The sequence below is a fragment of the Symphalangus syndactylus genome, chromosome 13, assembly GCF_028878055.3.
Source record: "Symphalangus syndactylus isolate Jambi chromosome 13, NHGRI_mSymSyn1-v2.1_pri, whole genome shotgun sequence".
Lineage (NCBI taxonomy): Eukaryota > Metazoa > Chordata > Mammalia > Primates > Hylobatidae > Symphalangus > Symphalangus syndactylus.
This window is the reverse complement of record NC_072435.2, coordinates 77,555,178-77,843,535: the sequence shown is the minus strand read 5'-3', so window position 1 is coordinate 77,843,535 and position 288,358 is coordinate 77,555,178. Positions and strand designations below refer to the sequence as shown.

General features: G+C 35.9%; 2 protein-coding genes across 10 annotated transcripts; one reads left to right on the top strand and one right to left on the bottom strand.

Moving 5' to 3' along the window:
- Positions 1 to 55,331: 55,331 nt before the first annotated feature.
- METTL25 (methyltransferase like 25) lies at positions 55,332 to 178,111 on the bottom strand. Of its 9 annotated transcripts, XM_055236253.2 has the most exons (12): positions 177,790 to 178,111; positions 147,065 to 147,229; positions 144,120 to 144,226; positions 135,125 to 135,724; positions 130,983 to 131,130; positions 102,459 to 102,553; positions 98,480 to 98,509; positions 94,412 to 94,485; positions 76,154 to 76,247; positions 57,731 to 57,805; positions 57,094 to 57,165; positions 55,332 to 55,566 (listed from the first exon to the last, which is right to left on the bottom strand). In XM_055236253.2, the coding sequence occupies exons 1-12, from the start codon at positions 178,046 to 178,048 to the stop codon at positions 55,474 to 55,476; spliced, it is 1,812 nt and encodes a 603-aa protein (XP_055092228.1). In that variant the 5' UTR covers positions 178,049 to 178,111; the 3' UTR covers positions 55,332 to 55,473. The 9 variants fall into 9 exon arrangements, with proteins under 9 accessions (XP_055092228.1, XP_055092231.1, XP_055092230.1 ...); XM_055236256.2 differs by lacking the exon at positions 147,065 to 147,229 and having other exon boundaries at positions 177,790 to 178,108; XM_055236255.2 differs by lacking the exon at positions 57,731 to 57,805 and having other exon boundaries at positions 177,790 to 178,079.
- Positions 178,098 to 183,750, top strand: CCDC59 (coiled-coil domain containing 59). Its single transcript, XM_055236259.2, has 4 exons — positions 178,098 to 178,391; positions 179,361 to 179,670; positions 182,011 to 182,110; positions 183,278 to 183,750. Exons 1-4 carry the CDS (start codon positions 178,238 to 178,240, stop codon positions 183,437 to 183,439), a joined length of 726 nt encoding a protein of 241 aa, XP_055092234.1. The 5' UTR covers positions 178,098 to 178,237; the 3' UTR covers positions 183,440 to 183,750.
- The last annotated feature ends 104,608 nt before the right edge of the window (positions 183,751 to 288,358 follow it).

Here is a 288,358-nt window from a genome sequence, read left to right as displayed (position 1 = left end):
GAATTTTTAATTACATTCCTCAGATAAGAACTTAGAGTGACAGTTAACATTCTGCAAATTTTTGCAAGTGAGGAAAAATAAATATGTAGTAAAATGTAAGGGATATATATTTTATTGTTCTCCAATTTTAAGAGATCGAAAACATTTCCGATTGCTGGGTGAGGTGTCAGAGCCCCAGCATCAGGAAGTGGTCGACTTGCCGGTTCGTCAGAATTTACCGACAACAGTATAGATTTGAAAAAGAAATGTTTAATAGGAAGAAAGAATGCTGCAAAGGGTGAAGTGGCACACCTCAGTTACAGCCTCACCAACCTACCCCATAAGGTGGTCCTGCAGAATGAGGATGAGGACAAGGGCAAAGGCAAGGACAAGCACCTCTACCTTTATTCCTGGAAAGAAGGGGGGGCAATTTCCTACAGAAAAATCAAAGTGCTGCTATTATAAGAAGGATGAATGTATAACTGATAGAAGAGAAAAGGTGAGAGAGGGAGAGAGAGAGAGAGAGAGAAAGAAAGAGAGAGAGAGTGAGAAAGAGAGAGAGAGAGAGAGAGAGGGAGAGAGAGAGACAGAAAGGAGAGAGACAGAGAGAGAGAAATTCCATACCAGCCCATTCACCAAATGGGACAATAACTCCAGCTGAAGCATTGGAGTAAGTGAGGTTTTCCTGTACCTCCTCTCCCCTCTTGCATTCCCTTCACACGAAGCTTCCCTTTTTAAATACTAGATTTCTGCCCCCAAATTTGAAATGATTTCTTTAAGGCAGGAAGCTAGACCATTTCCCCACTGCCAGCTTGGGAAGTAAATTCACTTGCCTTCTGCCGCATCTCTTCCTTGTTACTCAGTTTTACAAGCAGAGAGCAGTTGAAACTGCATTCGGTTACACAAGGAGAATTAGTGATATGGGTGTGCACATATACAAGTAAGTCAAATGGGGACATTAATTATAATCTCCATGGAAAACTTGTTTAAAAGTCCTCACTTTTATGTACACAGAACAAATCGAAGGGAGGATTTCACCTTCGATTTACCACTACCATTAGGCTAGTGGTAAGTGGAGACACCTACTGAGGTAAATGAAGTTCTAAACCATTAAAATATACCAAAAACTTGAACTGGTTTATCTGATATTTCCACTGTGCTTTATGATACCAAATAGTGTCAACCGTGATAGCACTAAAAAGGTAGCATCACACCTCCATTCACATTATGTACAATCTAAATAAAAACAGAGTGCTTGCTGTGCAAAAAAGCTTTAAGTTAAGACATAGTCCCCCACAAAGATTGTTTGCCTAAGTTCTATATGGTGGACTGATTGCAAAAATATCCTAACTTCCAACCCTCTCTATATCTACTCACTTTGAGATGTGACATTCCAGTTCCTTCCATTAAGATCTGGAGTGTGTTTCCCAGCCTTTAACTCTCTCTGGGCTACCCTATGGCTTGTTTTGAACAAAAGAACATGTCACAAATAAAAGAAATTCAGTTCTGGTCCTAGACCTCAAATGGCCTTGTACACTTATAACTTGCTCTCTTGGATTCTCGCCACGACCATGAAAACAAGTCTGGTTAGCCTGTAAAAGGGAAATGAGGAAAACTTGGTGGTGGGCAGAGTTTTCCCTGATGGGGCCATCCTAGATCACTTTACTTGGTTGGATGTAATATGCTATGCAGAAGCATAGCTGACCTTCCATTTGGCTATACAAGAATAAGTGACCCAGTTGAGATCATCTGAGCCCAGCTCAGATCTTCAGAACCAACCAGTCAATCTGTGTACTCGTAAGTACGTGTTTATTATTGTATGTCCCACTGAAGTGCTGCGTTTTTTATGCAGCATTATTGTGACAATGGATAACTGATTTGCTCTTCTTCTGTATAACAGCCACTGAGAGGAAGGAATCAGAGACCTCTTCCTGATACATCTTCCATATATTTATCTTGCAAATATCCATGGGTAAATAAGGAATGAGAATAAATGTATAATATTTGACCATTCTGTTTTCATGAAGCATTATGAGGTCTTACACCACAACCAGAATTTGCATTCTGGTTGTGTATTTGCACAGGAAAGTGGTTACAAAACCACAACCAGAACCTAAATTCACTTGACAACCATCAACCTATCACTTCACTTTGTGTTTTCCTAGATCTAGACACTATATTCAGTAGAAATACAAATACTCACTGGTAGTTCTCTTTACAACATACAGCTATGAACAAATATTTAAAAAGAAACCTTTGCTAAAAATAATTTGTTTATATGCTAAGTATAAAAATGGCTCCTTTCCAATAGAGACGACAAGCCAAAAGTATCAGCTCAAGCTAGGAAATTACTTTTCCTGAAATCAAGCAACCATATGAAGTACATAATTTGAAATCAGAGTTGAGAATGAACACTTTAAACTTTACAGACGATATTTATTAACACTTATTACATGCTAATGGAATATTCAGAACTTCACAAAAAACCCATGCCCTTATGCCTCATTTTTATAGATCTTGGAGGACTCACCTCCTTTTTTAGATATCTGCTAGAGAAAAAGTTGCTCAACACCTGGGTCTATGGCAGAATCAAATTCCATCCATACTTATAATTCTTTTCTGGTTATATTTGCACAATTAAATCTCAGCAGAGTTTTTTTTATTATACTTTAAGTTCTAGGGTACATGTGCACAACGTGCAGGTCTGTTACATATGTATACATGTGCCATGTTGGTGTGCTGCACCCATTAACTCGTCATTTACATTAGGTATATCTCCTAATGCTATCCCTCCCCCCTCCCCCCACCCCCCACCACATGACAGGCCCTGGTGTGTGATGTTCCCCTTCCTGTGTCCAGGTGTTCTCATTGTTCAATTCCCACTTACAAGTGAGAACATGCGGTGTTTGGTTTTCTGTCCTTGCGATAGTTTGCTGAGAATGATGGTTTCCAGCTTCATCTATGTCCCTACGAAGGACATGAACTCATCATTTTTTATGGCTGCATAATATTCCATGGTGTATATGTGCCACATTTGCTTAATCCAGTCTATCATTGTTGGACATTTGGGTTGGTTCCAAGTCTTGGCTATTGTGAATAGTGCCACAGTAAACATATGTGTGCATGTGTCTTTATAGCAGCACGATTTATAATCCTTTGGGTATATACCCAGTAATGGGATGGCTGGGTCAAATGGTATTTCTAGTTCTAGATCCTTGAGGAATCACCACACTGTCTTCCACAATGGTTGAACTAGTTTACAGTCCCACCAACAGTGTAAAAGTGTCCCTATTTCCCCACATCCTCTCCAGCACCTGTTGTTTCCTGACTTTTTAATGATCGCCATTTTAACTGGTGTGAAATGGTATCTCATTGTGGTTTTGATTTGCATTTCAACCTACCAATGACTTTCTTCACAGAATTGGAAAAAACTACTTTAAAGTTCATATGGAACCAAAAAAGAGCCTGCATTGCCAAGACAATCCTAAGCCAAAAGTCCAAAGCTGGAGGCATCACGCTACCTGACTTCAAACTATGCTACAAGGCTACAGTAACCAAAACAGCATGGTACTGGTACCAAAACAGAGATATAGACCAATGGAACAGAACAGAGCCCTCAGAAATAATACCACACATCTACAACGATCTGATCTTTGACAAACCTGACAAAAACAAGAAATGGGGAAAGAATTCTCTATTTAATAAATGGTGCTGGGAAAATTGGCTAGCCATATGTAGAAAGCTGAAACTGGATCCCTTCCTTACAGCTTATACAAAAATTAATTCAAGATGGATTAAAGACTTAAATGTTAGACCTAAAACAGAGATTTTTAGTCTCTTCCATTCCCAAATCTCCTCTACCTCTATCTTATTCTTAAATAAGTTAATTCCCAAAACTAATAACCATTCCTCAAGTAAGTGAAAAGAATACACAGTTTCCAAATGCCTTCTACCTGTGTACTTTATAGGATGCTATTTTTTTTTCCTCTTTATTCAAAAGAATAGCAATTCTTTACCATAGGTTAATACATAATCATTTGAAATCAGATTATATTCTTGATGTGCTGAAATGAAAGAAGTCAGTTTCCTGAATACAAATAAATGGTATTTGTCTCTTTGAATACTGTGATAGGAAGCTTTTTAATTATAGGCTTTTTATTGAAGTTTGGCTTCCTTATCAAATAATTTTTTTCTACCAGTTTCATAAAGCAACATGCCCAGAGGACTGAATTTATTAATCTATATTTTGATGGGGAGCTATTTAGTTTTGTCCACTTACGTGTTTTAAAGATGGGAAAGTGGTAACAAAATACACCCTGTGTCCCGAAACGATGTTGAAACTTGGGGGCTACTCCGGGTAAGAAGTGAGAATAAAAGACTGGCGTGCTGAAACATAACATTTAGGCAATTCTATAATAGAGCAATGGATACTTCCAAGAAAAAACTGATAATTGCTCTTTTAAAGGTATAAATATGCTGGACACGGTGGCTCATGCCTGTAATCCTAGCACTTTGGGATGCCAAGGGTGGCTGATCACTTGAGATCAGGAGTTTGAGACCAGCCTGGCCAACATGGTGAAACCCGTTTCTATTAAAAATACAAAAATTAGCCAGGCGTGGTGGCACGTGCCTGTATTCCCAGCTACATCAGGAGGCTGAGGCAGGAGAATCACTGGAACACAGGAGGTGGAGGCTGCAGTGAGCTGAGATTGTGTCATTGCACTCCAGCCTGGGTGACAGATCGAGATTCTGTCTTAAAATAAAATAAAATAAAGATATAAATATGACTCATGAGTATATAAATAAACATTTGGGAAGGAGGTAATAATGAAAAGTAGATATACCCATTCTGTGTTGAAAAGGACCTCTTAGGTTGAGTAGGTTTTGCCTTCAGACAATTGATATCTAAAGGACTAGAATTATTGAATGGTAAAAGATGTTTTTAATGAAGGCCTAAAAGAAGAAAAGGACAAAAAGAATATCTAGGCTAGGTCGAAGAAATCAGAGCCTTGAGAACAGTTGAGAACTGGACCTTAAAGTGTCAGCCAGAAAGACGAGACAAGGAGAAAAGACTGCACCAGGGCCTGGCAGGGGGATAGTAGTAAAGATAGTCAGGTTTGTGGATAACTTGAAGAGGCAGAGACGATAAGTCAGGTAAGGATATGTGTGTGGCATTACCTGGGTAGGATGAGGCTTCTGCAGAAACCCGAAAGCAGGCTACTAAGTCAATACTTGGACCTAGAACAGTAATTAGAAGTTGCACAGTCTATCCAAAGTCCCTTAATTTTATTTGCAGAGTAAAGGGGAACAGATAAATAAAATATAAAATAATTCAATTGTGTGTCAAAAGACATAGTATTAGCCAGTTTTGTAGCTTTGAATAACTGGGTGTAGTTTTCTTCCTTATAAAGTGAAAATAAAAATATAAAATTTAATAAAATGAAAAGTTTGCACAAACTGATTCCTTATGTTCAGCTCTCATCTTCTAAGAATCTGACACTCATGCAAAATCCTAGTTGCATTTAATTTGCCCCATGTTTCTTAATGGAAGAGGGGACGAATATCACTCTAGGGGGTGATAATTGGTAATGTCCAGAGACATTTTTGTTTGCCACAACTGGGGCAATGTTACTGGAATCTAGTGGGTACAAGTCAGGGTTGCTACTGAATATAAACAGGCAAGACTCCCACAACAGAGAATTATCTAGCCCAAACATCAATAGTGCTGAGGTTGTGAAACTCTGCTACAGGTAAGAATTTCTTCACATCCAACTGGTTTACTGACCAGTTCACATCCAACTGGTTTACTGACCAGTTCTACAGATCCTTTAGTAGAAAATATTGGGGAAAGCATTTCATTAGAGAGAATAGGCATAAGCAGGTATCAGAGATTTCTGAAGGAGTAAATCTTACCCTTGAAAATATCCAGTAATGAGGTAAGAGTGTTATGACCATGTTTATCATACAATAGTTATGGAAAAACTGTTGTCTCCTTACTTCTCTAATGAAGGCCCATTCAGCAATGGGAGTACATTCTGGAAGGCAGGAGAGTGTGTTTGATTTTGTTCTGTCATTAGCCAGTTGTAAGTGGGGTAGTAACTTAGTCACTGAGATTTGGTAGTTAGGAATAGAGGAATCTACTTTGCCTTCTCTCAAGGTTGCTGTGAAAATCAAGTGAAAGGACATCTGAAAGTGGTTTGAAAAGTTAAAAGTGCTATAAAGATATAAAAATTAATTCATGCTTATGTTTCACAATATTTACAACATTTTATCTAGCTTAACCTTGCTACGTATTAAAATGAACTCAACAAAGTTTGCATTCCAGTGTGAGAAAGTATATCATTATATTTTATGTAGAAAATGAAACCAAGTAAATTTCTGCTCACTAAGAGTTGAGAGTCTAGTTTGGTAAATGTATCAGTTATCTATGACCACAATAAGCCTGCATAATAAACAATTATAAAACCCTAAGTGTCATACAACATTAAGCATTTATTGCTCACATGTCTAGAATCAGCTGGGGTTTAGCCAGGCAGCTCTGTCTTGGCTTAGATCACTCATCTATCTGGAGGTTGGCTGGCTGTCAACTAACCGAGGATGCCTTGGCTGAGGCAACTGGCTCTGCTTTGTATGTCTTTCATCCTTCTGTAGACTAGACATGAGCATGTTCATATGTTGAAAGTAGAGGGCAAGCTTCTGCTTACATCTTATCTGCTAATATTCCTTTGATCAAGTCACCTGGCTGAGACCAGAGTAAAAGGCTGGGGGAACACTGCTATATACATAGGGAGTGGACACTGAGTTACATGGCAAAGAATGTGGATACAAGGAGTGATTAAGGTTTTGGCAACTGGTGCAATATATTTTAGGAAATAGTCATTAGATTATGAGGTGTCACACCCAGACCTGATGGAGAGGATATGTATCACCCAGATTTTCTGGACTTTTAGTTGGATCAAGTTACTAAATATAACTCTGAGTTGACTTCTTTGTAGAGATAATACATGTGTAAGAAGAAGGATGTGCACAAATGTTCAGTTGTCAGAGGGAAGACAGTGGTTAAGAAAGCAACTGAGTATTAATATTTGTGCTTTCCTTTCTCAATCCATGTGGGGTCTTCTAACCAGCTTTCTGCAATGGAATATAAGCAGAAGTAAATGTGTTATTTCCAGTTTAAGAATTAGATGTTCATTCTCTTTTGTTTCTTTCCCTTTCTGCTGGGTGGAGGCAAAGTACTTCAATGGCCTAGGAGATGGCAGAGCCACAGAACAGATAGAGACCGGGGTCCCTGAATCTCCGTATAAAGGAGAGTCATCCACCAACCATTAATAACGGCAAGGAATAGTGCATGAGTTTGAAATAAACAGTTGTGTTAATCCACTATAATGTTTAGATGTATTTGTTACATAATGTAGCATTATCCTAATGCAACATAATTTTATCAATAACACTGTTATCAATTTAAAACAAAAAAAACCCTAAAAATTACACATGGTCTTTCTTAGAAATTTAGTAAAGCTTCCCCCTCAAACCTGAGTATTCAAATTCCTAACACATTCTTACCAAGATTCTCACCACATCTCACTAATTATCCATCCATGCAAACATTTCTAGTGATGGTAAGCTCACCACCTAAACTTCTGAAATAACCATTTCTATTTTTAAAAACATTCTGTTTATTGGAAAAGGCTTCCCTTGTTTGAATTGCCTATCACTACCCATTTGCACATTCTCAATTATCAAGCATACATTTATTCCCTCTTCTAAAGGGAAGATATTTTCTTATGTCAAGATATCCATAGATTCTCCCTCCAAACTATAAAAAAGAAGTCTTTTCTTCTCAGTTTAATTACGACTTAAAGAAAATAAGTTAAACTTCAAACTTCTGTTGGGAAACCAAGTAGCAGCAATTATATACTAAAGCTTCAATATGCTCTTCTCAATTGTGATAACCACAGGCCACTTTAACACTATGACAGGTTAATTTTCACCATGTAATAGATACAACTAATAAATTAAGAAAAATTAAAACACAGAATGAAAGTCACAGAATATGTGAGGTCAAAACCAAAAATTTGAGTTGCTTAGGGGTTCCAAACATATACTAGTAGAAAGAGATCACAATGCCATTTTACAAATGTATGCATTTTATTATGTTCATATTTGATAACATTTTGAGGTTTTCTTTCCAATGTTTTGACATGAAGAATAATTTGTATTAACTAAGTCAACTAGAAGAATTTTTATGTAATTTCTAAGAAATTGTGTTTTTTGAAGTTCTGTAACACCAACATCTTGGATCCATTATTTTTATTTATTCTTTTTTTCTCTCACTTGAATATTGGTTCAATTATGCAAAGCTTTCAAGAGGAAAGCTTCATATTGAAAACCTCTGACCTCTGTGCATTTTTACTAACCAAACATTCATAATTTTTTTTCCTCTCCCTGACCTGCTAGAATGTAGTAGGTGGCGACCTCTACTGGTTGTCAGATAATGCAGCCAAAGCCACATTGACAATTTCAGCAAATAACTTCTTCTCTAAGATGCGTAGGAGAAAATAACCAGAATGCATCGAAAATTAAAGGTTTAAGAAAAATAACAAACTCTTGCTGGTTTTAATGCAGTTTGAAGGTCTACATTTAATAATTTCTTTAGTTCAAGAAATGTGTTTTGGTTTTTACCTTCATCTGTATTTATTTTTTGATAATAGAAGCATGGTTACTATAGAGTCATCGGAACACATATTTCAGATTTCAAAAGCAATGCCTGAAGTTGCAGTTATGCAAAATAAATGAATTCTAGAGCTCTTCGGTATATCATAGTGCCTATAGTTAACAATATGGTATTGCGTACTTAAAAATCTAAGAGGGTATATCTCATAGTAAGTATTCATTTCTCAGTAAAATAAAAATAAACAAGGTTTGGTAGGATTTTACTTATTGCAAAAGAAACACAAGCCTGTTGCAAAAACATTCAAATACTCCAGAAGTGATATAAGTTAAAAAAAAAAAAGATTTTCTCTATCAGCACTTCCCCTAATCTAACTTTGCAGAATTCAGATTAATTTAACATGGGCAAATTTATTTTGATGTGTGTTTTACCTGTTTTAGGTCTTAGACTAAGTTCAGGTGGATGGAATTTAAGTATGCATTGAGTTTCAGAGTAACAGGGTAAGGAGTAAAAAAAATTAAAGACACCTCCTTCCATGCCCTTAAGGAATTGCATGCTGGAGAAGATTGCATGATAGTTTTGCCAGAGGGAAGACTTAACTAATTCTTTCTCCTAAAAATGTCAGAGTACTAATATTAATTTTCAAAAGGATAGGAAAAAGAATAAAGTATGCTTGAATGTAAGTATCCTAAATCTAGGTTTTCCAAGTTCAGTACAGGGAAAAAACTCAATTTTTAGCCTTTCATTTTCAGTGGAAAGCTGCTCAACCAGCATAAATAAAATTAAGTTCTTTTTTCATAATAGACCAATCTCTTTTTAAAATATCAAAATCGCTGAATAAAAGGATTCTTAAGTGTCTGCTCAATGACCATTTATTATTAGATATTTAACTCAAGACAATGCCAACAAAACAAGGAATCTTAGTAGTTTCATGGAGTTAATGGTTTGGTTTAACCTGTAAAAAAAAAAATCTGATACTTAAGAGGTTTTCTTATTCAGAATGAAAAAAAGGAAAGCTGGAATTATGAGTGTCCTCCACGTGTAAATTAGAAGTCTTTCTAACATTTCAAAACATGTTAATAGTTACGATACGAAACTTCTCAAAGCTTGGTAAAATCCTAGCTATGCCAGGTCCTTGAAAGTAGTAAGAAAAAAAATGAAATTTTATTCCAAGGAATTTATTAAGTGGGTACAAAACAAAACACCATTTTCCAACAAATGTAAATATTCACTGAAAGATTTAATCACTTTGTCCTAAATTACAGGTATTTGCTGTTTAGTTAGACATTGGAAGCTTTTGAGTTAGATTTTAATGGCTGCTTAGGGTAGAGAACTAGCTCATATTAACAAAGTGAATCAGGCTGGAGGTTTTCAGTTGTGGTTCTGCAGACCAGTGCTGGTTTGCCACAATATTTGCACTGGTCCACAGTGAAATTAGAACACTATGATAAATGAAGATAATTTTTCACGAAGCTAAGTACATTAAATTTAAAGACCTGCGCTTTAAACTTCAAACTTTCGTACTGTCAATCATCTTTATGAAAAGAAAAAGAGTAATATTAAAATTGATTTAAAAAATTAAAATTAAAACTGATCTTATTCAGCAAAAGGAAAACTTGACAATGCTTTCAGTCCCACCTCTCATACTTTTGAAATTTTACTTATTTTTAAAATCCTACAGCCCATAGCCACTGCATTTCAGTCTTCCACTCTTCTTTCAAAACAGATCTTACTCTAATATGTAAGGGATGAATCTTCTGATCTGAGCTTACTCAGCTGGTAAGTACAGTTGGCACAGTACTTAGAAAATTCCTCATTTAACCTGAGGAAAACTGCAAAAAGAACATGTGACTTACCATAAATCCAAAATAGTTATTGAACTGCATTTTGTGGAAAGGATTTTTTTTCCTTATCGTTTTTGAGAAACCCTGTGAAATCCACATGTATATCAGTGGGATTTATCTTTCAGAATTGGGAAGATATGTTTTGTCAGTCATAAATGAACTGTAATCCCCATAGATTCAAGTTTAATTCAAAAACATTCTCTCTAGAGCTGCTAAATTTGGCAACTCACATTCTCCCCTCCATATGCTATCCTTAGAGAATTCCTACATACATTGTCCATAATGGTTTCTACTTAGGATGTCTGGAAAAGTAGATATTATGGTCACAGAAGGGCCATTAAAGGGAATTTGAAAACAGATCCATTAAGTTGAAGTATTCAGTTGTAAGAGTCTTCAACTTGGATGGACTATGCTAATTGATATTCAAGGAAAAACTCCATCTGCCCGCTGCTTATATCATAGCTTCTAACTACTCTTGCTTGTATCACTTACTAACCTGGTTTGGTATTCTCCCTGGAGAGAGAATTAGCAGAACACGGTGTGCATAAAAAGTACAGCAGATAAATAACGAATTGTCCCTAAATGTGGACTTCATTTCCATTCCATTCTGTTATTCAGAGCCTTCACTATTTCAAATAGCCATCTTTTTTTCATTAATTACATCAGCTCTGCTTTTGTTATGTCTTGTTGGAAAAGAGAAGAAAGTTTCCATTATTTCTCTTCTAGACAGTGGAATGAAGCAGATGGGGCATTTTGCAAACATTCAATCATATCTTGAAATCTCTGGTCAGTTTTTGAGTGGATTTAAAAAATACTTTTCTGTATTCTTACGCTAGCTTTCCCCCAAATTCGTGTTTTTTTCTCTCTCTGCTTGTCTTTTGTGGCCTTACCCTTTTTCCCTCACCTGGCTCTCATTTTCAAACCTAACAGTTCTCAAGAGAAACAAAAGTTTCCCAAAGGTACCCCAACTTGGCTCTGTCTCAGCAATACAGCACTATTTTTGAGTTTCTCTTTTTTAATTCTAAAGTTGCTTTTCTTCTGTTTAAATGATTTTTAGGAAACAGTCTCTCCTCTGGAGTGTATACTGGCTGCTCTCGGTTGGACAGCATTTCTGAGGTCCTTGTCATGTGGCACGCAGCTAAAGATTAACTTGTAGTTTTAGCTACTGAGCTACCTTTCGTGGGATGGTAGTCTCAGGAATAACACAGTGATAATATTTGCTTGAATATGGGCAGTACGTACCCACTTGTTGTCTCCTTTGACTCTCACAAGGATCCTGCAAAGCAAAGGAGACGGTTATTATTTTTCCCATTTTACAGATGAGGAAGACATGGCCCCAAGGAGTTATGTGACTGGTCTAGCAAACTCTGTGTACCAGTAAATGGTGGAACAGAAAGAGGAATGCTGCTCTTCTGTCTCTGGTGTTTTCTCCCAGTGTTTTTCCTGGGACCTCCTCCTTTATCTTTAAGATGAGGAAACAACAACAACAACACAAACTGTCTCACTGTTGTTAAGAGGAAACAGTGAAACAGTTTGGATAAAACACTTAGATTAATGCATGGCAAGAATAATGCATGGCACTTAGTGAACGCTCAACAAATGTTAATTATTATACTTTATGTATCATATAAATATAACAGATAAATTGGCAGAATGACATACAAATGTAGCTGCTTTCCTTCTGCTCACAAAAGGATATAACAATCTACAAGGGAGAGCTTTTAAGTAGCCATTGACTAAAACCCAAGGATTATAATATTATGTTTGGTTCCAGTTGAACAGCAGCAACACCCTCCCCACACTGGCTTTACCCTCCCTTTTCTCAAGGAAAAGTAATAGATAAATTGATTCTTCTATACAATGAAACCAGCTAATCCAAACAACATGATGCACAGTCTGGAGAAAAGATTCTGGATTCGTATCACGTCTCAAATTTACAAGCTCTATGGCCATGCTTTGGGCAAATATTTAATCTCTCTGTGCCTCAGTTTTCCTATCTGTAAAAGGTGGCTATTAAGGCCTATCAAATAGGTGGTTAAGAGGACTATAATAGGAATCAATATGAGTATAAATGATGTTTAATTGGAATTCTTGACCATGGCACCAAGATATGATGGATATTGGATATTACAAAGAAAATATTTGGGTCCGTTGCTCTCATGAGCCCCATTCCCTGCTGTCTTTTACCCAGAGCAGGGATATGAAAGGACCAGAAGAGTGGGATTTGGGGAGGATTTATCAAAAGACTTTCTTAGTCGACAGCTGGAAGGGTGTAGTGGTGCTGTCTGCCAGTGCTAGGTCAGGTGAGAGGGGCTTGGCAAGATCACTGAGAGTATAACAGGTGTTCCTGGGCCTGTGGACTGAGCCCTACCTCAGGATTGAACAAGTAAAACAGCTGATAACAACAGAGCTGAGAGCTGCTCCTGAGAAGTGACTGCACCTGTCTTGTCCAATAGCAGGTTAAAGGTAATTGGATCTCAGGGGCTAGAACTGGTTGTGATGTCAACCTGGAGTTGTTCTTAAAGGGATCCCCTCAAGTACATGGTCTGCCAGAGAAAGGAGACAGCAGATACAGCGACTATATCAGCCAGGGCAGGAATGCTGGGGAGGACGATGGAGACCCACCGATGCTAAAGGCCTGCCCATGAAAAGGGAGTTGCCATTGGAAAGTCTTGAGGGAGTTCCCAGAAATTAAAAGGGTCCCATGAGAGCACATGTCAGCATCAAATAACTGCTCCACTCCTTCAGTAGCCGCCTGGAGTAGATATCACCGTCTTACAAAAGTACCCATCGGGGAGAAATGTCCTTTGTACCTTATCTCTTTCCACGACCCTTCTTTCTTTTCCGGCTCTCTCCCGCTGCAAACAGCTTACCAAAGACAGGCTCTGGCCAATGGAAGTGAGGAGGCAGGAGTGTTTCCACTTTATATCAGGCTCAAACTTTTTATTGTAACACAATCATGGATGTTTTACATTATAAATTAGATTGTTTGTGATTTAAAGTGACTGCAGGACTACCATCTAAGTGTAACCAGTGACGTTATAGGCTGGCTCAAGATTTCATCCAAATAGGGAAAAGAATAGCTCCACGGCGCTTTACTAAAGAGAAAAAGAGACAAAAATAAGGCTATTTTGTAATAGTTTTCTATAATGCATGTTATATTAGATTTGTGGGCAACTCGGACCCCTCAAGTTATTTTCATAGGAAGTATCCTCACAAGTCAGGTCTTCCTCATCCTGCACTTACTTGTACAGGATGGGATAATTTTTTTTTTTTTTTTTTTGAGACAGAGTCTCACTCTGTTGCCCAGGCTGGAGTGCAGTGGCATGATCTTGGCTCACTGCAAGCTCCACCTCCTGAGTTCACGCCATTCTCCTGCCTCAGCCTCCTGAGTAGCTGGGACTACAGGCGCCCACAACCACGCCTGGCTAATTTTTTTGTATTTTTAGTAGAGACGGAGTTTCACCATGTTAGTCAGGATGGTCTCCATCTCCTGACCTCGTGATCTGCCCACCTTGGCCTCCCAAAGTGCTGGGATTACAGGCGTGAGCCACCATGCCTGGCCAGGATGGGTACAATTTTAAAATAACCATATTTTTCTCTCTCTTCACCTTTAGTACTTCTCAGTGGGGATATTCCTTTTGCTTTGTCCCATAGTTTCTGATTAAGATTAGATGAAGAACCTTGAATACAGTATTTTCTCAAAGCTATTAGTATTCTTTCTTCTGCAGGCCTATGTTCTTACCTAAAAAATAAAAATTTTGAATGAAAAAAATTAAGAAAATTTAAAATATTTAAAATCTCTCACCGAATATAGAATAGACAGCCATCAAGTTTCTTCTTGATGACTTCAAGTAGTAACTTACTACTTCTCTAAACTATTGGAAACCTATAGATGCCAGAAAGTCATTTCTTAAACTAAAACAAAATCCATATTCATATAATTTTTATCAATTTGTTCATCTTTTACTCCCCAGAATAATACATCTCATGCTTAACTGATATTCTCTGGTTTTCAGTGTTTTCTGTCTTCTAAATAGTATTGGAAGACCGTTACGTCTTCCTTAGTTGGACACAAGGCCCACATGTAACCTAAGAGCTGAGCCCATTCAGCTGTATATTAGGTTTGTGGTCAACTCAAATCTATCAAGTTATTTTTATAAGAAAAATCCCACAAGTCAAGTCTTGCTCATCCTGTACTTATACAGTTGGTTATTGAAAAATAAAAGATGTATCATTTTTTACTCTATTTTGTTGGTTTTACTCTACTGTTCCAGGCTTTTACAAATATTTGGAATCCCCTTTCTGATTCAGAAAAACTGATATTTATTTATGTACTTATGTATTATTTACTTTTTATTTTAGAGACATGAGCTCGCTCTGTCACCTAGGCTACAGTGCAGTGGTATGACCTCAGCTCATTGAAGCCCCAACATTCTGGGCTCAAGCAATCCTCCCACCTCAGCCTCCTGAATAACTGGGACTACAGGTACATGCTACCACATCTGGCTAGTTTAAAAGAAAAAATTGTAGAGACAGGGTCTCACTTGTTGCCCAGGATGGTCTCAAACTCTTGGGCTCAAACAGTCCTTCACCTTGGCCTCCCAAAGGGCTGAGATTACAGGCATGGACCACTGCACTCAGCCTAATTTTTATAAAGTTATTTTTTTCTCTATCCCATCTTTTACCTTTGATAGTTTGTAGGAATTCTTTTAATTCCTCTTTTAAGCCACTGATAAAAGATTTGAACAAGAAAATTATTCTTCAATGAACATCCTTGGATATGTTGATTCTTGTGTATTCTGAGTGGATTTCACCAAGGCATATACCCCCAAAAGGAATACTGTATAAGTTGTGAACATTTTAATTTTTATTGGATATTGATAAACTGCACATTCTTTAAATAAGTTAAATATAAGCAGTATGGTTGCAATTGACTTTTCTTATATGAAGGAGTTGCTGTTCTGGAAATCACTGTCTTTACTGAATGTGCATAATGTGGGCCATGGAATGCATGTGACAATGGCCCATAGTGCCCACCATGGGAGGAGCAGACTTCAAGGCCCAGATTCCCATGGTGAACCAGTGGTGTCATCATCAGATTGGCTTGTGGCATGATTTTGGCTCTGGTCTGACCTTGTTTCTTTTCACATTCTAAGCCTGGTGTTTCTATCATAAGGTCCTTCTATGAGCTAGCCTTTATTCTTTTAATAAACTCAATTTCTGTTTAAATATGAGGACAGAATTATTTTCTGTTGCTTCCAGCTAAGAGAATATTGTAACTATTTTCCCATCACCACTTAACTTCTCATTTCCATTTTTTCTCCTGACAGTTTCAGTGCAAGACTAACACCTCTGTAAATACCCATATTCATAGATGTTTAGGCACTCCATGAGCTGAAGACCACTGTCCCAAATAAAACACACTCAGTTCCCTTTTCTTTGAAGGCCCCTGCAGTTTCTTCAGCTAGGAATTTAGCAGTGATGAAAAATGGGGTTTCACAGCTCTTCTGAGGTCTACATTCTTTCTTTTTCTTGTTTCTTACTTCTTGTTTCAGTTAGATTTTTTTCCCATGTTTACTGCTTACACAAGCAAAAAACCAGAAATATAGAAATAAGATATCAATGGCAGTACTAAAATTAGCGAATTTGGCAGTGATCAATACTTAGAGGAGAGAAGGCTGCACTGTAGCTCTTTTCCTGTTGGGAGTGCACATTATTGGCACCAAAGCTGACCATGAATTCATGAAAATTCACAAAATATAGTGATAAGAATGCATTGTGTGCTTGTTGTCCTGCTGGCCTTAAACTCCTTTCTGGCTCCTTTAGATTGCTTTGCATATTTATACTGTAATCCATTGATTATAGATCTTATAATTTGCTTCTCAAAGAATAATTTTCTTCTACTCCTTAATTTTTATGGAAAGGAATACTATCATTTTTGCTACATGGGTGCATTTGAGGAGCGTTTTAAACAAATATTAAAAAGTGGTTGAATTGGGACTCTTTCATTAGTTTCTAATAACCTATACCTGAAAAGGCTGAACCTCAGCATTAAGCTACTAAAAAAAAAGTATCTTAGGGTCTTTTGTTTCTGTAGAAAGAGTTCTGAGGAAAAGCATCTAACCAGAATATCTGAAGGTAAGGCTTTGGCATAGTTTTTTTATTATTATTACTTTTTAACAAACTCCTGGATCATTTCAGCACACAGCTGTGATTGGGAATTAATGGCCTAGTAGGTTTGTAACATTGGTGGACTTGAATGATGTTGCCTTCTTGGCATCCCTTTCTCTCTCTCTCTCTCTCTCTCTCTCTCTCTCCTGGTACAGGCATTCTGATTTCCTTTTGGGAAGCCTCCCCTCCCTATCTTCAGCCTGTTGTTCAGAAGAGGCTGACCAGAGGCTAGGGGTTGCAGGGGTAGATAAGTAGCCCAGGCTTAGCCAATCACTGCATACATTGCCTTTGCCATAGTAATTGGCTGAAAGATAAATTTCTGACCTAAGCTAGGCCAGTAAGGCTCAACTGCAACCCTTTTGTTAGAACTATGGGGAAAGAAGCCTTCCTCCCCCTGAGATTTCACTACAATTATGCACTAGGATCCCATGTTAACAGGGAGTGTTTAATCCCAGGACTTTTCAGAGCCATGATATTTATATGGACAGGAGCCAGGGAAATACTGCATAGAAGAGGGCAGTCCCTGGCGAGGGCCACACCTTCAAGCCTGGGACCATGGACCAAAGTGAGAACATGTGTTCCTGTTTTTCCACTCAAATATTGCTTTATGGCCTTCCCCATGCCCCATCCTGTACTCATAAAAACCCCAGGCTTCACTGGCAGAGCTGCAGTGTGGCAGAGCGGCAGAGAGGGAGAGATGAGGCAGGCGGACATCAGAGAGAAGCAGCTTGACTTCAAAGGCACAGCTTGATGGCAGGACTTTGGAGAAGAATTTGGCCGGGAACAGAGGAACTCCAGGGGAAGACTACCTTCCTACTTGACCCCCTTTCCAGCTCCCCATCCTGCTGAGAGCCACTTCCACCACTCAGTAAAATCCTCCACATTCTCCACACTTCAATTTGTTTGTGCAACCTGATTCTTCCTGGATACCAGACAAGAACTCAGGTACCAAGAGGGTACGTGCAAAAGGGTATCACCCTGACCTTCCACTGAGCTATTAAACACTTAAGCCATCCGTGGATGACAAAGCTAAAAGAGCACACTGTAACACACCTGCTCTGGGGCTCCGCAAGTTACAGGTATCCCACAGGATGCTGCCATGGGGCAGCACAGAGTTCCACTCCTATTGGCACCCAGGAGCACTCGTCCTGGCCTCTGCACCCACTCACCTGCATGCTTCCCATTCTGTGAAGGGTTGAGAGCTGCAGGCTGAGTAAATGAGCCAACCCCTTCATGAGTCCTGTGAAGAGATCAAGGGAACTATCTCATTTCAATGAGTCTTTGTCTATTTGGGCTGCCGTAGCAAAATACCTTAGACTGGATGGCTTAAACAACATAAATTTATTTCTCAACATAATGGAGGCTGGAAATTTCCTATCATGATGCTGGGAAGGTAGGTTTAATTCTGAGGCCTCTTCTCTTGCCTTGTGGGAAGCTGCCATCTTACTGTGTGCTCACATGCCCTCTTCTTTGTGCATCAGACAGAGAGAAAGAGACAGAGAGAAAGAGAGTGAACCAAAGTGCAAGCACTTAAGTGAGCCTTCTGGTGTCAGTTCTTATAAGAACACTAATCCTGTCATATTGGGTCTCTACCCTTATTACCTCATTTAACCTTAATTACCTGTTTATAAGCCTTATCTACAAATACTGTCTCATTAGGGGTTAGGGCTTCAGCATATAAATTTGGAGGGGACACCATTCAGTCCATAGCATAATTCCTTCCCCTCTTTTCTTCCTTAAGGCATTGCACTGAATTTTCATCACTAAACGTGACAGAGGTCCAAATGCTATAGCCACAGCGGTTGACCTCAGCACTCAATTCATTCTATTCTGTCCTCATGTGTCTGTTTGCCTTCCTAAGCAAACCAGTGCAATGAGACCAACAAGCCATTAGGATGGAAAAGGCCATCTAGTGGTGGAGTCTGGAGTCTGAGTCTGGCTGCCTGGGTTTGAATTCCAGCTCTACCATTTACTTAGCCTCCCTCTGTGGGAATGAACTCACCTGCAAAATGGTATGTACACAAGTCTCCACCTTGGGAATCATTATGAAGATCTGATGCATTAATATTTATAAAATACCTAGAATAATTGCTGGCACTGTGCTGTAATAATTTTGCTCCACAGATCTGAGTTAAATCTCTACTTGTGCACTTATTGGTATATGACTACGTAAGCTAACTTTTCCAAGCTTCTTTTTTCTACTGATTATAAAGAGGATGAATAATCATTTTGGGCAATAGTATATACAAATTTACTAGCACACATCCTGCCATAGTAAACACTCAGTAAATGATGTGTGAACAAATGAACAAATGGCAATTAGAGAATGAAGTTCTCCTTTTTGTCTAAAAATTTTTACTTTAAGCATATTTAATTTTGGGTGCCTAATAGATTTATTAGATTGATCTATTTTCTTTACTTTAGAAAGCATAAGTCACCTAATGCTTATATGTAATTACATAGAAATGACAATTGTGCCCAAATGAGACAAGATAATTTAGTTGAGCATTTGATAATCGTGCTCTCCACAACTCTTATGAAATCTGTTGCCAAAAAATATGAGGGCAAAGTGAAAGCCTAACATGAGCTGTGTAATTAGCAATTATTTGGATGGATTAGTTTTCTGAGAAACTTTCTGTAAGGGAACAAATCATAGCCTACGAAAATTATACTCTGTGTATTGAAAATAAAGACCAAAATAGCAGAATGGATTGCCTCTTTCTGACTTATTTAGTCAAAGCAAGGCTTATTCTAAGTCAGGACTCTACTTGACTTTAGATGAGCTTTATATAAATGTAACTCCCCTTTAGCAAAAAAAATATGATGATGATGTTATTTTGCAGGTGAATTCACATTATAAGTAAGTTAAATCCTTCCACTTTGCCTGAGTCTGTGAGTGTTAGAAACTTGAGTTCTCTTTCTTATCAGGGAAATGGATTTGTGTACCAAATAGACTATAAAGGTTGAGGTTTTGTTCCCAATTGCACTTAAAATTTTTCTATTTAAAAATAATTATTACAAAAGTTAATAAAGATGTGTTTAAAGAAAAACTTAAATGCCTTTTTTTTTCCCCCGCCACTTCCTCATCTGGTCTTAACTGCCTGAGGTAACCAATATTATCCATGTATTTCCTTTTTTCATGAAAATGAAATTGTATTGTAAACTTTATTCTGCATTTTGCTTTTTTTGTTGTTGTTGTTGTTATCAGTATGTGATGGACATCCCTCCCCAAGGGCAGTACATGTAGCTAAACACATTCTTTTATATACAGACATCATAATATACATAAGTATTCACCACAATTTATTCACCAGGACAAAGTTCTTTTCAGAGTTTATTTTACTTTTTGCCACCACAAAGAATGTCAATAAACATACACATATTCCTACATTGATGAACACATGAAATAGGATTTCTCTAATGTACAGTGATTTTAGGGTAAGTTCAAGGTGCTATCACATTCCTTACACATAGTAGAAGAAAATAATGACCTTTGTCTACAAGAAATTTTGATAATAAAAATAAGAGAATGTGAAGAGCAAATTTAAGTAATTTAAGTCAAAAGTGATCATATTCATATTTGCAGTGTGGTACTTGTTATAACCAACCTTAATAAATCATTTTTAGATCTGTGAGGAGGGCCATAAAGTCTCCACACTCGTTTGAAGGCCTTGGGTAGTTTCTTAAAGTGTGGTCCCTAGAGCCACACTGGTAGGGATCACACGCATGTTCACAGCACAGATTCCATTGCCCCACCACCCAGAGATTTTTATTCAATGCATTTGGAATGGGGCCCAGGTAGCTTCACTGTTCAACAAAAATTCCCAGGTGGAATTCCTGGGTGAAACCTTCCACCTGTTTTTTATAGCCCAGAGCTAAGAATGGTTTTCACATTTTTAAAAGGTTGAAAAAAAATCAAAAGAAGAATAATATTTAATGACATGTGAAAATTATATGCAATTCAAATTTCAGTGTCTATAAATAAAGTGTTATTGGAACACAGCCACACCTATTCATTCCATATAGCCTGCGGCTGCTTTTGCATTGCACCAGCAGAGTTGAGTAGTTGCCACAGAGACAATATGGCCACAAAGCCAAAATATTTATAGTCTGGCCCTTTACAGAAAAAGCTTGCCAACTCCTGGACTGGATGATCTCTAAGGTCGCAGTCCTGAATTTCTGAATGTTATCTTATTCACTGTAGTTATTTACCTCCTTCAATATGCGCAAATACATCTCCAGGCCCTAAAACTGATGCAGACTGATGGAAGTGCAAAGTGTGGGTGAAGGTCAGAGACCCTCGGGACAAGTTTGTTTCTACCAGTCATTTACAAATTAGGAGGTGACATGAGCAACACAGAATAAGTGAAATGTTAGTATAATCAGAAAATAAATGAGGACTGCAACAGTGAACACTTACATGGTACATTGTATTTACCAGACACTATCTTCAGTGCTTTCCACACATTAACTCATGTAGTCCTTTTGACAACTCTATGATGTAGGTACTATTTTTATCCCCTATTTATGGTTGAGGAATGTGAGGCATAGAGAGGTCAAGAAACTTGCCCCAGGTCATATACTTAGAAGTAGCATAATTATAATTGTAGGTAATCATAATAAGGGTAAAAATTGTATCTGAATTCCATTTGAAAGTCAGGGGAGGAGGACACCACCGTTCGAGGAAAATGTATCACCTTATTACACATGGTCACAAGGTCAAATATCTTCAGGGCCCATTAGGAGCATCAATGGGTTAAGAACACAGCCTCTCAAACTATAGTTCCTTTTCTTACTTTTGATAGCACCATGGAAACAGAACTTCTTCACTGTAAGAAAACAGCTGCCTAAGGAGTGGTGATAACTGGTAGTTGCCAGGTAGGGAAACTCTCTGGTGTGGTGGGTGCTGTGTATGTAGCTGAGAAGTGCATGCTCCAGGGAAAAAGGGCCTGCTACTCATCTCTACTTTTTTAATGACATGCAGAAATGAGAGTAATTTAGATTCCTGTAGCATAATCTGCCGATATTCAAGAATTCAGAAATTAATTCAAATATGAAAAACAAAGAAAATCCGTTGTCTATGTCTAACAAAATAGGACTACAGGCCACCAGCGTGTAACCCATGGTTTGGCAATTTTCTCTAGGCTAAATCACCTCTATTCCAAACCTTTCCATACAGCTCTCTAGGCCCAGACTTTAATCAGAAACATGGCTGCCTCCATGAACTAGTGCCAAGCTTTACAGTCATCTTCAGTTGATGAGCATTACAAAATTACTTTCAGAAGCTGGAGTCCTACCTGGAAGAGAGTTATGCTATGATCAAGGCTAATATCCTCTTCATATTTATTACAAGAAATACCTGCTTTATATTATATTAGAGTTGACAATCTTTACCAGGACTGGCAGCATTGATAAGTGCTTCCCCTTAACTGAAAAACATATTTCCATAGCTTTTCCAGAATATCTTGGTGTTTTTGCTTTGTTTTGTTTTGTTTTGTTTTGTTTTTTGAGATGGAGTCTTGCTCTTGTCACCCAGGATGGAGTACAGTGGCATGATCTCAGCTCACTGGAACCTCCTCCTCCCGGGTTCAGGCAATTCTCCTGCCTCAGCCTCCCAAGTAGCTGGGACTACAGATGCCTGCCACCACGCTTGGCTAATTTTTGTATTTTTAGTAGAGACAGAGTTTCGCCATGTTAGCCAGGCTGGTCTCGAACTCCTACCTCAAGTAATCTGCCCACCTCGGCCTCTCAAAGTGCCGGGATTACAGGCATAAACCACTGCGTCCCGCCTATCTTGGTGTTTTTAATTACACCATAATCCATTTTCTTAATCTTCAACCATATAATGCTTATTTCATTGACTATAATAGCTCATGCACAGTCACTAATGGCCCTAGAATACAATACTGTTTTTTTTTTAATTTGAAAGTGCTTCAGAGCAGAGTATAAAACGAGGAAAAGAACATAACACAAAAATGCCAGTTATTTAGGTGAAGCGAAAAAAATATTTCAAGTACTGTAAACTCGAGCGATAAATCATTATGAAAATAATTAAAAAACATTCATCATTCTGACAGTCTGAAATAGCATTTAAACTGTTCAAACATTTTACTAAAAGTCTACCTAAAGAACTTTTCAGATTCTATAGGAAACAATTTTTTAATAAAACAATATTTTAAAATATTTTCCTTGGGCATCTATTCAGAAAAGTAGTGCCTCAAATGGAATTTTAAAATCAATCAAAATGTATTGCTTAAATTTGACATTTATGTGTTTTGGTTAGAGTTCATGGACTCTGCACAAAGTAAGCATTATTTTGAATACTTTCAGTTACTTTAACATATAGTATCATAAATAAGGGACAAGTTGTCTTCGGAAGCCTTCGTAAGAGTCTGGAGTGTGAGAAACATGGTACTTTGGCACTCAAAAGCAATACTCAGATGAACACTGTTGCATTAAATGCTTATATAGAAGCACAAACAAGACACTGAATTAAAAAATGTGGAACCTTATAAAACATCCATTTTTAAAAAAAATCGCAAAACACTATATACAATGTGGTATTCTGAATTAGGTCATGAAAGAGAAAGAAGACATTAATGGAAAACTGTTGAAATCCAAATAAAGTCTGGAGTTAAGTTAATATGGTAATAATCCAATGTTTCTTTTTTACTTTTGACACATACGCTGTGGGAATGTAAGGTGTAGTAACATTAGAGAAAACTGGGGCAAGAGGTATATGAGAACTCTTTTTCCTACTTTTCTGTAAGTCTAAAATTATCTTGAAGTAAAAAGTATATTTAAAAATTACAAAACAATTTGTAAGAATATTAATCTGTGCCTTAAAGCATTCAACAGAATAGAGTAGGCTGATAAAATTCACATGCCATTAAGTACCATTTATGTATATACATGCAGGCTGTGTGTGTATTGTTGGAGGATAAATGAGGGTGTATGAGCAGACTTAACACACTTAGATGTTTTCCTCAGTTGTTGGTCCTGATGCTCAAAAGTTAAAAGCACAGAAATGCGGGTGGGAAGTGGGTTCCTAAACATTTTTATTAATAAAATGCATTTGAATAGTTCTGTCTAAAATAAGAATGTAAATATATACACAATAAATACATATATATATATATACTTCCCAGGAATTCACTTGTTTAGCACTATTTTTTAAAAAGATAGGTTACAAGTGAACAACTTTCAACTTTTGTTTCTTTGTGTGTGCTTGATTTTTTTAAAAACAGTTTTGTGCCTCTGTGGTATCTTCAAACATATACCAATAAAAATGATTACAGTTTGTTTCCAAACTCTAAAAAATACAACTATGTACTAAGTTCTATCTCTTCATTGAATCAAATGCATTGTGGTAGGTTTTCCTTTTGCTCTGCAGAACAGAGGCATTGATGAGGTTCAGTAGACATACGTCAGCATGTTGAAATGAAATTAGTAGGTCTGTTGTCAGGCAGGTCACCACAGGCCAACACACTGCAACAACCAGAAAAAGGCAAATAAACCACAAATAAACATATTTTTAAAGATATCAGAGTAAGAAAATAGAATGAACAAAAATTCCAAGGAAAGGAAAATCACTCTGAAACAAGCTGGCAATTTTTGGTTGTCATTTTCCCTAGTGGCTGAGGGTTGATCTTAACCCAGCAGGGAGCTTCTGCTGGGGGAAAGGAGATGCTGGCAAAATTTTGAGCTTTCCTGTGGGCCTGATAGACTCAGTAAGAAAATTGAGGGGCCTCAATGACATAAGATAATGGTGGAAATGCAAGTAGAAACTGTGCCAAACAACATTTGGATATGGTGAGACCTCAAGAATCAGCATTAGGACATACTGATCTAACTGATGAAGATTCCATGTAGAAACAAAGGGTCGTGTAGGTCCTAGACAGCCTAATGCATCTATATTATCACCTCTTATGGCCTCAGCAGCAGACTGTGTCCCTCTTCCACCTCTGCACCAACACCAATTCCTATGTCAAGTTTCCAACAAACGGAAATCATCAGAAGAGTACCACCAAGTTCAGTGGTGATGGTATTGTGTGAGCGAGTTGGAGCCCAGCCCCTTCCTGAAGATGAAGCAGGCAGATGGAGGACACACAGGATAAAAGAATCCACGAATTTATCATCGGGTGCTTAGACGTTCCATGTTCCACAAGGAAAATGTACACCAGTGGTCAAAATCCCTTATGACCTCTCCCCAGATGACAGCAAGACCTTATTACTGTGGAAGGGCTTCAATTCTGTAAATTAAATGGCTATCACTGTCTTTTTTTTTTTTTCTCAATAAAGATAAACTGAGGACATTTACCTTGAGGGCACCAGAAGCTAATTTATATGTAAAAAGCTGTGTTAAAGAACAACAGTAGCAGATCTATGTTATGAATTGTGCAAAAGTGATCAAAAAGCAGTGCTGCAGCTAGCAATTCAGAGGGAGAATCTTTTTTTCTTGAGGGACTCAGTCATCACTTTTTTATTTGGTTTTAAATTCCAATATTCTTGGCATCATTCCAACATGCATTGTTCTAAGAAAATATGAAGGGAGTGTCAAATTATAATTTCTTGGAACACTTAATTTGTCACCAGGAAAGAACAATGTAACTCTGAGACAGTAGAAGGATTTACTTCTGGGCCTGTTAATTTTAGTGAAACTGAAGAATAAAAATTCAATGTTATGACCTTGGGAAATATTTCATTCTCTTTATTTCATCCTCTTCTGGATATATAAACAGCCATAATTAACAGTTTGGGGTTTATTTATTGCAACAAAGCAGATATGTGGCACATGATTTAATCTCTAAAAGCAATTTCAATTTGGCCTATTTGTCTGTCATTTAGGGCATGTGCCCAATTTAAAATGGTTTCTGCTTGCTCAAGTCTCTCTTACACACATATACTCAGTGATCAAATATTTAGATTTATATGAAGTTCTTGACACTAACAATAAAAAGGCAGCATTTAAGTAAACTGCAAAATGCCAGAAAGGCCTAAAAAAATCAAATATAATATTGAGGAACATTGCTAGTATAGGGATTGTGGAGAATATATTTTTATTTTGCTTTGCTGACTGTATATACTGAGTTTTCATAACTAAAAAGAAGTCATGTGTCCTAAAAAAAGTCTGTCAAAGTTGGCTGGTTTTATGTGCGTCACAATATTTTGTTTAATGAGGAACTCAATTTGAATTTTGATTAAAGCAATTAATAGAAATTACAGGCCCTTTTAGGAGTAATCTGTGGCAAGTTTTTCTGATTACAAGGAAACATTCAATTCATACATTTTGATTCTTACAAAAGATTCTAGATAAAGAAAAGTAAAAGAAAATTATAAATATCAACAAATATTATTTTTTCAAACATAATTTTTATCATTAGAGGTACCATTATTTCAGATTTATAGAACAGATGGTTTATGACAACATTATACATCTGAACATAAATCCATTAAAAATATTAGCTAGATTCATTAATGTATACAGCATCTTTTTCACATAGATCAGTTGGAAAGTTTAAAATAAACAGCACTTGCCACATATTAAAACATAATATTAGTTGCAGATGATTTTTAGAGTTAAGTTAATTTTTAGGTTGGTTTAGTTTTCCCTGCACATCTTCTACATTTCCTTCATTGTACTGGTCATATTATAACAATTGAATAATTGTCTAATTTTTGATATGTCTTTTCTGTTATGTTTTGAACCCCAGGAGAGATGGAACTATGTTTCCCTGTTCACTACTCTAAGCTTAATATTTAGGCCACTGCTTAAAACAGAGGCCCTCAATAAAGATGTGCTTAATGAATATAGGATTGAATGACCTATACCATGAGTAGGCAAATTATGGCTTGAATCCAGCATATTGCCTGTTTTTTACAGCCTTCATGTGAAGAATGGTTTTTCCATATTTAAATGGGTTGATTTTTTCACATGGTTAAATAAGTACCTAAATGATAGATTCAATTTTGCCTCTTGTCCCATAAATCCTAAAATATTTACTATCTAATACTTTAAGAAAAGGTTTTCTGACCCTGGACTAGACAAGCAGTATGTAATACAACTGTTGTGATGATAAAAATATTCTATATCTGTGCTGAGCAGTAGGATAGCCACAAACCACATGTGGCTATGAAATTTATCTAGGATGACCACAGTTTTAATTTTATTTTAATTAATTTCAATAATTCTATGTGGCCAGTAGCTAGTGTGTCAGACATCAGCAGATCTAGATATGTAAAAGAATAGCTTCATGTAAAGACAGTAAACAATTACCTGAAGCTCAACTCTGTACAAGGAAAAATGTAAAAATATGTGCTAACTTGGCAGTTAGTTGGTCTTTCTCGCAATAAAAAAAATTGGAAATAACTAAATTATCTATCACCAGTTCATTAAAACAACTAATGCTATGACAAAATGTTGAAAAGGCCTAAAGGTAAGAATTAGTTCATTTAATTTGATAGTTACACAGGAACTCATTTAAAATAAGCAGTGGCTCTTCATTCCATAAACTGTAGATGAGAAACAATTATTTTGGATAAGGCAGATAATGTTAATGTTCTATTAACAAATAGATGAAACAAATTGCCTTTATGAAGATTTTAACATTTTTCTTTGCATTATTGATTTAAATATCAATTATTTGCAAGGAAATTCTTAAAACACATAGAGTCCTCTTAAAACAAAATGTGCTATATTATGCAGTAGGCAAATATTAGGGCACATAAACATGCTGAAACAGTGCTATAATCTAGTAGTCTCCCAAAATCGTTAGAATTAATGCAGGTATTAAAATGAACTGAGAAGTAAAGATTCAAATTGAAGAGTGAAGTTTACAACACCCACATCCACATATGATTTCAAGTCTTTAAGATGACAAGCACTTAAAGGGAATTCTGAAGTATGTGCTATTTAGGATTGAAATTGTTTGGTGCTATTATTTACAACACTTTAAGTAAAAAAGGGAACATTAGAATATATTTCCTTTTCATGCTTACACTGTTTCTGACATGTCTATGCATGAAATAATATCTTCCCAAGTAAAACTACTTTGGCTGCACTCTTTTATTTCAAATGATTTTATCATTATGGAAAAATTTGAAATCATGGCGGACAAATAATCCCTTAATGCTCTTCTTGGCTAGCAAGTAATTTATCAAAGCAATCCAATTTCCAAATAGCATACAAACTCAGTAAGATGCTGAGCCAATGCATCTGTTCCTCTCAGTATTTACAGCATGAACAAATGCCTTTCCTTTGGGCGGGGGGAAAACCTGAGCTTGAATTCTCTAAAAGGGCAATTTAGCTTTAGTAACATTAATAACTAGTAACTCACAATTTCTCTCTGATAAAACTTTAAGATTAAAAAAAACTCGGGCTTTATTGAAAAATAATTTACATGCAGTAATACTGACCCCTTTTCATTATACAGTTTAGTGAGTTTTAACAAACATACAAGTTGTATATCTACAACCAAAATTAAGTTTTGGGATATTTGCAATCACTGCAGGAAGTTCCCACATGTTTCTTTGTAGACAACGCCTCTCTTCCCTCACAGTCCACAGGCAACCAGTGATATGTTCTCTGTTTCCACAGTTTTTCTAGAATGTCATATAAATGAACCATATAACATGTAGTCTATTGTGCCTGGCTTATTTTACTTAGCCACTTATATACTGAGATTTTGAAATTCACCCGTGTTGTTGTATATATTGGTAGTTTGTCCCTTTTTGCTGCTTAGCTATATTCCATGGTATGAATATACCACAATATTTTTAGCCATTCTCCTGTTAATGGAACTTTGGCTACTGTGAATAAAGCAACTATTAACATTTGCTGCGTGAACATATGTTTTCATTCCTCTTGAGTAAATATCTATGAGTGGAATTGTTGGGTCATAGGGTAAGTATATGTTTAACTTTATAAAAGTCTGCCACATTGTTCTCCAAAATAACTCTATTGTTCGTAAACCCATCCACAACATATTAGTGCTCTGGTTGTTCTGTATTGTCTCCAATGATTAATGTTATCAATTCTTTTAATTTTAGCCATTCTATTGGCAGTATAGTGATATCTCTTTGTACTTTTGATTTGTGTTTCCCCTGATGACTAATGATATTGTGTATTTTTCCATGTGTTTACTGGCCATCTGTACATCTTCATTGGTGAACATTTGTTCCAATTCTTTGCCTTTCTTTTTACTGAGTTGAATGTTTTGTTATTTATGTATTCTGCATGCAAGTTATCAGGTGTGTGCTTTGCAGTTTTTCTTTTATCAATGTGTGGTCTGTATTTCATTTTCTTAACAGTTCTTTTGAAGAGCAGAGATTTAAAATTTTGACTAAGCCCAATTTGTCGATTTTTTTGCCTATGATTTGTGCTTTTTGTGTCCTGAGAAAGCTTTTCTTAACCAAAGATCACAAAGATTTTCTACATTTTCATCAAGAAATACTTCAGTTTGTCATATTATGTATTTTACTATGTATTTGAAACATTGTCAGAGAAGAAGTATAAAGGCATTTCCAGACTGTCAAAAGGTCCACCATCCAGAAATAGTTTAGCTATGCCATTTTTATTCCCATTTCCCAGGCCTGCTACTCCTTAGGTTGTCCTTTACCCTGGGAAGCACATTACAATATCTTTAATGCTTCCATTTTGAATGTTGCATTATAACCAGCTTTGCCTTATCTTATATAGTTTAGTTCAATAAACCTTAATTGAAGGAGAATCTCCACGTCAGAACCTGGAGATTCAAAGATGAATCAGATGATTCCTATCGATGAAGAATTCATATCCAATATTGTAGGTAGATACATAAATAGGCCATGGTACTACAATGTTTATGTGATCCAATAATCACATATGAAAGTGACCTAGATGATGTTCTTACCCCTATCTTTTGTGGTGGTAGAGGTGTGGGCAGGATATCAGAAAACGCTTCCCACAGGAATTGATGTTCATGAGGAATCCTGGAGAATAAGAAGGCATTAAGTAGAGACGAAAGAGAATGTTTCACACGAAGGAAACATGTGCAAGCATCAAACTCAACTCTATGCCTACAGTTCTGGGGCAGAAGAACTGCCAAGGGAGAAATTATGCATTGCCTGCCCCCAGTTCCCTCAGGATACATTAAATTAAGGAAGAAATCATTCTCAAAATGTGGAAGCCAAAGCGCATTCCCATTCTTGACTAGAATATTCAGCTTGCCATTTACCATTCCATTCTGGGAGGCAAAAGTTCTTTCTCTCAGTCCCTTTTCCCCAGAAACTGTGAGAAGGTGCAGAGCTGTTGGATGAAGAAGCCCGATCATCAAGGGCTCCTCCCTGTTTCCTGTGCCCTTTCTCAACCCACACTCAGTGTGCCTCCTTGGCCTTAGCAGTTTCCTTCACTCCTGGACTGAAGGGTGGCACATGATTGTGCACTTAAATACCACAGTACAAATGGGAGGAACACCTGGCTACTAACTCACAGCCCCAATTTCTCATTCAGTACCTTAGCCCATGTAACCCAGACTAGCTAGAGCAGTGAAGGTCCTCTCTCATCCTTGAATACATGCATCATTTATTACATCCTAAACAGAGATGATTACATTCCAATTTCAACTGTCCTTAAAACATTTCTTTAGGCTCACAGAAACAGCAGCAGCAGCTTTTCCTCAGCTAATTAGAGACTAATTGACTCTTTAGCACTGTTATCAGCTGTGACAGAGCCCTTCCTGCCTCCTGTCTGCCAGCGTACTTGGGACCATGGTTCTGTGCAGGACTCCAATTTCTCATTACAAGTATTAACGTGGAGCAAACTCCAGTTGCCTATTGCCTAGTATTCTTGCTAAGATACGTATGTAAATAAAATGTCTTTATATACCTGAGAATTTATCTATGTAGTTCAAGAATTGTCTTCTTTGCTTAGTTATCCTACCTTTGAAGGTTTCTGCTTCCAATTGTTGAGGTGATGTTACATCTTTCTGAGGAAGAAGACGATACCCTTTTTTGTCCTCCATAAAAAAGCTTTGTGTAGTGTGGGGTGTGTGTGTGTCTGTGTGAGCATTTTGAATTATGACCACTGCATTTCATGACTTCACTTACCTTGAATTATTCTTTTCTCTCAGAGGATGGACTAATTTATTTTCTCCATAGAGGATCAGTGTGTTAATTTCCTTCCTTTCCTCCAAAGCATATTCTGAATGCTTTCACTGCTAGGCATAGGACAAACAGTTAAAATGATATATTTTCTGCCCCTCCAGGTCAAATAGAGGGATGCAAAAGTTTTAAAATTAAGTATAATAAAGTGCTATTGATGTTGTCATAGGCATCTGTACAGAGTATAGTTGGGACATAATAAAAAGATAGTGATTTCCTGTGGAGGCAGGATCATAAATATTAAAGGACAACATAGGAAAGTGTTGACAGGAAGAGAAAGGGAAGTTAGCTTTCCTGGAAGGGAGACTAGGGAGAGCAAAGTCCAGATGGAGGGAACAACTTGAGATGTTGTGAGACTCACAGAAAGTCTGGATAACTTGAAACCTGGGGTTAGATGGAGTGCAGCAAAATATTATGTTGATGAAGTAGCCAGGGGAAGACTCATGGAGGATTTTAATGCCATGCGAAAATGTTGAGGGTTTCCTGTAAGAACATGGGATGGCCACAGAAGAGTTATGAGCAGGGTTAGGAGACTGATGCCAGGAAACTAAAAGGGCAGCTCAGAGGCCCTGAGCTCAGACAGTAGCAGTGGGACTAGAAGAAGAGGGAGTCAAAAGAAAATGAAAAAGGTAGAATGAATATAGCAATGTTTAAGTGAATTAAAAGGACAGCACTTTCTAGGATGATTTTTGGTTTTCAGCTGAGGGTTTCCTTCACCAAAAAGAAGTACTAAAAAAAGGGAAGGTTTGACAGGAAAGTTCCATTTTAGATAATTTCATTTTGAGGGCTAGTAAAATGTATTTGGGGAGTGGCAATGTTCACCAGGCATCTGGATAAGCAGGACTCGAACTCAGGAGAGAGATCCTAGAAATTAATATCTGGGCATCATCAGTATATAGGCAGTATGGGAAGCCATGGCCATGCCTCTTGGAAAGAGAATAGGTTGAAGAAAGCCCAAGGTCAGAGCTCTCAATGAAGAAGACTAATATTTAATGGAAAAATAGAGAAGAGCCTGCAAAGAAGGCTGGGAGACAATAGATAGTGAACGGAAAGGAAAAACCATAGGAATAGTGGTTCTTTGGCTTCCAGAAAGCAACTCAGGTATCAGGTGTTCCCTCTATCTCCTTGGATCTTATGACCTTTCTGTCTTTCTGTCTGTATTGCCTTAATCTCTCCTCTCTCGTGGTCTCTTCATATATAGTTGTTAATTCCCCATAACATTGGCTTCACGTGGTCAAACATTGGCTCTGGAGTTTCTTTATATACTGTGACCTTTCAGCTTCTGTCCCCATGTTGTTTCTTCCCTCTCCCTTCTCCCATTTCCCCTCTCCCCTCTCCTCTCCTCTCTTCTCTTCTTTCGATGGAATCTCGCTCATAGTACTCCACACCTGTAATCTGAGCACTTTGGGGGGCCTAGGTGGGCAGATCACCTGAGTTCAGGAGTTGAAGACCAGACTGGCCAGCGTGGTGAAGCCCCGTCTCTACTAAAAATACAAAAATTAGCCAGGTGTGTTGGTGTGTGCCTGTAATCCCAACTACTTAGGAGGCTGAGGCAGGAGAATCGCAGGAACCCAGGAGGCATGGGTTGCAGTGAGACAAGATTGCACCACTACACTGCAGCCTGGGTGACAGAGCGAGACTCCAGCTCAAACAACAACAACGACAACAAAAACAAAACAAAACAAACCTTAAAAATAGAATAACAATATGATCCAGCAATCCTATTTATGGATATATATCCAAAGGTAATGAAATCTGTATGTAGAAGAGATACCTGAATTCCCATGTTCATTGCATCATCACTCACAAATAACCAAGATACAGAAACCACCTAAGTGTTCATCAGTGGATGAATAGATAAAATGTGGTGCGTATACACAATGGAATACCATGTAGGCTTAAAAAAGGAGGAAATTCTGTCATTTTCTGTAACATGGATGAACCTGGAAAACATTATGTTCAGTGAAGTGACAGGCACAGAGGTGCAAATACAGCATTATCTCACTTATATGTGAAATCTAAAAAGGTTGAGCTCATAGAAGTAGAGTAGAATGGTTGCTACCAGAGGCTTGGGCAGTGGGAGGGTGAGGAAGGGGGAAATGCTCGTCAAAAGGTACAAAATTTCATTTATAAAAAGTTTTAGTGGTCTATTGCACAGCATGGTAACCACAGGTAATAATGTATATTTCAAAATTAATAAAAGAGTACATTTTAAATGTTCTCACCCCAAAATACAGTTGAGGTGATAAATGTTAATTAGTTTGATTTAATCATTCCACAGTATATACATACATAAAAACATCACATTGTACTCCATAAATATATACACTTATTATTTGTAAAGTAAAAATTTAAACAAAACAAAAGACGTAGGGACTAAACAAAGATGTTGTGATCTTTTGAAAACGGCAAGTCATTTTATCCACAGAATGGATTGTCTGACACAGAAATATCTTTCCAATCATGGAATTTGTAAGCATTTCACATATGCCAAATGCACACCTGATAGTTTTGTTACCTGAGCAGTGGTCCACTCATGAGTCCCTTTCCATGAGGAACATGTTCTCTGCATTCTTCCTACATGTCAGAAGCAAGGCAACATACCCCCTGTGTTGGAGCAAAAGCAAAGACTAGCCATCCTGGCAAACATGGAGCTATTTTCTGTGAATCTAGAAGGTTATTAGAGTTTGGTACCTTTCTGTTTTTAAAAGACTAAGCCACCAGTGAGTGGCCTCATAAATGTCTACATGTAACAAAACAAAACAAAACAAAGAACACTGGTCTTGGAGTCAGAAAATCTGGATCACCTTGGGCAAATCATGTACATCTTTTTGACTTCCACTGTAGAGTGGGAATATTTTACTTACAATGACATATGTACACCAAAAGCCATGGAAGCTTAAAGGAAGGAAAAATTATGCCTGCTAAGGTTAGTAGGGGAAGATTTCTAGAGAGAATGACATTCAAGGTGGGTCTGGAAATGTGAGCATAGCATGCCAGGAAGAAGGTAAGGAAAAGGGTTTCACTTGAGATAAGTATGCAACAGCTACTACTTGGGCTGAGGAATTATCATACCCTTTACCACAGGGACAGAAAGTGACCATCTGAGGTCTCTCAGGGGCTTTGTTTGAAAAACCAAAAACTCACAAGTACATGTCTTCACCTTGTTGTCCTTCCCCAATGGACAAAACATGCCCCTCCAATCATCTAGCCTTCTTTATGCTCTGACTGTACTGCTCTGTTCTTCCTTCTTCTCACTCACTCCCTTACTGCTGCCATCCTTTCCACTGAGGTCCTCTGGAAGTTCCCATTTAGAGAAAACCAACTACCCTACACCATCTACCTTTTTACCACACATGTGCTTTCCTGAAGTGTGGCTAGCTCTCCAGGCACTTCTTCCCCTGCCACTCTCTCCAATGCACGATGCTTATTTTTCTCACATAACCTGGGCCACAAGGAGAAGCTGGGAGGCTGAGGGGAAGAGAAAGGGGCTAGGCTTCTTCTTGGTCCCTATTGTTATTCCTCATCCTTAATCTCCACTGTTGAATAAAAGAACCTCATTTGAGGATGTTAGACAGCTATAGAAGTTGCCATTATTTGTCTTGGACTAAATTCTCAATAAGATTCAGCATTTGTCTATTGTCAACTGCCATCATTTACCTAAATTAACTCTTCTGAATAACATTTTTTTCCAAGCATGTTTTCCTCTCTAGTCTTCCTCAGTAACCATTTGAACATTCATGACTGAAACAATAATTATAAATCTTGAGCTCAAATTTTCCTATGGGTTCTAGGTTGTGTATCTTCATTTGGTGTCCCAGGCCCCACAGATACCACATATCCAAAACTGAGCATTCATCCTCCCAGTTCCCAAGCAACCCCTTAGCCCTTTGTCCCTCCTGGATTTTCTGCCCCAGTAAATGGCTGCATTACCCAGCTAGCAGCCACTCAGCTTGGTGTGTATCTTAGACTTCCTTTTGTCCCTCTCTTGCAATATCAATCAGTTACCAAGTCATAATAATTGTACCTCCTTGACTTTTCTCACAATTTTTTTTCTTATTCATTTCTGCTTCCTCTGTCTTAATCCAGGCATTACCACTTTTCCTTTAGGTTTCTGGAATAGGCTACTAATTGCTGTCATAGCCCCCACATCAGTTCTGCTCCAATCCATCATCTAGCCAACAGTCAGTGTGATTTTTCTAAAATAGAAATATAATCATATCACTCCTTTATTAAACTCCTTGAATGGATCCTATGGCTTGAGAGGAGATCTACCTCATTAATATGGCAATCAAGGTCCTCTATGTCCACAACCCTGTCAATCTCTCAGGTCTTAGCCCTACACCCACCATTCATATTGATCTATTTTCAAGCCCCTGTGGGTGTCATGCTGTTTCATGTTTTTGTAATAATTGTTGCTAATATTCATTGAGAAATTTCTACATTCAAGACTACTAATGGTTCTATTCCTTCTCACAACCCCATGTGGTCAGTTACTGTTTTACCCCCAGCTGATAAATGGGAAAATGAGGCACAAATAAGTTAAATAATTGACCAAGGTCACACAGCTAGTAAGAGACAAATTTGGAATTTGAACTCTATCAGTCTCAATCTAGAGTCTATACATTTAACCACTACTTATAGTACTATCATTCTGTCCCTTTTTCTGGATGATCCTTCCTTCCTTCTTCGCTTAGCTTGCCTCATACTTACTCCTATTCCATTTAATCTGGCTTCTGTTTCCATCACAACTCTAAAAAAAATCTCTCACAAAAATACCAATGATGAACTCTGTATTAAATCAGGGTTCTTTAGAAGGACAGAATTAATAGGATAGATGTATATATAAAGGGAGTTTATTAAGGAGTGTTGACTCACACAATCAGAAGGCGAAGTCCCATGATAGGCCTTCTGCAAGCTAAGGAGCAAGGGAAACCAGTCTGAGTCCCAAAACTTCAAAAGTAGGGAAGCAGACTGTCTGTAGCAAAAAACCCCTGAGAACCCCTGGCAAACCGCTGGTGTTAAGTCCAAGAGTCCAAAAGCTGAATAACTTGGAGTCTGATGTTCCAGAGCAGGACACATCCAGCACAGGAGAAAGTTGAAGGCCAGAAGACTCAGCAAGTCAGCTTCTCCCACCTTCTTCTGCTACCACTGGCAGCTTATTAGATGGTGCCCACCCACATTGAGAGTGGGTCTGCCTCTCCCAGTCCACTGACTCAAATGTTACTCTCCTTTGGCAACACCTTCACAGACACACCCAGAAACAGTACTTTGCATACTTCAATCCAATCAAGTTGACACTTAATATCGCAAACTACAAAGGGCATTTTTCATTTGTCTTCTTACTTGCTCTCTAAAATGTTTTCAAACATTGGTCACTCCATAGGCCCTGACATACTCTCTTCTTTGGTTTATGTGATGATATGCTCTTGGTTTTTATACTTGAATTTTCGGTGAACTTTCTCAACCTTTCTTGTCAGTCCTTCTCTACAGAACCTTCATACTGGAGTTATTCCAGATTCAGTGATAGTTTCCCATTCTTCCCTTCCTATGCTTTTTATTCTGAGTGATATCATCTATACCCTGACTTCCATTCCCATTTATATGTTGGTAACTTCTAAAGGTGTATCCAAGCTTCCCCTTTGTGATAGCACCTCTTTAACATCGTTTGAATGTCTCAAAAACATCCTAAACTCAACATATACAGAATAGGAAATTTGAAGTTTTTTCTCAAATATTACTTTTTAATATACCTTAGCACCACCTTGTATGCAGCCAAACAATCTAGAAACTATTATAGGCCATCAACCAAAGAGCTCTAAGAACATACCTGTAAGTCCATGTTCGATTTATTTAGCTTACTGCTGCCAGTAAGAATGCACTCCAGAGAAACCATGGGTTGCCCTAGTGAAAGAGAGTTTGCAGGAACTTCTTACATATGATTTGGCCTTGAATTGCATAGTTGAAGGTTGGATTTTAAAACACGGAGTCCAGTTCTGTACTGGATGTTCTTAAGAAGCTGGGATAAGTCAATAAGTGGTCTTATTTATTTATTTTTTTTTAGTCTAGGAGGCAGGAGAATTAAAGTGGGCCCAGAGTAGTTAGTAGTAAAAAAGTAGCAATCACGCATGTTAATCAGAAGAGAGGATGTTGAGAATAACCTTGTCTGTCTTGTTTCAGACATGCCATTAAGTGGCCTTGTCTGAACATTGTCCATAATTCTTATTTATTTTGAGTTTTAGCATCTTCAAGTTTTAGCTAGGTAATTTTGGGGAAAAAATGACTTTAACTTTTAGCTTTAACTTTCCAATATAAAAATTAAAGCAAATATCTATTATTATTTCAAACAGAAAATTCAAAATCAACTTATATATGATTTTAGTTGTACAAATTTTCCCAGGAAGACTTTTTTTAGGTTTCTATCTAAGAAAAAGTCAAATATTATTTTACCCATTTGTAAAATCCATTCTATTCCTTGGCAGATTATGAGACCTACCTATTTGGAGGCAGGGTAACCAAGTTATCATCAAGTGCTTGAGGTCTGTAGGGCTATATGTCCAGTAATATCTTGCTTTTCTCAAGAGGAAATGGAAAAAATAGAAGACCAACGCAGAAGATCCTTAATTAAGTGGTAAGGGAGTATCTGTAGTGGTTAAGCGGTTAAACTCTCAAGACAGAATGCCTGAATTTAAATCTTGATTTTACCATTCAATTGTTCTCCCTAGCTACTCCTACTTGGAACAAGGTACCTGACCTTCTCTGTATCTCAATTTCCTGCAGCAGAAATAAAATCGTCCCTTCCGACAAAAAACCAAACACCGCATGTTCTCACTCATAGGTGGGAATTGAACAATGAGAACTCATGGACACAGGAAGGGGAACATCACGCTCCGGGGACTGTTGTGGGGTGGGGGGAGAGGGGAGGGACAGCATTAGGAGATACACCTAATGCTAAATGACGAATTAATGGGTGCAGGAAATCAACATGGCACATGGATACATATGTAACAAACCTGCACATTGTGCACATGTACCCTAAAACCCTAAAGTATAATAAAAAAAAAAAAAAATCGTCCCTTCCTCTTAAGATTGTTGTGAGGATTAAATAAATTAATAAATATAAAGTGCTTAGAACAGCACCTAGCACAGAATAGGTACTCAATAAATATTTAGTTGACATTATTATTATAATCCATCATGCCATTTGGAGTTTAAAACCTTTTAAAAATTGAGTAGTTGCCAAGGACACTGTGTATGAATGGTATGTATGTGTATAAGAGAAATATAAAGTTGGAGTCACCTCTAAAACTTTTAAAACAGATCTGGCCACTCAAGAAGACTCCTTCAGAGAAGGCTGCTCAGTTGCCAGCACACTTGAGAATAGTGAATCCGGAATTATGTTAACATATTGGAACTTTCCACGGAGTCTGAAATGGTGAAACGGCAATTTAAATTGTAGACTTTCAAAACTGTCAAAAAAAATTGATGATGTACTCCTGCTTGCCAGGAAGGGGCTTATGCAACACTTTTGGGCTGAATATAAGAGGCCAATAAAAATGGAAATTCTGAGGGGAATTCCATGAAATCTGTAATTGAAGTGGTCCCATTGTTCTATTGCTGTCAAGCTGGCCATTTTGACATCTATTAACTAATATAGGTAAGTGGGGTACTTTTTTTTTATTATGACATTGGTTTAAATTGAGCTGTGTCTGTTCATGATTTCACTTAATCTGTATGTTTTTTGCATTTACTAGATTAGAAGTGGATCCTTTGGGGCAGAGAAAACACTTTGCAACACAGATTAAGTTACAGAGTGTTTAAAAAGTTATAGTATATGGGGTACATAGAAAATGCTATGTATGTGTTTGGTTACTGGTCATTTGTGCATTTTGGGTAATATTTTTGAATTAAGTTTATTGGCACATTTATGTAAAAGACTTCATTTATTTGAATCAATTTCTGTCAAATCATTAGTAGATTACTCGTCTATGTTTTCTGGTATTTTCTGTACAAATATCTAAGCAGTAGAATATTCAAAGCTTGCATTTCATTGTCACGAATCTGTCTATGGATCCTGTGCCTAACCATTAATAATTTCCCAAGCTGACAGCTGTTATGAAGAACAATATAATTAAATATTTTAAATATATATATTTAAAAATGGAAAATTTCTGGGAATATATGCTCTGGTACAGTAAATAATTGAAGAAAGGGAATAATGCTTTAAGCTCAAGGCATTCACAGCAGACTTACATTCAACAGCAAGAAATCAGAAACAACCTAGAGATCTAACAATAAAATTATGGTAAATAGTGTATGTCTCATTAGGATGGACTCTTAAAAATAATTATCATGAGGGTGATGTAGAATCATAAGAAAATGCTTTTTATATAATATTAAAAGGTGCAGAATATTAAATGATATGTTCATTATTATTAAGGCAAATATAAATGAATGTATTTGAATCAAATGAAAAATATCTTTTCTTGGTGGTGGGACTATAAGTAATTTAAATATATTTTCTTCATTCTCTTAACAAAAAGAGAAAAAACAAAGAGTTTAAAATGGCATGACCATATTATTCAAGAACCAATTTCCTTACTCATTTTTCATGGATTTGTAAAAATGACAGCTTGTATGTTAAGGCAATTTGAGCTTCAGACCAGTAACCTGACTTCTTTGCCTCAGTAAGTTCACTGCATCCTCATTTTCTTAATAGGTGGGAACTGAACAATGAGAACAAATGGACACAGGAAGGGGAACATCACACACTGGGGACTGTTGTGGGGTAGGGGGAGTGGGGAGGGATAGCATTAGGAGATACACCTAATGCTAAATGACGAGTTAATGGGTGCAGCACACCAACATGGCACATGTACACATACGTAACAAACCTGCATGTTGTGCACATTTACCCTAAAACTTAAAGTATAATAATAATAAAATTTAAAAAAAAGAAAAAAATTCTGTGTAAATTCCAATGCCAATTGCTTTGCTACCTTTATTAATATAAAAAGAACCCATGGGTGAAAAGACAGCCATAATCAGAGAGAAACAGAAAAAGCACAGAATTTGGTGTGCAGAGTCTACCAGAAACTTACAAAGACCTTTTAAAGAGCTGTGTTTTCCAAACTGCAATATATATTTATAGAAGCTAGAGTTCTGATATATAGATAATACAAAATTTTTTAAAAATTTATTTTTTTAATGAGAGATGAAATTGTATGTATTTACTGCATGCAACATGATGATTTAAAGTATATAAATGTTGCAAAGTGATGAAATATAGCAAATTAAAATATGCATTATGTCACATAGGTATCCATTTTTGTGGAACAAACACCTTACTTACATCCACTGTCAGCACTTTTCAAGAATACAGTATCATGTGATTATATATCTGTTAAACATATTACATTTGACTTGTGCAATAGATATCTTAAGCTTATAACTCCTACCTTCCCGAATTTTTCTGTCCTTTGACCAACATCTCCCCAACCAGCCTGCAGTCCCCACCAACCACCCCAGCCCCAGTAGCCACCACTGTACTTTCTACTCCTATGAGATCAACCTTTTTAAGATTCCACCTATGAATGAAATCATGTGGTGTTTGTTTTTTTGTATCTGTCTTATGTCACTTAACATAATGTCCTCCAGACTCATCCATGTTGTTGCAAATGATTACCTTTTTTCATGGCCGAATAGTATTCCATTATGTGTATTTACCATATGTTCTTTATTCATTCATCCACTGATGGACACTTAGGTTGATTCTATATCTTGATTATTGTGGAAAATGCTGCAATAAACATGGAAGTGCAGATATCTCTTCAACACACTTATTTCTATTCCTTAGGATATATACTCAGTAGTGGGATAGTTGGAACATATGGTAGTTCTACTTTTAATTTTTTTGAGAAAACTCCTTATTGCTTTTCATAATGGCTGTACTAATTTACATTCCTGCTCACTGTGAGAGTTCCTTTTTTCCACATCCTACTCAATACTTGTTATTATTTTTAATAACCTTTCTAATAGGTGTAAGGTAATATCTCATTGTGGTTTTGATTTGTATTTATCTGATAATTTGTGAAGTTGAGCATTTTTTCATATACCTCTTGGCTATTTGTATGTCTTCTTTTAATAAAACGTCTATTCAGGTCCTTTGCCCACTTTTAGATTGGGTTATTTGCTTTCTTGCTATTAAATTGAGCTCTTTATATATTTCTGGTGTTAATCCTTTATCGAATGTATAGTCTGCAAATTTCTGTAGGTGGTCTCTTCACTCTGTTGATTGTTTCCTTTACTGTGCAGAAGCTTTTTAGTGCGATGTTTCCATGTGTCTATTTTTGTTTTATTACCACTTGAGATCATATCCAAATTATTATTGGGCAGACCAATGTCATGGAGCTTTCACCTCACATTTTCTTCTATTAGTTTCATAGATTTGGGTCTTAAATTTAAGTCTCTAATCCATTTTCAGTTGATTTTTATATATAATGTGAGATATTTCATTCTTCTGCATGTAAATATCCAATTTCCCCAGCATCATTTATTGAAGAAACTGTCCTTTCCTTATTCTGTGTTCTTTGCACCTTTGTTCAATATGAGTTGTCTGTAAATGTGCAGATTTATTTCCGGGCTCTGTATTCTGTTCCATTGGTCTATGTGCCTGTTTTTATGCAGCACTGTGATGTTTTGGTTACTGTAGCTTTGTAGTATATTTTGAAGTTGGGTTGTGTGATGTCTCGTTTCATCTTTTAATTCAAGATGACTTTGGCTATACAGGGTCTCTTGTGGTTCCATAGACATTGTAGGATTGCTATTTTCTATTTCTGTGGAAATGTCATTGGCATTGTAATAGAGATTGCCTTAAATTTGTAGGATGCTTTGGGTAGTATGGGTACTTTAACAATATTAATTCTACTCATCCATGAACACAGAGTATCTTTCCATTAATGTGTGTCTCCTTCAGTTTGTTTAATCAATGGCTTATGCTTTTTAGTGTAAGGGTCTTCTAACTCCTTGGTTACATTTATTCCTAAGTATTTGATTTTATTTTGCATCTATTGTAAATGGGATTGTTTTCTGGATTTCTTCTTCATATAGTACTCTGTTGGTATATAGAAATAATACTGATTTTTCTATGTTAATTTTGTATACTACAACTTTATTGAATTTGAATTTATTTTATTTATTCTAACAGTTTTTTTGCAGAGTCTTTAGAGTTTTCTATATATAAGATCATGCTGTCTGGGAAGTGTGATAATTTAACTTCTTCCTTTCCAATTTGCATGCCTTTTATTTATTTTTCTCTTGGGTAATTGCTTTGGGTGGGACCTCCAGTATTATAATAAATAGGCGTGTTGAGACCGAACATCCTTGTCTTGTTTTGGATCTTAGAAAAAAGCTTTCAATTTTTTCCGCTGAGTATATTAGCTGTGAATTTGTCATACACAACCTTTATTGTATTGATGCACATTCCCTTTATACCTAATTTTGAGAGTTTTTATGATTAAACGATGTTGAATTTTGTCATGTTTTATCCACATCTATTAAAATGATCATATGGATTTTACCCTTTATTCTGTTAATGTGATGTATCACATTTATTAATTTACATATATTGAATGATCCTTGCACCCCTGGGATGCATACTACTTGATCATGATGAATGAGCTTTTTAATGGGATGTTGAATTTGGTTTGGTAGTATTTTGTTGAGGATTTTTTGCATCTATGTTCATTAGAGATATTGATTTCTAGTTTTCTTTTTTATAGTGTCCTTGTCTGGCTTTGGTATCAGTGATACTGGCCTTGTAAAATGAGTTTGAAAGCTTTTCCTCCTCCTCGATTTTTTCCAAGAAATTGAGGATTGTATTAATTCTTCTCATATGTTTGGTAGAATTCAGCCACGAAACAATCACATTCTGGAATTTCTTTGATGGGATACTTCTTACTGATTCAATCTCCTTACTCATGATTGCTCTATTCATATTTTCTATTTCTTCCTAATTCAGTCTTGGCAGTTTGTATGTGAAAATGAACTTATGCATTTGTCTTAGGCTTATATGACCTCATGTATTTTATTTCACTTGTAACGCCTTTTTCATTTCTGAGCTTATTTATTTGAGTCTTCTCTCTTTTTACTAAGTCTAGCCAAAGGATTTTTCATTTTATTTATCTTCTGAACTCTTAGTTTCATTGATATTTTCTACTGTTTTTCTAGTTTCTATTGCATTTATTTCTGCTCAGATCTTTATTATTTTCTTCCTTTTACTAATTTTGGACCTAGTTTGTTCTTGTTTTTCTAGAATATTGAGGTATTAAATTAGGTTATTTATTTGAGACATTTCTATTAATGTAGGACTTTGTCACTATAAACTACCCTTGTAGACATTTTGCTCCATCCCATAAGTTTTGGTATGTTGTGTTTCAATTTTCATTTGTCTCAAGGCATTTTTAAAAAATTTCCCCTTTTATTTCTTTTTTAACCCACTGATTATTTAGGATTATTTACTAAATATTAATTAAATTAAATTTTGATTATTTAATTTCCACATATTTGTGGATTTTCTGAGGTTCCTCCTTTACTAATTCTAGTTTTATACCCTTGTGGTCAGAAAAGATGTTTGATATGATTTCAATTCCTTTGTAACCTAACATATGCACTATCCTGGAGAATGTTCCATGTATGATTGGGTGGAATGTATATTCTGCACCTGTTGGAAGGAATGTTCTGTATATGTCTGTTAGATTCATTTGATCTAAAGTGCAGTTTAAGTCCAATATCCCCTTATTCATTTTATGTCTGGATGACCCGTTCATTACTGAAAGTGAGGTAATGAAGTGCCCTGCTATTTTTTGTGCTGTGGTCTCTCTTTTCAGATGTATTAATATTTGCTTTATATACTTCAGTATTCTGATGTTAGGTTTATATATATTTACAAATTGTATTTTCTTGCTGAATTGACTCACTTCACTGTCAAATGCAACTTTCTTTGTTGCTTTTTAGTTTTGGACATAAAGTCTATGTTTTTGATATAAGTATAGCTACTTCTGTTATATTACGGTTTCATTTGCATGGGATATCTTTTTCACTTTCGGGCTATGTGTGTTCTTTTAGATAAAGTACGTCTCTTATAGGCAGTGTATACTTGAGTCTTTTTTTTTTTTTTAATCTATTCAGCCACTCTATGTCTTCTGATTGGAGAATGTAGTCCATTTATATTCAAAGTAATTACTGATAGGTAAGGACTTACTACTAGCATTTTGCTAATTGTTTTCTATTTGTTTTGCAGATGCTTTGTTCCTTACTTCCTTTCGTGCTACCTTCCTTTGTAGTTCAGTAATTTTCTCTAGTGGTATATTCTGTTTTACTTTTTGTGTATCTACTACAGGTTTTTTTGTTTTATGGGGTAATATGAGACTTATCAGAAAATCTTATGACTATGAAAGGTTATTTTAAGCTAACAACTTTGATCACAAAATACCTCTACATTTTTACCCCTCTCTCTGCCACCCATTTTGAATTTTTAATGTCAAAATTTATATCTTTTTATACTGTAAGTTCAGCATCCTTTTCATTCAGCTTGAAGAACTCACTTTAGCATTTCTTATAAGACAGGCCTGTGGTAATACATTCCCTCAGCTTTTGTTTTTCTAGGAAAGTCTTTATCTCACCTTCATTCCTGAAGGACAGCTTTGCTAGGTACAGTACTCTTGGTTCAGTTTTTTGTTTTCTCCCTTCAGCACTTTGAATATGTCATCACACTTTGTCCTGGCCTATAATGTTTCTGCTGAGAAGTCTGTTGATAGACATATTGGAACTCCCTTATATGTTACTCATTTCTTTTCTCTTGATACTCTTTTTGTCTTTGATTTTTGATAGCGTTGTTATGTCTTGTGGTAGTCTTATTTGGATTGGATTTGATTGGAGACTTCTGGCCTCCCAGTACCTGGATGTTTACAGCTTTCTCTAGGTTTGGAAACTGTTCCAATACTATGTCTGTAAATAAGCTTTCTACCCCGTTTATCTTTTCTTCTGCTTTTATACTTCTGACTTGAAGATTTGCTCTTTTGAGGTTGTTTACAAGTTCTGTAAGTTTTCTTCATTCCTTTTTCTTTAAATATGTAAAACTGTCTTTATTTGGAAACAACATGATCATGTGTATAGAACAGCCCATGAAATGTATCATTATGCTTCAGAAAAAACAATTAAAACCCTAGAGAAAATGGGGAATGAATGAAATAGTTTAACGTATTACTGCTCTTTCCCTAGGTGTAAATGAATGTTTTGATATTAATGATCTATAGCACTAATTTAATAATTAGTTTATTGTTCTGAGGGTGGAGATAAGTGTAAAAGCACCTAGTACAGTGTCCAGCTCATAGATGTTCAATGAAGTTTTGTTGGGATTGAATATGTGTTACTTGATCCGAAACACACACACCAATTTTTGAAAAGCTGTAGAGATTTAGTCTCCTGTTTCCTGTCTTTCAGAGATGGCATTTTTGTTTTGGTCCCAACAAATAGCTATCCTATACACCTTATTAATTTGCATTTTGTACAGAAGTTAGAATCTAAAAATCAGGACATACATTAAATGTGTATATGATGGGACTTCACTAGTCTACTATAATCTTCAGAAGTTCTACAACAACAGTATATTTACCTAACTTTAAACAAAGCTTATGAGACTTAATTTTATTTTAATAATAAAAGAAAGTTCAAGAAATGTATGTTGATTTACCCCTACTTTGTTAAAGTTAGAAGCTATGCTATTAATGGCAACAATATTAATTCTTCTCCAAGCATTTACTACCAATGTATTAGAATGAAAACACATTACCAATAACCACATTAAAAAAGTAGATATTAAAACTGTGCTAGATATCTAAAAGTATGAATCATATTTTTAAGAACTTCAAACCTGGCCAGACGCGGTGGCTCATGCCTGTAATCCCAGCACTTTGGGAGCCGAGGCGGGTGGATAACCTGAGGTCAGGAGTTCTAGACCAGCCTGGCCAACATGGTGAAACCCCGTTTCTACTAAAAATACAAAAATTAGCCAGGAGTGGTGGCAGGTGCCTGTAATCCCAGCTACTCGGGTCGGGGGGCTGAGGCAGGAGAATTGCTTGAACCCGGGAGGCGGAGGTTGCAGTGAGCCGAGATCGCGCCATTGCACTCCAGCCTGGGGGACAAGAGCGCGACTTCGTCTAAAAAAAAAAAAAAGAAGTTCAAACCTGTTTATCTGCAAGCTAAACAACTGTGCTTGCTATTAATGAGAGAGAAGTTACCTATGAAATAATTTATCTTGCAAAAGCCTTCAGTTCTTACACCCTAAATATTGATCCTCAAAATCTTTAAAAATCATTCTTTAGTTCAGTATAACATGCTGTTAAGGATGGCTTCCTAAACTTTCTAAATTAAGTATAAGCTAGTAATGTGAATGCAAATGTGGACTCTTTAAGGCATTACTTGTATACACAGAACAATGGCTAACATCCTACAACATTAAAACTGAACCCTCCTTTGATTTCTATTTTATTTTTTAGTTCAATCCTTTTTAGTTTAAGTGGAAGTAGAATGCTAATACTTATTTATGATTTAAATTCTGTCACTTTTTCCTTTATTCAGTGGTCTACATACACAGAATTATATTATCTACTAAAATTAGAAATATTCTGAAGCAACCAAAACAGTAAATATTTCTGTTGTTATAATCCAATGGTATCTGGAATTGTTTTATCTTGCTCTTGAGACACACTACTTGAATATACTTTGCTTGATGGAAAAACCACCATTCAGATGAAGTATTTTTTTTAGAAAAGTTGAAGCAATCTTAGAAGATTTTGCCTTTCCTGAGAGGGCAGCTAAAATCACAATACATGTGCAGTTACTTCAACATGATCATCTGATGCACACAAAATCCCACGTTGACCAAATGGAAAGCAATGTGGTACATTTTAGGCTGGAACTTCATAATTTCTCTATTTTTCTAAAATTGACTATGTTCGATCATAACTTAATGCAAGTTAAGGGCTTTTCCTCCCATGAGATTTAAATACATGCTACTTTGTTCTATGCTGACATGTGTTAACTCTTTTTTGCTGGATTGTGCATTTGAAAATTCTAATGAAAACAGTATATTTTTTTAAAAAGGCCTTCCAATGACAAAATATTCGCAAACTGAATAAGACAAACTACTGAGATGAATACATCAACTAATAAATTATGATAAACATATAGCCAGTAGCCTAGTACAAACCATCCAGGAAAGTGTGGGAGCTTGGTGTTCCTTTGGTCACAGGTTAACCACAGCACATATTTCATATAGAAGATTATTTCTTAAATAGTCCTTCTCCATGAAAAGAAGCCATTGTACTGAACACACTGAAAAACAACATGAAGGAAACTATGAGTAATGCACCATACTCACAGTTGGCAATGGAAGTGAACAGTACTAGGACATAGTTCATTGTAAAAAATCGTGGGTTCATGTAGCAACTTATTTTTTTCTTCTCAAAGTCATTATCTAAATCTTAACTCTTCCATATGGCTATCACATATGTTTCAATGACTAGATTATAAACTCTTGAAATTAGGAACTGTCAAAGTTCTAAAATCTTTCTTCCCACCTTTAGTGTCTAGCATGGTCTTTGTCACAGGGCAGCTAACTAAGAGATGGTGATAGATTAAATTATATGCAATATCAACAAAGTACTTCATTGAAAGGTAGAGATTTAATAAAGAATTAATTGCAAATACAATTAAACAGTCACGTTACTTGTGATTTACTTTCCTTCTTGAGGCAGTTTTGCTATATTTCATTTCTTTTAGAAATTTTTTCCATTTCATACAAATGTATACATCTACCATAATAGAGTTGCTCTAATTTCTGTAGGATCTATAGTGATGTTCCCTTTTCAATTCCTGTATTGGTTAAATGTTCTATTTAAAAAAATTGTAAGTTTTGACAGAGTTGTTTCAATTTTGTTAGTTATCTAAGAAGTGATTTTTGAATGCATTCATCACCCCGAATGTGTTTTTCTTTCATTAAAATCATTTGTCAGTACTTTTCTTGTATTTGTGACAAAAGTAGTACTGCAATTATAGCATGATTTTAGCTCAGAATGTAGGTTTTCATGCATAATTTTCCATTATGATTCCATTCAATTATTTTCATTATTATTCACTTCAAAATATTTTGTGATGTCTACTGTGATTTCCTTGACTCCCAAATTTCACTGTACAATTTTAAAACTGAAAGCAAATGAAGATTTTCTACTCATTTTAAAGCATTGTTTTTTCAGCTTCAATACATTGTGATCAAAGACTATACTGTACATGATGTCAATCTTTTGAAATTTATTGAAATTTGCTTTAAAGCCCAGCACATAGTCAAATTCCTAAAAGTTCCATAAGTGTCTAAAAAAATTATGTAGTCTGTAGTAATTGGGTACAGTGTACTGTATTGGTCCATTAGGCTACTTTTCCTTATTTCATTGTTCAAATCTTATATCCTTATAATTTTGTTTGCTTTTTCCATATGATAGCTAGGAACATAAAGATACTTGTGAGATGACTGCAGATTTATTTCTCCTTGTAGTTGTGTTAATGTTTGCTTCACATATTTTGAGATTATGTTAACTGAATATGTTAACTAAATTTAGAATTATTATATCTTCCTGAAAAATTGAAACTGTTTTCATTATGAAGGCTGTCTCTTTAAGAGTTGCTTAAAGAGGAGAAGGCCTGCAACAGTTTGTAATCTGGACTAGGGCTGTGAGGGCTGCCCTGCCCAGATGGCACTGTCAAGCCAGATGGTCCCATGCACCAGAGAGGACTCCAATGTTCAAGGACCTTTGATGTGTGGGGCTTAGAACAGGAGGCCCTGCTTGCCCACATCTAACTGTGATAAAGATTCTCTGTCTCTCAAGAACAAAAAGAGCCATAAAAGACGAAAAGAAACATAGAACAGGCAGAACATATAGAAAACGAATAAAAGAATGGCAGACTTAAATTCATATATATCAGCAATTCCACTGAGTGTAAATTAAATTCTTCAGTTAAAAAACAAAGACTGACCTGAAAAACTAAGGTCCAACAATATGCTGTTTAGACGAGACATATATAATACACGTAAGTACAAAAAATTCAAAATTAATAGAAAGGAAAAAGGCATATTTGCAAATATTCATTAAAAGGAAGCTACATCAAAATCAGACAAAGTAGGTTTTAATATCTTAATTAATATTGGACAGAAGTATCCTTTTTTGTATTTTTTAAAAATAATTTCAACTTTTATTTTAGATTCAGTGGGTACATGTGCAGATTTGTTACATGGGTTTAATGCCTAACACTGAGGTTTGGAGTGTGAGTGAGCCTGTCACCCAGGTAATGAGCATAGTACCCAATAGGTAGTTTTTCAGCCCCTGCCCCCACCCTTTCTCACCCCTCTTGTAGTCCCCAGTGTCTGTGGTCCCCATCTTTATGTCCATGCATATCCAATGTTTAGGGCCCACTTACAAGTACATGCGGTATTTGGTTTTCTGTTCCTGCATTCGTTTTGGATAATGGCCTCCAGTTGTATCCATATTGCTGCAAAGGACATGATTTTATTCCTTTTTATGGCTGTGTAGTATTTCATGGTGTTTAGGTACCACATTTTCCTTATGCAATCCACCATTGATGGGCACCTAAGTTGATTCCATGTCTCTACTATTATGAATAATGCTATGATGAACATATGAATACGGCTGTCCTTTTGGTAGAACAATTTACTTTCCTTTGGGTATATACCCGGTAATGGGATTGTTGGGTCAAATGGTAGTTCCAAGTTCTTTGAGAAATTTCCAAACTACGTTCCACAGTGGTTGAACTAACTTAAAGTCCCACCAGCAATGTATAAGTGTTCTCTTTTTTCTGTAGCCTCACAAGCATCTGTTGCTTTTTGACTTTTTAGTAATAGCCATTCTGACTGGTGTGAGATGGTATTTAATTGTGGTTTTGATGTACATTTCTCTGATGATCAGTGATGTTGAGCATTTTTAAATATGTTTTCTGGTGACTTGTAAATCTTTGGAGAAGTGTCTGTTCGTGTGCTTTGCCCACTTTTTATATGGTTGGTTGTTTTTTGCTTGTTGCATTAAGTTCCTTATAGATTCTGGATATTAGACCTTTGTCAGATGCATAGTTTGCAAATATTTTCTACCATTCTGTAGGCTGCCTCTTTATTGATAGTTTCTTCTGTTGTGCAGAAGCACTTTAGTGCAGTTAGGTTCCACCTGTCAAATTTTTTGTTGAAATTGCTTTTGAGGGCATAGTCATTAATTCTTTCCCCAAACCAAAGTCTAGAATGGTATTCCCTGGGTTTTCTTATAGTATTCTTATAATTTGACATCTTATATTTAAATATTTAATCCCTTTTGAGTTCATTTTTATGGTGAAAGTTAGGGGTCTAGTCTCATTCTTCTGCATATGGCTAGCCAGTTATCCCAGCACCATTCACTGAATATGAAGTCTTTTCCCATTGCTTGTTTTTGACAACTTTCTCAAAGATCAGATAGTTACTGGTGTGTGGCTTTATTTCTGATTCTCTATTCTGTTCTGTTGGTCTATGTGTCTGTTTTTGAACTAGTATCATGCTCTTTTGGCTACTGTACCTTATAATATAGTTTGAAGTCAGGTAGTGTGATGCCTCTGGCTTTGTTCCTTTTGCTTTGCATTTGTCTATTCAGGCCCTTTTTTTGGTTCCATATGAATTTTAGAATACATTTTTCTAATACTGTGAAAAATGACATTGGTAATTTCATAAGGATAACATTGAATCTGTAGATTTCTTTGGGCAGTATAACTGTTTTAATGATATTGATTCTTCCCATCCATGAGCATGGCATGTTTTTCCACTTGTTTGTGTCATCTACGATTTCTTTCAGCATTGTTTGTAGTTCTCCTTGTAGTGATCTTTTATCTCCTTGGTTAGATGTATTCCTAGATGTTTTTAATTTATTTATTTAGGTGCCTATTGTAAATGGGATTGCACTCTTGATTTGGCTGTCAGTCAGCTTGAACATTATTGGTGTATAGAAATGCTACTGATTTTTGTACATTGATTTTGTATACTGACACTTTCCTGAAGCCGTTTATCAGTTCTAGGTACCTTTTTGTAGCGTCTTTAGGGTGTTCTAGGTATAGAATCATATCATCAGTGAACATAGCTAACTTGACTTGTTCTTTTCCTATTTGGGTACCTTTTCTTTCTTTCTCTTGACTGATTGCTCTTGCCAAGACTTTCAGTACTATTTTCAACAGGAGTGGTGAAAGTGGCCATCCTTGTCTTGTTCCTGTTCTTAGGGGAATGTTTCCAGCATTTGCCCATTCGGTATGATGTTGGCTGTGCAATTTCACTTTTAAATGTAAAGAATTCTTCAGCTTTTAAATGGGGATACTAAAAATCCACTTGTAAGTTGTTTAATCAGAATTTATAACTTTTTCCTATGAAATCAATGTTATAAATATGGTTAAGTTCACATTTTAGTCTCTCTAGAAAATTTAGCAAACACAACTATTACTTTTACACTATGCATTATGTAGAATTAAGTGCTTTATATTGAGAACTGTAAACATCTGCATCAGCATGACAGAGATACTAGGTTTAAGAACTGAAACCACCTGTGTTTACATGATTTATTTTTTTTAACAGGAAAACTTTGCATAGGAATAAGACTGTACCTCAATAAATAATTTCATTGCTTTGGGAAATTCCTACACATTAATTTATCTCAATCCTCTCCACTTCTCAAAGAATTCACTTACCAAGCAACAATTTACTTATCAACACTTGCTTCAAGACCCGTGCATTGTTATATATGTTAATCCTAATCTCTTATGTCATAAACTTTTTCAAATCTCAGTTTGTTCTCTACCTTTGAACCCAGACCTCCAAATCCTATAAATATCTTCCCCTAATTTCCCCCTTCAGATGCACTGAGAAGACTGTCAAGGCAATACTCTCTGTTACTGCGGTGAGTTACAAAAAACTTAGTTTTTCTTCATTAGCAGCTTTTTTGGAGGCATTTTCAGGTAGTTCAATAACATACTCATACACTTAATCTTCCTAACAGTCTTAAGAGTGAGTTCTATTCTTACGTTCTTTATACAGATAAGAAAACTGGGGCACACTTAGCAGTTAAGTGACTTACTCAATGATACAAAACAATTTAGCTCACGAGTCAAAACTATACTACGACTATTACTGAGTCCCTGTTCCCTTTGGCTGCTGCTTTGAAGACGCCCCTAAGAATCCTATATCCTGAACCCTTCAGTTCTGATCTTGACTATTTTAACTATTGTAATTAATACTTTTATTGTTTATCTTTCTCACTGGACTGTAGGCTCTGTGAAGACAGTGGCATATTGTTTGTCTCCACACTGTCAATACCTAGCGTAATCTCTGACAAATGGTAGGCATTCAATAAATGTTTATAAAATGAAAGTATATAAAACCCCATTTTACAAATGAGGCTCCGCGATGTTAAGAACTATCATGATTTAGTTCACTCAGAATTTAATTGTCAGAATTTGTGCTCATGCCCACGCACCACATTCTTTGGCTAAACTGTAAACTAGTTCTCAAAGTGCAGTTTTTAGGAGATGGGAGTCTACAACCATTGCAAAGGGATTCATGTGTACAAAGCTGCAGTCTGAAATACTCTGTTTCTTTGCTTTCTGTAGAAATGTTATCTCAGTGTGATGAATGCAGGTTATATCATGTTGATTTGATGCTTGCATCACACATTTAACTGATTAATAAAAATGGAAACCATTAATGGATACACGTAATTTCTGACAACTGTTTAAAACATAGGGAAATTACTATCAAGTTGCCTTGCTAATGAAACTGTTGCAATTAACTTTTTTTTTTTTTTTTTTTTTTTTTTTTTGAGACAGAATTTCGCTCTTGTTGCCCAGGCTGGAGTGCAATGACGCGATCTCGGCTCACTGCAACCTTCGCCTCCTCAGTTCAAGTGATTCTCCTGCCTCAGACTCCCGAGTACCTGGGATTACAGGCACATGCCAGCACGCCTGTATTTTTGTATTTTTAATAGAGATGGGGTTTCACCATGTTGGCTAGGCTGGTCTGGAACTCCTGACCTCAGGTGATCTGCCTGCCTCGGCCTCCCAAAGTGCTGGGATTACAGGCGTGAGCCACCACGCCCGGCCTGCTGTAATTTACTTCTCTATACTAAAAGGTGTTTTACACATATAAAGTATTTTTCTTTATTATAATGAGAAATAAATGTTATAAAAATATTTGGGTACCAGGAAATTATTTTAAATTTTTACATAAAAAGTAAAATTATAAAAGAAAAAAGTTGGCTGAAAAGGTTTTCTGTTCCTGAAATAGTTACCCTTATAGTCAACAATATGAGGAAATCACAGCATGCTGAAACAAGAAGGCTACATTTAGAAGAATGCAATCGACAAATTGAAACTGAGGGGGATTCTTAGGCAGTCAGTATGAATATGACAAATGAACTCATAGTCTGGTTCTTTTCTTTCTTCCTGTTTTCTATCATTGCCATTGGCTGCTAAAACCATTTAGAGGAAGGTTAATGGGAAAACTTTATATTGAATAAATAAAACAACTGAAGCTGCTGATCAATCTTAGTATCACTAAATATGGAACAGCTAAACAAGACGTGTCTCCTGATGTGATGCAATAGAAAGTACATAACACTAACGATGAAGTATTTTTGCCAAAAGACAAAAATAAACACATAATAATAACTTAACTCTCATAAATTTCTAGATCCAACAGCTTTTAGGAAATACTTGGGGTGCCGGGCGCGGTGGCTCACACCTGTAATCCCAGCACTTTGTGAGGCAGAGGTGGGTGGATCACGAGGTCAGGAGATCGAGACCACGGTGAAACCCTGTCTCTACTAAAAAAAAAAAAAAAATACAAAAAAATTAGCCGGGCGTGGTGGAGGGCGCCTGTAGTCCCAGCTACTCGGAGAGGCTGAGGCAGGAGAATGGCGTGAACCCGGGAGGCGGAGCTTGCAGTGAGCCGAGATTGCGCCACTGCACTCTAGCCTGGGCGACAGAGCAAGACTTCGTCTCAAAAAAAAAAAAAGGAAATACTTGGGATGGGTGTATTAAATGGCTCTCTGAGGGTATAATCAGGTAAATCTAGAAATTTATCCTAGAGAATCTATCTGTATTTTATAGGATAAATTACCTGGTTTCTTAAATAAATAAAAATGATATGAAATTTTAAAGCTGGAGGGGAAACCATTATATATTTAAAACAACCTAAGAGACGCATCAAGCAAATGCAAATGTGTTAAATTTGTTTATATAAAGACTTTTTCAGCCAATTGCAGATACGTGAATGGGGACAATCATAGATGTTATTATGAAAAAAACAAAACAAAACAAACCCCGATAACTGTTAGAAATAACAAACTCCTGGAATTTGCTTTAAAATTCTCCAGCTAGGGTATGTGTGTGTGGGGTGTGCATGTTCACGTTTCTGTGTGTATAGATGAAACAAAATTGGTAAAATGTTGATAATTATTGCACTTTGTGATGAGTACATGGGGATTGCTTATACGCTACTCTCTTCTAGATATGTTTGAAATTTTGCAGGAAAAAAAAGCTTAAAAATGGCTTATTTTCTAAGCATTGTACTATCTGCACAAAGAACCTGATTATCCATATATATATATATATAGGCTGTAAACTATATTACAATACAAATAAATATAATTATTATTCTTAATCGCGGATAGATACCAACATTTAAAAAAGCAGTTACTTTTTTTGCTTTGGAAAATTTTATAAAATCTCTCTAGTTGAGGATCAAGGAAGCTTTATCCCAGTTGTTCATCTCTTTGGTATGCATTAGAATCCTCAAGTTTTCTGCTAATGAAAGGAACTTGTTTCACAATGGGCAGAGTGTTGGCCTCATTCCATTGACTCTTGGTTTACTCAGATTGGCTTTTTACAGAGCATAAGGTAATTACATTAAGTGCCAACCCATCACTTTATTTTAGTAAGATAAATTGCCTCAAGAATCCCTAAAGAGAATATCTTACTTATAAGACACAAGTTTCTTTAAGGGAATATCCCACGTACTTAGATTAAAACCCAGTGTAAAATGTGCTTTAAATGAGGCACTTTTAAATTTCTGACCTGGTTCCTGGGTATTTCTTCCCTTTAAGTGCAGATTTTTTCCCTCCTGGTAAAACAGAAAAACCCTTCTAAAATGTGGAAGACATTGCAAATGATCTTCTGCACCAGCTACCTTTACCTCTTATCTATGTTTAATTCAATACATCAAAATGTTATTTGTAGCAAATCTAAGGGGTCTTAAATATTGAACAGGAATTAAGACGTAGATTACAATGTTCTACTGATGTACTAACTCAGGAATGTAGGTCAACTGTTTTATATTATTATGACAGGTTCTTATTTTATTAATGTATGCTTTGACAATGGAAAAATGGATTATAACCTGTTGTTAGCCATTATTTTATTATTTAAAATATATAGCAGTCATTTAAAAATTTTTGTATAACAGGACATACATGTTTAGAAAAGCAATCTCAGCAACAGGTCTCATAGAGAAATACATCTAATAATTTGCTTCAATGGAAATCATTGCTGCTTCTTCAGAGCAATAACAGCATAACATCTGGGAGATTTCACGGGATCAAACAACTTCACAAGAGCAGACCACGCAATATCTTCCTGCAAATTGATAAGTGATTTAGATATACAACCATTTGTTGAAGGAAAAAATGAGAGATGAGCTGGATTATATATTGTAATATAAAAAATACATAAAAACAAAGCTGTTTCACAGAAAATTCTTATTCTTTGTTAAACAAAATTAACATTCACAATTACACCTTCAAGAAAATTTATGCTGAGGAAATAAGGATGTACATAGAGAGCGAATTACAAGTTTATTCTTTGCTACGGTTGTGAAAAACTGGAAGTGGCCAATCACAAATGAATATTAGTTAAATAAATTATTTTATGACAAAATGTTCACTTTCTATAGTACATTTAATATTGCCGGAAATTCTGAATAAAATAAAACAAATTAGATGTAAAACTGCATTCATAATTTTATTCTAATTTTAGTTAAAGTATAAATAATGTGCACATATACATATAACCATATATATTTAAGAGATTCCTTAAATATACTAAAAATCTAATAGTTGAAGCTATTAAAGGTAGGATTATGACTACTCTTAATTTTCTTTATTATATATCCTGTATTTTAAATTTTCTAACATAAATGTGCATTATAAGATATTAATTGAAATATTAAAAATAACATTTCTATAATTTCTATCATTTCATTACAACCTATTAATCTTTGTGCACACTGTTTTGCTTACCTCTTGTACATAGGTCAATGGAGATTGTTTTGAAAAGGGATGTGAGAATCTAGTAAAATAGGTATGAATTTTATGACCAACTTAGGAACCAAAGCTTTCCAGTGATTTGAAGTTAGCTGGCAGCTTAGGAAAGTACATCATTATTTACATATTTAAAAATTGCCTTTCTCCATAGAAATCCAAATTAGAATATCCATTTGTATCAATTAGCATTTGTTCCAATTAGCAAAATAAGAAAATAAAGCTCCCTATATGACAAAATAAAATTGTTAAAGAGTTTATAGCAGAAACATTCGGTGAGTCCATGAATGCGTTTAATTGAAACAGTTCACCAAACTTTATTTTGACCATAGCTCATAATAGAATCTGCAAAAAAATATTTTCCTTAAAGACAACCCAAAAGACAGTATTTTTGTCATTTAACATAGATAAGTAAGATTGTGAAAAAACAGAAGGAATCTTCCTTGATCAGAAAGAAGTTTCTATTCTGCAGAATCCATATGGCCAACACTCCAAAAGTGAATTAAAAGACAAATTCTTACAAAATGAAATGTATATACAATATCTTTTATGTCTGGCCTTTATATATTTCATATATAGTGGTTTATGTTCGCTGCCTATGTATAGTAATTACCATACAATTAAAAGAATGTAAACTTTATTATAGCAGCTTTGCTGAAAACATATGTTGTACATATGTTTATATGTTTAAAAAGGGATGGAATGAACATTTAAACTATGAAAATATAATGAGAAAAATTTTCTTACTAGTTTTATGTGAAAGACTCTTATCCTAGATATAAGTGGCTCTATATTACGTATTTAATAAAGTATTTGTTGTGTATTTTAAAATAACATAATTTACCTGCTCTTTCAGGTAACAAAGTCGATCCAGAAGAATCAAAGTCTCTATACAGGGAGCCAGAACAACTTTCAACTAAAATAAAAAAATTAGATAGGTAGGTTGGTGGTACTCAAAAAAAAAAAAAAAAGACTAGCTTATTTCCTTAAACTTATGTTTAAGTAAATGTATCTACAGAAGTTTATATAGGCTGAATCTCCAATATCCATGTACATCTTCAGAAAATGAATATTTCAGAGATCAAAAGGTTTTCTTTAATAGGAAAAGAATGTCCTTTAAGTGACTGTGAGGTAGACTCCAACAAGCAATCATATGTGATAGAAAGCTTTTAAAGGGGTACTAAGAATGAAATTCATTAAAAGGAATGCTTCTGAAATAACTGCATTGGGACCAATATGTGTTCAAAGGACTCTGAAACTCTTTGTGCATTTATAATACTTTTTAAAGAGAAATCTACCATGTGTTCTCTTTATTACATTACTGACACCTAATATAGTCCTGAAATAGGAAATGATCCAAAACAGTTTTTCTACAGTAAGAGAAAAATAACATAGATTGCTTAGCCCATAATAAAATTTAATAGGACCCTATTCAAGTCTAGCAACATATTCAATTTAATATGCTTAACTCTGAGATTTACCATATTAAAAGCTTCCAGCTCATTCATTCGAGGCTTATACTTCTCATAGTAGTTCATTATACTTTTTTCTGGCAGCTTCAAGATAAAAAACAACAATAAATTTAACAATAGTTTAAAAATATTTTTCCTTGTCAAACATATCCTGAAGTAAAATAAACATGACATCAATTTAATACAACCTTAGGTGTCTGAAGAACTCGCTCTAAGGATATTCATGAAGCAAGTCAAGATAAGTCTAAATTACTTAAAATTTTTACACTGATATAGGTTATGCAGCACATCATAAATAAAACCACCAGTAACATCTCATTAATATTGTTTAATTTCAACAACTAATAAGGAAATATTTACTTTCATGTGTTATTATGCTTTGGGCACACATGAGGAGCTCAAACATTTTTTGACTAAAATTTTACAACACTGTATCTAGAACAAGACATCTTTGAGCAAAATTCAAAGGCAAGAGGAACACAATGGCATATGTTCATACTTAAGGTAGTTTCTTCTAACATGCTCTTCACAAATCCATCAGAAAGAATTACTTTTATTTCTTTTTCTTTTTTTTCTAAAACAAATACCTACAGTATGTTGAACTCTTGTATTTAGCAGCCACTCTCTAGTTCAATTGTGCTTTTGCTCCTGCTAGATGAGCTTTGTTACTGAGTCAATTGTATTTATTTCTTAACTTGCTATGCCAGTTACATTATTGTCATAATATACAGGTTGAGTATCCCTAATCCAAAATCTGAAATGCTCCAAAATCTGAAACTTTTTGAGTGCCAACATGACATTCAAAGGAAATTCTCATTAGAGCATTTCAGATTTTGGATTTTTCAGATTAGGGATGCTCAAATGGTAAGTATATAAGGTAAATATTTCAAAAAAAATCTGAAATCTGAAACACTTCTGGTCCTAAGCATTTTAAATAAGGAATACTCAACCTATCATATAAATATTACATAACAAATGAAATATGAAAGCAACAGGAAAAAATGATTCTATAATTTTTTTAAAAAAGCAGCCCTCCCCTGGACAGAAAGGCCTGATAAAGCAGAGTCACCAAAAGAAATTGCTGTCAATTAAATGTGGTCAGAACAAATGAAAGGCTGGATAAAATGAGTAAAAATTTGAAAAGACTTGTACTCAGATTTATCTGCAAATGTTTAAATTTATTATTTTTTCAAAGTCTATTTTATTTTATTTTTACTATTGCATTAAATTTCTTTTGAATTTAAAAAACTATAAAGGGTAGTGGAAAGTAAGGCTCTGTCTCATTCAATTTCTTGTGAAGCCTTCCAGAAAAACTCTCCCACTTCGTACAGAACCCATGCAGATTACACACTCCCCATCCTTTTTAAAAGTTTGCCATTTTTTGAATCAAACGAGTCCCTGCTGGAGAAAACTTTTGTAGAAGAATATATCAGACTAAATCCAGGCCTGAACTTCAAGGCAGCAAAAACTCTCATCTCACAAAATTGTGTGTGTTGAATTACAGCCTTTAGTTCTCTCCTTTACCATCTGAAGATCAGCAGTTGTAAGATAACTCAGAACTCATAATCTTTCCTATCTTGCTCCCTGAAAACGTATTTCTTCAATATGATTTCTTGGGTGGTCCATTTTCTTTTTTTCTTTTGTGCCAAATTGGGAAGCACCATGCTGGTCACCAGTTGTGTTTGTTTCAAACTAGAGATTGTTGATTTTGTTCCTCAGGATACGACACTTTAGAGAACTATGTTCTGTTGATTTTGTCTGAGATCTGTAACTGTGGGCATTTCCTCTTGGCATCTTTCTGCATCCCTCTTTTACCTTCATTATACTTTGTAATATACATAGTTTAAGATTTCAAATTCCTTCTGATATTGTCAAAGAGAGTTTTGTTTCTCTTTCTCATTCTGTTTGTTGCTTTTGAGTGTATTCTGGAAAGAAAAGGTGAGAACACCTTTTTACTGTAAAATTTTTAAAAAAGCTTGTTGTTTTAAGAGATCCAAAACTGGATATTATATACTATGCATTGTAACTATGTTTGATGCAAAAAAGCCAAGGGAGAACTCCAAACAGTGAAACCATATGCAGACCTGTGTGTAAAAAAAACCAAACCAAATCAAACTAAAAATGGCCTTGTTCTCACAAGTGCATAAGAAGTATACAGCTGGCCTTCTCTAACTGCAGGTTCTGTACCCACAGACTTAATTATCTGCAGATCAGAAATACCTGGAAAAAAAATAACAACGCAAAGTGACATTAGCAAGATGACTGACTACAGACGCCTGATGCCAGTCCCCCCATACAAGAAAGAGACAAGGCAATGAATATACAGATGAGATTTGATTGGAGTGTTGAACGGAGAGCACTGGAGTGCAGCAGGGAAGTGCAGATGCACCTGTGGTGATTAGAAGTCCAGGTGGGCAGCTTGGAGACACCTAGCCTCTGTAACTCCATCTTCTCTGATTGGATGAGATCTGCCCCAAAGCAGCAGAAACTTCCTGTTACAGGGAAAAAGTAAGCAGAAGAACGCTACCAGCCCCCATCACTACCACAAACACTTACCATCCTTTCTACAAGAGAATCTCATAGTCCTCATAAGTGGTGAGCCCAGTTTGGAGAGCTTCCAGGAACCCTCACAGCTGCATTGTCCCAGATTAGGAGAACAATGCGTGCACTCCCCACTCCCACCTAGCCTTGTATGCCAAGCTTCTATAGCACAGAGCCATCTTAAGACCAGAGTAACATCAGGAGTGCACCCTGCTCTGAAAGTCAGTAATACTACCTCTACACCACTGGGGCTCTATCTTCATTCCACCAAGCCCATATGGGTGGCTGACTGCCACAACCTAAGCTGCATGGGGCCTGGGTCCAGGATTGGCTGTCACTCTGGTCCTACACAGCAGAGAAACCAACTCACTTCCAGACACAAAAACAGTCTGGCAGTCCTGTCTAGTGTAAACCTACCCTTGAACTGGCAAAATTGCTGCATGCCCTCTCCTGAGGGTGAGAGGCCATGAAGCCTCCAAACAACTGACATGCTCTGAGGCCAGGTGAAGTACACACCCACAACCAACGATGTACAAACAGCCCTGTGGTGCCGCACCCCCTGGGCTACCCAAAGGCCTAATGCACTCAATCAGGGTTTGAGAAAAACAGCCCTACAGGCTGCCCGTGGAGGGCAATCACCCAGGCTGACTGAGCAGCTGTGGGCCTATGACACAGGCCTGAGAAATAGCTCTGGGGACCAGCCCCAGTATACAAGCCTCCAAGCCAGCCAAGTAGCTGTGTGCCTACATCCCAGGCTTGAGAAGTAGCCCTCCCCTGGAGAGGCCTGGCCGACATGCCCTAGGTCAGCTGAAGAGCCTTGCGCTCCTGTCCCAGGCCTTGAGAAACATCCCTGTGGGCAGCTCTTGGCAGCCACACCCCAGGCTGGCTGAGCAACTGTGTATATGTGCTCCCAGCCAGAGTAACTCCTCATAACCCCAATGCCAGCTCCAAGCTGGCTGAGCCATCATATGCAGGCATGCACCCCCAACCTGAGAAACAGTGCAGTGAGGCCACCCCTAGCAAAGCTGCCCCACCACTGTCCACAAACTCTCTCAGCCTAGGCCACCGAGACACTCAGGAATGCCACTAGCATGGACTGCATCTGAAGAATCTATGTGGGTACTATACTACTGCATCCACCTAGGACCACAGCCAATGTACCCCACCCAACTAATATCCCAAAACCCATTCATATGAGTAAGCCTTTACTTATGAAACCTACTCCATAAAACTGGATGATGTGACTTTTCCACTGAGTGCATAGAAACCAATGTAGGGACACATCAAACATGAAAAAGCAAGGAAACATGACACCTCCGAAGGAACACAGTAATCCTCTAGTAGTGGAACCAAACTATAAGGAAAGACACAAAATGCCAGAGAAAATAATTCAAAAATAATAATCTTAAGAAAACTCAGTACAGATAAGTCAATGAAATCCAGAATGAGAAATTAAAGAGATAGACATAAAAAAGAACCTAATTGAAATCCTACAGCTGAAGAATTCAAGGAATGAAATAAAGAATACAATTGAGAGCTTCAATAACAGAATAGACCAAGCAGAAGAATTTTTTTCGAGATGGAGTCTCACTCTATCGCCCAGGCTGGAGTGCAGTGGTGTGATCTCGGCTCACTGCAAGCTCCGCCTCCCAGGTTCACGCCATTCTCCTGCCTCAGCCTCCCGAGTAGCTGGGACTACACGCGCCCGCCACCACGCCCGGCTAATTTTTTGTATTTTTAGTAGACATAGGGTTTCACCATGTTAGCCAGGATGGGCTCGATCTCCTGACCTCGTGATCTGCCCGCCTCGGCCTCAGAAAGTGCTGGGATTACAGGTGTGAGCCACCGTGCCCGGCCCAAGAATTTTTTTTCAAAATGAAAAAAACAAAAAAATGTTATTGATGAGTGCACACACAAATGAACCTAGACAACCACTAACAGTTTCTCACACTTTCATGTACTCACAAAATTATTTCATCTTTGTAGACATAAGTGAACAATTGGCTCTGCTACTTCTTAAACATGTGAAAAACTTCTTAAGTTTAAATATACAGTCTTAATTACGCCAATGTCCCAATGTCCTAAGACAGAGTGTAGGTAATGGAATCTCAACTGTGTTTCAAGGAATCAAAAACAAAAAGCAAAACTCAATGCAATCTATAAGATTAATATACTTATAGGAAAAATTCATATTAAGTAAATTCTATCCCTTTCTCCCTCTTATCTATTCTCTCTCTCAGTTATTGACAATTTTTTACAGTGTAAGAGGGCAGCAAAATTTCTCATCAACTTTTTCAAAAATAAACTATTAAAAAGATACCCAAGAGACTTACGAATATAACACCATTGAAATTATTTACTGAGAACTAATGCTAGATTTGCTATTATTATGAAATCTACTGAGAAAATACTTTGCATTTCTATAGTATTTTTAAATAAGTTCTCCAAACTGCTTCAGAATCTATAGTGGTTTTCACAAGTAACATTTTATTGGAGTTACCATCATATGACATAGTTAGTATGGAAATGATTACATCTAATAGATGAAAAAGATTTAGACATAAAGAACAACATACCCTAATGTTACTGCTAAGAGTTAGGATTAGAACTCTTACCCTATTCTTAATCCTGTTTAGTACCCTAAGTCCCTATATACTCTGTTTCACAGAATGCTACTAGTCACTGTGCTCATGTGTTCAAACAAGTTTGGGCAATGCTGTGTTAAACAAAGCCAACCATATTCCCAGAGGCCTTACCATGTATAATAAATATCCAGGAAAGGTATAGAAAATAGGGCAGGCGCCATAAACTGAAAGCCCTGTAGGCACCAGGCAGGTAACAAAAATGAGGAGGCAGGGCTAGAGAATGTGGCCCCATCTAGTGGGGCCCTGACCACACAGGAATGCAGTCTAATCTAGCCAAGTCTTTTCAGAGAAGCTACAAATCTGAGCTTTAATTTCAAATTCCCAGGTTTATGCATGTTGCATCAATTTAAGAAAACACTGTAGTATGAAAAAAATATTTAGGCCAGATCAGGCTGGTCTTATTTAGGAAATGTGAAATACCATGAGTCACAATTTTATTTTCCCATAGGACCTTCATTCAAGGGATCTATTAGTTTCTTAGACCTCTGCAGAATAGTGTTGAAAATGTTTGCTTTGAAAGCAAGCATCTTGTCCTCCTAGATCATTATGATGGGAGCACCTCTAAACCCCAAGCATGAATTATTCAGGGTTTACTCAAATTGAAATAGAAATTAATACCCAGCTTTAACTGTTCATGTAGAAATGTTTCTCTTCTGACAAACCTAGCCCTCGCAAATCTATATTTCTCAACAATTATACTGGTAACTGAAGGTATCTTTACAATAAGCCTCACAATTGAATTGTGAAAAATAACACCATAATTGATTAGATATGAAAAAGACCCTTCAACTTTCTGAAACAATTTTAAACATATAAGTGGTCTGAAGGCATTTACAAGTTTAGAATTTGGGTTGAAACTAGTGACAGTTTCAAACACCGTAATACTTGCAATGTAACTTTTCTAAGGCAGAAAGGCTTTTTTTTTTTTTTTCCCTATTCTTTCCTCTTTTCCCTTTAATTTCTGCCCTGTAAAAATTAGTTGAGAGAGCCTGCTGGTTGTTTACTGTAGTGCCTAGTATTGTGGCACAAACATAGTAGAAACAGCATAAAAGTGTTTAATCACATGGCAAATGATTTTCTCCTCCTGGTTTCTACTTGGTCCATACTCACTTCTTTTGACTGGTAAAATAGCTACTACCTTGATCCAGGGATCAAGTACTGAATGCATCATATTTCCAGAGCCATGAGAAAACAAATATACCTGTTATAGTCAAATGAGACTAACTCCTATTTTATTTCCATGGATGAAATAAAAACCTGGGTTCATTGGGAACCCTTGGAGGAACCTAAGAAATGTAACATTTGGAGTTATAATATAGAAATAAGAAATAATCATGAATTTCTTTCAAATAAAGTCTCAAATCAGATTTGATTTTTAAGTCCTATTTCTTTCTTCTCAGCAGCCTTGGTGGCCAAGATAGAAGTTCATTTCCTACATTGTCAGTGATTATTCTCTTTGATGGACACAAGATTTGTGGAGTCTAAAGAGAACACACAGTTCTAAAGTGTTCATGTTGGGGAGGGAACTCTGCAATGATCAGAAGGATTGAGTCAGTTTTAGCATAAAAAATGAGAACTATATTAACAATGAGGCTGACTACACAGAGTTTTGAGCTAGAGACTCACTCTACCCAATACCATTGACATGTTGAAATGCTAGATGAAACTGACATAGAAAAATAATCCTGGAGTTTAAAATATGTCTGACATGGTAGTATCTGGTCACTGTCTTCTACAGTGACGGGCATAAAACCTCAAAGAGCACCACTTTAATCCATGACATAAAGATTAACCTCAATAATGTAGATATCGTCTTCTGCTTGCACTTGTCTTTCACCTGCACTCTGCAAAGCTCCAATTAGAAGGTGATATGGTTTGACTGTGTCCCCACCCAAATCTCATCTTGAATTGCAGTCCCCATAATCCCCACGTGTCCTGGGAGGGACCTGGTGGGAGGTAATTGAATCATGGGGGCAGTTTCCCCCATGCTATTTTCATGATAGTAAGTTCTCATGAGATCTGATGGTTTTATAAGGGGCTCCCCTCTTTGCTCAGCTCTCATTCTTCTCCTTCCTATTGGGGTGTGAAGAAGGATGTGTTTGCTTCCCCTTCTGCAGTGGATCTTAAGTTTCCTGAAGACTCCCCAGCCCTGAGGAATTATGAGTCAATTAAACCTCTTTCCTTTATAAATTACCCAGTCTCGGGCAGTTCTTTATAGCAGTGTGAGAACAGACTAATACAGAAGGTCTCGCAACAGAACCATAGGCAGTTGCAGCATCTTGCAGATGATGTAGAAATACTTTATGTTAATGTTGACATCCAAAAAAGTGAGAAACACCAGGCAGAAATACAGATTTCCATAGACATCCCCTTAGTGATAGTGGCGATCTGTGAATTTTGTGCTGGGGACATGAGTTTGATTGTTATGTCAAAGGCAATTTGAAGATTGTGTCATGGTGCCATTCCCATGTGTTGTGTAAGAGTACAATGGGGTTGGTGGGTTTTGTCCTTGTTTGTAATGTTGTAATGTTGTAATCCGGGTTTCTGTTGTTGTAATCTGGGTTTCTGCTGGCTGAGTTGGAGAAGGTGAAGTAACTACTGGTTCATGGCTCTGCATGGGTGATGGCATTGGAGGAGCGGAGGTTAGAGACTCCAGATGACATGGGAATACTCATGTTCCTGGCTGGTTTAATCTCCAATGACAGGGTGATTTTCATGTCACTGAACCACCTCCTGTGCACAACATAGCAACAATACAAGCCACTGTCAGTTTTGGTTGCATTTTCTATAGTTAAGAAGGCATTCTCTTTCAAAAGGTACGTAATTCCCGTTAACACATTTGCTTCTAAAAGGTGACATGGGATCTACTAATCCAGACAATTTCATCTGAGGATCCAAATATAGGGCACATCCTTCAGTCCCAGCACATAGATGACACCTCAACATCACAGATGCAAGGCAGCATGACAGGCTAACCTACTGCTCTACTCACTTGTACCTAAAAAAACTACAGTATCTGCCACAAGTAGGATGAGGCTTAAGATGATCCCTTGAGGATGCATTATGGGGTGAGTTATTTAGGAGGTAGTTTTCCAGCTTCTTCTTTAGAGTGCCTCCTCATGCCTCCTTGTCCTTAGCTGACCCTTCCTCCAAAGGTCTTTGTAAATAAAGACAACTTTCTCCCAGAATTCCATTCTTTATCCTCTTGTTACATCTTTTCATAAGAATACTTAGAAGTATATTTGAAAATCAAATTTTTCCAGTTGGCCAATCTTTTTGGTAGATTTGGTCAACTTACAAATTTAAACAGATTATAGGGAGATTATTAGTGGACTGGAACAGTACTTGTTTTCTGCTGGGTTATTTTAAAAAATTTAGCAAAGATCTTAATTTTAGTTCACACACTAGGCTAGAAAAATCACACAGACTTTGAGAATGCTGGTGTAGGAAAGGACTTTGAGAAGAAGAAATTTCTGAACCAGAAGACAGGTCTTCCAAAATAATACAGACAGACAAAAACAAATTTATAAAAACGAAAAAAAAAATCCTATAGGCTTTCTGGGACACTCTTAAGACCACCAAGCAAATATTTGCATTATGGGTATTCCAGAAGGAAAAGAGAAGGAAAAAGGTATAGAAAACATACTTAATTAAATAATAGTTGAAAACTTCCCAAGTCTTGGAAGATAAATGAACATCCATGTCCAGGAAGCTCAAAGACCCCAAAGAGATTAAACCCAAACAGGTCCTCACCAAGGCATATTAAAGTCAAACTACCACAAGTCAAGAACAAATAAAGAATTCTAAAATCACCAAGAGAAAAGCATCAAGTCACATATAAGGGAATCTCAATTATATGAATAGTGGATTTTTTCAGCAGAAAGCTTATAGGCCAGGAAAGAATGGCATGATACATTCAAAACATTGAAAGATAAAAAAACTGCCAGCCAAGATCATGATACCTAGAAAAGCCATCTTTCAGAAATGAAGATGAAATAAAATATTTCACAGATCACAGATAAGTAAAAACTAAGAGAATTCATCGCCCTTAGACTGGCCTTTAAAAGTACTGAAATGAGTCTTACATCTGAAAGTGAAAAAATAACAATCACCATTATCAAAGCATGAAAACTATAAAACTCACTGGTAAGGGTGATACACAAAAGAGAAAGGAAAGGAATCAAACTTTATCACTGCAGAAAACCACCCAATCACAAAAATAAATAAGAGGTAAGCAAGACAAAAAAAAAGATATAAAAAAACCCAGAAAACAATTTTAAAAATGCAAGAAGTAAGTATTCACCTGTCAGTAATAACCCTGAATGTAAATGGACTACATTCTCCACTTTAAACATATAAACTGGCAGAATGGATTTTTTTTTTTTTTAAGACCCAACTATATGCTGCCTGTAGGAAACTTACCTCACCTGTAAATGCACTCACAGGCTTAAAGTGATGGGATTACAAAAAGATATTCTGGCCAGATGTGGTAGCCCACGCCTATTATCTCAGCACTTTGGGAGCCAAGATCATGCCATGGCTCTCCAGACTTTGAGACTCCATCTCAAAAAAAAAAAAAAAAAAAAGGTATTCTATGCTAACGGAAAAACTGAGCAGAAGTAGATTGGGCAAAATAGAATTCAAGCCAATAGCTATAAAGAGAGAAACTATATAATAATAAAGGGAATACTTTAGCAAGAGAATATAACAATTTTAAATACAGATGCACCTTATACTGGTGTACCTGGATATATAATGCAAATATTATTAGAACTAAAGAGACAGATGGACCTCAATACAGTAATAGTTGGGGACTTCACCTCACTCTCAGCATTGGACAGATCATCTAGACAGATAATCAACAAAAAAAGCCCATTAGATTTAAACTGCACACTAGATCAAACTAACAGAACAGACATTTATAAAACATTTCACCCAGCAGCTGCAGAATACACATTCTTTTCATCAGTACATGGAATATTCACCAGGATTAACCATATAATAGGACACAAAAAAGTCTCGAAAATTTTAAAAAATCAAAATCATACCAAGTATCTTATCTGACCACAATTAAATACAACTAAACATCAATAACAAGAGGAAAATTCAAACCTATACATGGAAATTTAAAAACATGCTCCTGAATGACCAATGGGTGAAAAAAAGAAAAAAAACAAACTAAGAATGAAGTTAAAAAATTCCTTGAAACAATGGAAAACAGAAATATAACATACCAAAACCTATTGAACACACCCAAAGCAGTATTAAGGGGTAAGTTTATAGCAATAAATAACTACATCAAAAATCTAGAAAGATTTCAAATAAAGAACCTAATGATACATCTCAAGTAATTAGAAAGGCAAGAACAAGCCAATTACAAAATTAGTAGAAGGAAAAAAATTAAGATCAGAGCAGAAATAAATGCAACTGAGAATTAAAAAGAGAACAAAACAAAAAATTGTTTTTTTGAAAAGATAAACAAAATCTACAATTAGTGAAACAAACAAAAAAAAACAAGCAAGAAGAACCAAATAAAGAAGATCCAAAACAAAAATATAGACATCACGACAGATACCACAGAATATAAAGACTCATTAGAAACTACTATGAACAGCTATACACCAAAAAATTAGAAAATGCAGTGCAAATAGACAAGTTCCTAGACACATACAACCTACCAGGATTGAACCAGGAAGAAACAGAAAACCTGAATAGACCAGTAACAAGTAACAGGTTTGAATCAGTGATTAAAAATCTTCCAACAAAGAAAGTTCCAGGACCGATGGCTTCACAGATGAATTCTACTAAAAGTTTAAAAAAGAATGAATACCAATTCATTTGAAACTATTGCAAAAAATTAAAGCATAGAGAATTCTTACTAACTCATTATACGAGGCCGGCATAATGCTGATACCAAAAGCAGATAAGGACACAACAACAAAAACATAAAACTACAGGCCAATACTTCTGACAAACATTAAACACAAAAATTATCAACAAAATACTAGCAAACTGAATCCAACAGAATATCAAAGATAATACACTATGATCAAGTGAGATATATCTCAGGAATGCATGGCTGGTTCAACATACACAAAGCAATAAATATGACATCACATCAACAGAATGAAGGACAAAAACTATAATATTATCTCAACAGATGTAGAAAAAGCACTTGATAAAATTCAACATCCCTTCATGATAAAAGCTTTCAACAACCTAGACATGGGATAAACATACCTCAACATAATAAAGGCCATATATATGACAATTCCATAGCTAACATCATACTGAAAGGGGGAAAACTGAAAGCTTTTCCTCTAAGAACTTTAACAAGGCAAAGATGCCCAGTCTTACCACTCTCATGCAACACAGTACTGGAAGTTCTAATCAGAGCAATTAGGCAAGAGAAAGAAATAAAGGACATCCAAGTTGGACAGAAGAAGGTAAAATTATCCCTGTTTCCAGATGATATGATCTTATATATAGAAAAACCTAAAGATTCTACCAAAAAAAGTCTTAGAACTAATAAACAAATTTAGTAAAATTGCAGAACATAAAATCAACATACAAAAATTATTGCATTTCTATACAAAATGAACTAGATTAAAAAATCAAGAAGTCAATTCCATTTACAATAGCTATAAAGGAAATAAAATATATATGAATAAATTTAACCAAGGAGGTAAAAGACCTCTACAAGGAAACTACAAAACACTGAAGAAACTGAAGTGGACAGAAACAAATGGAGAAACATCCCATGCTCATGGATCCAAAGCATTAATAATATTAAAATGACCATACTACCCAAAGAATGTACAGGTTCAATGCAATCCCTATCGAAATACTAATGTCATTCTACACAGAATTAGGAAAAAAAAGTCTTAAAATTTGTATGGAGTTACAAAAGATCCAGAATAGCCAAAGCAATCTTGAACCAAAAGAACAAAGCTGGAAGCATCACACTACTAGACTTCAAAATATTCTACAAAGCTGTAGTAACCAAAACAAAATGATACTGGCATAAAAACAGAAACACAGACAAATGCAATAGAACAGAGAACCCAGAAATAAATCCACATATCTGCAGGCAACTAATTTTTGATAAAGATGTCAAGAATATACATTGGGGAAAGAATAATCACTTGCATAAATGTTGCTGGGAAAACTGAATATCCATATGCTGAGGAATTAAACTAGACACCTCACCTCTCATCCCATACAAAAATCAACTCAAAATGGATTCAAGACCTAAATATAAGACCCAAAACAACAAAACTACTAGGAGAAAACATAGGGGAAATGCTTCAGGATATTGCTCTGGGAAAATATTTTTGAGTAAGACCTCAAAAGCACAGGCAACTAAAGCAAAAACAAGCAAAGAGGATTATATCAAACTAAAAAGCATTTAAATTAAATGCTTAAAAATTAGTCTCATTAGATCACAGAGATTGTAAGAAAATTTTAAAATGAAGAAAGTATCTCATTTAAGCTGTATATATACACCTTAAAGATAGATGTCAGAAGTATATTTATGGTCTCATGTTATAGACACGTATATTTATGTATATACATTATGATAAGTGAAATAAGCCAGGATCAGAACATTAAACATGGTATGTTCTCACATATGCAGAAGCTGGAAAAAACATTAATCTCATAGAAATAAAATATAGTACAGAGGATTCCAGAGGCTTGGAAGGGTAGGGTGAAGTGGGGAATAGGGAAATATTTGTTAAAGAATACAAAATTATAGGTAGTTTCACAATAGTTTGAAACTATTGTGGCACAAACATAGTAGAAACAGCATAAAAGTGTTTAATCACATGGCAAATGATTTTCTCCTCCTAGTTTCTACTTGGTCCATACTTCTTTTGACTGGTAAAATAGCTACTACCTTGATCCAGGGATCAAGTACTGAATGCATCATATTTCCAGAGCCATGAGAAAACAAATATACCTGTTATAGTCAAATGAGACTAACTCCTATTTTATTTCCCTCAGGTGAGTTAGGCTCTGATAAAACACTAGCAGGATAACAAAATTAAGTTCTAGCAGTCTATAGCACTGTATATTCAGGGTCTCATGAATGTATATTCATGGTATCATATCATAGACATCATTACTGAGTGTTAAAGCCAGTGAGAGCCTCTTCAACTTCCTGAAGATAAAAGGAAGGCATTGGAATGGAAGCATTGCCTGGTATAGATCATCCTTAGGCAAGAACAGACATGCAAACTTATAAACTGAGAGTGCACACTGAATGGCAGCTGAAAGTATTGGTTATGAATGCCATTGCTCCATACTGCTCAACTCCTAGTCTCTAGAAAAGGAACTAGCATGAATTAAGCTGTGCAGCAAGGCCCTAGTAGGGCCTACTTAGTGGGCTTTGAGTCACCTACAGGAAGATATCCAGTCCTAAAGAGAAACTAGAGTGGGAGACAATATATAAGAAATCATGCTCGGGTGCTTGAAGTTTGTTGACAGTGATTTTAACTCTAATATATTCTATGCGTTAGACCGCATACATCTTAGTACCCAAAATGTTTCATACATTTGATCAGTTTCGTCCCATCAGCCAGACTTTCATGAGTTAAAGTCCTGGATACAAGCAAATCTTTAACTCTTTAGTAAGATTCATCATTCCTTGATTTTTTTTCTGCCTTTATTTCAAACTTTAATTCCTTAATCTGTTTTAGAATTACATTTATTTTGTCTGTTGACAAGCATGAATTTTCTCTTTATTTTTTTGTTGTAGGTTTATTGTTTGCCTGATGATTGCTAGTTTTGGAAAAATGCCAAACAAGCATTCTTGTGCTCAATGTCTGTTAATAAGTTATATAAGTATGACAAACAGAAGCATGAGTTCTAGAGTTAGACAGCCTGGATTAGAATCCTTCCTCCCCAGTTTCCTAGATTTTGGGCTAAAGAAATCCACTTAACTTATGTCTCAATTTCCTCATCTATAAAACAATAATAATATCACTTATTTCATAAGGTCATCCTTAGTATTCAATGAGATAATATAAACAAAGCTTTTAGCACAGTGCCTGGCACAAAGCAAAGGTTTGGTAAACGTTAATTATCTCATGTTGTTTCTAAAAAATAAATATATTTTATAACAGTTTTGTATTACAGAAATTTTGAAAATAGGACAGAGAATTTCCATATACTGTATACTCTTTTCTTCTACTGTTAACATTTTACAATATGGTATATTTGTTATAATTAGTGAACCAGTATTGATACATTATTAACTAAAGTCCACATTATATTCAAATTTCTTTAGTTTTTATTTAATGTCCTTTTCCAGTCTAGAATCCCATCCAGGGAACCCACACTGCAATTAGTCCTCTTGGCTTTGACAGTTTCTCAAACCTGTCTTGATTTGCAGACCTTGACAGTTTTGAGAAGTACTGGTCAGGTATTTTGTAGAATGTTTCTCCACTGGGATTTGTCAGACACTTTTCTCATACATAGAGTTGGGATAGGCTTTTGAAAGAACTATCATAGGAATAAAGTACCATATTCCTCACCTTATAACAAGAGTACATACTAGCAGCATGAATTATCACTGTTCATGTTGAGCTTGATTACTTGGCTGAGATTCTGTTTGTCAGGTTCTTCACTGGAAAGTTCCTCTTTTTCCCCCGTTCACATACTATGCTCTTTGGAAAAAAGTCACTACGCACAGGCCACACTTAAAGAATGGGGAGTTTTGCTCTATCTCCTTGAGGAAGAAATATCTATATAAATTATTTGGAACTCTTTTCCATAGGACATTTGTCTCTTCTCCTCCATGTACTTATTTATTCAATTTGTTTTTTACAGTAAATCTATATAAGGGGGGTCTAGATAAGCAAAGGTGGACCATATACTGTAACTTTTAGAGTGTGGGTTGGATGAGTGGATTACAGACATAGTTGTTCAGAGACCCTCCCCACATCATATGTGATAAGAAGATGGGTTAGCAACTGAGGTAGTTCTCACCACTTGATAGTGGGACTGAAGGTTCTTGGTTAGGACATAATTGGCTTAAGAACTAAAGTAAGTGGATGTGAAGGTGAAGCCATCAGCAGATCCTGTCAAAAAAGTCAAGGAAGACAAAGCCATTGGCAAGGAGGCTGAAGTGTTCCTGATATTCTCAGGTTGATAGAGGAAGTTATCCAAAGATTAGTATCACTGTGATCTTCTGGAATAAATAGAGCAAAGGTAACTCAGTATGTTTATTACTTTTAGGTATGATTTCATTTTGCATGTAACTGATCTTCCTAAGCTTGAAACATATGGGCTTTTTGCTTTTTAGTTTTCAAGTTTTCTATTGATAGATCCTCAAGTTCAGAGATTCTTTCCTCATCTGTGTTCAGCCTAATAATAAGCCCATCAAAAACATTCTTCATTTCTATACTAGTATTTTTGTTTGTTTTTCTTTTCTTGGAGACAGAGTCTTGCTCTGTCATTCAGGCTGAAGTGCAGTGGCACAAGCACAGCTCACTGCAGCCTCAAACTCCTGGGCTCAAGCAATCCACCTGCCTCAGCTGCCCAAGTAGCTGGGACTACAGGTGCGTATCACCACACTAGCTAATTTCCGGATTTTTTGCTGAGATGGAATCTTACTACGTTGCTCAGCCTAGTCTCAAACTCCTGGGCTCAAATAATTCTTCTGTCTTGACCGTCCAAAGTGTTGGGATTACAGGTGTGAGCCACCATGGCTGGCTACTGTGACAGTATTTTTGATCTTTAGCATTTCCTTTTAGTTCTTTTTAAAAATTTCAATCTCTTTCCTTACATTTTCAGTTTGTTTTTGCAGGCTATCTACCTTGTCCATTAGAACTTTTAGTATATTACTCATTATTGTTTTAAATTCCTGGTCTGATAATTCTAACATTTTTGCCATATCTGAATTTGGTTCTGATGCTTGCTCTGTCTCTTCAATCTGTGTTTTTTGCCTTCTAGTACACTTTGTAATTTTCTCGATAGCCAGATATAGAATACTGGGTAAAAGTAACTGCTGTAAATAAGCCCTTAATGATATGATGGCAAGGTGTGAGGGGAGGGGAAATGATTTTCAATAGTTTGTAGTCCTATAATTGTGTCTCAGTCTTTTAGTGAGCCTGTGTCTCTGTACTACAAACTTTATCAGTGCTTCTCCGTATTTTTACCCTTTCTTGGGTGGCACAGGACGGCTAGAGTAGGCTGGAGTTGGATATTTTCTTTCTCCCCCATGGAAAGTTACATTTGGCTGGACCTAGGTATTTTCCTTCGCTCAGGTGAGTTAGGCTCTGATAAAACATTAGCAGGTTAAGTTCTGATTATATAGTTTCTTCTGAGAAACTATTCATAAGAAAGTATTCAGAAGAGTAGAATGCTCTGGCGTATTTCAAAAATGTTTATTTTTTTCCTCCCCTTGATGGAAGCAGGAGGCGATTTTTTTCTCCACTATTCTCTAAAACCAGGTTGAGCTCATTAAGGTAAAACTCACAAAGATGTGGGTGGTCTCTTATGAGTGGTTCTCTCTGTATTTTTTAATTCCCAAAGTTGTCCACACTGAGCCTCCAACAATTTGTCAATTACAGTTCAGGTTTTCCTACCCTTGCACAGGTTTCTGTGGCGGTTTCTGCTCCTGTAAGTTGTAAATCTCTGTATTTGCCTGTCTTTCCAGTTTGGGAGGTAGCAGTTTGCCCTGTGACCTCACTTCTCATAAGATCTGTGGATTTTTCTGTTGTTTTTAGCTTTTACTTGCTAAGACTGAGTGGCAGTTTCCAAGCTTTTATATGCTGGACTGGAAGCTATCCACTGTAAATGTTTTTGTGCAAAGTAAATAAGGTAATGTTTGTGATGTCCATAGCATAATATCTATCACAGAGTAAGTGTTTAGTAAATATTAACTATTATTAGTATCTTTTTAGTTATATACTAATAAATATACTAAGAAACATTTGCTGTGGTTATTATTAAAGACAAACTGGGAAAACGAAGCCAGAAGGAATGATAATAAATTTTTAAATGTATTAAGTTTAAGTAAAACTGTAGCTCTTAATTTGTGACAATAATGCTTAGGTTTGTGTTCTTGATATTAAATGCAAGACATGAAATGAGATATGCACTAAAGGTTTGCACTAGGTAAGACTAATTGGAAGGAAGATCAGTCAGATGAATGAAAAACATTTTTTTAAAACACCTAGAAAATAACCTAGAAATAAATTAGTGTAACCTTATCTATTCTCCTTTATTTATGCAAAAACTAGGAGAGTTTTCATTTTAGTGACTAAATAAAAATATGTATAAGCATCATGTTGATTGTGTTGTTACTTGTAGTACATATAAAGAGATTATAATAATTAAAAGGAGTATCATATAGTTAGCATTTACTATATACACTGTGTTAAGAGCTTTATGTATATTACCTAATTTAATCCTTCCTAAATCCTACGGCTTTCTTATAGCTATATTAAAGGGGAGGAAACTGACTAGTCCCAGTTCAATTACTTTAAGTAATAAAGCAACTGGGGACTAAATGAATAATTGATATAATAAATATTAATACCCTTTAGCTTTGATATAACATTATTATGTCCTTGTAACATTTTCAAGAAATCTATTTCATCCCTTTGACCACCTACTCTATTCTTCGTTTCAATTTATCATCAATTCAAAATACTGGAGTAATCCAAGTTCATTTAATATTTTAGTTAACAGCTTGTCCGAATAATGTTGAAAGCTGTTTTTTTTTTCCCCTCAGTGGAAGAATATTTATTACTATCAGTCAACAAGTTTACCTTTCTGCTTTCAGTAATATGTTATCAATTACTAACTTGGGCCTCCTATGATATTACAACTTTTCATGATTCTCCTATTTGAAGGCTTTTAAGATTTTTAATTTTAATTAGTTATATAAGCTGTAAATAGATGCATTTCAAAATTAAAACCATTCTCTCTTGCTTTACTTCTATTTCTCACTTGTACTGTTGTCTTGCTTTTTGACTGTATTTTGATTTGTAAACTGGCACATTTTTAACTCAAACTAAAAGAGGGAAACTCTCTGGAGATACATGACAGTAAACTTTCTACAATGACAAGAAGGATAAACTGGAAAAAAGATGAGGGAGGTCTTGTTTCAATATAATTTGGACCTTTTCACAAATGAGAGAAAATTAGAAGGGAAACTATTTTGTATTCTCTCAATTCATTACAAAATAGAAGTTCTTCTGTCTTTTCTGAAAATAATGAGTCATCATATACTGACCTTGGACTCATCTAATCCAAGCTTCTTTAGAGACCGTCTGACATAATCCAGAAAAGAAGAACATTTGGAATAAATTTTACCAACATGCCGATCACTGTAAAACAAAATTGAATAAATTTTTAGTTTTTCCAATGTAAATTTTAGATGGTTTTAAATTCAATCATGAAAGATTTTTAAATATTTTCTGTGGATATAGCACAAGATCCAAATGTGATCAAAATACAGTAATACTTTTGAGGACATTTTAAAGTTACATGTTATAATGTATTCAGGATCTGCTTCTGACAATTCTTATAACAAATAGCAGTGAAGGCTGTGAGAAAGAAGTTTTAAACACAGTATTAAAAAGCCTCATTTTTAAAAGGAACTATTGGTCTTTCAAAAGTTTCCATTGTGCTATGAAACACATTTGAGATTTACTGGCTCAGTATTACAATGCACATCTCATGACAACACCTGTTAGTAGAGGCAATAATTCAACAGCTATGCAAAGAGAACTTCTTCAATTCCAGCCACTGATCAAGCCCCATATAATGAGATGGATCTGACTTGATCTCATTTATGCCCTGCAAATTCTTTTTTTTTTTTTTTTGAGACAGAGTCTCGCTCTGTAGCCCAGGCTGGAGTGCAACGGCGTGATCTTGGCTCACTGCAAGCTCCGCCTCCTGGGTTCAAGCCATTCTCCAGCCTCAGCCTCCCAAGTAGCTGGGACTACAGGCGCCCACCACCACGCCCGGCTAATTTTTTGTATTTTTAGTAGAGACGGGGTTTCACCATGTTAGCCAGAATGGTCTCGATCTCCTGAACTCGTGATCTGCCCGCCTCGGCCTCCCAAAGTGCTGGGATTACAGGCGTTAGCCACCGCACCCGGCCGCAAATTCTTATTAATAATGTACACAAAGTAGCATGGGATGGTTTTGAATTTAAACAATACAATGCTACAGTACCACATCTCACAACTTTGGTTACAATTTAGGTGTAATGTAAAAATCAAGAGGATAAAAAAATTAACTACGAATTATCAAAAACAAGGAATAAAAACTCATTTACTCTTGGCAATATAAATATTAACACCTCTGATTAATTAGACATAATGTTCTATCAATTCTTCCTTTAAAATATATTCAAAACATATTTCTTCAGCTCAATTTCAAGACGGCATCTCAATTCCACTTTTTATTACATCATGTCCTGATTATTCCAACTATTTCCTAATTAAGACCTCTAAAACTGAAGTCTCTCTTCTTCACTTCTTCCTACATGTTATTTTCTAAGAGCCTTTTTATTTTGTCACTTTTCTGCTCCAAAAGCTGTCAATACCTCTCCCATTTATTGGGATAAATTTGAAACTCCTTGAACAATCAGGGCCCACTATAATCACATTTCTCAACTGCATATCCCATTACATTCCAGTGTTTAGTTTTTTCTCCTTAGATCAGTCTACTAATTGTTTCAGACTGTCTTCCACATTTCTGCCTTGGTACATTTGCTCATGCAGTTACCTCTTAATGGATTACACAGTTCCCCACTCTCTTCTACAACTTAGTTGAACTGAAGTCTTCCTTTATGATAAAGTGTAAATGTACATGTTCTTTTTGGTAACATGACTAATAATAATCTTTTCTAATTTTGAATTTCTATAGCCCCTACAATTCTTCCATTCATTTGTTATTTATCACTGCGTTGATTTAACAGTCACTTGAATAGGCATAGGTTCCAGAAGGCAGAAAATATATTTTTGTAGGTTTCTGTATCATTCTCAGATCCTACACATACAGGATCCTACACATACACATCATTCTCAGATCCTATACATCTTAGGTGTAAGAGATACCATATAATAGATATATATCTTATGGATCACAAAATAATTGATTTCACTGTGTAGCCAGGAAAATATGCCATTTAATATTAACTTCCTGCTGCTCAGCTTAAAAAAGTTGTTAAGCTTTGATTTTTTTTTTAATCCAAAAGGACAAGCACTTAAGTATTTCCCATAAGCCAGTTATTCTGGCTCCAATTTTATACCATTCTTCACTGTCTTAAAGAGTAGCTCTTGAGAAAAAGCATAGAATAGTACATAAGAGGGTGGCTTTCAGTCAGACTGCCTCTATCATCTGTGAGTTTCTTGTTCATTAAAATGGGATATCAATAGCATTTACTTCATAGAGTCACTATGAGGATTAAATTTCGTAACACATATAAGGTGCTCAGAACTGAGCCATGATGTAAGCTGTTGTTGTTACTTTCATTAATATTGCTTTTATAATTACTGGTATTATAGTCTAGATTTTGCTTTTATTATACAGTTAAAAGACCCTGAGTAAAATGTTCCCAAATAAGTATTAAACATTATAAGTGTAAGAGATGATATAGTATAAGTATAGGTGGTATTGATTTGTTTCCTGGGTGTTGTCCTTCAGACTACTTGAAAATAAGAGACACATTTTCAATTTTAATTTGGCCTTGTTTTAGTTTTCCCTTTCAAAATACACTACTTTTTACTGTAGCAAAGTATCACAGTATGGTTATTATAAGATTGCTTTTAGTGTGTTAAGCAGTAATTTGCTATATAAGACTTTTTCTTTAAGTCCTTTGTTAATCTGTATTATTTCAGACCTGTTTTTAGCAATAACAGGAAAAAAATCACTCAACTAGAACTAGAAAGTTGGTGATGTGATTATGTTACTTCACCTCTTTATGACACTGCCTCCCTCAACAACACTGGCATTCTCTTAGTTTCTTGAACACACTATGCTTTGAGCTACAAACACTATTCCTGGAACACTATATTCTCAATCCCTTTGCTTTGGAAAACCAAACTCCTCCTTTCAGATCCTATCTCAAATATTTCTTCCTTAGTTAAGCCTTTTCTGGCCCTCCAGAAGTTGGGCTCCTAACACAGAGAACTTTTCCTTCACATACTCTCTCTTCTTTGTTTCTCTGATCGTCTCCCCCTTGATATTTTAAGCCAGTGAATTATCCAAAGTGGGTGAACACATCCAAAGGAAAAGAGAATATCAAGATTTTTTATTTCTATTTTGTCTCTTTTAAATTTCAATTTCTGAGTTTACTGTAAAATCTATATAATATGCTAGTGGAGAGACATGTATACCACTTATAAAGAAATATTCATGTTTGCATACATGCTCAGAAATGTTTCTTGACAGAGGTGTGAAGCGTAAAAATATGTTTGAGACTACTACTTTAATCAGCTGGAACATAGCTGTCTTGCTCATAACAATATCCCCAGAACCTAGCATAGTACCTCACACAGCAGGATCTCCATAAATGAATTAAATAAATAATCTCTCAGCTAGCAGAAACAAATACATCTAGTTACACAATAAGAGAAAAATGCATTAATATAATAAATAGTTCTATCTATTGTATTCAAGTATAATAGATAAACATATAGGAAGGCTTAGTTATACAAATAAGTAATTTAAAATACAGAGCTACTGAAGAAATATGTAAGAGAAGGTGCAAAGTTAGCAATACAAATAATAGCTAGTATTAATTTTGTTTACTATGTACCAGTAATTCTTACATCCTTTGCTTCATTTACTCACTTAATCCATACAACAACCCCATGTGGTAGGTCCCATTATTATCCCCATTTTAAAGATTTTAAAGTAGACAGAGGTTAAGTAAACTTTCCAACATCTGACTTCATAATCTGGGATATTAACTATTAGTCAATATTACCTCCAGCATACTACTTGAATAGGATTCATACTCAATACTGTCAAACTGCAGATGAGGAATGGCCACTTCTGTGTTACAGGTAAACAGCAAAACAAATTCCATGACACCACACCAAAGTGTGTGTACATATTCTTACAGAAAAGCTATGCAGACCCTCCTGCTATAATTAAGGAAACAGAATTTTAGTGTTTTAGTGAAACTATGGGATACTAAATAATTCTAACAATTAAAAAATTATATGAGGGAATAGACTTCATAGGAAGGGGTTTGTTCTTCCCAAGTCATTTATTGCTAGACTTACTGCCCAAACTCATCAGCAATTAGGACCAGTCAGAAGTATGTTTATGATTTCCAAATGTTATACATGTTAATTAGGTTGCTTATTCATTCATTTAAAAAAAAATTAATTTAAACGTTGTATATGCATGATAGTGTAGTAGTTGGTATAGGTTTTGAACTAAAGACTGAAACAAGCTTGAATCTGCACTCTACCCTTATTAAACAACCTCTTTGCCTCTTCTTGATCATCAGTAGAATGGTGTTGTTAAATCTATCTCATAAGGCTGAGGATAAAATAAAATATTCAATATACAGTACATGGCTCAAGAAAAAAGGATATTTTTCAGAAAACAGAAATATCAGGTATAGTATTATTACCACTATTAAGTATAATGAATTAGACTTTAGAACTTTTGGAAGTTAGAGGTTACTTTTGCATGATATGAGATGAATTTCTAGAAGGCTTGGTGTTTCATAAAGTAATCTTAAAAATAATATCTGCAAAGTGATTTTATGATGTAGAATGTAATCTGCTCATTTGTAGGTGCAAGGAAAGGGAAATATTTCATTCATTAGTATTTAGAAGGGTCTATAGTTTCAAGGATAAATATTGTGATTAAAAATTATTTATTCATTCATTTATTTAATTTAGAAACAGGATCTCGCTCTGTTGGCCAGGCAGGCGTGCAGTGGCATGATCATAGCTCACTGCAGCCTCGAACTCATTGGCTCAAGCGATTCTCCTGCTTCGGCCTTCTGAGTAGCTGAGACTGCAGGTGTGAGTCACTGCACCTGGCTAAATACTGCAATTGTATTAGTTAAGCAACAGAAGAAAAAGAGGTAAGCCAAAGAATCCTTAAACAGAAAATAAAAGGGCAGAATAGAATTATTCACAAAAGGAATATGGGGTGTGTTATATTTTTCAGGAATGGCAGTCTTATTTATAAGAGAACGTGCTATAAAAGAAAATTCACAAAAATCTGTACAGTTTCTTGAGAGTATCATTTATGGCATTTTGGTCCAATAATGTTTTACTCTTCATATTTAATAATTTAAAATAAAAGCTTATAATTTCTTTATGTTGCCTCCATGTAGAAGTATTAATGTAACAATAGCTCAGTCTAGAAGAAATTTTTAACATATGGAGGCTTATGGGCACAGAAACTTCTGTCATTAAACAGACATGATAGAAAAGAATAAAAGGAGAGCAAAAATCATTCACCAAAGAAAAAAGATGTCATACTGTGTTCCTAAGATAAACTGTTTACTGTAGTTAAAAGAAAATATTAACATTTAAACATATTAAGATTTCAGAAGAATTCTCGAAAATATTTTATAGTCCCTATCAATATTTGTGATATTAAAATTATGACAAAATATTTATTTTGTTATTGTCATTTCCTTTGGAGTTGCTAGGCAAATAATCACTTAAATCCCAAATGAGACCCTAAAAATCAGAATAATTATTTTCATGATTTTCCTGTGTTTTTCAGAGTGGGCTCCACAAAACAGTGTTTAATTGTCTATATATAGTTGGGAGAAGAAAGATTGTATGAACAGGTAAGCATAGGTTTCAACAGAGTTAAAGAGATTTCTTTTAATAATAATAAAGTATCACTCAGTATGTTCCAGGCATTGTTGTTAAGTACTTTATAGATTTTAACTTCATTTTCAAAACACCCTTTTGAGGTAGGTACTGCTATTAACCCCAATTTACAGATGGGAAAACTTAGGCAAAAAGATATAAAATAATATGCCCAAGACTACACTGATATGATGCAGTGGGGATACTGGGATTAGAAACCAGGCAGTAGAGCTCCTGTGCTTATGTTCTTAATGGTGACACACTGCTGTCTCTCACCAAACTATTAGGAGTCTTTAAAATATAAATACGAAGTCTTAAAGAGGAGGATACTGCATGAAGCATTCACTTTTGAGAAATTCTTTTCTTCCTAGGTATTTTCACAGAATCATTGCACTTTAGGACAACAATCTGGAGAATAGTTACAGAATAATCAAAGTCTGATTTATCCTCTTTCAAAAGCTTTTCTAAAATACTCTGGAGTCAGGTTCTTTGGTTCTATTACTTGAAGTGAACGAAAGGAAACAAAAAATCATTTGAGATGGGAGATGATCAACAACACAAATAAATAAAACATGTACTATTAATATATTAGATGGTAAGAGCTGATGAAAACCTGGTGATAGAGGAGAGAAAGCAGATATGAAAGGTTAGAGAGGAGTGATGGTAAATAGTGGATATCTCAAAGATAATAATTTTGAATAAAAGACCTGAAGAAAGAGAGTGAGCTAACCAAGTGGCTATCTGTGGAAGAGTTCCAGGCAGAGAATGTGGCATAATCAAAGGCCCTGAGTAGAGAAGCGTTTCTGGTATTTTCAAGGAACGTTAAGGAAATTAGTCTATCTGGCATAGACATGAACAAAGGGAAGAAGGGTAGAAATGAGGTCAGAGAAAAAATGAAGAGCCAGATGACATAAGGCTTTGCAGATCACAGGAAAAACATTAGCTTTACTTTTGAGGTAAACAGAAGCCACTGGAAGATTGTGAGCAGGAGCCCACTTAAAAATATCAATGGTATCACTGTAGCTATTGTGTGAAGAATAGGTTATAGTGAGCAAAAGTAGAAGAGAGAGACCAACTAGGAAATTATTACAATAATCTGGGTGAAAGATGATGGTGGCTTGGACCAGAGTGATAAAAGTGAAAAAAAATTACATATATTCTCAAGGGAGAGGTTATAAAGTTGCTGAAAGTTTGAACCTAGGCAGTGAGAGAGAAGAGTCAAGGCTGTCTTAAGGATTTCTGGTCTGAGTACCTGGAAGAATATGATTGTCATTAACAGGTGAATTTGGGATTCACCAGTATAGATGATACTTAAAGCCACCAGATGGGATGAAATAAGGTATGTAGTAGGTATAGACAGAAAAAAAAAAAAGCCACCTCAACAATTAGAGGTTTGAAAATGAGAAATCAGCAAGAAAACTGAAAAAAGAACAAGAGAGAAAGGTGAGTATATTCTGAGTCTTTCCCTAGAATATGAGAGAAAGAAGTGTTTCAATAAAGAGTGGAAAATTGGGTGCAATACTAATGGCAGGCAAAGTAAGAAGAGGACTGAGAATGGATCATGCAATTTAATAACATAGGGTCATTCATCTTCCAGAAAAGGGTGATTTGCTGGAGTGATGGAAATAAAATCTTACCGAAACATGTTTAAGGGAAATGGGAAAGAAATTGGCAGCACTTTCAAGGAATTTTGCTATAAAGGAAAGAACTAACATAAAACAGTGGTTAGAGGGGAAAATTGGGTGCAAAGAGGATTTTTAGAATTTGTGCTCTTAAGCACTATGATATACCATTTCATTTAATAAAACTGAAAAAACGGTCATCAAGAAACTCAGAAGGTAGCAGAGGAGTAGAAATACAATCAATTGTATTATTCAGGTTCAGTAAGAACAGTGAATCACAGCTTAAGTATTATAGGAGAACAGAAAAAGAAGAAAAGGAGGAAAGAAAGCTATCACAGAGATGTCTTCTAAACTGGATTTTAAAAAACCCAGAATTTCACCTTCCAGAGGTCCTGGAATGAAAGGATGACAGAAATAGGGAGGAGAATATTCCAGGTAGAGAGAACAACTCCAAGAAAACATCCAAAGTATAAAAATAATGGCATGGGAAATGAATAATCTGGCATGCCAGGACAGTGTGCATGGGCAGCTGTTCATGGTGCAAAGGAAGAATGGGATGATGGGTTAGGCTGGAATGAAAATTAGTAACAGATTTGAAATGGCCTTGAATGCCACAATAATAGTTTAGGTTTAGGCATAAAGAATTATTAGCAAACATTTGAAAGTTAGAAAAGTGACATGACTATTTGGGAAAGACAAATGATGAGAAGTTAAGAACAGATTAAAAAGGGCCCCTCTGTCAGAATAAAGCATGGTCAGCATGCTAAAAAGGAATCAGTATACTTTCTTTTAATAAAAGTGAATGCACTGGATCTAATTAAAATTCTACTCAAGTGAATCCAACAACACCCACATGCTTCTCCAAAAATGCAATTGTAAGAACATGGTTTACTTGTAACACTTTCCAAGGAAGCAGCATTTTTGAGGGAGATTTTAGAGAAAGGTGAAGCAGAGGTATACTAAATAAATGAAAGCAAACACATGCAGGACAGATTGTACCAAAATTCAGTTTCTCCATAATCACAAAATATTTATGAAATTATTGTAACATTATTATTATTTTGTGCCTTTTGTATGCTAATACACACTGAAAGACTTAAAAGATCAACAACATAAAATTTTGCTATAAATAGCTATCATTTAAGGGAGCTCCAAAAAATCTTCAAGTTACTTTTCAGTTTAAAAGATACCTTCTAATTTCAACTTGACCACACATTATGGATTAAACAATTATCTTTAATTTTGTGAGATAGTTTTTAAGATCACTCTCCTATTTGATTATAGCAAAATCACAATTAAAATTAAACTAGGTAACATAATTATAGGTAGCAAAATACTATATATATTTTTTGTATAGCTGTATACATTTCTTATTATGCAAGAGAATAATAAAGTGAAAAATGCGTACAAATTGGATTTTCCCTGTTTTCTTTCCAAGTGTTTTAAAAGAGATTTTTAATCCATGAAATTCCTTCCTTGGCGTTTTATTCCCCTTAGAAAGTTTCTATTATAGATAAGGACTAATTAGAAATAAATTTCTATAAATTACTGAGTTTTAACATAAATGGGCTAAATCACAATTATAAATAATAAAGTTAAAATGTTATCCTTAAATCCCTGAAAAAGGCTTACTTCTAACCTTAGGCTATATAAACAATTACACTTAAAGAACTTTCAGGATAATGTTTCAATTATTCTAAAACAGTATTATTACTAGAAGATGATTTATTTTAGCTAGCAAGAAAAATAAACAAAATGCAAAAGAAGTAATTAAGTGACCTTATTTTCTGTCTTTAGTACTATTGCTGGCCAGTAATTCCAATAACCTTGATTTACAATGATAACACAAACAGCCTTGCAAATCAACTCATATTAAAAATATCTCAAAGAGAATTTACCATTAAAAACAAGAATGGGATGGTGAAAACCTTTCTGGACTATGAATTTAGTCCTGATCCTGGTTCTTTCAGGCTATATGACTTTAGACAAGATTTTAACCACTTATTTTAATTTTTCTTAACATTATAATAAGGTGCCTATATTAGATATCGGGAGTATAATATGCGGCTCAACTGACTGTGGGGTATAGCCTGATAAAAGATTAATACTTTAGTGATACTAAACAAAAGCAATAAGCATTTACAAAATATGTGTAAGTCATAAAGAATGTAAATAAAACAAACTCTTGTACCCAACACCAAACTTGAGAAATACATTACTAGTATTAAATACCTTGATTTCTATATGTACTTCTCCTCTTCCCCACCTTATCACTCTGCCTAATAATCCATTGTTCCCCCTAACTCCCACAGGAAACTATGATACTGAATCCTGTGTTTACCTTATGTTGTTCTTGCTTGTTTACCACATATTTATACTCCTAAATTATTCAGTTTTGCTCTTTTCTGAATTATATAAGTGGAACCATTTTATAGGAGTTTTTCTGAGATTTCAGTTAAAATTATATTCACAAGATTCAACCACATTGATGCATGTAGCTGTAATTCATACATTTTCATTGTGGTATATAAAATACTTCTATATACACGAATGTAATACAATTTATCCATTCTTCTATTAATGAGTTTTTTGTTTCTGGATTTTTGCTCTTATAAACATTGCTGCTATTGATCATTCTTGTAAAAGTTTCTAGAAGCATACATGTAAGACTTTGTCTAATATATATACTTAGGTGTAAAACTGCTGAGACATGTATATATATTTTCCATTTTATTAGATAATGCTAACTTGTTTTCATTTTATTGATCTTCCATGGGTTTTTTTCAGTCTCAATTTTATTTATTTATGCTCTGATCTTTATTATTTCTTTCTTTAGAATTTTGGATTTGGTTTTTCCTTTTCTAGTTCCTTGAGGTATATTATTAGGTCATTTATTTCAAGTTTTTCTACTTTTTTGATGTAGGTGTTTATTGCTATATACTTCGCTCTTAAGGTTTCTTTTGCTGAATCCTATACAGTCTGGTATGTTGTCTTCATTTTCATTTGTTTCAAGAAATTTTAAGGCCAGACGTGGTGGCTCATGCCTGTAATCCCAGCACTTTGGGAGGTCGAGGCCCTCAGGTGGATCATCTGAGGTCAGGAGTTCGAGACCAGCCTGGCCAATATAGTGAAACCCCGTCTCTACTAAAAGTACAAAAATTAGCCAGGTGTGGTAGCGTACACCGGTAATCCCAGCTACGAGGGAGGCTGAGGCAGGAGAATAGCTTGAATCCGCGAAGTGGAGGTTGCAGTGAGCCGAGATTGTGCCACTGCACTCCAGCCTGGGCGACAGAGCGAGACTCTATCTCAAAAAAAAAAAAAAAAAAAAAAAAAAAAAAAAAAAAAAAAAATTTAAAATTTCCTTTTTAACTTCTTAATTGACCCGTTGGTCATTCAGGGTCATGTCGTTTAATTTCCATGTATTTGTACAGTTTCCAAAGGTTCTCTTGTTATTGATTTCTAGGTTTATTCCATTGTAGTCAGAAATGATATGATTTCTACTTTTTTGAATTGGTTGAGACTTGTTTTGTGGCTAACATATGATCCTGGGTAATGATCCATGTGCTGATGAAAAGAATATATATGCTGCAGCAATTGGATGAAATGTCCTGTAAATGTCAGTTAGGTCCAGTTATTCTACAGTGTAGTTTAACACAAAGTTTCTTTGTTATATTTCTGTCTGGTTAATCGGTACATTACTAAAAGTGGGGTGTTCAGGTCCCCTATTATTATTGCAGTGCAATCTATCTCTCCCTTTAGATCTATTAATATTTGCTTTATATATTTTCATGCTCTGGTGCTGGGTGCATATACATTTACAATTGTTATATCCTGCTGAACTTATCTGCTTAGCATGATATAATGACCCTCTTTGTCTCTTTTGGCTTGAAGTCTATTTTATGTGATGTAAGTATAGTTGACCCTTAAACAACATGGGGATTAGGGGTGCCGACATCCTGTGCAGTAAAAAATTTGCATGTAACTGCCGACTACTCCAAAATTTAACTACTACTAGTGTACTTTTGACCAGAAGCTTTACTGATATCATAGGCAATTAAAACATATTTGTATTTCACAGAAAGTACTAGCTTTTTGCACAAACTGTTATAGCTGCAGCAAAGGTGTTAGGAATTTCTTTTTCTCTTTTTACAGTAGCCCTTATGCTGGATTCATTTATTTTGAAATGGTGGGCAACCACAGCTGCAGACCTCAATCTATGGTACATATCAAGCAAATCAACTTTTTCTTGTAATGTCATGACTTTGCATATCGGGAGCACTTCCAGGATCACTAGTAGCACTTAATATGGGTATCATGGTATTGTTATTCAAGGTTTATGGTACTGCCCTAAAGACAATGAAAAATACACAAGAACTGTGAGAGATCACTTTTTACTGTGATAAACAATTCATTGGAGAAACAAACTGCTCCAGAGATTTGCAACACAAAGTGTTTTAAACGAATACTCACACACTTGAGCTCAATACAATGCCAATAAGAGGTGGCTATAAAATTATTACACTATATACTATAGCTAATTTAATGTGGTTATGATTTAATATTTCATACTTATATTAGTTTACATTTCTCTTGACTGTGAATAGTGCCACATATGGTCTGTGTTTGTGTGCATAAGTTTTTATATAAATTTTGACTCATTATAGATTTGTATGTATTTTATGGTAGCAAATGATAAACAATATGCATATATTTTATGCATTCAAGATAGACCTCATTTTCTTAATTTGTTGATATTTTTAGGCTACATGGTTTGTGTACGAGTTTATTCAATTGTCAGAAGTCTCAAATATATTTTCCAATGTACTTATTAAAAAAATACTGCATATAAGTGGACTCGCACTTGGGTTTTGCTTTTCTAGTTCCTGGAGGTATACTATTAGGTCGTTTATCTCAAGTTTTTCTACTTTTCTTGATGTATGTGTTATATACTTTGCTCTTAATATTTCTTTTGCTGAATTCTATAGAGTCTGGTATATTCAACTCTGTGTTGTTCCAGGGTAACTGTATATAGCAATACCTGTTCTTCTTTGGTTTCCATTTGAATGGAGTATCTTTCTTCCATCTCTGTACTTTTGGTCTATGTGTGTTGTCTTTACAGGTGTAGTGAGCTTCCTGTAGGTAGCATATAATAGCTGGGTCTTGTTTTTCTGATCTATTTAGCTACTTTATATCTTTTAATAATTTTGTCAATTTACTTTCAATGCTATTGATTGGTAAGGAATTACTACTGCCATTTTGTTACTACAAAAAAGCTAAAAAAACCTCTATAACTCCATCACCCCACATTTTGACTTTTTGATGTCTGTTTACTTTTTTATGCCTATCTCTTAACAAATGTTATTATTTTTGATATATGTCTTTTTGTCTTTATAGCAGGGATATGAATTGCGTGCATACCACATTTACAGTATTAAGAGTCTTCTGAATTTTTGTCTGTGTACTTACTTTTACCAATGAGTTTTATACCTTCAGCTGATTTTCCTGTTGCATGTTAGCATCCTTCTCTTTCCGACTGAAGAACTCCCTTTAGCATGTCCTGTAAGACACCTCTGGTGGTAATAAATTTCTTCAGCTTCTGTTTATCTGGGAAAGTATCTCCCTTCATATTTGAAAGGTGGCTTTGCTGGCCACCATATTATTGGTTGACAGTTTCTTTGGCACTTTGAATGTCCTCCCACTTCCTCCTGGCCTCAATTTTCCACTGAGAAGTCTGTTGCCAGATGAATTAGAGCTGCTGTTCCCTTGCTGCTTTTTTGATCCTTTCTTTGTCTTTTACTTTTGAGATTTTGATTATTATATGTCTTAGAGTAGTCTTCTTTGGGTTGAGTTCAAAAGGCTTTAACTTTCCTACATTGAAGTATTTGTATCATTTTCTGAGTTTAAAAGTTTTCTGTATTATTTCCTTGAATAAGCTCTCTATCCTTTACACTTTTTCAACTCCATTTTGAAGGCTGCTATAGTCTGAGTATTTGACCCTTCCAAACCTCATGTTGAAATTTGATCCTCAGTGTTGGAGATGTTGGAGGTGGGGCCTAATGGGAAAAGTTTAGGCCATAGGGACAGATCTTTCATGAATAAGTTATTGCCCTCCTGGGTGGGGGGATAGTGAGTGAGTTCTTGCTCTATTAGTTTCCACAAGACCTGGTTGTTAAAAAGAGCCTTGGCACCTCCCCTCTCTTTTGCTTCCTCTCTTGCCATGTGGTTTCTGCACATGCTGTCTATACTTTGCCTTCTGTCATGAATGAAAGCAGCTGAGGCCCTCTCCATAATCCAAGGAGATATTGGGACCATTCTTCTTGTATAGTCTGCTTAACTGTGAGCCAAATAAATCTCTTTTCTTTATAAATTACTCAGCCTTTCTTATTCCTTTACAGCCACATAGAAATGGACTAATGCCATGACTTAAATTTACTCTTTTGAGGTTATTTTCTGCATTCTTTTCTTTTTTCTTTTTCTTTTTTTTTTGTCTCCTCTGACAGTGTATTTTCAGATAGGCTGTGTAGGCTCTAGGCTACTTTCTTTCAGCACTTTGAAGATATCACTAACTTCTAGCTTCCACTGTTTATGCTGAGAATTCAGCTGGCAGACTAATTTAGTTCCTTTGGGGGTATTCTGCTTCCCTCCTTCACTCCGCTCACCTCTGGCTGCTTTAAGATTTTTCCCTTTGTCTTCGTTTTCAGCAATTTTACTCTTATGTGTCTAGAACTTGTTTTCCTTTTACTTCACCATAAGATCTGTGTACTTCCCAAATCTTAAGATTGATATCTTTTTGTCAGGATTGAAAGATTCTTAATATTGCTATTGCTCCATTCACTGTCTCATCTTCTTCTCAGACTGCAGTTAACATGTACATGAAACCTATTCCCTGTATTCCACATAGCTCTTAGTCTTTGTTTTCTATTCTCTAGCTTTTTGTTTTTGATGCCTCATTGTAGATATTTTCTTCTGATCTGTTTTTCAGTTCATTAATTATTTCTTTAGCTGTGTCTAAAGTGCTGTTAAGACTATTGATAGATTTCTTGATTTTAGTCATTTTCTTGTTCAGTTCTAGAATTTTCATTTGTTTTTTTAATGTTTTGGTTCTCTGACAAAAAAATATTTTATTTCAATGTGCATATTGAGCATAGTTCTTTAAATTAAACTTTTAATTTTAAGATAATTATAAAATCACATACAGCTATAGGAAAGAATAAAGATTGGTGTACTCTTCATCTGGATTTCCACAATGTCTCATGACAGTAACATTCAGGATACTGATGTGGATGCAGCCAAGATACAGAACACTTCTATTACCACAAGGATATGCTGTTTTACAGCCATATGCACTTCCTGCCTACTCCACCCTCTTTTCCTACCTCAGCAACCACTAATACCTTGCCATTCTATAATTTTGTCATTTCAAGAATGTATATAAATAGAATCACACAGCATACAACCTTTTGGGATTGGCTTCTATTCATTCAGTATAATTCTCTGGAGATTCACTCAGGTTGTTGTGTGTATCCACAATATTTTTTGTTTTATTGCTTAGTATTTCATGGTATGGATTATTACAGTTTGCTAAAATACTCACTCACTGAAGGACATCTGGGTAGTTTTCAGTTTGGGTTACCAGGAATAAAGCTGCTATAAACATTTCTGTACAAGCTTTTGTGTAAAGGTAAGCCAGCTTCTATTGATTATTAAAGGTCTTTGTTATTGCTGGGACTTCCAGATTCCCATGTTATCTCCACTGACACCCTGATAGGGGTTACCTAGTTACTGCTGAGTGATGGTGAAAGTCCTGACTCTCTACTAGGCCTTCCTTGATACCAACCACCCTAGTGGGGAAAAGGAGGGGTGTCATATGGCTGGGTGGGTAGGAAGTGCAGGCCTTTCACATGGTCTCTATGACACTGTGGTAGTGGTATTGCATTAATTGTTATCACAGTTGGATACAAGTCCTAGTTTCCTACTCAGCCTTATCTAATACCTCCACAAAGGGGTTATAAGGGAGTTTCATTACAGCCTGGCAAGGATGAAAGTGTAGGCTCTGTACTTGGCCTTTGTTGGCATAGGTGAGAGTGGAGCCACAGGTTTTTCTGTGTGTGCGTGTGTGTGTGTGTTTGCTATGGTATGGCGGTTATGCATAAAAGTTTTTCTAGGCCTGCCCGCTTCCTGGTCTTTCAGTTTTCATTACAAATGTCTTTTTTTTTCTGTGCCTATTGGTGGTTCTGGATTACTACCTTTTTCAACTCCAGTCCTGGGCTATATGAAACAAAAAGAAAACCCGGGGGACTCATACTGTGCTGTTCCTTCGGTCCGGAAACCCCTAGCCAGTCTGCTCTATTCTCCTTACTTTTTGTCTTTTTGTATTCATTTTATATATAATGTTCAGGGGATTTAGTTGTACTTAGCAGGAAAAATAGAGAAAAGTACATCTATTCTATATTTCCAGAGGTGAACTCTCTCAAGTATAGTTATTTTAAGCCTTTCTCTGGCTTTCCTAAAGGTACATTTCTGTTGACTGTAGTTTATCTTGGATTTTGGTCATGTAGTCTTGTTTCATCACATAGCTGGTTATTTTGGATTGGTTTTGTAAGGTACTATATATATATATAAGATGTCAGTGATAATTTGAGGCTTAGATTTACGTTATTTTGTCCAGAGGGAATTTATTTCTTGTAGGCAGCTAGCAGAAGCAATAATCTGAAATACTTTAATCGCAGCTTGAGATAATTCAAAATGGGGCTTTACTCATTTCGGGACTGTTGTAGTTCACTCTTACTCTTACAGTATGAATCTTTAGGGACCTAACTCAAAGTATGAGTGGTTTACTTGGCTTGCTCCCGAGTCCTCACCAGACCATGAACTCTAACTTTTGTTTCACTAGAACTGTCTTTCTGTTGAAAGCTGTGCTCACCCTCTCTGTTGATGGGAGGACAGTTGCCTATTCCAGAACTGACAGATGCTTCTGGGGAAAGTGCAGCCATAAAAGCTGGGCTTACTTCTCTTGAAATCCCATTTCCTCTTTGATTTTTGTCCTATAATTCTTAACTACTTCATTAGGTCTCTGATGTTCTCAAACCAATTAAAAACAAATTTAAACACACACATGCGTGTGCACACACATCTCTGGCATTGTTTTGTTTCCTCAGAAGTGAGGTTAGTCCTAATTATTTAGTCTGTTATTGAAAGCAGGCTTCAATCACTCTGTTTGGTTTTCACATAGGCCATCCTGACTAGAACATAAATTGCTCTTGTGTGGAAACCGTTACATATGCATCCAGAATCCCCAGGACCTAACATGTTGTCTGTCACACAATAAATAACGGCTGGGTTAAAAAAAAAATAACATGTACAAATCTTGATAACTAATTATGTGGTCTGATGGTAAAAGTAGAATCAAGTATCATTTCTAGACTTCTAATGTTTGATAACGGTCATGCCATTTCCAGAAATAACACCTGTTTGTTAGAAGTCAAGAGAAAGAAGAAAAGAATAGAATTGGTGGGAAGAGAACATTGGTTTTGGATGTAGCTGACTGATGTATTTGTGAGGTACTTAAGTGAAGTTATTCAGATGAAAATGAGAAAGTGGATGTAGACTTCTGAAAAAGAGGTGGGAGCTAGTTACATATTTCAAGAGTCATTTGTAGTAAGGATCCTAAGAGAAAGAGAAAATATAAAACATTAAAGGATGGCTAGATATACCCAGGGGATGGAATAATAATTAAGCAACTGTAAAGAAAACAGATGAGCGCTCAGAGTAGGAAAATGAAACTCAGAGAATACAGAATAATGGAAGATAATGAGGAGGAGATTTTAGAGAAAAAACAACCACCGACATGGTCAAATGTGACTGAAAGGTCAATGGGGCTCAGGAAGAAAAGTCTTCTAATAAATACGAGCGATCTTCTAAATACTAAAGGAAGGCAGGAATGTGGAGCATTGGAAAGTATTGAGTTTTTAAGTGAGAAGAAAGGTTTAGAAAAGAACAGAAACAAATTTAAGAAGTCATAAAGAAAATAATAGACACATGAACAGATTTGAGGTCTTTAAAGAAAGCAGGTAGTAAATATTTGAGTTGACATGAATTTGCACAATTTTATGGCTTTTTTCAAGAAGGTTAGCATCTTGGGGTAAATATAAGAGAAGGAACTAGTTTTCAGGAGTACATGAAAAATTCAGTTTTAGACATTTTGATGATATGGAAAAGAGAACAGAGACTGAGATACAGATTTGGGAGTTACCTACATAGGAATGACAATTGAAAACAGTCTGTGTAGGTACTTGTATGTAGTAACTTCTATGAGTAAAAAGTGGATATTTTTTCTTACAGAGAAATAATAGCTAATCTAAAAATCCCTTTTATGTCTTTTAATAAATGTGAATTGATTTTTGAGAACCTGAAAATTACCTTATTTTAATTTGCAGAATAATCCTATTATACTAAATAACTATCAGAATCCTAAAATTGTAATTAGCAAGAGAACATTCATAAAACTTGCCAGAATTACAAATGTATGCTTGAATACAACAGTTGTTGAATCAATATTATGAAAAGAATTCTCCTACCCCTTGCTTCTCTATATAAATAGTGCACTATTTAGGGGCTACAGGAACAAAACAAAACATATGTAGTGCTAGTATTCTACTGGCAGAGACCTGAAGGGCTATAATAGTTGTTTATGATCAATATAGGTTCTAATTAGAGTTAAGTGTTTATGCTGTACTGGATGTGAAACATTCTAAATATGACTCTTGCTCATATAATATCGTCACTGAACTACTTAATATTTTAATACTTCAAAAATTCTAAAGTACATTTTACATGGATTATTTTATCATTACAACAAGCTTTCAGGACAAGAAGGAATCATTAGAGCCCCCACTTTAATGATAATTAACCTAAGATACGGTTGTGTACTTGTTATTGACATTATGCTCAAATTCAAAGTTGCTTCTACTAATAACAGTGACCTGCATAAATTCACCTGAAGACGAAAAGTCACTTTACTTACAATATAACATAGTTATTCTCATTAAAATAAAATCCTCATACCATTTGGTGATGCCATAACAATCTTTAATAATATCCTGAAGAACAGCACGATAGAAGAGTGATTCAGTAGGTAGCTGAAAAAAATGTAGACATATATAAGCACAAGAAACAAAAAAAACCAGAAATAAAATAAATACCAGAATGTTGGAACCATATGTGAATGTCAGAAACCTTTGTTGCTAAACACAGAGGATGACTTTATAATTTTTCCATTGCAAGTGAAAGTGTTACCCTGAGGCTAATTCTCATTGTGAAAGTAATTCTGAAAAAAAAAAAAAAAAAGAAACCATAAAAGAAACAGTAGTGAATAAGAAAGAAAAGTTATAATCAATGAACAATAAGCTAATGCCCAAATAGAGTCCTTATCAGTTAAAAGTGAGAAATACTTTCAAGACCAACCAAGTCAGCTCTGGAGCATTTAAGAGTCAGGAAGGATATGTGTGAAAAAGAAGAGAATGTAGATTTGTCTTAATGGAGGTGGAATAAAGATACTAACAGCTAGGAGTCACACCAAGAAAGAAAGATACTACCCTAAGTAAAGAAATATAAAGATTTGTCTGAGGTCTGAAAGACAGTATTGGTTACTACAGAGTTGAAAAGTAGAGCCTTGGAAAGAACATAGGATAAGAGATTGCACTTTGACAATGCTTCACTTCTTGCAGAAAGAGATATGCGAGATGTCCCATAAAGGTTCAAAGGTTTTTGAATGGCAAGAAGCAATAGCTGAAGAGAAGGGCTCCAATGAAGCATGATTGTTTCAAAAGAGCAGAAGGTAAAACATTACTATTTATAAAAGAGCACTTCACTGCAGCAACAGAATTACTCGAACTAAGAAACTACAAAAGTCACCAAAACCCTATGCACATCCCCACAGATCTCGATATTGATAGTATAGGAACATCCAACACAAAATAATGTCAGCAACAACAACCCAGCTCGCATGCAGTTATTTTTTTTTTTTTTAAATGAGTAAGAATAGAAGGAGGTCAACAATACGGAATGCTTTTAAGAAGTCAAATAAGGTAAAACTGAAAACTGTCCAACGACTGGTAAAGTTTTAAAGATATAATTCAGTGAAATGTGTATATCCATGGAGTTATCCTTTTGTAACTTTTATTATCCTTTGGAGTCCAAAACTGTCATTTTCACGTTTTCAACTGGAATAAATATGTTTGAATTCAGATGGAGTTTATAGCAAAATAAATTTTTCGTGCTCAGGCAGAAAACCTACTCTACTGCCCCTCTCCCTCATTTAACATTAACTTCTCATACTGTGCTGCTGAGACTACAAAAACTAAAAGTTGTGAGCTGAGGGTCAATCATTTTCCTTACATCTTCCCCTGATGGCATTGCCCTCTGAAGCCACTAGAGAACAACAGGCTTGTAGACTCTTAGAGCACTGTGAAAGAATACAGGTTCTACCACTGGAAAGTAGGAATAGTGGGGATGTTGTTACAAATATCACAGTCCCCAAATAACTGCTAAAATAATTCACTGAAGGTAGACTCATATACATGTTTGAATGCCCACACTAAAATTTGTAACTTTTCAAAGGCACAATTCTTATATAAAATCTCTTTCCAAATTTGTCACAAATGCCTTGAGACAAAAACTATGGATTTCAAAATTTAACTTTCCTTAAAAATTACACCAAAACATTTCACTTGGAATTTCTTAATCTCTGGATATATTTTCCACTTGAGATTTTCTCATCTTGAATAACTCTTTTCTACAGCACCAAAATCTCTATTTGATCGTCTGTCCGCCACTTCCTTAAAAATCCTTTCATTTATCTCATAAAAATGCTGAAATGCATTTTCAATATTAATACCTATTCTTATAACATTTTATTGAAATTCAAAGTCACTTTGGCAAATCTACTATTGCATGAATTGAAACATTAGTACTATAAATGGCTTACAAAGTTCTTAACTTTTTGTTTGACTAGCTATAATAGGTAAGTTTAATTTTATATGAAACTTCTAAAAATAGTTAAAATCTCTTCTTTCTCATGCCTTTGAACAAATTACATTAAATGGTATCAAGATAACTTTGAAATAAATATGTACTTATATTTTTATTAAAATGATTGTAAAATACAACAGAATAGAACAAGAAGTTCATTTTAAACAAGACAACATAAAAAACTGAACGCACAGAATAATACAGCAGAACAGAATAAGTCCTCATTCTCAAGTTACTCTGAGTAAATAAGAGCTTTACAGCTGTTTCCTAAGACAAAGGGAAGAGGTTATAATATGCCTTCAAATGTGCATTCCTGGAATAACTAAGTTGGACTATCTATCCTGGTAAATACAGATGGGTAAGTGGAAAGGGAATCAATATCTCCTGAACAGTCTGTGCCTGACTATTCCAAGAATAAACTGGATGTGGCTCAGAGTTTACTTTATTTCCCTTAAGTGATACATTAACTTAACATTTTAATGCATTTTTAAAATGAGAGGGAACACAAAGTGTATACCCTTAAAGCATGTGTATCAGACATGCATTTTACAAGTCTAGTGGAAAGGGCGCTGAGTTGGAAGTCAGGGCTCTGCAATTAATTAAGGGAACTAGAACACACTATTAAACTTTTGCTATATATCATTCTCATGCAGGTTTAGGATAATACCCAACTGATAAGATTGAGTGTAAGTATGAGCAAACACTTGTAAAATTAAAAAACACCACACGAATGCATTAGAGTATTATGATAAAAGCTCTCTTTTTTTCCCCAGACCTCTAGAAAACCATTAAGTTGATATGTAGTATAGTAGTTAAGAGCTTGAACTGCAGACTCAGAGATTCAAGTCTCAGTCTTTGTTACCTTACAGTCTCTTCATGTGTATCATGGGATAATAAGAGTACATACTATATAGTACTATGTATTTATTATCTCGATGAGAAGATCTTTAAATAGTACTTTGGTAAGCTCTGTGTCAAATTTAGCTATTATTTTCATGATCATAATTATTAATTATCTATAACAGGAACAACAGTTGACATTTACTGAGCACTTACTATGTGTTAGACATTGTTTTAAGCAGTGTACATTTTTCATTCACTTCATCCTAACAACCCTATAGGAAGGTATTATTATCACTCCTCTTTTTTTCCCTATTTTACAGATAAAGAAATTAAGCTACAGAGAAATTATGACATGTGTCCAAGGTCATTAACTAGTAAGTGATAAAGACATAATGCAAACCAGCAGTTTGTAACTAAAGTCCCACACACTTAAAGTCCCCAAACTCAAATGATTATCCTAACGCTAATGCCTTCAAAAGAATCAGATTTTATCAATTTTAAGATAGGCACAGTGAATATATTAAAAAGATAATTACATACAAAATGCTTAACAATGTTCCTGGCCCAGAGTAATCACTCAGTAAATGATACTTGTTATTAAAATTATTTTTTAAATTATTATTTTTTAACAATTCAAATTGACACATTAATGTTCCTTGAACAAAAGCGAAAGAAAGATTTCTAAACTTTAGGTTAAATTTAAAAATTTTATGAAAGGGTCCAAAAACTCTTAAAAAAATCTGAATGTTTCCTGAATACAAGGTAAAGGATAAGACAATTACATGGATATTTGGGGGATTATATTTAACTTCTATCTCTAAGTGCAAACCCATTTGGCTACTGCAACTAATGGTTAATCAAGTCAGTAAAGAAAAAATTTATAAAACAACTGAAGTATGTGTTTTGGACTATAGTTAAAATACAGTACTCAATAATATAGGTTATCTTTGCTTGAACTAAGCACATAAAAACCTAATTGTGAACAACAGCATTCTTCAGAAATATTTATAGACTGTTTAGTATAATACGAAGAAATGAGTAGTATAAGAGCATAAGGCAGAAATTTTCCTAAAAGCTCAAAAGTTCTGAAAAGTTCATTTCGCTTTTAAAGTAAACCTACAAAAAATGCACAAATTTGAATATGCATCTGGGACAAGATATTTATTAAATTCCATTAGGTTTTAAGTTCATCAGCAGGTCAAGTATGAAGAGTACTTGAGAGAAAAACTGTCATGTTCATCAGTTAACACTCTCACTTACCCCTTGGCCAGCTGCAACCCGCTCCAATGCCTTAAAGGGAAAAAAACAAGACAGATTGCTGATATATTGAGTCTTATCTTATAAGATTTATAAACACACTGTATAAGAGTTTGTAAAACTGACATTTAGAAAGATTAATTATGTGATAATATGTAAGTTTATGCACTTAACAGTGTTAATATCATTAAAGAATGTTAACTAGTATGCTTGTGTAATTTAGAGCTAATTTATAATGGATGTGTGTCATATACACAAACACATATCCTTGAATGTCAATTCTAATTATACACAGTCCTTGAATTTCAGAAGGAATTAGAAAACAGGAAAGAAATGAAATCACGTAGTCTTGGTTCATTTTTAGTGTAGCTAAAACAATCAAATAAATCCAACACTATTATTATGCACATATACAGACATAGATATATTTATATATTTTAACATATTTTCTCATAATTTTAATAAACATATGATTTCATCTTTTAGTGAATAAAAAAATCCAAATTATAATTAAAAACTTATTTTGGAAAACTATATGTATTTTTGGTCTGTGTGATCTACAAATTCAAATCAAGTTCACATATGATCAAGTGCCAGGTAGAAGAGAAAGTAACACGTATTTTTACAATTTTATATATACCGGTTTTTACATTTATATTTATTTAAAATCCAAAATTTTTTTACAAAATATTTCCTAACATTTATAATAAATACTCATAATTCAAAATATATGAAAGATTTGTCATAATTTAAATATGGAATACAGTCTTCTGAAAGTTTGAGTTTTTAGATATATTTCCAAATATATATAATTTTTAGCTAAATTTTATTAAAAAAGTTTAAATTAGGAAACATTTCAAACACAGAAAAGTAATAAATGTATAAGAGATGTGCATATACTTGATACTCAAATTTAAAATACCCATATTTGCTTCAGGTTTTTATATTTTCATAAATGAAACTGTTTACATATAGCTAAATCACACACTTTAAAAATAAAAAGATAATTTACAATATCTTTTTATAGGTATAAGAGTAATTTTTGTAGATATACCAGATCACTATCAAGATAAGTAACTTTCCTCAAATTGCATAGCTAGTTAGCAAAGAACTGAGCAAGAACTAAAAACTTGTTATTTGAATCCTGGTTTATCATGCCCTCACACTACGTGGAGTTAGTGGGAAAAAGAGTTCATTGCATGAAAACTGGCTTCACAGAAATGGTTTGAAGAAAAAAAACGTAATATTCCCATTTACTTGAAGGATACTTTCACTGAACATCTACAGCCAAGTAGAATGTCATGAATACAGGAGACAGCTATTACATAATTTTCATATTATGTTAAACAGCAACAGGTCCAGAACAGATTTATCCTTGAAGATATTGTAACAATGAGTTTTCATTTATGGTACTCCTTGTGCTAATTTCAGATTAGATTTTTCTTATAAATTTTCCTAAAGGCCAAACTGAATTAAAAAAAATAGGCTATTTAAAAACAGGCGATTTGGTGTCCATAAAAATATCATATACCCCAAGACTGCTTTTGGTATGTGTTGCCGATGAGCTTAATTTAGAAATAGAAATAATAAATTGTGATTACATAATAAAAGGTAATCAGATAGGTGATTAAAAAGTGTTTTGCAAACATTAACACTGTTCTTGAACAATGAACAAAGAGGATGAAGAAAACATACCAAGCATTCATTTCATACTGGTCTGGAATAATTTAGAAGTTTTATCAGGCTTAACGTATGCTAATGATATTGCTCTAATTTAATTAATATTTTGTATCTGGTTAGTGTCCTTAACTGTTTATCTGAAAGCATTCCCCAGAAAACCCAGCAAAGTATCTTTTTTTTTTTCTTTAAAGAAGACCACCTAAGCTTTGAATATTTTTCAAAAATGTCAGTTATGGAGCAAAAGGCAATAAAATAAGATATATTAAAAGAATTATTCCTTAGATTTTCCAACATTACTTTGGAATCAAAAAATAAGACAAGGTGGACATGGGTTGGGATGGAGCTAAGGAGAAGGGCATTCCATGGGCAGCTGACATTGATCAGGGCAAGTTAAGGCCAGCATGGTCTGCTAATTCTATATTTACAGAATTTATTTGCCAAAGTATTTGCTTTGGTTCTCTGAATGTTTATTTTAATAGAAATAATTCTTTTTTACGGATACAATATATTCTTTTGTCTTTCTAAGGGATATTACATAGTTCTTTTCCTTTAGTCTACATTTCTTCCCAGCTGCTTTTTCTTTTTTTAAATCTAATCTCTTTTTTTTTTTTTTTGTTAGACTTCCCTTAGATATGTATTGACTCTTGGCTTTCTGTTAATAATTAAAATGAGGATAACATAAATCTGATTAAAAGTCTTTTGCTTATGAGTGAGGACTATCAGTTGTGGGTCTCACCACAGAGGGATAGATCTATCTTGTTACATTGTGAAATCCCTGATGCCAATATCTTGAGGTCTTTTCTCTGAGGCTACATTCACTTTATAAAGACTATTTCAATTTCTTGCATCAAGGGTATAACACTGGCTATGAGCATTTTGATGCTCAAGTTATCCCAAGAAGAACCTGTCATTCTAACAAGACCTTGAACAAGTACCATTTACTAGAGAGTGAGAGAACAAGACAAATTTCCAGAAAAGTAGTTTAAGTGGGGCTACCAAAGGAAATTATTATGTTAGCATAAATACATTTCTAAGATAATTCTAGTATATAACTTAGAACACTGGCACACTATTTCTTATATTGCTATGTAACAGGCATAGAAATAATGGGTCCTAAAAGAATTAGTTTATCTTGCAGTTGGACATTAAACATATTATTTAATCAACTGTAATTTATTTTATTTTACTTTGTCAAAGATTTTATTGCATAAATTTAAAGTGTACAACATGTTTATATATATATATATAGACAGTTCCCAACTTTCAACTTTGCAATAGTGCAAAAGTGATATGCATTCAGTAGATACTATAATTTGAATACTCACACAACCATTCTATTTTTCACTTTCTGTACAGTTTTCAATAAATTGCATGAGATATTCAGCACTTTATTATAAAACAGGCTTTGTGTTAGACGATTTTACCCAACTGTAGGTTAATGTTTAAATGTTCTGACCATGTTTAAAGTAGGCTAAGTTAAGCTATGATATTTGGTAAGTTAGGTGTATTAAGTGCATTTCTGTCTGTAGTTTCAACGTATGAAGGGTTTATTGGGACATAACCCCATCATAAGCTGAGCAGCATCTATATCTAGTGAAATGATTATAATAGGTAAGCAATTTATTAATAACATATCCACCATCTTACATAATTACCGTTTGTGTGTGTGTGCAGTAAGAGCACCTAAAATCTACTCTCAGAAGATTTCCAGTATACAATACAATATTAACTATAGTCCTTATGTTGTTCTTTAAATCTCTAAATTTATTAATTCTACATAGCTGCAGTATTTTAATTTTCTGATAACACAAAAATCACTTACATTATTTAACTCATTTCTTTGTAAACTGACATAGTGCCATGAACAGAGAACATTATGGGCTAGAGTGTTCTAGGTCTGAGGGCACTAGTCAAATGCAGCACAATAAATATTTTATTTAATTAGATAGTTACTTAATATCTCAATTAGCTTAATATTTTTCATATTCTATAAAAATTTAGGAAACCAAATGATCTGCCAGGAAGAAACACAAACCACAAAGCATTGGATAAAGTATTGAACACTTTACATTATATTTTATATAATAATTAAAATACTTCTATATAATTTTATCATGACACTGCATGTAGAGTGGATATTGTTTAAAGGGCAAGTCATTTTTTTCTTATAATTTCCAATGCACAAAAGCATTAATGAGGATGTTCTGCAAAATTTGGCATTGAATGCATGATACTAGCCAAAAATAATAAATTCTACAACATCTGGATAAAGCTGTTACTCCAGGAAAAAATATAACCATACCAAACATGCTGACATTCTGGCATTACGACCACAGCACCATCTCTCTTCCTTTAAATAGTGGCACATTGGAAATCCCCACTTTTCCTGAGTACGTTCTGCAGATGGGGGAAAAATACAGATTATTTAAATAAAATTCTTCCTTTTTCAGTTAAAATAAATAATCTACCAAGAAAGCAAATCAGTCATTGAGAAAGTAAAAACAGTAGTTAAACATGGAAATGGTGATGTTTAACAGTTCATTCCAGTTTGTTAATTGAAAGCATACAAATGTTATGAAAATGGTATTTGCTCAACACAGCTGCTTTGTGTTTAAATTCCAAGTCTGGTACCAACCAATTTGCCAAAACAATTTCTCTAAGATTTAGCAATTTAAAATGCAAATACTCTTGATATTCAATATAACTATATGAGATAAGTAATGAGATATTGAAAATTTATTGCTGACCTGACTTTTTAAAAATGATTTATTAAATGTGACATTTGGCAATTTATTATAGAACAATATAAATTCATTCCTAACAATGTTGAAGCATCAGATTTTTTCTTTTAGCCACTATGTTCCCCTTTCAGAAAAAGAACAGCTGTACAGGCTCTTATTCCTTCATTATCTTAACAGACTATAATATTTTCAACTATGACCCAATTCAGCTCAATTGCACCTATGTTTTACAACAAAAACAAAAATCAATGTTCATTACTTAATCACATATCTACTGCTCAACTTACAGAGTTACACATGCAACTTGGTGATGTTAAAATTTCTGATGTAGAACTATTAGTTCCACAGGGTTTTTGAAAAGAAAAAGAAAGCAATTTCTATTTTAAATTAAGACCTGGAAAATTTTATTTAAAACAAACCCAGTGACAATTTAAAAAAAGTTGAGATAAACATAAATATTAATTTATATTATATTATAAAAAGTAAAATAAAATAAAAACAAAAAGGTGCTTTGTAAGAAAATGTAATTGGGATAGACTCCCCCAAATAAACTTCTGTACCATGAGGGATCGGATGACTTTTGATTAAAAGAGAACAAGTTTGAATTTTACAACCATAGCCTATGAAAGATGTTACAATCATAGCCTATCCAGATGTTCAGGTATTAAATAAAAATTTATAACAGACCCTACTGATAATCAGATGGAAAATATGGACCATCCTCCCTAGGAATATAAATAATAATACAAATAAACAACTCAACAGCAAAACAACTAATCCACTTAAAATGTAGCCAAAGGATCTGAACAGACATTTCTGAAAAGTTGGCATATAAATGGCCAACAGGTGTATGAAAAAATGCTGAACATCACTAATCATCACGGAAATGCAAATCATATAGCCATATGAAAAACAGCATGGAGGTTTCTCAAAAAAACAAAAACAGAACTACCATACATACAAGCCAGAAATTCCATTACTGGATATTTATCCAAAGGAAGATAATCAATTATCTCAAAAGGATATCTACAACATGTTTATTGCAGCACTATTCACAGTAGCAAAGATAAGAAATCATCCTAAGTATCCATCAACAGATGAATAGATATAAGTAAGGAAAATGTGGTATATATATACACAATAGAGTATTATTTGGTCAAAAAAAAGAAATCCTACGTTTGCAGCAATATGGGTAGAAATAGAAGTCACTGTGTTAAGTGAAATAAGCCAGGCACAGAAAGGCAAATATTGCACATTCTCACTCATATGTGAGAGCTAAAAATATTATCTCATGGAGATAGGGAGTAGAATGACAGTTACCAGAGGCTGGGAGGGGTATATGTGCTGTGGGGAGAGGTAGATGAAGAGAGGTAGATTCATTGGTACAAACATACAACTGGATTGAAGAAATAAGTCTTAATATTCGATAGCACAGTAAGGTGGCTATAGTTAACAACAATATATTGTATATTTAAAAACAGCTAGAAGAGATTTGAAATGTTCCCAATACACAGAAATGATAAATGCTTGAAGTGATGGATATCCTGAATACCCAGGCTTGATCATTACACATTCTGTGCATTTATCAAAATATCACATATACCCTGTAAATATGTACAAATATTATGTATCAATAAAAATGCTAGTATTTACACAGCACTTAACATTGAGACACTATTGTAAGTCCTTTAAATGTATTAACTAGCTTCAGTTCCTAGAACAATTCTGTGAAGTAGGTATACTATTATTCTCATGTTCCAAATAGGGAAACTGAGCACAGACAGACAGGTTAAGTCAACTGCCTTACTTACAAATCAAGCACAAGGGAGAGCTGGAATTTAAACTCAGGCAATCTGAATCCAGAACTCATGTTCTTAAACACTCATGCTATATAAACATACATTAACAAACAATTTCACTTACAATTGCATAGGACTTATAGAGCCTTTGCAACCTATCCAGGTCCTAGGGACTCTGGGCTACTTCTTCTATTTCCAAGATGACTTCAAAGACTGGTTTGGGTTTTACTGAAGCCTTTATGATTTAAGTGAGACATGATTATTGCTAAATGAAAGGGTTACAATAAGTATTTTATTTTTTTCCTGACAAATAAAAAGAGAAATACAGATCTCACTGTAAAAAGTAAAAGGCTAGAAAGACGGGGGTGTGCTATTTTATTCAAACTGGTTTATTACTAACCAATAAAACAGCTACTCCTCCCTTTACCCATCCATTCTCTCCTTGTTCCTAGTAGTAACAGAGAACTCAACTGTTGAGATTAGAGGCTGCAATTCTCAGATTTCCATGCAGCTACTAGGATAGCTATATGACTAGGTTGTGGCCAACTGAATGTGGGCAGAAATTATGTGAGCAAATTCCAGGTCATGTACTTAAAAGGGATGGGGGGAATATGTTCTTTCACCCACACTTTCTACCCCTACCTGCTTATTTAATTTCTTTTCTGTCTGGAATGTGTTCGTGGTGCCAAGCAAACTAAGACCATGCAAACAAGAGCAGCAGAGAGTAGAGCAACAAAATAGAAGAACCTTCAGTTCCTATAAGACTTTTTGGTACAGAGCTTCTAGCGCAGCTCTACTTGTTGACCTCTGAATTGAAATATAAATGTCCCTGTGTCTTGTTTAAGTCACTGTTACTTTGGTCCTAAATCTATTTTACATTTAAATCTTCATCTTAATGTTTGCCAAACTTTTTATAGCTCGGCACTCTTGGAATATAGCAAAATTTGTATATCACACTAGAATAAACAGATGATGATTGTGGTCACAGGCAAAACCCAGGGAACAAGGGAAACAATATCTCAGGAATACCCATAAAACATCTCTGTTCTAATTAACACAGAAGTCTTTTTCTGAGGGTGTGCTATTTGAGCAGAGATTTAAATCTAATAAAGAAGCATGCCATAAGGATGAGAGGAAGATTTAATGAAATATGAAACAAAAATTTAAAAACTGAGCTTCCAGTAGGATATAGTTACTCTCCAAAACAGAGAATATATTACAACTTAAAATAATTGACTAGCAATTTTTTAACCTCTTCTAATATACTAACCAAATACCTACAAACAAACAAATTTGTAACACTGGAAGAAAAAGAGAGGAAAGTCAACGTAGTGCAGAATTATGAAAAGAATCCAAAAAAACTGATTTGTAATGAAAGGTATAATTAGTGGACCATCACTGCTCTGCAATTTACCTTAGGCTGCCAGGAAAAAAGCTTGTGTACTTTCCTGAAAACAGGCAGAGAGGTCTTCCCTCAGTGATAATCTAAAGAAAACTTGGGCTAGAAAAAATACTACTTAACATTAGATTGAAAGGGGTACAACATATATGAAAAATACACTACACTGGAAAGGGTATATTATTAGAAGGAAAAATCTAATACAAGAAACCCATAGCCAAGTATACTCCCAAATTCTTGACCCACAGAAACTATGAGAGATACTAAATAATTGTTGTGGCTATAAGCCATTGAGTTTTGGAGTGATTTCTTACACAACATTAGATAACACACACAGTCTACAATTAGCAACGAGAAGTATGGAGGCTTATTCCATACAAAGAATGTGGGGGAGAAATCCACTGCTTGAGGAGTATAGGCAGTGTGCTTCATTACAAGAGCTAGGTTGTGATTAGATAGGAAAATAAAGAAACTTTCAGAGAATAGGCAATATATATAGGCAATTTTGATAATGACTGACTGTGAATTCCAGAAAATGGGATACTTAGTCAAAACCAAGGGCTTATGGAGATACCTTTGATTAGGGTCCTAGAAATAAGAAATGAGCTGTGAGTCCTCAGGCTCTGGTGGTAGCTAATATGAATAGGGATAAAAGGCATGATGGGATTAGTTCTCAGAGTTCTAGAGACAAAGTGGTGAAGCTGTAAGTGTTGTGGTAGAGGGAAGATGGGGTGAAAATTTTTCCATGGGAACAGAGTTCTGGGCTTCCAAAATGACTTCTGGTGATAAAGGGAAGATATGGGCAGAGAAACACAGGATTCCTGGGATCCCTCTTGTTTCCAGGTGATACAGATGGAAGCCAGCAAGGGAGCCATCACACCTGGAGCCCATGGGGCTGTCTTTAGAGAAGTGGAGCACAATAAAAGATGGTCTTACTTCAAATATGTTTCCTGACTTGCGCTGCTGAAGATTATGAGGCTGAAGGAGGGTTATGGTCTCCCTTAGAACTCATAAAGCTACTATTTACCACCACAACGAAGGCTGACAGAGGGTACTCAACCCGTGTGTAAGAGAGCTCTCTCTTAAATATTTAACAACGTATGAAGGACAGAAGGGCAGTCTTACTTGATGCACCTGGCTCCCTGAATTCCTATCCAAAACACCTGGGAACTTTAAGATACGACTGCAGTTTACAGGAACTGCCAGCCTTGGCTCAAAGCTATATGAAAACACATCACCCCTCCAGACACCACGCGGTTACATAACCATCTTGAAGTTTTCTGAATCTGCGTAACAGTTTCCTCTGTGGTTGAGATCACAGTGGCCTCACACCTTTGCTCTTTATCTAATGGAGTTAAGTGCAAACAACTGATAAGGAGGCAGCAAACCCTCAAAGTCAAACAAAGCCTTTTATGTAGATCCTCAATATTATCTTCAGAATCTGTTTCATTAGTTTCATTCTGTCTGCAGTGAGGACTGAAGCTCCCTCATATGACCTGAATCAAAGTTAGAGTTCACCATTTCTACTTTTATGTATCAGTCTTCTCTTTGCGTTCATATACCCATATTCAAATCTAATCAAATTGAGCATTAATCACCCTTTATCAGTGAATCAAATTGTTTCCCCTAGCCTCACTTCCGTAATTTTGAAATAGATGAAGTCTCTTGTTTTCTCTCCCATTTCTTAGTATTTCTTGCAAGCTTTAGAAACAATAATCTCTTAATTTTAGAGACTGTACTAGATATTCCTTCTTGTGTTAATATCATTATCCACTTAATTAAACAAGCTTGAACTTTAGAAACATTTTCCATTATTCTAAATTCTTACACATACATCCTCTTAATTATACTTCTTTTTCATATTCAGTCTTCATTAGCTACTAACTTGGTAATGCAATACCTACTCATTAAATCTTTTGTCGCTTTGTTTTGGTCTTCTTGCCCATCCTTTATACTAAGAGCAATATTATCTTTCTAAAACGCACACATTAACCATGTCAGCAGCAGCTCTTGTTTCCCTCAACAGTGTAATCTATGAGAACAAACACAATGGGTTAAAAAATACTGTAGATTTCTGGAAACTCTTGATACCCCATTCATTAAACAATCTCTTCATCTGGCTTCCACAATACCATTCTTTCTTATTTGTGGCCTTAATTCTCTTTATACTCCCTTGCTGACTCATTACATTCTATCTGCCTACGAAATGTTCCTGTGGTTTTCTCTTGCCACTCCCCACATCCCTTTAATACTTTCTTTGAACAAAGGCTCAAAAACTCAAATGCCTGCAGTGTTTAAACACATGTATAAAGTGGTAGGTAGGATGCAATAGGTATAAACCTATTTGTATGGTAACCAAGTACCACATCTGCTGGGTCCTACTGCTTTTTACAGCACAAGGTGGGCATAATAAAACTGCCCAAATTGCCCAAAATTAGTCTGTGAGCACCCTCTGTCAGTGATAGCCAATTTGTAACCCTTGCACTACCTATACTCTTCCCCTAACTATACTCTTTCTCTAGGATATCTTCTCTATACCGCAATACACAACGATAATTTTTATATTAGTTTTCTCAGGCTGCAGTAACAAAATAACCACAAACTGGCTGGCTTAAGACAACAGAAATTTATTGTCTCGCAAATCTGGATGCCAGGAGTCAAAAATCAAGCTGTTGGCTAGGCCACAGACCCTCTGAAGGCTCTAGGGAAGAATACTTCATTGTTTCTTCCATTACCAGTTTCTGGTGATTACTAGTAATCTTTGTCATTTTCTACCTGTCTTCACGTGGCAGTTTTCTCTCTGTGTCTCTCTGTGTGCACTCTCCTAGGATATCAATCATTGGAATTAGGGCCCACCCAATCCAGTATGATGATTCTATCTTAACTAATTAAATCTGCAAAGACCCAGTTTTCAAATAAGGTCATATTCTGAAGTTCTTCATGAACATGACTTTTTGGGAGATATTAATCAACCCATTACCATTCCTAAATTATATCTGGAAACCTATACTCTTCTGTGAGATCTGGTTTTGCATTATCAATATCCTTTATATAAATATATTGTTTTATATTATACTTTAAGCTCTAGGGTACATGTGCACAACGTGCAGGTTTGTTACCTATGTATACATGTGCCATGTTGGTGTGCTGCACCCATTAACTTGTCATTTACATTAGGTCTATCTCCTAATGCTATCTCTCCCCGCTACCCCCACCCAACAACAGGCCCCACTGTGTGATGTTCCCCTTCCTGTGTCCATGTGTTCTCATTGTTCAATTCCCACCTATGAGTGAGAATATGCGATGTTTGATTTTCTGTCCTTGCAATAGTTTGTTCAGAATGATGGTTCCCAGCTTCATCCATGTCCCTACAAAGGACATAAACTCATCAACTTTTACGGCTGCATAGTATTCCATGGTGTATATGTGCCATATTTTCTTAATCCAGTCTATCATTGTTGGACATTTGGGTTGGTTCCAAGTCTTTGCTATTGTGAATAGTGCCACAATAAACATACGTGTGCATGTGTCTTTATGGCAGCATGATTTCTAATCCTTTGGGTATATACCCAGTAATGGGATGGCTCGGTCAAATGGTATTTCTAGTTCTAGATCCCTGAGGAATTGCCACACTGTCTTCCACAATGGTTGAACTAGTTTACAGTCCCACCAACAGTGTAAAAGTGCTCCTATTTCTCCACATCCTCTCCAGCACCTGTTGTATACTGACTTTTTAATGATCACCATTCTAACTGGCATAAGATGATATCTCATCGTGGTTTTGATTTGCATTTGTCTGATGGCCAGTGATGATGAGCACTTTTCTTGTGTCTGTTGGCTGCATAAATGTCTTTTGAAAAGTGTCTGTTCATATCCTTCACCCACTTTTTGATGGGTTTTTTTTTTTCTTGTAAATTTGTTTGAGTTCTTTGTAGATTCTGGGTATTAGCCCTTTGTCAGATGGGTAGGTTGCAAAAATTTTCTCCCATTCTGTAGGTTGCCTGTTCACTCTGATGGTAGTTTCTTTTGCCGTGCAGAAGCTCTTTAGTTTAATTAGACTCCATTTGTCAATTTTGGCTTTTGTTGCCATTGCTTTTGGTGTTTAGACATGAAGTCCTTGCCCATGCCTATGTCCTGAATGGTATTGCCTAGGTTTTCTTCTAGGGTTTTTATGGTTTTAGGTCTAACATTTAAGTCTTTAATCCATCTTGAATTAATTTTTGTATAAGGTGTAAGGAAGGGATCCAGTTTCAGCTTTCTACATATGGCTAGCCAGTTTTCCCAGCACCATTTATTAAACAGGGAATGCTTTCTCCATTTCTTGTTTTTGTCAGGTTTGTCAAAGATCAGATACTTGTAGATGTGTGGTATTATTTCTGAGGGCTCTGTTCTGTTCTATTGGTCTATATCTCTGTTTTGGTACCAGTACCATGCTGTTTTGTTTACTGTAGCCTTGCAGTATAGTTTGAAGTCAGGTAGCATGATGCCTCCAGCTTTGTTCTTTTGGCTTAGGATTGACTTGGCAATGTGGGCTCTTTTTTGGTTCCATATGAACTTTAAAGTAGTTTTTTCCCAATCTGTGAAGAAAGTCATTGGTAGCTTGATGGGGATGGCATTGAATCCATAAATTACCTTGGGAAGTATGGCCATTTTCATGATATTGATTCTTCCTATCCATGAACATGGAATGTTCTTCCATTTGTTTGTATGTTCTTTTATTTAGTTGAGCAGTGGTTTGTAGTTCTCCTTGAAGAGGTCCTTCACATCCCTTGTAAGTTGGATTCCTAGGTATTTTATTCTTTTTGAAGCAATTGTGAATGGGAGTTCACTCATGATTTGGCTCTCTGTCTGTTATTGGTGTACAAGAATGCTTGTGATTTTTGCATATTGATTTTGTATCCTGAGACTTTGCTGAAGTTGCTTATCAGCTTAAGGAGATTTTGGGCTGAGATGATGGGGTTTTCTAAATATACAGTCATATCATCTGCAAACAGGGACAATTTGACTTCCTCTTTTCCTAATTGAATACCCTTTGTTTCTTTCTCCTGCCTGATTGCCCTGGCCAGAACTTCCAACACTATGTTGAATAGGAATGGTGAGAGAGGGTATCCCTGTCTTGTGCCAGTTTTCAAAGGGCATGCTTCCAGTTTTTGCCCATTCAGTATGATATTGGCTGTGAGTTTGTCATAAATAGCTCTTATTATTTTGAGATACGTCCCATCAATACCTAATTTATTGAGAGTTTTTAGCATGAAGGGTTGTTGAATTTTGTCAAAGGTCTTTTCTGCATCTATTGAGATAATCATGTGGTTTTTGTCTTTGGTTCTGTTTATATGCTGGATTATGTTTATTGTTTTGCGTATGTTGAACCAGCCTTGCATCCCAGGGATGAAGCCCACTTGACTGTGGTGGATGAGCTTTTTGATGTGCTGCTGGATTCGGTTTGCCAATATTTTATTAAGGATTTTTGCATCGATGTTCATCAGGGATATTGGTCTGAAATTCTCTTTTTTTGTTGTGTCTCTGCCAGGCTTTGGTATCAGGATGATCCTGGCCTCATCAAATGAGTTAGGTAGGATTCTCTATTTTTCTATTGAATGGAATAGTTTCAGAGGAATGGTACCAGCTCCTCCTTGTACCTCTGGTAGATTGCGGCTGTGAATCTGTCTGGTCCCGGACTTTTTTTGGTTGGTAAGCCATTAATTATTGCCTCAATTTCAGAGCCTGTTATTGGTCTATGATGAGATTCAACTTCTTCCTGGTTTAGTCTTGGGAGGGTGTATGTGTCAAGGAATTTATCCATTTCTTCTAGATTTTCTAGTTTATTTGAGTAGAGGTGTTTATAGTATTCTCTGACAGTAGTTTGTATTTCTGTAGATTGGTGGTGATAATCCCCTTTATCATTTTTTATTGTGTCTATTTGATTCTTCTCTCTTTTCTTCTTTATTAGTCTTGCTAGCGGTCTATCAATTTTGTTGACCTTTTCAAAAAACCAGCTCCCGGATTCATTGATTTTTTTGAAGGGTTTTTTGCATCTCTATCTCCTTCAGCTCTGCTTTGATCTTAGTTATTTCTTCCCTTATCAATATCCTAACCACCATTTCCAAATGGATATTTCATTGGCACCTTAAAATCAACATGTCTAAAATTAAACTAACTTCATAATACAAAACTAGATCTCATGAAGTTTCAGAATTTAATAACTGGCACTCATATTTATTCATTTACACAAGTCAAAAAATTCGGGAGACATCTCTGACACTTTCTCATTCAGTTTGTTTTAGAAATTCCTGTTTATTTATCTCCTAAATTTTCCTCAAACCTATAAATTCTCTATTTCCAACATCCCAAACTACCTGGATTGGTACAACAAACAGTCTCTTGACTGGTGTGCCAACATCCACTCTTGCTCCCTTGTATTCCAATCTCAATTCTGCAACCATGATGATCTTTTAAAATGTAAACCTCGTCAGGGGTGGGCATGGTGGCTCACGCCTGTAATCCCAGCACTTTGGGAGGCCAAGGTGGGCAGATCACCTGAGGTCAGGAGTTCAAGACCAGCCTGGCCAACATGGTGAAACCCCGTCTGTACTAAAATCCAAAAATTAGCCAGGCATGGTGATGGGCGCCTGTAATCCGAGCTACTTAGGAGGCTGAGGCAGGAGAATCGCTTGAACCTAGGAGGTGGAGGCAGAGGTTGCAGTGAGCCGAGATTGTACCAGTGCACTCCAGCCTGGGTGACAGAACGAGACTCCACCTCCAAAAAAAGAAAAAAAAAAAAATCAAACCTCATCAGTTCACTTTCCTGTTTAACAAATCCTCTTCTTCTTAACAAATCCCTTTTCTCCTTTTAATATTAAGACCCCAATCCTTAGTATGACTGACAAAATCCTACATGATCTGCTTGTGCCTGGTTTGCCAGCTTCATTTCACACTTCATTTGCTGTTTCGACTTTTTACAATTTGGATTTTTAATCTTATATATACTTACGGAGTACTTAATATGGGCCAGTCACTCAATTCATGGCTAAATATTATTTAGTTTCTAATGAATGAACAATTCACACGTGATATGTATTCTTCCCCTCCCTTTCTTTTCTTAAAACTGTTTTATTGAGGTATGGTTGACATATAAAAAGCTGTAGATATGTAATGTATACAACTTTGTGTTTGGAAATAAGTCAACACCTGTAAAGCCATCAAGCCAGCATCATTAGCAATGCCAAAAACTTATTCATTACCTTTAAAAGTTGTCTCCTCCCTGTTTTTTTCTCTGTTTGTAGTAAAAGGACTTAATATAAGATATACCCTTTTAGCAATTTTTAAGTATACGATACAGTACTGTGCATCATAGGCCCTATATTATACACACAATATATCTCCAAATTTTATTTTGTATAATCAAAACTTTGTACCCTTTGACTAATACCTCCCTATTTCTCTCCCACCCAGCCCTGGCTCTTGCTTCTGTGTTTGACTATTTTAGATTTCACATAAAACTGAGATCATGCAGTATTTTTCTTTGCCTGGCTTAATTCACTTAAGATAATTTTCTCCAGGTCCATCCATATTGTAGAAAATGGCAGGACTTGCTTCTTTTTAAAGGCTGAGTAATATTCCATTGTATGTGTGTACCACATTTTCTTTATCCATTTATTCATTAATGGAGATGAAATGATTCCATATCTTAGGTTACTGTGAATAAAGCTGTCATAAATACAGGAGTACAGATATCTCTTTGAGATACAGATTTCAATTCCTTTAGATACATACTCAAAAGTCAGAATGCTGAATCAAATGGTAATTCTACTTTTAATTCTTTAAGGAACCTCCGTATCGTTTTCCATGGTGACTGCACCAATTTACATTCCTTCCAACAATGTAAAAGGGTTCCCTTTATATCCTTGTCAAGATTTGTTGTCCTGTGGGTTTTTTTAATAGCAGTCATTTTAACAGGTATGAGGTGATATTTCATTGTGGTTTTAATTTGCCTTTCCCTGATGATCAGTAATGTTGAGCACTTTTCCATATACTTGTTAGCTGTCTGTACATCTTCTTTAAAGCAGTGTTGAACTTATGGGGTTCTGCATGGCCAGGCACATTGTCCAGTTATCATATCAAAAGAACTTTAAAAGCAGTCTCTTATGGACAAGATACTTCATGACTTCTGACGTAGCATTGATGAAATCAATCCAGAAAAAGGGTTCTTGTCCAGGCCTTCTTGTTGTACAACTGAAAAGCAGGCAACTGATGTTTATCTTTTCCCTTCAAGGCTCAGGAGTTAGTAGTTTTAGAGATAAGGACATTTCTGATGATACACTTGACTGAATTTGCACAAAACAGTAGACTTAGCCTATCTCTTCCTGCCTTAAATCCTGGTGCTTGCTTCTCTTCCTTATTAATAAGTGTTCTTTGTGGCATTTTTTTTTTAATCCAGAATATGGCACTTTTATCTGCACTGAAAATTTGTTCAGGAAGATACCCTCACATTTCAACAGTTTTCTTAATGGTATCTGGGAACTTGTCTGCTGCCTCTTGATCAGCATCTGCTGCTTCTCCTATTATCTTGACAATTTGATTTAAGCCAAAAGTCTTTCTAAAATCATCACGCCATCCCTTGTTGACATTAAATTCTCCAGCTTTAAATCCTTTACTGATGTAGATTTAGATCCTTTTGCTTTAACTTGTCATATAATGACTTCACTTTTTCTCAAATCAAATTAGTGTTTATAGATAGGCTTTTCTTTTCGCAATCACATACCCACATAAAACTGCATTTTCAAAAACCTTCCACAAAAAGTGTCAGTGACACTTTCACAGCTTCCCTAAATTTCTTTTCTTTTTCACAATAGTCCTTATGATGGATTCATTTATCTTGAAATGGTGGTCAACTGCAGCTGCAGACCTCAATCTATGGTACATATTAAGGAACCTAAGTTTTCTTGTCGTGACTTGCCTTCTTGGGAACATTTACAGCATCACGAGTGGCACTTAGTATAGATCCCATGATATTATTCAAGGCTTATGGTATTATACTAAACAAGATGAGAAATATGCTAGAACTGTGAAATATCATTTTTAATGCAATATGCAACTTACTGAAGAGACTAACTGCTCAGGTGGAGATGATTAGTGTCACACATTTTTTAAAGTGGGTATTTCAAACATTTGACCTCAATGAAATAGCAATGAGAGGTGGCTACAAAATTGCTACAGCAGAATAGTATGCATTATAGTTAATTTTATGCAGTCATGATGTAGTACTACACCTTTATGTTTGATGTGCCTTTACATTTCTCTGTACTGCAAATAGCACCATGTACAATATATTTATCAAAACATACACAAACTCAACCTGTCCGAAACTGAGCAACTCTCATCTCAGTTCCACCCTTTCTGCAGTTATATCCAGATCAATAAATGACAACTCCATTCTTCCATTATTTTAGTTCAAAAGCCATTGATATATACTTTGCTTTTCTCTTTTACACTTTCATATTAAGTGACAATACACATAAAATATATTCAGAATTTAACCATCTCTTCCAAAGTTCCCCTCTGATCTGCACTATCGCCATCTTCCATATGGATTCCAGCAATAGTTCCCTAAGAAATTTCTCTGCTTTTTGTCACAACACTGTTTTAGCCATGCTCATCTCTGTTCTTCCTTGAAAGGGCCAACAGGTTCCTGCCTTTGGGTTTTTTACTTACTGTTCCCTCTGTCTGGAACACTATGTCTCCAAGACAGCTGCATGGCTTGCCCCCTCATCCTTCAACTGTCTGCTCAACGTCATCTTAACAACAAAGCTTCTCCCGGCTACCCTATACAAAACAGCATGCCTCCAAACTCACATTGCTTTATTTTTCTCCATAGTACTTATCACCATTTGATGTACTAGATATATATCTGCTTGTTACTCTGCTGTCTCTACCTACCAGGAGGTAAATCACATGAGTGCAGGGAGTTTTTTTCCACTTCTCATTCAAAAGTATCTGGCACATTGTAGACATTCAATAAATATTTTTGAAAGAATATATAAATGTATGAATGAATGATTAAATTCAGTTTGAATCCTTTCGTTAGAAAAGAGGTATTTGTACATGTACCCATTTGTATATGTACGTGCATAGCAAGAAATATGTGAAGGGAGTGTCACAAGTGATGCCAAACAAACTTTAACTTTTTAACGTATTTGCTTGCATACTTTCAGAACTCATTTTATAATGTGAATATATTTATTACTTATGTTGAAAGGTAAACATAGAAATAAATGTTTAATATTTTGAGTTCATTCATAGTTGAAAGTTTTTTATTAAAGCTTCCTTTTTGTGTGTCACATGCATCTACATCACTTTTATAATGCTTTGAAACAATAAAGTAAAATTTAGGTTGATACGCATCTTACAATCTCCCACAAAATATAGATTTTTTTTTAAAGTCAAGTATTTGTCATTTACCAGCCATTTTACCTTGATTTTAAACTTTAGTCTCTGTTCCATGTTATTCTCTTCAAGGACTGATGAAGACTCTTAGGTTTCCTTAAAAATATACTTCAAGGGTATCTGAAGAATCGCCATGTAGATTGACACACTCTCAAGTAAAGATGACCTCTCAGTTTTAGTTGCAAGTTTAGAAACTAATTTCCCACCTTAGAATTTTATAGTTTTATAATTAGCATCAGAGGTTATAGGACAATTCTATAAAATTTTCTTGATTTTCACTTCAGGTTTTAAATAAGGCCAAGTATATATGATATTCAAAATATTGCCTAAGGATAAAAGGTGTACTAAACACTATATTGAACTATCAAGATTTGTGAAGTATTTACAGGTTACCAGTTTCTAAAATATATTAAAACTAAGAGGATAGGCCCAGCATGGTGCTCACACCTGTAATCCCAGCATTTTGGGAGGCTGAGGTGGGCAGAATGCTTTAGCCCATCCATGAGTTCACGACCAGCATAAGCAACATAGTGAAACCCTGTCTTTATGACAAAAGGAAAACAAAACAAAACAAAACAAAAAAACAAAAATTAACCAGGTGTGGTGTCACGCACCAGTAGTCCCAGCTACTTGGGAAGCTGGGGAGGGAGGACTGCCTGAACCCAGGTCGAGGCTACAGTGAACCATGATCATGATACTGCACTCCAGCCTGGACAACAGAGTGAGACCCTGTCTCAAAAAAAAAAAAAAAAACCTAAATGATAAATATAATTAAATAATTAGGTAAATCAGACCTACTCTTCAGGATTAATAAAATAATGAAGAATAAACTCAAAATAGTATAACCAGAAGAATAATAATATAGAAGGCAATTTAAAAGCAGGCAAGTTCTAAAAATTGCTCTGCTCTTAAATGATCAGAAAAAATGTGGGTGTAAAAAGTAATTTAAAAAGATAACGTTTATGTGCAGCTGTCAACAATGATTCAAGTTGTAAAGGAGACACTTAACGATTCTAGAATTCAAGACATTTAAAGAAAATCACAGCATGATGATTATATGTTCATGGCAATTAACTAATTCATTCCATAAATATGGACTGAGCCCCTACTGCTCCTTTCTTTCTGCCTTCACCAGACTGTACCTTCAATTTAAATCACTGAGATATAGACTCTATGTATGAAGTTGTTTCCCAGAAAATACAAACGGAGAGAGTTGGTAATAGTAAAATGGTAATGATTACAATAAAATGATTAAATTTATTATCTCTGATTTGTTTCCTACTGGGCCACGCCAAGTGTGAGGGTTAATTTCATGTGTCAACTTGATTGAGCCATGGGATGCCCAGATATCTGGTTAAACATTATTTCTGGATGGCCCGTGAAGGAGTTTTGGGAAGAAATGAGTGTTTGAACTGAATGAGGTCTGAATAAAGCAGACTGCCCTCCCTAATGTGGGTGGGCATCATCAAACCCATTGAGAGTCTGAGTAGGACAAAAAGAGAAGGGTTGAATTCTCTCTCTCACTACCTCACTGCATAAGCTGAGATATCCGTCTTCTCTTGCCTTTGGACTGTGACTTACGCCAGTGGCATTCCTGATTCTCAGGCGTTTAGTCTCACACAGGAATGTACACCACTGGCTTTCCTGGGTCTCCAGCCTGTAGAGAGCACATTGTGGAACTCGTCAGCCTCCATAATTGTGTCAGCCCATTCTTAATAAATCTAATTACATGTATGTGTATGAGCACCCTGCCTAATACACCAGGTATATATAGCCCGATTTACAATATCCTTTTTTTCTACTTCTCATCTCCACTGCTAATTCCTTTATATGATCAATGTACTAGTATTTCACTTATCCTTTGGTTAAAAATGCAGGCTGGAAATGTGATCTCAAGGTATATGTATGTAAAGTGTGATGTTTATAAAAAAGAAAATAAACACCCAGTTTTAAAAGACATGTATATTACTTTAATGGAGTCGTATCTACATTAAAACATTTTTTATTAATGAATCAGTCCAGATACAACTGTCCTGGTATTTTTATGCATGACTATACAATGGCAAAACCCAGGTGCTGAGAGAAAACATTGTGTTGGTTTGGCAAACACTGTGATAGCAGCTTCCCAGTGGAGTTTCTCATTGTGTATGACAGGTTCCCTCTGCTGCAAAACTATGCTTGATAAAATAATTTATAATGAGACATATATAGAACACCTGAGATAATTTTTATACTACTATTACAGATGATGTTGTGACTTCATACCAATAAAAATTTCACACATTGTGTCAGATGGATGGTAATGAAGAAAATTTAGAAAAAGAAAATGTGGCACATATACACCATGGAATACTATGCAGCCATAAAAGATGACGAGTTCGTGTCCTTTGTAGGGACATGGATGAAACTGGAAAACATCATTCTCAGTAAACTATCGCAAGGACAAAAAACCAAACACCGCATGTTCTCACTCATAGGTGGGAATTGAACAATGAGAACTCATGGACACAGGAAGGGGAACATCACACTCCGGGGACTGTTGTGGGGTGGGGGGAGGGGGGTGGGACAGCATTAGGAGATACACCTAATGCTAAATGATGAGTTAATGGGTGCAGGAAATCAACATGGCACATGGATACATATGTAACAAACCTGCACATTGTGCACATGTACCCTAAAACCCTAAAGTATAATAAAAAAAATAAAAAAATAAAAAAAAATAAAAAAATAAAAAAAAAAAAGAAAATTTAGAAAACTTTCTGGTAATTTATTTACCACAGGAAAAAAGAAATGAGAACGCTATAGCAAAATATTTTTCAAGGTTATTTGCTCTACAGTATCAAAATCTAGATTTATATATAAAACGAGTAGATTATAATCTGTTTTTTTTAAAACCTGTTTTATATTAATTTGACTGTCAACTCTCTGACAAGAATTTCTGTCAACTTTGCTTTCATATTACTTTATATACAAAGTATAAACTCTTCCTCTTTACTACTTCTTTTAAGTGGACATATTGATTTTCTATTTTGGATTTAAACACATCATTGGCTTCTTTTATTTACCATGAACACAGGGAGAACTTTTGTACGCTGAATAAATCCAATCTGCATAAGCCTCACTCAAAAACCACTTTCTATTAGTCGCAAAAAATAACGAGGTGCAAATTAAAGAAAAAAATAAGCAAAATATATTAAAGTTCCATTTCTAACTACTTATAGGCAGCAAGAACATGCCCCATGGCAAAAATAAAATCAGTGCCAGTATTCTAGGAAACACAGAGCTGACTGAAGATCACATACAGCTGTCAGAGTGAGGTAATTGTGCACAGAATGCCAAGTGCATCTAGAAATCTCTGTATTCATCTCATATTAATTGGCAAGAATGTTTCTGAGATATAGGTCCAGCTGAACAGTGAGGAGTAATGTGATATTGTAACAAAAGCTTATAAACAGCTGAATCTACAAGGCTGGCAGTAAAGTCTACTCATCTACTATAGGATTGCAAAGAACAATACCTACACTAGCCACACCAGAAACTTAATTCAAGCTGAGATACATCCTGATAGTTCCTCACTGAATTACTGAACAAACTAATACACTATTAATATTAATATAGTTAAGAAAAAATATATATATACATTTGCTACAAATTATTGCTAGTTTTACTTCTTAAAACCCAAACATATAAAACTGGGAGAAACAACATTTATGGCCATTATTATACTGGTATAAATGTAAAAGTATAATTTTCAAAAATTTCTTATTATCATCCAAATGCAGAATCATAGCAGGAAAGTAGAGTATTTATTATTTATTTATGCAAACCCAATATAAGTAAGGAAAAAAAGATACTAAAAGTAAATGTCTTGATAAATACAAATAAGGTTAAATTGAAATAATACGCATGTTTTGGAAAGCTACATTCAAGTTATAGAATGATATCATCAGAACCAGAAGAGACAGATCATCTAATTTAACCCCTCTCTTGCTTCACTAATTTACAGATGATCCACAAAAGCTAACCGATTCATCCAGGTCACAATACTGCAGAGACAGAGGAGAACGCTAGTCGGTCAAAGCAACTTTTCTTCTATGCAGTGTTTCTGCACTCTCTTGGACATTTAGAAATCATTCTCTCTATACTTGGAATGTAACTTATACATAACTCTAATACAGTACCTATCAAACTATTACAATTGTCTTATCTGTAACAAAACCTATTTATTATATTATATATTACTCTAAAATGTTTCATTTAGATATCTTCAGTATCTAGCAAAGTGGGCAGTGGGTGCGTACTTAGTTTGCTAAGTGTCTCCTAAATCTCAGCATATTCTATGTTGAATAAATATTTATTGATACTTATGGTCCAATGTTGTTATTACTAAATTGGCTCTTATGTTCTCATCATTTCAAAGTCTTCATTTTAATTTCATCGTTTAAATTAGGAGTTGCTAAAAGATGTTCATGCCTCAATCTCCAGATTCTTGACAAAATACTAATGATTTATAGGAAGGCCAAAAGAGAGTCATTGAAAAGAATTAATTTAAAATATAACCAATCACATACAACTGTTTTTTAAATCTTTATTTTCTTCAAGGATTTATTTTGAAGCATAATCACATAATTTGTTTTAAAACTTTATTTTTTCAAATTTTATGTTAAAATTATTAGAAAAAAATTATAGTAATAAACATGCAATGCTGGGGCACAATTGTAAGTAAAGTAAAATATTTCCTCTTCAACTTGGAAGAAATTTATGAATCTGGAAAATCCCTGTGAGATTCCACTGAGAAACTGGAGCCTTTATATGAAAAGTTCAATGTCTGAAATAGGAACAAACTTAAAAGGACATAAATATTCTCTTATACTTGTCAAAAGAAAGTAACTTATTCTTTTAAAAAATATATATTTAGCATCTGATATATGCCAGATACTATTTGGTAAACATATGATAACACAGATAAGGTGATTTGCAGCTTAAATGAGCAAATTCAGTTAGTAAGAACAAACAAATTTATATAGCGATGTTTTACAAACTGTAGGTGAAAGCCAGTGGAATGGAAAAGCTGGCTCTTACTGGGTCCAGAGGGAGCTGACTGTGTGCATCTCTTGCCAACCCAGCATTTACTGACATCAGGTTGGTAGCTTGAAACTGACCACATTAGGTATACTTGCACAATGGAATGAGGAAATACTACACATTAGGGTTTTTATTCAGAGGCAGAGCCAACGATTAAACATTTACCATCACATTGCTAGTCAAAACCCATTAAAGGCTCATGAAATCAATTGAATAGATTGTGATGAATATTTTATAAAATTTGAAAGAAAGGAACTGAACAAGATTGTCAATAGGAATGTATATGTTATAAGATTAAGTACCTATTAAGGAACAAATACTAACCAAAAAGAAAAAGAGTTCAGTTATTTTTTGTAAAATGTAAGTACTAGTTTTATTTTTTTCTCTATATACCAGGTAATGTTGTAAAATGTGTTTCTTAATGTGAGTCTGACTTAAAAAAATGTGAAACTACTACTATAACCAAGAGAACAAACATAATGTTCTTCCATAAACATGTTTAGTAACTTTGTGGTCATTATATGCTTTCTGGTTAAAGATCACATGTTTGGAAGAGGAAATAAACCTTTATGGCTAATAGGAAGCTTCTTAATTATTAAATTATAAAGTTAAATAATTCTTTATTAAAAAATTAGTTAATCTGGAAGCATCTTGTTCTTTCTCAAGGAATACCGAAGCGTGGAATTATAATTTATAATCACAAAAGAATCTGACTTTGTGTAGATTTAAAGTTAAGTAAGACCTCTGTCTCACCAGAGTAGTATGCTTTGATCATTTTGCTCCAGTGGTTGATGGAATATAAACTTTCTCTAACCTTCTTCTGTTTCTTATCTTTGCTAAGAAGAGCAAAAGCCAAACAAGTACCTTGAATTCTCAAATTACTTATGTCAACGTAATTATTTCTTCTGGAGATGTCTCATCAAATACCTTTGTTTCTTCTTTAGTTTTGACCAGTGCTGAATCAGTGTTTTTTTGTTTTGTTTTGTTTTTTTACCATTTATAATTTTATTTCATATGTTATTCCTTTGTTGGCTGCTTGCTATATACCCCACTTTATGGTAAATGGTAGGAATGAAACAAAAACATTAAAGAAACATGTTCCAACTTTGCCCCAAAACTTGATTCTCCCTTAGTGTTTCCTATCATATATGTTGTTCTGTCACCCACCCAGCTGCTCAAAACAGAAACCTGATAATAATCCTCGATAATCCCTTTTCCTTTATTTCCTTTAAACAATCTTAAATGCTTCTTGAATTTTTCAAATTTACTCTCTTCCTACTACTGCTACCCTTATTTTTGTTCCCACCTTTGTGGTTTCTAATTATGAAATTATTAAAGCTCAAGTTTGCCATGGTACACAAATACCCTTAGTAGCTTCAGTGTTTCCATTATCTTTGAGGACTTCAGCATTCTTCTATATATTGACTGGATATATGTTTCCAGCATTTCAACGCTTCTAGGAAAAATTAATTGTATTCAGCATTTTTTGTTCAATATAACAGGAGGGTCAGCCAAGATATCTAGCCACATGTATCTTATGATTTAGTTGGGATTTTCTACTATTTGAGCTCATATTTAATAGATTTTAATCTGTTAAATTTCAAGAGCCTGAATTTAAGAAGTAGTTCCCTTAAAGGATTTGAATTTGCTTATGCATGAGACAGACTGAAGACTGCTTTGTCTCATTCAAGGGTATGGCTTAGTATGGACATTTCAGGATCAGCTTCCCCATTAGTTGGGGACCATTATTAGTCTTTAGATCTCAATGTGACCAGCATTTACCTCAGAACAACACTATCTATCACTTTATGGCTCATAGTTCCCTCCTTTGGTCTCAACTACTCTTCCTCCCTCTTCCCATTCTCTTCTTTTAAATTTTTTGTTTATATTTTTTCTTGATCCATAGAGATTTCTCTTATTTTGTGTGGGCTCAGCAATGCCTAAAAAATACATGTTCTCATTTAGCCAGGATCTAGCTGAACTGTAGCAGGAGGAACACTCAGAAAAATCTCATCTCTCACACTGCTGGAAATGGAAGTCAAATTCATGCTGTTTTGAAAAGAGAAACGATGCTTTATTCCTCAATATCCTCCAAACTTCCAGCATTAAAAGCCCATTGCAGTAAACAGTCTTGTTTAGGAAAATACATATTGTATGAGACAGAAGATATTGTCAGATCTTTACTGAAAAGACAGCAGTTGTTAGCACTGTTGCAATGATAGGATTAATTCATTGCCATTAACTGGACTAAGACATTAGTCATACATTTCTCTATGATATAATACATGATTTAATGCTGATATTAACTGGTTAATGTTATGTTAGCAGTTTTAGTACCATATATAGAATATTTGAGAAATCTGTAAATGTAAGATAAGTTTGCTTAAACAGTATATGTTCAAACAATGTGCTCAACATGTTTTTCTTCAACCTCTAGACACCTTTTCAGATGAAGTACCTCTAAATTTAAAGCAAAGGAACAATTTATAAACCTCAACAACAGTAAAGATAATGATCTACATATGTAGATATGTAGCCTCCTCCCTCACAATTTCCAGAGATGATAAACTTAAGAAACAATCTACACTAGGATAGGTATCATGCACCCTTGACAAATTTCTGTTTGACACAGAAATGGCAGCACCAGATTGAAAGACACCATCAAAAGATGATTCGTGACCCTCTACTGTTTTTATTTTTTTTTTAAGTAAATGGAGGAATCTATGGGAGAATCACCTCCTTATCCCATATCATATTAAGGCTGGGGGTAAACATGAAGTTAAGCCTGCAGGCTTTCGAGGGTTACACCACTGATATTTGACAGTGCAAATGTGGAGTAAACTAACAATACTAGAAGACGCCCTGGGTCTACTAGGCTGGAAGGAGGCAGGGAAGGAGCAGATCAGTCACAAATTTGCGCCCTGGCAAGAGTTGCTCCCAGTAGCAACTGATGATTCCTTAACAAAATCATGGTTCAGTTAGCAAAGAAGAAAAAATGTGTGGATCTGAATTGGTAACAGTAGTGCTTCCTCTGTTTATACCTTTATCAGGAAAACAACCAAGTTATACTGATATTTACCCAAAAAAGTTCTCTCCACAACTTCTAGAAGAAGAAATAATGTAAACACTTCAAATTAATTATTACAATAATCAATATTAAAAATACTGAAACATTAATCAAGCTTGGCCAAACAGACACTCTATAAAGGACTGCAATAAAAATGTTTCTGGTATTTCTTGTTCTCCTAGGGACGACTGGCTTATAATGTAAAAATATTTAAAAGTAGTTTTAAAACATATGGTATAAATTCAGTATTCACAATGGCTCATAGAGCTTTGCGGTATTTTTGAAAACTGACATTCATGACAGACTACCTCTATGGTCTACCACACTGTACTGGGTAAACACATTCATGGAAAACATATATTATTTACATAGTAAATATCATCATAAAAAGTAGCAATGTACATACCAGAATTTTCTACTGTACTGTGTTAGACTATTAATAACTCAAATTTACATCCCAAAGGGCAACATTGCCCCAATTCAAACTTAAAAACAGCTGTGCAAATAAAGTGAGGGTGAAGGTGTGTAAGATATTGAGAAGAATACATAACATATTTGACCATTCAGAGATATAACTCCATGGAACCTAGTGCTTGATATATTATAAGAAATATGCTAACTTTGTGCACATAAACCCCTTTCTCTGTAAGGCAGATATTTTAGCATAATGATCAAACTATATAGCAGTAGATTTGTATTTTAGTATGGAATACTAGGCCTCCATAGCATATACTGTACAAACAAAATAAGGCTATGTCCATATTCCATCTATCAGAATAGTTTCTGCTAAATAGCCCAGAACAAACTCTGTTTGCCATTGTCTGCCTTCACACACACATACACACACACACACACACACACACACAGAGTCACATCTGTTCATTGATAAAGGTAAGCTATCAAAAATCTAGGGATACCCATAATAATTATCCCAAACATACTTTGCTTGTTCTAGATTTTTCTCCTTGAATTTGTCTAGCTTCTAACCACTTAATTTCATTCCCTATTTATGACCCAGTTTCCTGCCCTCTTGCATCTGTGTTTTTTTCCCCAGGTTTTTGCTCTGAGCTCTATACTTCAAGGACTTTGTTTTTGTCTAGTTACTCCAGCTCTCTGCATTTTGGACTTTGATATACACTCCTAGGCCCTTTTGAGCTTAACCTGTCATATGAATCCGCAAACTGGCACTTGACTAGGACTCATCTAAGTCTCTGCATAGAAGAACAATAACTATAAATAATCTTGAACATATATCTGTAAGTCATCCTGTAGAATTCTTCATGTCTTCTTATATAATCATAATATATACCTTGTTTTCAACCATGCTCTCATCAGAATTACCTATAGAACTTCTTAATCATACTTATATTCAAGTCCTATGCCTAGAGATTATTATTCAGACGGTAAGAGGCAGGTCCAGGCATCTATACACTAAAAGTGTCAAATTCGACTCAGCTAGGCAGCTAGAATTGAGAAATACTGTTATAAAAATTTCATGGGATGGTTCACATCTTCTCTGTTTTACTACAGCAAAGATACAGTGAGAAAAATGGAGATGGAGTGTTGGAAAGAGAAAAGGGAGTATGTTACCTTTTCCATCTGGTTTTTGAGATGAGAAAATGTGGCAGTCCAGGGCTAGGCAAAACTGTAATATAAACCAAGTTTACTTTCATTATTCCTATCACTTATTTTTCCACATTTTTCTCTTATCTCTTGGCTTTCCAACTGTTTTCTTGACCTCCGAAGTATTTGAGGGTACTCACGTTGCATACATCCCCACCCATTTCATCATATCACTCAGTCCTGTTTCCTCCTGCTTATTCTTTGCTTTCCCGACAAGCAAAACTCCCAATCGTCTATTCATTTCAAGTATGCATCAGGAAATTAAGTAACATTCAGATATTACTATTAGCTTTCCCCACTGAAGCCTAGCATTGTTTGCCTGATCATATCAATGATTCTTGATGGGTAAGATATTTTTGACAGGAAGGCCTTTCCAGTTTACTACTCCTATATGGAGGGAAATTCAGAGTTTATAGCTGCTGGTCATGGTTCTCACAAACCTTTCCAACACTTTTTCTTATTTAAATCCTGTGGCCAAAATGTCCTGCAAACCCACAGTGAACAACAGCAACTTCAGAAGAGAAGACAAAACTGCCTTTACCCAGGCAGGATACAAGACTTGAGAATCTGTTAACTGAGAGGCTTCAATTTCTAGCGTGCAAAAAATTGGAGGTATTCTCTTCAACTAATTTCCTTAGAAGTGATTTTATGAATGACCAAGTACTAAAGAAAGAAACTAAGAGAACCAAGAAGAGATTTTTGGAAAACAGATTACGGAGTAATCTTAAATGTGAAAGAAAGTCAATAAAAATCATGCCTTTTTACTGACTGAAATAGACATTAGGATTATCATTATAATTGTTTCTATGAAAGACATGAGCAAGAATAAGATGGAAGAAAAGACAATTACAATAAGAAAGAGTGACTATGAAGTCAAAGAGAAAAAAAAAAACTTGATTTTAAACATCTATCACTGCATGCCTTTGTTTATTCTGCCTGCAATACACTTCTTACTTCCTTGTCTGATTAACTTCTACTGAATCTTTCAAGACACAGTGGATATCACCACACGGGAACATACCCTCAACCCCTTACAGACTGAGCTACATGCTACTCTGCTGTAAGATAACAGATGTAATACCCTGTCTTATAGCAATTACTATACTATTTTGAAACTAATGTTTGATGATAAAGAAAACAAAGATGAACACTAGTGCCATATTTTATGTTCTCTAAACTCTACATTGAACTGCTCAACAGTTCACTAAATTTTGGTTTTTTAAAAGAAGAGTACCATGGCCTTAAGCAAGTATTAACTATTTAGTACTGAATAAACAAAATACAATATATTAAACACCTTGCAAAATGAAAAAGACTAAAGTAACGTTCTCTGTGCTGATATAGAAAGACTATAAAAATATATTATGTGGAAAAAAAGGTGATGAACAGCTTATACATTTGTTTGCCTAAAACATGTAAGAATATAGAATGTGTATATGTACTTTTTTTTTCTGGAAAGATACATAAAAAACCAATATAGGTATGGGGACTTACTTTGTATTTTCTTTTCCTTTGTTATTTGAATTTTGTATTCTAAATGGTTTTTACAAAAAAAGAATGTTTTTAAAAAATTACTAATAAGGATTATCTGGTTCCTAGGATTGAAGGCTTTTTAAATAAATTATTTAAGGATGAACATGATATCTCATTTTTGTATCTCCACCACTAAGCACAGAGTGGAACACAGTTGGCACTGATGATGTTGAACTGAACTCTGCTTGTCATCTATTTTTCCTATCTCTTTCCATAACTACTGACTTTTTATGAGCCTCTCCCTCATTTCCCTTTATTTTACATAAAGTACCAACTACAGTGCCTTGAAAATAGTAGCTGCTCAATAAATGTTTGTTCAGTGCAATAATGTGTGTAAAATGCAGCTGCCAAGGCAGAAAAACAGTGATTTTTTTTTTCTATTCCTAGTTACTTGTTTTTAACACACATTATACAAACATTCATCTATTCAATCACGTTTGAGTGAATATGCTTAGTACTAAAGATACAAAAGTGAATGGAATCTGGTGCCTCTCAAGACTAATCAATCTACCAATTTTTCATTTGCAGGAAAGAAATGGCAATGACAATATGTGGGTGCACAATCTTGCTTCTTTCTTCCTTTAGGTTTTTCAAAGCCCTCTCTATCTAACTTGCCTTATTCAAATTCATTTTAGTTGGAATACATGACCAATGAATATTTGCTAACAGTTTAAAGCAATAATCTATTAGAAAAGGTACTGGAAAGCTGATTTAAAATGGATTAGCAAGGAGTAACTAAATTTCTTTTTTTAATCCTGGCAAGTAACTTCTGCTACTTTTTTTAAGTATGAGATTGAAGAATCCAACATCAGATAAAAAATGCACTAATGACACCTTCTGGTTACCATAAAATAATGATAGTCACCTAAATCTGAATCTATTTACATATTTTACAAAAAAACAGAGAAGAGATAAAATTGCTCACAATCCACAGCAACATAACAAATTTTAATTTAAATATGCTAGGAAAGACACTATCCTAAACCAGCAGAATGAGCTCTGGGGATCACTCTGGAGAAAGAGTAAGGTACAACTGTGCAGAAAAGAGTGTGAGAGAGAGTAGAGTACACTGCCAAAAAGGATAGGATTCATCTATGGTGGGAAAATCCTGAGACTACCTCTGAGACTTCACAGTACAGAGTGATGGCTGCTAGGGTCCAGAACAGAGATGGCAGTCTTAAAAAAGTACTGCGTGAAGAGGAGAGGGAGGCCCCTTGGAATGGGAAGGCATCCTTGGGGGCAATGATGATGAAGTGAAAGAAGGAAGCAGGCAACTGAAATTAAAGATCTTAAAATGTAGGGTAAGGATAGTGACTCTAATTTTTTTGTTTTTTGTTTTTTTGAGATGGAGTTTTGCTCTTGTTGCCCAGGCTGGAGTGCAATGGTACCATCTTGGCTCACTGCAACCTCTGCCTCCTGGGTTCAAGAGATTCTCCTGCCTCAGCCCCCAGGGTAGCTGCGATTACAGGCGTCCACCACCATGGCCAGCTAATTTTTTGTATTTTTAGTAGAAACTGAGTTTCACCATGTTGGCCAGGCTGGTCTTGAACTCCTGACCTCAGATGATCTGCCTGCCTCAGCCTCCCAAATTGCTGGGATTAGTGTCTCTAAATTTAATGACACACAAAGTGTCTACACCTGTCCCCAAATTGAGCCATTTATTAATTGAATTTCATTGTACCTACAGAACAGGAAACTCTTGAACTAACAACCAAATAATGAACCCCAAAAGGAAGCACTTACCTACATAAATCTTACTCTACTGCCAATTAAGGAAAATGTTATACATAGAACATTTAAAAAGCTGTAGAACTGTGATTGTATTAAAGTATTTTTTTCATTTATTTCAGGTACATAAAAATATTATAATATAATGGGTAAATATGTGGGCATATAATTTAGCAGAAATATTTTTTTTTCTAAGTTCATTTTTACCCTAATTTTTGGTCTTGAAAATTTCTGTACTTACAAAAAAATGAGTTTGTAATAAAAGCATGACAATCATATACTCTCCATCTAAATTAAACTAGTGCTAAATTTTTGCTAATTTGCTTTCTTTCATTCTATCTCTATATAGTCATAATTTCACTATTTCATACTTTCCATAAAATAAAAATTTCAAAACACTGACATAAAATAATTATAATTTGATTAACTATATTTCATAAAAATTTGTGCCAATTCTAAAAATGGCTTCTATTTCACCTTGTCACATTTCAATAAAATTAAACAATTACAATGTTTACCTCCTGGGCATGACTAAATAAGAAATAATTAAAATATATTGATCTGGGTTTTAAAACTAAGAAAAGATCAACCAATACCATCTTAATGCACACAAAAGTTGGTAACCTAAAAATTCCCGATCTAAAACTCTTAGCAAGGACACAGATAAAGATATCATTAAACTAACATAAAAATGAACTACTAATATTAGTATACTAAATAACCATCTAATCTGAACCAGCAGTTTTGAAATCATATCTTACAATATCTTATGGAAAGATTTAACATCTAAAATGGAGCAAACAGAGCTATTTCAGGAGCTGCTCTGAATGAATACATGGGGTGCTTCAAATCTTGCAAACCTACTCCATACTCTGCTCATCAGCACCTTCTAAGTACAGGTATCATAGTTTGAATACTATTATTTTAATGCAATCACACAGTTTTAAAGTTTTCTAAAATTTTGGTATGCTGACTCTTCAAAATACAGTAAAGAACTTTTTCTTTTTTAAATATCAGTATTCTTTCAGAAATGAAAGAAGGCTTTGGAAACAAAAGCAAACTTTGAAATTCATTATTCATAACAAAATAACTGTTATACTATCTCAGTAAATGTATACTTCACAAGTATTTTAAAACAGAAGTTCTCTAAAATATGTATCACATAAAATTTTCAAATATTTGCAAAGGCTTCAGCACTCATTAAGCCCATTTTATGACCAAAGAAACTATAACAAATACACAGGTGGTGATTCATTAAATTTCAATAACACCGTAACACTAAAAGTACAGGTCAGATGTTATCTTAAATGCTGATCCAAATCACGGTAATGACGAAAAAAAGGGGAGAAATAGAAAACAGTCATTATGCTAAAATGAATAAAAATTATGACACATGGGGAACTTGTACCTTTATGCTGGTTTTCAAATTCTTCAGATAAGAGGTGGTAGCAACAACCCACACTGCAAACTCCCTTGATTTCAGAGTTGGAGGTAAATATTCGCAAAGTATTTGGAGCCAGATCACCACAAGTGTGGAGACCCACCATCAAACAATCCTTTAAAATACAAGAAGAAAAATAAAATTTGGTAATTAAAAAGAGGGTTGTTTAAAATTTTTATTTATTTTTACATACAGGATCTTGCAATGTTGCCCAGGCTGCACTGTGGTGGCTATTCACAGGCACAAATATCATGTGCTATGACTCAAATTACTGGCCTCAAATGATCCTCCTGCTTCAGCCTCCTAAGTAGCTGGGACTACAAGCACATTGTACCATCCACAGCATGAGGTGAAGATTTTAAACGTCCATTAAAATATGTAAAGGTGTTAATAATCAAATTCTAACTATAAAGTATTCTATGTTTTTATTTTTATAGTAAATAATTATTTCTTTATAGGTAAAATAACTGTGATCTCTTTTTACAACTTTTAAATTTTTTTCAGTGATTTCACTTATTTTCTCTCATTTTACAACTAATATTTGCTTAACAACTAGACAAAGCAAAAATTGGACTAATCAAATGTAACATGTATTTCTAGACCAAACCTGTGCTTTGTTATAAATTTATATCACACTTTGACCGTAATATTAATTTTTAAAATTAATTTCATGTCTCAGATTGCCCATCAAAACCTTATAAAATATTGTTATAAAAAATAAATAACTGTTGCAAACTTGGTATTTCTACTTTAACAACAAAAAGCTTAGTTTATACACCGCATCAAATATGACAATATAAAATTTAATTAAAAATTTTTTTCCAAATGTTATAGTATACATCATATTTAAAATTCTCCTTTGAAATGTTTATTCTAATTATCCAAAGCCTAATTTAAATGTACAGACACACATACACAATGAGTACAAATGTATACATACACAGAATCTTGTTCAACATAATAATCATTTTGAAGTTGAATTTACTAATACTCTTCTGTCTTTGACATGACTCATAAAAATTTAGTTAAAGTAGGAGTAAAAAGAAACTTGCACAGAAAAAAAAAATTTTTTTTTTTATTATTGTACTTTAAGTTTTAGGGTATATGCACACAATGTGCAGGTTTGTTACATATGTATCCATGTGCCATGTTGGTGGGCCGCACCCATTAATTCGTCATTTAGCATTAGGTGTATCTCCTAATGCTATCCCTACCCCCTCCCCCAACTCCACAACAGTCCCCGGAGTGTGATGTTCCCCTTCCTGTGTCCATGTGTTCTCATTGTTCAATTCCCACCTATGAGTGAGAACATGCGGTGTTTGGTTTTTTGACCTTGTGATAGTTTACTGAGAATGATTTCCAGTTTCATCCATGTCCCTACAAAGGACATGAACTCATCATTTTTTATGGCTGCATAGTATTCCATGGTGTATATGTGCCACATTTTCTTAATCCAGTCTATCATTGTTGGACATTTGGGTTGGTTCCAAGTCTTTGCTATTGTGAATAGTGCCGCAATAAAGCCAAGATGGCCGAATAGGAACAGAAAAAAAATTTATACAGAAAACCTGTACCCTATTAGAATCACATACTTTTACCATTTGGAACTAAAAAATTTCTAATATTAGCCTCTCAATTTTCCAGATGACACTCAAACCATGATAATGTAAAGGTCATGTTTTAGTGTAAATCAGTGAATATAGGTATATTAATTTCTAGTTTTTTAAAATTAAATCATCATGTCTCTCAAAGTGTTCTCTAAAGTATTACTCATCAACTAATTTTAGTTGGTACTTTATAATAACAACTAAAATTAATTTTAAAGCTGTAAATATTAAAGATACATGTGTTTACTTAAGAGATGTTAAAGAAATAGTTATTAATGAACTAATTACATAAACTGTAGTACAGTCATTAAGAGCACAGTCTTGGGAAACAGCCTGTTTAAATTCAAGTTCTGTCACAGTGTGATTTGGAAAGCATTCAGTTTCCTCAACTGTAAGATGGAGATAATAACAGTACTTCATCTCAATGGGTTCCTTCAAAACTTAAGTAAACTAATCCCTGTAAATGACTTAGTACACTACCATATAATAAAATTCAGAAAACATGATGTCCATTTTTTATCATTGTAATTTACTTTAAATTACAAATTCAAAATAACATAAGTATTAACTTATTTCTCAAGCACGTTTTTATGACTATTGTCAGCATATAATTGTTTCACTAACATTTTTAAAAATTATTTTACTAAAATGTTATTTTAGCCTATGTCCTAGACATAAAAGAGAGTTGTAATCAAACTTACTAAAAAAAAAAAATTATGCCTGTAAGTGGTTTTGACCTGATAGAACAACACTCAGTTGATTCAAGCACTATCCTTTTCAAAGCACAGTTTTTAGAGGGTTATACAGCTACTCTGCTTTTCTTGATGATTAGTTTAGATAGGTTTTATTTAGAGATTATGATGTCATCAGTAAAAAATAATTCAGACAAGATTTATTGCTACTTAAGGGTAGAGTAATAAAGCTATGAATTTCTCTCTTTAAGCTTAATTTAGCTCTCCCTAAAGAAAATAAAAGAACATTTGACCTCATTCTTTATTGTATTTATCATATAGGATTAGCTAATATTAGCAAGTAGCAGCTAGGAGACAAAAATATGTAATCACCATATTATCCTACTAGTAAAATATTTAAGTATTGCGAGAGAGTAGGGGGAATGGGGGTGTTAGTTAATTCTGTTATTAAATTGTGATTTGCTATAGGATCCAAGAAACATTCTTCCAGTATATCTTTTTTTGATGGTTCTTATAAGAATTTGTATACAGTTTTTGATCATGTATTTTCAGCAAGATTTTGAGAAAATTAGAAGGTGATAAAATGTACCAGAAATTTACATTTTTTTAAGTTAAACTAAAGTCATTGAGATTGTTTAACCCTAAAAGAAAGTCTAAAATAACTTAATTACTAATTTCGTGTATAAGAAAAAGAATTAATGAAGGTACACTAGATTCCCTTAAATCCAAAAATATCTGGGAAAAAGAAAAATTTCCCATTTAAAAAATGGTAAAACAATGGTCAGCTACCAAACAAGGATTTAAAGTTATAAGGAACTCTACTATCTCTTTTATTTATACATTTCTTTTCTTTTCTTTTCTTTTTTTTGGGGGGGGACACAGTCTTACTCTGTCGCCCAGGCTGGAATGCAGTGGTGCAATCTTGGCTCACTGAAAGCTCCACCTCCAAGGTTCACGCCATTCTCCTGCCTCAGCCTCCCCAGTAGCTGGAACTATAGGCACCTGCCACCACACCCGGCTAATATATATATTTTTTTGTATTTTTAGTAGAGATGGGGTTTCGCTATGTTAGCCAGGATGGTCTCGATCTCCTGACCTCGTGATCCGCCTGCCTCGGCCTCCCAAAGTGCTGGGATTACAGGCGTGAGCCACCGTGCCTGGCATATTTATACATTTCTTTGGGGAAGAATTTCTTTAAAAAAAAAAAAAATTACAAGGGTAATACAACTCCAAAAGCTACCTTTTTCTTCTTTTTTGAGACAATGAGTTAGGCCAAATGATCTCTAGAATCTCCTCTATAATACTGTTTTAACATGCAACATTGCCTTTAAGATCTACTGTCTTTCAATTACATAAGCTGACATACCTGTAATTTAGAAAAAGTTCAAGCTTTGAAGAACACTTAGAAGCTACTCTTGCTCAAGGAAATTCCATATTGGCAAGTGTAACATTGAACATTACTTTGTTCTAGATACCCCTTTACTTCAAATTTAAATTAAAATTTAATTACTTGTTTAGAATTTTAACAGTTTCTAAACTGCAGAATGAGAACTTAGTTTACTTACTAGCTTTTGTGCTAGGACTTCAATTTGATTTAAGAGGCTTGAAATGAGTAGAGGATACTCTATTCTGAACAGGCTCATGTCAGGTTTTGATGTGCGTGGGAATAACAAAAGCCTACTTATGATTTTATTTTCTTGGTCTGTTAGATTAATGTGATCAAGTAAGACATGTATGTTAAGTAAGCTACTATTAAAATTGAATACAATGTTTTTGTAAATCAAATTAAATAATTCAAAAGTAAAGTCACCTCCAAATCTTCAATAATGTCATGGAGTTCTGAATCAGCCGTGATAAAAGAGGTTAAAGGTGAATATATATTTGATTCACTTGACTGTGATGTCATTTTTCTTCTCTCTTTATTGGCTTCAGATGTTTCTCTGCTGGGTATTTGCTGTGAAGAAGTAGGCTCTACAGCATTAATAGGCAAAAGGTTTATAAGAGAAAAGGAATTTTCAAAACACAAATTTTCTTCTTGATGTGGCTGAGAATGAAGGGTTTCCATTTGGTTTCTGATATTAGAAATTACAGGGCCAGAAAAATCAGGCAAAGTATCTGAGGTAGACATCTTTTCTTGATTTGTAGGACTGTTGTTAAACACTTCCTCAATATCAGCTTTATTTTTAACTTTATTTTGCACTTTCCTTTCTTTTGCCATTTTTAATGCTAGTCCATTGACATCTAATCTTGACTGAGCATGACAGAGTTTCCAATGTTTCTTCAATTTTCTGTTTCTCTCCTCAGCTCCATGAGTATTGGTATTTGAGGAATCAATTCCATAAACTTTTAAGCCATACTTCAAGGACAAAAAAGAGCTTAGGTAGCCTTTACCAGAACCCAAGTCAATCACCTAAGGTTAGAAAAAAAGAATAAATTAAAGAATTTTAGGCAAATGGTAATAGAAAGCATTCTAGATTTTTTAAAATAGACAAGAGTTATATAACTTAAATATTATTTTAATTTTTTTTTATTCCTATGAAAAACCAATCACTCATCATTTTTATTCAACATTTTACTGGAGGTTCTAGCTAGTTAAATAACTCAACGAAAAGAAGCAAAAGAAATAAATAATGTAAGGGAAAAAGGAAAACTGTCTTTTTTTGTACATAGATGACATAAACATGTCTGCAGAATATCTTAAAGAATATACAAAAAGCTAACAGAAATAGTAAGTGAATTGAGCAGTGTGTTAGGGCACAAAGTCAATAGAATTAACAACGAATCATCAGAACATATATAATGTAGCAAAAAACAATTAGGAGTCAAGCTTGGTGGCTCAAACCTATTATCCCAGCACTCAGGGAGGCTGAGGAGGGAGGACTGCTTGAGGCCAAGAGTTTGAGTCTGCCCTGGCCAATATAGCAAGATCCTGTCTCTATAAAAAAATAAAAAATAAAAATTAGGAAGTAAAATTTTAAAACAATTAAAGTAGAATATATAGGAATAAATATAACAAAGGATGTACAAAACCTATACACTGAAAACTATAAAAGATTGCATAAAAAACTAAAAAATTGATATAAAGAGATACACTATGTTCATGAAATGGTGGACTCAATACTAAGATGGCAATTCTTTCTTCACATTTCAACACAATCCTAATTAAAATCCTAGCTAAGCTTTGTAAAGAAATTGATAAGTAGATATTATAATTTAAAAATTAAGGCAAAAATGCCTAGAATAACGAAAACACTTTTGAAAAAGAATAAGGTTGAAGAATTTTACTGATTCAAAAATAGAAAACTAAAACAGTGTAGTATAGCTACAGCTGGTATAAAAATAGACACATAAATCAATGGAAAAAATGGAAAGAAACAGGTAATATAAAAAGACATATAAATCAATGGAAAAAAAGTACAGAAATAGATCCACACTTATATAATCAACTGATTTTGGACAAAGTACCCAAGATAATTTAATGAAGAAGATAGGTTTTTCAACAAATGGTGCTGGTATAACTGGATGTTGACATAAAAAAAGAAAAAAAAATTTTGTCTGCTACAAATCAAACACAAAAACTAATTTAAAGTATATCACAGATCTAAACATAATAGAAAAAAATATTATCTCATGGAAGAAAACATGAGAAAAATTGTGACATTTGGATAGGCAAACATTTCTTATGTAGGACATAAAGATCACGAATAACAAAAGAACTTTAAAAATGGACTTTATTAAAATTAAAACTTCTATTCAAAAAGATAAAAATGAAAAGAAATACTTGCAAAACATTTATCTGAGAAAGGACTTATATCTAGAATAAAGAACTCTTACAACTCAGTAAGACAAGCAACCTAGTTAGAAACAGGCAAAATATTCAAACGTACACTTCATAAAATAAGATATACACACTGCCAATGTGAAAAGATGCCTAATACCACTAGAGAAATACAAACAACAACCACAGTGAGATATACGCAGATGTAAAATGGTATAGCCACTTTGGAAAACACTGAGTTTACCATAAAGTTAAATATACACTTTACATATGACCCATCCATCTCACTCCAATTTATCTAAGAGAAATGAAAACATGTCCACACAAAGGCTTGTATGTGAATATTCAGAGAAGTCTTACTCTGAATAGTAGGCAAAAAATAGAAACAACTCAAATGTCCATCAACTGGTAAATAAAAAAACAAATAGCATATCTGGACTATAGCATATGGCATACTACTCAGCAATAAAATGGAACAAGGCATTAATACACAAAAAGGTATCAATCGCTCTCAAATGCTATGTGCTAAGTGGAAAAACTGAAATGAAAAGTCTACATACTATGATTCCATTTGTACAATGTTCTAGAAAAGTCAAAACTAAAAGCAGATCAGTGATTCTCTGAGAATGAAAGAGAAAATATCCTACAAAAGCACACAAGAAAAGTTTTTAGGAGGATAGGTATATTCTTAATTATTCTAGTGGTTACATTAACTGTTATAATTATCGAAATTTATCAAAGCTAGAGTTGGTGAATATCTAAATTACACATTCAATGAAACAAAAAATAAGAATAAAAAGTTATAAACATTATAATTACCATGTCATTTCATAAAATAAATGGAGAACTATAGAAATACTATCACAACAAATCATTACCTACTCTTATACATATCTTTAATTCCTAAAGTCAATGAAATGTTGACATAAGTATGAGCCACTCAAGGAAACATTCCTATACTTACAGTAATGCATACCTGTAATTAAATCCTCAAAACATTTCAAGGTCTTACAATGAGACCAGTTCATAGGAAAAACTCCAGTAAATAATGTCTCATAAATACAAAATAAACTTAGTAATTATTCCCTATACTTCCATTTTATGTTATTATTCTAGGATAGGTATTGCAGGGAAACACAGAAGAATTATATACAGTCATGCATCACTTAATGATGGGAATATGTTCTCAGAAACGTATTAAGAAATTTTGTTGTGCAAACATCTTTGAGTGTGCTTATGCAAACCTAAATGGTATAGCCTACTACACAACTATGCTAAAAACCTGTACAGCATATTACTGTACTGAATACATAAAAAAATAAGCACTTGTGTATCTAAGCATATAAAAGGTACAATAAAAATACAGTATTATATGTTATGGCACTACCATCTTATATGTGGTCTGTTGACTGAAATGTCCTTACGCAGTATACAACTGTAAATTCTTGACTTTAAGAAACTACAGTCTAACTGCAGATACCATATCATACTCATGCAAGGGCTATATAGTAGAAACTCCATTATTTAGTTAGTTTTGTCTTCAAACTATCTGATCAGAATAGGAAAATCCCCACCATCCTGATCTCCTGCCCTTCCCCACAATAGACTTCTCGCTGCATCATATGCCATACATTATAGGTTTGAAGACAGAGGAGTCTCTAGTCCAATACCTGGTGGGAGGGATCTTCTGAGTCTCCCAACGTTGTTTAGGAGACTTTCCCACAGAAACATTGTTACAAGCAGTGGTTAAATTTTGTAGTAACATTAGTATGGTACTATACTTTAGATAGTAAAGATACATTTTGCTATCAGACCTAGAGATCTAACTACTATTCTAAGCTAATGACTCTCAAATTTGTAACATACCTCCAGGTAAAGAACAGGACTCCTTCTGTCTCTCATAAGCTACATCTGAACTGTGAGCAAATCCATGATCTCATCACTTACCAGAGCTACTTCATACCAACTCCATCCTGAGCCTGGTTAACTGCAATGGCTTTCTCAGTGATCTCCCTGTTCTCACCTTTCCCCTTTCACTCCATTTTCTTTTTTTTTTTTTTTTTTTTTTTTTTTGAGACGGAGTCTCGCTCTGTCGCCCAGGCTAGAGTGCAGTGGCGCAATCTCGGCTCACTGCAAGCTCCGCCTCCCGGGTTCACGCCATTCTCCTGCCTCAGCCTCTCCGAGTAGCTGGGACTACAGGCGCCCGCCACCGCGCCCGGCTAATTTTTTGTATTTTTTTTAGTAGAGACGGGGTTTCACCGTGGTCTCGATCTCCTGACCTCGTGATCCGCCCGCCTCGGCCTCCCAAAGTGCTGGGATTACAAGCGTGAGCCACCGCGCCCGGCCTTCACTCCATTTTCAACAGAGAAAAACAAAGTCTGATCATATCACTACTCTTAGCAAATCCCTCATTGCCTCTTTGGTTTTATCTCACACTGTTAACTCCTACGTTTGCTGAGTCTTTTTGCTTCAACTCTGGAAGCTCCTGCTCAGATAGGAGCTAATTTTGCAAAGTAACCAGCTTGAATGTTCACAAAGACTATGGTAAAGAAAAGAGGCAAATATAGTGGAAATATCTGTTTCATAATACAACCCAACAGAGTAGAAAGAATGATCCAGTGGCTCCAATGGCTTCCAATCTCATTCAGGATAAAAAACCCAAATTATCACAATGACTTCCAAGACATTGCAACTTAATGTCCTGTCCTCTTCCACCACAACCTCAACTCCTACTACTTTCTGCTTGTTCAATCTGACTTCCTGGATGTTTCAGAAACAAAGTATGCATGTTCAGGGCCACTGAACCTGTTGTTCCCTCTATAAGGAAAGTTTTTGCTCTAGATCATCTAATGGATAACTTACCTCCTGAAGGTTTTAACTCTATTATCGTTACAATGAGGTCTTACTTGACCTTCCCCTCTGTATCAAAAACTTTAACTATCCCCAGATAAGCTCCTCTCTGTTGTTTTAATTTTTCATCTTTAAAATATATCAATATACACATTAAAATACACTCATAACCTTTTTATTGTCAATCTCTCCTAATTAGAACATAAATGCCACCAGGGCAAAAATATTTCTTGTTTGTTTTGTTCACTGATGCACCCTCAGTATAGAAAATAATGCCTGGAACATGGTTAAGGGCTAAGAAATATTTGCTAAATGAATGAATGCACGCAAGTATGAATGAGTGAACATGTTTTAGAAATAAAAATTAAGAAGCCTTGGTATGGTGAATGAAAGAGACAAAGGTGTTCGGCATGTAGGGAGCAGTATGGTTGAGGTAAAAATGATATTCTTGTTTAGTTCTCTATGGTCACCAATAAGATTATGTATTTCAGAATCTGGGTTTCTACTTACCTCATGAAATTCGTATTTATTAAATCTGCATTTTAAAAATATAATAATAGTTGGGGACTTCAACAGTCCCATTTAGTATTGGACAGGTCATCCAAACAGAAAGTAGGCAAAGAAACAGCAGACATAATCTGCATTATGGACCAAATGGGCATAATAGACATTTGCAGAACATTTCACCCAAGAGCTTCATGTTCTTCTTCTGAGCACATGGACCATTCCCAAGGATGGACCATATGTTAGGACACAAAATAAGTCTCAAAAATTGAAATTATGTCAAATATCAATAACAAAAGAAACTTTGAAGAGTATAAAAACACATGGGAATGAAACAACATGCTCCTGAATGACCAATGTATCAATGAAGAAATTAAAATGAAATTTTTAAATGTATTGAAAGTAATAAAAATGGAAACACAACATACCAAAACCCACAGGATACAGCAAAAGTAGTACTAAGAAGTTGACAGCAATAAATGCATGTAACAAAAAAGTAGAAAATTTTCAAATAAACAACCTAACAATACACCTTTAAAAAAACACTAGAAAAACAAGAGCCAACCAAACCTAAAATTAATAGAGGAAAAGAAATAAAGAAACCCACATCTAGCATCATACTGAATAGAGAAAAAGTGAAAGCCTTTCCACTAAGATCTGGAACAGGACAAGAATGCCCACTTTCACCATTTTTATTCAACATAGTATTGGAGGTCCTAGCCAGAGCAATTAGGCAAGAGAAAGATATAAAAGGCATTCAAATTTAAAAGGAAAAAGTCAAATGATCTTTGTTTTCAGATGATATGATCTTACACCTAGAAAAACTGACTTGATCAAAAAACTATTAGAACTGATAAAGAAATTCAGTAAAGTTGCAGGATACAAAATCAGTAACAAAAACTAGTAGCATTTCTATATGACAACAGAGAACAATCTCAAAAGGAAAATAGGAAAGTAATCTCATTTACAATAGCTACAAAATAAAATCCCTAGGAATAAATGCCACCAAAGAAGTTAAAGATCTCAACAGTGAAAATTACAAAACATTGATGAAATAAATTGATGAGGATACAAAAAAGTGGAAAGATATTTCATGTTCATGGATTAGGGGAATCAATATAGTTAAAATGTGCATATTACCCAAAGAAATCTAGAGATTCAATGCAATCCCTATTAGAATATCAATGACATTCTGCACAGAAATAGAAAAAAAAAAATCCTAAAATTTATGTGGAATCACAAAAGACCAAGAACAATCTTGAGCCAAAATCTCAAGCCAAAGCAATCTTGAGCAAAAGGAACAAAGCTGGAGGCATCACACTACTTCTAATTATACTACAAAGTTATACTAACCAAAACAGTATGACACTGCCATAAAAACAGACACATAGACCAATAAAACAGAATAGAGAACCCAGAATTAAATCCATGCATTTACAGCCAACTCATTTTCAACAAAGGTGCCAAGAAGATGCATTAGGGTAAGCACAGTCTCTTCAATAAATGGTAAAACTGGATATCCATAAGCAGAAGAATGAAACTAGACCCCTATCTCTCACCATATAAAAAATCAAATCAAAATGGATTAAAGACTTAAATCTAAGACCTGAATCCATGAAACTACTAGAAGAAAACATTGGGGAAACACTCTAGGACACTGGTCTAGGCAAAGATTTCTTCAGTAGGACCTCAAAAGCATAGGCAACCACAGCAAAAATGGGCAACGGACAAAACTGGGATCACACCAAGCTAAGAACCTTTGGTACAGCAAAGTAGAGGTTCTTCAAAACACTAAAAATAGAACTATCATATGATCTAGCAATTCCACTACTGGATATATATCCAAAAAAAAAAAAAAAAAAAAGGAAATCAGTATATGGAAGAGATATCTGGACACTCATGTTTATTGTAACACTATTTGTAATAGCCAAAATATGGAAACAACCTAAGTGTCTATCAGTGAATTTATGGATAAAGAAAATGTGGTATATATGCACGATGAAATGTTATATATGTTTTATATAACATTTATATATACACACACACACACACACATATACTAACAAAACATCACACTGTACAATTAATGTAAGTTCATTTATATCTCAATAAAGTTAGGATTATGGACAAATTTTGCACATTGGCTAGAAAGTGAGTAAGACTGAATTATATTTAAAGTGTAAATAAATCTTACACAGTGATACATCATTATATTTTTAATAAAAAGAAAAATCTGTAAAACCAACCCCATAGGAATCCTGACTAAAATCCCTTTCATATAGTACACATTATGTTTTGGCCACTTCTATATTTTCCTACTTCTGCTTTGTATTCCCAAACTAAATGACTGGGTCTTTGCCTTGGTTTTTATATAAAATCTAAGTCCAGTTCTTGTTGTTCTGCCTCATTCAGACCAGATTTCCCCTCAAGACTGGACCTTTATTCCATTCTCCTACTCTGTTAACTGGATTCGTACCATCCATGTACAGAACCTCTATCCAGCTTACCTGACTACCAGTTACCTGAATTTTCTGTCTTTAGGGCTCGATCATCTCCAGTGGACTTGCTGTTATATTAACTGATGCCTTAAGCCTGAGTTCGTTATGCCCCTTTTAATTCTAACTAAATTATGTATCTGGTCCTCTAGAGACCAATCCCATTATTACTGCTCTTAATAGAGGTTGGCTGCCACCTGAAGGATATTTAGAAACAGCACTCACTCCCCAAGATTCTCATATGGCACCATGGGAGAGGGCTTGCCTCTTCGACTCCAGCTGAGTATGATTGCCATAAGCCTGTTACTGGTACTGATAGATATTGCTTAGGTATGAGAATCTGGAGAAAAGGCTGAAAACTAGTATTACCTTAGCTCTTACTCTATACCCACCCTAGAGATTCATGTTGCCACAAGTGGCTCTGCAAGCCTATGCCAAACTTTCATAGTTTTCTAATCCTCCTCAAACTCTCAAGTTTTGGTTAATCCATGGAAAGATTCTAATATGTAATAAAAATTACAGGAAGGAAAATCTCCATTACCACCACTGATCTTCTTCTAGAGATAAGAAAAAACTATTTTTATAAACAAGGAATAAGAAAAATAACTTACTATTTTTATAGGCCAATGTGTACGATCATTAATCTTATTTTAAAATCTACTATCCAATATCATTATCTACCATAAAAACTATTTTTCAAAACAGGAATGCATTGTGAATCAAACACTATGATATAATCCAAGTCTTAAAAACATAACTACTTTGTGTTACTATAATGATGCAGGTATCCCAGACCACAGCTTGGTAACCCATATCCTGAAAACATCTAGCAGCAAACAGTTTTGCAGAATGTCATCCTCATAATGCTGCCTCAGACTGGAGTGAAAATTTATCAAAGAGAATTAAGTTTAACTTCTGTTCACTCTGAAAAGAATGAAATGTGTGGCAAAACATTAACAGCCATGTTTTGATTTTACTATAAATTTTCTAAAATTACAATATACCAGGAAATAACAGTGTATTCTTAAAGAATCTGATGTTTAAAGGATCTAATGTTTAAATGATGCTATTACTTAATGACATTTTAAAGGCTAGTTGACAGTAAAAAGGTGAAATTTGAATAATACCAAAAAGTGGCAATAATTTTAACACCTAAAAACATAGGGAAATACTCTTACCTGCTTTATTCCATAGTAGTCAGCAATACTGCTGATTAGCTCTGACATTGCCTGAACTTCATGAGATTTCTTCATATTCATAAACTCAACTGCCTTCTGATTTTCACCTAATGAAAATAAAAGTAAAAACTGCTATTAAAGAATCAAAATTTAGTAGGAATTATCAGTTGATGTTCATATTTTTTTTAATTAAGTAGGAAAATAATACAGAGATTCTACTGTGGTTTCTGGATAGATCTCTACTAGCTTAGCCACTATAAATAAAATTTAAATAAAGTAAATGTAAAAATCCATAGAACACTAAAACTATTCCTTGACAATTAACTATAATGGAAAAGACTGGTAAAGTGGACTACAAAAGAAATTTTTCATCAAAAGGCAACATTATGAGGTAAAAAGGCAAGCCCCAAATGAAAGAAGATAATTCCAACACATATATCTACAGAGAATTTGTATCTAAGAATAAAATAAAACAAACTCCTACAAATCAATACAAAAAGAATCACTCAATAGAAAAGTGGGGGAAAAAAACAGTCATTTCATTACCTGTGCTGTCTAATATAGTAGCTGCTAACCACATGTGATTATTGCAATTTACATTGAAATCAAATATAATTGAAAATTAACATTCTATGCTACACTAGCCACAGGTGAAGTTCTCAACAGCCACATGTGGCTAGTTTCTACTGTACTGAGCAGCACAAGCACAGGACATTTCCCTCATTGCAGAACTATAGGACTATATGAGTATATACTGTATGCTACACATTATAAAGTATATTAAAATGGCCAAAAAGCGTATGACAAGGTAGTCAACATCATCAGTCATGTGGGAGTTGGGCAGTAGGGAACTGAAATGTAGGACTAGAATGGTTATTATGGCACGACAGTGTTCACATCTGTGAATGCCTTGGTATAGGCTTAACCTGGGATTACCACATTGGGATAACTGGGTTTTAATGAGGTCTTTCCAGGTGTTAAGTGCTGGTTACTCATGGTCCTGTAGATGGAAAGTAGCACCTTCCTGGTAACATTCTGAGGGCACTTTAGGACATGGTCTCCATCAGAGAGGTCTGAATTCCACAATGTCATTCTGCTGGCAGATACTAACCTAGTAAACAAATATGCTGATTACTCCAGGATGGGGAATATAGCCCCTCCACTCTCACTTATCACCAGCATGCATCTCTCTACATGGCTAAGTCAACTCTTTCTCGTATTGGACACAACAGAGTCCATCCAGACCTTGAATGGTGGTTTTGCTGTTTGTTCTTGCCTAGGATATAACATCTTTACTCACTTTGATGCCCAAACTGTGGCCCTTAAACTTTATACATTAGGGGAGGGGCCAAGGATTATACCCTTGATGCAGAGATACACTCATTTATTGCCAGTCAGCAGCACCTGGGATAGAGTGTTCTCCTTAGAGCTTTCATTGCCAGTCAACTACAGCCCCCATAGTAACGTTACTGGTGAACCCATTTGCAGCTATAATGGTTCTTACCAAGAGCCATAATTCACCAGACAGCCCCTCTCTTGCTCCAGGGGGAACAATATGAAATAATTTTGCCTAAAATGGTTAGAGAGATTTAAAAAATTAAAATAATAATAAAAGAATTGGACTCAAAGATAAAAGGGTCCTTTTACAATGGAGAACTCCAGCAGACCCACCTTTACCAAGTGAGTAAACTTAGTGTCACCAATAATGTGACAAAATTATATGTGCTTCCTAATTTGATATGTGAAAAAGGAATCACTTAAGTAGTACTCCTATCAAAAATGCATAACCTGAATCTAATCTTGGGGAAACAATAAAATAAACCTGCCTATAGATATCAAAAGTATCAGTGTCAGGAAAAACAAAAGCAAGGGTAAGAAACGATTTAAGATTGAAAAGACTAAATAGACATGACAACTAAATGTCAGGTATGAGCCTAGACTAATTCCTGTATGAAGAAAAAAAAATGGTTCTAAAAGATATTCTTGGAAAAAGTAAAGAAACTTGAATAGAGACTGCTTATTAGACAATATTACTGTATCAGCATTAAAATCCTGAGTGTGCCAATAAACTATGGGATGTGTAGGAAAATGTCCTTGTTATTTTGAGATACAGAGTGAAGTATTTGAGAGTAAAATGCTACAATATCTACAACTTAATTCAAAAGATTCAGAAAAAGAGGAGTGTGTGTGTGTGTGCATGTGTGTGTGTGTGTGTGTAGAAGAGAACTACAACAAATGTGGCAAAATGTGAACACATGGTGAATCTAGGTGAAAAGTGTACAGGGTCTATTGTACTATTCTTGTAACTTTTCTGTAGGTTTGGAAATTTTCAAAATGAAAAGGTGGGGAAAAATAAGGATCAAATAAGAGATATGAAAGAGGTTTATGTAAGATAAAAGAATCTGAGTTTTTTTTTAACCACAGCCTTCTGATCTCTGCCTTTTAATTGGCATGCAGAAACAATTTACATTGAATATTATTATAGATATGGCTGAGTTTAAATCTACCACATCATCATACTTGCTTTTTTTAATTTGTACCATTCCCACTTTCTGACACTCACGCTTCTCCCCACATCCCCAAATGTCCCCTTCCACACTCTTCTCACCCTCTTCCCATAGAGAACATTAGCCTGCTGCAACAAAAATAATGTAGATTTTGGCATTTGTAGTAGCTCACTGTGATCTGTGTTTGAGGGGCAGAAACTATCTGAAGTAGAAGTTACAAGAGTTAATGTAGAAAAAAATGTGGAGATCTGTAAGTTGTTCTGTTTAATATAGTACAAGGGGAAAAGCTACTCTTCTAAACAATAGCTAATTTGTCAGGGCTTATATACTAAGGTCTAACAATAAATTAGTAATATTTGGGAAAGATATACATATATGAAGAAAGTATTGCTTCTAAGTACCTAAAAAGCACATATACACACACATAAATAGACATACCAATTCTCTGGTTTTGATTTCCTCGAAGGGCTACAAGCAACTGTTCAAAAGGAGTACATATTCCCAAGTTTTGTACAGAATAGTATTTCGCAGCCAGAGCAAAGGCTTCCACACTCACCAACTTCTGAGAAGTTTCACAAAATATTTTGGGAAAATCAGTCATACCTAAAAAAGTGAAGATAGAAAAAGTCTTCAGCAATAATTAATGGTTAATTAGTGTGATATTAATAAACAACAAATGAACACTTAATTTTTATAACAAATTCCAATATTTTCATTTTGTTGTGAATTTTGGCAATATATCTAATGGCTCCATTTATATTTACTATTTAAACGATTAGCTATATGGAACACCCAGTTTTCTCTTAATATTTTATGAAATTAAAAATTTAAACTCCAAATTACAATCAGGCTTTTTTATGGAAAGAAAGAGACAGAGACAGAGACAGAGGCAGAGAGAGAGAGAAAAGCGAGGAAGGGAGGGAGGGAGGAAGGAAGGGAGGGAGGGAGGAAGAGAGAGAGGGAGGGATGGAGGAAGGAAGGAAGGAAGGAAGGAAGGAAGGAAGGAAGGAAGGAAGGAAGGAAGGTTGGTTAAAATCTGAATAGTAATGTATTTATTAAATTTATGAACTGTCCTAGCTGGCCTATAACTGTGCATTTAAAGGCAGTCAGCCCGGGCAACACTGTTACTCCCTGTCCACAGCGCATGATGAACAATGGTAATATCCCCAGTGGTATATAAATGTCCCTGCAAAACGGTTCCTGCATCATTTCGATGATGCAGACTTGTGGCAGGGGGGCGGGGTGCATGTGCTCAATGCACTGTCAATATGAGTTCCAAAACGAATCAGGTTATAACCTGGTGAAAACAACTCATTTTCTTCCCATGGCCAGTTTTAAACCAGACATTCTATAAGCTTAGTGTGTAACTGTCAGCAGTTTCCAAATACTCACTAATTTAGACTAGAATGATAAACTGTTGTGCTGTTTGCAAATATCTAGTACTCTTCTCTGTAGGAGGATCATGAACCTTGTTGAACTCAGGTGTGGCTGTATCTTGCCAAGGTGAACCACACCATTTTCAGGCAGAAGTTTTAAGAGTGTCAGAAGATTCAGTACTCTTTTTTGTCTCAGCTCTGTAATCGAAGCATGTGTCAAGACGGAACATTCCTCAGCCTGAATCTTTGAGTGACTACAGCAAGGACAGCTTACCATCAAACTACAATGAACACACAAAGCACATATAAGAATTAAATTTCATTGCTTTCAGTAGGTGAGTTTAAAGCTTATTACTGAAGCACACCCCTGCTTATTATGATGGATGCACATAGGCACACTGACAGATTAGCTCAATCTCATTGTTCTATGGCCATTTTTAAGGCAATTTATTTAAAGGAGTTAAAAGAAAGCCTTCCAATTTGTCTGTAGTGGTTCAAAGGAGCTCATTAGACAGGGAAGTCCAATCAGGCCCATTCACTGAAAATTAATTTTGAATAATTCAAAAAAACACACATCTTTTAGGCTTAAATGAAGTATGCAAAATGTTCACCTCATGAAACTATGCTGCAACCTAGGGAAGAAGTTTAGTTCTACCAAAAAAATCCATAATATAGGCTATGAAGTCTTCTCTAGCACACCTAATCTTCTGTAGTTACTTATTAAATTATAAAAATATTCTTAAACACGAAAAATCATAATGTTACCTGACAAAACTTAAAGCAAGATAAGTAAGATAAGTGATGAGAGTTTGTAGAATTCTAAATAAAAACTACATATTTAAGCTAATATCTATTAAGCTGGTGGTGGTAATGTTTACCAAATTCATTAATATGAATAAAATCAGCAGAGACACATACCTTCCATTTCTGAACCAACTAAACATCAATTAAAATTACTAGAGTAAATTAATTTAAGATATATGTTGTGAATGATGTAAATTTCTACAGATATTTTATAAACTGAATTTACTAACTCAGCCAAAAGTAATAAAATCCACATCAAAATATTTAGCCATGATACAAACTGGAAAACTCGGTCAACTATTAAGTGAAATTCTCAGGTTTAAGGGGAGTCTCAACATCCCTAAGTTCCAAGGCAGCAATTTTGTAGAGTGTGATAGAATAAGAGTATTAAATCTCCAAGTGCAGAGGGACCATTATAATAGTTAGCTATTGGACAACGTTGCCAAAAGAAAGAATTGTGATGTTTCTGTTGGAAATGTAAACGTTAAAATCAACTTAACTATCCTACTGAAGAAAACTTGAAAAAAATCCACCAACATGAATTAAATGCTGTTAATTTCCTTTAAGTACAGGTCTCAGCAATTTTAGAAATTTAAAGATCTGAGTTACAATATTATCTTTACAACAATATATTTTTAAAAAAGGATAGTGTTCTAATTCAGTCCAATAGTTTATGGTATTTAGGGCTAACCCTAATTTACTCAGATAGTCTAGAACTCCATGAAAAAATATTCTTGAATTATGGAAATATAGCTGCTGTACTTTCTTTGTTTTCAAGTTATCCAGCCTGTAACTTCCATTACTTGCTACTTTTAAAGATTCAGAGAGAGGGAGGGGGAGGGAAGGACGGAGGAAGACAGAGAGAGAGAGGTGTTTATGATCTAGTCTTGACTCCATCTCTGAAACAGTTCTGTGAGAAAGTTATGGGACAATGGCAATACATACATATAGTCCTCACAGTTCTTCCCTAGGTACTTGTATAATCGCTTTGGATTTGGCAACTAGCAAAACAGAAATTCCAGTGTTACTTAACTTATATTTAGTAATTAATTAGTACTTAGATTTTTTATGCAGGGAAAACTTTAAAATTTGCTGCCTCTCGCACCTGCATATTATACAGCTTGATTGTTTGGCCTACATCTCCCTCTACTGGAAGTCCCTGTTCTGCTTTATATATGCTTTACTTATCATCTTTACTTACTCTTACTTTTTATGTACCCCATATCACTATTCCACAAAGGTTTCTGATAAGACAAGTTATAAGATGGGTTCTTAAAAGATAGGCTATTTGGTCATGAGGGAAGAAGGGAAGGAAAGAGGCAGGGGAGATTATTTTCTACAAACATGAGACCAGGATATATCTCAGTTTATTTTTTTCAATTGTTTGTTTGTATACAAGGGACCAATGTACAAGGACAAAGATAGAAGAGTCATATATATACATCTTGGATTATAAAAATCTCAAGGCAGAAAAACGTATAAAATTTTAAAAATAAAAATAAAGTAAAACAATCACTGAATGTATAATATTTATAATTAGTAAATAAAAATAAATGTCTGTTGTCCTACTTGAATGTTATACAGCACTTTAAAGAAAACAGAGTACTGTCAGGTCTTACAATAATTCATCCCTATTATTTTAACATTTACTGTATGTATACTATGCACCAGGCACTGTGCTAAGCACTTTACCTTTCATGTGACAGTTTTGTAAGTAGACATAATGCTCTTATCCTCATTTACAGAGGAAACAACTGAGACGTAGGAAGGCTGTAATGTATCAAAGTTTGTACAGACACTAGGTGGATGAATCCAAGGTAGTATGAATTAAGACCTTGGTATTAATTCCCACACTCCATTAGCATGCCACAGTTGTAAGTACAGTGGACAAACAAAGGAAATCAAGCAGGACAGCAGTAAAGAAAAGCATTGTCCCAGCTACTTGGGAGGCTGAGGAAGGAGAATCACTTGAACCCGGGAGGCAGAGGTTGCAGTGAGCCGAGAACACACCACTGCACTCCAGCCTGGGTGACAGACCGAGACTCTATCTCAAAAAGAAAGGAAAGCACTAGGGAGACCTGACTCTCAGAATCAAGTCTGGCAAGTATTCCCTCTGGCAGAGATCAATATACAGTGACATCCTAAGATATTATATTTTATTAATTATTTCACTTTCTTCACTCCACTCTACACCTCCCTCTCCACCAAAAGTAATTTTAAGGTTTCAAGAAATTAGCTGGGCATAGTGGCTCATGCCTGTAATCCCAGCACTTTGGAAGGCTGAGACATGAGGATTGCCTGAGCTCAGGAGTTTGAGATCAGCCTGGGCAACATAGCAAGACCTCATTTCTCCTAAAATTTTAAAAAATTAGCTGGGTACAGTGGCCTACACCTGTAGTCCCAGCTACTTGAGGAGCTGAGGAGGGCTGCTTGAGCCTGCAAAGTCGAAGCTGTAGTGAACCCTCATCATGCCACTGCACTCCAGCCTGGGCAACAGAGCAAGATCCTGAGTCAAAAAAAAAAGTTTTAAGAAATTAAAAAGTCATTTTACATATAAAATAATAAGTCTCTGAAAAAGAAATATCTTTGTAAAATCTTATTATGATATCTATTTGCAGAAACAAAGTAACCCTATGCTTTATGCCCAGTTGTAAAGCAACAATACTAAGCACAAGGCATGAATGAATGCATGAATGACACCAATCCCTCAGTACAGTTACTATTGTAGCATCATCAACTATAAAAGGAAAATAAATTCTCCTAAGGCTCTGTGGTAATAGCAGTCACTGAGGCCACTACAGGGACTTCAATAGCACCAGTGAATGTTTATAATCTCAAGATGAGAAAAAGGTGATTTAAAACATTTAGAATGTGACATAAAGTAAAATGCAATTGTGTACTAAATTTAAGATTTTGCTGTTACAGGGTTGGGAAAAGGTCACTATCAACATTATCACACAGCCTACATCTGTCTTATGGCCCAGAATTTCAAGAAGAAATCAACAGTGTCCTCTTAATTATAATCTTCACAATGACGTAGAAGTATTTTGTATTCATTCCTGCATAAATGTCCTACAGATGTCTTCAATTCAAAAGGTTCAAAACTCAACTGAACACTTTCATGCTCCCAAAACCTTTCCCTTATTCTATGTTCTAACTTGTTTAATAGCCTTATCACTCACCCAGTGGCAAAGCTAAAAGCCTTCACATTATCTGAAATGCTTGTGCCATCAATCCATATGCTAAGCCACCCATCAACTCTGATGTAAAAATGTCCTTCATTTGAAAACCCCCTCCCCCATCACTACTGTATTTCAAACCTTGTTAACGCTCTCCAATACTATTGCAATAGCTTCATAGTTGATTTTTCTCCCTTATCAATAAAACTCTGATAGACAATGCTCAATAGGTTGAGTTGAATTGAACATGTTTTCTAAAACGGAAATTTACTTTTATTCAATGCAAACTTAAACATTTTAAGGCTTTGCCTTTCACAGCAGTTGACTTTTGACTTAAATCTTTGGTAATTGTTTAATACAGCTTAACCAAAAGCTAAAGTCTGTCTTATTGAACTTTGAAAATTAAAGATGGGATGAGTTAAGTTTTCCGAATGTTTTGAGTCTGTTCCTAATCCTATAATGTACCAAGGGAAGAAAACAGAATATATACTATTGCTTTCAAAAGAAATCAATTTATATCATCCAATTATGTGCTAGAAAACATTTTGCCTAAGCTATTTCAGCTCACTTTATAGTTGCATATGAAGTGAAAAAATATGTTATATAAACATGCAAACCATGCTCTTAGAAGGAATAAAATTAACAAGATATTGACATGCATGTCCTTATTGTACCAATATTAACATCACATTGAATGTATAAAGTGTATTTAACCATTCCTAAAGCAGTTTCACACTTAACTACATTACTTATAAAAATGAAATTACATGTAAAAATAGAAAAATGTAACCACAGTATTTTTTTTTTTTTTTTTTTTGAGACGGAGTCTTGCTCTGTCGCCCAGGCTGGACTGCAGTGGCGCGATCTCGGCTCACTGCAAGCTCCGCCTCCTGGGTTCACGCCATTCTCCTGCCTCAGCCTCTCCGAGTAGCTGGGACTACAGGCGCCCGCCACCACGCCCAGCTAATTTTTTGTATTTTTAGTAGAGATGGGGTTTCACCGTGTTCTCGATCTCCTGACCTCGTGATCTGCCCGCACAGTATTTTAACTCTAACAGACTCTTCATAGTTTAATTTGAGGGGAAACAAAAATACGCATAGAAATAGAAATTTAGAAATTGATTTGCTAAATAAAAAATAAACAATTCAGGGGTACCTACTATGTATAAGTTAAAAACTAAACTTGAATAAAGCTACTTTGTTATAACTTGATTGTCTATGAGACTTAGTGTTTTACTATTTATAGTGTACGCAGACAACAAATGTTCAATATGGATTGAAGGGGGTTCAGCAACTCCCAGTTAGAATTCTACTGAATGCCACATGGAATGAGCTTACTCAGGCCTTTGCACTTGCTTTTAACCTCTGTCTGAGACCACCTTCCCTCATGAATTTTCATGGCTCACTCTTCTTTCAGGTGTTTGCTCAAATGTTACCATTTTGGTGAAAACTTCTCTGACAGTCTCATTTAAAATTGCAATCCCACTGAACTCTCATCACCCTCTGAGTCTTTATTAATTTTTTAAAGCACTTATCACCATCTGGTATAGTATGCAAGATCCAAGAAGACAAGAATTTTTATTCACTGCTGTATCCTCAGAACCTAGAATAATGTACAGCACATAGAAGGTACTCAATGAATGAATGAGGAAGAACTAGGGTTTGAATTCTGGTTCTCAGAATGTCTATCCCTGTGGCCATGAGCAATTTATTTACCTGCTCCAAGACTCAATTTCTTCATCTATAAAATGGGGAACAATATCTATTTCATTGGGTTTTTTTTATGTAATTCACACAGATAAATACATATATACTCGTATATACATGTATATTCATATACACACATACAATTATGTACTTAATTATATATATACACATATATAAACTTTTAAGGTCAGGATACACGTGCAGGTTTGTTACATAGGTAAACTTTTGTCATGACTGTTTACTGTACAGATTACATACACCATGGAATACTACGCAACCATAAAAAATAACGAGATCATATCCTTTGCAGGGATATGGATGGAGCTGTAGGTCATTATCCTTAGCAAAGTAATACAAGAACAGAAAAACAAATACCAAACGTTCTCACTCATAAGTGGGAAATAAATGATGAGAACACATGGAAACATAGAGGAGAACAATTAACTATATATTAATATATATTCCTAACACATGGCCTACAACATAAATAGGCAACCCTCAAACCATTAAGTCCAAATTAAGTTACTGAGTGTCCTAACACTTGGATCAACTTTCCAAATTTATTGGAATATATAATTTTTTTTTTTTTTTTTTAGATTTCTTTCCCACTTGTTTTCTGTTTTTTATTTTATTTTATTTTATTATTATACTTTAGGTTTTAGGGTACATGTGCACAATGTGCAGGTTTGTTACATATGTATCCGTGTGCCATGTTGGTTTGCTGCACCCATTAACTCGTCATTTAGCATTAGGTATATCTCCTAATGCTGTCCCTCCCCCTTCCCCCCAGCCCACAACAGTCCCTGGTGTGTGATGTTCCCCTTCCTGTGTCCATGAGTTCTCATTGTTCAATTCCCACCTATGAGTGAGAACATGCAGTGTTTGGTTTTTTGTCCTTACGATAGTTGACTGAGAATGATGTTTTCCAGTTTCATCCATGTCCCTACAAAGGACATGAACTCATCATTTTTTATGGCTGTATAGTATTCCATGGTGTATATGTGCCACATTTTCTTAATCCAGTCTATCATTGTTGGACATTGGGGTTGGTTTCAAGTCTTTGCTATTGTGAATAGTGCTGCAATAAACATATGTGTGCATGTGTCTTTATAGCAGCATGATTTATAGTCCTTTGGGTATATACCCAGTAATGGGATGGCTGGGTCAAATGGTATTTCTAGTTCTAGATCTCTGAGGAATCGCCACACTGACTTCCACAATGGTTGAACTAGCTTACAGTCCCACTAACAGTGTAAAAGTGTTCCATACTGCCCAAGGTAATTTATAGATTCAATGCCATCCCCATCAAGCTACCAATGATTTTCTCCACAGAATTGGAAAAAACTACTTTAACGTTCATATGGAACCAAAAAAGAGCCCGCATCGCCAAGTCAATCCTAAGCCAAAAGAACAAAGCTGGAGGCATCACGCTACCTGACTTCAAACTATACTACAAGGCTACAGTAACCAAAACAGCATGGTACTGGTACCACAACAGAGACATAGATCAATGGAACAGAATACAGCCCTCAGAAATAATGCCGCATATCTACAACTATCTGGTCTTTGACAAACCTGACAAAAACAAGCAATGGGGAAAGGATTCCCTATTTAATAAATGGTGCTGGGAAAACTGGCTAGCCATATGTAGAAAGCTGAAACTGGATCCCTTCCTTACACCGTATAGAATTTTTAAAATCTCAAATATTTAAGGCCAGAACATCTTATAGGCTACTAGAGAAGAAATTGAGGGTAAGATCAATATGCACACTTAGCTTTTAAATGTGGGACCTGCTGGGAGAAAGGAGATTTGGACTCTAGAACCTGAGTGCAAGATCTCCATCAGTAGAATGAAGGCATGACTAAGGATGGATGAACTGCACCTTCAGAACCAACATGGAGGTCCAATAGTTAACACTGGGTACTACGCTCTAGGTAGGATGAAAGCAAGAATTACTCGGTTTCTGCTAATCCACTGGTTAGCACTGGGCATCATGTCCCAGGATCAACTTTCAAGTGCAGGAGAGAGTTTTAGTATTAATGACACTTGTTACTAAATTTGATGTGAAATATGGTAGATATAATTTCAGCTATGCCTTAAATACCTGGAATAAAGTTTCAAGTTTGCTTCACGAGAATGTTTTAATTTCCCATAATCTCAAACTGTTTCAAAAAATAACAAAAAACAACAGATACTAAATTCCCAGAAATCCAATAAACTTTAAACTTCATTTAAAATGAGAAGCATTTAAGAATAAATTAAATATGTATAAATATTTTCTGAATAATAAATTCAAATTTGATAAATCAAATATAATTTAGTTAGCAAAATACAAAATAATTTTCAAATTGTAAAATGTTAAAAAGTGATGTAAAGTATACTAAAAAATATATTTATTTCAGTGCAGTAATTGCTTTGAATTGATATCAACCTCTGTTCTCTTTTTCTGACCAAAGATACATCATTTCTTATTTAGGTTGTCTTTTCTGAACACCACTGTAGGCTCCACTGCCCCACAGCACCTCAAAATATCACTACCTTAGTCACTGCCACTGCCACTGCCCATTTACTGAGAAGACCAATACCTCTCTTTATATCTTGATCTGGGCCTAGACTTTTGGGCTTCCAAAAATAATTAAGACTTCTCAATTTGTTTATTATTGTTGTTGTTTTTGTCAAAATTGAAAAAAGGTCTCACTCTGTTGCCCAGGCTAGAGTGCAGCAGCATGATCATGGCTCACTGCAACCTTGATCTCCAGGGCTCAAGTGATCCTGTCACCTCAGCCTCCCAAGTAGCTGGGATAAGGGCATGCACCACTGTGCCCAGCTAATTTTTTAAATTTATTTTTTCTAGAGACAGGGTCTCACTATGTTACTCAGGCTGGTCTCAAACTCCTGGGCTTAAGCAATCCTCCCACCTCAGCCTTCCCAAATGCTGGGATCATAAGTGTGAGCTACTGCACCCGGCCAGTTTGTTTATTATTGACTCAAGGCACATAAAGGACTCTGTCTCAGGAAAACTGTAAATGTAAACATAACTAAATTACTAATAAGGGATTTTGAGGGAGTAGAATTAAGTTATACCCCTCTCTTAAAACTGTATTTTTCTTTCCCGTTGTGCATTTCATTAATTTGAGTTCAATTTCATCTTCTATTCTTATTCTAAGCTCCCTTTCAACATTAATGCAAAATAGATGTGTTTATTCTACTCTCTCGACTGAATTTAGTTACAATCATTTGCCAAGTAAAAGGAACAAGCGAAAGGTCTTTGCAGTAAACACATACTTTTTTCTATCTAGCTCCTACCCTATCTCCACCAGATCTTGTTCTTTACTACTTCCTTAGTTTTTGTAATGATGTGTATAGTTCATAAAAGTTAGGTCAATTTTATTCTTTACAGGCCATTATTCAAGGTAATTGCTGTACAGAAAATGAACAAGTAAAATACCCAACCTAAATGTTAAATTTAAATTCCCCATTTGATTGCAATCATTATGTAAAAGGGAAGAATTAAGCTTCAGTGACTGTCATTGGTAACAGCCTAAAGACACTGGTCTGATACTCTGTGGCTGAACCTGAAATGCAGTGTTTACTCAGAGGAGAACGAACAGTTTTCAGCACTTGATAAAAATTAGTTAAATAAATATTTGAAAATGGAATATTTCTTAAGAAATCAGAAGTTACAAGAAAAAAAAATAAAGAAGAAGCACAAGTGTTGGCCTAAATCAAGATGAATTCAAACAATTGTAATACTAATAATGTTTTCAACCAGCAATTCTTATCCTGATGTCTAAGAGTTTACGAGGACTATGAATCACCTAAAACTGTACGTAAAGTTTTGTGAATATTTGTGCATACTTAAGCCTTGTTTTGATGCAGCGGTTCTATAGCATTCATTTAAATTAGCTATTAAATGAGATTTGTGACCTAAGATATTAACATTACTATCTTTCACAGTTTCCTTACCTTTCATCTCACACAATGTTAAATTACGACAAACAATTCAATTAACTGTTTTTCCTCTTGATTCTAGAGATTATTTTAAATATTCAAAGCAGAAAAACTAAGTAGTTTTTTACTTCCTAAACAATCTGGGATTATTCTTTTTTCACTGGTAGACTAAATTTCATACTTTAAAATTAGTCTAACTTTAAAAAACTAAACTTTACTCTCGAGTATTTTCATTATTAAACAGATCCTCTTTCATTCTTCACAATTTTAATTACTAAGCTGAGGTTTTTCACCCAGCTAACAAAAAACTAGAAATAATTTAAGATACCAAACATACAGGTCAGCATATTCCATTTGACAACATATGTTACTAACAGTAAATGGTTATAATAAATTTGCATGATGCAGGTTTAAATCTGTAATAAAGGCAAGTTTATTGTCTTTTTGCATAATCCTAGAGATATGCTAGGTGACGCATGCAACCACTTGATCCAGAGAAGAATCAGCCACATGAGATATTTACTTTTTTGACTAAAATTTTTTTAAATTAACATACGAGATGAACAGAAAAAAATACTGAAAACAAACAAAAGTAGAAATAAATTACAATATTTTCTTTCTTTTTTTTTTTTTTTGAGACAGAGTCTTGCTCTTGTCACCCAGGCTGCAGTGCAATGGCATGATCTCAGCTCAGTGCAACCTCTGCCTCCCGGGTTCAAGAGAGTCTCCTGCCTCAGCCTCCCAAGTAGCTGGGATTACAGGTGCCTGCCACCATGCCTGGCTAATTTTTGTATTTTTAGTAAAGACAGGGTTTCGCCACATTGGGCAGGCTGGTCTCAAACTCCTGATCTCATGATCTGCCTGCCTCGGCCTCCCAAAGTGCTGGGATTACAGGTGTGAGCCACAGCACCTGGCCAATAAATTGTAATATTAAAGTTTGCAAAGAAGATTAAAAATGACTCTCCCCCTCCAAAAAGTAATTATTTAAAGATAATTTAACAATAAGATTATGCTTCCACATTTGTCTTTTGTAGGAAATATTATAAAGTATTAAGCAGTATTAAAGGTTTATAAATGAAAGTGTTCCAGACAATAGGTTCACTGTGTTTGGATAATGCTTTTATAGTCAACAGATACAAAGATAGTAAACTAAGATAAATTTTGAGAAGTAACTGTTGTCAAAAATAGAGACATTTGTGGTGAAACGCTGAATAAATTGTAAAAATATTGTGATGATTTAAATTAAAAATAATTGTCATAGATTACTTCAGTTCCCAATAAAATGGCATTGAAATTTTTAAGAAACACATGGAGAAGAATAAAATTACAAATGAAGAACAGCTTGACTTGCAGAAGCAGGGGGACTAGAATTTCTTGCAGAGAATTATCAAAACTAACTCATGAAAGCAATACAATGATTGAGAGATGTACATGTTTATAATTTAGAAGATAAAGAATGTTGAAAAAGAGGAATGAATGTATGAGTTTAAAAATTTGTATGAGTTGAAAAATTTATCTGGAAAATGAAATCAACTAGTTTTCGATAAAAGTACTGTCATATAATTGGAAATTCAATAATTTAAAAACTATAAAGATTGAAAACTATTTCTTGAGCAATGCTCAGAGCATGGACTTTCATATACTACTTAATCTAGAAAAAGTATAATTCCCACATTAAATGGGAAGAAACTAGAATAAAATTCTGCTTAGAAAGGTATAATCCATTCATCTTCCATTTTGTTTTGTGCTACAATTATTGATATCTGTTATCTTCCTTATTGAGATGTACATTTTTGAAGGCAGAGATTATACCTGTTGTATTGGCCACAACTACAATTTCACACTGATAAAATGCTAAGTAATTTTTGCAAACCTAAATTGGGATATAAGGGTAACCACGCATTCTGAGGTCATAAGGGATAAATTCCACTGATCTATTCCTAATTCTACTAATGACCACAGTGTTGAAGAATACTGATATTATAAAGGTCATAAAAGAGATGCTCAAAGGTTGTCTATTCCTTCTTCGCAAACATCAGTAGGTTTAAATTCATTTCAATCACTTCTGGACCTCACTAATTCAGCCTACTGCCCAGAGTAGTGACAGTTGACACTTGAAACATATCAATCATTTCTAAAAACTTAAGGTAGTAGGTGAGGGATTGGGAGGCACTGAATGGGACTTCTTAAATATCTCTACATGGAAGACCTCAAACACAACTGTTTCAATCCTTTCCTGCTATAACAAAATACTTGAGACTGGGTAATTTATAAAGAACATAATTTTTTTTTTTTCTCACAGCTCTAGAGGCTGGGAGGTCCAAGATCAAACCAATCGCCAGCATAGTTGGTGTATATTGAGGGTTGCTTTCTGCTTCCAAGATGGTGCCCCTTGCTACATCTTCACATGCAGCAGGGGTGGTCAGTTTCCTTCTACCTCTTTCATATGGGCACTAATCTCATGCATGAGGGCTCCACCCTCATGACTCAATCACCTACTAAAGGTCCTGCTTCTTAATACCATCACACTGGCAATTAATATTTAGCATATGAATTTGGAGGAACATATTCAGACCACAGCAACATATATCTAAAATGCAATACATTATTTCCCCAGCTTCCTCTGCTGATTCTCCTAATTTTGCTAGTGGTACCATTTGTTCATTATTATTCTGTAAGTTCGCAATCAAAATCTTGGAATTACCTTAGATTCTTCCATTTCTCTAAACTTTATATAAACAGTCACCAAGAACTACCAACTTTCTCTGTACAGCATCTTTCAAAACTATCACTTCCTTTCTATTCCACTGCCATCACCTTGTCTCAGCACACATCCTTCATCTCTAGACCACTACTGTTGTCCCCATGGAAGGATGACTTCAAACAGTTTAACAGCCAAGACTCCAAAACTTATCTGCAATATTTTTTTCTGACATCATTTTTAGCTACTTAAAAATATATTAATACTTTGCTCCATGTTTCTAACTGTCCTGAAATATGCTTTATAATTAATTTTCCAGCTTCACCCTTTTGCTTACACTGTTCTATACGCTTGGAATGCCCACATACTCTCTATGTAACCATATTAAATTCAACAAACTGAGAGGTGAAGCCAGCTGGGCTTCTGGGTCAGGTGTGACTTGGAGAATCTTTCTGTCTAGCTAGAGGATTATAAATGCACCAATCAGCACTCTGTGTCTAGCTAAAGGATTGTAAATGCACCAATCAGCACTCTGTAAAAACACACCAATCAGCGCTGTGTCTAGCTAAAGGATTGTAAACGCACCAATCAGCACTCTGTGTCTAGCTAAAGGATTGTAAACACACCAATCAGCACTCTATAAAATGGAACAATCAGCACTGTGTAAAATGGACCGATCAGCAGGATGTGGGTGGAACCAAATAAGGGAATAAAAGCTGGTCACCCCAGCCAGCAGCAGCAACCTGCTCAGGTCCCCTTCCACACTGTGGAAGCTTTGGTCTTTCAATCTTCACAATAAATCTTGCTGCTGCTCACTCTTTGGGTCCACACCACCTTTAAGAGCTGTAACACTCGCCGTGAAGGTCCATGGCTTCATTCTTGAAGTCAGCAAGACCACGAACCCATCAGAAGGAAGAAACTCTGGACACATCTGAAGGAACAAACTCCAGACACACCATCTTAAAGAGTCTGCGGCTTAAAGGTCTGCGGCTTCATTCTTGAAGTCAGCGAGACCAAGAACCCACTGGGAGGAACAAACAGTTCCGGACACATTTTGGTGATCACAAAGCGACTATCACCAAGCGGTGAGTACCATCGGACCCCTTTCACTTGCTATTCTGTCCTATTTTTCCTTAGAATTTGGGGGCTAAAACTGGGCACCTATTAGCCAGTTAAAAGCAACTAGCATGACCTCCAGACTAGACACGTGTTAGGCTTTCTGGGAAAGGGCTCTCTAACAACCCCTGGCTCTTTGGAGTTGGGAGCATTGGTTTGCCTGGAACCAGCTTCTGCTTTTCCTGTACTTCTGGGCTGAGCCAAGGGTTGACAGAGAGAAAAGCCAATCAGCTCCGGGGTCCCGACAACAAGTTGGTTGACCCTGTGGCCATGAGTAGAACTCTCGAAGTTATGTCGCCCAAGCGAGACTCACTCATCTATCTTATCTATCCTGACCCTTGCCTCCTGGGTCCTAACGTCTGTCAGACAAACTTCCTCTCACCTCTCTCCTCCGAGGCTAGTCCCGCTTCTAAAAACCACTCCCTGTCTCTGATGCTTTTCTAGTTTCTCCTATAAGAATGATTTCTAGTATAAACTCCAGGACTCTATTCCCTTCTTTAGGCACCCGGGCTCACCAATCAGAAAGACATCATTTTTGCCCAAAGCCCCGTTGTAGGAGGGACTATCTGGAATTTTAGGATCCCTCCTCAGACAAGCAGGGCTAACAAAAGTTATTCCTGAAGCTAGGATATGGGGAGTTTCAGAAATGATATCCTTCCTATTCAAGTGAGGACAAAAGGTGTCACTCTTCCAACCCTCAAGATCCCTTCCCTCCCTCAGGGTATGGCCCTCCACTTTATTTTTGGGGCATAACATATTTATAGAACAGTGGTAAGGTCCCAATACTAACAGAAGAATGCTTAAGACTCTTAACAGGTTTTCGATAATGTGTCAGTAAAGGCCACTAAATCCGATTTTTCTGGGTCCTCTTTGTGGTCTAGGAGGACATGCAAGGGTGCAGGTTTTCGAGAATGCGTCGGTAAGGGCCACTAAATTCGACCTTCCTCGGTCCTCCTTGTGGTCTAGAAGGAAAACTAGTGTTTCTGATGCTGCGTTGGTGAGTGCAACTATTCCAATCAGCAGGGTCCAGGGACCGTTGCAGGTTCCTGGGCAAAAAGTGTTTCTGTTGCTGCGTCGGTGAGTGCAACTATTCCAATCAGCAGGGTCCAGGGACCCTTGTGGGTTCTTGGGCAGGGGGAGAAACAAACCAAAATCACAGGTGGTTTTGTCTTTCAGACGGGAAACACTCAGGCACCAACAGGCTCACCCTTGAAATGCATCCTAAGCCAATGGGACCAATTTGACCTGCAAACCCTAAAAAAGAGGTGGCTCAGTTTTTTCTGCACTATGGCCTGGCCCCAATATTCTCTCTCTGATGGGGAAAAATGGCCACCTAAGGGCAGTACAAATTACAATACTATCCTGCAGCTTGAGCTTTTCTGTAAAAGGGAAGGCAAATGGAGTGAAATACCTTATGTCCAAGCTTTCTTTTCATTGAAGGAGAATACACAACTATGCAAAGCTTGCAATTTACATCCCACAGGAGGACCTCTCAGCTTACCCCCATATACTAGCCTCCCTATAGCTCCCCTTCCTGTTAATGATAAGCCTCCTCTAATCTCCCCTGCCCAGAAGGAAACAAGCAAAGAAATCTCCAAAGGACCACAAAAACCCCCGGGCTATTCGTTATGTCTTCTTCAAGCTGTAGGGGGAGGGGAATTTGGCCCAATCCAGGTACATGTCCCCTTCTCCCTCTCTGATTTAAAGCAGATCAAGGCAGACCTGGGGAAGCTTTCAGATGATCCTGATAGGTATATAGATGTCCTACAGGGTCTAGGGCAAATCTTCGATCTCACTTGGAGAGACGTCACGCTATTGACAGATCAAACCCTGGCCTTTAATGAAAAGAATGCAGCTTTAGCTGCAGCACGAGAGTTTGGAGATACCTGGTATCTTAGTCAAGTAAATGATAGAATGACAGCTAAAGGAAGGGACAAATTCCCTACCAGTCAGCAAGCCGTCCCCAGTATGGATCCCCACTGGGATCTAGACTCAGATCGTGGGGACTGCAGTCATAAACATCTGTTGACCTGTGTTCTAGAAGGAGTAAGGACAATTAGGAAAAAGTCCATGAATTATTCAATGATGTCCACCATAACTCAGGAAAAGGAAGAAAATCCTTCTGACTTCCTTGAGCACCTACAGGAGGCCTTAAGAAAATATACTCCCCTGCCACCCGGCTCACTTGAGGGTCAATTGATCTTAAAAGATAACTTTATTACCCAATCAGCCACAGATATCAGGAGAAAGCTCCAAAAGTGAGCCCTGGGCCCTGAACAAAATCTGGAGGCATTATTAAACCTGGCAATCTTGGTGTTCTATAATAGCGATCAAGAGGAACAGGCCGAAAAGGAAAAGCGAAATCAGACAAATGCCACAGCCCTAGTCATGGCCCTCAGACAGACACACCTTGGTGGTTCAGAGAGGACAGAAAATGGAGCAGGCCAATCACCCGGTAGGGCTTGTTATCAGTGTAGTTTACAAGGACACTTCAAAAAAGATTGCCCAACGAGAAACAAGCCGCCCCCTTGTCCATGTCCACTATGCCAAGGCAATCACTGGAAGGCACACTGCCTCAGAGGGCAAAGATTCTCTGGGTCAGAAGCCCCCAACCAGATGATCCAACAACAGGGCTGAGGGTGCCTGGGGCAAGCACCAGCTCACATCATCACCCTCCCTGAGCCTCAGGTACTTTTAACAATTGAGGGCCAGGAAATTTACTTCCTCCTGGACACTGGCATGGCCTTCTCAGTGCTAATCTCCTGTCCCGGATGACTGTCCTCAAGGTCTGCTACTATCTGAGGAATCCTGGGACAGCCTGTAGCCAGGTATTTCTCTCACCTCCTCAGTTGTAACTGGGAGATTTTGCTACAGATAGTAAGTGTGCTCATTTAAGCCTACACGCCCATGTTGCAATATGGAAAAAAAGGGAGTTCCTAACCTCTGGGGGAACCCCCATCAAATACCACAAGGAAATCATGGAGTTATTGCATGCAGTGCAAAAACCCAAGGAGGTGGCAGTCTTACACTGCCGGAGCCATCAAAAAGAGGAAGGAGAGGGGAGAAGAGCAGCATAAGCAGCTGGCAGAGGCAGGGAAAGACCAGCAGAAAGGAAAGAGAGAAAGAGATGAAAGTTAGAGAGACAGAGGGAGGAAGAGACAAAGAAGGAGTCAGAGACAGAGAGAGAAAGAGAGAGACAAAGGAGTCAAAGAGAGAAAGAGATAGAAGTAGTAAAGAAAAAACAGTATACCCTATTGCTTTAAAAACCAGCGTAAATTTAAAGCCTATAATTGATAATTGAAGGTCTTCTCTTTACAATCCCAAATAGACTCTTTGGCGGCAGTGACTGTCCAAAAACGCCGAGGCCTAGACCTCCTCACTGCTGAGAAAGGAGGACTCTGCAATTTCTTAGGGGAAAAGTATTGTTTTTACACTAACCAGTCAGGGATAGTATGAGATGCCACCCAGCATTTACAGGAAAAGGCTTCTGAAATCAAACAACACCTTTCAAACTCTTATACGAACCTCGAGTTGGGCGACATGGCTTCTCCCCTTTCTAGGTCCCGTGGCAGCCACCTTGCTATTACTCGCCTTCGGGCCCTGTATTTTTAACCTCCTTGTCAAATCTGTTTCCTCTAGGATTGAAGACATCAAGTTACAGATGGTCTTACAAATGGAACCCCAAATGAGCTCAACAAACAACTTCTACCAAGGATCCCTGGACTGACAGGCTGGCCCTTTCACTGGCCTAAAGAGTTCCCCTCTGGAGGACACTACAACTGCAGGGCTCCTTCTTCACCCCTATCCAGCAGCGATTAGCTACAGCGGTCATCGGCCGATTCCCAACAGCAGTTGGGGTGTCCTGTTTAGAGGGGGGATTGAGAGGTGAAGCCAGCTGGGCTTCTGGGTTGGGTGGGGACTTGAAGAACTTTTCTGTCTAGCTAGAGGATTATAAATGCACCAATCAGCACTCTGTGTCTAGGTAAAGGATTGTAAATGCACCAATCAGCACTCTGTAAAAATGCACCAATCAGCACTCTGTGTCTAGCTTAAGGATTATAAACGCACCAATCAGCACTCTGTAAAAAGTGTCTAGCTAAAGGATTGTAAATGCACCAATGAGCACTCTGTAAAATGGACCAATCACCACTGTGTAAAATGGACCAATCAGCACTGTGTAAAATGGACCCATCTGCAGGACATGGGTGGGGTCAAATAAGAGAATAAAAGCTGGCCACCCCAGCCAGCAGCAGCAACCTGCTCAGGTCCCCTTCCACACTGTGGAAGCTTTGTTCTTTCGCTCTTCACAATAAATCTTGCTGCTGCTCACTCTTTGGGTCCACACCACCTTTAAGAGCTGTAACACTCGCCGCGAAGGTCCGCGGCTTCATTCTTGAAGTCAGCAAGACCATGAACCCACCAGAAGGAAGAAACTCTGGACACATCTGAAGGAACAAACTCCAGACACACCATCTTTAAGAGCTGCAACACTCACCGCAAAGGCCTGTGGCTTCATTCATGAAGTCAGCAAGACCAAGAACCCACTGGGAGGAACAAACAATTCCAGACACAAAACATTGAATTTGTGTCTACTATATGTCACTTACTATATCCTACACACCAGGACACAGTGGAGAGTTAAAGAAAACTGGAGAGTTAAAGAAAACAAATCATCATAACACAGTGGACTAAGTGCTCTAATGAAGATATGAATAAAATAATATACAATGAGTAATTTCATTACTAATTTAGTGTAATCTGACCTGGGCTTTGAAAGAAGATGTGATATAAATGAATATTTATTATACAGATGGAAGTAGGAAAGCTCTAAACAAACAGGATAGCAAGAACAAAATTAGAGAAAAAACACATGGTCCATTCAGAGAACAAGGCAGCTGAAGTATACAGTTTAAGGGTAGAGGGAAAATTCCAAGAGAAGTGTTGATAATACTAAACCATTTCATCAAACCTCTTCCCTTCTGCTTTGGCTGAAGATATATCTTAAAAATTAGGAACATCAAATTATTTCACCCATCTTCATAATCAAAGTTGATCAGGGGTCTGATCATGTATGAAGTTGAATCCCTTATTATCTAGGTGACCCACTAATGACTGGTTATATAGACTTTTTCATTTCAAGATCCAGATTGACACAGCCCTTCAACATGACCATGGTGTTAATAGCAGGGACTAATAAGGTCTGAAGATAAAATATTTAAATCATTGTATTTCCCTAGGATTTGAGAACTGGAAGAAACCCTAGGTATCTTTTATTCAACTGACTTACAACTATTTTTGGTTATCAGTCTCCTTTGAGAAGGTGAAACAAATTCCTGAATTCATTTTCGGGGGTACGAGGGAACTGATTGGAGCCTGCAACCCAAGAGCTGAACCTCTGGTACCTTAGGGGGCCAGGCAGATTACTTCTATTCATGAAGCTAGAGGAAATGGATATATCCCCCAAAAGGAAGCTGTCTGCCACACAGAGATATGCAACAAAATGGCCAAATCTAATTTTTTCCACAGAAGCTACAATTCCAGGGGTGTGTGTCTGTGTGTGTGTATGTGTGTGTGTTAAATCTGAAATCTGTCAATGTTGAAATGTTGGCTAAAAAAAATGTAGGCACCATATTGGTTAAATGAGATGTGTTTCTAAGCCACACGAGTCTGGCAGTGGCTATTTTTCTACCTCTGCCATAGGTGAACAACTTACGCAGTTACTTCTCGGATGAGAAAATTGAGCCCTACAGTTAAACATCCTGTGCAAGATAACACAGCTAATCAGAGTTAGCGATGGATTAGAATCAGGTCTTCTGACTCTGCATCTAGTCTGCCTCCATCTGAGAGAATCAGAGTAGGAAGAAGGTGGCTATTATTTATTATGGGGCCTAGTCATTTGTACGCTACGTTTTAACATATATCTCATTTACTTTTATAGAGACCTTTCAGACAAGAATTAGGATTCCCATTTTTCAAAAGGGGAAATCGAGCTGCAAAAGCTTCACTAAATTGCACAAGATTGTAAGTACTAAAGTATCAGAGCCAGGATTCAAAACTATGTGTGACTGACACTAAAATCCATATTCTTTCCATGCTGTCTCCTATTTGTTTATATTAGTAGCCAAGTTCCAGCTGAAGAGCAGATACAAGATAAAGCCAAAGGTGAAGAACCTTATTTTGTAGGAAATGAAGACCTACTGATGGGTTTTGAGCTGAAGAATGACAAGATCAGAACTATGGTTTTGGACAATAAATCTGAAAGCTGTTGAGTGGCAACACAAATGAAATACAGTCTAAAGGCAAGAACAACAGGTTGGAAGCCATTACAAAAATTCTGTTGCAAGATTTAAAAAGGAGAGGTGACACTGAACTATTTTCTATGGGAATGAAAACCAGCAAATGCAAGAGTAATAGAGGAAGAGGAACTGGCGGATTATGAACTGAGGTAACAGGAAGAATAATAATGTCATTTATAGAAGGAATGCTTAAACCACTGAGGTCATGAGTAAACAAAATAAATACAGACTCCAGAAGGCATGAAATCATGTAGAAAAGTTTTTTTTTAAAACCAAGGAAAGAATTTAAATTATGATAAATGATGATAACAGGTAACCATAACTATAAGCTTACAAGGAAAGTTTAATGATTTGATATAAAATTTTAAAAATCCAAACTAATAGAGGCAACCAAATATATGATGATTGGCGAAACACAGGAAAACAGTATAATATAAGTAGAATGAGGAAAAATGCAACAGACGAAAGGAATCTCCATGAACTCTGTTTTACTGAACTTCTAATAATTGAAAGATATGGGGAGAGGGGAAAGTAGTGGAGGAGATACCATTAAAAATTATAAAATAAATTTAAGTTCTAAATAGTTTTATCTAAAAGGAAAATCTGAAGACACTTTCTATATATCAAACAGACAAAAAGAAAAATTATCCTTGGTTCTCAAAGATTTGTTTGCATTGCAGCTCTCTCTTACTTATGATTACAGAAGTTCTCCCGGAATGGGGCTGACACTGGCCACTATCTTATTATAACGTAATATTATTTTTACATTTGAAATCTAAAATGACTCAGAAAAACTGAAAAAGAGAAAATGGAATTCAGAAAAATATATAAGGAAAGTGAATGAACAAAAGTTACATACAGCAGAGTAAAACGGAACACACTAATTGTTTCTCCGTTGTGCTCTCACTTTGTTTCCAACAACATGCTTTCTGCCTTCATGTTTCAAATTGAATATGAGTGCAATTTCAATGCATTCGAATTACTACCACCACCAACAATAAAAACTACTTAGGATGGCCAAGAAAACATTTAATCTATAAGATGCAAAAAAAAAAAAAAGACAAGCTTGATAAAATAATAATCTATCATAGATATACACTTTCTGTGTTTTTCAATTAAAATGGTAGTAAAATAATTACACCAGATGATCACCAAAAGGAACTGATTCTGTAAACATTTACTCAGCACCCAACCCTGGTAGGAACATTTGAGTAATAATATGAAACAGGAGAAGCAGCATATGGCCTCAAGAAACTGAAAAGAAAAGTCAAGAGAAAGTCCCTGGAGGCTCAGTGCCTTAGAGGATCCCTGTGCTTTCGCAGGCACAGAAACTGGAATTCCTGAGAGTTCGTTAGGCTTTCCCCAGCTAATTTAAATAACATTATAAGATGTTGACTTTGAAATACAAATGTGTTAGTTTCCACTGAGAAATATACCTATAACAATAATCTGTAACACTCATTTGTTAGGACAGTCTCCTAATTTTAGAATTGCAATGAGAACAAATGAGGCCAGGTATTCTTTTTTTTTAATTTTTAAAAATTTTTTTGAGATGGAGTCTCACTCTGTCGCCCAAGCTGGAGTGCAGTGGCGCAGTCTTGGCTCACTGCAAGCTCTGCCTCCTGGGTTCACACCATTCTCCTGCCTCAACCTCCCGAGTAGCTGGGACTACAAGCGCCCGCCACCATGTCTGACTAATTTTTTGTATTTTTAGTAGAGACCAGGTTTCACCATGTTAGCCAGGATGGTCTCGATCTCCTGACCTCGTTACCCCCTGCCTTGGCCTCCCAAAGTGCTGGGATTGCAGCCGTGAGCCACCGCGCCCGGCCGAGGCCAGATATTCTTAAAATTTTCAGCAAGCTAAGTAAGGTGCTTAAGTTGCTTCTGTTGTATTGATCAATTTCTGTTTCATAAAATATTTTGGCTATCCTGACTTAGACTATCTCTCCCCTCTTGCTTTTCAGAAGAATTTTCTAGATTCCATTAAACAATTAATTTCTGAAGATCAATGATGATTCTGCTGAGAATGTTACAGATTTACACACGCAGTCATTACTTCCTAAGAACACAGTCTGGTTTCCTTGAAGGAGCTATAACAAAATCTTAATCTCCAAAATAAGATATAGGTCATATTTATCCTATCAGCAAAATATTTAGAAGCTATCTCTACTGGCTTTTTTGCTGCAGATGGTTAATCTCGCCTATATTATGTACTAACTTTTAGACATTTTAACCTGAAGTGATACTTGTTCTGATTTTATCTCCAAATTCCCAGGGTATTTTATTGTAATCTGTAATGTACTAAATAAAGTACTATATTTCCACATAGGTAAAAAACAGTTATTGATTTGTGTCTCTTCAAATAAATTTAAAAATCTATTAGTTGGATCACATAAGTAATATTTATTATCATACACAATGATAATAAATATAACTTAGGGATCAACCTTAAATAATAAATGTCTAGTTGAGTACTAGACATGTGCAAGGAGTGCCTTCAATAACTCTTTATTAGATCTATGTTTAACTTCATTCTTTCTTCAAGATTTGAAACATGATGTACACAATCAACATACATAATTTTTATTTGCCAATTAAAAATAAACAATTTTAATGTAAAAATAGAATCATTTAATTTACTCATCTATAAACAAAAACTGTTTATGATGCTGAAAATAGTGAAAAAGACAAACATTGTACCTTTGTTTTTTGATAGTTTATAATTTAGTTGCAGATACAGACAAGCCAACAGACAATAACAATAGTATGCTATTTATTAATATGGCAAAAAATATATTTGTTTAGAACATAAACTTCCAGGAGCTCTGGACAATTTATTTCTTCCAAGTAAAGACCTAATTATACCATCACTACCAATCATCATCATAACCATCATAATCATTTATTAGCCACAATTTATTAACCCATGCTATATTCTCAGTTCTATGCTAGGTGCTATGTATACATCATCTTTAATCTTTGCTGTCTTAGAAGGTAGATAATATTATCCCTACTTTTAAAAAAGGGAAGAAAAAAACCCCAGAATAACAGACAGATGTCAGCTCACAGCTGACTTTGAACTAACATGTAGGCCACAGTCTTTCCTACTAAACATGAAAAATTTCTCAGTACACCAACATCAGACAAGGTTTGTGACCATGCCAACTTCATAATCATGTCTGAATGCAGACAAAAACAAGAACATCACGTAAACACAAAAGTTTCCACAAAAGCAGCCCCATAGGAAAAGTTCACATGGTATGAAACTGAGACCTCATGCCAACAGCCCGCACCAACTAGCCACCTCCGTGAATGAGATATTACGGCCACCTATGCGAATGAAATATTATGGCCATTTATGTGAATGAGATAATCACAAAGGCAAATATTTCAGCCTCAATCAAGCCTTCGGCAACTACAGCCCCAGCCAACATCTTGACTGGGACCTCGTAAGATCCCAAACCAGATCCACCCAGTTAATCTGCTCCTGAATTCCTGACCCACAGAAACTGATGAGATAGTATAGGTTTAAACCACTTGTTATGCAGCAATAGATAATACATAACATTAATACAATTGTGTGTCAGTGAGTGTGTACTTTTCATTTCAAAGGGGCATAAAGTAGGTACTATAATTAAATATTCCTTAATACCATAGTTTCCTTTAATTCACCCAGTGTATTTTCTTTGAGCTCTTTGAACATATTCATAACAGCCACTGAAATCCAATACCTTAGCCCAATTAGGATCAGCACTTATTGACTTACTCTTCTTTTCCTAAATATGGGTCACACTATCCTTTAATTCTTTCATCATAGGAACTAAAATCCAGCATTAGGGCTTACTTGGAATTAGTTTCCTAAGTTAGAGTCACACTTTCCTTTTTTTTTTTTTTTTTAACATCTAGTAGTTTTTTTTAGCTGAAAAATGGAATGGCAGATACTTTATTGTAGTGAATCTATTTTGTTTTCCTAAGGATTTGTGGTGGTTGTTGTTGTATTAATAGTAGGAAGTCAACTTGTTTTGACTCAAACTGAAAACTATCCCCCTTTCAGAGTGCAGCAGCTGATGTCTCTGCTTAGTTGCTTTTTATTTATCCACTGTCTGGTGGTATACCTGAGCCTGCAGAGTTTAGTAGTCAGATAAAGATTTGGGTAGATTTTCTAGTTAGATTTTGAGGCTTACCCTTTCTGTAGTTCCTTTTTTTACAATTCAAAGATTCCCTAGTCTAAATTTCCAGTTGCTCTGCCAAACTTGAATTTTGCCCTTTCATACAAGAATTCAATAAGGCTTCTGATATTTACTACCCAAGTTGTATGTACTTTAGGGAATACACTCTGTTGAAGGTGCAGCAAACTTGCAAATCTCTAGCCAGGGGAAGCTCTGCCTCTCAAAAGTTTTTTGCCAGTGTTTCTGCTAGGATCTCTAGGTCTCCCAGGCATGTGGAGTTAAGAGATCATTTGGGGATTCAGGCAGCGTAGCGTTTATACTCAGATCTTAGATCTCGGACCTTTTGTATCTCTCCTGTTTCCAGAATGTACCTCTTAAATTTGCACCTGCTCCGATCTCTGAATTTTGCCATCACCACCTTGACCTGGTAAGGATGTGGTACTCCACTGCTAGATCTACAGGGGCTAGGAGCATCCCTAGCAAGATAGCCATAAACTCTGACTTCCTACCCAATCAGTCACAGTCTTTCAATAGTAACCTCTTCTTATATTTCTGCCTTTGGTCATTTTCCAGAATCTTACAGTTGTTTTTAATAATCTGGCCGGTTTTCATCATTGTTATTTGCAGAAGAATCTGACCTCTTCAAGCTACTGTTCCTTGAAATGTCCCTGGACTATTTTAATAGCCTCTTATATTGTATTCTGTTTCTTCCCCTACCTTCCTTCACCTTTCTTACCTTCTCTTCTCCACACAGAAACCAGACTTTGAAACATAAATCACACGGTATCACATCACCACACAAAATTCTCAAAGAGCTTCGCATTTCACTCAGAATAAAAGCCAAGTACTGAGTACAGCCTACAAGTTTTATGTGAGGATATCCTGGGCTACCTCCAAATGCCATCTCTCACCAGTCTCACCAAGACTGCTCTGCTGTGTTTAAAATGCACCAAGCGTGCTCCAGCTTGGGCACCTGCTGTTCACTTCACCTGAAAGATATCCCTTTCTATATATTAGCTGAATTACCTTTCACAGTATCCCATCAGGCAGGTACTAAAGTTACCCCCATTTTACAGATGAGGAACTAATGGACAATGAGTTGAAGCAAACTGCCCAAGTTAGCACAGCTAATAAGTGCCGGAGTCAATATTTGAACCCAGGCAGTCTGTCTGGAAAGCCATAATTTATCCACTGAAAAGATAGTTATTTCTAACATATTTCCTTTCTATTTAAATATTTTATTCTAGTTCTTTTTAGATGAACAATGAAGAAGAAACTCTTAGGACTCTAATCAGACAAGATCATCACCGGGCACGTGAAACCTACTGAAATGGATACACTGAGGATTTTAGAAAAAACTTTGTTCCATAAAACACCAAATGATTGTGCCGAACATCTGTTAGTGTGCCTTTCCAAACTGTGCATTGCAGCTCTGGGAATTATGTTTACTTGTAACTCCTCATAAAGTATCAGCATAAGACTGAGAGGTGACAGCATGCTGGCAGCCCTCGCTCGCTCTCGGCGCCTCCTCGGCCTTGTTGCCCATTCTGGCCGCACTTGAGGAGTCCTTCAGCCCACCACTGCACTGTGGGAGCCCCTCTCTAGGCTGGCTGAGGCTGAAGCTGGCTCCCTCAGCTTGCAGGGAGGTGTGGAGGGAGAGGCGTGGGCGGGAACCAGAGCTGCGAGCCATGCTTGCGGGCCAGCACGAGTTCCAGGTGGGTGTGGACTTGGCAGGCCCAGCACTCGGAGCAGCCGGCCGGCACCGCCAGCCCCAGGCAGTAAGGAGCTTAGCACCCGGGACAGCAGCTGCAGAGGATGCACCAGGTCCCCCAGCAGTGCCGGCCCACCAGCGCTGCTCTTGAATTCTTGCCGGGCCTCAGCTGCCTCCCCGCGGGGCACAGCTCAAGACCTGCAGCCCGCCATGCCTGAGTCCCCCTCACCCTGCCGTGGGCTCCTGCGTGACCTGAGCCTCCCCGACAAACACCGCCTCCGGCTTCACAGCGCCCGGTCTCATTGACCACCCAAGGGCTGAGGAGTGCAGGTGCATGGCGTGGGACTGGTGGGCTGCTCCACCTGCGGCCCCAATGTGGGATCCACTAGGTAAAGCCAGCTGGGCTCCTGAGTCTAGTGGGGACTTGGATGACCTTTATATCTAGCTAACGGATTGTAAATACACCAATCAGCACTCTGTGTCTAGCTCAAGATTTGTAAATGCACCAATCAGCACCCTGTGTCTAGCTCAAGGTTTGTAAATGCACCAATCAGTGCTCTGTGTCTAGGTGATCTAGTGGGGACTTGGAGAACCTTTACGTCTAGCTAAGGGATTGTAAATACACCAATCAGCACTCTAGCTCAAGGTTTGTAAATGCACCAATCAGCACCCTGTGTCTAGCTCAAGGTTTGTAAACGCACTAATCAGTGCTCTGAGTCTAGCTAATCTAGTGGGGACTTGGAGAACTTTCATGCCTAGCTCAGGGATTGTAAATGTACCAATCAGCACCCTGTCAAAATGGATCAATCAGCTCTCTGTAAAACAGACCAATCAGCTCTCTGTAAAATGGACCAATAAGCAGGATGTGGGTGGGGCCAGATAAGGGAATAAGAGCAGGCTGCCCGAGCCAGCAGTGGCAACCCACTCGGGTACCCTTCCACACTGTGGAAGCTTCGTTCTTTCACTCCTTGCAATAAATCTTGCTGCTGCTCTCTCTTTGGGTCCACACTGCCTTTGTGAGTTGTAACACTCACCGCGAAGGTCTGGAGGCCAGCAAGACCATGAACCCACCGGGAGGAATGAACGACTCCAGATGCGTCTCCTTAAGAGCTGTAACACTCACTGTGAAGGTCTGCAGCTTCACTCCTGAAGCCAGTGAGACCACGAACCCACCAGAAGGAAGAAACTCCAAACACATCCGAACATCAGAAGGAACAAACTCCGGACACGCCACCTTTAAGAACCATAACACTCACCAAGAGGGTCCACGGCTTCATTCTTGAAGTCAGTGAGACCAAGAACCCAACAATTCCGGACACAAGACCATACTCCTTGTGAGTCCCTAGTGGAAATCTATTTTAGTCTCCCTGCAGCTCCTTAAACACACGATGTAGCCTCCCTCGTCAGGGCATTTCTGTTCCCTGTTGTCACTAAATGGACTGCTTTCCCTCCAGAGATCTTCATGGCTCAGTTTTTTTCTTATGTTTTCAGAGTTAGAGTTACCTCAATGAGGTCTTGCCAGGACAACCTACTTAAAATTGCAAACATTTTCCTCTTCTTCCCCTTATTTACTCCTCCCGTATCTAGTATACTTTCTTTTTCTTTACAGCACTAAAAAAGTTTTGACTATCTTCTCCCTCTAGAATGCAACCAAGATGAAGGTAGGGGTTTTTGTTTTTTGCACTGCTGTTTTCCTAACTCCTTGAAAAGTGCCAGGCACACAGTTGACACTTGGTAAATGTTTGCTGACTGAATGAATAAATGAACTTCCCCAAGATCAAAGAACTGGAAGAGGCAGAATTGGAATTTGAACCTTATTTGACTCCATATTTAACTGCTAAATATACGGTCCATAATAGCTAACAATTATTTAATAAGATACAAATCTGGCCATAGGATTCTAAAATCTCTTCTGATAGAAATAATGGACCTCATATAGCAATGGGGAAAAAACGCCTATCTTCACATAAACAAAAATTAAGATTTCTGAAAAGCACAAATGATAAAAACTCACTCTTTTTAATATTACAAGTAGCTGACCATTTTTACAATGGAATAATTTGTATAAAAGTTTGTAGGATGACCAGAGACATTCCGAAAGTGAACAAACTAACCTAGATTCTGTTGTTGTTGGATAGATACAAAATTGCTTGTAAGATTTTCCCAAAAGATGTTAGCATTTTATTCCCAGCTTAAGAGAGCAAATAAGTGGTATTATTCATTCGTTCATTCATTTCATTACTCATTGCTAAGTATTTATCAGCCACCTAATCTAGTGAGGCATTGATCTAATTGTTATAGGCACTAAGGATACAGCAGTGAACAAAACAATTCTTACATTCTTAAAGGGAGGAACAGACAGTAAAAAAAAAAAAAAACAAGGAATGTAATAGTGTCATTAAATATTGATTGTGATAAGAAATGGACTTGGTAATTAATTGTTAAATAATTCAGAGTAGATTTTATTATGGTGATGAGCTCAGATTCAAGTCAGATGACCCAGGTTTGAGAATCTTCCATTATAAACTATATCCCTTGCAAATTAACTCCTCAAGTTATAATTTCACAAATCAAGAATAACAGAACCTATCTTGCAAGGCTGATGTAAAGATTAAAAGAGAAAATATACATGAAGACACTTAGCACACTACAGAGTATATAGTAAATACCAAATATTCCAATTATTATTATTAGAATATGTAAGACAATCTAACTACCATTGTCTGGAGACCAGGCTAAACACGTATTAAAGTCTTACGCTCTAAACTTGAGAGTAGTTTCATTTTATTTATTTAAAGCTAACATGAGTAATTCATTAATTCCTCCATTCAACAAATATTCATCCAGTATCTAATGTATGCCATGTATTTTACCAAGTGCTGGGAATACATCAGTTGACAAATCAAAGACTCTGCTCTTTTGGAGTTTAAGTAAAATTGTCATGTCATCATAAGTGCCATATATTTATTATGAGAGCAAACTGAAGAAGTGCCTAACTTTTCAATAACAATGACTTAAAAAAACAACAACAGTATTTACCAAGTGCTATTAAAAGAGGTCCCTCTAGTGATGCTTTGCATTCAGAAAATGCTCGATGAATAAAGTTCACTAGTAAGGGTATGTTTGGGAAGCCTAGAAGGAAAGTAAAAATCCCAGGAGCCTGTTGGTGTCCATCATTCTACTTCCAAAATATGCTTGCCTGAGAAGAATCTACATTTCTTGAGGGTAGGAAAACCTCGAGCCTACAAAAATTCATGACACGTTAGGTACTTTAAAATAGTTTTTAAATGAAATGGTGAATATTCGAATACCATCCTAGTCCAAGATACAATCATCTGTTGTACTACTGAGATAGTCTCCTAACTGGCCTCTCAGCTTAAGCTTTTGCCCCTCTAGTCTATTCTTCAAATAATTCACAGTCATCTTTTCAAATGTGAATTAGGTCATTATGTTGCCTAAATAACCCCAAAGGTTTCCATCACACTTAAAATCCAAAATCCTTCCAAGGCCTAGAAAGGCCTGCGCCATCTGGCCTCTGCTTGCCTCCCGTCCTGCACCTGCAGCCCCTCACCTGGCTAGAGCCAAGCCTAGCCTGCGGTTCCCGCCGCCTGCAACCCCTTGCCGTGGCTCTGCAGGCTGGTGCCTTCTCACGTTCCTGACCTGCTAAATTGAGGCAGCCTCCTTACACAATCCCTACCACATTACACTGTTTTTATTTTCTACTTCATTACCACCATTTGAAATTATCTTTATTAACTGTTGAGTAATCTTCCACCACAGGCTGGAAGATTCCACCTAGAATTTATAAAACCTGTTGAGAGCACTGCTCCCCTAGTTTCCCGTGAGTCAATTATTATGGAATTACTAGATGAAGGAACTCCCCTGCCCTGTTTCCTGCTTTCTTTAAATTGTGGAAATACACAAGCACCCAAAGAAAGAGTGATCCTGATTCCAAAGAACATTTCCCGCCCCACCCCTCAACTAATCCGACCCCTCCTAGGTTTCCCAGAGGGCCGCCCCGCCCCCGGCCGCGATCGCCCCGCCTCCGCCGCCCCGCACCTGGTTCTGCTGTGGCTTCCACCAGGGGGCTCGCTTCGCCTGCCGGGACCTTCTCCTCCGCCTCCCTTCCCGCCCCGCCTACCCCGCCACCCACCTGCTTCCCCCTCTGCTTCCACTAGGGGGCGCGTCTCTGAGGGCCAGGCCTCCGCCTCGGACGCTGACTTCCTCAGCGCAGCCAGCACTGTCTCTGGTGGCAAGTCGACCAGCTCCTCCCACACGGATTCTGTGTAGAAATCCACGGTATGCGCATTGGAAATGGACAGGGCATCCCTCAGGAACTGCAGCAGTCCCTGCAAGTTGGCACGCAGAGTTGGCAGGTCCGGGGTCACCGGGAGAGGGCAAGAAGCCGCCATGACGCTCACCCTCCCAGGCTGTAGGTGGCGCAAACATGGCCGTGAGGCGCCAGCTCGGCCCAAATTAGCACAGGCAGGCTCAGTAGAGCTCCGAGCCGGATTCCTTCTGAGCGATTGATTGCTTCGGCTTGGTGACGTATTTTGTGGGTGTCCGTCGTGGTCTTCTGATGACGCAGTCAGTCGGCTGCAATGGCGCCGGTGAGGCGGTCCTCGAAGTGGCGGCCTGGTGGTATTGAGGCGCGTGGTGAAGGGGTTTCCACGGTCGGGTACCGGAATAAGAATGTGAAACAGAAGACATGGCGGCCTAACCACCCGCAAGCCTTCGTGGGGAGCGTTCGCGAGGGTATGTAAGAAGGCATCCATTTGCAAGTCCTCAGGCTTGCTAAGTCTTAGGATACAAGACCCGCTGAAGCTTGGAAGAAGGATTTAGGAACCAGATCCGGTCCTACTTGGGGCAGGGGAATTCATTCCTGAGCCTGCTAAAGCTGTGAGCTTCGCAGAGCTCTAGATAGGAAGACGGAGCAGTGTTGCTAACTTTAATTATTTAAACGTCTTTCCTGACGTAACCCTGTATTTCATCAGAACTTTTTTCCTATATTTTTCCTGAGAAACTGAGCGGAGAGAGTCTATGGCCCTGTGAACTTTTGCGCATGTAGTAAGGTAAAGGATAGAGAGGAGGATAGGGCCAGAAACACTGTTCCGAATTCTTCCTTATTACACATACCCGAGGCCCTCCAGCCTTCACTTTAATTTGTGTTTGTCCTTTTGTATTGCTGTCTGTAAGGTCCCTTAGATCCCACTTGGAATATATAAATGTTAAATTGAGTCTTCTGATAATAGCTAGCTTTTCAGAGAACCATATACTGTCCTTTTCTTTCGTGTTGAAACATTTTCGAAAACATACAGTTTTGTCCAAGATAAGATACTAGATGTGGCATTTTTTTTTCTGTTTTTTAAGCATTTATTGAAGGCTCAGGTTAAGTGTTTTAGATGAACTAAGGAATTTGTTTTGATTTGTGAATACAGCTGTAAACTCAAGTTGTGCAACAGTCTGAACTGGTCAGATTTTCTTTGAGATTCTTACTTGGATTTCTGCATGACTGTTAGCCTTGTCTTTTTGCAAAGGGCCAACTTGCTGTGCAATCCATCAGCTTAAATTTGTTGCTTGAAATAATTTTTTAAAGCAAAACATAATCCTAGAATCTGAATGTGATGACATTAAAAAAGTTTTCATTTGTAATTAACAGCTCCATTCTTCGCTCAACTTCTTCTTTTCTCTGAAAGTAATTTTGAATGATATTCCTCAATGTAGGACAAGGCTTTGCTTTTCGAAGAAAACTGAGAATACAGCAAAGTTACAAGAAATTGCTACGGAAGGAAAATAAGGCTCAAACGTCACTGGAATCTCAATTCACAGATCGATACCCAGATAATCTGAAACATCTCTATTTAGCTGAAGAGGAAAGACTTAGGAAGCAAACAAGAAAAGTCGACCATCCTTTGTCAGAACAAGTTCACCAGCCTTTGCTTGAAGAACAGTGTAGCATTGACCAGGCTGTATTTGAAGATCAGTGTAGCTTTGACCAGCCTCAGCCAGAAGAACAATGTATTAAAACAGCAAAGTATGTATTTTCTTCATTTGAAATCCTTTAAGTGTCGTTTTATTTAAAAGTACTATAGGATAATTTATATAGGAATTGGATTTTTTGTTATTTAACACATTTTAGAAGTCACAGTTTAATTAGGGAAACATTTTCATGGAGGCTCTATTTTTAGCTTCAATAACTGAATTAGGCTGGTTTAGCTTAATTTACAAAGTAACGTAATGGGAATTAAGAGCTCTGGAATTTGGGTTTCTTCCTCTCAAGTACAGGTGGTAACTTGATTGGACCATATGTTATGAATATATTTTTGAAAAATAACTTCTGAGAGGTGTTATAATTTTAGTCATTAACAGTATGGGTTCTAGAGCCAGACTCAACATGTTAGTGTCCCAGTGACCTCTTATTTAAAATGGGAAAAATAACACTATGTCCTCTTTAAATTGGGGAAGATAATACTGTAATGAATATATACTTCAGAGCTGCCATGTTGCACAGCTCCAGAATGGATTACTCACATAAACTCAGGTGTTCCTAAGGTGTTTCATGACATTGTTGTGAAGACTCAGTGAGTTAATGTATATGAGGATCTTAAAGGGTATATATGGTACGTGGTTAGTGCTGTTGAGCGTTAGCTACTACTATTAATCTGGATTTTCTGCAGAGGACCAGAAATGGGTTGCAATTGCAAATGCACAGCTCCGTGACGCTTTGGTTTTATAAGAGTTAACTTATAAAAAACTATCGCTGCATACATCAAGGTAAAAAACAATGCTAAAATCTAAAATTGCAAGAAGCTGGGTATTGGGAGCATAATTTTTTACTTCATTGAAACCATATCTTTTAAAGTCGTGAGCTATTTGCGCTAAAAATAACAGGAAATGGGACCACGGGGGGGGAAATGTAATTGGGGATGAAGGCAGAGACACAAAAAGTTTACTTCTTTTGGTAGGCTTGATCATTATATTGTTAAATAATCAGTATAAAGTTCAGGGAAAAGATTAGCACTGGAAATGTAGATTTGAGTTATTCTCTGATAATTGAAGTAAGGAAGTTTAAATCATGAGGAAGGTAAAAAAATCATGCTTTTAAAGATTACGGTTTATTTTGGGGTGGAAACGGAAAATGTTGTCATTGAAGAAGTTAAGCTTTTCACGACTGGAGAAAGAGAGAGACAGTGACAGCTCAGTCCACAGAGAAAAGTTGTGTAGGGATCAGTCAGCTATCAAATATTGTGGTCCCCCGTTATCTGTTTGGAAGATGTTCCAAGACCCCCAGTGGATGCCCTGAAACTGCAAATGGTACCAAACCCAGTTTCTGTCGATTGGAATATATTTCTGTTAATGTCTTTTACTTGGGAATGTAATGCCTTTTTCATCTTAAATCATGTACTGTGGCCATAACTTGCAGTTTGAAGTGTGACAGCAAAACTAGCATGAATTTCTTTTTCCTTCACAATTTGATGTGTAGAAGATTTCTTTTTAACCATAGATCTTAGCAACTTCAACATATGATTTTCTTCTTTCCTTATTAAGTCAAGAACTTTTACCTTTTCACTTAAAGCAAACACTCAGAGTGGTGTACAAATTAAAACATATGAATTGTTTATTTCTGGAATTTTTCAATTTAATATTTTTGGACCTCTGTTGACTGCAGGCAACTGAAACCGTGGAACAAGGAAACCATGGATAAGGGGTGTGCTACTATACTGTAAAGTTGAAGGTGAATAGGACTGAGAACAGGTCTCTGGATATGTGGACTAGGCAGTCACTAGTCACTAGTCCAAAGTCACTAGTGACTAGTAGCTACTAAAATATTATATTGTAGTTATATAGTGAAAAGTTGAATGACAGAGGAAAGTTATTACTGAATCAAGGATACTGAGGAAATGAATGGAATTCCAAGTAGTTGGATTAGCCTTGGCAAAAAGGACATCTTCAGAGAGATGAGAAGTACTTAAAGATAGAACAGTTCAAAATGGTGTCTAGGTCCAAGATATGGTGATTCATGACTAAGTAGGTAAAATGGAATAGAGAGGAGGGGCTCAGAAAACTTTGAGATTAAAGTTGATATATACACATAATTTTCTTAACACCCTTAAACAACAAGTTTAATCCTTTTTTCAGTCTGGCATTTCTGTCATTCATATACTGGTTTCATTACTTTTAAGTTTTTTTTTTTTTTTAACATTTTAGGATTTTTCATAGCTTTCTATATTTTTTCCTAGTTGAAATATTTCTCTAAGAATCCTCATTTGTGCCTTTTATTTAATGTATACTCTTAAAAGCTACAACTGTGTTTTTAATACCTTTCCGGACATTTTACTAATAAAGTCCTGTTTCTTCATCCCCCAATTAAAAGCTCCTTTACAATTCCAAAGAAAAATAAAAAGAAAACATCAAATCAAAAAGCACAAGAAGAATATGAACAGGTACAAGCTAAACGTGCTGCTAAGAAACAAGTAAGTTCTACTTTAAAAATACTTAGTATAGTTTTTCTTATTTATCCTAAATATGTATACTATACCCGTTGTGCTTCTTGGTGCTGGGCACACAGTATTCTCTCTAAATATTTGTTGAATGAATGAGTAGTCTGAGCAAAGGTAGAGGATTGCATCTTATTCCAATTCCTTGCTTGTATTATCTCAAGCAATGCTAGTAGGTCAAAAATAGGATTTTGAACACATTGTTTATAGGTCAATATTGTGAACATCTGGGACAAAGTTTCTCTGAGTGTGGTCCAGGAACTTGCACTTGTTAAGCACCTCAAAAGATTTTTATGCATAATAAAACTTGAGAACCACTGACCTAAGAAAAATATAGATGATTTTCATAACATTACATTGAAGAAAGTAAAAGCAAAAGGGGAGGTGTTAGAATAAAATACTTTTTTTACTATAAAGAGGTGCTCTTGCCTGTAAAAAAAAAAAAAAGAACTACTATTTTAGCTTAGCAAAAGTTAGCACTCCATTATTTAGAAAACCAGAATTGTAGACCAGAATTAGACTTTTTTCAAATGAATACAGAATTGCCTATAGTCTCAACAAAATTGTCATTTTGTAGTTCTTGTTTTTGCATTGAAGTTTTATTAATCTGTAGCTTTAAAAAGTATAACGTGTCAGTTAAAAATACCCTAAAGATGATATGTAATTTTGCTTGTTTTTGCTTTAGAATATCTGTAATTAAGAATTCTTAACATCTAAAATGTTTTCATTGTTGTTAAGCTGGTGGCAGATTAGGAGAAAGCAGGAAAATTTCTTCATGGGAATACTGGACCAGTATTAACTAGCACAGCTTTATGCTTTTTCTAACCATCTGTCACCTTTGGAAATAGTATTATCAGATGAAGCGCAGTAATGACCATTATGCTGTAAAACATTTAATGTCCTTTTAAAATTTTCTTTATATAGAGCTGGGGCTTTGTGATCATGAAAATTCTGTTATACCATGTGTCGTTATAATGTGAAGGCAAAGAGGGTACTTTGCTTCAATTAGGAGAAAGTGCACATCTTGCAAAATAGAAGAGACAAACCTTAGAGTGTTTGCTTAGTAATAGCTATTTCAAAACAATTTCTGAACTGTATCTACTGTTTGTTGCTAATGAAAGTTACATATGTTAATAATTTTAGGAATTCGAGAGGAGAAAACAGGAGAGAGAAGAAGCCCAAAGGCAGTACAAAAAGAAGAAAATGGAAGTGTTTAAAATATTGAACAAAAAGACTAAAAAGGGCCAACCAAACTTGAATGTACAAATGGAGTACCTTCTTCAAAAAATACAAGAAAAATGTTAAACATTTTGTTCCTGCAGGTTAAAATATCTGCTGCCTATTAGGTTCTTCTGTGACAAGTGCCTCCCAGCAGTGAACTAAATTTGTCGACATAAACTGGATTGCTAAACTATGCTAAATATAAGATGTTCACGTATTTTTATTATGGTAAAAAATTTTCTAAATATGTTCTACATATGTTTCTTATTTATTTGCCTCTGAAGGAAGGTTGGCCTGAAGAACTGAAAGAACCTCTTATTTGCAAGATAGGCCCAAGCATGTAATACTTTTGTACCATATGAGATTTATATAGAAATAAATTTTTTTAAAAATAAGGAATCAGAGCTATCAATGAAGCATTTCAATGAAATGTTTCAATTTAGTAAACAGTTATGTTGTTTTAAAATTTATTTTAATGATGAGGGTGGCAAAGACTCCCCTTGGACTTTTTATTTATTTTAAGTACATGTTACAGGGTGATGGGTGCTGAAATAAACTGCCCTCACCACATAACAAAGCGACCTTGATAAAGCAGTGAACTCAAAAGTCTTATATTTATAAACATTCCCTTAAATGGAAGTACATGGCTTGTTAGACTAAGGTCTTTTAAATAATGATGGAGACCCCACAGTGTCACAGCAAGAATTAAGCTTTCCAGTTCCTATGGACCCTATACTTTAAGAACATTATCTCTGTCTCCCTTGTTGGTACCCTTGTGAGCTGAGATAAGCTACTGGGATAACTGCTTCTCATGCTTTGCAAATTGCAGAAGAATGAGAAAGGCTTGACTATATATATAGTCATTGTAAGCAAAAAGGGCTGACCAATAATACTTGCCAAATATTGAATAATAAAATTTTATAAATGATAGCAAATACAGTCTGAAATTGCATTAAGATTTTAGGGAGCCCTTTCAGTCTACTAATTCTGCATTTCAAGATCAGTAGAAAGTGCTTAGATAACACTGAACTTAATCTTCATTGCATAGAAAAGCAATGCTTTAGAAATTTGCATTGCACTATATTACATTTAAAATAAGCAGCCCAGAAAGCCTAAATTTGGCTGCATTGGTGAAGACAGCACATCATGATGCAGGATAAATTATTTCAGTAAATTGCTTTATAATTTTTGTGCATTTTCACTTCTAGACACTTAATCATAACAAAACATGGAAGGAGATCTAGTCCTTTTGAGAGACAAGTTATATTCGTTTTAACAACTGTTAAACAGCTACTTTATGCAAGGCTTATATTAAGGAGTTACTCTTTAAAATTCCAAAGTTCTTGTAGAGGAATAAATGCCAAGTAATGATATAATAGGGGAAAAAGTAATCAGTGACAATCAGATAAAGCAAAAGATTCAGATTTTAGTGTATCAATGAAGCACCCAAGAAGCTTTTCCTTTTTTGTTTTTTTATTTTGGTGGTGGACAGTCTCCCGCCCAGGCTGAAGTGCAGTGGTGTGATCATGGCTCACTGCAGCCTCGGACTCCTGGCCTCAAGTGATCCTACTTAGCCTCACGAGTAGCTGGGACTACGTGTGCGTGCCAACACCTGGCTAACATTTTCTGTAGAGATGAGGTCTTGCCATGTTCAGCCTTGCCTGGGCTGGTTTTGAACTGGCCTCAGGGATCCTCTTGGCTCAACCTTGGCCATACAGAGTGCTGAGATTATAGGTGTGAGCCACTGTGCCTGGCCTATAGGCTTCTTAAGAGGCATGTTTGAGGACCCTACGCTAAGGAATTTGGATACTGTAGATGGGCTTAGTAATGGATGTTTTAACAGGCAACCCCAGTGATTCTGCTGTGGTTGCTCCTCGCCACACTTTAAAAATGTTGGACCAGGGCCTCAGAGAAGAAAGAGGTTTTGTTTGGTTTAAGAAATTAGAGAAAGTTTGATGTGTGCAATAGCATTTGAGGAAAGCCTTCGAGGTTAAAAAGATTAGAAGTGAAATAGCATGAGGAAAGTTACAAAGGGAAGCAAGCTTGGTATTATTTAAATATCTAATAAATAGTTAGAATATATTATTATTGATGGAGGTAATACTTCCTATCAGTTCCCTATTGTTTCTTTCCATGTGGAGAAGACAGCATCATCCAAACACTCATGCTATCTTTACTTCTTGTCCCACTTGTTCCACCTAGGGGAGGTAAAGTAATAAATGATGTCTGGGAGGAGGACCTGGGCTGTCAGCAGAGTGCATGTACTCTTAATTGCTGTTCTAATACTATAAGTGAAGAACAGGCTACATTGATAAATGTTAGAAGGGGGATGGATATTTTTTTAAATGTATCTAGAAATTTGTGCTGTATGGGTTAGTACATCAAGAAATAGGAATAAAATTTGAAGGAGCACAACATAGAAATAGAGAGGCTTAATTGTGGCCATAGCTAATGGTTTCTGGTTTCAGACCTTAATGTATACAGGAGCTTTGATCTTGCTAGTTTGTAGAGGCTTCTATTAGGGCTATTAATTTGATTTTGTAAGTGTGAAGTAGGCTTTTAGTGGCAGTTTTGGCAAGAGACTTTAAGACTTAAGGCACATGGGATTTTGACCTAAAAGTTTAGGGTATCTTTGTCCAGAGAAATTGGTAATTTCTATGGAGACAACATGCAATAGTGGGCTTTAAGCACATATGCGCAGACCTCAATGAAGCAGAGTTTGAGTGAGGGTGATGGAGACACATTGGCTTCAGCAAAGACAGAAAATGGAAGAGGGGCTCACCCAAATGCTGGCCTCATGAATGTCCTCACCAGATGCCAGCCCAAGGTGAGGCTTAGCAAGCTACTGTAGTGGTGCTGGCATCAACAAAGGCACTGGCATGTGCAAGTGGTCTCATGCAGGCTACTGCAGCTTAACTTTGGCCTACATTAAATACGCATGTGTGAGCTGCAAAGGCCTCATCAGATGCTGCTAAGTCGACACCAGAAAACAGTTTTATTCGCGGCAAGGATTTAATGATATAAGAAGAAATATTCATAGCTATGCTAGATGTTAATGACTGTATCAGTATTTGCTACTTTTAAACGTAAAGACAGATGTGCCTTGGTTGCAATATAAAGTTCTAGAAAAGCTCAAGGTCTAAATTGTTCTGAGAGTCATTGAAATGCTGTGTAAAAGAGAAAAATTTGAATCTGAAGATATTTGAACATACTGGGAAAAGATCAGGTCTCCTTTGACTTGGTGATTGGGACTGGACCACTCCAAATTCTATGCTTGGTTAGATAGCATCAGTGTTTCAGATGTCACTTTCTGAAAGAGAAGATACAGGGTGCCATGCTAAATACATGGTGAAAAGTTTAACTTCTTGCTGACAAATTTCTTCCAACTTAGTTTAAGTGTGCAGCTCATGTGACTGGCATTCTGATGAGGCTAAAGCCATCACTGGTTATCCTCCTTCCTACTGATTCATGAGTTCCTGCCATAGAGTTTCTGCTACATGTAGTCTTTGGCAATAAATACTACTGAGTTCTGGGAGCGTAATTTTGTACAGGATAACTGCCTTTTAAATTTGGTGGATATAAGGCAAGTATTGTAATTATCTTGGGTGTTTTATTAACTCTCCAGACCTTTTGTAAGTTGAGGCACACCATAGAGTTGTTGAATTAATTTAAATTCTGAAGTGCCAAATGAATGTGTTGTATCCATATCCAAAAAGAGACAGCCAGGCTGCAGCTGCTGAAGGAATCCTCAGAGGCATTAAGAACATTTCTGCCTGTGAGTGAATCCAATAAGAAACTGGGAAGGGCTTTAATTTTATTAAACATTTACCTTATTACAGTGAGAGAATTTGATTCTGGGTTTTGATTATTTTGGTCTTTGGATATTAACTTGAAAGGTAACTTAATATGTAGACTTAATTTTTTCCCCAGGAGTTTGATAAGAGGAAAGATTTATACTGAAAGGTGGGACATCTGCATTTTGCTGGCAGATTAACATGGGGTGCTCTTTATGCATTTGGGTAATTCCCATTGAGAACACTTGATTGAATCACCCATGGAGCTGATAGGCCTGTGGTGGAAATGCTACTTATGGTCCTGATGACCTTGGGTTTTGCAAAAAGATATATTGAGGTATAATTGACTGAGCATACATAAAATGTTCAATTTGGTGACTTGACACGTATATACTCATGAAACCATGGCAATCAACTACCTATCACCATCACTTCCTAACGTTTCCTCATGGTCTGTTGTAATCAATCCCAGGCAGCCACTTATCTGCTCTCTGTCACTAGTATGCATTTTCAAAATTTTTATATAATCAGGATCATATACTATAAACTTTTTTGTCTGGGCCTCTTTAAGTCAGCGTAATTATTTGGAGATTCATCCATGTTGTTGGATTTATCAAAAGTTTGCTCCTTTGTATTGCCGAGTGTTCTATTGTATGGACATACAATTTGTTTATCCATTCACCTGTTGATAGGCATGATAGACATTCTTTTTTCTTTTTTTTTTTTTTTTGAGACTGAGTCTCACTCTGTTGCTCAGGCTGGAGTGCACCAGTGCATTCTCAGCTCACTGCAACCTCCGCCACCTGGGTTCATATGATTCTCCTTCCTCAGCCTCTCAAGTAGCTGAGATTACAGACGCATGCTACCACACCTGCCTAATTTTTGTATTTTTAGTGGAGATGGGGTTTTGCGATGTTGAACAGGCTGGTCACGAACTCCTGACCTCAAGGGATTAGCCCTCCTTGGCCACCCAAAGTGCTGGAATTACATGTGTGAGCCACCACTCCTGGCCTGGCTCTTAAAGCTACTATGAACATTTGTGTATAAGTCTTGTATGGGCATACACTTTAATTTCTCTTAGATGACTACCTAGGAGTAGAATGACTGAGACACATGGTAGTTAGGTATTTAACTTTTTGGGAAATATGACATCTATAAAATGACTGGGTGCTGGAAAAGGAGCTTCCTGGTAAAACGGATAAGGAGCCTGTGAAGTCAAATTAGTGGTCCAACAATGACACTCCTCTAAGGACCTCAGTAACACCCCATTGTCTGCTCTGTGTTTTATCTATTTGAGGGTTGGCCTTCCAATTCCTAGAGGATATGCATGCTGTATTTTCTACCTTAAATTTCACCACTTTATCTCAGTCTGTTCTTCAGAGAACCAATAAAATAACTGGGGACGGTGTCTCCAGCAAACACTGATAGGCTATGATTTTACCAGACTTGTAACTTTTCCCAATTTCAGTTGTGTGAAACTAACTACAACTAACTTGTTGCTCCAACTAACTTATGGAGACTTACTCTGTAATGGTGTTATGAAATTAAAGTACACCAGAAGGCAGCACATTGGAACAACCCAAATTACAGCAGATCCTTTGCATCTACTGGACTCTCCTGGTGCACTGTTAGATCAGACTACTTTTAGTCTTCAGGCTAAAGATTCTACTGATGAGAGAAATATTTGCAATTGACCTAGTAAGGTTCAAATAAATCCTTATAACCCCCCACCAACGTCATTCCAATATCTACACAAACCTGAAGAAATCACAGGAATAAAATCTATTATTGAGTCTTTATAAGAATAAGGACAGCCATATCTCAGTCCTTGCAATTTTCCCATATAGCCGTTTAAGAAGCCTATCAGGAAAGGATACCCGTTTATTCAAGAACTCAGGGTAAGCAATAAAATTACGATTTCTAGATTCCTGGTAGTTTCCAATATGAATCTGTCTTGTCATCCAATTTCATAGTGGTAGATGTATGTGCAGCATTCTTTAGTACACTTGTAGATACAGTTAACATTTGTTCACTATTTTTGTGGGAAAATTAACAGCATATGTGGCTATATACCATAGTTGCTCCACCCCCTGCCCAACCCTCTGCATCCCTGGTTTTGCTTTTCAAAGTTTCAGTTATGTGTGGCCAACTGCGATCCAAAAATATTAAATGGAAAATTCCAGATTCCTAAGTTTTAAATTGTATGTTGTTGTGAGTAGCATGATGTAATCGCACACCATCTCATTCTGTCCTTCCTGAAATGTGAATCATATCCAGCATATCCTAGCAGTGTATGCTATCTGTCTTAGGCACTTAGTAGCCATCTGGGTTATCAGATCAAAAAATAATAATAATATGTATATAGAGTTTGCTACTGTCCATGGTTTTATGCATCCTCTAGGGGTCTTGAGACATATGTCCCACTGATAAGAGGGGTCTACTATACCACATATTGGATTTATGGACTCCTCATCAGTTTGTTTTCAATCTAAACAAAATGACTTTTCTTTGAGGGTCCATTCTCACACAATATGTAGATGATATTTTGCAGTGCCCTCTTGATCTAAGTATTTCACAGAGACTCCATTTTCTTTTCAAGATTAGCTGAAAAGGGGCATAAGGAATCTAGAGAAAAGTAATTTTGCCAAGAAACTGAACAAATTATTTGAGTCACGATCTGTCAGTACATGGGTATTTTCTTTCGTACACCAAAACAAAGAAAATTCCATTTTACTAAAGCTCTAAAAAGACAATGAAAAAATTTTTAGGATTGACTGGTTATTGCAAGCAATAAATACCTATTTTTTTAAAAAGTTGCCCAGTCCTCTTATGAACTTACTATGAAAACAATTCCTGAGACTTTCTTGTGTGATATAAAAGTAGAAGAAGCTCTCTCATCTTTGAATTGTTCTCTTTAACAACATCCCACTTTGGGTATCCCTAATCATCTAAAAACCTCTCTTTTGTTCAAGAAAGACAAGATGATGCATTGGGAATATTAACTCAAGAGAAGTCTGTTTATTGTCTCTCTTAGCATATCCCTTGGTTTGGTAACTAAGATCTAACCCAATTTTCATGTTTGCAGGAGGTGGCAGCAGCTGCCAAACTGGTGAAAGCTTCTGCCAATGTGGCATTTGCTTTTCACTGACTCTGTGGTTTGCATGTACTGGGCAATCAGTGTTACTACTAGGCAACACTCGACATTTCTCTATCAACAACTTTTACATTTATGAAGCCCTTTTATTCTTTGTGCATCACTATTTACCATTGTTCAAATTGTACTCTTATAACTTGAATTCTTCAAGAAGGGAAAACATGACTATAGCAATAACTCAGGAATTAAGCATACCCAGGTCAGACCTTACAAACACCTTTTTAGTTAATTCTGATTTAATATAGTTTATAGATGGTTTTTTACTTTAAGAAAATGACAATGGCATCCCCTTCTTTCTGTATCCACTGAAAATGCAGCCATTAAAGCTGCTCATTACATTGTATTCTATCTTCCCAGGTAGCTGAATTAATAGCTCTGACTAAAGCTTGTATTGTGACAAAAGATAAAAAGAGAACAGATGTGCTTTTAAGAATTGTTCATGATTTTGGAATGTTATGAAAACTGGAAGGATTTATGACCTCTTAAGATATTTTGACTACCAGTGGAAAAATATTAATGTTTTAGTGGAAGTGATTAAAAACTCACAAGGAGATCCTAGTTATTCAGATAGAAGTGCATACGCAGATCAAAATCTGAGGGCAATGCTCTCGCAAGGTTACATGCTAAATGAGCTGCTTTTCACATCCCAGCTAAAAGGGATGCTTTAAAATGGACATCTCTCTCCACCAAACTTTCAGAAGAAGAATTGTCTCAAAAACTGGCTATGGTTGACTTACAGTGATTAGCTCAACCTTCTGAAAGGCAAAGTTGGGGACCCCCTTTCCATAAAGATAGATTTTGGCAATTTTAGGATTTAGTGCCCTATAGCACCACAATCCCACCAATGAACCCAGGTCAAATTATTCTATGATTGTTCACGTTATAGAATTTAAAAAAATTGCTTTTGCATTAAATAAGTAATGGTAGATAACAAGCATAATCCAGGTACATCTGTTAAGGTGAGGCATGGTTCAGTTCCTCTACTCAAGAGTCTTGAGGATTTACAGATGGGCTTTATACAACTGCCTAAATCTTTAGGCTATGTATACACATTAGTTGTTGCTAAAAATTTCTGGCTAGATAGATGCTTTTCCTTGCCAAAGAGCTAACACTGTCACAGTTGTTAAAATATTAAACCATACATTCCCAAATGGAAATACTCATTTCATGAGAATAAGCATAAAGAAACTCTGTTAGATCTTTCCACTAACCCAGAAAATTCACTGTTAGCATTACCCCAGTCTTAAAGAGAAGTAGAATGAGTAAAGGAGACACTGAAGATGACACTGTCCAAATTTTCATAAACATTTAATTTTCCCTGGTCTGCATTTTCCCACTATCATTAATAACCATGTAGTCCTCTCCTCAGAGCCCCCATGGACTTTCTATGAGATCATTACAAGACACCTTCTGCCACTAGGAAAAACTTTACTGATGCATGCAGACCTACCTGGATGCTGTCAGAAACTAACCTTTACTCAGTCTTACGCACAGCAGGGATGAACTACCTCTTCAAAGGAAACAACTCTTAAAATTTGCATGACCTCCAACCCAGGAAGTGTGTCGTTTAGAAGATACATTGTATTAGTTTCCTAGGGCTACAATAACAAAGTACTACAAAGTCAGTGTCTTAGAACACAAAAATGTATTGTCTTACTGTTCTGGAGGCCAAAAGTCTGAAACCCAAAATCAAGGTGTAAGGAGGGCCATGTTCCCTTTGAAGATGCATCACAGGGAAAGATTGGTTCCAGGATTCTCTTCTGGCTCTGGTAATTCCCTTGGCTTATGGCATCATAACTCCAGTCTTCACAAGTTATTCTTCCTGTGTGTATGTCTCTGTGCCCAAATTTTCTTTTTTATTAGGACACCAGTCATTGAATTAGGGTCTACCCTAATTACTGCATTTTAATTCGATTTCTCATATGTAAAGATTATATCGCCAAATGAAGTAACATTCTGAGGTCCTGGAGGATATAATTCCAACGTATTTTTTTGAGGACACACAATGCATAACACATCAATGTAAAAATGCTTTACAACATTGCTGGGACACCATTTTTGTTTCTTCTGTGTCACTGTGGAAACAACTGCCAACCCAAATCAGTAGGTTTCTTTCACATGAGATATTAAACTGAGGCTACATCAAAAGTCTTCAGAAGCAGACAACTTTAAGAGACAGTCATCCTTCCCAATAACCCTGAACCAAGGAGATGACAGTGGTATCATCTTCTGTCCCGGAGACAACAAAATAAAACACGGCAGAATGAATTCCTTAGGAAACCTTTCCCATTTAATAATTATTATTCTGGCATTCTTTGGGGATTTAGCCTAAATATCATGAGATCATTCTTTTTTTCTCGCACTTAACCACATTCAGTTCTTAGTACTCTATATTCAAAATACATAGTGACAGCCTGTGCATTTGTATTGCAAAAATGACTGTGTATATGAAAACTTCCTTTTTCATACACACAATATCTCCATACTACCAGTCCCTTGTAATTCCAGTTATTCCACATCTGTGATTGCTCTAGTCCCCAGTGGTCATAATCCACTTGAGGTTTGTGAAACCTTTCTTGTGATTCTCTGAAGAGGCCCAATTTACCTGATTGAAAATTACACAAGTCATGTGGTCTGAATGGGGACAACCTTTGTTATAACTCAGTTTCAGGGGCTAAAAACAATAATAGTTCTCATCACAAATATGTCAGTTTCAGCAATATTTGAGAAATGAAAAATATCAAAGTAATAAAGGGAAATAAGACAAAAAGTCTTTAGTGCAAGTCCTAAAGCTTGATTTGTAAGTAACTCCTTCCTCCCTATTCCAATTGGGTTTGTGCAACTAGAGCTTATTGGCTATTACCTGCTAACTGATTAGGCTTAGTCATTTAGACTTCCTTATGTCAGTCTTGCAGATTGACAGGATCTATTAAAGATGGCAAGGAAATATTTTTTTCCATCAAAAATAGTTCATCACTGGCCAGGTGGGTTCGTTAGTTCAAGGAAAATTTTGACTTGTTTTGTTTATAGCAATACAAGTCGATGTATACGTTTCAGAAAATTATTATCTCAATGAAACAACTCCATGGCTGAAATTCTGATATATGGTGACATTTAAATGATGATATATCCTAGAGTTGACTGAATTCCTTACGGTCAAATCTTCTACTCTGGGAGAGAGGAAAAACTACAGGAAGGAACTGATGAAGTTTGACGCCTTGGACACATCACCAACAAAGCAGAGTTAACCAAATGCTATAATACCAAATTAGGGAACTCACACAGCAGAGGAGCTTAGACAGTCTAAAATACACCACACAAACAATCCAACCAGCTCAGTATTTACTTAATCCACAAACTCAGATATAACCATCCCCAGAACATCACTGAGAAACTTTACTTTCCTAGTACAGAACAGAGATGGTTCAGGATCTTGGAAATATAGAGGATCTACTCTATTTCTCCTTCTCCAAGTTTCTTTTGTGGGAGCCTCCAATATGATATACATATGCATACATATACATATATGTATGTATATAGGTACATATATACACATATGCATACATATACATATATGTGTGTATATATATACACACATATATATACACATATATACATATATACACACATACACATATATATGTTTTATGTATTATGTATAAAATTTTACAACAGGAATAGAAAAAGTAGAGGAAACTTGCTTGGGTTAAAAAGTGTTGAGTTTGTTAGACTTACACCTGAGTAGGCCTCAAATTATCTGTTCACAGCAGTGGAGAAAGTCAAGTGCATCTTTAAAACCATTCATTCCCTCTTGCCATCCTTAAGAAAAAATCTTTTGGAAATTCTACTTGAGTCACTGTGGCTATACATTTTGAAGGTTAATTTTTATGCTTTTAAATGTAGATTAAAAAGTGAATTTATTTTAAAAGCATTGGCATTTTTGTGTGACTAGCATTTTATGCTTGCATGTTGAAAATGGTATTTTGGATTTCTTTTGTCCTCATCTATGTACAATTTGGCACTAATGTATCATCTTAAGTTATAAACATTCACAATAACTGTTTTCCCTAGTAAAACATGATAAACTACTGGTAAATTCATTCATTACATTCTTACTCCCAAACTGCATTTCTAGGCAAATTTATTTTTGGTATGCTTTATTAATAGAGTAAGAAGAAAATCAAAGTTTTGAATCAAAGAAGAGAGGCTTACAATTTACAACAACCCCTGGCTAGCCACTTCAAAATTTTTGAGATGTATTCTGCAATATGAATAATTATGATCTATAATTACGGACATTCATCTATTCTTTAAAGAGTATATGCTCTATCGTCAATTCTGAAGTCTTATCTGCATTCTTCAATTTTATAGGGATGTTTTTACATTAGTAGCCTAAAAAGTGGACCACTCATCTGAGTCATGCCTACAACCTTTTTGTATGCATAGAAATTTTATCAGTAAGACGTATGTACTGTTCTAGGAAATTAGAAACCACTAATCTAATATGAAAAGTGAGAATTGTTCTTTGCTATTGGTTGAAATAGTTTATCAGTATGCAGTGTTCTGCTGTTCCAATAATTACTGAAATTGAGAAACATTATTAATGATTTATGTAGAGTATGATAGGAACAAATATGTTTGAATTATTAACTTACATATTTACAGTTTGGCTAAGGATGGAATCTATGTTTAGAATTGTGATTACAAAATTATTATTCAGTTGTCACTTTAAAAAAACCTATTAAAGACTTTTTGAGAACTAGCTTAATTACATGTTTTATCTTGTAATACACTGCAGAAATGGCAAATCTGAGTTTGGCTTCTGACACAGTGAAACTGGGACATAGAGCTTCAAGATTAGACACTGAAGTAATAATAAATACTACTCTAAGGCCTTCCTAAAAATGGCTCAATTAACTAAACTTATATATACTTCTTTCATTTAGAATTCATGGTAACAGAATTCTAAATGTAATTTAGAATTTATAAATGGAAAGAGATGAAGTAAAATACTTCTTATTTATTCAAGGTCACCTAATAATCTGGTTTCTGAGCTAGAAACAGGAACTCAGTTTCCTAACACCCATCCCAAGTTGCTATATAGATATCTCTAGAAATTCCATCTGTGAAATTTCAATCAAGACAGATGTCGTTAAGCCCATTGAAGGCTTTGCTTGTTCTGTCATTCCACATTTCAGCCTGATTATTATATAGTAATTCACAGTGGGGTTTTTGAACAGTAGAAACTGGCACAGCACTTGGCACCCTGTCAGTGCAACCTTGACACGCATACACATTCAAATTAATTAATGTCCCAGCTTCAACCGACTCATCTGGGCTGACCAATGTGATCTTCTCAAGACAAATGACTTTTTTTTTTTTTTTTAAGCTAGCAATATTGGGAGCAGTAAGCTGTTCTTTTTTTTTAACTTTTAGGTTCAGGGGTACACGTGTAAGTTTGTTATATAGCTAGTGAGTCACGGGGGTCTGGTATATAGATTATTTTGTCACCTGGTTAGTAAGTATAGTACCCTATAGGTAGTTTTTCCTTCTTAAAATGACATTCATCTACAAGTGTGCATCTAGCATTCCATTTCTGAGGTTCTGTAGTAAAGGAAAAAGGAAGGCAGATGGAAGAAACATTTAAAACCATATTAAATGTTTACATGGAAATAAATCACATTTCAACTGCTTACTGGCAGTGCAATTTTGCAAAATCACTTACTTTTTCTGTGCCCCAGTTTACCCATCTGTAAAATGAGCATGATATAGGTTCATAATATTTTTTCCCAAAACTGTGGAGTCTGGGGGTATTTCAGAATTCTGGATATTTAGGATTTAAAAAAATAGTTCAGTGGATACCATACATTTATATAACAGTCAGAGCAGAGCCTCAGGCATATTAAAATCGCTGCAGCAAAATAAATAAATATTCAAACTAAGATACATAATTCAAGAATATAAATAGCTTCATATCAATCCAAGTCAGATTTCTACCTGTGTGAGAATAAATGAAACAAAGTTTTCAGAGGTTTTTGGCTTTCAAAATAATAGTTAAGAAATTGTAGACCTAAAATAATATGTACATCATAAGAACTTAAGTGGTTGAATACAGTATTCCCTGCAATGCACTTAGAACAGCAACTGGCACATAGTAAATGCTCATATATGTTAGCTATTATTGTTTATTATATTAACTCTGATATGTTATACATCAATTTTATATTGTTTGCAATGAAGTACAGTCAGTTAGAAAAAGTTTTCCACCAAATGTGTCATGGATGGATTTGGCAGGTTTGCTGATAAAATTTGTGTTGGATTAAAGGCCAAAAATAATAACTGCTTTAGAAAAAAGCCTATATGTGTCAACATAAAGCACCTGTAATTACCTGTAATTGCAGTTATTTCTCTGTAATATTATAGGTGTTAATTATATTATATTTCATATCAATAATCTTTTCTTTATACCCCAGAGAGGCAGTAATAATAATCTTTAACATCATTTTTATATTGCCAAGTTGAAAATCATGCAGTTGTCGTTGTCACAGGATATAAACTTGTTCAATCAATGGCAATTAAAACCCTTAAAGGAGGATACAAAAATTCTCAAATGACACTTAAGAGTGTTGAATACCTTACAAATAATATCTGCCAATATTTTAATTACTTACCCTTGTCTCCTTATTCCTGCAAACTTTATAGACACTTAATGTTACTCAGAAAATAATATTTTGGCTGGGCACGGTGGCTCATGCCTATAATCCCAGCACTTTGGGAGGTGGGGGCGGGAGGATCACTTGTTCAAAGCCCAGGAGTTTGGAGACCAGCCTGGGGAACAAAAGTGAGATCCCAACTCTACAATCAATCAATCAATCAATCAATCAATCAATCAATAAGCAAGCCAGGTTTGGTAGCATGTGCCTGTGGTCCCACCTACATGCGAGATGGTAGGCAGGAGAATCACTTGAGCCCAGGAGTTCAAGGCTGCAGTGAGCTATGTTAGTGCCAGTGCACTCCAGCAAGGGCAACAGAGCAAGACCAAGTCTCAAAATAATAATAATTATTATTATTTTAAGTATATGATACAAATTAGACTTCATATTCCTCTCAGTTTAATTGCAGATACTTTTTTAAGTAGACTAATGCAGGCACCACAAAAAGGGTAATGATGTTTTTCACTGAAAAAGCCTTTGAAAACTGGCACAAGACAGGGATGCCCTCTCTCACCATTCCTATTCAACATAGTGTTGGAAATTCTGGCCAGGGCAATCAGGCAGGAGAAGGAAATAAAGAGTATTCAATTAGAAAAAGAGTAAGTCAAATTGTCCCTGTATGCAGATTACATGATTGTATATCTAGAAAAGCCCATCGTCTCAGCCCAACATCTCCTGAAGCTGATAAGCAGCTTCAGGAAAGTCTCAGTATACAACATCAATGTACAAAAATCACAAGCATTCTTATACACCTATAACAGACAAACAGAGAGCCAAATCATGAGTGAACTCCCATTCACAATTGCTTCAAAGAGAATAAAATATATAGGAATACAACTTACAAGGGATGTGAAGGACCTCTTCAAGGAGAACTACAAACCACTGCTCAATGAAATAAAAGAGGACTCAAACAAATGGAAGAACATTCCATGCTCATGGGTAGGAAGAATCAATATCATGAAAATGGCCATACTGCCCAAGGTAATCTATAGATTCAATGCCATCCCCATCAAGCTACCAACGACTTTCCTCACAGAATTGGAAAAAACTACTTTAAAGTTTATATGGAACCAAAAAAGAGCCCGCATCGCCAAGTCAATCCTAAGCCAAAGGAACAAAGCTGGAGGCATCACTCTACCTGACTTCAAACTATACTACAAGGCTACAGTAACCAAAACAGCATGGTGCTGGTACCAAAACAGAGATATAGAGCAATGGAACAGAACAGAGCCCTCAGAAATAATGCCACATATCTACAACTATCTGATCTTTGACAAACCTGATAAAAACCCGAAATGGGGAAAGGATTCCCTATTTAATAAATGGTGCTGGGAAAACTGGCTAGCCATATGTAGAAAGCTGAAACTGGATCCCTTCCTTACACCTTATACAAAAATTAATTCAAGATGGATTAAAGACTTAAATGTTAGACCTAAAACCATAAAAACCCTAGAAGAAAACCTGGGCAATACCATTCAGGACATTGGCATGGGCAAGGACTTCATGACTAAATCACCAAAAGCAATGACAACAAAAGCCAAAATTGACAAATGGGATCTAATTAAACTAAAGAGCTTCTGCACAGCAAAAGAAACTGCCATCAGAGTCAACAGGCAACCTACAGAATGGGAGAAAATTTTTGCAATCTACTCATCTGACAAAGGGCTAATATCCAGAATCTACAAAGAACCCAAACAAATTTACAAGAAAAAAAACAAACAACCCCATCAAAAAGTGGGCAAATGATATGAACAGACACTTCTCAAAAGAAGACATTTATGCAGCCAAAAGACACATGAAAAAATGCTCATCATCACTGGTCATCAGAGAAATGCAAATCAAAACCACAATGAAATACCATCTCACACCAGTTAGAATGGTCATCATTAAAAAATCAGGAAACAACAGGTGCTGGAGAGGATGTGGAGAAATATGAACACTTTTACACTGTTGGTGGGACTGTAAACTAGTTCAACCACTGTGGAAGTCAGTGTGGCGATTCCTCAGGGATCTAGAACTAGAAATACCATTTGACCCAGCCATCCCATTACTGGGTATATACCCAAAGGATTATAAATCATGCTGCTATAAAAACACATGCACACGTATCTTTATTGCGGCACTATTCACAATGGCAAAGACTTGGAACCAACCCAAATGTCCAACAACGATAGACTGGATTAAGAAAATGTGGCACATATACACCATGGAATACTATGCAGCCATAAAAAATGATGAGTTCATGTCCTTTGTAGGGACATGGATGAAGCTGGGAACCATCATTCTCAGCAAACTATCACAAGGACAAAAAACCAAACACTGCTTGTTCTCACTCATAGGTGGGAATTATACAATGAGAACACATGGATACAGAAAGGGGAGCATCACACACCAGGGTCTGTTGTGGGGTGGGGGGAGGGGGGAGGGATAGCATTAGGAGATATACATAATGCTAAATGATGAGTTAATGGGTGCAGCACACCAACATGGCACATGTATACATATGTAACTAACCTGTACGTTGTGCACACGTACCCTAAAACTTAAAGTATAATAAAAAAAAAGAAAGAAAAAGCCCATTTTCAGAAGTAGATTTCTAAACATATTTTCATATTAATTTAAGCTAAGAGTTTGGACATTCTCGACCTTGGAAGTACTTTGCTGAATGTTAAGCATATTATTTTTCCTCTCATAACACAATTACCAAATATTTCCACATGAAAGATAAGTAGGCATTTTGAGGCCAATTAATAGCAAATTAGCAATTTGGGATCATGAAAGAAATAACGTTAGAGGAACATGTAGATATTGAGACACCATTAATCTGGTACTATACATATTTAGGAAGTAAAATTACTATTTTTATTGTTATTCATATAAGTACCTGGCACTGTGTAAGAGATTTGTGAATAGTATCTCATTTAATCTCACAATGAACCCTATGATTCCACTTAATCCTATGATTGGTTGAATAATAACATGAAAATTATAAAATAGTAATATTAAAATTGTCCAATACTGCATTGTCTCATTTAATCCTCTTAACAATTCTCCAATAAATACTATTATTGCTGTCATTTTTCAGTTGAGAAAGTTATGCTTTGTGTCCCTTCACCATATTTAATAAATTAACTTATGTGCAATCCAGGATCCATACACTTCGTACATAGGGTAGTATGCATCTCAATTAAATTACTCAATATTTGTTTTTTGTGTACAGAATTTTCCAACTTAGTACCCTACTTGATTCAAGCATTTTGTTTCCAAATAGGAATGATACTAATTATCTATTAATAAAAGTTTCTTTTAAGCCAGTGATTCATTTCACAATTGCAAAAATGAAGAAAATATACTCAAAACTTACCAAACTGGTGTATGTTTCCAAAGAAAGTGTAACTAAAAAACAGCTATACATACTTATCTTGTTTTCTAGTATCAAAGGTATATGCAAAATAATTCAGTTATCTGATGACCAAGAAATTTTTATACAGTATTCACTCTGCTAATGAATAAACTGAGTAACAGTATATTTTTAGGATGCATATGTATATAAATGCTATATTTAGAAAAATATAAATGTTAGTGTCACAGATAGAAATGGAGTTTTTTAAAAGAAACATGATTTAGAATTATGAATGATTAATGCATTGGTATACATCTTCCCAATAGTATAGTGTTTCTTTTCTTTCTTTTTCTTTCTTTTTCTTTCTTTCTTTCTTTCTTTCTTTCTTTCTTTCTTTCTTTCTTTCTTTCTTTCTTTCTTTCTTTCTTTCTTTTTTTTTTTTTTTGACGGAGTCTTTCTCTGTCCCCCAGGCTGGAGTGCAGTGGCGCGATCTCGGCTCACTGCAAGCTCCGCCTCCCGGGTTCACGCCATTCTCCTGCCTCAGCCTCCCGAATAGCTGGGACTACAGGCGCCCGCCAACACACCCGGCTAATTTTTTGTATTTTCAGTAGAGACGGGGTTTCACCGTGGTCTCGATCTCCTGACCTCGTGATCCGCCCGCCTCGGCCTCCCAAAGTGCTGGGATTACAAGCGTGAGCCACCGCGCCCGGCTTCTTTCTTTCTTTCTTTCCCTTTCTTTCTTTCTTTCTTTCTCTTTCTTTCTTTCTTTCTTTCTTTCTTTCTTTCTTTCTTTCTTTCTCTCTCTCTTTCTTTCTTTCTTTCTTTCCTTTTTCTTTCTTTCTCTTTCTTTCTCTCTCTTTCTTTCTTTTTCTTTCTTTCCTCTCTCTCTCTTTCTTTCTTTCTTTTTTTTTTTTTTTGGAGGAGGAGGAGTCTCACTTTTGTTACCCAGGCTGGAGTGCAATGGCGTGATCTCAGCTCACTGCAACCTCTGCCTCCTGGGTTCAAGCTATTGTCCTGCCTCAGCCTCCCGTGTAGTTGGGATTACAGGTGCCTACCACCACACCCAGTTATTATTATTATTATTATTTTGTATTTTTAGTAGAGACGGAGTTTCACCATGTTGGCCAGGCTGGTCTTGATCTCCTGACCTCAGGTGATCTGCCTGCCTCGGCCTCCCAAAGTGCTGGGATTACAGGCGTAAGCCACCATGGCCGGCCGTTTTTCTTACTATATTAAAAACATGTTTTTACATCTTCAACTATTCTAAATCAGCATTCTAGTGATTCATAGTTGAATAATATTTATTATAATTTTGTGCCATAATCTTTTAATTCCAAATTTTGACTTTTCAATTATGACTATCCTAAAATAAAAGACAATGTAATGAAATTTGTGTATATAAATCTTTAAACATTTTTCTAATGAGTTTTCCTTTAAAATTTTCTGTTTCATACTAAATATTTCTAAATAAATTTATATCACATGTGTATTTGGGAAGCTTTAGCATGTTAACTGTCATGATAAATATATAACAAGTGTATATTGCAAAGTATTCCATTTTGAGTTTTTTAAAAAACTCCCCTGGATAGCCCAAATAATCAGTTTTACTGAAAAGGAAATGTAGAAAAACAGTATTGCATGGTTCTGAAAGACAGTGAGAGAAAAATGATTATTTTCCAATATCTTATTTACATTTATTTAAATATAAAAGTGCCTAATTAAGTTATCAAAAAGTTCCAACAATTTCCATGATTTCTAAGAGAAAGCATATTTTATTTTCCTAATTAACTTGAAGCAAAATAGCTGCCACATTTCTTTTCAATAATATCTGATATATTGTAGTATGCTCTTAGAAACTTTTAGTTCTCTAGAGGGTTTCGTTTTATTCAGATCTTTCAGGAAAGAAATATGCTTTCATAAAATAATTTTATTTTTTCATTTAAAGAGGTTAGCATTAGATATTAACATTTTGAGTTATGTTCCTATCCCTTAAAAAACAAAACAAAACAAAACATGGAAACCCATACTGGGGAACCCAAGAATGTGGGTTTGATAAACAGAGGTTATAGGGAGATTGGGGCCCTGGACTATGTATTTGTTAATTCTGCTTTTCCCCACTTCCTGTGCACATAAAGAACCATTAACATTGCAATGATTAATTTCAGAATAGCAGAAAACTCTAGCTATTACCCTGACATTTATAAAGGAATCCTTTCCTTGGAACACATGACATTTGTTCTTTCTTTCTCTTAGATATATACTCTTTGAACAAAAGCTAGACAGTTATTAAAGCCTGTCTGGCCTGAAGAATTCTTTATGGGGCTTAGAAAAGAAAGGCAAATTGATCTTTCCACCTAGCATTTATTCTTATTTTACAAATGTCTTCTTCTGTACTGCTTTACAAAAACTCAAGATTCCATGGTCTAGTTTTTTCTAGCAATTGAAGAATATTTAACATGAAGTTGTTTCAAGCGTTCAGAGAGTTGTCTGTTCTATCCTATAGTGAAAATCATTCTTTAGAAATCAGTATGTCTTACATTTTTGGATTAAATTGGGCCAGAGAGATGTTGTTGAGTGAAGAAAAACAGGATAAATAGATATAGGAGTAGGACATCATGCACGTAGATATTACTTAGCTTTTCTCATAGGGGTCTCATAGAAAGTTACTTCTTTATCATATTTTATCTTTAAAAATGAATTATAATGAAATGATAACTTCTAGATCTTTTTAGATGACCAAAAAAGACTAAGATCCATGAATTTAAGTTACACTTAATTTGCAAGTAATGCAGCGAACCCACACTTTATATTAATAAATATTACCGCAACACAGATTATGTAGGTAATACAAAATAGGCAGAGAGAACTATAGGCATGCTTTGTCTTGACACTTATTGTCAATAAGTGGTGCAGTAGCTGGGTGCAGTGGCTCACGCTTGTCATTCCAGCACTTTGGGAGGCCAAGATAGGAGAATCACTTGAGGCGAGGAGTTTGAGACCAGCCTGGGCAACATAGCAAGACTGTGTCTCTACAAAAAAAAAAAAAAAAAAAAAAATCAATCAAATTAGCCAAGGATGGTGGTGAACCCCTGTAGTGCTAGCTGCTCGGGAGGCTGAGGTGAGTGGATTGCTTGAACCCAGGAGTTTGAGGCTGCAGCAAGCTAGGATCACACCACTGCATTCCAGCTTGGGTGGCAGAGTAAAATCTTGACTCTTAAAAAAAAAAATGGTGCAGTAGTTCAGGTAGGGAGACCTTTGTATGTGTTGACACTATCTCACGTAATGTAGTTTAACATTTATTCAGTGATACTAATCAAAATAAAGAATTCAGTAAGTCTATACATTGTCTAAATTGTGTTAAACTTAATAATTCTCAGGTTGTAACATAAATTAGGCTTTAATATAATGCATTTTGGTTTCTAAAATGAGATGAGAACATATAATTTGCACTCTCTGTAGTCACAGCATAAGACTGCTTAAACTCTGCAGCTGGATGTTTATAGTTACTTCTTTCCTAATTCTCTTTGCAGTGCTATAACTGAATGTGCTACATATTAAAATCCATGTCTTTTGTGCTGATGTGTTAATGCTTTTTCTAAAGCTGAGCATTTAACTGCAAAAACAAAAATATTATGGACATATAAAGGGCTCTGCTACCCCTATTTTTTTCTGTTGCTGTAATTTAAAGAAAAATGAACTTCTTATTATGACATAGAAGAACCTATGCAACTTAGTTCCTTATTACACAACTTCTTCTGAGGCTCCGGTGTATACATTATACAATGAATGTTATACTAAAATTCTCATCACTCAGTAAGCATCGAACCATGATGCCACACTGCATGGGGTCACTGTGTTTAGAAGATATGTTAGCTGTATATTTAAGAGGTGAAATGGATGGGACTTGGTATTTAATTAACTGAAGTGGGATGCAGTAGGCAAGGGAGAATCTTGGATTACCTCCCAATTTATTTTTTTTGTGAGAAATATTAAAATAAAGTCATAGGCAGAGTCTGTGTGTTTATGGGGAAGTGGGGAGTAAGAACCTGGAAATGTTACTGTAATCAGGTTTTGGCACAATCCTTGTGATTTTCCTATACCTCATCTGTACCTGTGTAAATGGTTTATTTATGAACCTCTTCTCTAGTTGATTTGTGTCATCTGCTTTCTGCCAGGAACCTGATTGGTACAATAATTGTAATAAGAAGCAGCCCCAGGAAACAGAACTTCAAATTTAGGAAATGAATTGCTTACATATTTGAGGAGTATTGGGAAGAAATGAGATATGGATAATTCATTATGTGTATTGACATTACTATTACTCAAATGATTACAGCTTTTGTCATGGGATGAAATACATGAGCCGGCGAGGGATTGGGATATTAAATGATTATGAAACTTGGCTGCAATGGCTAACAGAATAATTATAAACTTTTTGGTGTCACTCGGCTTCTTCTGATAACACCAGAGAGTGTAGTTGTAGAAATTGTGCTATTGAAAATTTAAAATATCTGGCACGGATGATCAGAAAGCCTAAAGAGCAGATTTGAATGAGCCTCTCATTTCCTATGGCCATAGAGAAGATACATAAGAGAACTAAGTCCAAGGTTTGATTGTGACAGTTGCGGAGTTTTAATTCAAACAAATTCTCAACATCTCTAGGTCTCTTATGCTGATAGAAAAGTATCAGTGGAAAAGGGGTGAAATTTTAAACCACAAGACAGAGACGTTTGAGCAGCATAGATAAGGCTGAGAATTTTCGTGTTCTTCCCAGTCCCACCATCAATTTCGTCAAATAGAAGACAGTAAAAAAAGAAAAAAAACCACAAAAACAAAAATAAATCTCTTCAGTATAAAAAATCTTTGAACGAATACACTTGCCTCACAAACTCATTCTTCTCATGGTGCACCTATAATTTCTTCCAGACCTAGAATGGATGAAAAGTAGTGCAAGAATTTCAGCACTTCACCATTCCGTATTGACAAGAGAATGTGTGTGGGAATGGATTTTAAGGGATTATACCAAGGAAGATAAAATGTAAGGTGCAATTGTGTTGAACTCATTGTCATGGATGCATTCACCCATAATATGGAATTTAATATTTTGACTAACACATGTAAAAAGACATTAATAACCTGGTAAGTTGACTAATTGAAGTGTGGACTCACCAATAACCCATGTTTTAAAAAGTGGAAATGCCTGAACTTTACTGGCATTCTCTAAAGGATGAAGTCCAAACACCCAAAAAAACAGAAATGTTGGAATAAATCTGCCCAGCCCCTTTTTACTTTACCTTAAAGTGGGGCAATTGAGGATACTTCCTTCTCAAGGCACTAACAAATGTGTTATTGAGGAAGGTGTGAGCCTGGTAAGCATGGAATTTTGCAAACTGGCTGCTAAACACAGCTATCATTAAAAATTAGACTAATTAACTGAAAAGACTATTGTAAAAATAATTATTATTTCCCCAACTACATATCTGTGTGAAGCAGGAACGTCTTCAGATACTTCAGCCAAAACAACATATTGCGACAGATTGAATGCAAGTGCATATATGGTGGCCTGCACCTGTAGTCCCAGCTATTCAGGAGACTGAGGCAGGAGGACTGCTTAAACCTAGGAGTTTGAGGATGTAGCACACCATGATCATGCCTGTGGATAGCTGTTATACTCCAGCATAGTCCTTGACATTATAAGACTCTATCTCTTAAATATATATACATATATTTACATATATATGATTATCATAAAATAGCAGATGGACACCTGTCAAAATTTATTCAACTTATTAATTAATGAGATAACTATCAGGAAGACTAAACTGGTTCAAATAAACAGGAATTATATTCTCACTGGAAAAATAATACTGAGTGAGCTTGCCAGTGAGACACAAAACTTGTTAATATCCTATAAAGCAATAAAACCGTAATTTCTGGGATTATATTTTCTACTGAAAGGAAATACCAGACAAAATTACACAAGTTAACATGTAAAATTACATAGTTTGAGTCTTTAATCAGTAGTAGGTAATTCTTTAAACATAGCAATAGAATTATTGATTTCCCTAGATAAAGGACTATTTCTTGAGTTGATCAATGTTTGAATTTGACACTAAAAGGATATGCTGCTCTCCCTTTGCCTTATTTCCAAATTTTGGATAATTTTTCTTAAGCATCCCCTTATAATGATCATAAGTAATTTCTAAAGGTTGTTCCAAATTACAAAGCTGGCTAGTTTCATAGTATTTTAACCTGATTATTTACATAGGTACCTTGAGAAGTGTTAATTAATATAAGCCTCATAGGGCATATAGGGTTGAACAAATTGTGATTAGAAAATCAACTATGGTCTGAATATTTCAGAAGGAAAACAGGGTTAGACTTTTAAATTTCTCTTTTTTGCTCTTTTATTTTGAGTCTAGAAAACAAAAAACAAAAGTCTTTTTATACAAGATTTATTGCAGTGTCTATAAATTTGAGTGAATTTTCTCTTTGCAATCACTCAAATATTCTTAGATTCCTGGCTAGGAAGTGACTTTCCTTGTCACTTGCAAGACTGGGACTTTGTTAAGTCATATCATAGGTGACAGTCCAGTTTGGTGTGAGGATGCTCTGCGTATTTGCTCCATATGTGAAGTTAAATACTTATCTTTTTAATGATGAGCTCTAGAGAGTTATGATCAAGTGTAATTCTATAATATGACCTGAGCGGTACTGTCAATTTGTCCCGGTAAAAGGAAGGATGGATTCTTATTGAACCTATGAAATAAATGTGTTGCCATGAATAAAAAGGCTCAGTACAGTCATCTGTTTCTGAATTTGGAGAAGTCTCTGAGAAACAGATATCATTTTTAAAAAGTTTCATTTCAAATTGCAAAACTATAATCTACTGAATTAAGGGTTAGAGATAAATTGATCATAAAGGGAAACATTTCCTTTAAAATGCATCACAAAATAGATTTATAAAAATAATACCAATAGCATGCCAAAAGAAATAACCACAATTAAATATGCTTTACTAATGTATTTGATCCTATGTAATTAATTTCTGTTCTTCTGGATCTGTTTTCTTGAACCTTGCATCTGGACTAAAATGATTCCTGGAAATCGTAATCCAGTCCTCTGGTGGAGTCTAAATGTTGCCTGAGTATTGTTCTCATTAACTCCCAAACCTGTAACCATGAGTTACAGTTACAGGTTATTTTAGGAAAGATTACCTGGTATAGTCCTTTCAACAAATCTCTGAGACTGACTCAATCTTTTGCATTTAGTGCATAACAGAACCTTCAAGAAAACATGAAATAAAAGAAGAAATTAGCAATTGTTGATAAGACCGAATGACAGTAGTTAATTTACTAGAACAACCAAAAATATCAGAATGAAAGAGGACATGGAATGGTCAGACAATAAAACCAGATTCCCATTAATTGATAACCACAAATGGAAAATAACTTACTGACCCTGTGCAAACCAGATTTATGTACACATGTTCCCTGTCTTAATGTCCAACAAACTCTGTGACTTCTCATTTTGTTCAGCCCTTTTGAACATCATTTATACTTTAACTCCAACCTGCCATCCTGAACTGGCCTAACAGTGTGCAAAAGACCTAAAATATGCAAAACAATTTTGAAAAAGAAGAAAAAAATTGAAAATTTAGCTATTTGATTTCAAAACTTGTCACAAAGTTACATTGATCAAGACAGTGTGCAAGTAGCATAAAAGTAGATATAAAGATGAATAAAACACCATTGAGTCCAGAATAAACCCATGTACAGTCAATCAATTTTTTTCATTGTTAACAAGGTAATTCAGGAGGAAAAGCACTAGCCTTTCAATGCATGGTGGTTAATCAATGTTCATATGAAATATTCAATTCTGCAATATTCATATGCAGAAATAAAAGAACTTTGGCCTGTATAAAACTTAAAATGATTCATAGTTCTAAATATAAAAGCTAAAAATATATTTCTAGAAGAATCTTTGTGATTTTGACTCAGGAAAAGGTTACTTAGATTAAAATATGATACGTAGGCCGGGTGCAGTGGCTCACGCCTGTAATCCCAGCACTTTGGGAGGCCGAGGTGAGCAGATCATGAGGTCAAGAGATCGAGACCATCCTGGCCAACATGGTGAAACCCCCATCTCTACTAAGAATACAAAAATTAGCTGGGTGTGGTGGCATGCACACGTAGTCCCAGCTACTTGGGAGGCTGAGGCAGGAGAATCGCTTGAACCTGGGCGGTGGAGGTTGCAGTGAATAGAGATCACGCCACTGCACTCCAGCCTGGCAAAAGAGCGAGACTCCGTCAAAAAAAAAAAGAAGTTTGATGCATAAAGTAAAACGTTGATAACTATGACTTCGTCAACATAAAAAAACTTCTGTTCTTTGAAAGGCATCATTAAGAAAATGGAAACACAAGCCACAGACTGGGAGAAAGTATTTGCACATTATGTATCTGACAAAGGACTTGCTTCCAAAATATATAAATCTTACAACTCAATAATAAGAAAACAAACAATCCATTGTAAAATGGGGCCAACGATCTGAAGATACACATCACCAAAGAAAATATATAGATGGCAATAAGCACAGGGAAATATGCCTTGTATCATTAGTTATTAGGGAAATGTGAATTAAAACCATATCTCTTAGAATGGCCGAGATGATACGAAGAGTGGATGTGGTTATGGAGAAACTGGAACTTTCTGTCAAAAACTGCAAAGGGTCTGAGATTTTACCCAACTTGCAAGCTAACAAATTAGCCTCCACATTTCATGAATACTGGTAGAAGAGACAAAAATCTTGACTCAGAGACAGAGAACAGTTTATTATTTACAACAATAGCAGTAGCCAGAGTATTGTCATTTTTTTTTCACCAGTTCCTTGAAACCTGATCCCCACAGGGTTCTTCAATAAAGGCCAGGTGGATGCTATAAATGCAGTGGGTTTTTATCACAGTAGGGGAACTCTGAGCTTAGAAAATCTGTATCTTTTGTGATTTGCCCAAACTTTGACCCAGAGGGAGGCATTGTCTTTATTATATTAGACAGTAAACAAACCTACTCTCAGCTCTCTCAACGCTGTTCACTATAGAAATAGTCCTTAAAAAAAAGGTAGTCTGAAATAAAAGAGCAGTTAATTCCTTTGCTCCCAAAATGGGCAGAAACTTGAAAAAATAGATTCCAATTACCACCTTAGCACCAGGCTTAAGACCCTTACCCTGTTAATGGTTCTCAACACTCACTGTGCTTTTGAATCACCTGAAGAGCTTAAAAAAAAAAAAAAAGAAAAAGAAAAAGAAATCAAAAAACAAAAAACAGCACAGGAGAACCAGTGCCTATTTCCAAGATTTTGATTCAATCAACTTGAGCACAGTATTTTTTCTTTGTTTATTCTCTAATTGATTCTAAGGTGCAGCCAAGGTTGAGGAAAAAAATATTGCACTACATTTCTGGCATAATTTTGAAACTATATAGGGAATCAATATTGCTGTCACAGGTGATCACAGCCAGCCCCCAATGAAACCTGTGGAAAACAAGTGGGGAGAACGTGTTATCATTTACCTAATTTGTAAAGCTGTTGCTCTGAGCACAGGGTGGGCTTTGAAGAGGTGGTTTTCAACATCCATTGGGGAGTTTTCCGAAATATGAGTGCTGGAAAATTCCCCTGCTGCCTCTCTCCTCTCCTCACCTGAATTTCATGGACATGACTGCTGGAAGGTTAGCATTTCTTTTACCTTTTGTGGGTAATAAATGAAAAATAAAGAGGAATTATGATAGAGCCTATGACCTAAAATGTACAGAACAAACCTTATGTCCTGAAAGATATATAGGAATATCTCATTTTAGCTGTCTATCTTTGAATTTTAATTTTTATTAAGATGTTAAATTATAAAAAATATTAATACCCATTTTAATTAGTAAAAAAGTTCAAAAATGTATATAAAAAAATTAAAATTTCCCCCCACCCTCTCCATTCCTACCTCATTGATAGCTGCTATAAAGGGCCTAGTCCTTTCCTTCCACAACTTCTTTTATGCTGAACCAAACATGAAAAATCATATATAAATGCCATATTGTTGTGACTGCTTTTTAAAATTATTTATCATGGTTCATCTTAATGATTCATCATTAGCAATACATATTTCTTTCTGACATATATATAATTATATATTTTATTTAAATAATTATATAATGCAATGTACTAAAATGTATTCAAGTATTTTATATTTGATTAATATTAGAATGTTGCCTGTTTTTTGCCATTACAAACAAATGACATTACGTGTCACCAGATGCACGTCCTTTGGTGTTGGTACATTATTTTCGTTGGAGATATTCTCCAAGTGAAATTACTTCAGCAAAAGTTGTGTGCCTGTGTATGTGTGTATGTGTGTGTGTCTTTGATTTATTGATATTGCCAAAATATTTTTTAAATGATTGCAGCAGCTTGCACTGGATGTTGTTATATTTTGAATTTTTGCCAATTAGCCCAAGGGTTAAGTATCCCGTTAATGACTTGTAATCCTCACTGTGCATTTTACTTTTATTCTCCTTGACTATTAGTGAGGACAAGCAGGATTTTGTATGTTTATTGACTATTTAGATTTCTTCTGTGAATTTCCTTAGCATAAGTCTTTGCTTATTTCTCTGTTGAGTTCCTTTTCTATTTCTCACCAATTTATAGAAGCTTTTCGTATATTAGGGAATTTATGCCTTTATCTATCATATCTGTTGCAATATTTGCCCCAATCATTTGCCTTTGATGTTGTTTATGGTGTTTTCCTTTTATGAAAATATGTGTGTAGTTAAATATGACTATTTTTTCCCTTTTCACTGCTAAGCTTCCTGTTTTGTTTAGAAAGACCTTTCCCATCTAAAGATAGGACATTCTTCAAAATATTTTTGCAATGATTATATTAATTTAATGTTTATGTTTAAATTTTTAAAATTCCATCTGGAATTTGTTTTGGTTTAGAGTATGAAGTAGATGTATATCTTTGTTTTATTTTCAAAATATGACCAACTATTTAAGTATACATTGATTAATAAACTCCTAATTCCCAACTTGATTAAATTGTCATGCTTGTAACAATTCCTTAAATTCCTAATACACTCTTTTGGATGCTCTACTCTTTACACTGATCTTTTTCTTTCTTTTTTAATTTTTCCTGTGCCTGCCTCAAACTATTTTTTTTTTTTTTCAGTTTTAATTTCGGTGAGTATATAGGTGTATGTAGTAATGGGGTATACGAGATATTTTGATACAGGCATATGATGTGTATCATCCCAGCACTTTGGAGTGCTGAGGTGGAAGGATTGCTTGAGGCTGAGAGTTCCAGGCCTCAAACTATTTTGATTATTGTGATTTTATATTATAGTAATAGCCTTTCAGTATCACTTTTTATGATATAAACTGTATTTTTTAGGGTTGAAAGAGGATAAGTATATTTTAACTTGAATTTTTATTATAGTTGAAGTCATTATGCAACATATAAAGTGTTTCTGTTTTTTGATGCTGGATTATTATACAAATATATGAATGACTTTATAAAGTTAAACTACCCTTATAAGGCCAGCAGAGGGAGTTCAAGGCACTGTTTTACTAGTGAGGAATTACAAATTGTTTAAGAATGTATTCTTTTACTGATTTATGGAATAAAGTTAAGAATTCAAAATATTCACTCAAATATCTTGATTGGTCAAAGTTTACACGTACATAATCAAAAAGTGCTTATATATTTATAGCCCTCCAAAAGTCAAATAATTTAGGAATGAATCTGAATTTCCTTTTGAAGGAGGGAAAGTTTTGATATACATTTAGTTTATGTACACAATGCAGATAACATAAAATTGAAATGAGTATATTAAATGTGATTTCTACTTACCTTTTATGACCAAAGTCAGAAAAAAATCAGAAGACTGTAAAATAGTTAATAAATATATAAATATATATTCTTTTGTCTTATTTGATCACATGAGCATAGTTTTCAAATGTAGGAATATACCTAGAAACAGAAGAAAACCTTGAATGAATAATACATCTAAATATTTTTAAGTGCTTTTCCCCTTCAAGTGTAGGAAATTAGAAAAGGATGAAAACATAACCAGCTAAAAGGGGATTGACCATTTAGCAGGAACTTATAAATGAGGTAATCTTGGGTATGTTGTTCCAATGGAAGTTTTGTTTGCAGCCTGCTGTTCTTTGCTATTTATAAATATTAGAATGATGGAGACTGCTAGGAAGCAGAAAATGCTTCACTGAACCTCTCAGTGACAGTAATTCAATCAAGCAAAGGTTACAAAAGCCCTGTGGGCTGCTTGTTATGTGATAGCAGAGGTAGACCTGATTTTGTTGTTTCAGATATTATTTAAGTCAGGAAGCTTAGTGTTAAATTTAATGCTCTATCAAAGTAACTCTATTATTCTGAGTTTGATATATCCATTTCATTTTTGTTCTAGATTTTGTTCTGTTTGTTTTCTATATATATTATCTGCTGTGTGTGTGTATGTGTGTATATACAGGCATACCTCATTTTATTGCCCTTCGCTTTATTGTACTTCTACTGTGAGTAGAATGCTATCAAACAGCATTAAATGCTACAGGCTACAGAGAAATCTTTTTTGAAGAGAAAAATTGGTTGATGAGGCAAACTTCATTGTTATCGTCTTATTTTGAGAAATTGCCACAGCCATCCCAACCGTTAGCAACCACCACCTTGATTAGCCAGCAACTATCAACATGGAGGTAAGACTCTCCACTGACAAAAAGATTACGACTTCCTGAAGGCTCAGATGATCACTAGCATTTTTTTAGCAATAGAGTATTTTTAAATTAAGGTATATACATTGGGTTTTTTTAGACATAATGCTTTTGCACAGTTAATAGACTACAGTATAGTGTAAACATAATTTTTATATGCACTGGGAAACCAAAAGATTCATGTGACTCAATTTATTACCATATATACTTTACTGTGGTGATCTGGCGCTGAACCCACAGTATCTCTGAAATAAGCCTATATAGATTTACTTAAATATATAATATTGTGATGTGCAATTTATTTTATGAAGCACAATATATTATAAATAAAATTGAATATTTAAAGGTACAATAATGTGTTGATAAAGGTTTTAAAATTTATTTTAAAACTAAAATTTCTCTCATTTTGTAGGTTGCCTGTTCACTCTGATGGTAGTTTCTTTTGCTGTGCAGAAGCTCTTTAGTTTAATTAGATCTCATTTGTCAATTTTGGCTTTTGTTGCCATTGCTTTTGGTGTTTTAGACATGAAGTCCTTGCCCATGCCTATGTCCTGAATGGTATTGCCTAGGTTTTCTTCTAGGGTTTCTATGGTTTTAGGTCTAACATGTAAGTCTTTAATCCATCTTGAATTAATTTTTGTATAAGGTGTAATGAAGGGATCCAGTTTCAGCTTTCTACATATGGCTAGCCAGTTTTCCCAGCACCATTTATTAAATAGGGAATCCTTTTCCCATTGCTTGTTTTTGTCAGGTTTGTCAAAGATCAGATAGTTGTCAATATGTGGCATTATTTCTGAGGGCTCTGTTCTGTTCCATTGATCTATGTCTCTGTTGTGGTACCAGTACCATGCTGTTTTGGTTACTGTAGCCTTGTAGTAGAGTTTGAAGTCAGATAGCATGATGCCTCCAGCTTTGTTCTTTTGGCTTAGGATTGACTTGGCAATGTGGGCTCTTTTTTGGTTCCATATGAACTTTAGTTTTTTCCAGTTCTGTGAAGAAAGTCGTTGGTAGCTTGATGGGGATGGCATTGAATCTATAAATTACCTTGGGCAGTATGGCCATTTTCATGATATTGATTCTTCCTACCCATGAGCATGGAATGTTCTTCCATTTGTTTGTATCCTCTTTTATTTCATTGAGCAGTGGTTTGTAGTTCTCCTTGAAGAGGTCCTTCACATCCCTTGTAAGTTGGATTCCTAGGTATTTTATTCTCTTTGAAGCAATTGTGAATGGGAGTTCACTCATGATTTGGCTCTCTGTTTGTCTGTGATTGGTGTACAAGAATGCTTTTGATTTTTGTACATTAATTTTGTATCCTGAGACATTGCTGAAGTTGCTTATCAGCTTAAGGAGATTTTGGGGAGAAAATTTTCGCAACCTACTCATCTGACAAAGGGATAATATCCAGAATCTACAATGAACTCAAACAAATTTACAAGAAAAAAACAAACAACCCCATCAAAAAGTGAGTGAAGGACATGAACAGACACTTCTCAAAAGAAGACATTTATGCAGCCAAAAAACACATGCAGAAATGCTCATCATCACTGGCCATCAGAGAAATGCAAATCAAAACCACAATTAGATACCATCTCACATCAATTAGAATGGCTATCATTAAAAAGTCAGGAAACAACAGGTGCTGGAGAGGATGTGGAGAAATATGAACACGTTTACACTGTTGGTGGGACTGTAAACTAGTTCAACCATTGTGGAAGTCAGTGTGGCGATTCCTCAGGGATCTAGAACTAGAAATACCATTTGACCTAGCCATCCCATTACTGGGTATATACCCAAAGGATTATAAATCATGCTGCTATAAAGACACATGCACACGTATGTTTATTGCGGCACTATTCACAATAGCAAAGACTTGGAACCAACCCAAATGTCCAACAACGATAGACTGGATTAAGAAAATGTGGCACATATACACCATGGAATACTATGCAGCCATAAAAAAGGATGGGTTCATGTCCTTTGTAGGGACATGGATGAAACTGGAAACCATCATTCTCAGTAAACTATTGCAAGGACAAAAAACTAAACACTGCATGTTCTCACTCATAGGTGGGAATTGAACAATGAGAACTCATGGACACAGGAAGGGGAATATCACACTCTGGTGACTGTTGTGGGGTGGGGGGAGGGGAGGGGGACAGCATTAGGAGATATACCTAATGCTAAATGACGAGTTAATGGGTGCAGCACACCAACATGGCACATGTATACATATGTAACAAACCTGCACACTGTGCACATGTACCCTAAAACTTAAAGTATAATAATAAAAAAAGAACTAAAATTTCTCAAGTATATGCTATACATGGTACAGCCATAATCAAATTTTGAAAAAATATTCAGAATGATATATTTAAACTCTTATCATTATTGAATTTTCCATGCTTTCATTTTAAATATTTTACATAAAATGAGCAGTTAAGTTTTGAATTTTGATAGGAAACACAAATCTAACAACTTTTGAATTCCTAGTCATACTTCACAAAAAGTTGTATTCTTATAAAATACACTCACTTTAAAACAGGCTTAGAAAACAATTGGAAATAATATATTTGATTATCCATCTTTTCTTGGAGATAAGAAATAATAGAGTATTACCCTAAGGTGCATCATAAAGCAAAAAGTTGTACACATTTTAGTATATAAACTTAAAAATATTTCTATATATTTAAGTAAATATAAGCAGTTAGAAGGCAAGCTTCAGACTGGGAAAAGACATTTATACAATATATTAAAGACCATAGATCACAGAATAAACTTTTCTGATTCACAGAATAAAGTTTCCCAATTCAATATTTTTTTAAAAGCATGCATTTCCAAGTATAGGTATTTCTTAAAAGAAAAAAATAAAAATGATTTCTAGATACATTCTCAGCAGAATAAGCAAATTTGAACAATGAAGTTTTCCATGTGTGTTTTTTGCCTTTCAATTTGGCTAATGAAAACAATGATAATATACAGTATTGAAATTTGGGGAAGCAGTAACTCAGGTGCATTTTCAGAGTGTCTAATTTGATGAAATTTTTCAGACAATTTCTTGACATTTATCAAGAAGTTAAAAAATATCCACACACTTTGACCTGATAATTACTTTTCTGATAATTTATCCTAAAGATATAATCTTTGGCATTTTACACTGACTCTCCCTTTTTCCTGGAAGCTCTTCCTCATATAGCTACATGGCTAACTCCCCACTGTCTTCTCGTCTATCTTTACTCATATGTCACCTATTCGATAAGGTCTTCCCTAACTAGCCTGTTTAAAATGCAGATCGAATCCTTCCAACTCAAACTCCCTTATTCTGCCTTTTTTTTCTTTACTCCATAGCACAGTACATCTTCCAACATACTTATAATTTGTGTACTTATCATGTGTATTGGTTATCATGTCTTCCCTCAGTTGAATTTAGGCTCAACAAGGACTGAAACCCTTGCCTTGCTCTATGATGTCTCATTTCCCCAATTTTCTGGAAGAGTATCCAGCATGTAGTAGGTGTTTATAATAAATGTTTGTTGAATGAATGAATGTCAAGGATATTAATTTTAGCATAATTAATGATAGCAAAATTTTTTTAAAAATAAAAAATTCATCTTAAAAATTCCTCTGGGAATGGTTAAGTAAATCATGATCTATCCATGTGTATTATTTTCCTAGGGCTGTCATAACAAATTACCACAATCTGGGTGGTTTATGACAACAAAAAATGTATTGTGTCACAGTTCTGTGGGCCAGTGTCTAGAATGGAAGTGTTGATTCCTTCTGGAATCTCTGAAGAAGAATGAGTTCCATGCCTCCTAACTTCTAGTGGCCACTGGAATTTTTGGTGTATTGCTGCAATCTATGCTTCAATCTTCACAACACCTTCTCTCTGTCTTTTGCCACTTCTATACTCTCCTAAGGTCACATATCATTGGATTTAAGGCCCACCTTAATCCAGGATTATCTTATTTTAAGATCCTTAACTTAATCACATTTGCAAAGATTCTTTTTCCCAAATAAGGTCACAGATTCATGTAGACATATTTTGGAGGGCCACCATTCAACCCACTATAATATGTTACATTGTTACAGAACTATTTAAAAATCTTACTGTGGTACTGTTTAAAATCTTTAAAAATGTTCATAATGTAATGTTTAATTATGAAAGTAGGCTGAGCCCAGTGGCTCATGCTTGTAACAGAGAGAGATTTTGTCTCTGCAAAAAATAAAAATTATCTGGGTATGGTGGTGTGTGTCTGTAGTACTAGCTACTGACGAGGCTGAGGTTGGAGGGTAACTTGAACCCAGAAGTTTGAGGCTGCAGTGAACTGTGATTGTGCCAATACACTCCAGCCTGGGCTACAGAGCAAGACTCTGTCTCTAAGAAAGAAAAAGAATAAAAGGAGGATACAAAACTTTATTTCTATGTGCATATGTGTGTATATTTGTGTGTGTGTGTCTGTGTGTGTGTGTGTGTGTATATATATATACACACACACACATATATTTATTTGTATTTTCACACAGAGAAAATAATCCAAATTTTGACTTTTTTTTTTTTGAGATAGAGTCTTGCTCTGTCACCCAGGCTGCATTGCAGTGGTGTGATCTCGGCTCACTGCAACCTCTGCCTTTTGAGTTCAAGCAATTCTGATGCCTCAGCCTCCCAAGTAGCTGAGATTACAGGTGTGCACCACCACCACCAGCTAATTTTAGTATTTTTAGTAGAGATGGGGTTTCACCGTGTTGGCCAGGCTGGTTTTGAACTCCTGACCTCAGGTGATCCACCCACTTTGGCCTCCCAAAGTGCTGGGATTACAGGCATGAGCCATAGCGCCTGGCCAAATTTTTGAATTAATAATGTGAAGGAGGTGCCGGGCATGGTGGCTCATGCCTGTAATCCCAGCATTTTGGGAGGCCGAGGTGGTTGGATCACCTGAAGTCAGGAGTTTGAGGCCAACCTGACGAACATAACAAAACCCCGTATCTACTAAAAATACAAAAATTAGCGGGGTGTGTGGCGGTGGGCACCTGTAATCTCAGCTACTTGGGAGGCTGAGACATGAGAATACCTTGAACCCGGGAGGCAGAGGTTGCAGTGAACCGAGATCGTACCATTGTGCTCCAGCCTGGATGACAGAGTGAGACTCTGTCTGAAAAAAAAAAGAAATACAAATAATAATAAAATAATAATGTGAAGGAGGAAATATACCAAAGAAATTAAAGAAAGTCTAATGCTGGGATGCTGGTTCGTAGGTAGGAATATAGGTGGTTAATTTTTCTATTCATAATTTCTAGCATTTTTCAAAATTTCTATTACAAAGCTGATTTAAATTTTTGTATTTACAATTCTCTTACTATTAAAAAAACTAAATTAAAATAGATCTCATAAAATGATTTATTGGAAAACTAGAAAAAATTAAGTTTCAAAATGGCAAAGCAATTAACCATTTCTTTTATATCTAACACCATCAAGTTTACCATCATGAAATTTTTATGTCAATCTGTTCTGGAGGCTACGAAGTCACTTGTCCCTAGGGGTTTTCAGGAAAAGATGAGAGAACCATTCAGTTGGGAAGTTTAGAAATTCACCTTTCAGAGAACAAGAAGTGAAGCTAACACACTCTTGAACTCCCTTGTAGTCTTATGATTTAGTCAGTTTTATCATAGTATACATTTTATGATTTACCAAAAGCATATTAATTAGATTAAAAGTTCTCATCTTGTCTTTAAACTTGTCTTCTTTGGCCTGCTTTTTACATTTGACCTTATTATGCTCAATTTCTTCAATTCCTCTATTTTCCTAATTGATTAATTAATGTCACAAGTGTCACCGTTCTGTGTTCTCTCTCTATTTCTCTGCCTTTTCCTCGTGTTTTCCTTGCCTTACCCAGTGACCTTGAATTTGTATTTGGGAGCATTTTCAGTCATGAATGTGGGAGCAGGTGCTTACACAGGAGGCTTGCATTTGGGCTGTCTGAGGAGCTAGTCTCCCCTATCTACCTGCTTAATAGCACATACGAGGTTACTTCCACAAAACACAATAGGCACCACACAGGAGTCTGGTCTGTGCCAGGACTGGATGGAAGCCATGGAGGGAATTGTGAATATAAATGTCACATAAATTCCTGGAGTTTTGTTCTCATTTATTTGAACTTTGATTGACCCAATTATTATGTGCAAAAACAAAACAAAACAAAACTGTAGAAACAGAGTCTCCAAGATAACTGGGTATATACACTGGATGATCCTGGGAAGAAGGTAAAGATAGGGAAGGAAAATAAATAATTAGTCCTGTTTTAATATTTTAATTATTAAATTATTTAATGCAATGTGCAATTTTTTTTCTAGTGATATGTATGTGGGAGATATCCCAAATGTATATATAGTGTACAAGAAAGTCAAACATACTTAATCTGTTCATATTTATTAATAAACATGAATTAATTGAAGCAGGGAAGAACTTGATTTGCAAACATTACCTATATTATCAGAGGCATAAATGAGAGCAGTTTCCTAAATTTGCTAATTGTTCTGTCCTTCTGTGGACATTAGCCAGTATTAGGCCTTTTAGCCCCAATATGAGCACTTCCATTTTGAATCTCGTTCAAAAGATGATACCTCCTGGAATTCAGCAACCCTTTACTTTGAAAATCTATCCAGAGTACCTCTACAGAAATCTACTGGATTGTCTCTCAATTAGCCAGCTAAGTCTAATTCTCTCAAAGCCATTTAGCACCACATCAATGATTGGAGAAGCTACATTTTATCAGATTGCATTTAAACTGGTGAAGAGAGTCACTTCCCCTATTTTGCACATGATACTGAGTACACTCTGGTGATGACCACTCCTCAGCCTTCAAATGTGAGCATGTCAGTTACACATGAGGAAAGTAACCAAGTCCCTGCCAATGGTCTTTCTTGATCTTAATCTTTGGTTCTTCTATTTACCTTAGATAACATTTGTAAAATGGAAGGGGTGGTTACATTTTAAGCTAGGTGACATAAATATTTTGTGCCCAACCTCTGATGGCTTCTGGAGGTGAGGGTCATCAAAACGGAAGAAAGACTGACACTAAGCCTTGGACTTTCTTCTGGTGTCGTGTGTCTTCTGAGAATTAGATTTTTTTCCTTGGTTATTTTTAGAAGAAGCACGATTGCTGCTACCCAGGGATTAAGAACAGCAAACCATGTTCTCTATGAAACATTTTCAAGTCAGGACTGTGCCGTATTCATCTTTATAATATGTGTGATGTGCCTAACATCATCAAATTCCAATAAACTTTTCTTCAATGCACCTAGGTTCAAGTCTCTGCTGGGCCACATAAACATGAGCCAGCCATTTAAGTTCCCTGAGGCTCATTTTCTCCACCCATAAAATGAATGTTTTAAGACGCTGCTATTGTCCATTTTGAGGAAAAACAGGCTAATGTTAATAAATATATTTTTAATCTATGGCATTGTGTGAGAAAATAATTACCATTTTCACATGCCAAAAGTGTTTATAGATAAATAAATGCTGTATTGTTGAGGCTATGAGATAAGTTTCAAAGAAGTTGTTGGAATACCCAATTTGAATCTTGACAAGGAACATTGGTATACAATTTTTTTGTCATAATACCCTAGTTAATTTTTATACATAGCACTTTAATCACATATTTACTTGTTTGTTTTAAATATTTTCTCACTTGTTAATAACATTTACTGAGGAAGAGACCTTGGCCTACCATGTTCCCAGCTGAATCCTGAGCAGTTAAAAATAACGTCTCGCACCAAGTAGACACTCAACTATTTTTGAAATAGATCAATACTACTTCATTGCAGAGAACCACTCACCACTGGATCTCAGTCTGCTAATGTTTATGTCTGCTTAGTATTTTTGAAACTTCTTGAGACTGGAGAATAGGAATGATTTTTAAGATCACATTTTTTGTATCTTATGTAAATGGAAAAGAAAAATATTCAAAAGCATATGTTTGGAGAAATATGTTTTGCTGCTGAAAATTACAGGATTATGCAGGGAGACAAATTATTAAACCACAGTTGTATGGCAGGCAATATATGTTTTACTTTAGATCATTAAACTTAACCTTTTGTGATTAATATCATACTCTTATGTGACATTTTCTAGGAAACAGATTTCAGCATTTGTTTTATGTTTAAAAGCATTACTGGCTTTCCTACTAACAAAAAAACATTTTTGAGTGGAATCTTATAATCCATAGCAAAATCTTGTATTTAATCAGCATATACAAATATTGTTTCATGTTTATTCAAGCATGCACTAAAGTGACTGGCATATTTTTGGCAGTTCTGGTCAAAGTTTTTCCCCTTTTCAGAAATGTTCAAACCAAACTGACAGTTTGGATTATCTGACAGCCTTCATCCACAATTGTCTAGTTTTTTCACAATGTGAGCCAAATTATTTTCTTGTATATAGAGTACAAAAAAGATTGAAAGGTGATTTCCTATGATTGTTGCTTTGCAATTTGAGAAGTTATGGAGACATTATAGCTACGTGCAAAGACATGGATAGTTGATATGAAATATTCCTGAAAGAATCATGTTAAGGATTTTAGAAACCTTTTATATTCCACTTGCTTTGGTGGAGGTAATTTAAATTTCATTCTGAATTAGAACATTTTATTTTTGCGTCTTTCACTTGAACACTTTTTAAAGATGTCTGTCTTTCATCTCTCTCTGAATATCATTATACATTTTGATAATTTGTTCTTCTCTGACTGATAATGAAATTTATTTTAGCATTTTAAGTTCTAGATGAGAGTTGCTGGGTCAACTGGCACTTTCTCAGTCTTAAAAAAATTCCTTTACATTTTTTTCTGTTTTGGCAAAAAAAAAACTTTAAAAAATTGACAACTGATTTTAATTGGTGTTCACTTAATCTAATGATATTCAATATTTTAACCTAGAGGAAAATATCTAAATTCCTTATCACTGTCTTCCTTTATCTAATATTGTGATAGTAATTCCAATTTAAAAATAATTCTTATCAGTAGATAACATGCAGGGAAAATACAATTAGTCCGACTAATTTGGAGAGAAACTACTTAAATATAACATGTTAGAACCTATATTGTATTTCACTTGATAGAGAAATATTACAGAATTAATTAGTACCATTGCCTTAATCAAAACTCTGTTGACTGCAAACAATAGAAACTAGTATGAGTGAATTTAAGAGAAATAGGAAATTTAATAATAGATGTTGAGTTATCCAAGGAACTGAAGGGCAGAAGAGCCTCTCTTGAGTAGAGTCAAGACCAAGAAAATCATTAGAATTCCTAGCTATAATAATCTGTCTCTTTGCTCTGTTTTTCTCTGAACGTCTGTCTCACTACAAAGAAGTTTGTAGACAGACTTCTTTTGCTTCTTTATATCCATGATGGAAAATAATTACTAACAAATACCAAGCTTATTATCAACATTGTTTCATCTATTCAAATTGGCTATCTCTGACCCTCAGTTTCAAGTTCTTGATACATTTCTTTTGTTCTCCTTTTTTTTTTTTTTTTTCTAATTTGACTTTGACACTGTGGTAATCATCAGTAATACCATTCACCAAATATTTCTGTCTTTGTTTCCACCTTGCAAGCATATGATAGGATTTTACTTCCTAGCTCCATTGTAGTTGGGTGAGTCCATGTGACTTATTCTGGTCAATGAGCTGTGCGCAGTAGTGATGTGTGTCATTTAAATATCAGGAAGGGACTCTCTAGAGGGTGATTTTCCTCTGTTTTGATGATCAGTAATGTTACAGTTAATGGTTGCTTTATCAGCCTGAGTTCATGAATAAAGAGAAGGTAAATTAAGGTCCCCATCCACCCTTCAGCGAAGCCAGAAATAAACTTTACTGTTTTAAATCACTGGGATTTGGGGATTGTTTGTTTGTTTGTCTGTTTGTTTGTTTGTTTTTAGCAGACATAGCCAAGCTGTTTGGACTAATATATACATGAAATTGTGTTAGATTTGCAATATTAGCATTTGGACTTGATGTGTTATTTTAAACCCCTGGGCCACTATTTTGTTCCTCTGTTTACTCTGCATTCACACTATTTTCCTGCCTTTGTCTCAGTACCCATTTTCTTCTCTCATGCCCTGCTGCTGTTGTAAGAATTCTCAGAGGATGTATAGACAAAGGCATTAAAGTGTATTGGAACAAGCATTCACCTATGAGTTAGGATATATACATTCTTTTATGCATCTATCAGCCATGTGACCATGTGGCATTTTATAATTTGGGAATTCAGTTTCTTCATATAAAAATAGATCATACTCTGCCTACCTCAATCAGAGTGTATAAAGAGTAACATACTACATTAAACAAATATATGTTCTATTGTCTATTAATCTAGGTATCTATCATCTATTTTTCTTTATATAAATTGCTTAGGTATATTTTCCCAAGGTGTAGCTGGGAATTATTTCATTTGCTCAGTTTAGCCAATAAATATGCAAGCATATAAATTCATAAATAATGACAATGATATGTAACAAATTGGTAGTCATTACTTTAAAATACTGTAATGGCTTCTAAACTTTTGTTTCCTTACTATTTCTGAAATTGTGCTTGAATATAGTGATGAAACCAAATGATAATTCACATGGATCATGTCTAGGTGGAGATTTAACTGTGTTGCCCATTGAGTGTCAATAGATAGCACTAAGTTTATACCACTGCATCTATGTTTCTGATTGCACACTGTGATCTATCAATCAAGAGCAGTGGCATGAGATTTGGAAGACAGGAGCAGTCTTTCTGTCCTCTTTGAGTGTCATTCTGTGAGAAACAAAGTCCTGGAGGAGTGAAGTCTGTCTGCAGCTGCTTCTCAGCCTTCATTCTTCAGCTTTTGGTATTGAGAGAGACATATCTGGCATAAATAATAATAGCTTTTTAACTTCAGCATCCTGACACTTTGAAGTTATAGCTTATGTTCTTGAAACCAGTTATTCCAGTAGTAGATAAGGAGGTGGTAACTTTAGCAGGTCAGTTCTTTTTCTGTTCTTTATTTTTGGAGGCACAGTTCAGAGGTTGTTCTTGCAGCTTTCTCAATTATACTGTAAGCATCTAACCTGTATTAAATTTATTCTTACATAAAATATTTAGAGAAATAGTTCTAAAACTTTGATATGCCTCAGTATGAGGTGGTGGGCTCTTAAAAAATCATATTATCTGGCTTCTCTGCCAAAATTCTGATTTATTAGGCGTGGAGTAGGATCCAAGAATATGGCTATATGAGAAGTTCCCAGATTGCTGAATCACAGACCACACTTGAAGAACCATCAACTTAGAGTATTTTCTCTTCCTATTCAGAATCTGTAATTAAATAGACCTTGTCCTCAGATGTATCAAATAATCTAGGCCAACCACAATTATTTCTCAAACATTCAATAATTGGGCTCATTATTAAGTGTTGCATCCTAAATGGACACTGTTAATTGAATTTACAACAAAATGTTTATCAATAGGTTTCAATACAGATTTAATAATCATTAAGGAATTCTAGAATTACTTATGTTGAATGTATATTTTAATTTTTATTCTTTGCAATAAAGCTTGTTTCAGTGATGTCATACAGTAACAGTATCATACAGTGACATATACTTCTTTTTTCCCCTGATATTTCTGCCATCTGAATATAAACTAAGCTCAGGCAGGTAATATTTTTGTCACTACGGATATTTTTAATAACTTCTGTTTTTAAAATAGAAACTTAAACAGATACCATTTAAAATTTTGTCATTATTTTATACTGTATATATGGTAAACATTCTCATTTTAGATTTTAGTTTAATCATCATATTTTAACTTAGTTCAACCCCATAAATTTTATATAAGGATTTTGAGATCCAAAGATATAAGAACTTAGAGAAAGAGTTGAAGCCAGAAACTAAATCATTTCACACCTAGTCCAGTATTAAAAAATTAATACATGTTATTTTTAGAGCAGTTTTAGATTCACAGCAGAATTCTGCAGAAAGTACAGAGAGTTTTCGTATACATCATCCCTTGGCACTCCTAGTTTTCCCCACTATCAACACGCCACATCAGAGTTACGCATTTGTTACAATCGATGAACCTACATCAACACATCAAAATCATTGTTTCCATTAGGGTTCGCTCTTGGCGTTGTACATCCTGTGAGTTTAGACAAAAGTATAATGACATGTATCCACCACTGTGGAATCATAAAGAATAATTTTACTGCCCTAAAATCCTCTGCACTCCACCTGTTCATCCCTCCTTCCCCCTTTCTTCATCTATTGATACAATCATTTTTTTCTTCTTTCACCTGGTAATACGATAAGCTTATTTTTGAATTTTGAACCAGTCTGCATGTATGAGAAAACTCCCACTTGGTCAAGGTGCATAATTCTTTTTATACCTTGATGAATTTTGCGTACTCTTGTTTAGGATTTCCGCATCTATGTTCGTGAGAGATAATGGTCTGTAGTTTTCTTTTCTTGTAACGTCTTTGTCTGGGTTTGGTATTAGATTACTACTGGCCTTACAGAATAAATTAGAAGGCATTTCTTCACTTCTATCTTCTGGGAGAGATTGTAGAGAAGTGGTATAATTTCTTCATTAAATGTTTTATAGAATTCAACAGTGAACCCATCTGGACTGTGTGCTTTCTCTTTTGGAAGGTTATTATTTATGCAATTTCTTTAATAGACATGGCCTTATTCAGATTGTCTATGTCTAATAGAAAAAATTATATTTCTTTTTGTGTAAATTTTGGCAGATTGTGTCTTTTAAGAAATTGATGAGGGGTCCGTTCGAAGATGGCCGAATAGGAACAGCTCCAGGCTGCAGCTCGCAGCGTGATCGACACAGAAGACGGGTGATTTCTGCATTTTCAACTGAGGTACCTAGTTCATCTCATTGGGACTGGTTGGACAGTAGGCGCAGACCATGGAGGGTGAGCCAAGGCCTCACCCGGGAAGTGCAAGGGGTCGGGGGATTTCCCTTTTCTAGCCAAGGCAAGCCATGGCAGACTACCTGGAAAACTGTATAGTCCCACCCAAATACTGTGGTTTCCCCACAGTCTTAGAAACCAGCAGACCAGGATATTCTCTCCTGTGTGTGGCTTGGCGGGTCCCACGCCCACAGAGCCTTGTTCACTGCTAGCGCAGCAGTCTGAGATTCACCTGCAAGGCTGCAGCCTGGCGGGAGGAGGGGTGTCCGCCAATGCTGAGGCTTGAGTAGGTAAACAAAGTGGCTGGGAAGCTCAAACTGGGCAGAGCCCAGCTAAATTCAGCAAGGCCTACTGCCTCTATAGATTCCACCTCTGTGGGCAGGGCATAGCAGAATTAAAGGCAACAGAAACTTCTGAAGACTTAAACGTCCCTGTCTGACAGCTCTGAAGAGAGACACACATAGGCTCAAAATAAAGGGATAGAGGAAGATCTACCAAGCAAATGGAAAACAAAAAAGCAAGGGTTGCAATCCTAGTCTCTGATAAAACAAACTTTAAACCAACAAAGATCAAAAGAGACAAAGAAGGCCATTACATAACGGTAAAGGGATCAATTCAACAAGAAGAGCTAACTATCCTAAATAAATATGCACCCAACACAGGAGCAGCCAGATTCATTAAGCAAGTCCTTAGAGACCCACAAAGAGACTTAGACTCCCACACAATAATAATGGGAGAATTTAACACCCCACTGTCAACATTAGACAGATCAACAAGACAGAAAGTGAACAAGGATATCCAGGAATTGAACTCAGCTCTGCACCAAGTGGACCTAATAGACATCTACAGAACTCTCCACCCCAAATCAACAAAATATACATTCTTGTCAGCACCATATCACACTTATTCCAAAATTGACCACATAGTTGGAAGTAAAGCACTCCTCAGCAAAAAAAAAAAAAAAAAAAAAAAAAAAACAGAAATCACAACAAACTGTCTCTCAGACCACAGTGCAATCAAATTAGAGCTCAGGATTAAGAAACTCACTCAAAACCGCACAACTACATGGAAACTGAACAACTGCTCCTGAATGACTACTGGATAAATAACGAAATGAAGGCAGAAATAAAGATGTTCTTTGAAACCAATGAGAACAAAGACACAACATACGAGAATCTCTGGGACACATTTAAAGCAGTGAGTAGAGGGAAATTTATAGCACTAAATGCCCGCAAGAGAAAGCAGAAAAGATCTAAATGTCAACACCCAAACATCACAATTAAAAGAATTAGAGGAGCAAGAGCAAACACATTCAAAAGCTAGCAGAAGGCTAGAAATAACTAAGATCAGAGCAGAACTGAAGGAGATAGAGACACAAAAAACCCTTCAAAAAATCAGTGATCCAGGAGCTGGTTTTTTTGAAAAGATCAACAAAATTGATAGATCACTAGCACGACTAATGAAGAAAAGAGAGAAGAATCAAATAGACACAATAAAAAATGCTAAAAGGGATATCACCACCAATCCCACAAAAATACAAACTACCACCAGAGAATACTATAAACACCTCTCTGCAAATAAACTAGGAAATCTAGAAAAAAATAGATAAATTCCTGGACACATACACCCTCTCAAGACTAAACAAGGAAGAAGTTGAATCTCTGAATAGATCAATAACAGCTTCTGAAACTAAGGCAATAATTAATAGCCCACCGGCCAAAAAAAGTCCAGGACCAGACGGATTAACAGCCGAATTCTACCAGATGTACAAAGAGGAGCTGGTACCATTCCATCTGAAACTATTCCAATCAATAAAAAAGAGGGAATCCTCCATAACTCATTTTATGAGGCTAGCATCACCCTGATACCAAAGCTTGGCAGAGACACAACAAAAAAGGAGAATTTTAGGTCAATATCCCTGACGAACATTGATGCAAGAATCCTCAGTAAAATACTGGCAAACCACATCCAGCAGCATATCAAAAAGCTTATCCACCACAATCAAGTTGGCTTCATCCCTGGGATGCAAGGCTGGTTCAATATACACAAATCAATAAATGTAATCCATCACATTAACAGAACCAATGACAAAAACCACATGATTATCTCAACAGATGCAGAAAAGGCCTTTGACAAAATTCAACAGCCCTTCATGCTAAAAACTCTCAATAAACTAGGTATTAATGGAACATATCTCAAAATAATAAGAGCTGTTTATGACAAACCCACAGCCAATATCATACTGAATGGGCAAATACTGGAAGCATTCCTTTTCAAAACTGGCACAAGACAGGGATGCCCTCTCTCACCACTCCTATTCCTTTTCAAAACTGGCACAAGACAGGGATGCCCTCTCTCACCACTCCTATTCAACATAGTGTTGGAAGTTCTGGCCAGGGCAATCAGGCAAGAGAAAGAAATGAAGGGTATTCAATTGGGAAAAGAGGAATTCAAATTGTCCCTATTTGCAGATGACAAGATTGTATATTTAGAAAACCCCATCGTCTCAGCCCCAAATCTCTTTAAGCTGATAAGCAACTTCAGCAAAGTCTCAGGATACAAAATCAATGTGCAAAAATCACAAAAATTCCTATATACCAATTACAGACAAACAGCCAAATCATGAGTGAACTCCCATTCACAATTGCTATAAAGAGAATAAAATATCTAGGAATACAACTTACAAGGGATGTCAAGGAGCTCTTTAAGGAGAACTACAAACCACTGCTCAACGAAATAAAAGAGGACACAAACAAATGGAAGAACATTCCATGCTCATGGATAGGAAGAATCAACATCATGAAAATGGCCGTACTGCCCAAGGGAATTTATAGATTCAATGCCATCCCCATCAAGCTACCAATGAATTTCTTCACAGAATTGGAAAAAACTACTTTAAAATTCATATGGAACCAAAAAAGAGCCCACATAGCCAAGACAATCCTAAGCAAAAAGAACCAAGCTGGAGGCATCACACTGCCTGACTTCAAACTATACTACAAGGCTACAGTAACCAAAACAGCATGGTACTGGTACCAAAACTGATACATAGACCAATGGAACAGAATAGAGGCCTCAGAAATAACACCACACATGTACAACCACCTTACCTTTGCAAACCTGACAAAAACCAGAAATGGGGAAAGGATTCTCTATTTAATAAATGGTGCTGGGAAAACTGGCTAGCCACATGTAGAAAGCTGAAACTGGATCCCTTCCTTACACCTTATACAAAACTTAATTCAAGATGGATTAAATACTTAAATGTAAGATCTAAAACCATAAAAACCCTAGAAGAAAACCTAGGCAATACCCTTCAGGACATAGGCATGGACAAATACTTCGTGTCTATAACACCAGAAGCAATAGCAACAAAAGCCAAAATTGACAAATGGGATCTAATTAAACTAAAGAACTGCACAGCAAAAGAAACTACCATCAGAGTGAACAGGCAGCCTACAGAATGGGGGAAAATTTTTGCAATCTACCCATCTGACAAAGGGCTAATATCCACAATCTACAAGGAACTTAAATTTACAAGAAAAAGAAAACAACCCCATCAAAAAGTGAGCAAAGGATATGAACAGGCACTTCTGAAAAGAAGACATTTATGCAGCCAACAGACACATGAAAAGATGCTCATCATCACTGGTCATCAGAGAAATGCAAATCAAAACCACAATTAGATACCACCTCACTCACACCAGTTAGAATAGCAATCATTAGAAAGTAAGGAAACAACTGATGCTGGAGAGGATGTGGAAAAACAGGAATGCTTTTACACTGTTGGTGGGAGTGTAAATTAGTTCGACCATTGTGGAAGACAGTGTGTCAATTCCTCAAGGATCTAGAACTAGAATTACCATTTGACCCAGTGATCCCATTACTGGGTATATACCCAAAGGATTATAAATCATGCTACTATAAAGACACATGCACACGTATGTTTATTGTGTCACTAGTCACAATAGCAAAGACTTGGAACCAACCTAAATGTCCATCAATAATAGACTGGATTAAGAAAATGTGGCACGTACACACCATGGAATACTATGCAGTTATAAAAAAGGATGAGTTCATGTTTTTTGCAGGGACATGGATGAAGCTGGAAACCATTATTCTCAGCAAACTATCACGAGGGCAGAAAACCAAATACCACATGTTCTCACTCATAAGTGGGAATTGAAAGTGAGAACACTTGGACACAGGGTGGGAAACATCACACACTGGGGCCTGTTAGGGGGTGGGAGGTTGTGGGAGGGATAGCATTAGGAGAAATACCTAATGTAAATGACGAGTTGATGGGTGCAGCAAACCAACATGGGACATGTATACCTGTGTAACAAACCTGCACATTGTGCACATGTACCCTAGAACTTAAAGTATAATGATTAAAAAAAAGAAATTGATCTATTTCATCTAGGCTATCAAATTTTGGGGCATAGAGTTGTTTATAGTATCCTTTATTACCATTTTAATGTCCATGGGATCTGTGGTGATGTCCCCTCTTTCAATTCTGATATTAGTAGTTTGTGTCTTCTCTCCCTTTTCTATTTTCTTAGTCTGTCTAGAGGCTTACTGATTACATTGATCTTTTCTAATATCAATTTGAATTTAAAAACCCACCAGTTATTTACATTGTCTATCTCTATTGATTTCCTGTTTCCAGTTTTATTGATCTCTGCCCCAATCATTATTATTTATTTTCTTCTGCTAATTTAGTCTTACTCTTCTTTTTGTAGTTTCCTAAGGTGGAAAGCTTTGACTATTGAGTTTTAGATCACTGCTCTTTCTAATAGATGCATTCAATGCTATAAATTTCTCTCTATGCACTACAAATTTTCATACTTTTTTCATTTTTTATTCAGCTTAAAAATTTTTAAATTCCTCCTGAGATTTCTTCTTTATTTCATTTGTTATTTAGAAGTGTATTGTTTAATTTTTAAGTATTTTGGGATTTTCTGGCTACTTTCTGGTTATTGATTTCTAGTTTAATTCCATTGTGGTATGAGGGCAACTATTGCATAATTTCTATTTTTTTGACTTTTAAAGAATTTTTTAAAAAATATTTTAAATTTGTTATATTTGTTTACATTTGTTAAATTATGTTGTATGGCCTAGAATTTGTTCCCTCTTTGTGAATGTTCCATATGAGCTTGAGAAGAATGTATATTATGCTGTTGTTGGATAAAGTAGTTAGGTCAATTATATCCAGGTGATTGATGGTTCTCCTGAGTTTGACTATGTCCTTATTGATCTTCTGTCTGATGCATATGTCCATGTCTAATTAAGGGGTATTAAAGTATTCAATTATGTAATAGTGAATTTGTCTATTTCACTTTGCAAATCTATCATGTATTTTGAGCCTCACATATTTTGATCCTCTGTAGTTAGGTGCATACATATTAAAGGTTGTTTTGTCATCTTGCAGTATTAGTCACCCTATCATTATGTAATGCCATTCTTTATCCCTTATAATTTATCACTGATAACTTTCCTTGCTCTGAAGACTGCTCTGTCTGTGGTTAATAATGCTACTTCTGCTTTCTTTGATTTGTGTTAGCATGGTATATATTCCTCCATCCCTTTATTCTTAATCTATACGTCTTTATAGTGAATTACTTGTATACAATGTAAAGTTGGGTCTTGTTTTGATCCCAATCTCTGAGGATTGACAATCAATCTCTGTCTTTTAATTGGTGCATTTAGACCACTGACTTTCAAAGTAATTATTGATATAGTTGGATTAATAACTACCATATGTGTTACATTTTCTATTTGTTAACCTTGCTCTTTGTCCCTATTTTTGTCTTTCACTTTTTCCCTGCCTTTTCTTGGTTTTAATCAATTTTCTCACATTTATTCGCATATCCATTATACTTTATTTTAAAACTCTTTTAATATATATATATATATATATATATATATATATATATATATATATATATTTATTTATTTATTTTTTGAGACAGAGTCTCATTCTGTCACCCAGGCTGGAGTGCAGTGGCGGGACCTTGGCTCACTGCAACCTCCACCTACCGGGTTCAAGTGATTCTCCTGCCTCAGTCTCCTGAGTAGCTGGGATTACAGGTGCGCACCACCACGCCTGGCTCATTTTTGTACTTTTTTGGTATAGACAGGGTTTCACCATATTGGTCAGGCTGGTCTTGAACTCCTGACCTTGTGATCTGCCCTCCTAGGCCTGTGCTGGGATTACAGGCATGAGCCATCATGCCCAGCCTTAAAACTCTTTGTTTTCCTTGGAGTTTGCATTGCACATTTACAAGTTTTCCAAGTCCATTTTCAACTAATACTGTATCACATCACAAATAGTGTGATTACCTTATAATAACAAGATATTCTTAATTTCTTCTCCCTGTACCTTTTATCATTGCTATCATTCATATCTCAAATATTTATGTATCAGCATACATAAGCATATATGTACACATAAAGCATGTACATAAACATACATAATCAAATACACTGCTGCTATTATTATCTTGAACAAACTGTTATCTGATAGATCAATGAAGAATAAGAAAAATAAAAGTTTTTAATTTAACCTTCACTTAATTCCCTTTCTGATGCTCTTCTTTTCTTTATATAGATCTGAGTTTCTGACCTGTACATTTTCATTCTCTCTGAGGAATGTCTTTCAACAATTGCTTGCAAGGTAAATCTATTGGAAACAAATTCCCTCAATTCTTTATTTCTATTTCACTTTTGATGAAAATTTTTCAGGGTAAGGAATTCTAGGTTGTTGTTTCTTTTTTTTTCTGCCTCCCAACACTAAATATTTCACTCTACTCTCTTCTTACTTGTGTGTTTCCTGTAGAGAAGTTATATGTAATTCTTATCTTTTCTCCTCTGTATGTAAAGGTTGTTTTATTTTTCACCTTTGGCTTTTTTCAAGATTTTTTCTTTGATATTCTGAAATTTAAATATAATATGCCTATGTATAGTTTTTGTTTTGTTCTGTTTGAATCTATCTGGCTTGATATTTTCTAAGCTTACTGGATCTGTGCTTCAGTATCTGACTTTAATTTTGGGAAATTTCTGTCATTATTGCTTCAAATATTGTTTCTGTTTCTTCCTTGTTTGCATTTTCATTGCACATATGTCACACCTATGTAGTATTTTCATAATTCTGGAATATTATGTTCTATTTTACTAATTTTTTTCTTTGTTTTACAGTTTTTGAAGCTTTATTATATCCACAGGCTCAGAGATTCTTTCCTTAGCTCCGTCCAGTCTACTAAGGAACCCATCAAAGGCATTATCATTTCTGTTACAGTGTCTTTGACCTCTAACATTTCTTTTTGGATCTTTCTTAGAATTTCCATTTGTCAGTTTACATTATATGTTGGTTCTCACATGTCAGTTTTTTCACCCTTAGCATGTTATTAATATATATATGTATACATATACGTGTATGTGTATGTGTGTATATATTTAATTCCTTATTTGGTTATTCCAACACTTTTGCCACATCTGTCACTAGTCTGATGATTGTTAAATCTCTTCAAACTATATTTTTTTTTTACCTTTTAGTATGACTTGTAATATTGTGTTGAAAGACATGATATACTAGGTTAAAGGAACTCTAGTAAATAGGCATTTAGTGGTGTGATGGTATATTTTAAGGGAAGGGGAAGCATTACATACTCTTAGGATTATATCTCAGACTTCTGATGAACATGTATTCCTGAACTTTGAACTCCACCAGTGGTTCGAAGTTTTCTTTCTTGCTTAGGTAGGACAGGATGGCTACAGTGGACTGAAGTTGGGTATTTCCTTTCCTCCTGGTATGTTAGGCTCTGATAAAACTCCAGCATGTTAGCCTGTAGTAAAATAGTTTATCATGAGGACAGGCCTTGTTAAGAAGAACAGAATGCTCTGTTGTATTTTTTAAATGGTTACTTTTTCGCTCCTTTTTCTGGAAGCATACGAGAATTTTTCTCCAATATTTATTGTGAGGACTTGGTAGAGCTCCCAGAGGTAAAACTCACAAAAGGGAGAGGGCACCTCTGTGACTGTGTCCTTCTGGAGTTTTTAACACTCAGAGTTGTCCATAGTCAACCTCCAGGTATTTGTCAATTACAGTTCAAGTTTTCCTACCCCGGCACTGGTTCTCATGGACATTTCTTCTGGGTAGTTCCTGCTTAATAAGTTGTGATTCTCCACTTCTATTTGTCTGTCTCTACAATTTGGGGGCAGTGGTTTGCCCTGTGATCTCACTTCTCTGACAGATCTAAGAAGAGCTGTTAATTTTTCAGTTTGTTCAGCTTTTTACTTATTGTTAGGACGTAGTGCTGACTACCAACCTCCTTTCCAGTGTTCTTGTCATTATTGCTTCAAATCTTTTTGGAGTGTAGATTTCATCATTACCTATTTCATCTATGTGTGTGTGTTCAAATTAGCAATAAAAATTTTGCTATGTTTGGAACAAACGGGTTTGATTTTGTTTTGTTTTGAGATGGAATCTCACTCTTTCGCCAGACTGGAGTGCTCCAGTTGCAACCTAAATTTTTAAAGCTTTTCACACCTTCATGAAAAGCTTTCACTGCATTCCTGGTTCTTCACGAGGTTGCCTAGATCACCACGGAAGGATATTTTCCATGGACCAGAACTGACAACAGAAGCAAGAATGAACCAAACACTGTTCAGTTGCCCAAGAGACTAGACTGTGTTAGAAATTTCCACATTATTATATGCTTTTTAATTGGATGTGAAAGCATATCAGAAGAGATTGACAATCATCCCAAGTTGATTTAAAAATAGCAAAGCCTCAAGAATAATCAATTAATGGCGAGTTGTTTATTCTTTTCAATTGCTTTAATCATTGTAGAAAAGAAAAGCAATTTTTAAAGAAAAAAATCACGTTTCAGAAATGATAAATATGGGGAAAAAATAAAAAGACGAAACTAAAATGTATTTTGTTATCCAAGACCTGGGGAGAGAAGCTATTGACTGCTGAGTTCAATTAAGTTTCAGAGAAGAAAGTCAGAATTAGTAAATCCTTAACAGGCCACTCTGGCAGGAAATTAATTTTTGATTAAATAACATGATTATAGAGTGAGGGAGTTTAATTCATAGGGATATATTGGATGACTTCCAAATATATTACTTCTTTCTAAGAATTAAAGAGTAACTTAAAATGGCATGAAATCATATTTTAAACAGCATAATAATAACAACTTAAGATTGGCAGCAACTAGTAATCTCTGGTTAATACTTAAATACTAGGTTGGGTTTGGCAATGTAATCGTACTAGTGATTTTAAAAAACTTTTGTGGCCGGGCGCGGTGGCTCACGCTTGTAATCCCAGCACTTTGGGAGGCCGAGGCGGGTAGATCACGAGGTCAGGAGATCGAGACCACGGTGAAACCCCGTCTCTACTAAAAATAGAAAAAAATTAGCCGGGCGTGATGGCGGGCGCCTGTAGTCCCAGCTACTCGGAGAGGCTGAGGCAGGAGAATGGCGTGAACCCGGGAGGCGGAACTTGCAGTGAGCCGAGATTGCGCCACTGCACTCCAGCCTGGGCGACAGAGCGAGACTCCGTCTCAAAAAAAAAAAAAAAAAAACTTTTGTTCGGGCTGGGTGCAGTGGCTCACGCCTGTAATTCCAGCACTTTGGGAGGCTCAGGCGGGCGGATCACGAGGTCAAGAGATTGAGACCATCCTGGCCAACATGATGAAACCCCATCTCTACTAAAAATAGAAAAATTAGCTGGATGTAGGGGCACACACCTGTAGTCCCAGCCTCTTGGGAGGCTGAGGCAGGAGAATGGCTGGAACCCAGGAGGCAGAGGTTGCAGTGAGCCGAGATTGTGCCACTGCACTCCAGCCTGGCGACAGAGTGAGATTCCTTCTCAAAAAAAAAAAAAAAAAGTTGATATGTTTAGAGTTGGTATGCATTCTTTCCTCTGGCATTGTCCTTAGTCATACTATTGCTTGTATAAAAAATATAAATTTTAAGTCTATTTAAAGTGTTTTTTGTAAATCTCTTCTTAAAGTTTAATTAAGTAAAACTGAATTCCAGAAATTAATCCTATCTTAATTTTTTTTGCCAATCAATAATTAGTAACGAAACTCATATTCCTTATTTAAAATGACAAATAAGTGTTGTAGGACAAATAAGAGCATCTACACCAAAGTCTGCAAATATGATGTTGTAATTCATAAGTCAGCAGTAGATTCAAACTTTTTTGGGTTAATAGCATGAATCATAACCTCAAAAAAATTGGCATAATATAACCCAAACATCATAATATTAAGGTGTTCAGGGAGCATCTCATGGGACTCCATGTTAAGACCACTTTAAAACAAGCGTTTCCACTCTTGTCCTCTAAGACAGGTGACAGAAGTAAGGATATTGGAAATATGTTAAAGACAAAGTGTACTACAAAAATTATAACAGAAATATAGTCTTAATATCTTTAAAATTTAAAGATAATCAAAATCATAAGATAAAGACTCCAATAAGTAAGTAATTACTCTGATTTCATAATAAATAAAAGAAGAAACAGTGAAGTAAAACATGGAAAAATGTTTATTTTTTATACCGGGGCTGGAACTAGGGTAAAGCAAGCAAGATACCTAGGACACAAAATATAAAAAGGGACTCTCTCTCGGTCATGTATGTTCAGAGTTGGCACACAAGGATGAATACCTCCTTACATTTTGCCCCTTTGATGCTTCACTTGCCTCACTCTGGTCCCAGCTCTGCTTTGCACTAATCAGAGAAATTCAAATTACAGGTGGGCTAATCAGTCTACCCCTCCTCCTGGTATTCATGGCTTTGTATATAGTATTCATAAACACATGCCATCCCATGAAAAGTAGAATATGCCTAAAGCAATGGCATGTGATAATTAGGCTACTGCCTTACTCTCACTTCTTGGGGAAGCTCTCACTCTGAGGGAAGCCAGATGCCATTTTGTAAGGTCACACAAACAGCTCTATGCAGAAGTCCAAGAGATAAGGAAGTGAAGTCTCTTGCCAACAGCCATGAAGGAGCCATTGTGGAAGCAGATATTTTAGCTGCTGTCATGCTTTCAGATAACTGTAGCCTCAGCCAACATCTTAATTACAACCTCATTAAGAAACCCTAAGCCATAATTTTTTATTTTGGCTACTCTTGAATTCCTAATGCAAATAAACTTATAGATAATAAATGCTTATCATTTTAAGCATTAAGCCATTTTATCGTTTGTACATAAAGAGAAAGAAATTCTGTGTTGGTATTACAGTCTTGTCTTAGTGCAATGGTTACAAATACAGACACTTGAGCCAAACTGTCTCACTTTGAATTTTGGATTTGTTGCTTATTAGCTGTGTGTGCTGCGGAAAATTTCTTATTTGTATTTTACATTCTTCATCTATCTGTAATTAGGAAAAATAATAGTACCTATACTTCAGGACTGATGGGAAAAATTAAGAAAGTGAATGTATATAAAGTATCTACCAATTAATATACATTATACATGTGTATTATACAGTTAATTTTTCTGTGCTTATTTCTCATGTAGACATGTGTATTGTCACCAAAGAGTGAAGCACAGCTTTCTTTATGGGCAAATATATTTCACTAATACCTTCTTTACTAATACCTCAGATAGATGTGCATGGCTCTTGAAAAAGTATTTTGTATCTTCAGAGGAGGAGAAGTGGGATTTCTCCCACTTTGGTTTTAGGTGGGGAAAATTTTCTAGATTAAGTACAGGAAAATTTTATTTTATGGTTATTTCCTTTTTGCCATATTAGGAATGCTCCTAGTTTTATTGTCCAAATGTTTAATGCCTACAACATTTGCCATGCACTTCCCTGGAAATGAATCTTTTCTTCTCTCACATTCATTTTTTGTGTGCGTGTGTGTGACCTACATGCATTCTTTTCTCTTTAAGGGAATGTTTTTACTGCTCTGCAGACATCAAGTAGCCTGAGCTGGAGGTTACCATGGTGATATGGTCATACACGATGACTTCAAGTCTATATCTTGCTGAGTGATTTTCAGGGAGAATTGAGGATTGTTGTCTTTTGCTGATAGACTCTACTTAAACTTGACCTTCTCTGCCATTTCTTCTAAGAATAATTAAATAATCTTGGTGTTAGTGGATGTCCAGGATGGCTGTTTTCAAAAGTATAAAGTAGGTAACATTTATAATCTTTACACTTTCCTTTTTTTGTGACCTTTCCCCAGCAACAGTATTATTCATTTTCTCTAGGCATTTGATGACCTAATATTACCGCGGACCTTTTTAACAAGAAATATGTGAATCTATTAATCCCATTTATACTGTGATTTAAAAATCAAAATCATATCACTATATTTGAGTTGCATTATGTAGAATCACCTCAGAAATCATGACTGTACAGTGAGTTACTTTAAAGAAAAAAAATTTGGGGGGAAAATGACACTGGTGGTAGAAATCTCTGTGTCAAAAGTAGGCAATAAACTATTTTTAGTTTACAACTGCCGTCATGCATTGCTTGATGACAGATACACAGCCTGAGAAATGTGTTTTTAGGTGATCTAGTCATCATCCTAACAAAATAAAGTGCACTTATAAAAACCTAGATAGTCTAGGCTATGCTACACACCTAGGCTATTAGGCATAGCTTATTTCTCCTAGGTTACAAATCTGTATACCATGTCACTCTACTGAATACTGTAGGCAGATGGAACGTAGTGGTAAGAATTTATGTATCTAAACATATCTAAACATACAAAAGGTCTGGTAAGAATATGGTGTTATAATCTTATGGGACCACTGTTGTACATGCTGTATATATGGTCTGTCATTGATCAAAATGTCATTATGCAATGCATGAGTGTATAAAACATATAACTAGTTTTCAAATAATTCCCAGTATATACATATATATATATATATATATATCAGAACAACCAAATATATCAATTTCTACTCAAAACAGAACAGTTTTTTCTCTGTCCCAAACATTTACTCGACTTGAAAATGGCTTCAGTTTAATTATCTTTTCTTAGTAAGTATTGTTTACATTAAAACTTTTTGAATTGTCTAACATAGTTCTTTAGAGTTTCTCAAAGTTTTGTTACCAGATTATATATCAAGTTGGGAATCAAAATTTTTAAAAAATGCAATTACATTTCAATAATGAAGAAAACAGAAAGAAATGTTGCCAATAATTATCTTGTAACATAAATACATTTGAATATTTGTTCTTATTATGTGTAAGAACATAAGAACAATAGCTCTTATTATGTGTATCAGTCATTTTTCTAGCATCTAACATTTACCACCAAGTATTTACATAGCTTTTCATGTGTTCAGTTGTGTCCTCATATAAAGGAACAACTTCTTGATTTTAGGAATCATGCCTAATATTTTGTTGTTTGTTTCCAGATAGCATTTAATTAGCAATTTAGTAAACATTAATTGAATGGAAAATTTGTTTAGAAATAAAGTATGAAAAGTTTCAGGGAAAGGGATTTCTCATCTTTTTTTGTTGTTGTTAGTTTGGCACTAGTTCTTCAAGTTTTGTTTCTTCTTTGGTAAAGAGGGATAATGTGTTTATTTATGTACTCAACAAATTCTTACTGAGTACTAGGGTCTGTTCTTTGAGATGTCAACCTAGGTCAGAAGAACTCTACTTTTATGAAGCTTGCATTAGTGAGAGGAAACAAACAAATAAGCACTTACACAATATATAATTCCAATGAATATAAAGAACTTCATGATACAGTGACTGTGGAGCTATGTTAGTAGACTCATCCTCCCTGAAGAGGTGACAAAGAACCAGGAATAGCTAGGTGCATGCAAACCAGAAGCAGTATTAGTTAGGGCAAACTTAAGTATGTTGAGTTTTAAGATAAAAAGAAGGCCAATGTTGCTGAAGTATAAAGGACTACTAATGAGAGAAGAGGCTAATTAGATAATGTCAAAGAAAGAGACTATGGAGTGTTCTTTGTAAACTGGGGTAAAGAATTTGGATTTTTTTTAAAGTACAATGGGAATCCATTGGAAGATTTTACGGAAGAATGAAACAAAATCTAATTTACATTTTTAACAGTTTTTAAAGTACTAGGTTATGAGGTAGGGAGAAGTTGGACAGCTAAGTCTGAAATATTTATTTGACATTCATGTCGAGATATCAGGTGGAAAGTTGTTGCCTAGGACTCCAGATAGGTTCTAGGTCAGGGCTGGAGCCCTTGATATTTAGTTGGTATTTAAAGCCATGAATCCTATGAGATAAGCTAGAAATATTACCTTGTGGGAATATTGAGAGTGACTTAAAACAGAGCCTCAAAGCATCCAGCATTTAGCAGTTCAGTAGAGAAGAAAAGATCATAAAGGAGCAGTGTAGCAAGACAGAAGCAAAGAATAAGATGAGGCAAGAGGAGAGAATAAAGTTAATACGGTAGGCAGACAGAAGCATAAGTAAGATATAAACAGAAAGGTGAACATGAGATTCGGTTTCACGGAAGTTGTTGATGGCTTTGACATAAACAGTACCAAATGGAGTAATGAGGACAAAGCCAGATTAGAGTGAGTTTTCCTATGGCACTATGAAAACAATGAAAAGATCAAAATGTAATGTGTGCCTCATAACATATGTAGTAGTAATAGGACTGTTAATTGAATAAAAACAGCAATTATGTAATGGGTGTTAGCTTTCCATCTGACATTTTGCTAAGCACTTTTCATGTATTATTTTATTTAATCCTTATAATAGCACTTTAAAATCAACATTATTTTGTACCTTCATTTTAGAGACAAGGAAGTAGACATCTTTCCCAGGTCACGTGGCTTTGTCACAAACATGAGAGTTACAGAATCAATCTTAATCTAAAGAAATAAAAGAAGCAGATAATTATTGTGTATATTTATTTTTTATAAAATTTTGCTTTTTAAAGTAGCATTTCACTTATGCTAAGTTCTGTTTTTAGAGTTTATTTGCATAATTGAATCACAGAAAAGTGATAATCTCCTCAGCAAGATAAACAATTGATGGCTACAGAATGTGATGTTTCTGATTTTTTAGTTCTAAAATTCAAACCTGGAGGACTTAAAAATATCTCTAAAATGTATTTGTGTCAAAAGTTACAGACATAAAGAACGTATTTCGGACTGAGAGAAAAAGTATAAATAGCTTCTTACTTAATGCCTTTTTTTCTGAGAATTACAGTAAAATAGCTAGAATGATCTATATTTAAGCAGTTAAGATTCTTGAAATCAACATGAGTGATTTTAAGAATAATCAGGCTAAAAACACTTATAACTTGTAAAAAATGTATCTAAAAATGGAAGTATGCTGTAATAATATATTGTGTTGTGCTAATTAATGTAAAATAATTGGCTACTTATACTAATTTCAGAAAGATTATAGAATGAAACATTAAAACAAACACAATAGGAAATGTAGTCTTTTAAAGAATAATATAGGATTGAGGGCGACATGAAAGAAAATAAGAAAAGAAAGTATTGACAGATTTGACTAAACAGTTTTCTTCTTAAATCACCATACAAAAGTTAAAAAAATAAGTGAATAACTGGGGAAAATGTGTATAGCATATATAAAAGACAAATGGATAATATCTACATGAATAGCCTTTGCAAATAAATGAAAGAAAAATGAGCAGTCCAACAAAAAACAGAGCACAAATATGAACAGGCAATTCACAGTAGGCATGATGTCCAAAGAACTTATTAAAAGATGTTCAATCTCAGCAATAATGCAAAGGATATATTTGAAACAATGTTGAAGTAGTTGACTCCACTCCGTTTAACAAAAGGAAAGAAAAAGAAATTACTAATAATAACTAGTATTTGCCAGAGTGTGGGGAAACAGACACTTTCAAACTTTGTAAGCAGGAGTGGCAAACATTTGTTATAGGGGAATTTTCAGAAAAATCTCCAATTAATGAAAGTTGAATAATTTCTTTTCTACTAATGTGACTGGATAAAACGAGTCCTACAGATATCAATTGTAAATGAGGTCTTCCAGTTGTCACTGGAATATAGTGCTGCTTCTCCAAGGTAGAGGTTCTCACTCTGGCTGCACATGAGAAACACCTGGGTATCATTTAGACAATACCAATGCTAGATACCTCCAACCAATCAGCTCAAAATCTCTGGCACTGGAGCATAGATATTGCTAATTTTTAGCATACTCCCAGGGGATTCTAACAAGCACTAGGTTGAGATCTCTGTCATTATTATCCTCACCTTTCCTATTAGGGAGAGTAAAAAATATATCTAAAGCCCATTCTTGAGCCTCTAGTGTTCAGCAAACTTGCTAACTAAACTTAATGGAGAGAAGAGTATTTTATTTCTCAGCTGAGCATGTCTAAAGAGATTTTGCTTAAATAGAGGCCTACAGGGAAAAATCCTGAGAGGCTGGCTAGATTTCATTGTTGACACTGATCTCTGTCCAGGGAAAATGATCATGGACCAAAGCATCTGTCCTTCCTTTCTTTTTTTTTTTTTTTTTTTAGCTGGAGTCTCACTCTGTCACCAGGCTGGAGTGCAATGACACGATCTCAACTCACTGCAACCTCTGCCTCCTGGGTTCCAGCCATTCTCCTGCCTCAGCCTCCCAAGCAGCTGGGACCACAGGCATGTGCCACCATGCCCAGCTAATTTTTGTATTTTTAGTAGAGACAGGGTTTCACCATGTTGGCCAGGATGGTCTTGATCTCTTGACGTCGTGGTCCACCCGCCTCAGCCTCCCAAAGTGCTGGAATTACAGGCATGAGCCACTACGCCTGGCCCCTTATTTTTCCTTATTTACCTTCTAATATGTCTGGAATTTAGGACTCTTCAAAGGAGTAAACTCTCACCTTCAGGGACAAGACTAAAAATCAGAGTGGATAATATTCAAACATTTTAGGTACATTATGTTTAATCAGGACTAAAAGGCAGATGAAGGCATTTAATTTCATTTTGTTTCTCTGTGCCTTGCAATTTCCTTTTCATTGCAATTACGAGAATCACAATATGATCCATCCGAGAGAGAGGCTGACTCAATTATGGCAGTCTCCAAAACAATATAGTTACAGCCTATTTGAAGACATTTTGGCAATAACTGCTTTAAAATTTTATATACCCTTTATGCTAGCATTTCCACTTCTAGAAATTTATTCTTCAGACCTCTTTCACAATTGAAAAGAATTCTTGTTCAAGGCAATTCACTGTAGCATTGCTTGCAATAGCAAAACTTGGAAAGAAATTATACAGCTATTAAAAATAATGAGAAAGATGTCCATGTATTGATTTTGAAAGATATCCAGGCTATTTTGACCAATGAAAAGAATAAGTATATTTTTGTAATTTCTAAAGTATCAATTTAATTATGTTCTCCCAACTCTTTTCATGAATGGTTTCAGGTTATAGTTGGTCAAAAGAGTAATTTGCTTGAGATTTGGAAAGCAGAAGGAAGCAATGGCTTCATTTTCTGATGGTCATCATGGTTATCTGAAATGACAGACAAATATAGAGGTGCCTGTTGGGCTTTAGCTTTTCCCTATGCATCTCAACTGTGTGTCTAGCTCTTCTTTTGGACTCCTGGCCTTGCTGACCATCAGTCTCAGACCCAGACAAGAGGTACACAAATGCTGGCAAGTTTCTGCTTGGTTTTGTTTCAGTGTCTGTCTAGTTCTTCTCTCCAATTGCTGGCCCTAGTGACCATCCGTGGCCCCAAGTTCATCACCAGATAATTACATGGGAACCCATAAAGATAACACCTTCCTGTAGGTGTTTCCACCCACTCCTCTTTTATGATCCTTTTTTGGTGATTGAATCTATGTGGCGTCTCAGATTGACTGTTGATGACACCTCTGATCCTCCAACCTCCCTTTTCAGACTAATTTTCAAGCTTCTCCCACAATTGTTTAAGGTCTAATTCCTACAAAAAAAATTCTTATTCTGTAACTATTCTACAACTTATTATATAACTGTAATATTAACTATTAGTGATTCACTGATTGTGTCCTGACTGACATAGTTATTGGGACTGGGGTATATAATCTCCATGTGTAGTTTTCAATAATTCCTCCCTTTGTTGTACATATACAGACTCAAAGAAATTTGGTCTACTTTCTCTTTCCTTGGGCCTGGGCTGGACTATCACTTGCTTAAACTAATTGAATACAGTGGAAGTAATATTCTTGGATTTCTACACTAGACCTTAAGAGATATTGCAACTTTTATTCCTTCTTCTTGGATCTCAGCAGCCATGATGTAAAGAAGTCCAGGCTAGATAATTTGATAATTAGGAGTAATATAGAAAGACACCCTGATGCATGAGAAATCCACTTGGTACATTTGGTTAATACATTGGGACCTCCCAGCTGGCTGCAGCTAGCTACATATGAGTGAATCCAGCTACAATCATGTATAGTAGAATAACCACTCAACTGAGCATTGCCTGAATTCTTGATTCATAGTCATGAAAAATAACAAACCATTTTTAAATTAATTTTTTAAGCCGCTACATTTTCAGTTGGTTTGTTACACAACCATAGAAACACCCATTCATACACTTGTTCATCCAGCACCTATAACATCAGGCATCATTGTATATACTGAGCACACAGTGCTGAACAAGATAGATAAGGTCCTTTTGTCTTGGAGATTACATTTTAGTGGAGATAAGTAAAGAAAATTATTTCAGGCAGTGAAAAGGAATTTAAATTTTTGTTGAGCTAGAGTTGGTTGAGTGGAAAAGACCATCTTTGATCAATGCTGAAGGAAGACTTCTCTGAGGAGGTGCCCTCTGAGTTGAGATCTGAAGAACAAGTCTCTCATTCTGCAAAGAATTGGAAGGTTTCAGACAGAGAAAATTGCAAAGTAAATGGGAATATCTCCCAAACAGAAGTAAAAATTATGTGGCTGATATGCAGTGAGGAAGGGGAGATGAAGTTCTTTAGTAGTCTCTTTAACATCTTATTATCCATATTAAAATGCTTTGATTTTATTCTAAAGTTTAAAACTATTAGGCACACTATAGACTTATTTAAAATATATTCAAGCATATGAATAAAGTGAGTTGGAATATGTAACAAATTCTTGACAGTAGTTGTTTCTGAGGGGCAGTTTTAAGAGGAATTTTTACTTTTAAAGCCATATTTTCATGATGTTTCAATTTTGTATAAATGTAGAACAGACTTTTTCCTCAAAATTTTATTCTCTCCTTTTATATTAATAGGATTATCATCATGAACATGTTGAGACTATATATTTCTAACTCCCTTGTGGACAAAGTATAGTTATGCAGCTAAATATGTGAATGGAAATGAAATGTGTTATTCTCATCTCAGGCTTTTACAGAGTGAGTAGGTCTCTTCCATGATTTCTTTTCTCTAGTTTTGGCTGCTTGCGGAGGCTGATGAGAATGATAAAGCCATAAGATGGAAGGAAATTCAGTTCAGATTTATTGCACGTAGGAGAGCCACACTGATATATATGAGCCAAAAATAAATGTTAGTCCCCTGAAATTTTGGAATTTGTTACCATAGCTTAGTCTAGCCTAACTAATACAATGAATATATGCATTACTTTTGTAATCTGAAGAAAAAAAGATTAAAAAGATTTCATTTAATGTAATAATTTCTATTGTACTTGCCTGAAGCCCTCAAAAGCTTTTCTGCAAATAAGTCAAAGAATTAATTGGAGTACTAGAGCAAACATTTAAGCGTTTTTGTGAAACAATATTTAATGCTGCTGGTGACTCTGATCTTATAGTCTATAGTAGATACATAAGGATTCTTGATATTCCTACTCCATTACCTTATATGTCAAGAAGCTTCTGCTTGTATGTATCAAGGACTAGGAAGTAGCATTAGATTATACCTTTTCAAACCAGATTTCACTCAATGTATCACCAAAATGCGGTAAAATATACATTTGTTACATTGTCAGCTTTTGAGACCACTATTAGATTAAGCTGAGAGAAATGCTCTTACTATTCAAATTAAGTAACTTGTGCTCTAAAGATCAAACATTTCTAATTATATTGCTATGAACCTGGTACCATCTCTATTTACAACCTCTTATTAGCATCTGTAGCATCTATGCAGAGAACATGAGGACATAATCTAAGTCTGCATGCCCATTTAGAAAACAATTTATTTAAGGTCAGGAAAATTGTACAGATAATTCAAAAACAATTCTAGAGGTCAGGCAAAACTTTAAGTTTATTCTCCCTTTAATTTATAGTCTTTCTATTAGGCCCATCTAAAATGTGAAAGCCTTTTCTAACACCTGTCTGATTGCCTTTGGTAAAGTGCAACAAGCTATACCTCTTTGTTCATCGTATGGAATTAAAAATATACATCCCCTATTGCTAACCTAATATTTCTGAAAATCACCTAATCTAGCTCTGTTACTTGTTAAAAAATGTAAACATTTAAAGAAAAGTTGCTGTGTTGTTACCTCTAATATTAAAAACTTTGTTTTAAAAATCCAGACAATTTAGCAAATTGTTGTATATCTATATAATGAAACATAAACACCATGAGAAATGTATAGTTTGAACACTGTAACAACCTAGAAATATTTTGTATTAACTTAAAATAACCAATAGACTAAAAATTATATTTGCAATGCTGTGAGTAAAACTATGTACAATATTATAAGCATGTGGCTAAAGAGAAGAAAACATAATTTAAAGGCTTGATTTATTATGATGACAAAGCTGTGGGTTGACATTTTTTCCTTTTTATGTTTTATTAATCGTGCTATAATGTTTATGCATTAGGTAATTCATTTACTCAAAGTCGTTCTTCATTTAATCATACATAATTATTAAGGACCTACTTTATCCTAGGTTCTTTTTGGTAGTTGGGAATATAATGGTTAAGAAGACTAACAAACTCACTGCATTAATAAAACTTGCATTCTATTGAGGGAGACATATAGTCAACAAATATGTGACATAGCTTGCTGTATAATTTGGGTCCTCTAGAAAGAACACACTAAAATGGAGGGTAAAATTTTAAAATTTGGTTGGAGTACAAACCAGTGAAACCAGTGAAGGGGAAAAAGAGGCAGTGGGAATGAACAGAGGTCAGTTATGATACTGTAATTGACAATGCATCTGGAAGTCCACAGAAGCACTCCAGAACAAAAAAATATCCATTAGAAATGGCTAGGTCTCTGTAGTAACACATTTCTCAGCCATTAGCTGATGTCACACAGAACAGAGTATCACCTATACTCATGGAGTTAATGGCTGAGAACTGTCAGAAAACGCCATTGCTCATTTCTAGGCAGCAGATTATTTCTTGGAAGTGGGTCTGAGAGCAACATGTCTTTGTTCACTACATTTGTTACAGATGAAAATAAGGGAAGAAGAGAAAGTGATATGGGAAGTTTATTTTAAATAAGATGATGCAAAAGGCCATTGATAATGTGATAGTTGAGCAGAGACTTGGAAGTTAGCTTTAGTCCACATGAAAGTCTGGGCAAGGTCATTCTGGGAGAGGAGACAGAAAATGAGAATGTGATAACATGGGAGCAAGCCATGGCTGAAGTGAAGAAAATTAGTAGAAAGAGATAGGAGATGAGATTGTGAAGATAAACTAGGAACATAATGGCTATGGTTAGGATATTTTCTGAGTATTATGGATGGCCCATGGAAACTTTGAACTAGAGAGTATCATAATCTGTTTTACATTTTTATAAAATTCACACTGGAGGATTGTGCCTTTCAGTAGAGTGTTAGTGGTAGGGCCATGAGAAGAGGTAGGAATCAGATGTATATTCAAACCATACCTTTCTGATGAGTTGGATATAGAAAATGAGGGAAAGAGAGAAGTAAAGGATGGTTCCAGAGCTTATGACCTGAGGAAATGTATAAATAAAGGGGAAGAATTGAGTGAGGGACAGGTTTGTGGTTCTGATGGGGAGATAGAATTCTGTTTTGGATATGTTAAATTTAAGGTGATCATGAGATTCTTTGTTGACATGTAAACAGTTAATGTGATATGAGTTTCTTAAAAGTCATAGGACAAGTAGAGTGACAATTCAATTTAGGACTCACTAATGTACAGATGACATTTATAGCTACGGAATTGGATGAGATCACCTAAAAAAGTGAGTATAAATAGAGAAGTGTATCCTTGATTAAGCCCTAAGGCACTCCCAAATCTAAAAGTAGGTATGAAGAGGAGGAGGTAGCAAAGGAGACAGTGAAGGAGCAGTCAGAAAGGTAGGAAGAACATTAGAAGATGTGATGTCCTGGAAAGCCAATTATTAAAATAAAAGAAGGGGAGGGAATAATCACCAATGTCAAATGCTTCTAAGAAGTCATCTAAGATGAGGACTTGGTGTTGACTTTTGGAAATGGTAAAATGGAAGTCAATATTGATAGGAGCAATTTCATTGGAATAGAAGGGATAAAAGCCTTTTTGGAAAGCAAGGGTAAGGAAAAGGGAATTCAAGCCTGAGAAAAGAGAGGCAATATAAGTGTGTGTGTGTATGTGTGAGTGTGTTTACATTTTATCCCTAGAATAGGTTGATTTTTAAAAGGTACAATATATTTTGTTTTTTTTTTTACTATATTCATCATATTCATATATCTTACAGATGAGGGATCTGAGTTATAGTTGAGAGAGCTGGTAAAGCTAGTTGAATTTTATGGTGCTATAGTTAAAATATAGATAGTGGTAACCTCTTCATAAACACTGTTTTGAAAAAAGAGTTCGAAAAGTTTCAGTAATACAGAAGTTTCTGCTTTTGATACCTAGAGCTAAATATATCAATAATCAATATAAATTAAAAACATCTTTTGAGTTTGGAGCAACATCCAATTTGCTTTGGTCTTTGTATCTACAATTAAACCAGTAAAGGAGAAATTGATTGGTAGTTATAGTAATTGCTTTGAGTTCATACATACCATTATTATTAGACTGTTTCCATATAAATTATCTCACTTTATACTAAAAATGATCCTACGAACGTCCTTTAGAGATGAGAATACTGAGGCTCTGAGCCTTAGGTAACTTACACAAAACCACGCAGCTAATTTCACACATGAAATTTGATTGCAAGTCTGACAGTAAGCTCTAGCTTATTCTAGTATGCAATGCTACTTATTGCTTTAAAATTACCAAACAGCTTAAAAGAGGCAATTATTTATACCCTGTGTGACATCAATCAAAACTTCTACGTACTTCAGAATGGATTCCAATTTCATAATTAAAAATCCAGGAATTATACATGTAAATTGAAGTCAAATTGTTTTTCAAGATAGAGGGTCGTTGGCTAACCAATTACATAACAGTTGATTTAGTTAGTAGAGATGAATATCATGTTAAAAATCTTTTCAAGATTATGTATATTCTATATATCTTTGTATGTTTTTAGCATAGAAATGTACTTGATATTTCCTTTTTTGAAGACATTCAATTATATAACTGTTAACATCTTTAAAACCAATATATGTACGATATACAATTATGAAATTGTATATAATTTTTTATCTTGAGGGGAATAAACAGGGAAGAATAGATTTTAAATTGGTATTTGAAATATTGACAATAATGGAACATGTTAGCATATTTGATATTGATGGATCATGCAAAGATTAACATATTTATTTATGACAGTCTATAAAATAGTGATCTGAATCTACACTGTAGGACCTATTATGAATATAGTGTTAAAATGATGATGCATTCCTGAGCTATAGCAACTATTACCTAGGTAACCACAAAAATATATCATCTTGAATTGAATTTATTAAATGAAAACTTTTTTTTTTTTTTGGATTCAGGCTATTGCCATGTGTAAAATAAGAACAAAATTTAAAGTGATTTAGAATTGTGTAAAATAGATTTTAAACTACATTTTTACATCATTAGAAAAGATAAAATAATTACAACACTTGTTTCAATTAAATATTTCAAACACTATATAGTGATGATTTACACGTTATTGTATGTTTTCCCATAAAGACTTAAATTTGTTTTACATTCTGAAATTTATTGTGTGAATTAGCTATTGGTAGACATTTTTATTTATACCTACTTTCATTCAGTGAGAAAAAAAAGCAACTAGAAAACTTTTTAAAAATTTCAGGTTAGACAAATATACATCTTAATTCCCATTTCTCTTTTTTAATTAGATATTTTAGCATGATTATGTTGCTTCAATATTGAGGCAAACTCCATCTAGGCTCACCTGCCCTGTCTTTGGTATACTGATAGCCCTATTTCCAAGTTTTCCAAGTTAAGTGTGGTCACGTGCATAAATTCTGTCTAAAAAATATGTGAATGGAAATAATATGTGCCACTTCTGAACCTACTCCTAGCTATGTTCCATAACACTCTCCTCTGCCTATTAGACAGAGGCAACCTTAATGTGGCAGTGACCCAAAACTCATATAGGTAAAGGGAAGGCACTAAAAAATGGCAAGAGAATGTGAAGAAAGGAACCTGGGGTTTTGAGTGAAAGAAAATGAAATAGGCTGCATGAAATAAGGCAGCCTATTAACCCGGCTTGCTCACTTTAGACCATCAAATGAGAGGGAAATAAATTTGTGTCTTCTTTAAGCTGCTTAATTATGCTAATTTTCTTTATCACAGCAGTGTAGCCTAAATAATGCACACTGATGAGGCCAGGTTCAATAGGAGAAGAATGCTTTCTCAAATTCACAGGTTCAAGTTAATCCATTTATGCCTGGGTCATATTCTTCCCCATAATGACATCACTTATACTGATAGGATCTTTTTTACTCTCCCTAGCTCTTTTACACTGAGACTATATTTGGCTGTACCTCTAATCAATGCTTAATTTGTTTGAGTTTTTTTTTTTTTTTCACTATAAGTGGGGCTGGGGATGATGTCTATTTTCAGGATAACCAAGAGGGCAATATGTATATTGCAATTTTGCAAGAAACATTTAATTCGAATTGTTTGGTTTCCTTGTGTGTTCTTGGCCTATTCTTGTGATGAAAAGAATCCAGAATATTACGTAGTATACTTGTTTTCTCTGTTTTATTTTTCTATCTCTGGTGAATTCACATTGATTCTGATGAAAACACCAACCTAATGACTTGATGCTTTTTTATATATATGAAGTGAATAGTGTATATTTTTCTTATATATATGTATTTATATTACATATTGGTATGATTTGTCTCTGTGTCACCACCCAAATCTCATCTCAAATTGTTATCCCCACATGTCAAAGGACAAACCTGGTGGGAGGTGAGTGGATCATAGGGGTGGTTTCCCCCATGCTGTTCTCCTGACAGTGAGTGAGTTATCATGAGAGTTGACGGTTTTAAAGTGTAGCACTTCTCCTTTAGCCCTCTCTCTCTCCCTCCCCCTCCTGCTGCCATGCAAGTCGTGCTTTGCTTTGCCCTTGACTCCCACATGACTGTAAGTTTCCTGAAGCCTCCCTAGCTGTGTAGAACTGTGAGTCAATTAAACCTCTTTTGTTTATAAATTATGTAGTCTCAGGTAGTTCTTTATAGCAGTGTGAAAACAAATTAATACAGAAAATTGGTACCAGGAGTTTGGGAGACTACTATAAAGATACCTGAAAAGTGGAAGCAACTTTGGAACTGGGTAATGGACAGAGGTTAGAATCGTTGGGAGGACTCAGAGGAAGACATGAAAATGTGCAAATGTTTGGAACTTCCTAGAGACTTGAATGGTTTTGGCCAAAATTCTGACAGTGAAGTGGACAATGAAGTGCAGGCTGAAGTGGTCTCAGATGGAGATGAGGCACTTATTGGGAAATGGAGCAAAGGTCACTCTTGCTATGCTTTAGCAAAGAGACTGGTAGTATTTTGCCTCTGCTCTGGAGATCTATAGAACTTTGACCTTGAGAGAGATAATTTAGGGTATCTGGCAGAACTTTCTAAACAGCAAAGGATTCAACATGTAACCTATTTCTGAAAGCATACAGTCATATGCATTCACAAGGAGATGATCTGAAATTAGAACTTATGTTTAAAAGTGAAGCAGAACATAAAAGTTTGGAAAATTTGCAGTTTGACCATGTGGTAGAAAAGAAATACCCATTTTCAGATGTGAGGGCAATCTGGCATACAGGTTTTGCTGATGGAAAAGGTGGGTTCCCATGGTCTTGGGCAGCTCCACTTCTAGGGCTTTACAGGGTACAGCCTCCCTCCTGTCTGCCTTCACAGGCTGGCATTGAGTGTCTGTGGCTTTTCCAGGCACACAGTGTAAGCTGCCAGTGGATCTACCATTCTAGGGCCTGGAGGACAGTGGCTCACTTCTCACAGCTCCACTAGGCGGTGCCCCAGTAGGGACTCTCTTTGGGAGCTCCAATCCCACCTTTCCCTTCCACACTGTCCTAGCAGATATTCCCATGAAAGCCCACTCCTGCAGCAAACTTTTGCCTGGGCATCAGGTTTTTCCATACATCTTCTGAAATCTAGGTGGAGGTTCTCAAACCTCAATTCTTGACTGCTGTGCACCCACAGGCTCAACACCATGTGGAAGCTGTCAAGGCTTGAGGCTTCCTCCCTCTGAAGCCACAGTCCAAGCTCTATGTTGGCCCCTTTCAGCTATGACTGGAGCAGCTGGTACATGGGCTACCAATTCTCCAGGCTGCACACAGCACAGGGACCATAGACCTGGCCCACAAAACCACTTTTTCCTTGTGGACCTCCATGCCTGTGATGGAAGGGGCTGCCGTGAAGGTCTCTGACATGGCCTGGAGATATTTTCCCCATAGTCCTGGGGATTAACATTAGGCTTCTTGCTACTTATGCAAATTTCTGCAAGTGGCTTAAATTTCTCCTCAAAAAATGGTTTTTTCTTTCCAACTGCATCGTCAGTCTGCAAATTTTCTGAATTTATATGCTCTGTTTCTCTTTTAAAATGGAATGCTTTAAACAGGACCCAAGTCACCTCTTGAATGCTTTGTTGCTTAGAATTTCTTCCACCAGATACCCTAAATCATCTCTCTTAAATTCTAAGTTCCACAAATCTTTAGGACAGGGGTAAAATGCCACCAGCCATCTTGCTAAAACATAACAAGGGTCACTTTTGCTCCAGTTCCCAACAAGTTCTTCATCTCCATCTGAGACCACCTCAGCCTGGACCTTATTATCCATGTTGCTATCAGTATTTTGGGCAAAGTCATTCAACAAGCCTCTAGGAAGTTTCAAACTTTCCCACATTTTCCTGTCTTCTTGTGAGTCCTCCAAACTGTTCCAACCTCTGCCTGTTACCCAGTTCCAAAGTTGCTTCCACATTTTGGGGTATCTTTTCAGCAACAACCCACTCGTGGTACCAATTTACTGTGTTAGTTCATTTTCACATTGCCGATAAAGACATTCCTGAAACTGGGAACAAAAAGAGGTTTAACTGGACTACAGTTCCACATGGCTGAGGAGGCCTCAGAATCATGGTGGGAGGCGAAAGGCACTTCTTACATGATGGTGGCAAGAGAAAAATGAGGAAGAAGCAAAAGCGGAAACCCCTGATAAACCCCCAGATCTCGTGAGACTTATTCACTATCACAAGAATAGCATGAGAAAAACCCACCCCTATGATTCAATTACCTTGCCCTGGGTACCTGCCACAGAATGTGGGAATTCTGGGAGATAGAATTCAAGTTGAGTATGGTGGGAGAGGTGGGGACATAGTCAAACCATATCAAGAAACATTAAGAAAAGAAGGCCGGGCGCAGTGGCTCACGCCTGTAATCCCAGCACTTTGGGAGGCCGAGGCAGGTGGATCACAAGGTCAGGAGTCGAGACCATCCTGGCTAACACGGTGAAACCCCGTCTCCACTAAAAAATACAAAAAAATTAGCGAGGCATGGTGGTGGGCGCCTGTAGTCCCAGCTACTTGGGAGGCTGAGGCACAAGAATTGCTTGAACTTGGGAGGTAGAGCTTGCAGTGAGCCGAGATCATGCCACTGCACTCCAGCCTGGGTGACAGAGCAAGACTCCCTCTCAAAGAAAAAAAAAAAGAGAAAGAAAAACAGTTTAGGCTGGGCGTGGTGGCTCATACCTGTAATCCCAGCACTTTGGGAGGCTGAAGTGGGTGGATCACGAGGTCAAGAAATCAAGACCATCCTGGCCAACATAATGAAACCTCGTCTCTACTAAAAATACAGAAATTAGCTGGGCATGGTGGCATGTGCCTGTAGTTCCTGCTACTCAGGAGGCTGAGGCAGGAGAATCGCTTGAACCCGGGAAGCAGAGGTTGCAGTGAGCAGAGATTATGCCATTGCACTCCAGCCTGGGTGACAGAGCGAGACTCTGTCTCAAAATAATAATAATAATAATAATAATAATAATAATAATAATAATAATAAAAATAAAAACAGTTTAAAAATCTAAGATGTCAAATATTTTAAAAAGTGAAACAAGGTATTTTGTGTTCTTTCAATACCTTTATTAAGAAGTCGCAAGAAGAATTTATTGGAATTGTTCTGTCACTAGCAGTGGCTAATATTTATAAATGCAGCTATATTAGGTTAATTAGGCGGCTATAACACAATAGCATATGCTGGGTGGCTTGACCAACAGAACATTTTCAAAAAGATACCTATTATAAACACTGCTAACCTTTAGAAAAGAAAAAGAAGTTAAATGAATCAAGTCAGTTGTGAAACTACCTTACTCAAAACATGTGAACAATAAGAAAATGATTTATTCTACTCAGTCTATGGAAAATGTCTTTCTAATATCATAAAAATAGCACAAAAAGCAGAATAAATTAAAAGAAAAGACACATATTCAAGGTAAATTAGCAGCAAAAAATGGCAGAAATTTATTTTTTTCACAGTTTTAGAGAAGTCTGAGATCAATGGTTGGCAGGATTGGTTTCACTCTGAGGTTTCTTTCCTTGTCTTGCAGATGGCTGCCTTCTCACTGTGTCCTGACATGTTCATCCTGTGTGTCTGTGTTGTCTGTGCCCTAATCTCCTTTTCTTATAATGACACCAGTCATATTGCATCAGAGTTCACCTTAAGGACTCCATTTTAATTTAATTACTATTTTAAATATAGTTGCTTTGTATTAGCCCATTCTCACGTTGCTAATAAAGACATACTCGAGACTAGGCAATTTATAAAGGAAAGAGGTTTAATTGACTCACATTTGGAAGTTCCAAACCTTCTCACATCTTCATGATGGATAGGGAGGCCTTGGGAAACTCACAATCATGGTGGAAAGGGAAGCAAACATGTCCTTCTTCACATGGCAGCAGTAAGGAGAAGTGCTGAGCAAAAGGGGGAAAAGCCTCATTAAAACCATCAGATCTCATGGGAACTCACTCACTATCATGAGAACAGCATGAGGGTAACTGCCCCTATAAATAAATTACTTCCCATCGGGTTCCTCCCATGACACATGGGGATTATGGGAACTACAATTCAGGATGAGATTTGGGTGGCGACACAGCCAAACCATATCATTCCACCCCTACCACTCCCAAATCTCATGCCCTCGCATTTCAAAACACAATCATGCCCTTCCAACAGTTCCCCAAAGTCTTAACTCATTCCAGTATTAACTCAAAAGTCCAAGTCCAAAGTCTCATCTGCGACAAGGTGAGTCCCTTCTACCTATGAACCTGTAAAATCAAAAGCAAGTTAGTTACTTCCTAGATACAATGGTGGTACAGGCAGTGGGTAAATACACCGATCCCAAAGAAAGACATTGGCCAAAACAAAGGGATCACAGGGTCCATGCAAGTCCAAAATCCAGCACGGCAGCCAAACGTTAAAGCTTTGCAATGTTCTCCTTTGACTCCATGTTTCACATCCTGGTTATGCTGATGTAAGAGGTAGGCTCCCATGGCCTTGTTCAGCTCCATCCTTGTTGCTTTTCAGGATACAGCCCACCCCCTGGCTGCTTTCACTGGCTGGTGTTGAGTGTCTGTGGCTTTTCCAGGTGCAAGGTGAAAGACTTTGGTGGATCTACCATTCTGGGGCCTGAAGGATGGTGGCTGTCTTCTCATAGCTCTACTAGGTAGTGCCCTGGTGGGGACTCTGTGTTGGTGCTCTGATCACATTTCTGTTCTGAATTGCCCTAGCAGAGGCTCATCAGGACTCCCGCCCTCAGAAGACTTCTATCTGGACATCCAGGCATTTTCATACATTTTCTGAAATCTAGGTGTAAGTTCCCAAACCTCAATTCTTGTCTTCTATGTGCCCGCAGGACCAACACCACATGGAAGCTGCCAAGGGTTAGGGCTTGCACCCTCTGAAGCAATGGCCTGAGCTCTACCTTGGCCCCTTTTAGACATGGCTGGAGCAGCTGGGACACAGGGCACCAAGTCCCAAGGCTACACATAGCAGGGGGCCCTGGACTTGTCCCGGAAAACCATTTTTCCCTCCTAGGCCTCCAGGCCTGAAATGGAAGGGGCTGCTGTGAAGCTCTCTGACATGCCCTGGAAACATCTTCCCCATTGTCTTGGTGATTAACATTTGGCTCCTCATTACTTATGCAAATTTCTGCAGCTGGCTTGAATGTCTCCCCAGAAAATGGGTTTTTCTTTTCCTTTGCATCATCGGGCTGAAAATTTTTCAAATTTTTATGTCTGCTTCCTATTGAATGCTTTGCCACTTAGAAATTTCTTCCACTAGATACCCTAGATAATCTCTCTCAACATCACAGTTCCACAGATCTCTAGGTCAAGGGCAAAATGCTGCCAGTCTCTTTTCATAGTAAGAGTAACCTTTATTCCGGTTCCTCCAAAGTTCCTCAACCCAGAGTTTATTGTCCATATGACTATCAGCATTTTGGTCAAAGGCATTCAAAAAGTCTCTAGGAAGTTCCAAACCTTCCTACATCTTCCTTACTTCTGAGCCCTCCAATTCTCTAGGAAATTCCAAGCTTTCTCACATTTTCCTGTCTTCTTCAGAGCCCTCCAAACTGTTCCAGCTTCTTCCTGTTACTCAGTTCTGAAGTAATTTCCACATTTTTGGGTATCTTTATAGCAGCACCCCATTCCTGTTACCAAAATCTGTATTAGAGTTTTCTAGAGGGACAGAACTAATGAGATATATGTATTTATGAAAGGGAATTTACTAAGGAGTATTGACTCACATGATCACAAGGCGAAGTCTCACAAAACACCATCTGCAAGTTGTGGAGCAGGGAAGCCAGTCTGTGTCCCAAAACCTCAAAGGCTGGGAAGCTGAAAGTGCAGCCTTCAGTCTGTGGCCAAAGGCCTAAGAGCCCCCGGCAAGCCAGTGGAATAAGTCCAAGAGTCCAAAAGCTGAAGAACTTGGAGTCTGATCTTCCAGGACAGGAAGCATCCAGCATGGGAGAGAGATGAAGGCCGGAAGACTCAGCAAATCGGCTCTTCCATCTTCTTCTGCCTGCTTTATTCTAGCCATGCTAGCAGCTGATTGGATGTTGCCCACCCACACTGACCCACCCACATTGAGGGTGAGTCTGCCTCTCTCAGTCCACTGACTCAAATGTTAATCTCCTTTGGCAACATCCTCATAGACACACCCAGGACTAATACTCTGCATCTTTCAATGCAGTCAAGTTGACACTCAATATTAACCGTCACATACTTTCTGGGGCCCTGGGAGTTAGAATTCATCATATGAAATTTGAAGGGATACAATTCTACAATTCTCCCACAACAGTAGCCAGCATTTAATAAATGCTAACTATGAGTCTTCATTATCCTAAACATTTTTCATGTGCTGACTTGTTTAATCTGTGAAACAAACTGATGAGCTAGATACTATTAGAAATTCCATTTTACAGATGTGAAAACTGAGGCACAGAGATGGTAAACAATGTTCTAGAAGTCACAAAGGCAGTTAGTGGCAGAGTGGGGTATAAATGGAGGTAGCCTGCCCCAGATCTGCTTTCTCAGCCACCATGGTGTTATGTTAGCTGGACAAATGAAGCATGAATATATTGAGAGTGAACTCGCAGCTCAGAAGATGACTTCATGCTTTGACTCCACCAACTATGCCTTTTGGAAAGCCATCTGATCTCTTTGGGTCATCCATAGCCTCCTTTATTTGTGAGGAAAAACTGACAAGATGATGAAAAGCTCTTATGCAAATAAGAAATACAATATAAATGTCAACAGTTGTGGTAATTTAATCAGTAGGAGTGTTTGTCACTTATATTTATGGCAGCCTAGCTATTCAGCTGAGATAGCACTGTGTTGAAAAAATAGATCTAGGACAATATGGATGAAAGAAGATCATATTGTGTGTGGCAGTGAACCTTTTTGGCTCCTCTAGTAAATTCCACATGGTACTAAACAGTCTCAAGCCTTGTACATTATTTTATTATATTATTATTTTTATTATAATTTTTATAAATTTTATTTATATTATAATTTTACAATTAAGTGAGAGGGTTATTATTTTAAAACGATTCAAAGGTGAAAAAAGACCAGGAACTGTTGTGCCAAAGCTCTAGCCTCTCAAGTGTCATTTGAAGCTGGCCTGGCATTCGTAGCTAGTTGTTCGCCTATTGGATGTAAGAAATCTCATCAAACACCAGCATCAAAGTCACTCTGAGACTGTCCCAAAGCAAGACAAAACAAGGCCACTTGATTTTTTTTAAAAACGCAGCAAAAACAAGATCACTGTGCCATCTGCAAAACGGCAAACATCTCCCTTTCATGGCTAACATGAGTGACTTCTACTTCTTTACCAATTACAGCTTTAGCCTCATTCTTGTCTGCGTTACATATAGATGATACTTACTGAGATATCAGAACACAGAATTGCCCCCCGCTTTTTGTCAGCACTTAGAGTGAATTCCTGCTTACTTATATTTTCCTAAAAAGCACCCAACCGAAGCACAAACCCTATAGTAGGTTTTTTTTTCTAACACTCTCTATATTAGTTTGCTATGGCTGCCGTACAAAGTACCACAGACTGGGTGGTTTAGATGATGGAAATTTATTTTCTCACAATTCTGGAGGCTAGAAGTCCAAGAACATTAAGTGTCAGCAGGTGTGATTTCTTCTGAAGTCTCTCTGTTTGTCCTGTAGATAGCTGCCTTCTTGCTGTGTCCACATATGGTCTTTTCTCTGTATAAAAATATCAATCTTTCAATGTGTCAAAATTTCTTATTATTAAAAAAGCCAGTTGGATTGGAATAGAGCCCATCTTAATGGTTTCATTTTAACTTAATCCCTGTAAAGGCCTTATCTGCAGATGTAATCACATTGTGAGGTGCTATGGTCAGGGCTTCAACATATGAATTTTGAGAAAACATGATTCAGCCTGTGAAACCTCTTACTATGATGTCCCACAGTTTCTTATGTGTATTCTTCCTCACTGAAATAAGTAATAAACTCAACTTGTTCAACTGCAGGTATGTTTCTGGTGGTCTTTAGCTGAAGGGCATTGACAAAAGTACTGCAATTGCCCAACTAAAATCTAGATTTTAGTTATTAGCGTTACTAGTATTACTAGCATTTAAAGTACTATTTTCCCAAGTGATAAAGACTTATAAAGATCTTTTTGGTTTATAAAGCTTAGGAAGAAAGGACATCCAAAATTGAAACTATTTCATTACAGACTATTTGAACATCTCCACTTTGCCTTTGGCTTTACAGATCACATAGGCTTGAGGTAATGCTCCATTCACATATATTTCTAGTGTATACTTATTTTTGTTTGCATAAAAGTGGGAGGTTGTGAATATCATGTATCCCATCTTGTCATAAATAGTGTCACACATGATTCAGTACAATGCTCTAGTTTTATATATTCTTATGTTCTTCCTACCCACGTGGAGGAAAAAAAGAGGTTTATACTGGTGTGAGCTGCCCAATTTAGTTACTAACTGTCCACCCACTGTTCTTTTCTTTGCACCTTATGCTTATTCTGCAGTTCGAATGATCAAATTAAATGGTAGACCTAATTAACTGTAAGAACTTTGTAAGCTTCTAACTAAAAAAATCTGCTGCTTCTGGCTCACTTTCTTTTTTCCTCACAGAAAAACTGCTTTATACTTATGGCTTATTACTATCTGATAATTTATACAGTATTTGCCTACACACACACACACACACATTCAACTAATTTTATTCTAACACCTTAATTCATGTGCTCATATTCTGTGGCTTGAAATCTCCCTGTGGTTGCATAGCAACCTCTGCAAGTTGCAAACAACAAAATGACTTGTCGGGTACTAGGAGAGAGCATTTCAAATAACATTGAGCCAGGATTTCCATAAGTAACTTTTTTTCTCTTATACTTTGATAGAAGCATGTTTAAAGGGGAAAGATTGGAATCTGAGATTAATCAGAGAAAAACAAGTATTAGACACCAGAGAGAAATGTTTAGACAAGTTGATAAATCAACTGGCTTGATGAGTTCAAAGGTTTTTGTCCTCTGTTGAAATGTGAGCTTCAATCTGTGACTTGAATTTTAAATGGTGTAAGCAAAGAGGTTTATTTTTAACATAATGAGATTAATTCACTAATATATTGAAGCTAAAGCCAAACTATAAATGATGTCAGGTGCTGGAGGTAAAGCTGTATGAGATACAAACACTATTTGTTTATGCTTCATAGAATAATTCAGTTCTATTTTCCACGACAGTCAACAATTTTTTCTGGCTTTTGTTTTAGACCTCTGATGTACTAGGGGTAGAGAGGTCAAAAGTCCCAGTGCCTTAGGACCCTATTCTTTCTGAATAAAATCTGTAGTCTTCCTATGGGAGGTCCAAACTGGAGGAATACTTTTTTTCTTCTTATTTAAGCAGGTTGCTATTTGTAGAATTTGTAGTGTTGACAACACCACTCTTAATATCCGTTGTCTGCCTAATGCACCTAATTAAAATACATGCACACAGAGAAAATTTCCCATTTATGATGTAGCACCCTAGGGAATGTCTTCCAATACTATACTTTTCATTTGATTGCATTATAGTGTGCCTTTTAAAGTCATTCACTAGTATCTTATTCTTCCCATATCTATTAAAGTACTTTTTTTCTGTCTGAGCTGCTTGTGATCTTCTAAGTAGTTTCAGTGTGCCAAAAAGTAGTGGCTACAATAACTATTTTCATCAATTCTGAATTTAGGCCTTGTTAATTAAAGTTGTGATCAGAAAATCATTTTAGTAGTAATGGACTACTCCTGGTTTCAGAGACTGCACTCTCAATGAGATCCACATTTTGTATTTTGTATGCAGAAATATTCAAGAGGAGTACTTTTGCTGACTCTGGATCTGATGTCTATAATAAACCCTAAGATCAATACCATATAAAGTCAATCATCTAGTGGAGGGAAAGCATAACTAATATTTATTGAGCACCAACCATGTCAGTGTCTATTTATATGCTATTCTCAATGTGGACAACAATAAGGTGGGTGTTACTATATGACTTTTAAGTAATGAGATAACCAAGTCTCAAAGAAATTAAGAAAAATTAATCATGCCTCACATCTAAGAAGTAACAGACATAGCACTCAAACCTATTCGTCTGACCTGTATACTCTTTCCTACCACCCCACTGTGAGATTCAAGGACCTAACATTTATTGACCACTCTTTGTCAGGCACTGGTGGGAGATTTATATGTATTATATGTATAATATATTCTATAAGGTGCTCTGGATCGTTCAAGACTTCTAATCCATGGCTTCTGAACTCAAAGACCTTGTAACATATTTAAGAAGATTAATTTTATGAGGCAACATTAAAGTAACAGAAAAGAAGTGGAGATAATTGCTGCAGGAGCTGAGAGACTTCACTAATCCTCAGGTTGTAGCTTGGCATTCAGGAAGCCTATGTTCATTTTCTACTTTTCTGCTTTTGTCACAAATTGCAGGAGCTCTATATATTTATGACTTTTTGAATATTGAGTGATTGTGGAACAAATGGGTATAGCCCCGCTCTACCACTTACTACAGTGGATTCTAGGCAAATCAACTACTTTTTTGTGCCTAAATTTCTCCATATGTAAAATGTACACAATAATAGCACCCAGTTTATGATATTGCTGTGATGATTAAATGGGAACTAGGAATGATGATTAATGATGATTAAATATGAGTTTAGAAAATTTTAAATTTTTATCATTATATAAATGTTGTTTCAAAAATAGATTTTATGATCATAAAAGAAGTTAAAGTTAGGTTGGTGTTAACATGGTTAGAACTATAATAACAGGATTTGTGCTTGCATGGGATGTGATTACACATGTACTCACAAAATCAATGAAATTTACTTCAGTGAGTATTTATTGAGCATTTACTATGTGCAGGCATTTGGTTAGAAAAAGCAAATGAAAAAAACAAGACAAAAATCCTTGTCCTTGTCAAAGTTATAGTCCATCAGGGGGCAGAGGAGACATGCAATAAACAATAAATGTAGTGAACAGGTAAATATTATATATATCTGACATCCAAGTGAAAAGAATACTCAAAGAGTTCTGAGCAGAAGGGAGTTATTGTACTTTAAAAAGGGGTCACAAAGGCAATTGATAGCATTATGATTGTCCTAACTTTAAGGTATCTTTTCATAACTGCTTAAATTAATGTTACTTAATGGTTAAGCACTTTTATAGTTCGTTTTTGTAATTCTTACAACTTTGTAAGATAGGTATTTTCAGCCTTGTTTTTAGGTGAGGAAAAGAAACTTGCCTATGGTGACATATCTGGATGTGGTAGAGTGTGGATATAAATTCAGCTTCATCTGACTTTACAGCCATGTTTTTAACTACTACAGAATTATGTCTATTCCTGCCTAAGAGCTATTTTTTTTTCCCGTGGCAGCAAAGATTATTAGGTTCAGGTTAGAGCTGTATGATTTGATACAGTATTCCTTTCTTCTTGTCATTAATGCTTTCTAGGTATTGTTGAAACTGATGGCAAAAAAATGTTAGTAAAGGAAAGTAAGAGAAGACGTCTAATTCAGTCCATGATTTCAGAAGCAGAGCTGTATCAGAAATTTAAATTTTAAAAAATACCCCAGAAAATAGGAACTGGTTGAAAGTTATAATTGGATGCCCTCTCTCACCACTCCTATTCAACATAGTGTTGGAAGTTCTGGCCAGGGCAATCAGGCAAGAGAAAGAAATAAAGGGTATTCAATTAGGAAAAGAGGAAGTCAAGTTGTCCCTGTCTGCAGATGACATGATTGTATATTTAGAAAACCCCATCGTCTCAGCCCAAAATCTCCTTAAGCTGATAAGCAACTTCAGCAAAGTCTCAAGATACAAAATCAATGTACAAAAGTCATGAAAATTCCTATACACCAATAACAGACAAACAGAGAGCCAAATCATGAGTGAACTCTCATTCACAATTGTTCAAAAAGAATAAAATATCTAGGAATCCAACTTACAAGGGATGTGAAGGACCTCTTCAAGGAGAACTACAAACCACTGCTCAACAAAATAAAAGAGGACACGAACAAATGGAAGAACATTCCACGCTCATGGATAGGAAGAATCAATATTGTGAAAATGGCCATACGGCCCAAGGGAATTTATAGATTCAATGCCATCCTCATCAAGCTACCAATGACTTTCTTCACAGAATTGGGGAAAACTACTTCAAAGTTCATATGGAACCAAAAAAGAGTCCACATTGCCAAGACAATCCTAAGCAAAAAGAACAAAGCTGGAGGCATCACTCTGCCTGACTTCAAACTAAACTACAAGGCTACAGTAACCAAAACAGCATGGTACTGGCACCACAACAGAGATATAGACCAATGGAACAGAACAGAGCCCTCAGAAATAATACCACGTATCTACAACCATCTGTTCTTTGACAAACCTGACAAAAACAAGAAATAGGGAAAGGATTCCCTATTTAATAAATGGTGCTGGGAAAACTGGCTAGCCATATGTAGAAAGCTGAAACTGGATCCCTTCCTTACACTTTATACAAAAATTAATTCAAGATGGATTAAAGACTTAAATGTTAGACCTAAAACCATAAAAAACCCTAGAAGAAACCTAGGCAATACCCTTCAGGACATAGGCTTGGGCAAATACTTCATGACTAAAACACCAAAAACAATGGCAACGAAAGCCAAAATAGACAAATGGGATCTACTTAAACTAAAGAGCTTCTGCACAGCAAAAGAAACTACCATCAGAGTGAACAGGCAACCTACAGAATGGGAGAAAATTTTTGCAGTCTACTCATCTGACAAAGGGCTAATATCCCAAATCTACAAAGAACTTAAACAAATTGACAAGAAAAAGTCAAGCAACCTCATCAAAGAGTGGGCAAAGGATATGAACAGACACTTCTCAAAAGAAGACATTTATGCAGCCAAAAGACACACAAAAAAATGCTCATCATCACTGGTCATCAGAGAAATGCAAATCAAAACCACAATGAGATACCATCTCACACCAGTTAGAATGTCAATCATTAAAAAGTCAGGAAACGACAGGTGCTGGAGAGGATATGGAGAAACAGGAACGCTTTTACACTTTTAGTGGGAGTGTAAATTAGTTCAACCATTGTGGAAGACAGTGTGATGATTCCCTGAGGATCTAGAACTAGAAATACCATTTGACCCAGCCATCCCATTGCTTGGTATATACCCAAAGGCTTATAAATCATGCTGCTATAAAGACACATGCACACGTATGTTTATTGCAGCACTATTCACAATAGCAAAGACTTGGAACCAATCCAAATGTCCATCAATGATAGACTGGATTAAGAAAATGTGGCACATATACACCATGGAATACTATGCAGCCATAAAAAGGGATGAGTTCATATCCTTTGTAGTGACATGGTTGCAGCTGGAAACCATCATTCTGAGCAAACTTTTGCAAGGACAGAAAACCAAACACCGCATGTTCTCACTCATAGGTGGGAATTGAACAATGAGAACACTTGGACGCAGGGCAGGGAACATCACACACTGGGGCCTGTTGTGGGGTGGGGGGATGTGGGAGGGATAGCATTAGGAGAAATACCTAATGTAAATGATGAGTTAATGGGTGCAGCAAAGCAGCATGACACATGTATACATATGTAACAAACTTGCACGTTGCGCACGTGTACCCTAGAACTTAAAGTATAATAATAATATAAAAAAGGATTCAGAACTAGGGAAATGGCCAAACTAACAGGAAATTAGAATGAGGGGAACATATCTAAATTGATCCGACGAAGTCTGACAAATGTTTCAGGCGTTTCGGTTTACAACTGGCTGTTTCAAAAACAGCCAGTTTTAACCTGTTTTACATATAGTATTATGCATGAAGGTTTCTTCAGGCATGCTTTATTTTAAATCCATCAATTATTGCAGTCTTCTCGTTCAATTTTTGTGTGAAAAAAATGAAAAATCTGCAGACAGGGAATAAGCTAAAGCTGGCAAAAGGAGAATTAAACGAATATTTCTACATGTTTTTGGTAATCACTTTTTTTTTCTTTTTTTTGGGACAGAGTCTTGCTCAGTCGCCCAGGCTGGAGTGCAGTGGTGCCATCTTGGCTCACTGCAACCTCCACTTCCTGGGTTCAAGCAATTCTCCTGCCTCAGCCTCCTGAGTACCACCAACTATCTTAAAAAGAAAACATTACAGATAACTTTGGAACCCCTGTATATTCTTCTACAAACCTATTTCTTTTCTTTTTTTTTTTTTTTGAGACGGAGTCTCGCTGTCTCCCAGGCTGGAGTGCAGTGGCGCGATCTCTGCTCACTGCAGGCTCCGCCCCCCGGGTTCACGCCATTCTCCTACCTCAGCCTCCAGAGCGGCTGGGACTACAGGCGCCCGCCACCTCGCGCGGCTTTTTGTATTTTTAGTAGAGACGGGATTTCACCGTGTTAGCTAGGATGGTCTCCATCTCCTGCCCTCGTGATCCGCCCGCCTCGGCCTCCCAAAGTGCTGGGATTACAGACGTGAGCCACCGCGCCAGGCCTTCTCATCCTTTCTCTCCTTCACTACTTCTCCTTCCCCTGAGGTAACCACCCCTTCATTACGTCTCCCTCCCCTGAGGTTTTCCTTTAGGTGTCCATCATCACCAGGAATCTTTTTATATTTTACGATATATGTTGGTTTCCACAAACCATAAATTAAGTTCCCAATTTTACCTATGTACAGGAATTGATGTCCTGAAAAAGTATCCTGACAAACGTCTGGAAAGACTGGTTAAAATATAAGAAACGTTTCTCAAACATGAAGTTAAACTCATGAGAAAGAAAATCACAAAAAATGAGGAGGGAATTGACAGCCAAAATGATAAGGGACCCTGAGGTTGTAGCTCTCCTACTATTGCTTTTTATGTATTTAAAGTTATATTATTAGGGTAACTATAGTCAATAATAATTTAATTGTACATTTTAAAATAAAAGCATCTGGGTGCAGTGGCTCACACCTATGTTCCCAGCACTTTGGGAGGCTGAGGCAGGACGATCACTCAAGCCCAAGAATTCTCAAGACCAGCCTGAGCAACATAGTGTGACCCTGTCTCTACAAAAAAATTAAAAAATTAGTTAGGTGTGGTGACACATTCCTGTAGTCCCAGATACTTGGGATGTTGAGGTGGGAGGATTGCTTGAGTTCAGACAGTCAAGGCTGCAGTGAGCCATGATCATGCTACTACACTCCAGCCTGGGTGACACAGCAAGACCTTGTCTCAAGAAATAAAAATAAATGAAAGACTATAATTTGATTGTAACACAAAGCATAAATATTTGAGGGGATGGATACCCCGTTTTCCATTATGTGATTATTACACACTGCATTTCTGTATCAAAGCATCTCATGTACCCCATAAATATATACATCTATTATGTACTCACAAAAATTAAAAGTAATTGTTTCGAAGTTTTGTTATTAGGTACATACACACTTATGGTGAATCTTTCCTTTTATCATTCAGTCATTCTTTTTGCCTAACAATAATTTCATATATTTTTCCTTTTGTTCATAAATTTTATATTGTTTTATGCCAACTTTTTTTGGAAGAATAGCTTCTATTAGTATTTGACAGTATTTGCTGTCTTTTTAAAAAAAATATCCTTTTACCTGAAATTGTTTGGGGTCTATATGTTTTTGTTATTTAGAAATTATGTTCATTGTAATTATTGTTAATTTTATTTCCACCATTTTTATGCTATTTTTATTATGCTTGTTTTTTTCTTGTGATGTAGTCCATCAGATTGATGGAATTTATTTTGTCTTTTATTGTCTCTACTCATTTGTAAATGATGTATTCTGTTTATATTCATTTAAATGTTACCCTTTAAATTTAACATATATAGTTAACAAAGTTTAAAGAGATCGGAATTTCTGCTTTCTTCCCCAATATATAATTGACTTAGTACATTTTCCTTTTAATAACCCCCATCAAGTTTTCCATGTTATTGTGATCAAGTGTTCTGTAATTCCACCTTTATTTATCTACCCAAATTAATCATTATCTTATTTGCAGACATTTATTGTTTTCTTGGTAATTTTTTCAGAATAATATAATAAGTTAGTAATCATCTGTTCAGTTTCATTTCATTTTCTATTTTTGCTCTCTATTAAATTTTTATTTTCTGGAAAATATATTTGGGTTTTCCCAAATATGCCTGGGTTTTTTTGTATTTGTTTTTATATTTAGAGTTTCTCCTCCATCCATTAACTACTTAGTCATTTAAATAAACTTACTATTTTGTATAAGATTTTTCTATTTTCTGAAGTCTTAGGGGTGTACCTCCTGCTTGTAGTATCTGCTGATTTTTGTTCTTGGTTTCCATATGTGCTTTCTAATTTTAAATTGCTCATCTACAGTAGGCAATCCTCTGTTTTCTGGATTTAGGGTGCATCCTATAAGAATGATTTTTTGCATTTCCTTCTATTAAGAATCTTAAAGATTTACCAGCCTGCAGGCAACATTTTATATACATTTTAAGCTTTGGACCAAGCAGGTGGTGGGGATTCAAACACGAAAACTGATTAAAGTTAGGCCTATGGTCACATTTATTGGCCAAATTTCTTTTCTCCTCCATCACAGATCCAGACCGGAAAAAACAGATAAGCTATCTTTTCTTTTCTCTTGGTGAGAAAACGGAACATTTTTATAGCTCACCATTTCATATGAAGGTACCCTGTTTAAGGGCCCCAGGTTTATGTTTGGGGTTGGGGAATGGTGTAAAACTTGAGGCAGTTAATTCATATAGCTTTTAGTGAGATCAACAGTGTGCTCCACCAAAACATACCACCAACTTGGCATTTACAGTTCTGGATTTTAATTTACTCTTCACTTTTGTCTGTGAAATTGTGTTACTGTCTTTTTACCTACTGTGTATTTTTAAAATGTTTCTTGTATTTATCCAATGTGCTTAGGGGTTTTGTAGTTTGAGAGCTTTTAGATTTTCTAGGTCTCCCTATGCAAGAAATTAATCTATATTCATGGACAATACAAAGTGGATTTAAAAAGCGGCAGACTTTGTTTTTGTGGTGATAAGGAAAGTCCTGTAGTCTCATAGATTTTCTATATTTTGTCCATGCTATTCTTTCTAAATCACAAGTGCAATTATATCATAGTATAAAATCCCTCCAGTGATTTCCCATGCTCTTGGGATAAATTCTAATTTTTAAAGGATGTCTTTCATTGACTTTTATTCTCTTGTCCACACTTTATATCCAGTTTTCGCCATGTGATTTGTATGAAGCTAGAATGATTTCCTTAAGTTCTTAAGGTTTATCATTTTGTTTTCCACCCCAAGGCTTTTTAATGTGCTCATCCTTTTGCTTGAAACAGATTAGTTCCTACCTCTCACCTTCACCACAACTCTGTTGATGATTGTCTGTTTTTCAGGTCTCAATTTAAGTGTCACTTCTTCTAGAGAGTTTTTCTTGTCACCATCCCCCATGTACTCACCCACCCATCTTTATTATATAATCCTACAGCACATGTACTTCCTCTTCTTCTCTCATGTACTAAAATCACACCTATTTATACTGCTAATTTAATGAATATTTTTGCTATTCTATAAATTCCATGAAAATATACACCAAAATTATTCCTTCACCATTGATTTTCTACATCCTAGCATGATGGCACATTACGCATCAATTAGGAAATACTTACTGAATATTTCAAATTATAATTGCTAATGATAATTATCATTATTAATAGCTATCACTTATGTGGCTAGTACTGTACAGAAATTATAGGCATTATAGTATTATAGGGAAAGCTTAATTAGGGGTTATTTATAAGAGCCTTTTACAAATGGAAAATGACTTGTACCCTGTAATGTTAATTATCTAGTCTGGGAGATTATATATTCAGACCTATTATAGCACATGGAGAACATTTTTACTATTGTGGCTACTTTGTTTTTATTTTTATAGATACATAATAGTTGTACATATTTGTGGCAAATACGTAATATTCTGACAAAAGCATACAATATTTAATGATCAAATTGGGATATCCATCACCTAAACATTTATCATTTCTTTGTGTTGGGAACATTCCAAATCCACTCCTATGGTTATGTTAAAATATGCAATAGATTATTGTTAACTATAGTCATCCTATTGTACTATCAAACTAAATCTTATCCCTTCTATTGAACTGTGTTTTGTGCTCATTAACCAGTTACTCTTCATCCTTCCCCCTACTACTCTCCCTACCCTATGGTAACCACTGTTAGATTCACCACCTCCAGGAGATCAATTTTTTTAGCTCCCACATATGAGTGAGGACATGCAATATTTGTCTTTCTGTGCTTGGCTTATTTCACTTAACATAATGTCCTCCAGTTCCATACGTGTTGCTGCAAATAACAGGATTTCATTCTTTTTTATGGCTGAATAATATTCTACTGTGCATATATCACCGCATTTTTAAAATCCATTCATTCACTAATGAACACTTAGGTTGATTCCATATCTTGGCTATTGTCAATAGTGCTGCAATAAACATGGGAGTTCAGACATCTATTTAATATGCTGATCTTCTTTATTTTGGATAAAAACGTGGGATTGCTGAATCATATGGTATTTCTATTTTTATTTTGGGGGGGAACTTTCATACTGTTTCCACATTGGCTGCACTGATGTACATTCCCACCAAAAGTGTACTAGCATTCCCTTCTCCAAATCCTTGCCAGAATTTGTTATTTTCTTTTTGATAATAGCCATTTAACTGGGGTAAGATGATATCCCATTGTGGTTTTTATTTTCATTTCTCTGATTAGTCATGTTGAGCATTTTTTTCATAAACCTGTTGGCCATTTGTTTGTCTTCTTTTGAGAAATGTCTATTCAAATTTTTGCCCATTTTAAAATCAGATTATTTGTGTTTTTATTTTTGCTATTGAGTTGTTTATGTTTCTTATATATTCTGATTATTAATCACTTGTCAGTTGAATAGTTTGCAAATATTTTCACCCATTCCATAGGTTGTCTCTTTACTGTGTTTCTTTTGCTATACAGAAGCTTTTTAGCTTGATATAAACCCATTTGCCCATTTTTCAATTTTTGCTTTGGTTGCCTGTGCTTTTGGGATCTTAACTCAAAAAAATCTTTCCCCAGACTGATGTCCTAAAGCTTTTTCCTAATGTTTTCTTCTAGTAGTTTCAGAATTTCAGGTTTTACATTTAAGTTTTTAATCCATTTTGATTTGATTTATATATGTAATGAGATATGCGGATCTAGTTTTATTCTTTTGCATATGAATATTCAGTTTTCTGAGAGCATTTATTGGAGAAGGTGTCCTTTCCCCAGTGTATGTTCTTGGCACCTTTGTCAAACATAAGTTGGCTGTAAATACAAGATTTATTTTTGGGTTCTCTGTTCTGTTCTATTGGTCTATGTGTCTGCTTCACGCTGTTTTGATTACTATAGTATAGTAGTTATATATACTATATAAGTACTTACCTACTTGGAGTTTTTCAGAGTAGTTCCATTTTCCAGGCATGGACAGTACACCTAAAGCATTTTGAGTTCCCAGATGGCAAATACAGGTGAAAAGAAATCTAAACAGCATTTTGAAATCCAGACAGGCTGTGGCACAGCCAGACTGTGTTCCTGGGCCTTCCCGGAAGGGACATACAGACAGAAGTGCAGTGACGAATGCCAACAATGAAATCTGTTTATGGGTACAAATAGGAGGTCATGTAAATATCAGCAAATCAGCTGGGCAAATAGGCCAGTTTATACTGCTGCTAGGTGAGGAAGGTGAAGTTCTAGGTGGGCTGTGTGATAATAAATTCCTCATTCAAAAATAGGGCAGAGGCCATTTTTAGTTGTTTACTGAGCTAGCACAGTCAAATATTGCTTTTAAATTAGTTATCTGTGTTGTAGTTCAGCCTTTCAGGCTTATTTATGATCTTCAAGTTGAAATATACAAACAACAGCGATTACCATCCTTGTCACCACTTTAATTTCACAATTATCTGGAGTTGTTTTCAACTATGATGGTTGTTTGCATTTGTTATTTTGTGACATATCCCCATCCTCCTAGTAAAGAAGTTTAAATGTGGTTCTTGAAGTTTAATTACCCCCATGAAGTGAGTAGTTTCACTGAGCCCCTTCAAGTATTACATGCACAGCAATAATAGCCAGAATTGATTCCTTTCTGGGTCTTTAAGACAGCCATGATCATTTCAGTCTCAATTACAAATATCTGATAAAGTTTTCAAAATGAATTTATAGATTCTGAAGAATATATTATGCCAACAAGAATCACTAAAATGATGGATTCTTTTTTAAAAGGTGTGTGAAAAATACTGGATAGTGAAAGGATTGGCAAATAGACCCATGAGGAACCAGAGATTTTTGGAATCATTGGCAAATTCATTGGTAGTGTATTACTATAACACTACACTATTTTGTTTCAGGAATGTTGGGACTCCCTTAAAGGAGCAGATATAACACTCAACACTAGGGCAGTAAAACTCATCTTGCTGAAGTATTACGTACAAATGATACTAACACAACTAGCCCAGGACAGATAGGCTGAAATTGTCTTTTTTTATTTTATTTTTTTTGAGAAACAGGGTCTCATTCTGTTACCCAGGTTGGAGTGTGGTGGCATGATCTCAGCTCACTGCGACCTCTACCTCCCAGGTTCAAGTGATTTTCATGCCTCAACTTCCTGAGTATTTGGGAGGTGCCCACTATGACGCGCGGCTAATTTTTGTATTTTTAGTAGACATGGAGTTTCACCATGTTGGCCAGCCTGGTCTTGAACTCCTGACCTCAAGTGATCTACTCACCTCGGCCTCCCAAAGTGCTGAGATTACAGACATGAGCCACCGCACCCGGCCTGAAATGGTCTCTTGAATTAGGAGTATGTGGATATATTACGTTGTCATTCAGGGACCAGAAAACTTCTTGGCTTGGAAGTCTGTCAGTGTGTGTGTGTGTGTGTGTGTGTGTGTGTGTGGTTGAATGGAGACAACAACCCTTGGAGAATTGTGGGTACATTTTTTTAGACCAAAGTTCACCAGTAGGCATTCAAATATTCCAATGTATTTCTATAAGGTGTATAATTTTGTTTGCATATAATGAGCCCCAACTCATACAAGCTTATATAAAAAAAATTGGAAGAATTTACAAACGTCCAATCTACTGTTGTGATGTTATTTGAATACAGGCCCACCTCATAGCCCTTTCCATGCAATTTCCTCATTTTGCAATGCTCTAAAACAAGATCTTACTTCTCTATGTCATTTAGTTTCCTGTTCAAACGTTACCTCCTTAGACAAACATTCCCTGGAGAGTTTATTTATAACATTCCCCTTAACATGCTTTAATTTTCTTCAAATATTTTTCACTATCTGGCATTATGTTATTTGTTTATTTGTATGCTTACTGATTGTCTCCTCATAAGAAAGAAATGTCTCTGATGACAGGACAATCTTTTTATCATTTTTATATCTACCATTCCTAATACCTAGTAGACGTTCAATAAATATTTGTTAAATGAATAAATCAATGATATTTACAGATTTACTAATTCTAAAAATTCATTTAAATTTCTCTCTGATTTGAGATTTTTATATGCATTATTTTTATTTATATATCTTATTATATAAAATATAATACTTTTGTTTCTTTTTAAAATAATTCCTCGAAAAGAATTTTATCATTAAAAAGGCACTAACATGGCCTCATTCTGAACATATTTTCAAGCACTGTTACACAATGGAGCTTCAAATGATTTTCTAGATTGCTGAATTAGAATAAAATATTGTCAAATGCAATATTGGACTATTAGATTGGTGCAAAAGTAATTGTGGTTTTCACCATTAGTTTAATGGCAAAAGTTAAATAATGGCAAAAATTGCAATTACTTTTGCACCAACCTGACACTATTGTTAATTATACATTTACATTCCTGCCCATAGCAAGACCACATTTTGCTAAACAGAAATGAGAGTATAACTCAGTAGTGGACATCCTTCAAAAAATGACATTGGAGTCTGCAGTAAAGTAAGACTTTTTTTTACCCATGGAATATGAAAGATGAGAGTGCTTTTTCTTTTTCTTCCTCAATTTTATCATCCTCCTTCTCCTTGCTGCTCTTATTCCTCTTTCTCCTTCTCTTCTTTCTTTTTCTATTCTTCTCCTTCCCATTTCTTCCTTTCTTCTCTTCTTTCTCTAATCCTTTTGTGAAAAAATCCCACTGGGTGGAAGTATGGAGCTAGTTTTACCAGAAAACAGCAATAGAAAATAACAGTTAAAAATAGTGTTGCTGTTTCAAGATATCAATGCTACTATTCTTAGAAAGTTTTTTTTTTTGTATTTTTAGAACTTCTACAAATTGAAAAGAGATGAAAAATGGCATCAGGCGGTATATATATGTGACAGGTTGGCAAGACTTGTCTAGACAGTACTGTTAATATTTTATTTTATTTTAAATGTGTAGTTTACAATAAAAGGTGAAAAAAGTGCTGTAGAATTAACTGTTTTGATGGCGTATTTCCTTAGCTTATTTATTAATTTCCTAGTCACATAAATTATACAATTTCAGCTTTTCCTTTATCTGGATTTGTGAAAAGTGATAATGGATTAGGGAAATAAGATATCTCAGAGAAGTTAGAAATTGGATAGTGCTAAAATAAAAAAATATGATATATGGCTTTAAGTTTGTGCCTTAAGCAGACAATCATATTTATCTCAGAAAAAAATCATAAGTGTGTTACAGAGAAGAGGATTATAGTGTCATTTCTATTTTCGTATAGTAAAATGCATCTTAAAAAACAATACAAATGGCATAGCAATAAAATATAAACTTATTCATGTAAATGTCTATTAACTGGGACTCTTGCATATAATTAAGTGATAATCAGGTAGATGTCAGAATGAACATACAGGTTTAAATTATTTTTGTAAGAAAGCAAATGTAGATTTCATTCAATAAATTCCAGAGGCAGGTACTACCAAGAGAAGCTTGCCAGTTGATATTAGTTACTGTGATGGTATGAATGTAGACAAGCCGTCTTAATGGTTTCAGAGGTGGGAATAAACACCTTAAATTTGCTATAGATGTGAAAAACAAGTCACCATTTGCTCCGATTTATTCGGTGTGATGGAAGAGTAATTTGCTTTAATCCTTTGCAACAGCATCTCTAGGCTCCAAAAAGGGGAGATAGGGGATCACAGATAAGAAGTATGTGGAAGAGAACTCCAAACTGCAGCTAGAATGATCTTTGAAAATACAAAATGACAAGTTAATGGGTGTAGCACACCAACATGGCACATGTATACATATGTGACAAAGCTGCACGTTGTGCACATGTACCCTAAAACTATAATAATAATAAAATTTAAAAAAAGAAAATACAAATTTAATAATGTCACCACTTTGAATAAAACTCTTTATTGCTTTTTATTGCTTTCAAGTTAAAAACCAAAATCTTTATCATGATTTATATAAATCTTTTTGGTCTCAAGACCTCTACCCCTTCTTTTCCAGGCTCTAATGCTGCACTTCTTTCATTGGCCCAAATGATCTATGTCTCCATTAGCTCCTCCTGCTTGCTGGAAAACAGGGAAGATCCCTGTTCACTGGCCCACTTAAAACCATTCTTTCCTCAGATTTTAAGTCTTACTTCCTCAGGGAACTCTTCTCTGTCTGGCCCTTCAGACCAATTCAGGTTCCCAGTTACAAGCCCTCAAGGCATACTGTACATTGCCTTTAATATATGATTATTTGATTAATGTGTTTTTATCCAACTTGACTGAAAGCTCCACGAGGGCAGGACTGGGTCAGATGTTGGTCACCATTGAATTCACAGCTCTAATATTTTGCCTAAGACATCATTCCCTTTCTCATCCCTTCATTACATCCTGTTTTCAGATACTGATTTTTGAGGTTCTCTTTGTACTGTCAACCTCTAGCCACACCAGTTCTTCCCCTTCTGTATACAACAAGAGACTGGGTGTGTGCATCAGAATCTAAGAGGCACTGTACAACTAAGAAAAAAAGAGGTGGGATTTGAAAGGAATTTTGGTAACAATGCATGCAAAAGGCTGTAGTTTTTCCATATACTTTCTTAGTTCAACTCATGAGAAGACAGGGAAAAGATGTAAGAGAAGATCCCATTTCAAACTGAGAAAATCAGAGCATTTGAAAACTTGCAAACCACATTTAGAACTGTGTGTGATATTGACTTTCATGCTGAATTTATGGTAGTTGCTGATTTTTAAGTAAATGCAAAGAGACTACATGTTAAGATTGGTATAAAACAGAGAAACTCTTTCTCCATAATTAATATTCAATACTTTTTCTTGGTTCAGTAATAAGGCCACCATCTGAAATAAAAATGAGACCCATGACCGAGTAATGGTCCCTTAAATGTGGGGGAAAATGTCTTCTGGTTTAATTACTAGGGCCTTCAATTATTACTCCTTCAGATGAAAATACCTTCCTCATCAATTTCTTCAAAGTCTCTAATAAAAGTAAATCGATTATAAATGCTTTTTACCTCCAAATGTGAGAACTTTATGCAATGAGAAATTATTTCTTTTTTCTTTTAACAGCTTACAAACTGCAGGTAATCATCACTCCTTATTGGCAGGTAAGAAAATAATACTTGTATTGTGAATAGATGATATCAAGGTACATAGGTGATTTGTTCCATTTGGATTGTCTAGTGTGTGTGTGTGTGTGTGTGTGTGTGTGGGTGGGTGGGTATGGGTGTGATAGGTAGGTACATATGGGCATTTTTCTAGTGAGATAATGGATAGCTTACCAAACGCCTATAACATTCTCCCCTGCAACCACTTCCCCTACCATACCAATAACCAGACATAGCCTTATCTGAATAGTCAGGGACAGAAAACTAAGGGAATCCAATAAATGAGGGGGGAAGATAAAAAGAATAATTAGAAAGACAGAAAAATTGAGAATGCTGTACAGTATGGTTACACATTCCCTCCCAAAGTCATTTTCATTACTGCCTATGAAATCTGAGATTTAGTCTATATTTTCTAACATTGCTATATTTGGATATTGATACAGTATGTTTTAGTAGAATGAACCAAGAAGCAGTTATATAAACTGAGAAAATAAGGAGGAAGTACAGCTGTGGACTGACATCAGGGTGGGAATAGAAAAATGTTCTGGACTTAGAAAAAGCTACAGATGGAATACCAATGATGGCTTGGACATAAGATATAGCTCACTGACTACCAATTTATGATGAAAACCACAGCTGTACTGAAAAGTTACTACAGTGATGCAATATATTATATATGGATAGCATTTTAAATTTTAGAAAAAAGTGAGAGTATAATTTCATATAATTGTCTAGAGCTATATTTACATTTCCTAAAAATTTATTCTAAGCCCATGAACAAAATGTGTGTGAATTTAACAGAAAATTATATTTGTTGACATTAAATTTTTTCCCCTTAAAACCAGCAAAGATCTTGATTCTACTTAGGGAGAGGTGAATAAATAGTTTCTGTTTTGCATATAGACTTAAATATATGTGTGAAAAATAAGGTTGAAATGTTCACTTTAGTTACTGTAAAATAAGGATTATTTATAGTAAAGTTTATTAAGTCTTTAAACACATTTTGTTGACACTTGTCAATATTTCTTGATGTGAAGGTTTTATGAATTGTTCTCAAAAATAAGGTCCAATGGACTTGTTTAGGATTAGGAAGCAGCGGTGGTAAAATAAGTTACAGCTCTAAGGAGATCTCAAACATGAAATTATGGAAAATCCGGCATTAGAAGGTAATCGCTTGAGCTAACTCCAACCCCAAACATGAAATTACAGATTAATAACAGCAAATTATACTGATAAAATATTAACTGGAAATTCATTTATCAGTCCAAGTAAGATTGAAATGCTAGACAGGTAAAAGCAAAGTAATCAAAGTAATTAAACATAATATGGTAGAAACATCACGTGATCTTATTGAGAACTCACAATAAAATAACTATATATTACATTATGCTGTATTAGTCTATTTTCATACTGCTGTGAAGAAATATCAGAGGCTGGGTAATTTATAAAGAAAAAGAGGTTTAATTAACTTACAGTTCTACATGTCTGGGAAGGCCTCATAATCATGGCGGAAGGCAAAGGAGGAGCAAAGGCACATCTTATATGGCAACAGGCAAGAGAGTGTGTGCAGGCGAACTGCCCTTTTTAAAAACCATCAGATCTCATGAGATTTATTCACTATCATGAGAACAGCACAGGGAATATACGCTCCCATGATTCAATTACCTCCCACTGGGTCCCTCCCACCACACGTGGGGATTATGGGAGCTACAATTCAAGATGAGATTTGGGTGGGGACACAGCCAAATCATATCATATGCCTTATGAGGCTTGAGTACAAGCAAAGGAACTACGAATATTATATTATTGTATGGTAGCCCAGAGTGTGGGCTCCAGATTCTGGATACTTTTTTTTTTTTTTTTTTTTGAGACAGAGTCTCGCTCTGTCGCCCAGGCTGGAGTGCAGTGGCGCAATCTCGGCTCACTGCAAGCTCCGCCTCCCGGGTTCACGCCATTCTCCTGCCTCAGCATCTCCGAGTAGCTGGGACTACAGGCGTCTGCCACCACGCCCTGCTAATTTTTTGTATTTTTAGTAGAGACGGGGTTTCACCGTGGTCTCGATCTCCTGACCTCGTGATCTGCCCACCTCGGCCTCCCAAAGTGCTGGGATTACAAGCGTGAGCCACTGTGCCCAGCCGGATTGTTCATTTTTTAAAATATTGAATTGTGAGATTTTCTTATATATTTTATATATTAATCTCTTGTCAGATTTATGGTTTGAAAATATTTTCTCTCAATCTGTAGACTACCTTTTCATTTTATTGTTCCCCTTGCTGTACATAAACTTTTCAGTTTTATGTAGACCCTCTTGTTTACTTTTGCTTTTGTTGCCTGAGCTTTGGTGTGATATCCAAAATATCATTGCCAAGGCTAATGTCAAGGAGCTTTCCCTCTATGTTTTCTTTGTGGAGTTTTATGGTTTTAGGTTTCTTGTCTAGGTCATTTATCCATATTGAATTTTTGTGTGTGGCATAAGATACCATACACAAGTGTCCAGTTTCTGTGTTTTGCATGTGTGTATCTAATTTTCACAACAATTATTGAAGACATTATCCTCCCCCCTGTGTTTTCATAGTGGGCTTGTTAGCAAATAATCCCTCTGTTAAGAACATATCCAAAGGAAGTGAAATCAGAACCTCATATAGATATATCTGTGTTTCCATTTTCATTGCAGCAGCATTATTCACAGTAGCGAAGATGTGGAAACAACCTAAGTGCCCACTGACAGACGAATGGATAAAACACACACACACGCACACACACACACACAAGCACAATGGAATATTATTCAGTTTTTAAAAAAGAGATATAGTCATCCCTTGATATCTGCAGGGGATTGGTTCCAGCATGCCTTGGAGATATCAAAATCTGTGGTTGCTTAAGTCCCTTAAATAAAGTGGCATAGTATTTGCATATAATCTAAGCACATCTTCCCATATACTTTAAATCATCTCTAGGTTACTTATAGTACCTAATACAATGTAAATGCCACATAAATAGTTGTTATACTATATTGTTTTTTATTTGTGTTACTTTATTATTAATTTTTATTTATTTATCTATTTAATATCTATTATCTGTAGTTTATTGAATCTGCATATGCAGAACCCACAGAAATGGAGGACTGACTCTACTTCCATTTTTGACAACATGGATGAAGCTAGAGGACATTATGCTAAGTGAAATAAGCAATATACAGAAAGAAAAATATTCTATGACCTTTCTTATATGCAGAATCCTACAATATAAAGTTGAATAAATAAAAACAGAGAGCCACCGCGCCTGGCCGATGGTCTAAGTTTCTTTCAACCTTATAGTTTATAGTTATATTAGGAGGGAGCTAGTTTTATTTTATAATTAATATTGTATGAACAACTCAATCATTTGTGCGATAAAGTAGGACTTAAATACATAAATAAAATAGTTAAATATATATGGAATGATTGTATAGTATTTGGTAAATTGCATCATGAATTAAATTGTCTTTTCTAAAACATGAAGATGACCCATTAGTTTCAAGGGATGGTGACTTATTTCCAGGAAGAAAAAGAAATACATCAATTGCCTAATGTCAAATTAAAAAGATGTAATTCCCACCCTTTCTCTTGACCCATCTCTGTTTCCTTGGAAAAGAAGTAAATCTCAAATTTAAGTGGAAAAAATGTTTAGCTTTGGAAGAAAAGAATGCCTGATTATATGCTTCCATGACCCTTCTGATTTAAGAATTATTATGGAAAAAACAGTCTCAACCAAAGCCTCTGTGTTCTAGGTTTGTGACCTTCTGCAAGTCACTAACTCTTTAAATCTTAATTTCTTTATCAGCATAATGGGGATAATAATAGTGCAAACTTCACTAGGTGTTTAGAAGAATTAAATTAAATGAGATAATCCATGTACACCACATAGAACAGTAGCTAGCATATGGTCAGGGTTCTATAAATGTTTATTTAAAAGCCCAAACAAAAACAGATGGCTTCTGTCATCAGAATGGATAACATTTAAGCAAAGTTTCAGGAAAGAAAACTGGATTTAATCAGGAGAGCTATTATGGGATTTATTTATATTTTATCTCAGCACACTGCTTTACTCCTTCCAGTTGCACAACCTGTCCTCTGGCTAGAGGTGTAGAGAAAGGATTGTCAAATGGGAACTTTCAGACATATATAAACATGTCACCTTACCTATGCCCCTTGGGACCAGAGATGCATCTGCTTAGTGGACTGGCAGAAGACAATAGGGAATCGTATGAAATATATACTTATCATAATGTATTACTGGCTTTCTATGCACATATTTGGAACCTCACGGGTCACTTTAGAGATTATAATCTTGATATAAATGATAGACTCTGTCATTTCATTCTTAATGCTTAAAATGCATCCAAGATAAATCTAACATAAAGTAGTAAAAACTTTAGTTTCACTGCTGACACTAAAAATATAAAAGTATGAATAAGTCATATCTTGGATGCCTGTATATATTAAATTTTATCTTTAAATTCCTCCAACAGCCTTTTTTTGGACTGATGGAGCAATCATACGCTGAGTTTTGAATTTATAGCTTGGGTGAAGGTGAAGGTGCAGTGTTTTATATTAAGAGGCTAGATCAATAATGCTTGCACTGATTTTTAACTTGAAACAAAACGAAGAGTTTTTGAGACTGAGATAATGCTTACCTCAGTAAAGAGTTGTGATACCTAAATGACATATTTCCATTTTCTAAAAATTTTGATGTATTTCTAAAAATGAGAACAGGATACAATAATTCTAGAATAGCAATATATGTTTCCTTCTGGTTGTCTTATTTTGGCTTTCATTTCCCACTTTTTTTGGGTGTTGTAGATCTAGCTAATAATAGACATTGAAATATATTGCATAATTTCAGTATAGAGAAAGCCACCAAAATTTATAAGTGTCTTGAGGGATGTCTTTCTTTTTATACCTTAGTGTAAAAGCAAGCATGCATTTCCTCCCACAATGAAAACTGAGTTGTGTGAAAGAAGGAAACTTCCATCTATAGAATTTCTGTCTTTCTCTTTATCTCCACATTCAATACTCAAATTCAGGTTCTCAGGATTGCTCACCAGCTTTCTAACTGGTTATCTGTTTTCTCATCTTTTTTTTCTCTCTCCCATCCTTTATGTTAAAATCATTACCCCTAAATCTTCCCCACTAACATATATGCACCTACTTTCAGTGTGTGCCTGGTAAAATGGCACTAATCCCATAAGAAAAAGCAGAGGGACAATTTTCTTATTTTTGTTAATTTCTGTTGCTACCAAAACCAGAATTAATTTATTTCTCACATGAATCTTTTACTACTAAAATACTTGCCTTAAATTTAGTATGTGTCATATGATTTTACTACTTTAAAAATGCATGTGTTGGTTCATATTGTTAAATTGGGTGCTCTCTGAGGCTTGGGACTGTATTTATTTTTTTATATAGTCAACAAATCTCCCATGATTTTGTTTCTTTGTAGGTGAATTGGGGTTGAGGTAGCAGAGATGAAGAGAAGTAAACAATTCCTAATATATATTAAAGGCAAAATTTTGGGGAAATGATAATGAGTGAAATGTCAGATGGAAGAAATAAATCAACAAAACAAATTCTTTGTTTTTGGTGTGGACAATTGGAACTATTTAGCAGGTGATATGGTTAGGCTTTGTGTCCCCACCCAGAAGGGTATATCCCAGAGAGAAGCTGCTCCTTTAACCTGAGACCCTGTAAGTGTGAAACCAGTGCATAATTTGGAGCAAAGCCATGCCAAGCAAGGTACAGAAACTTTGTAACTAGACATGAGGCACAGAAAACATGTAATTAGAGTCAGAAGTAGTTGTTAGTTTCCTTAAGTCAACAAGACTTTGCAGTTGTTTGTAATATAGCAAACCCCAGCAAAAGCAGAATAATACACAAAGCAAAGAGAGAATTTCAAAAAGTGGGAGTGAGGCTGGGCCGAGTAGCTCATGCCTGTAATCCTAGCACTTTGGGAGACCAAGGCGGGTGGATCACCTGAGGTCAGAAGTTCGAGACCAGCCTAACCAACATGGCAAAACCCCGTCTCTACTAAAAATACAAAAATTAGCTGGGCGTGGTGGCACCTGCCTGTAATACCAGCTACTCTGGAGGCTGAGGTAGGATAATTGCTTGAACCCAGGAGGTGGAAGTTGCAGTGAGCCGAGATCGCACCACTGTACTCCAACCTGGGTGACAGAGTGAGACTCCATCTCAAAAAAAAAAAAAAAAAAACTCAAAAACAAACGAACAAAAAAACACAACAACAACAACAAATAACATAGCATCCAAAACACTGTGTTCTATTAATTCTTTGATTTTTTTTTTTTTTTTTTTTGAGACAAAGTCTTGCTCTGTCACCCAGGCTGGAGTGCAGTGGCACAATCTCAGCTCACTGCAACCTTTGCCTCCCAGGTTCAAGCAATTTTCCTGCTTCAGCCTCCCAAGTAGCTGGGATTACAGGTGCACACCACCTTGCCTGGCTAATTTTTGTATTTTTAGTAGACACAAGGTTTCACCATGTTGGCCAGGCTGGTCTCAAACTCCTGACCTCAGGTGATCCACCTGCCTCAGCATCCCAAAGTGTTGGGATTACAAGCATGAGTCACTGTGCCCGGCCTATATCTGTTTTTTTTTTTTTTTTTTTTTTTTTTGAGACGGAGTCTTGCTCTTTCGCCCAGGCTGGAGTGCAGTGGCGCAATCTCGGCTCACTGCAAGCTCCGCGTCCCGGGTTCACGCCATTCTCCTGCCTCAGCCTCTCCGAGTAGCTGGGACTACAGGCGCCCGCCACCACGCCCGGCTAATTTTTTGTATTTTTTAGTAGAGACGGGGTTTCACCGTGGTCTCGATCTCCTGACCTTGTGATCCGCCCGCCTCGGCCTCCCAAAGTGCTGGGATTACAAGCGTGAGCCACCGCGCCTGGCCCTATATCTGTTTTTAATAGATGATTTTTCTGAAAATACTCTCATGGAAAATTAGCCTCCCCCTTACTTAACTAGAAAGCTTAAAATTCAAATACTAATTTCTATAATCACAAATCATCACATCTGCAGCATTTATTTTTAACATCCTATGAAACAGCAATTTCCCAGGCCATTTAATTTTACTAAATTTTACAGGTATGTAATTCTTTTTTTTTTTTTTTTTTTTGGAGACGGAGTCTTGCTCTGTCGCCCAGGCTGGAGTGCAGTGGCGCAATCTCGGCTCACTGCAAGCTCTGCCTCCCAGGTTCACGCCACTCTCCTGCCTCAGCCTCTCCGAGTAGCTGGGACTACAGGCGCCTGCCACCACGCCCGGCTAATTTTTCTGTATTTTTAGTAGAGATGGGGTTTCACCGTGGTCTCGATCTCCTGACCTCGTGATCCACCCGCCTCGGCCTCCCAAAGTGCTGGGATTACAAGCGTGAGCCACCGCGCCCGGCCCAAATTTTACAGGTATGTAATTCTTATTAACTTCTGTATCTTTAGGATGGGTACAGTGGCTCACACCTGTAATCCCAGCACTTTGGGAGGCTGAGGTGGGTGGATCACCTAAGGTCAGGAGTTTGAGAACAGCCTGACCAATATGGTGAAAACCTGTCTCTACTAAAAATACAAAAATTGGCCAGGCGTGGTGGCAGGCACCTATAATCCCAGCTACTCGGGAGGCTGAGGCAGGAAAGTCACTTGAACCCAGGAGGTGGAGGTTGCAGTGAGCCGGCATCTCACCTCTGCACTCCAGCCTGGGCAACAGAGCCAGATCCATCTCAAAAACAAAAACAAAAACAAAAACAAAAAACAAAAAAAATATGAAAGGGGTTTGTCAAAGATCAGATGGTTGTAGATGTGTGGCGTTATTTCTGAGGCCTCTGTTCTGTTCCATTGGTCTATATATCTGTTTTGGTACCAGTACCATGCTGTTTTGGTTACCGTAGCCTTGTAGTATAGTTTGAAGTCAGGTAGTGAGACACCTCCAGCTTTGTTCTTTTCTGTTAGGATTGTCTTGGCCATATGGGCTGTTTTTTGGTTCCATATGAAGTTTAAAGTAGATTTTTCTAATTCTGTGAAGAAAGTCAATGGTAGCTTGATGGGGATAACATGGAATCTATAAATTACTTTGGGAAGTATGGCCATTTTCACAGTATTGATTCTTCCTACCCATGAGCATGGAATGTTTTTCCATTTGTTTGTGTCCTCTCTTATTTCCTTGAGCAGTCGTTTGTAGTTTTCCTTGAAGAGGTCCTTCACATCCCTTGTAAATTGTATTCCTAGATATTTTATTCTCTTTGTAGCAATTGTGAATGGGAGTTCACTCATGATTTGGCTGTCTGTCTGTTATTGGTGTATAGGAATGCTTGTGATTTTTGCACATTGATTTTGTATCCTGAGACTTTGCTGAAGTTGCTTATCAGCTTAAGGAGATTTTGGGCTGAGACGATGGGATTAGCCATGTGCAGAAAACTGAAACTGGATCCCTTTCTTAACTTGAAACAAAAATTAACTCAAGATGGATTAAAGACTTTAAACATAAGACCCAAAACCATAAAAACCCTAGAAGAAAACCTCAGCAATACCATTCAAGACATAGGCATGGGCAAAGACTTCATGACTAAAACACCAAAAGCAATGGCAACAAAAGCCAAAATTGACAAATGGGATCTAAATCAACTAAAGAGCTTCTGCACAGCAAAAGAAACTTATCAGCAGAATGAACAGGCAACCTACAGAATGGGAGAAAATTTTGCAGCCTATCCATATGACAGAGGGATAATATCCAGAATCTACAAGGAACTTTAATAGATTTACATGAAAAAAACAAACAACCCCATCAAAAAGTGGGCAAAGGATATGAATAGACACTTCTCAAAAGACATTTATTTGGTCAACGAACATATGAAAAAAAAGCTCATCATCGCTAGTCATTACAGAAATGCATATCAAAACCACAATTAGATACCATCTCATGCCAGTTAGAATGGTGATCATTAAAAAGTCAGGAAACAACTAATGTTGGAGAGGATGTGGAGAAATAGAAACACTTTTACACTCTTGGTGGGAGTGTAAATTAGTTCAACCACTGTGGAAGACAGTGTGGCAATTCCTCAAGGATCTAGAACCAGAAATACCATTTGACCCAGCAATCCCATTAGTGGGTATATACCCAAAATATTATAAATCATTCTACTATAAAGACGCATGCACATGTATGTTTTCTGCAACACTATTCACAATAGCAAAGACTTGGAACCAACCCAAATGCCCATCAACGATAGACTGGATAAAGAAAATGTGGCACATAGATACCATGGACTACTATGTAGCCATAAAAAGGATGAGTTCATGTCCTTTGCAGGGACATGGACGAAGCTGGAAACCATCATTCTCAGCAAACTAACACAGGACCAGAAAACCAAGCACCACATGTTCTCCCTTATAAGTGGGAGCTTAACGATGAGAACACATGGACACAGGGAAGGGAACATCACACACTGGCGCCTGTTGGGGGTTGGGGACTAGGGGAGGGATAGCATTAGGAGAAATACCTAATGTAGATGACGGGTTGATGGGTGCAGCAAACCACCATGGCATGTGTATATCCATGTGACAATCTGCATGTTCTTCACATGTATCTCAGAACTTAAAGTATAACAATAAAAAAATTAATTAAAAAAACCCCAAAAGGCAGAATGGTCATTTAAGTCACTCATTCACAGCTGTGTGTAAGATAGGTATAGAAAGATGTCCATTAGAGTTACATCCTGAAGGTTGTTGTGAACTTGCAGTTCAAAGCTAGGGTGTTTAAGAGTAAACAGAAAGTGAGAAAGTAGACACAGTAAATGTAAACATATTTACAGACAGTTTTATGGCAGTGATTCTAACAAATAAATTGGTAGCTGGAGGTTGATATATGTCAATAAATGTTTGTTTGAAGACAGGAAACAGCATATCTCCTGAAAGTAATGATTAATGTAAAGAGAAATTAGCAATACAGGAGAAGGAGAGAAGACAACCTAAGAAGCACAGTTTCAAGAAAGAAATCTTGTGCTTCAAGGCCTAGATTAAAGAATTGGCTTTTGATAAAAGAAGGGACCCTGTAACAAGGGGAGAGAAAGTCAAAGTAATGGTGCAGGTAGGCATGTAGATTAGGTGATGGAAAGATGGGGAAGTTCTTGTCTGAAGGCTATTTTTTTCTGAAAGAGGTATAAAGTGAATTTATTCAGAGTAGGCCAATTAAAGGAATGTAGAGGATCTGAGGAGACAAAAGCACAAAATTGCTATTTCCAGAGTGAGGAAGCAAACTTGCTAGGGAAAGAGGGTTTGAAGTATGAGCAGCTTTGAAAATTTCTTTGAGGTCTAGGATCATGAAATTTAAAGTGAAACTAGTCATCCCAGGTACATGTCATTTGCAAGCAACTTTTGGCTTCTTGAGTATATTTGGCCTCAACCAGACTTGGAGTTTTGCTACACATGTATGTCAGCAGGAGAGAAGAATGAAGAGTAGAGGATATCTTCCAGGAGAGACTGTAATCATGGAACAGGAAATATAAGCTTAATGAGGAATGAAAGGAAGAGAGAATGAGGAATAGAACACAGAATTGAAGAGGAGTGAAAGAATTGAAGGTCTCAATGAATAATTAATGCCTGGGTGTTTAGACATATGCTGCTGGACATTAAATGAATAATTAGTAATGAAGGGGAACTACTGCTATACTGGAAGGTAATGGTGTTAGACAAGAATTATCATGGGGCCGGGTAATGTTTTCTTGGACACCAAGTAGGATGTGACTCATTATGATAAAACACTGTTTTGTTTTGTTTTGAGATGGAGTTTCGCTCTCGTCACTCAGGCTGGAGTGCAATGGTGCCATCTCTGCTCCCTGTAACTTCTGCCTCCCAGATTCAAGCGATTCTCCTGCCTTAGCCTCCCAAGTAGCTGAGATTACAGGCATGCACCACCACACCTGGCTAATTTTGTATTTTTAGTAGAGATGGGGTTTTACCATATTGGTCAGGCTTGTCTTGAATTCCTAACCTCAGGTGATCTGCCCGCCTTGGCCTCCCAAAGTACTGGGATGACAAGCATGAGCCACTGCACCCAGCAAAACACTTTTTTCTTTTTTTTCCTTAAATTTGTATTCCACTGCCAAAGTGGAGAGAATGCTGGTAGTGGCAGGAGGAATTCAGTTTCCAGAAAAAAGTACAGAGAGAGTATTTCAGATTAAAGAAAAAGTGTACTGTACATTTACAAAAGAAGCCAAAGGTAATTTTGGAAATCATACTGAAGGGGATCAAGAACTTTATTTGAATTCAACTGAAAAAAGATTTAGTACCAAAGTTGGTAGTTTGAGCATTTATGCAATCAAATTCTAAGGGGAAATCTGCAGAAGAGACATGACTAAATTGCTACAACTTTGTAAAGAGTGATAAGAATATCTTCAAAAAACGTTGCTTAGCTCAAATTTTATAATTTTTCAAAAATAAATGAGTATGAATGAGAGAATGGAATATAGAGAAACACTTTCTGAAAACCTTGAACCATTATATATTAATTTTTAAAAATCCAATAATCAGAAGCCAGCTGAATCCACAAACACAAAAATGGACTTTTGGAATCTAATTCATATGATACTTTCCTCTTTTTCTCTCCTGTAAGTACTATCAGAGTGGCCTCCTCTGCCTCTCATGAGTAATCTCAAGATCAAAGTTAAATAGAAAGCAACTTCCCAAGATGCACTATTATAAAATTAAGATATTTAACATCCCCATCGATATTTTCTTAATTTTTTTTGTACTTTTTTTGGTTTTAGCAAATGTAAAATTATTTTATGCGTTTTATAAGTCTACTCATGATCTTTTTGCTCTTAACATATTTTTCTCTATAGGCCTTGGATTCCTCAACCACGATCTCTTCTATTAAGATTTTCAAAAATTAATGCTAATATATTTTCAAAAGTTGTATTTGGTATTGGAGCCACAGTTACTGTTCACATTTGTGTAGGGGAGGAATGAGGATACAAGCTAGGTAAAATACAATGTACACACTTAAGTTTGAATTTCAGATAAACAACAAATAATTTTTGTGTAAGTATATTCCAGGCAACATTTAAGATTCAAAGTTTATCTGAAATCCAAATTAAACTGCGTGTCTATATTTTTATTTGCCAACTGTGACAACCTTCAACAGGAGAGACTGTCAGCAACTTGTTCCTTTTATTCATTATCCCAGTACTGCCTTAGGTTATATGACTAGGACACCCCAAAACTACTAAATGTTAAGGAATGAGCATTATGGTCATTTCAGGAATAGACTGACATACTGCTAAAGGGACAACAAAAGAAAAATTTCAGAGAAGGGGCTAGATCAATAGGTTGTA

Bases quoted from the DNA above. Each gene is read 5' to 3' on its own strand.
- CCDC59 (XM_055236259.2), top strand. From the start codon at position 178,238: ATGGCGCCGGTGAGGCGGTCCTCGAAGTGGCGGCCTGGTGGTATTGAG. The intron at 178,392-179,360 runs GTATGTAAGAAG...TCCTCAATGTAG, and splicing joins CGTGGGGAGCGTTCGCGAGG to GACAAGGCTTTGCTTTTCGA. The intron at 179,671-182,010 runs GTATGTATTTTC...CCCAATTAAAAG, and splicing joins CAATGTATTAAAACAGCAAA to CTCCTTTACAATTCCAAAGA.
- METTL25 (XM_055236253.2), bottom strand. From the start codon at position 178,048: ATGGCGGCTTCTTGCCCTCTCCCGGTGACCCCGGACCTGCCAACTCTG. The intron at 131,131-135,124 runs GTGACTTTACTT...TGTATTTTAAAG, and splicing joins ACATTATTGAAGATTTGGAG to GATTGTTTGATGGTGGGTCT. The intron at 55,567-57,093 runs GTAAATTATGTT...ATCAATTTGCAG, and splicing joins TTTGTTACCTGAAAGAGCAG to GAAGATATTGCGTGGTCTGC.